General features: G+C 51.3%; 5 protein-coding genes and 2 pseudogenes across 15 annotated transcripts; 6 read left to right on the top strand and 1 right to left on the bottom strand.

Moving 5' to 3' along the window:
- Positions 1-71,754: 71,754 nt before the first annotated feature.
- Positions 71,755-115,845, top strand: PADI2 (peptidyl arginine deiminase 2; the record flags this gene model as incomplete). 2 transcript variants are annotated; one of them, XM_082613288.1, is made up of 17 exons in its annotated part: positions 71,773-71,864; positions 84,282-84,465; positions 85,463-85,535; positions 92,102-92,163; positions 95,162-95,279; positions 96,444-96,569; positions 100,704-100,775; positions 101,984-102,162; positions 104,287-104,390; positions 105,171-105,282; positions 105,821-105,928; positions 107,994-108,145; positions 110,033-110,177; positions 110,941-111,034; positions 112,726-112,811; positions 114,818-114,946; positions 115,612-115,845. In XM_082613288.1, 17 exons carry the CDS (start codon positions 71,773-71,775, stop codon positions 115,843-115,845), a joined length of 2,070 nt encoding a protein of 689 aa, XP_082469414.1. The 2 variants fall into 2 exon arrangements, with proteins under 2 accessions (XP_082469415.1, XP_082469414.1); XM_082613289.1 differs by lacking the exon at positions 100,704-100,775 and having other exon boundaries at positions 71,755-71,864.
- A 6,462-nt stretch (positions 115,846-122,307) lies between these two features.
- LOC309800285 (polyadenylate-binding protein 4-like) lies at positions 122,308-124,484 on the top strand (annotated as a pseudogene). Its single transcript has 2 exons — positions 122,308-122,622; positions 122,821-124,484. The product of its transcript is annotated as a polyadenylate-binding protein 4-like (transcript).
- Positions 124,485-132,021: 7,537 nt separating this feature from the next.
- On the top strand, positions 132,022-168,590 carry SDHB (succinate dehydrogenase complex iron sulfur subunit B). Its single transcript, XM_082616122.1, has 8 exons — positions 132,022-132,249; positions 143,075-143,202; positions 157,961-158,046; positions 160,771-160,907; positions 161,559-161,675; positions 164,077-164,178; positions 165,465-165,587; positions 168,387-168,590. Exons 1-8 carry the CDS (start codon positions 132,178-132,180, stop codon positions 168,462-168,464), a joined length of 843 nt encoding a protein of 280 aa, XP_082472248.1. The 5' UTR covers positions 132,022-132,177; the 3' UTR covers positions 168,465-168,590.
- On the top strand, positions 145,914-147,686 carry LOC309800585 (protein FAM210A-like; annotated as a pseudogene). The gene is made up of 2 exons: positions 145,914-146,298; positions 146,671-147,686. The product of its transcript is annotated as a protein FAM210A-like (transcript).
- A 7,018-nt stretch (positions 168,591-175,608) lies between the features above and the next one.
- On the top strand, positions 175,609-197,109 carry ATP13A2 (ATPase cation transporting 13A2). 2 transcript variants are annotated; one of them, XM_082614807.1, is made up of 29 exons: positions 175,609-175,785; positions 182,576-182,670; positions 182,797-182,979; positions 183,298-183,356; positions 183,528-183,642; positions 183,900-183,976; positions 185,535-185,612; positions 185,796-185,865; positions 186,749-186,883; positions 186,972-187,038; positions 187,281-187,412; positions 187,999-188,154; positions 188,670-188,780; positions 188,865-188,911; positions 189,000-189,188; positions 190,672-190,878; positions 191,384-191,479; positions 191,567-191,726; positions 191,845-191,965; positions 192,103-192,227; positions 192,956-193,116; positions 193,239-193,355; positions 193,458-193,537; positions 194,047-194,199; positions 194,290-194,386; positions 195,244-195,467; positions 195,555-195,706; positions 196,563-196,732; positions 196,823-197,109. In XM_082614807.1, exons 1-29 carry the CDS (start codon positions 175,776-175,778, stop codon positions 196,955-196,957), a joined length of 3,522 nt encoding a protein of 1,173 aa, XP_082470933.1. In that variant the 5' UTR covers positions 175,609-175,775; the 3' UTR covers positions 196,958-197,109. The 2 variants fall into 2 exon arrangements, with proteins under 2 accessions (XP_082470933.1, XP_082470932.1); XM_082614806.1 differs by having other exon boundaries at positions 183,897-183,976.
- A 2,845-nt stretch (positions 197,110-199,954) lies between these two features.
- MFAP2 (microfibril associated protein 2) lies at positions 199,955-206,419 on the top strand. Of its 3 annotated transcripts, none has more exons than XM_082614699.1 (10): positions 199,955-200,391; positions 200,819-200,896; positions 202,681-202,758; positions 203,804-203,890; positions 204,079-204,105; positions 204,216-204,302; positions 204,428-204,472; positions 205,216-205,303; positions 205,514-205,587; positions 205,836-206,419. In XM_082614699.1, exons 3-10 carry the CDS (start codon positions 202,722-202,724, stop codon positions 205,937-205,939), a joined length of 549 nt encoding a protein of 182 aa, XP_082470825.1. In that variant the 5' UTR covers positions 199,955-200,391; positions 200,819-200,896; positions 202,681-202,721; the 3' UTR covers positions 205,940-206,419. The 3 variants fall into 3 exon arrangements, with proteins under 3 accessions (XP_082470825.1, XP_082470824.1, XP_082470823.1); XM_082614698.1 differs by having other exon boundaries at positions 199,956-200,391; positions 203,801-203,890; positions 205,836-206,418; XM_082614697.1 differs by lacking the exon at positions 200,819-200,896 and having other exon boundaries at positions 199,956-200,391; positions 203,801-203,890; positions 205,836-206,418.
- A 1,543-nt stretch (positions 206,420-207,962) lies between these two features.
- On the bottom strand, positions 207,963-254,835 carry CROCC (ciliary rootlet coiled-coil, rootletin). 5 transcript variants are annotated; one of them, XM_082614503.1, is made up of 37 exons: positions 254,712-254,835; positions 253,973-254,114; positions 253,198-253,352; positions 245,034-245,219; positions 244,851-244,934; positions 244,714-244,775; positions 244,467-244,632; positions 243,815-243,921; positions 240,623-240,859; positions 240,096-240,192; positions 239,352-239,435; positions 238,671-238,904; positions 237,883-238,082; positions 235,974-236,156; positions 234,398-234,542; positions 233,553-233,699; positions 232,933-233,163; positions 231,992-232,185; positions 231,607-231,734; positions 230,108-230,277; positions 227,852-228,031; positions 226,950-227,084; positions 226,408-226,551; positions 225,371-225,609; positions 224,731-224,890; positions 222,296-222,463; positions 220,464-220,836; positions 214,493-214,662; positions 214,262-214,382; positions 213,808-213,971; positions 212,160-212,375; positions 211,286-211,510; positions 210,707-210,856; positions 210,182-210,382; positions 209,844-209,975; positions 208,987-209,163; positions 207,963-208,161 (listed from the first exon to the last, which is right to left on the bottom strand). In XM_082614503.1, exons 1-37 carry the CDS (start codon positions 254,769-254,771, stop codon positions 208,075-208,077), a joined length of 6,054 nt encoding a protein of 2,017 aa, XP_082470629.1. In that variant the 5' UTR covers positions 254,772-254,835; the 3' UTR covers positions 207,963-208,074. The 5 variants fall into 5 exon arrangements, with proteins under 5 accessions (XP_082470629.1, XP_082470630.1, XP_082470628.1 ...); XM_082614504.1 differs by having other exon boundaries at positions 253,210-253,352; XM_082614502.1 differs by having other exon boundaries at positions 209,008-209,163; positions 244,714-244,934.
- Positions 254,836-255,367: the final 532 nt, after the last annotated feature.

Raw genomic sequence — 255,367 nt, 5'->3', positions numbered from 1 at the left:
TTTCTGAGGGCTCTGTGCTGGCTAAGTGGCTTGCAGATCTATGTCATACATTAAGGGATCAGTTAGCACGTAAAGGCACGGTGCAGTCAGACTGTTCCGGCTCTGCCACTTACAACCTATGATCTTAGCAAGTTCTTCAACCTCTCCGTGGCTCCGTTTCTCCACGGAGAAGAAGATGACAGTTGTAGCCGTAGTACCTGTTCCACTGGGTTGATGTGGGGATTACCTGAGCTATGCGTGGGAGGGTTAGCACAGTGCCTGGCACCTAGTATTCACTAGAAGAAAGCCTGGCAACTATTACTAGTCTCCTCATTTTACAGGAAGAGACTGTATGAGGGGACACAGTCCCCACCGCCAGAAATGCCCAGCCTGATTAGGGAGATGGGAAACACAAAAATGGCATAGACTTTTACTTGGTTACTTTTGATTTCGAAGATCTTCCTGGCATGATCTTTCTTACTGCCAACATACCTGATGGCAAATGTTCTTGATCTGCAAAGTTCATTACACCCAAAAGCACTGAGGCAGAGTCTAGGTTGGCCACATGGATACGGAACCCAGCAAAACAGCGCTTCAAGGATGTGCAATGATTTTGATCCATCGCTCTCACCCCTCCCCATTAACCAGCACCTGAGCCATTTTGTTTATCTGTAATGTAATGTGGAGTGGATAAAACAGGCTCCTGAAGAGCATGTGGGGATATTCCCATTAGAGAGGGATGGATGGATGGGTGGGTGGGTGGGTGGACAGATTAGAAAGAGGGAGGAAGGCAGGTTGGTGCATAAAGAGCTGTCTGCAAAGATGATGATGATAACGGTGATGCCACTGGTGATGACGATGATGGTGATGATGATGACAGGTGATGACGAGATGCTAGCAAACGCGTCCATAGCCCTCACTGTGTGCCAAGCACTGTTCTAAGTCCCTTCCATGGATTTACTTATCTAACCCTCACGACAATACTAGTTGACAGGCACTGATTCAGCCTGGAATCCCAAGTTCAAACGGACCACAGCCTGGGTGTGCAGCATGTGTCTTTTATGGGTTGTGGGCAGGGCAGGGGCCTGGGCAGGTCATGGTGTCTTAAAAAGAAATGTACTCAGAGCTGGAGGAAAGAAGGAGGCAGTAGCAGAGAGTGGGCAGAGAGGCTGAGAGGAACACAAATACCCCCATGTTACAAGAAGAAACCGACAAGTTTACAAGAGGCACCGACAAGTTAAAGACCCTCTCAAGATCCGTAGCTGGAAAGTGGTCAAGCCAGGACTCTAGCCCAGGCCATCCGACCCTAGAGGGGCTTGTACTGTGGAGGCTTCTACATGGGAGGAAGAAGAGCGTGTCCTTTTTACCTTTTCCTCATGCTTCTGTGTAGTGTTTGCTCAGTTTTTATAAGCAAATATTTTTACCTTGGAAAAAAATAAAGTCTCTCTCGGAAGAAAAATAAGAACAGTTTCCTGTTCTCGGTGTCCCTGCCCACCCTCTGCAATTTGCTCCCTTCCTCTAGTTTCTTCTGGTTCTGAGAACACTTAAGACACCAAGACCTGCCCAGACACTTGCCCTGCCCACAACCCACAAAAGGCACCTCCTGCACACCCAGGCTGTGGTCTATTTGAACTTGGGATTCCAGGCACGATTGGTCAGGTCTGGGAGGAGGAGGGGTGGGGGAGCCGGATGACATCATGGCCCCTCTCCCTTCTGGCAGGTAGAACACAGCTGGGTTTGCCTCCAAACACAGCGCTGTGCAGGGGCAGAGGCCTGGGGGTTGCTGGGTGACCGTGAGATTCCAGCACAACTCCAGGACGTCCCTGGAACCACCCAGGGAAACTGTAGCAGGGAGGGGGTCTGGGGCTGGTGCTACCATGCCCAGCGCCTCACTTTTCCCATTCTTCAACAATTTTTTTGAGCACCTACCATGTGCCAGGCATTATTCTGGCACTAGGGATACAACAGTGAAACCAAGTCCCTGCCCTCGTGGGGCACACAGAGCAGCAAGAGGGACAGGGAATAAACTGGGAAGCTAGAGAGTGGGATGTCAGGAGGTGGTGAGGACAAACAGAGCAGGGTACGGGACAGAGAGGATAGGGGTGCTGCTTTGATCAGGGAAGGTCTCCGAAGTAATGATACTGGGACCGAGATCTGAAAATGAGACCTTCATGATCTCAAGGGCTCTTCCAACCTCTAGGTCATCTAGGATTCCATTCTCCCTGCTCCAGTCTCCCTGCCCACAAAGCAGGGCTGTTGATCGAGCTCAGAGTTTCCAAATGCCTTCAGGGGTCAGGCAGATAACATGTGTGAAGCTACCAAGTACAAGACAATAGGGACAAGTGGCAACTGTGGCAAAGGGAATAGAGCCTGCTTTGGCCAATGTATTGAAATTCAATGTTTCTTAAAAAGCAGAACACTATGGTTCAAGCAAAACGAACTCATTTGTAAGTCAGACCTGACCCTTGGGCCTTTAGTTAGAGACCCCAGCACTGACTGTTTATGAATTGCTGGGTAAAGAGGGTATAACTCTGGTTGGGGAAGTCATATGATGCCCATGGGGATAAGCTACCTGGGCCCAGGTGAGCCTTGGCACCATCGGGGCATGGAACCTGCCTGTCTCAGGCCTTGTGACCAGTCAGAGTGTGCTCTGAGCTGTTCCCATGAGAGCTGACACCAGCTGTGGGCTCTTCCACTCTGGGGCAGCTCCCCCCCGCAACCAACACACACACACAGGGTCTGTGCCTGAGCTTTCCTAGGACAACAGTGGAGGGAGGGAGGGAGGGAGGGAGGACCTGCAGAGCTTAGCTCCTAGACACCCTGCCCTATGGCCTTTCTCCATGCCCCACGCCCCTGAGCACCACGGGGACAGTTCCCTCTGCTTTCCAGAATCCTCAGCTTCAAGCTGGAAGGGTCCCTGGAGACCATCAGACCAGCTCCTCCATTTCCCAGTTGGGTGAGCCAAGGCTCAGAGAAGAGCAATGACATCCCTGAGATGACACAGCAGTCACTGGATCCAAGGTTTTCCTTCCTTCCTTCATTTCTTCATTGAAAAAACATCTATTGGGCACTTTTTGTATATAGGTGCTGTTCTAGAAATCAGAGTTCTCACCACCTGTTGAGTCCTCTCAGTTTCTTATATGGACACACCCCTCTGGGACCTCCCAGGTCACCCCCAACACCCTCCTGTGCCCCTGATACCCAGAGCAGGATCCTGGACCCCCAGGTGGATGGAGGAAAGGCCCCGAGGGCTCTTGAAACCACTAGGTGGCATTTTGGGGGTGCTCCGAGAAGCCCCGGTTCTTTATGTCTCAGAGCAGAAAGAATTCAGCGAGAGGCAAAGTGATAGATAAGAAGTGATTTATTAGAATAGGACGCTTGTGAAGCTGACAAGCGAATGGGCAAGAGGGTGCCATGCCCCGAGAACTTAGTGGGCTACAGTTTTATAATCAAAGGAAAAGTGGGGAGGAGGAAATGACCACCTTCTTCCTCATTCTTGAGCAGAGGTCATGCTTCCATCATCAGCTCCTCCTCCAAGTTGGGCCTGGGAGTTTTCTTGTCCCTATGTGGTCAAGCCACGACTGTGTATGATTGATTTTATGTGTGCAGAGAGCATATCCTAGGGGCCATTAACTTACTGAGTTCACTGAGCAGGATGTGGGACTCATGCCACCATTGTTTTACTGTTTTGGGCTATGTCTCATGCTTCTGTTGAATTGCTTCAATGTTAAGCAAGCTTGCTTGCTTTTGTGGCTAAGCAAACCTGTTTTCTTGACTGCCCATTAACTTACAGAGGTCTCCCATACTTTTTTCTTTACTTACAATCCCCTAGTGAGATTAACTATTTAATTTGTCCCTTTACTCTCTCCCTATTACTCTGACTCAGCCATTGTGAGAAGGCAGGATACCCACTAATTCCTGCAGGGCCAGAGCTCCTGGGGCTAGCAGTTCTAATGGCAGGAAGTGGTGGGGGCCATGAGTCACCCAACTCGATCCACACTGTCCCCTCAGGACCCCGAAACCCCAGCCCAGATCACCAGGGACCTTCAGGAATCACCAACTCCTTCCTCGGCTCTGGGACATCTATGGCTCCACGTGGCAAGGTCAGCAAAGCTAATGACACCGCTTGGGGGGCTGGACTGGGCAAGGTCCAGGCCTGGGGGGCTGCAGTCAGGTAGGATCAGCCCCACCTCCGCAGGTGGCCGACTCAGCAGCCGCTGCAGCACATCTTCTCCTTCCCCACCGCCAGCATCGAAAGTCACACCACCTGACCCGTCTGCTCTCCCTCCCAAATCTCTCTTGACCCCACCCCATCCTCTCTGTCCCCACCCTCATCCCCGTTGCTGCCCTGGTCCCAGCCACCATCATCTCTCAGCAGAGATCTGAGCTGCCTCCTGGTCCCCCAGACCCCAGACTGACTGCATTCCATGCTGCAGGCAGCAGTGATCTGTCTGAAACCTACATCTGATGACCTCATTCCCTGAGAAGCCTTCCACAGCTCCGTATGGTCTCAGGATAAAGGAAGGTGGGCAAAGCCTACGGCTGGGGGCTGCTGTCTGGGGTTCCAGTCTGGGCTCTGCCATTTCTTAGATTTCAGGACCCTGGGCAAATGATTTACCTTCTCTGAGGCTCAGTCTCCTAATTCATAAAGCCTGGAATAATGTAGAAATTATTAAGGACATATGTAAAGTGCCTGGGGCAGAGTGGATCCTCAAAAAATAGAAATTTAGGAATTCCCTGGCAGTCCAGTGGTTAGGACTCGGTGGTCTCACTGCCAGGGCCCCGGGTTTGATACCTGGTCGGGGAACTAAAAGCCCATAAGCCACGCGGTGCGGCCAAAAAAAATTAGAAACGTAGCCTGGCATTCAAGGCTCCCAGACCAGGCCCCTGATGATCCTCCTTCACTCAGTACCTGACCCCTATCTTGATCATTTTCCTCTGGGCTGCACTCCTTCCCCTCCTAGGGGTTGCTCCCTGACCTGGGCTTTTCCATGAACCTCTGCCCATCAGCAGCCTTCCTGCTCTCCCTTCCCCATTTCCACCTCTCTTCCTCCAGCATCCACTCTACAGGAAGACTCAACACTTCCACTTCTTTCATGGATTCACAGCCCACATCCTAATAAAAAGAATTTGAGATGGCTTACAAAATATATCCAGGATGTGATTGATTTTTTTAAGTGAGAAAATGAAGTCAAAGAGTAGGAAAGAAAGAAAAAGACAGGGAGAGACGTCCTATCTGGTTGGCAGACTTAGCTGTGAGTGTCCTGGTGGCCCAGGAAAAAAGGGAAATGCAATCAATTCTGTGAATCATGGTGCTCAGAAGTTAAAACTAAACCAGTTGAGGAATAGAAGCCTGGCTCTTCCAGGCCCTGAGAACTGTGAGAAATGCCCCCACCACTGGGTGTAGTTTAATAACTGGGGGAAGGGTGGAATATTAAATTAAGTAATTCACAACATCGTTATGGTTGGGTTTGGCTTGATTCACAGATAGATTGGGGAAGGAACTGTCTATAGAAATATGTGCTTTGTATCCTTCCAACTCTCCTCCATGAGCTTCCTTATTTTATCCAAACCTTTGATTAAATAGGGAGTGGCAGAGAATTTGGGGGTATCCTCTTTGATATTGGCTCTTCCTCGTGCTGAGAAAGCAGAGATTCAACACCTTCGAATGTCAGCCAACCTGGCTACCGCTGACGTCCCACTGTGAGAATAAGCCCGGATTCAGCACCTTCTACCGGCTTACCCAGAGCTGGAGAATCATTCTTGGAAAGGGGCTTGGGGACAGGAATGTGTTAGGGGGCGTCCCCTAATGCTGAACTCCACATCTAGGCAGGCCCTTCCAGAAAACTTGGTCTGCGGGCCTCACAGAACACACAGAGACTGAGAGGTCCAGAGAAGGGGAGTGACTTGCCTCTAAAGACACAGCCAGGTGGAGGCAATGTGGAGTAAAAGAGAATCAACCTCAGAGCTAGAAACTTGGATTCTCAAGTCGTCTGACACTCCATCTACATCTGACCTGTCCAACTGCTGTTCTTACCAGCTTATGTTACTGACGAGACATCATCAGCCAAGACTCCCACTGGAGAAACCATTGTACAGAAGGGTTCAGCATCTTGCCAAAATCAATCACTCATTTATTCAACAAACATTTCTTGGGCATCTACCATGGGCCGGGCCATGAATAGATGAGAAAAACCAGATCCCAATTTGCCTTATAGGAAAGCATGGTTTATGGGGAACGTGGACGTGTGAACACGTTGTCACGAGGACGTTTTGTAAAAGCCACAATCAGGGGATGTGCAGAGGACCAGGGATGCAGGCACGGAGGGAAGGGAGGGTAAGAATGCGAGCCAGCGCTGACTGAGCCTTACAACGTGCCAGCTAAGCGCTTTGCAGGCACCATCTTTTCTTCTTGCATCAAACCTAGGAGACAAGCGCTGTTGTTGCCTCTGCTTTGCAGAGAAGGAAGTCTAGTCTCAGGGAGTTTAAGCAACCTGTCCAAGGTGTCCTGCTAATGAGGACAGAGGCAGAGCTGCAGCCCCATCCATGGGACTCAGAGACTGTGTCACCATGTTCCACTGCCTCCAAGGAGGATGAAGCCAGGCTAGCTCTTGTGTTGTTATAGGCTGCAGGGGCCACTGGCCTCAGCCTCTCCTGTTACGTCACATGCACCCCCAGCTTCTGCCCTGGGAAGGGCAAGACTGCCCTGCGTCTGGCCTGCTAGTCCCAGAGCAGCCTCGATCCCAGACCCCCGCACAGAGACCTGATGGCAGGAGGACCCAAGAGATACCAGTTCCCAGCCGCCTCACACCATTAAGGTCTTTTGGACACCGGCCACCCAACTCTGGCACCCCTTCAAGCCCTGGAGCCTCCCAGGACAGGGACCCAGGCCATCCGGCCCCTGCTGGCCTTGGCCTGGCCTGAGTCCTGGGGTCGGGGGCTAGCCTGGGGGCAGGGAGGGGGCCTGATGGCTGGGGTAGAGGAGTCGGGGTACATACGCTCCTAGAAACTCAGGGAAATAGGAGGCTTTACAGAGAACCTGGAAGCGCAGGAGGCCACAGTTAAAACAGATTAAAGAGCAGACCCTCAGGACCAAGCAAGGTGGGGGCTCAAAGCCCACATGCTCACACCCTTCCCCCTCCAATAGGCCCTGCAGCCCTGGTGCGGGGGCCTGGGGCTCCTCAGACCCTCTCAGAAAGCCACTGGTCTGATTTGTCCCAGGTGATACACCCGGAGAGGGTCAGCAATTGATCCAAGGCCACACGACCCATTCTCTTTACCCCACGTCCAGGGAGGGAAGAAGGGATGCTGCGGGTACAGGGGCGTCAGCAGCTGGGGACGCTGTACCAGCACGGCACACAGCATGGGTCCAGCCCTGCCCCGCCACTCGCTGGCTGCATGACCACGGGCAGCCACTTGACCCCTCTGGGGATGCTTTGGCCTCATCTGCAAAAAGGGACTTGTTATGTACACACCTGGTCCAGGTGCTGGTTTTACAACACACTCCCCTCGACATCTTCCAGGTGGTGGCTGTGCTTATCCCCACTCTGCAGAAGAAGAAACCCGTGAGGTTACTAAAGCACCCAGCACAGTGGACCTCCCTGGTGGTCCAGTGGCTGAAACTCCACGCTCCCAATGCAGGGGGCCCGGGTTCGATCCCTGGTCAGGGAACTAGATCCCACATGCTGCAACCAAGAGTTCACATGCCGCAACTAAATATCCTGCGAGCCGCGACTGAAGATCCTGTGTGCCGCAACTAAGACTCGGTGCGGCCAAATAAATAAGTAAACATTGAAAAATAAATAAATAAATAAAGCACCCAGCACAGGCTGGGCTCCCGGGCCTATTAGGCTCCCTCCTGGTCCCTCATAGACCACCTCCTCCAGGAAGCCCTCCCAGATGGTTCTGGTTTCCAGAAGTGTTCTGTTCTCTAAGTAACCCACAGGCTCTGCCCTGGGAAACCACCTGCTTCAACCACATTCTCCTCGTCCCTCTGACAAGACGTCACATTTCAGAGGGACAGGAAATGGCCAGGCCTTTGGCTCTGGGGGATCAGGAAGCTGGCTTAAATGAAAATATCCAGACTCACAGTGGTACAAGTGTTCTCAACCACCCATCCCATAGATCCCGTAGCCAGTCAGAAGCCCCCACGTTCCCCAGGCAGAGGTTCCAGCCATCCCTTAACAGAGCTCTTGGGCTGTCTGGCCTTTATCTCCTTGACCCTGGCACTGAACTGAGCATCCTCAGGGACCCCAGTGTCACCTGAGAGCAGACCTTCGGCCTTCTCCCCACCCTAGCCTGGCCAGGCAGTTCAGTGAAGCCAGAGGGCCTCCAGAGAGGAGCGAGAATGGGCAAGGGAAGGAGAAAAACAGAAAGAAACAGGCTGAAAAACAGAGACAGAGACAAAGAAGGCCCAAAACAGAGAACAAAAGGGAGAGAGTGAGGAGGAGGAGGAGAGACACAGAGAAACACAGGGAAAGAGACAGAGTGAGATGCAGAGAGAGACCGAGACGGAGAGAGACAGGCTGAAAGACAGAGGGAGGGACCGAAACCAAGACAGAATGAAAGGCACAGAGACACTGAGGGGAGAGGAGGAGGGAGTCCTAGAGCCCCCCAGATCCTCTCTCAGCTTCCCGCTCCCCCAGGGTCCGTTCCTCCAAGCCCCCTGCTCCCTGCCCTCGGACAGGTACTGATCACCTACGGCGTCCCTGGACTGGGTGCTGAGGGGACCACCCCCTTGACACCTCCCAGGTGGTAGCTGTGTTTATCCCCACTATGCCGATGAAGACACTGAGGCTGGGAGCCATCAGACGACTCAGCCACATAAACTGGATCCACCGGTACTGGGGTGCAGGCAGGAAGGTCACGGACAGGGAGACTGAGGCCCAGAGATGGGCGGTGCCTGGCTCTGGCTCACAAAGCAGCCAGCCACAAAGCCGAGGCTGGAAGCCAGCTCACCTGGCACCTCACCTGGCTCTAAAGAAAACAAATAAATCTCATGAAGTCTTTGGCAAGGAAGCCACAGGGCTTATCAGATGGCCAACGCCCTAGAAGCTGTCAACACCTCCGCCACATCCTGCTTGCCCACTCACCTCCCACTGTCTTTTCTGGGACCAACTGCTCAAACTCGGGACCTTTGCTGCAGTGCTTGCACATAGACAAATGTCTCCTTGAGCAACAAAATACAAAGTAACTATAAGGGACTAAAATAACTGCGGTGCATGTGCCGTTGGGGCAAATGATGGACAACAAGATACAAAAAGACCAAAAACCCAACTGCCACTTCTGAAGAGCCGGGAGCAAAAGCAGGGTACCGCGCATGCCCCCTGCACACACCACCACCAAAGGGGAGGGCAGACCCCCTAAGCCACCCCTCCGGCCTGACCCCTGGACACACCCCTACCCAGCTCTCCCCTCCTCAGGGAGCCAGCAAGGGAACCTGTTACTTGTTCTCGCTCCCTCCTGCTGTAGCAGGAGCCCCAATAAAGCCTTGCCTGAATTTCTTATCTGGCTTCTTATCAATTTCTACTGATTGGGGGAAGGCCAGGAATGCTGACTGGTAACGCCAAGAACCAGGTCCCTGGCGGTGGCATCTCCAGTTCCCCATCCCCTGCCCTCCAACCTAGCCTCCCATGCAGACAAGAGGCAGGGTGGCTGTCCCTACACCCCTAAGTTTTGCTGACATCAGCAAAGTGTGTCCTGAGGCTCCCCCAAAGTGCCCGGCCCCCCTGGAGGAGGGGAGGGAGGCCACACGCTGAGACTCTGCTCTGAGCACTCACCGCAGCTCACCGTGGTCCCTTGCACCCCAGAAAGGCAGTTACAGGCGAACAGAGCATGGCTCAGAGAGGAGCAGATGCCTCCCGAAGTCATACAACTCATTCAGGACAGTTGTGACTCTGAGCTCGTGCTCCTGCCGTCACCCTGACCCCCAAGGCTGATGGCTCTTATGTGCTCTGCATCCATCCCTGTCCTGGGGTACGCTGGGCTGGGCAGGGGGAAACACCCCCAGACCGGTCAGAGCCCTGATTGGGTTTTCCTATCTGCGTGTGTCAGGGGGCAGGGGATGGTTTGATGGTCTCTGAGGGTCCGCAGGCTTGCCTTTCATGAACCCCACCTTGCCCACGTGCTGTCTGGGGCCCGAGGTCCTTGCTTCCACCCTCCAAAGTGGCTGTGATTCCTCATAAGCTGATCCCAGGATTCCCAAGTCTTCAGGACACAACACCCACAGTTTCTGGGGGCAGGGGGCATACAGACACGAGTGTGGTCGTCTGCCTGGTCCCCCTGCCCCTCCCTGATTCAGACATGCCTCTTGCTTCTCTGTCTTTCCTCCGGGCTCCCCAAGGAGGGAACGTGATCCAATGTGTTCACGGTCCCTCCTTCCCAGTCACGCTTCAGAGAACATCGGAGCCAGAGCCGTGGAGGCCACTTCACAGATAAGAGAACTGACGCCTCTTAGATAAGAGGGGAGTTGGCTGTTGGCACGTGGCAGGCCAGGAACAGGGCCTGGGCGGGAACCCAGGCCTCTCTGCCCTCCTCTGCCTACTGTCACACTTCTGGACAACCTGCCCCCAGCCCGCCAAGGCCCCACCGTCCGTGAACCGGAGGGCCGTGGACGTCTCCGTGGCCTGGGCTCACTTCCATGCCAGGCCCATCCGACCAGCCTCTTCCTGCCCCCTTTGCTCCAAGGGTTGGCCTCTGCCCACGTCCTGCTCGCAGCCTCCCGAGTCCCCTTCAGGGCTGGCAGCCAAGGGTGGGAGTGGAGTCTGGCTCGGCGTGACATGGTACCCACTGACCCCAGGACAGGTGAGGAGTCCTAAACTGGACCCAGCTTTGCAGAATATTCATCGGACCTGACCCCACCCCCGCTTCGCACACTCCCAGGCCGCTTGACACACGTCCCCTGAGCACCAAGAACCAGGCTCCAGGGTTGAGAATTTGACCACGTCCTGGTGAAGCCACCCAAAACCAGGGCAGAAACCAGGGAAGAGGTCAGGGGTTGAGTACACGTTCAGCCAATGGGGCTTGTGGAGTCAAGGAAGCATCTAGAAGCAGCACTCACTGCACAGGATTTAAAGACCCAGCGCAGAAAACAAACACGGGGAAACCTTTCTTTTCACCCTGGCTGGATTCTGAAGAAAGTTTTGATAAAACTTTTGTAAAGAAAATCCTGTTAGCTTAGTGAGAGAAACTGGCCTTTCTTTCTTCCTCATTCTAAATGTCTGTCTCTCCTCCAGAGATGTGCTCCCTTTGAGGGCAGGGGCCACATCACGTGCATCTCGGAACCCCAGCACCCAGCACAAACAGGGTCTGGCCCGTTCATTATTTTTTTTCCTTATTTTTTTAATTGAAGTATAGTTGATTTACAATGTTGTGTTAATTACTGCTATACAGCAAAGTGATTTAGGTATACATATATATATATATATATATATATATTCTTTTCCATTATCATAGGATATTGAATATAGTTCCCTGTGCTATACAGTAGGACCTTGTTGTTTATCCATTCTATATATAATAGCTTACATCCGCTAACCCCAGCCTCCCACTCCATCCCTCAACATCCTCCCCCTTGGCAACCGCCAGTCTGTTCTCTATGTCTGTGAGTCTGTTTCTGTTTCATAGATAGGTTCATTTGTGTTATATATTAGATTCCACCTATAAGTGATATCATATGGTATTTGTCTTTCTCTTTCTGACTTACTTCACTTAATATGATCATCTCTAGTTGCATCCATGTTGCTGCAAATGGCGTTATTTTGTTCTTTTTTATGGCTGAGTAGTATTCCATTGTATATATGTACCACATCTTCTTTATCCATTCATCTGTCGATGGACATTTAGGTTGTTTCCATGTCTTGCCAGTCTGTTCATTATTGATGCTCCTGGAATGAGCTGATGACTTAATATTCCATGTAGAAGAGAAGATACTCATAATCCGTGTCTCTGACAAAGGACTCACATCCAGAACACATAAGGAATGTCTACAAATCAACATGAAAAAGATAAACCACCAGCCCTGCATGGTAGAGCAGAACTCAAAACACACACGCGGCAACTATTAAGCAGGAACGTTCAAGAAGTTTCTGTGCTCACAGCTAGCTTCCCCAGCTGCAGCCCCAGAGTCCCTCCAAGGCGTGTATCCGGTTGTGCCTTTGCTCAGGGGTAAATTCTGGAAAGTATCAGGCTCAGTGTCCTGGGTAAGAGGGGCTGGGAAGTCTTCCAGACAGCACCCAGATTTGTCTCTGGGTTATCCGGGCTCAGGGCTAACAGTGAGCTTGTCGGGGGCTGGGGGGGTGTTCTATCCACCCTCAGATGGGAGGAGAGGCTCCCTCAGAGCACAAGCTGAGTCTCCCCAAGAAGTAGGCAGGCAGAGTGGAAGGGGCACTGGGCCAGGAGTCAGAGCCTTGGGTTCCAGGCTCAACGCCCTGCAGACTGGCTGGGTGGCCTGGGCACCCTCTCTATGACCTTGGTCTTTACAGCTGTACAAGGAGAGGACTGAGTAGCTCTGATCCGCGGACAGCTGTCCAGCACTGACTCGGGGACACTAGGCCAGGTCTGCACCACCTGCTACTCCTCCCTCATCTCGTCTCCAACAGCACCCCAGAGCCGCCAGCCTCAGCGACCCACTCCCACTCCAAATAAGCCGGTGAGGCCAGGTGGGGCTGGGCTGAGTCTGAGAGACAACCAGCCCCAGGGCAGGCCTGAATCACCCAGCCCGACCCTGGCCCTCTGTCCTGAGCTCACAGTACCATCGTGGCCTGGCAGGGCGGGCGCCTCGTTCCAAGCCGCTGCTTTGCTTTAATACGCGCTTCCCTATCCACTTCCCCTCGGTGCACGTGTGGCCTCCTTTCTCCCTGACGTCCAGCGCTGGTCCCCAAGGGCCAGCCCCGCACCCAGCAACCGTCCACAACACAGGCCTTCTGGGCCCTGGCTGGGAAGGAGAAACATAGAGGAGGACAGTGGGGCCCCAGTCTGAATGGAGAGGCACAGCCCATGCTCTGCAGGACCTCCAGATTGAGAGGAGAGACACACTGCCCGTCCTCAGGAGCTTCCTCTCTGAGAGGAGAGGACAGCCCCTACCCTCGGGAAACTTCCCATCTGCTGGGGAGGTATAGCCCCTGATGACACAGATCACCTAGTCTGATGGGGGAAAGACAGGCCCTACCTTACAGGAGTTAAGGGTTAGGCAACGCCCCTCTCTCCCTCTTTTATGAAACTTCTGATCTAACAGGGGAAGCACAGACGCTGTCCTGGAGGAATCTCCAGTCTGATGGAGGAGCCCTCAGGAAACTGTCTTCCTGTCTCTTCCTGGAAGGGAGCCACTCTGTCGTGAGTGTCACTCTTACGCAACACATTTGCTCTGTTCTGGCAAAGGGCTTTCACACGCTGTCTCCCTTAAGTCTCAACACCATCCAGGAGCAAGGCCAGCCAAAGACTGGCCCCCCTGTTTGACAAATGGGGAAACTGAGGCCCAGAAGGAGAAGTGACAGGCCCAAGGCCACACAGGAAGGCAGGACTAGAGTCCAAGTTTATGTCCAAAGGGAAGGAGGGAAGGAGAGAGGCAGCAGACAGGGTGGATGACTAAGGGAGCTGGTTCCACACACCCTTGGGCTGGGAGGGCTGGGCAGCTGGATGCCCTCTGCACCACTGCCCCTGTAACAGCCTGACTCAGGGATGCCCAGAGCCAGCCTTTCTCAGCCCTGTTTGGACAACACTTTTTATCTGAGGGAGGCCTGCTGCCTTGCCAGACATTTACGAGCCCCCGTTTATTGGTCTGGCCCAGGGAGCCTGGGGCGCAGCTCCTGCGTGAGCCAAGGAAAATGCCTGCTGGGGTGCAGCCCTGGTCCAGGCCACTTCTCTGAAAGTCACAGCTGGGTGGAGGCTGGAAATCTCCAACAATCAGAGCCAGAGGGACCCCAGAGCTGAGTGGGCCCAATACCTGTGTTTTACAGGAGGGAACAGTAAGGACCAGAGGGAGGGCAATGACTTGCCCAAGGTCACACAGCACATCAGCAGCAGAGGTTGGACCTTCCACTGGTCCCCTGATCTTTGACCATGGCTCTAGCCTGCACTGGGGCCAAGTGGAGCAGCTCTACACCTCAAGCTGTCCTTGGGGGGACAGCTCAGGTGTCAGAAAGATTGCCTGTATTGGGGGTTTTCAGGGATCACCTTGGGGCTGGATCCCCCCTCCTGGCTCTGCACCCCTGCCCCTGAGCATCCCCTAAGGAGGCTGACTCAGGTCCTGGCTGTGGTAGGAATTTGCCACTATGGGTCGTGGGGCTTGGAGGGTCACCTCGCCGCTCTGCCCACCACTACGCGGTCAGCTGGCAGGATGCCCTGAGCAGGGGAAAGGCCCGGCTGAGATAGCTGCAGGAGGAGAGGAGCTTGCTGTTTATTGAGCACCTGCTGTATGCCAGCCCAGAGAAAGCACTTGAACATTACCTCATTCGAGCCTCATGCCATTGAGCTGGACATCTTTATTAGAGGAAACAGAGGTTCAAAGATGTTGAGACACTTTGCCTAAGGTCACGCAGCACCTACGTGGGGACCTGGATCGCCAGCCCGGCTCTGAGCGCTTCTGAAGCCCACGCTTTATTTCTCCATTGTACCCGCAGCCTCCGGAAGGGCCCCAGGGGATGCCCGCCTCCTCTGGGGAGTGTCCAGAACCTCCTGGAAACCTCACCCTGCTGACTTGGTCCTGTGGGAGGTGGGCTCTCCCCATGGCTCAAAGCTGGCCTTGCTGACCCCCACCCCCAGTGGTAGCCCTGCTCACGGGGCTCCCTAGGCTTCCCGAGGGAAGCAGTGAGGACAGCCAGACCTGGCCTTGGTGTATGCATGATCCCATTGGCATCCCCAGGCCAGCACAGGGCAGCACGAGATGCCCAGGGGCCCAGCTGAAGAGGGTTCATGGGCCAGACTCAAATTTGCACAGTTCCAAGACCGGGATGGGAGGCTTAACTCCCAGTTGAACCCTGCCATATGCTGCTGTGTGACCTTGGACACGTTGCTGGCCCTCTCTGAGCTGCAATTGCCAGGAGCTGGTCACTGACATTCTGTGATGCATGAGTCTACACATGCCTGGTTAGGTTCAAATATTCAGACAGGACCATTGCTCAGTCACAGTCCGCAGAAAGAGAGCCAGGCCAGGAGTGGGTGTGAGTTCCTGGGCTGCCCCTCTCTGGCGGGACCCTGCCAAGATCATCCCTCACTAGCGGCAACATCAGCAGCTACCAGAGTGGAGGGTGGAGGGTGTCTTGCTCATTTGCAGCAAGACATGGCAGGTTTCCATTTCTTGTGTTAGAACTCAGCAGTGTGCTGGTGGCTGCCTCTGCACTCAGTGATGCCATATTGGTAGCTTGAAACTGGCTGTGGTGGGAATATTTACACCACAGAAATTGGTAAACGCTACAAATGAGCAGATTTTGTTTGTGTGTGTATGTGTTTGGTTGGTTTGGAAAGTCAACTGTTAAGCATTTACCAGCACACTGCTGGTTGTGTGGATGTTATATTTTTCTAGAAATTTGTCCATTTCATCTAAGTTTTCACATTTGTTCACCTATATTTTCTTTTCATTTAAATTTAGTTTTGGGGCTTCCCTGGTGATGCAGTGGTTAAGACTCACCTGCCAATACAGGGGACACGGGTTCAATCCCTGGTCCGGGAAGATCCCACATGCCGCGGAGCAACTAAGCCCATGTGCCACAGCTACTGAGCCTGCGCTCTAGGGCCCGTGAGCCACAACTACTGAAGGCCGCGTGTCTAGAACCGTGCCCTGCAACAAGAGAAGCCACCGCAATGAGAAGCCCACGCATCGCAATGAAGAGTAGCCCCCGTTTGCTGCAACTAGAGAAAGTCCACGCGCAGCAGTGAAGACCCGACGTAACCAAAAAGAAATAAATAAAATAGATAAATTATTTTAAAATAATAAATAAATAAATTTTGTTTTAGCAACTAAAGAAAAAATAAATTTGATTTCATCAAAGTTTTAAACTTTTGTGGGACTTCCCTGGTGGTGCAGTGGTTAAGAATCCGCCTACCAATGCAGGGGACACGGGTTCGAGCCCTGGTCTGGGAAGATCCCATATGCCGCGGAGCCACTAAGCCCATGTGCCACAACTACTGAGCCTGAACCCTAGAGCCCACGAGCCAAAACTACTGAGCCCCTGTGACACAACTACTGAAGCCTGCGTGCCCAGAGCCCGCACTCCACAACGAGAAGCCACTGCAATGAGAAGCCCTCACACCACGACAAAGAGTAGCCCCTGCTTGCCACAACTAGAGAAAGCCTGCTCGCAGCAAGGAAGACCCAATGCAGCCAAAAATAAATAAATTAATTAATTTTTTTAAGAAAAGTTTTAAACTTTTGTGATTCAGAGGACAATATCAAGAGAGTGAAAAGACAATCCACAGAATGGGAGGAAATATTTGCAAATCTTATATCTGATAAAGGTCTAATATTCAGACTATATGAAGAGCTCTTATAACTCAACATTAAAAAGAAAACCCTATTACAAAATGGACAAAGGATTTGAGTAGACAGTTCTCCAAAGAAGAGACACAAATGGTCAATAGCACACGAAAAGATGTTCAACATTATTGGTCAGTAGGGAAATGCAAATCAAAACCACAGTGAGATGCCACCTCATACCCATTAGGATGGTTACTACCAAAAAACAGATTACAGCAAGCACTGGTGAGGATGTGGAGAAACTGGAACCCTCATATGTAGCTGGTGGGGATGTAAAATGGTGTAGCAGCTTGGAAATGCAGCTTGGTGCAGCCTTGTGATAGTCTGAGAGTTCTTTCACCTCTCAGGACGAGGCGAGTGAGGAAGGAGGTATGAGAGGAAGGGACTGTGACCCTGGAGACTTTCTTTGGAGAGGTAGCAGGCACCTCTCTGGAGGCCTGGGCTCCTGTGTGTTTGCATGTAGGAGTGTGAAGTTTGGCTTCACAAGCTTGGCTCCCAGAAAGATCATAGGACATGGGTGTCTCCCCTCTTGGGATCATTCAAAGGCCAGTAGATCTAAGATGGCCTCTATCTTCCCATTTCAGGCACCAAGGGGGTTTCCTTGGGTTTTCTATGTACAGCTTCATCCTCTCCTGTGCCTGCCTCATTAAGTCCCTTTGTTTATGCCTTTCTCTTTTCCCCCAATGAATCTTGTCAGAAGTTTACCTGTTTAATTAATCTTTCTGAAGAACCAACTTTTGGAATTTTAAAACTCCCATTTTTTTTGTTTTTACCATCTCTCACTTTTACATTTACCTTTCCTTTCTTTGGGTCTATCTTATTTTTCTAACTTCTCAAGCTGGGTGCTTAATTCATTGATTTCTTGCTTTTCTTATTTTCTACCCCAAACGTTTAAGACTATGTTTTTGTTCTAAGGACCACTTTAGCTGAGTCCCTGAGTTTTCATATGTTGTCTTTTTTACTATTGCTCAGTTCATAATTTCCATCAATGTCTCCTTTGATCAGTAAGTTCTTTAAAAAACTTTTTAAAATTTTCAAACAAATAGGATTTTCTTATTATCCTGACTGAGTTCTCAGTTAATTGCATTAGAGTCAGAGGATGTGGTCCAGATGATACAATTTATTTTGATTCTGTTGAGACTTGCTTTGTGGCTGGTACCCATATAGTCAGTTTTCACATATGTTCCCTGTGCTTGAGAAGAATGAGTATTTGTCCATGCTTGATGCCCGGTTACGTGTATGTTGATTGGATGGAGTTGTTATTTGTGCTTGTCAAATCTTCTATGGACTACCGATTTTTTTGTCTGCTCTATCAGTCAGTGAGATGTATCAAAATCTCCCAGTCTAGTAGACTTTTCCAATTCTCAGAGTTCAATAGACTTTAGTTTCCTATATTTTGATATCCGAGTAATACTGGCTTCATAAAATGAATTGAGGAAGGACCTCTCCTCTTCAGTTTTCTGAAAAATATTGTGTAGAGTTGGTGTTAATTCTTCAAATATTTGATAGGATTTTCCAGTGAAACCATCTGAGCCAGGAGATGTCTTTTTCGGGAATTTCTAAATCGTGAATTCAATTTCTTTAATAGATACAGGGCTATTCAAATTACCTATTTCATATTGGGTGAATTTTGGTTGTTTGTGTTTTACGAGAAAGTGGTCCATTTCACTTAAGTTGTCCAATTTATGTGTGTGGAGCTGTTTGTAGTATTCCCCTATTATTATTTTGATGTCTGCAGGTCTGTATTGATATTGCTGGTTTCATTCCTGATGTTGATAATTGTGCCTCTCTCCCCACTCTGTTATTTGATCTTTTCAAAGAACCAGCTTTTTGTTTCATTGCTTTTCCCTATTGTTCTTCTGTTTTCAGTTGCGTTGATTTTGCTCTTATCTTTATTTTTTCCTTCCTTCTGCTTTCTTCGGGTCTCTTTTTGCTCTTCTTTTTCTAGTTTCTTAAAAAGGGTGCTCAGAATATCAATATGAGGTGTTTTCCCCTTTGTTAATGTCAGCATTTAATGCTATAGATTTCCCTCTCATCATTGTTTTCATTGTGTCCCATGTATTTTGGTATGATGTACTTCTATTTTCAGTTTAATGTATTTTTTATTTCCCTGAGACTTCCTCTTTGACCCATGTATCATTTAGAAGTATATTACTTAACTTCCAAGCTTTTGGATATTTTCCTATTATCTTTCTGTTATTGATTTTTGTTTACATCTCCCTGTGGTCAGAGATCAATCACACTCTGTAAGTTTTCAACTTGTTTACATTTTTTGAGATTTGTTTTATGACCCAGGATATGGTCTGTCTCGGCATATGTCCCATTGGTCCTTGAAAAGAATGTATATTCTGCTGTTGTTGGGTGGGGTGTTCTATACATGTTAAAATAGATACTGTTGGTTGATAGCGTAGTTGAGTTCTTCTATAACTGCTGATTTCTGTCTAGTTTTTCTATCACTTGTTGAGAGAGTTAAAGTCCCCAACTATAATTGTGGATTTGTCTGTTCTCTTTTCAGTTCTATCAGTTTTTGCTTCATATATTTTGTAGCTCTGTTGATTGGTGCATACACATTTAGGATTTCTATGTCTTCTTAGTGAAATGATTCTTTTATCATTATGTAACGTCTCTCTCTGTCCCTGGTAATTTCTTTGCTTTGAAATCTATGTTACCTCATTATTAATAAAACCACTTATGCCTTCTTTTATTACTGTTGGCATATTATATCTTTTCCATCCTTTCATCTCAGCATTGGTGTATGGTGACTGTCTTTTCTCATTCAAGTTGAGATCGTCCTAGTTCTTGGTATAACAAATAATTTCCTACTGAAACCTGGATATTTTGGGTGTTATGTTATGAAACTCTGGATCTTATTTAAACATTACGTTACAGCAGGGCCCCTCTGACACTGCTCTAGTGGGGAAACAGGGATGCCACCTCACTGCTGCCAGGTGGAAGTGTGAGCACAGTTTCCCTGTTTAGCTTCTATTGACAACTGTCGGGAAGGGTCTCCTGATTACTGCTGTGTGTGAATGGCATCTTAGGCTCCCCGCTAGGCTGGGAGAGTCAGGGGTGAATTGTTACTGCTCCCTATGTGGTCTCTACTGCTACCACGGGGGTGGGGGGTTGGCCTCATTACCCTGGATGGTAGTGAAAGTCCTGACCCTCTTCTAGACCTTCTCTGACACCACGTCAGTGAGAAGGAGCCCCTCATTACTTCAGGGTGGTGGGAGACCAGGCCCCCTCACGTGGTCTCCACTAATACCACGGCATCGGGGAGGCACCTCATTAATACCCAGTAAGAATGAAAAGCCCAGCTCCTCAGCTTCCTCTGACACCAGCACAGCTGAGCAGCTGGGGCACCTCCTTATTGTCTGACAAAGATGGAAGTCAATGTTGCTTACTCATCCTTCGCTGGCAAGGTAAGCCTGGGGTCACAGTCTTTTCTATGCCGTTTGGCCGAAATAGGTGGTTATTGTCTAAAAGCTTCCAGTCTTGCTCAGCTGAGCTTTTCCTGGTCATTTGGTTAAAGACAGCAGGCTTTTGTGGGGTTTTTTTGACTGTGTTTTTGTCTGATGTTTCTGGGTTGCTGGCTTCTCTGGTACCTAGTCTGGGATATACAGGCAAAAAGAAAACTCAGGAAACTCAGCTTTGTATATTTTGAACTTACGTTATTAAACCATACAAGTTCAGAAGTATTCTAGCTTTCCAATGTATTGAACATTTTAACATTATCTGGTAACTGCTTTATTATATTTATTAATAATGTACATTTTCTATATTTATATACAATTATATTTATTAATTATATATTGTATTTATACATTAATATATAATTATATATATTAATATATATAATTATATATTTATATAAAATTTTATATATTAATAATATATTACATTATTGCATATATAAAGTATACATACATTATATATATGAAATAAAAATTCATATTCTAAGGCAAGTCAAGGAAAATTTAAACGTAAAAATTTTTCTCTGCCCTTTGGCCTCCTCTCTCCCCTGTGCTGTGCATTGCCTATCTGCATTATGCATTGACGAAACCTCCCCACCGGCAGAAATACTTTATGCTCAACCGTAAAGAACATTCTCCTAGCACCAACAAGACAACTCCTTAAAAGACAGCATTCTTTCTTAATCTTGTAAGGGGTCATGATGACCTACCACTCTGTACTTGTAGATCTGGATTATGCAAATTATCTACGTCATTTAATGTACAGTCCTCTGTCTCAAAGGCACATATAACAGTGCTTTGACCTCTAATGGGCAGATTAGAGGAGATTTCCAAGAACTGTTCCTCAACTTGGCTCAAATAAAGTTTTCCATTTCTTTCTTAGATGGACTGATTTTTTTTCTTTGATAGTATATATAAATATATAATATATAAACATAATTACATGATTGTTTCCTAATAATATTTTATCCACAATTACTAATGCCACACCAGCTTCCTTTGGGTTGGCTTTTCTTTTGGTATGTCTTTTTCTATTCTTTTACTTTTCAAACTTCCTGTGATTTAGTATCTTGGGACTTTCTTTAGTACAAAGGTGTGCTTTTTTCACCCATTCTGACAGTATATGTCTTTAAACTAGATAATATAGTCCAGTTCTAATTATTGTCGTTGCTGTCTCATTATTTTCTTCATCCAAATATTCAGCTGCCTACTATGTGCCTAGGTGCTAGGATTTGGCAGTGAACCAGAGAGCTGAAATCCATGGCCCCGGGAGTTCGAGTCTGGTTGAGGGAAACAGGCAATAAACAAATGACTAAAACATGCATTGTTTTAGTCATGCATGAGAATTCCAAGTAGTTTATGTAGATACTCTCCCCTCAAGGGGTAGAGCTTAAGTGTGGGCTGCACATAATGACTTCCTTCCAATGCATAGAAGATGGAAATTGGGAAAAGAATGACTTTATAACAGTGTGTTGATTTCCTAGGGCCACCCTAACAAAGCACCACAAACTGAGTGGCTTAAACAGCAGAGATTTATTATCTCAAGTTTGGGAGGCTAGAAGGCCACAATTAAGATATCAGCAGGGTTGGTTGCTTCTGAGGGTTGTGAGAAAGAGATCTCTTCCAGGCTTCTTTCCCTGGCTTGCAAATGGCCATCTTCATGCTCACATGGTATTCTCCCTGTATGTGTGTCGGTCTCCAAACCGCCCCTTTTATTATTAGGTCACCAGTCATATTGGATTAGGGCCTACCCTAATGACCACATTCTAACCTAATTACCTCTGTAAAGCCCCTATCTCTAGATAAGGTCACATCCTGGGATCCCGAGGACTTCAACATGGGAATTTGGGTGGGGTACACCTTCAACCCATAACAAGTGGAGAAAACTAACCAGTTGGTCAGCTGGCTGATCAAGGCCAACATCAACAGTGAAAAGATGTGGTGATCAACACCATAGATCAGGGCAAGTTCGCTGCTTTATACAGTGGCCGGGAAGCCTCTCTAGCAGAGTGACACTCTAGCAGGAAATTGAAGGAAGTGAGGGAACAAGCAATGGGTGTATCTGGGGAATCCGAGTGCCAGGAAGGGGAACAGGATGTGCAAAGCCCTGATACAGGCGCTTGGTTGGCACATTCAAGGACCTGCTGGGAGACCAGCATGGGCAGAGGGTGGAGGGAAAGGGCCAGGGTACTAGGAGATGAGGTCAGAAAGGTAGAAGGTAGAATCGTGTTGACCTTGAGGCCAAAGGAAAGGTCCCACTCATCTGAGTGAGATGAGGAATTATTGAAGAATTTAGACAGAATCCCTCTGGATACCTTTCTGACCACAGATCATAGGGAGGCCGGAGTGGAAGCAGAGAGACCAGCTGGAGACGGTGTTAATAATCCCAACCAGAAACAAGCAGTGGAGCGGGAAAAAGTGGTCAGATTGAAACTATTTCTTGGAGGCAGATCCGACAGGGTTCACTGATGAATCAAACGTGGGGTGTGAAAGAAAGAGAGGAGCCAGAGATGACTCCAAGTTTGACTCCAAGTGTAAGTAACCGAAAGCATGGAGCTGGGACTGAGAATCTGGGGAAGGCGCAGGTTTGTAGGGCTGCAAAGCAGGAGGACAGTTTTGCAGGTGTTGAGACTGAGGTCCCAATTAGACCCTCAAGAAGTGAACCGCGGGAGGGGACTGGGCAATCCCGCTGGAGTTCAGAGGCGAGGGCTAGGCCGGAGATATGAATGTGCGAGTTGTCGGCAGTTTTGAGGCAGGAGACTGGGTGAAAGCTCCTAGGGGGTGTAGATAAAAGAGAGGTGAGGCCCAAGGACCACGTTGTGGAACCCTCCAATGAGTAGAGGTTGGGGAGAGGAAAGGAGCTGGGAAGGAGCAGCCAGGGAGGTAGGAGGAAAACCGAGGACCTTGTCCCAGAAGAGGAAGTGTCTCCAGAAGGGGCATGATCAGCTGTGGAATGCTGCAGACGAGTCTAAGAAAGGGATTGAAGATGGACCTTAACGAAGCCTCCCAACCTTTTCCAAGTTATGGCACACACAGAAAACACCAGTGTTTGTGTGACCCCCAGGGAAACTGACAAGGCTGTCAAGGATGAAGGTCCAACTTGGGACCTCTGGCCACCCAAGGCTCTGCCCAATGCCCCAAGAGTGAAGAGAACCCACATCTGGGCATGTGAGACCTTTCCATGCATGGGACTCCAGATGGAACACTCTGGACACCTGGGCTCAGCAATGTGGATGTCGCTGGTACCCTTGACCAGAGCTGGGACAGTGGGCCATGGGAACAAGTACCTTATTGCAGGATTTTGGGAAGAGGTGAGAGGCAAGGTGTGGAGACTGTTCATGTAGCACCTCTGCAGAGCTCTGCTGAAATGGAAGCAGAGAATCGGGCAGTGGCTTCTGCCATCCTACTTTGTACTTTCTATTTTCTTGATTTTTTTTTCTTTTTCTTCTTTCTTCTTCTTTTTTTCGGAGGGGGGGATTAGTTTCCTCCTCATGCTTTTCTCCCCCTCTGTTTGTTTAAATATTATATCCTCTATTTCTGTTTTTTCAGTAGTTAAAAACTTAAAAGCAGGGGTCGGCAAACATTTTCTACAAAGTGCCCAATAGTAAATATTTTAGGCTTTGTGAGCCATACTGTTTCTGTAGCAACCACTCATGAAAACAGCCATAGAGAACACATAAAGGAATGGGCATAGCTGTATGCCAATAAAACTTTATTTGTAAAAACAGGCACCGGTCTTAATTTGGCCCAAGGGTCATATTTTGCAGACCTCCATCCTAAAGCATATGTAAAAAATCTCTGTATTTACTCTCCTCCAAAATCATAGAGCAGCCTTAGAAAGCTTTAAACCTGATCACCCCTCTTGGCTTACCATGCTACTGTTGTCTGGTATTTTCACTCTACTATATTTTTTTAGGCTCTCAAAAAAGACATTATCACCACTAATTACAGATTTGGTGTTTCATTCGATTTAGTCACATGTTTGGCATGTTTATTATTCACATTTCCATCTGTTTAGACTTTTCTTCTAAAAGTATTTTCTTTCCTTTTGAATCATAAAGGATGTACTTTATGATTTCCTCTAATGTGTCTCATTTGGAGCTAAACTCTCAGCTTTTCTTGATCTGGAACTGCCTGAAACTCCCCCTCACTTCTCAGAGATAATTTCACTAAGTATCCAGTTCTGGCCAATAGCTATTTTTCTCAGCACTTTGAAGGTATCATTCTACTGCCTCTGATACAAAGTGAGTTATCAGCCGAATTGTTATTCCTTTGTAGGTGATCTGACTTTTCTAACTGCTTTAAAGTCTTTCTCTTTATCCTTGGTGTTCTGAAATTTCGATATAACTGTCAAAATATGTATTTCTTTTAAGTTTTCCTGGTTGAGTTTCTGAATTTGAGGATTCATCTATCATTAATTTTGGAAAATTCTCAGCCATTATCCCTTTGAAAAACGTTTCTCTTTCTTCTCCCTATTGTCCCTATCTAGAATTCTGAATGAGTTTTAGACTTTTTCATTCTCTTAATCTCCCTTTCATAATTTTCATCTCTTTGTCTTTCTGTGTTGCAGTCTGGAGATTTATTCAGCAATCTGTCAGTTCACTAATTCTCTTTCCAAACTGTGTTTAATCTACACTCAACCTATCCATTGTATTTTCTATTTCAGTTTTATGTATTTCATCTCTAAGAAGTTCAGTCTAAGTCTTTTTCAAACTGCCTGATAATTGCCATTTTAGTTTTGAATTTAACTTTACTGAGGTATAATTTACTGAGATGTAATTATATTGTCTAAATTTGCATACAATAAATGCATCACTTATAAGTATACAGTTTGATGAGTTTTGACAAATGTGTACACTTATGTAACCACCACCACAATCAAAGCATACAGCCTTTTCATTATCCCAAAAAGTCCCCTGGTGTCCTTTTGCCATCAATCCCCTTCTCCACTCTTGGCCCCAAGCAACCACTAATCTGCCTTCTGTCACTATAGATTAGTTTCTGCCAGTTCAAAGAGTTCATATAAATCAAATCATACAGTGTGTACTCTTTTGTACCTAGCTCCTCTCTCTCCACATAATGCTTTTGAGATTAATTCAGGTAGTTGAAAGTATCCATAGTTCATTCCTTTTTTATTGCTAAGTAGTATTCCATTATAGACCACAATTTCTTCCTCCATCTACCTGTTGATGGACATTTGTGTTGTTTCCAGGTTTTGAATATTATAAACTGTTATAAACATTCATATACCAATCTTTTCCAGGACATATGTTTTCATTTCTCTTTGGCAAATACCTAAGTGTGGAATTGGACTCATATGGTAAATATATGTCTAATTATATAAGAAACTTTTCCTGATCATTTTTAATAGTCTCTTGTACCATGGTGATTCTTCCAATACTTCCTTTTATTTGTTTAAATTATTTAGCACCTTTATTTCCCAATATGAATGCTCTAATTCATATTAGAGCTCAGGTGTTCGCCAGTCTGATTCTGCTGCTCGTTTCTATTAAAACTTGCTCATGGAATCTTGGGTTTTGTGTGTTTTTAAAATTTTTCATTGTAAGCTCATGATCATTAGAACTCTATCTGGAAATTTTATAAGGCTTTGATTGACATGTTTTCCTCCAGAAAGGATTTCCTCCAGTTTGTTTTTGCTGGACACCTGAGAGCATTACTCCCTAGGAACTACTTTAAATTCTCAGCTTGAAGTTTCCAGACTAAGCAAGAAGTAGGAATTTGGGCTCTGATCTCACCTGAGGGCTGATCCAAGAAATAGTTTATTTCCCCTTCCATCCTGAGTCAAAGCCAAGACCAGTCATTTTTCCTGCCATCTCCTTTTGGAAGACAGGTATTTTTCAAGTTTACCCTTTCACTAAAGATGCTGTCTACAGAGGTTCTGACTTTATGGAGGATCTCAGATCCCACTACCTGGTCAGCTCTTAGGCTTTGCCTCCTGCCTCGTCACACCTGTTAAAAGCAAAGGTCCACTTGCTGGCCCGGGAGGGGATGCGAAACGGCACAGCCACTTTGGAAAACAGTTTGGCAGATCCTTATAAAATCAAGCATGTACTTACCATATGACTCAACAATCTCACCCCTAACTCTTTACTTAAGTGAAATAAAAACCTACACTTAAACCATAACCTGTACACAAACGTTTCCAACAGCTTTATTCGTAATCACTAAAAACTGCAAACAACCCAGATGTCCTTCAACAGGTTAATGGTTAAACAAACTGTGGTACAGCCCTACAATGGCATAAACTGCTGATATACACAACACCGAGGAATCTTAAATACATTATGCTAAGTAGAAAGAGCCAGACACAGAAGGTGACCTAGTGTATGATTCCATTTATATGACATCCTGGAAAAGGCAAAACTAGAGAGTCAGAAAGCAGATCAGTGTTTGCCAGAGGCTGTAGATGAGAAAAATGGTTACAGGGACACAGGGAAATTTGAGGGGAGGTGAAATTACTCTATATCTTGATTGTGGTGGTGATTACACAACTATATGCATTTGTCAAAACTCAGAGAACTGTATACTAAAAAAAGGTGGATTTTACTCTATGTAAATTTGGCCTTCATTTGAAAACCAGTAAAGCTCTAGTTTACAAGAATTTTGGGGAGAGCTGCAGTTCAGGGCTCACATATCTCTCCTGACTTGTGCACACATTCTTTTCTATTTATTATTTTTTAATTTTTAAAACTTATTTATCTATTTTTTGCTTTGGAGTGCTTCTAATTTCTTGCCAGCTCAGTCACGCATTTTAAAACATTCTCTTAGATCTTTTGTCCAGAGGACCAGCCCAGTGAGGGAGATATCATCTTTATCCTCAAAGGGCTGGTAGTCCAATGGAGGAAGACAGAGCAGGCTAGCAAGGAAGAGCCTCCTCCCAAGCTTTATCCATGGATAGCAGCCCCCCCGGGCCTTTTGGGGCTTCCTGGACCTGCTATGGCTATAATTAACTGGAAGAAAAATGTGATGCACAGCAGGCAGCTGGCTGGGCTCACGGGCAGAGAAGTGGCACTGCGTGATTTACGGCGCTGCTCTGGGTACCAGCAGGGCAGGCCAGAGGGACAAGTGGCCTGACCTGGCTCCAGAGAGAGATCTGGAGAAGTGCTGACATTCCCTCGCACGGCAGGCATCAAGGTACAGAACGCTGAGAATGGGCCTGACTCAGCCCTAGTCAGCGAGTTCCAGGGCCTGTGCTCCCTCCACAAGAGAAATAAATGCCCACAGTATCAATTTCACTGGCAACTCTTAGAGCTGAGTGCTCACCGGGGCCAGCCATGTAGCCTAGTCTTTCACCAGCATTACTGCGTGGAATTCTTCGGTGCCCCTGTTTCAAGAGCACCTGTCTCATGTGGTGGCTGTGAGGATCCAGTTAGCTGCATTTGTAAAGCACTTAACACTGGGGCTGTGACTCAGTGAATGCTGGCCATTGTTATCACCATCCCCATTAAACAGACAAGGTAACTGAGGCCCACTACTGTTAAGGGACTTGCCCATGGCCACACAGCTACTAGGTTGCAGAATTGGGAGTACGTGGCTCTAAAGCCTCACAAGACAGCCTTCCTGGAGCCAGGTCACAGCTAGACAGAAGTTTTCCAGCCTCAAGTGGGGCTTTCGTTAAAATATTCCAAAGAGGGCAAAATGGTTCCCCTGGGCCTTCTCCACCCAGCTCTTTGCATCTCTACCCTGCCCTCACTGCCAACCACCTACCCCTGCCTTGCATTTGTTTCCCAGCTCTAAACACCTCCTCCAGGGAGCCTTCCTTGATTTCCCCACCTTCCTTCTCTCAAAGCACAGGATGGATTCTGTGTCATTTAATGAGGGCCTATTTCTTGCCAGGTACTGCCTGAGGCTCTGGGGATGTGAAAATGAAAGAGAGAGACAAGTCTCTGCCCCCCGTGGAGCTGACATTCTAGTGGAGAGAAGAGATAATAAACAAATTTTAGGACAGTAAAGGTAATTGCAGATTGTGACTAGGTCCATGAAGGAATCAAATAAGGAAGTCTGAGATAGTCTCAGAGACAAGGAAACATTTAAGCTGAAACCTCAGGGATGAGAAGGCCCCAGACATTGTCATGAATAGAGTGTTCCGGGCAGCAGAAAAACAAAGGCCCCGGTGTGGAAAACAGCCTGAAGGGTTTAGGAAACTGCGATGAGACATCTGTGACTGGGAAGGTGAGGGAGGGAAGGGTTAGGGTAGAAGATGGACGTGACAGGCGGGGGTCGGGTCATGCCAGGGCCTCCGTGGCTTTGACTCAAGGTGGGAATCACTGCAGGGTTCTGAGTGGAGGATACCAGGCAGGGAGTGGATTCTACGGAGGCAGGATGGGAAGAAGGAAGTTGCAGCGGTCCAGGCAGGGCTGATGGGGGCCTGGACCAGAGCAGCGGTAGTGAGGTAGCAAAAGGTCAACAGGTTGAATGCCTGAGGACCCAGAGCTCACTCCTCTTCAACCCTGCTGACCACTGGTGCCACCCATCTCTCCTCTGGATGTATTTCTCAACTGCAAACACCTCTTCCAGGAAGCCCTCCCTAATTCTCACACTTCCTCAGCTTGTATCCCAGGGACCCCTTCCCCATCCGCATCGCTGGCTGTTGAGAAGACCGTCCTGGAGCCGCACGCACCTCCTTGCCCAGGGCCACCACATATCTATGGGATCAACAGCTTCATCTCAGGATGGAGTCCAAGACTGGAGACAGTTCCTGAGACCAGAAGTTTAGGACGAGCTGTCTTCGGAGGGAATCTCTTTTCCCCAGATCCTTCTTTTTTAAAGAGTTTTATTAGCAACTAATCAAGATGCTTTTTTTTTTTTTTTTTTTTTTGCGGTACGCGGGCCTCTCACTGTTGCGGGCTCTCCCGTTGCGGAGCACAGGCTCCGGACGCGCAGGCTCAGAGGCCATGGCTCACGGGCCCAGCCGCTCCGCGGCATGTGGGATCTTCCCGGACCGGGGCACGAACCCGTGTCCCCTGCATCGGCAGGCGGACTCTCAACCACTGCACCACCAGGGAAGCCTCCCAAATCCTTCTTAATACCCTTCTGCTCCAACAGAGGCTGCAGCTCTGGATCCAAAGGGTTTGGGAATGGATCTGCAGAGGGCAGAGCCTCCCAGTGCTGGTGGGTATTAACATGAGCCTCCCATATTACTACCCGCCTAGCACTTTCCCTTATACTTCCCCACTCCCCGCGCGCCCCCCGCCATTAGGGTTGGTCCTGACAACTCTCCCTGCAGGAACCTCACTCACAACTTTCCCCTCCTCATCACCCCCAGGCCGAGGCCCTGCCTTCTTCATTCTCTCAAGAAACACTTACCGAGCCCCTGTTGTGTACCTGGTTCTGAGCTGGCCACTGGGATCAAAAGTAGCCAGGGCACAGCCACGCCTCTCAGTCTGGGGGAGGCAGATGGCAAACTGACGATGACCATGATGGTGGTGATGAAGTGACGATGGGGATGATGGGTCTGATTTGTTGAGTGCTCACTATGTGCCCAGCACGGTGCTAAGCACATAACGTGTGTTAACTCACCTGGTCCTCATAACAGCCCTATGAGGTGACAGTAACTATTTTAATAATGGGTAACGTTTACCACTTACTAGTAAAGTGCCAGGCGCTGTTCTAAATGCTTTACAGGTGTCAGCCCATTCGAAGTGGTATTAGTATTACCCCTATTTTACAAGTGAGGTAGCTGAGGCACACAGATGTTTAATAACTTGCCCAAGGTCACATGGCCAGTTATCGTCGGAACAAAATGCATTTGCTATGGCGGCTGAAGGTAGGGAGTGCTGAGGGGCACAGAGGAGAAAGAAGTCCATTCCTCCTGGGCAGATCAAGGAAGTGTTCACAGAGGAGGTGACTTTTAAGTCTTAAGGGAGTAGCAGGGGTTTGACAGGTGGGTGTGAGGGAAAGAGCATTCCAGGCAGAAGGTCAGTGGAGCAAAGGCCAGAAGCATGTTTAGGGGCAGGGTACGGTTCAGCTTGGCTAGAGTGGCGGGTGGGGAGGCTTGGGTTGGAGAGATGGGGAGAAGCCAGGTCACAGAGGGCCCTGGGGGTCAGGCTGAGAGGTCTAGACTGATCCTGAAGTCCCCTCCTCTCTCTCCTGACCTGATAAAACTAACTCCCAACACTGCTGGGCGCAGAAGAGATAAGCCTTCCTTAAATCAGACCCACGCAGCAACCTCCACCTGCCACCGGAAGACTGTGGGCCCTGCTTCCCACCCTGTTCTGGTTACGCCCCAAAAGTGTTCTTGGTAGCCCTCAGGCCACTTCACTGCCACCCCTAATACCGTACCCAGATTCAGTGTATGGGTTTCACTCCACCACCACACTTCCCTTTACCTCCTTTCTCTGCCTGAATGCCCTCCATTCTCCTAGCCATCTGTTCACATCCTGTTCCTCCCCTGGGCTCAGCTGAGGAAACCCCTCCTCCAGAAAGCCCTCCTGGATCACTACAACCCAGGTGAGTTTCCGTCTTAACTCTTCCCCCCCACTTGCACATCACTTGGGACCCACATCATGGCTGGAACTATGGACTCTCAGCTTGCTTCTTACCAGTGCTGTGTCCTCAGTTGGAATGTGACATCCCCTAGGGTCAAGACCATATCCTACAATTACGTATAAAAGGTAGGTTCTGTTTTCTGAATGCTGCACACTGCGCCCAGCAGCAGGACCGTATGAGGCTGTGCTCCATGCTCACTTGACCCCACAGTCATCCTGCAGCTTCAGGAAACAGGCTCAGTGGGATGAAGGGGTTCCTCCACAGGCGCCCTAAGTCTACCTGGCTCCACACTCCATGTAAGCAGCTGCCTCTCACATCTGACCCACATCACACCCTCCCCACAGCAGATGCTCCGTAGAGAGTCAGAGACGGATCCAAAGGCTGCTCCAACCCCAGGAGTCGACTTCTGTGCCAGATCCTGCTTTAGCTCTGTTCTTTCAGATGGGATTCTCCCACAGGGCTCCTGGCTGCCTTCCCTGGTACTGCTACGGGCACTGGCCGACAACAGTAATGGGGTCTGGGTGGCCCACAAGTCCCCAGGAGCTGGAGGCTGAGACTCAGAGGTTCTGAGTTCCTCCATCAGATGCTGGCATGGACTCACTCCAAAAGGCCATGGGCGGGACTCTGAATTGAGGCCCCAAAGAATCCAACAGAGTGACAGGTGCAAGCTCTCATCGCTTTGCTCTACCAATTTGCAGCCAGATGATAATAGTCACAGTTGGTGTGCGCTGGGCACTTACTGTGTGCCAGGCACCGTGCTAAGCCCCTCACAGGCATTTCTCATTTCTGATCCCAACAACCTTGAGAAGTCAGTACTGTGACCATCCCCACTGCACAGGTGAGGATGCTTCATGCATTTATTCCACCATTCGGTCACCCGCCAAATCTACAAATATTTACTGAACACCTACTACACACCAGGCATGGAGCCCAGAACTGGGATACAAAAATGTGCAAGATGGGCTTCCATGGTGGCGCAGTGGTTGAGAGTCCGCCCGCTGATGCAGGGGACACGGGTTCGTGCCCCGGTCAGGGAGGTTCCCACATGCTGCGGAGCGGCTGGGCCCGTGAGCCATGGCCGCTGAGCCTGTGCGTCCGGAGCAACGGGAGAGGCCACAACAGTGAGAGGCCTGCGTATCGCCAAAAAAAAAAAAGTGCAAGATAACTCAATCCCCGCTCTGTAAAGCATACTGCCCGAGGGCACCTGGCTTTGGGTCGCAGGTACGAACCCTCCTGGGGGCAGGAGATGCAAAGGCTTCACTAGTTGCTAATGGTGGGGAAGGGAAAAATAATTTAGCATGTCCACAACACAGCACGGGGAATTGCAGTGAGCCTGAAATCGTGCATCCTGTCCGGCTGCACTGGGCACCCACCCAGAGGGAGCGCCCTGGGAGTTGCTCTCACAAAGGGACGGCTGAGCCTTCCTGAGTGTCCCCATCTCCTGCACCCTGCCAAGGGCGGGGCAAAGGAGGTGACAGTCGGAGCAGCCGGAGGGGAACCAGGAAGCTGCCACGTTACCCAACCCAGGGAGGGTGCAGGTCATGAAATCAAAGCCGCCGTGCAGTCAAGGACTGACATTTGGCTTTGGCAGTGAGGACTTCCTTAGAAGGGGCTCTTCTGGGGGCACTGGGGGCTGAGAAGGAGTGAGGAATGGAGCAGGCCAGGACAGGAATCAGGGGTGGAGGGAACTTCAGGACCACATTTCCCAGACTGAGGGCTCCTGTGGGTCTGTGGCCTGAAGGGACTGAGCCATGGAGGGACAAAGACTGTCCAGGGCTATTCCCCCAATTGGCAGATGGAGAAACTGAGGCCCAGAGAGGACAAGGAGTGGTCCGGGTCACACAGCAAGTGGGAGAGGGGAGCGGCCCGCGCAGACGGTGGAGCAGGCCATGCACAACCCTGCAGGGTAGCTCCTGAGTCACCAGGTCCTCCACACCGGGCTATGTGGCTTCCTCATGAGGCCCCATCATGTCCTCATGACTGGTTTCCTAGCCCCGGGGCAGTTACTCACAGGCTTGTTAGAGAGGCCCCAACAGACAGGGGGAGGGGTAAGGCAGGAGAGACTGGCCTTGGCCTTGGCCGCTGGCCAACTCCCTGCTCCAGCTTCTCCCCTTCCTCAGGCCCTTCTCACCGCTGTTTCTTCCTTCCTGGGGCCTCTGTTGGTATCCAAGCTCCCCAGTGTGGGGAGCAAGGGCCGGGGCTACGCCTCCCTCATTAGACTGGGGTCTCCTGCAAGGCAGGGCCTGTGTCTCTCCAGCCGCACAAGGAGCCCCCCCAGGACTTCCCGCCTCAGACTCGTGGCTCTGCCTGGACAGAAGCTTCTCCAGAGTGGACCTGTGTCTCTCCCACGCCCTGGAAACCGCCGGGACCCCCTGCTCTGGGACACCGGCCAGCCCTGGTAAACTAATCCCTTTTCTATTTGGGGTCAGTAACTAGTATCCAAGAAGTGGCTGTTTGGGCAGCCGCTTCAGGACCTCATCCTGCTAACGGCCTTGGGGTGAGGGTTAACCTCCAGACTCAACATGACCTGGGTTTGCAGCCTGCTCAGCCATCTCCTCACCCTGGGACCTAAGGCAATTTACTAAACCTCCCCGAGCCTCCTTGCCTCATCTGTAAAACACAGACAGTAACAGCCGCCTGCCTCGTGGGGTTGGTGAGAATCCATGACATAATGCTTGCCAGGTGTTTCTAGTGGGGCCGGCACACCACAAACGTGTGTTATCATCATCGTTATAAAGAGAATCATGAGAGATGACCACACCTCAGAGGTGCCCGGTGCACGACTGTTTACAAAGCACTTCCATCTGTGGTCGCGCGGGAGCCTCAAAGGAGCCAGTGTGGTGACTTGGATGGAGGTTCTCAGCAGAGGCTCCAAAGGTCCAGACTCCTTTCCTGGAGTCACAGAGTCCATCCTCCTAGCTCTGGGCTCGTAATCCTGACCCAGCAGTTGCTAGGAATCTGTACTGCATCTGAATATTTACAAGCTGGATGCCTGGAGCACATTACTTCACCTCTCTAAGCCTCGGTTTCCTCACCTGTAAAATGGGGACAAGAGTAGTACTTCTCTCATAGGCTTGTTGTGAAGAGTAAACAACATTATGCATCATCAAAGAACACAGAACAGGGTCTTGCAGAGTTAGTGATATCTACTATTTTTTTTGGCCATGCCTCGCAGCTTGTGGGATCTTAGTTCCCTGACCAGGGGTCGAACCAGTGCCCCCTGCCGTGGAAGTGTGGAGCCCTAACCATAAGACCACCAGGGAATTCCCAGTGCTATCTACTTAAGCGTTTATTAATATCATTATTTACTGAGCACCTGCTATGTGCTTGGTGTTTCACTTAAAATATCACATTTAATCCTCATAACCATATTGTTTCATTTTTACAGATGGAGGTAACTGGCTTAGAGTGCATTTGAGGTTGGGTTCCCTGGGAGGCAAACTCTGAGATGGAGATTTGCATGCAGATGGTTAACTGAGAAGTGCTCCCAGGATCAACACCTGTAGTGGGGAGGGGGGTGGGAAGTTGGCTTGGGTGAAGGGAGAAGCTGGGCTGTGATGCACTCACAACAGGGGCCTCAACCGACCCTACCGGAGGCTCTGGAGCTGCAATGTCCCGGAGAGATGACCTACCTCGAGGCGAGGGGCGGGGCTTTGTACCCCACATTGATGAATCACTAGATATGGTCTGCCCAAGGAAAGGGACATGGCCTTGGGCGAGGCAGCTCCCTTTGGTTAAGGGCAATTCCTGGAGAGGGACTCATCCAAGAGCAGTCAGCCACCGATATTCCCCAGAGCTGGGGCACATGTTCTTCAAGGATCTTCTGTTTTAGCGGGGGCAGTGAGGGAAGCACGTAGGCAACACCCAGCAACACCAACCACACAGAATTTAAATGACTTGCCCTACATTTTCTAGCTAGAAAATGGCAAATCCAGAATTTAAACCCAGGTCAGATCCTCATTCTTCCTTCTATATCACACTGCCTCCCATCAAACAGGGAAGGAAAAAACACAGAAAAATGAAATCAATAACACAGGGCAGGATGATTTCACTAAGTATGGAAATATAAAGAGGAATACTGAAAACCATCCATGTGGCAGACTGCTAGATGTCCCTCCCCAGATCCACTCTCCCCTTCTTTAACAGTAAAAGCTTTAGCTGAGCACACAGCCACCCAGCTAAAGACTCCATTTCCCAGCATCCCTTGCAGTTGGTGTGACCATGTGACCAAGATAGGTCCAAGTCATGTGATAAGAAGTGATAAGTGCAACTTTTGGATTGTGCCCTTAAAAAACAAAAGAAAGAAAGAAACCTGCCCTCCCTTTCCCCTTTCTCCCTTCTCAGTAGGTAGAATATAGATGTAATGCAGGGACCAGGGGCAGCCAGATTAGATCACGAGGTAGAAGCCAAGTATTTAGGAAGACAGAGCAACAAAATAGAAGGAGTCCGAGACCCAACATGTCAGTCAGCTCGCATATCATTCCTAGACTGTGTATGTTCTTCCCGTTCCTCTCCTCTCTTGTGAAAGCCACTGCTTTTCTGGCCTTTGTTACAACTACAAAACCTAAATGCCAGATGATGCAAAGCAGGGTAGCCCCATCAGAAGGGAACCTATGTTAACATTTGATTCTTCTTTCCTCGTATATCAATATATACATGAATACTCGTCTATGTATGTGGGCACATGTATTTGATAGGCAACGGTTGTGGATTTCCCAGCCTACAAACTCAGGTATGAAAGAAATGCAACTTTGTTTTCCTGCAATTGAACACAGTTTATGTCTCAAGCTCCTTGTTTCCTGCTGGTGGAAACCCGAACAGGCCAATGGATAACCTCGGTCATTTCAGATTAATTTCAAGTTAAGGATTCTTTTACCTTGAGCAAATCAGGGTGAGTTCCATCAATTTAGGGTTCTTCCTCCTCATCCCTCACCCCTTCCTCTTTCCTCAGTAGCATTTAAGTTCCAGTTAATAACTGAAATAGAGCAGCACAATATCATTGACCAGAGCCAGGCCATCTGGCATTTGGGTAGAATCCGAGGTGGACATCATGCCATGTGGCTAGTGACCGTTCTGAGGAATCTACATCCCTTTCTGGTTTCCAGCTGTGGAGTCTCAGCTGCTTTGACCTAATGTCACCTTGTCATGATCCCACAGTGCCACTGCACAACTTGCTTGGAAGTTTCATATGCTCTACACCCCACTTGAGGTTGGAGAACTCAGGCTGTTGCTGGGCAACCCTCCCACATCACTGTTTCCTGGGTTCCAGGCTTCTGTTCTCTCTCTTCTCGGATTCCCAAACTTCTGTGGCTTCATCCCCTGCCCTCTGAGCTCCTCTCAAGGGAATGGGGGGAGGGGTGCAGTCTGTCTGTTTTCTTCTGAATCTCTTTGCTGTATACAGGGTGGCAGTTTTGCTGCTTTTGCCTTGATCCCCGGGGCCAGCTCCCCTGCCTTGGGCCAGGGAGGTCTCATGTCTAGGCCCAAATGCAGGACGGTCAGTGGGTTGAAAGGAAGTACATTGCAGGACAAGTTCCCTTTTAAGAGATGCTGCTCACCCCTCCCGCCACACTCCTGCCAGCACAGAGGACACAATCATGGGAAAACATAGTCCCCAGCAAGTCTGAGTTGAAAAATGACTCAGAAAAGTCAGATTCTGAATGGGAAGATGTTTGAGGAACATCTTAACTAATACATTTCACTTATATTTTCCTCTTAATGTGTGTATAAGACTGACACATATAAAGAACATTGCCTGAAAGAGCTCTTTTGGTAAGAATAAAATAAAACCTGGGAGATAAGGGAGCATCCTGTCCTAGTTTAATTGGTGGGCTCTTTTCTTTCCTTATGGTCCATAAAATATTGGTGTTGGACAATTGGTGGGAGTGTTAGATTTGATGAACTTTGGTTGCTTCTAATACTCTCCCCATATCGCAGATGAGCAAACTGAGGCCCAGAGAGGTGAAGTCAAGGTCATGCAGCTAGTAAGCAGGGGAGCTGGGACTTGAACAGGGGCAGTCTCACCCTAGCCATGAGGCCATTCTGCATCCTTGAGGCAGCCTTCCCTTTCCCCTGTCCAGTTTTGTCCTCATGGTCTCATTTGCTGTTCACAAACATCTCATAAGGAAGACAAGGACTAAGGTGGGGATGACCCCTGCTTTTACAGTTAGGGAAACTAAGGCCCACTGAGAAAACATGACTTGGCCTTAGTGACCCAGCTGAGGGAGAGTGGAACCAGGTCTAGACCCAGGTCTCCTCTGGAGAGGACCCTGCCATTCCCCAACACTTGCAGACCCTCCTCTGCCACACATGCGCAACACACATGCCCAAATGCACGTATGCACCCAGACATACACACACCCAGAACAGGGCTGGCTTGACCTCCTCCCGGTGGCTTCATCCCAGGACACAAAATCATAACCCGGCACTTGTGCCCTGCTTCCTGCTCAGGACAGCCGTGCCGGGCTGCCGGCAGGGAAAGTGGAACCAGTAAGCTGTGATTGATTCTCCCTCCCAGTTACCAGCAATAGTTTGGGAAGGGCCTGTTGGCTCCTGGAACCAGGAAGAGCAACATCAAACACCGCTCCTAAGTCCACCAGAAGGAAGTCTGGTTCATTAGCCAGGAGGTGGCTACCACGTGGGGAGGGGAGAGGCCATGAGCCTCAGCAGAGAGAACTGGAGGCTCGGGGTTCAATTCCCAGCTCCACCAACGTGTGGCATTGGGAATGTCACTCCCCACCCATGACTGGCTGGGGAGATCCCTCTGGCATTAGAATCTTTTAATAATAATAACAACAACTTCTATACTTGGGAAACTCTGGGCCCCTTGTGTCAGGGATCATGTCTGTCTTGCTCATCATTAGAGCCCCAGAACTGGTCCTGGCCCATGGTAGGTGCTTAATAAATGGTTGTTGAATGATTGGATGGCCACCTCTTTCTATTCACACAAACTTTTACAAACCTCCTCTCATTTGATTTCATGCTGGGGTTAGTATTCCCATTTTATAGATGAGGAAACTAAGGCTCAGAGAGATTGAGACAAAGTACAAGCTGTGACATTAATTTCTGTGTGCTACTTCTCCCCAGCTTTATACTATTTGACCTCATTTCCTCTTCCCCCTAACTTCTTTGTCATTTGAACACCCCTACACACACACACACACACCATGGTGTCCATAGGTAGAAACATGCCCATTGCTCAGATTGTCACACATTACAAAGTTGTATGTCTTTACAAGGGGGACATGACGATGACGAGGAGGGTGATGCCATAGACTCCCCAGGATCCATTCTCCCTTCCTAATGGGACCCTGAATTTGCCAACCTGATGCTTTGGGAGAAATTAACCCCACCCTCAGCTTCAGAGGCAAGTGTCAATTAACTTAAGCCACTTAGCATGTCCCATTCTTCTGGCCACAGTTATTGATAGGGAGGTGGACAGATGACCCAAGGCAGATCAATCAAGACCAACAAGACCCCCTTCCAGAACTTTTTTGAGCCACCAAGTAACTTTCTCTTTTCTACTGCATTTGAATCTAGAAACACAGAGTCACAGAAACTTCTTCAGCCATCTTAGGAACACAAGGGGAGAGTCTGCCTGAGCATGGAGCTAATGTTGAGGTGGTATTGAGCATGTATGAGCTGCTGGATCAAGCTGTACCTGAAGGTCAACCTACCTCTGGCTTTTCCGTACCATGAGCCAATAAATCCCCTTTATTGTTTGAGTTGGGTTTTCTACAACTTGTAGCTGCAGAAGAGTATCCTAACAACTATAAACAGTTTCAATAATATCCCCACAATAAACACAGTGACTGTTTTTATAGGTTCTCATCACCCCACTTGTTATTAAGGTAGATTGTAGGAGAACAGGAAGGGGGACACGGCTCCTCCAGCTCCATCCATACTGCCACTTCTCTCCACAGTTTTGTTAAATAATGACCTCAAGGTTATACCCCCAAATGCAAATCTAGGGTGAAGCCCCAGAAGCTGCTGGATAAGCATGGAGGCAGAGCTGAAGAGCCCACAGCAGAGGACACTGGCCAGAGCCTGGCCAGTTTCCCCAGCTCCATCTGAAAGGAGCCGCAGCTCTCACAAACAAGTTCCTGTCTCTCAGGCAGCCTTGGTAGAAAGATGAAATTTCCAAGGGCAGCGTTGACACTTAGGAAGTCCCACTCCTCCATCCCGTCTTTCCATTTCTGCCCTCAACTAATCTTATCTACTGAGCAATTACCTACTGAGACATCTTAGTTTCTCAAATGATTTATTAATTTAGAAGTTCCCTGAAACCTTCAAACACCTCACCCAGTCAATAGAAGTTAGAACCAGAGTGGCAGAAGAACACGGTGAGAGAGGTCACTCGGATTTGGGACTTGGGGTTTGGGTTCAAGTCCTGCCTGGCCCTGCTGCTCCCAGGATGTGTGACTTTGGGTAGCTCACGTCACCCCTCGGTGAGAGGCAAAATTACGTCCCTTCAAACATGTCCACATCCTAATCCCCAGAACCTGTGAAGATGGCGAAAGCTACTTTGCAGACGTGATTAAAGTGAAGGATTCTGAGATTAGGGTAATCAGGAGGTTATCCTGGGTTATCTAGGTGGGCCCAGTCTAACCACACTGGTCCTTAAAAGTGGAGAACTGGGGCTTCCCTGGTGGCGCAGTGGTTGAGAGTCCGCCTGCCAATGCAGGGGACGCGGGTTGGTGCCCCGGTCTGGGAAGATCCCACATGCCGCGGAGCGGCTGGGCCCATGAGCCATGGCCGCTGAGCCTGCGCGTCCGGAGCCTGTGCTCCGCAACGGGAGAGGCCGAGACAGTGAGAGGCCTGCGTACGGAAAAAAAAAAAAAGTGGAGAACCTTTCCTGGCTGTGATCAGAGGGAAAAGGGACTACAAAAGGGTCAGAAAGACACAGCATCGTCGACTCTGAAGCTGGAGGAAGGAGGCTGTGAGCCAACGCAAGTGGGTGGCCTCGAGATGCTGGACAAGGCAAGTAAACACTCTCCCCTAGGGCCTCCAGAAAGGAATGCAGCTCTGTCGACATTTTGAATTTAGCGAGACTCATGTCGGAATTCTGACCTCCAGAACTCCACGGTGATAAATTTGTATTGTTCAGCCACTGAGCTTGTGGTAATTTGTTACAGCAGCCATAGGAAACTAATACAGACATTGAGCCTCAGTTTGTTCATTTGGGAAATAGGTAACAGCACCGACCTCCACGGAATCCTGGGAGAATTGGAGGTTGAGAGCTCATCCCTGAAATCCCAAAGTCCAGGGTTCAAATCCAGACCTACGCAGGGGTTTCACCTCTCCACCCAAGTGGCCCAGCCCTGGGAAATCTGTCCCCCACCTCAGCGAGGCACCGCCCCTACACTTTTGGACCTTGGATCTTGAGCTGCTTTACCTGGCAAGGCCAGAGCAGTACAGATTAAGGGAGAATCTTGGGACGGGCCAGAAGAAACAGGGGCAGGGCCCAGGTCCTGGCCCAGATGCCAGGTGCATCCTGAATGTTGGGGGAGGGAAAGGGCCCCCAGAGTCTCAGTCCCTCCCTCCTTCTATCCAGCCCACGGCTGACACTTTCTCCAGGGAGCAAGCAAAGGAGAACCTCTAACCCCCCACCTCAACCCAGATCCAGGTTAGACTCCCTTCTCCCCAGTTCTTTCACTGACCATTGTCCCCAGAGACTTAATAAAGAAGAAACGGGGTCACACAGTGGGCCAGAAAGATAAAACCAAATCCCAGGTCGGCCACCTACCAGCTGTGAGAACTCGAACCAATGACTTTATCTCTGAGCCTCCTCATTTCCCTCATCATAAAAATGGGATAATAAGAGTGCCTAGCTCACTCACAGAGCTGTTTATTGAGCACTGCATGAATAAGCACATATTTAGCAAGGATTAGAAACATAGTGTTTAATAAAGGTTATCATTAAATTCCCTTTAAGTACCTCCCCTGCACACACACAAACACACTCTCACACACACACACAGAGAAAGAAATAATAGCAGGGTCAGCCCAGTCAGACCTGACAAGGACTTACTAATGACCTACTGTAGGTAAGGCCCAAGCAAACCCTGGTAGAAAACTGGAGGACTTATGTCCTTTCCCTGCTGGGGGGCTTGGCCTTAGGGAAAGAGGGAGACCAGGATTCCCAGCCCAGAGGGGTGGGGCAAGGGCCAGAGCTGCTTTCTGGGAAAGGAGAGCAGACAGCAGCCTGCAGTTGGAGAGGCAGCAAAGGTGGGATGTGGGAACCCCTCGTGCTTGGCTGTCGTTTATGGAGTCTTTAGTCTGTCCCAGGCACTTTTCAGTTTTTGAATGTTTAGGTTGTTTAATCCTCACACAGCCCTGGAAAGCACACTATTATTATCCCCATTTTATAGACAAGGGAACTGCGCCCCAGAGTAACCTTCCCAGCCGGTAGGGGGCAGACGGGGTCTGCGGGCAGGTCCTGGCACTCCAGCGCTCCCCAGACTTCAGCCTGAGCGGGAGTCTCACGGGGATCTTGTTAAAACGGGGTCTGGCTCAGGTCTGACCGGAGGTTCAGCCGCCGTATTTCTAACAAGTTCCACAGACCATACCTGGAGCTTCCAGAGTCCATGTTGCCGAGATTAGGATAAGTGGTCAGTATTGTTGTTGTTATTAATAATAAGTATTGCTACGGTCCTTTAAGGAAAGTGGGGGCTTGGAGGGAGTAATTTGTCAAAGCCATAGAGCCGGCAAACAGCAAAGGTGGGATGTGAACCCAGGGCCCTTGATCACACCAACACACCAGGTCGACGTGAAACGGAAGGATGCCTGGGACGAAGGATGCCTGAAACCACCGACGAAGAGGGACTCCTTTTGGGGCCGCAAGACCTCGCTTTGGGAAGCGCAGATTTCCGTGGAGCAAGGCTTGGCCCCGGGGGCTTTGTGGAGGACCCGCCACAAGCCCCGAGCCAGCCCCAGCGAGTCCTGGTGAGGTAGGGGTGCCTAGTTTGCCAAAGGGATTTGCGGCTGTCACCAGCCAATAGGCTCCGGCGTTTCTTCAGCATCCGGAGGGCGGTGAGACGAGCCCTGTGATTGGAGGAGCGCCGCCCCACCCCTCGCCTCTGGTCCTCAGGAGCTGGGACGCCCGGGCCGCTGGCTCCAGCTGCGAACCCGGGCTTAGTCACTAATGAGCTTGCCGCCCGCCCTAATCCCAGGCGGAACGGCGCTAAACCCTTGCTACGGGCCGTCATGGGTCGGGACTTGGCCGGGCGCGCCTCTCTCGCCCCGCTCACGCCACGCGGTTCACCCCTCCCCAGCCCGGGCCCCCCAGCATCACCACGGAGGGCCAGAGGAAGGGCTCCAACAGTTCTTGTCCAGGCCGACATCCCCGTGTCACAGATGGGAAAACTGAGGCCCAGCAGGAAGGAATTTACCCAGGGTCAGCAGAGCTGGACTCTCTGTGGAATTCTGGTCACCCGACTGTCATCACCTGTTCCCGTCTAGACTAAACTAGTGGCTTAGTGCTTAGGTCAGACCCTGGCATATAGTAGGTGTTGAGTGAACCTGGGCCTTTGGGGTCATCCCAGAATTCCACAATGAACAGGTGAAAAAGACAAGACTGTGGCTGAAGACTTAGTGGGAGAAGTGAGGGGGTGGAATATTCTGGAAAGTGCAGAATAGACCAGTAAAATGTACCTATTTTATACGAATATCTGCTAGAAATACCAACACTACTGTCTTTGGAACCAGAATTTGCCCATTTTTCTTTTCTTTTGCTTTCACTTTGTAAAATGTAAACTCATATTTCCAGCATCAAGCCCCGGGCTGGCAATTTGCTTGCATATTTCATTTAATCCTTTTAGCTGGAGATTATATTATCCTTGTTTTACAGATGTGGAAACTAGTTGGAATCAAAGGTATTAGGTCACTTGCCCAAGATCACATAGCTGGAAAGAGAACTGAAAAAAAAATTTTTTTATACAGCAGGTTCTTATTAGTTATCTGTTTTATACATATTAGTGTATATATGTCAATCCCAATCTCCCAGTTCATACCACCACCACCACCTCCCCCGAAACCCGCATTCCCCCCTTGGTGTACATACATTTGTTATCTATATCTGTGTCTCTACTTCTGCCTTGCAAACCCGTTCATCTGCACCATTTTTCTAGATTCCACATATGTGTGTTAATATACGGTATTTGGGGACATCCCTGGTGGTGCAATAGTTAAGAACCTGCCTGCCAATGCAGGGAACACAGGTTCAAGCCCTGGTCCGGGAAGATCCCACATGCCGCGGAGCAGCTAAGCCCGTGTGCAAAAAACTACTGAGCCTACACGCCTAGAGCCCATGCTCTGAAACAAGACAAGAAACCACAACGAGAAGCCTGCGCACCGCAATGAAGAGTAGCCCCCGCTTGTTGCAACTAAAGAAAGCCCGCGTGCAGCAACAAAGACCCAATGCAGCCAAAAATAAAAGTAAATAAAAAATAAATTTAAAATATATATATATATGTATACGATATTTGTTTTTCTCTTTCTGATTTGCTTCACTCTGTATGACAGTCTCTAGGTCCATCCACGTCTCTACAAATGATCCAATTTTGTTCCTTTTCATGGCTGAGTAACATTCCATTGTATATATGTACCACATCTTCTTTATCCATTCATCTGTCGATGGGCATTTAGGTTGCTTCCATGACCTGGCTATTGTAAATAGTGTTGCAATGAACATTGGGGTGCATGTGTCTTTTTGAATTATGGTTTTCTCAGGGTATATGCCCAGTAGTGGGATTGTTAGGTCATATGGTAATTCTATTTTTAGTTTTTTAAGGAACCTCCATACTGTAGAACTGAGATTTAAACCCAGGTCTGTACTTTTTTTTCCAACGGAATTGAACTAAAATTCTGTTGAGAGCTTTCAGACTTGAAGTTCTGTGGCTCTGCTGGGTTATTTAAGATTTTTGAATTGATCTTTTTGAAAAGGGCAAAGTCAGCCCTTCTGCAGCCTGGTACCTGAGTCTGTTCCCAGCCTCTCTGCCCTGGTCAGCCCACAGCTGCCCAGAGGAAGCACCACTCTGATTCCCCAGCCTCCTCTGGAGGCTGGCCCTTGATGGAAAATATCCCAGGAAACATGCAAGAGTTTGTACAACAAACAGCCACTTGTCCAGTTATAGCAGAGAGAACATGAAACTGGAACTCAGGAGAACTGGGCTATTAATCTCATACAAGTCAATTCCATAGATCTTTCCTAATGTTGTGTGACAGATACTGTCCTGGGATTGGAGATAGAACAACAAATAAGACACTTCCCCTCTCTGCTCCTCAGTCTCCCCATCTGTAAAATGAGGGCATATGACTGGGTCAGAGATGGCAACATACATAGCACACAGGCCACTTCTCTCCCTTCCAGCTCTCATGGCAGACATTGCTAATTGATCCCAGTGTGCTTTCCTGCTGAAACACATCTCAGCCTCAACTACATAACTCCCAACAGCCACCAAACACCAAGGATAGAAGTGCCAGAGAACATGAAATATTTTGCCTTCCCACGACTAAGGCAGCTCAGTTTCTGCCCAGCTCTGCCAGTTCAGCCAATATCTTCCAATTCTCCCAGAGCCCCCAGGCCTGTGATTTGTCTGCTCCTGGAAAGGATCCTCCATCATGATGTGTAAGACGGCTGGGCCAAGCCAGAGAGCCACAGGGCAGCCTCCTGCTGCCTCTTTCCTGGTGGTGAGTGGAAGGAGACTTAGCAAGCCCTCTAAAGACCTGATCCCCAACACAGCACCTCCTAGCAGGGCTGCTTCCCAACCCTCCCCAGGGAGGCTTAGCATTCCTGCAATCATGCATCGTCCACCTGCCCCCCAAGACCACATTGACTCAGACCAAAGTTGTGAAAGGAAAGGAGGAGGAAGTGGGAGCCAGGGAGGAATCCCACAGAATTGTAGCTTTTCCATATCCATCATGTTGTTGCATACCTCCAAGCCTTTACACATGCAGTTCCCTCTACTCTGACGGCTCTGCCCCCTTGTCTGCCTGAGGAACTCTTATTCATTCCTTGAAACTCTATTCACATATCCTCTCCTTTGGGAAGCCTTCCTTGCCCTCCCTCTAAGCAGTCACCCACTTCTTCTTGGGTATGATGTCTGTGCACTGTGCACACACATCATTTCTGCTGGCCCTTGTAGTGATTTGCACACTTGTCTATCTCTCTCTCTGAACTGCAAACTCCTTGAAGGCAGAACTACGTCTTATTCCATCAGGGCCTTGGCACAGGGTGCGAACTCACTAAATATTTGTGGATCTGTTGATCCAACCCCAAACCCTACCACCTGAAAAATTTAAAATACCCCAAGCTGATGAGCCAGGGACAAGTATCATTATCCAATTTTATCCCAGGGATGCAAGGGATACAGGGACCCAATTTGCAAATGACTCAGCTCAGGTAAAGAGGAATGCCAAAAAGTCACCTGCTCATGCCACTAGCTAAGTCAGGGCAAGGATCTGGGTGTCCAAGTTCCCCAACATTCCAAGGAGGGGAAGTGTTCCCTCCCTTTAATGCTGTATAAGAGTTGACCAACCCTGATTGTCCATTCGTGTTTTTTCATTGTTTATATTCTGAGGCTGGAGCAGTTAATCCAAGTGGTAGGAGCTACATACTCATACTACCATAGTCAAAAGTTTGCACCATTTGTTCCAGCAAATGCCTTTCAAGAAATCAAAAAACAAAGTGCTAATATCCTTAATAAGCAAAAAGCTGTTACAAATAGATAAAAATAATAACTCAGTAGAAAAAATAGATAAAAGTCACAAACAGGCAAGCCTCATGATTTCAAATCAATTCAACAATTTTTCATTGAGCAACTACTGCATGCCAAGCACTGTTCAAGACATTGGAGGTGCATAGTGAACAAGACAAGGTCCCTGATCTCATGGAATAACCTAGTGTGAAGGAGACAGGCAATAAGGTACAAATAAACATATATATCTCATACAGCAGGCAGTGATAAGTACTATGTAGCAAAGTAAAATACAGTGTTATGGGGACTTCGCTGGAGGTCCAGTGGTTAAGACTCTGTTCTTCCACTGCAGGAGGTGCGGGTTTGATCTCTGGTCGGGAACTAAGATCCTACATACCGCGCAGCGCGGCCAAAAAAATTTTTTTTAAGCTTTGGTTAAAAAAAAAAATACAGTGCTATGATGAAGGTGATGGAGCTACTGTAGTTGGGATGGTCAGGAAAGATCTCTCAAGAAGGTGCTGAGCTACTTACGATAGCCAAGACATGGAAGCAACAAAAGTTTGCTTCCATCAACAAATGAATGGATAAAGAAGATGTGGTATATATACACAATGGACTACTACTCAGTCATAAAAAAGAATGAAATAATGCCATTTGCAGCAATATGGATGGACTTAGAGATTATCATATTAAGTGAAGTCAGACAGAGAAAGACATATCATATGGTATCATTTATATGTGGAATCTTAAAAAAATGATATAAATGAACTTATTTACAAAACAGAAATAGACTGGGAATTCCCTGGCGGTCCAGTGGTTAGGACTTCGTGCTTCCACTGCAGAGGGCATGGATTTGATCCCTGGTAGGGGGACTAAGATCCCACATGCTGTACAGCATGGCTAAAAAAAAAAACAGAAATAGACTTACAGACATAGAAAACAAACTACTTATGGTTACCAAAGGGGACAGCAAGGTGGGGGGAGAGATAAATTAGGAGTTTGGGATTAACATATACACATTACAATATATAAAATAGATAAATAACAAGGACCTACTGTATAACACAGGGAACCATGTTCAATATCTTGTAATAAACTATAATGGAAAATAATCTGAAAAAGAATATATATGTATACATATATATGTATGTATGTATGTATGTATGTATGTATAACTGAATCACCTTGCTGTATACCTAACACTAACACGACATTGTAAATTAACTATACTTCAATTTTTTTTAATGGTTTAAAAAAAAAGAAAGTGCTGATATCTGAATGACAAAAACACTCCAGAGGAGGGACCAGTGGGGTAGTACAAGATCTTTAAGTAGGAATGAGCTCAATGTTCAGGACGCCAAAAGAAGGCCCGTGTGGCCAGAGAGAAGTGAGCAATGAGGGAAGTGTAGAGTATAGGAGGGATCAAATGTGCAGGGCTCAGTAAGCTGGACGGAGAGTTCAGATATGAGGGGGGTGGGAAACCATCAGAAGCAGGAGAAGGACATGATCTGGTTGCCTTTTTTTTTTTTTTTTTTTTTTTTTTTGCGGTACGCGGGCCTCTCACTGTTGTGGCCTCTCCCGTTGCGGAGCACAGGCTCCGGACGCACAGGCTCAGCGGCCATGGCTCACGGGCCCAGCCGCTCCGCGGCATGTGGGATCTTCCCGGACTGGGGCACGAACCCGTATCCCCTGCATCGGCAGGTGGACTCTCAACCACTGCGCCACCAGGGAAGCCCTGCCTTCTTTTTTTTAAAATCACTTTGGCTGCTGTGTGGGAAGTTGACAAAAGTGGGGCCAGAGGGGAAGCAGGGAGCACAGTTAGGAGGCACCCATGCCAGTCCAGGGGAGAAGTGATGAGGACTTGGAATCAGGTGAATGTCTGGAGGTGAGGGTGGTAAGGATTCAGGATGTTTGGGGGAAAAATTGACAGGATTTGCTAACGGACTGGATTTGGGGATGAGGGGGAAAGAGGAATCAAGGATACTGTATATATTTTGCCTGGGGTAGGTGGTGGTATTTTTCTTGGATGGGAAAAATGGCAGAAGGTGGGGCAGGGGGGCGGGTGGCAGGAGCTCGTTTGGACAGAAATTTGGATCTTAGTTCCCCGACCAGGGATCAAACCCATGCCCCCTGCAGTGGAAGCACACAGTCTTAACTACTGGATGGCCAGGGAAGTCCCCAGAAGTTTTCTTTTTTATTTTTTTAATTATTTTATTTTATTTTATTTTTGTTTATTCATTTTATTTCCTGGCCTACAAGTAAAATTAACCAGTTAGTTACTATACAGAAATACATTCTTATTTTACAAGAAATACAAATGGATGACATCCCTGATTTTGCAAACTCAGTAAGTGTATTGAGTGGCTCTGGATTTCCCTATTTCCCTATGTCACCTGGTGACAGCCACCAGTGGAGAGACCAAAAAGGTAAAATTACTGGGCTTCCTAGAACTCTAATTTTAACTATTTTTAGTATTTCAAAGTGGGAGAAAGTGTCATCATTATTAATGCTGTGCCTATGCTAATATAACCTTTCAAGATTTAGAAGATATCTGAAATATTGTGCATGTTTCAGTGCGAAAATTAATTTTTTTAAGTATAAATCAGGGAATTCCCTGGTGGTCCAGTGGTTAGGACTCAGCGCTTTCACTGCTGGGGCTGGATTCCATCCCTGGTCTGGGAAGCAAGATCCCGCAAGCTGCGAGGCAATAAATAAATAAATAATCACGTGATTCTCCATGGGGGTGGGCAATAATAGTATTAGCTAACATTTGTTGAGCTTTTCCTCTGTGCCTGGCACGCTTTACATCAGGGGTTTGAGGCCAGATAATTCTTTGTCATGGGGTTGTCTTGAACACTGTAGGATGTTTAGCAACATCCCTGGCCTGTGCCCACTAAATACCAGTAGCGCACATGCACACACACACACACACACACGCACACACTCAGTTAGACAACCAAAAATGTCTCCAGACATTGCCTAATGATCCCCTGGGGTAAAATCACTCCCGGTTGGGAACGCTGCTCTACATAGATTCTCTCATATAATCCTCGCAAACACCCTATGAATTTGGTTATCATCCCCAATTTACAGATGAGGAAAACTGAGGCCCAGAATAGTTAAGTTCTTTTTTGGCCAGGGTAGGCTGGAGTGCCCATTGACCACCCATGGAGAGATACCGAGCAGGCAGGTATATGGATGCAGCTGGAGTTCGGAGGGGCAGTTAGGGTGAAAAGAGAGAGCCTGCAATTGGTAGTCACTGGGGTCTAGATGGAATTGACACCAGGGGCTGGGGGAGGTCACCTGAGAAAGTAATGTCCCCTCTCTTATTTTTTTTTTTGGTCATGCCACGCAGCTTGCAGGATCAGTTCCCTGACCAGGGATTGAATCCAGGCCACGGCAGTGAAAGCCCAGAATCCTAACCACTAGGCCACCAGGGAAGTCCCCCCTCTCTTCTTTTGAAACACTTCATTCCTCCTGTTATCTCTGCTGTCTCCTGCATCACCAGTTTCTCTTTCTTTTCTGAATCATCCCCATAAGCAAACACAGAAAGTGTCACCCTCCCTTGATCTCACCTCCCCCTCCAGCTCCCAGCCCATTTCTCTGCTCCCTTTCATAGCAACATTCTTGAAATAGTTGGTACATTCTGTCTCTTCAAAACATCATCTCCCATTCTCCCCTCCACCTACTATAATTGGGCGTCCATCCAACACACCACTAAGACTGCCCTCATGCCACCAAGCCCACTGGTCACCCCTCTGTCCTCATCTTACTGGCCCTCTCAGCAGCCTTGGACAAGGTTGGCCTCCCACCCTCTTGAAGCGCCTTCTTTCCTTGGCATCCACAGTAACACCACACTGTCTCAGCTCTCCTCCACTCTGCTGCTCCTCCTCCAAATGTTAAAAGGGCCCAGGGTCCCAGGCCCCCTTCGCTTCCTAGTTACACAAAAGAAAAAAATATAAATGGCCAGTACACAAAGAAAAATGTGCTTAGCCCCAACTATAACAAAGGAAACGACCAATAAAACAAATGAGATATATTTTTAATTTATCACAATGTCAAAGATTCAAAAGGTTAGGTATTAGTATAGATATGGGGGAAAAAGGCACTTTCATTCACTGTTGGTGAGAAAGATAAATGGTACCTTTTTTGGAAGGAGTTTCTCAATAGCTATCTGTAGATACATAAAATAGAAGAGAATACTCAATCCTCTGCTTTGTCCTAAAATTTTTTTTTTTTTTTGCTGTACGCGGGCCTCTCACTGCTGTGGCCTCTCCCGTTGCGGAGCACAGGCTCCGGACACACAGGCTCCGCGGCCATGGCTCGCGGGCCCAGCCGCTCTGCGGCCTGTGGGATCTTCCGGGATCGGGGCACGAACCCGTGTCCCCTGCATCGGCAGGCGGACTCTCAACCACTGCGCCACCAGGGAAGCCCCTAAAATTTTTTTTGACATAATTTCAGATTTACAGAAAAGTTGCAAGAATAAAACAAAGAATTTGCAGATACCCTGCATCTAGATCAACCAGAGTCCCCAAATAGTAACATCTTACTACATTAGTGTTCTCTCTCTCCTATTTATTTATAGTTTATATATATTTATACACTATATATTTGTTTATAGTTTATATATTAATATTTGTTTATTTTCCCAAACCACTTAGTAGTAAATTGCAGGCATGATGTCCTTTTACCATAAATCCTTAAGTATGTATTTCCTGTAAGTATGGAATTCTCTTCCATAACCACAATAGTTATCAAAATCAGGAAATTAGCATTGATACAACACTCTAACCCATGGATCTCATTGGGATTTCACCAACTGTCAAAATAACGTCCATTTCAGCTAAAGAAAACTCAAGGTCATGCATCACATCCAGTCATCATATGTTTTTGGTGTCCCTTAATCTGGAGCAGTTTCTCAGACTTTCTTTGTGCTTCATGACACTGACATTTTTGAAGAATCCAGGCAATTTTTTTCGTAGAATGCTCCTTAGTTTGGGTTTGTTTGATGTTCCCAGGGCTTGGCAAACTACAGCTCACAGGCCAAATCTGGCCCACTGATCATTTTACTACAACTCATGAGCTAAGAATGGTTTTAACATTTTTAACTGGTTGCAGGGACAGGGGGTCAAAAGAATATTCCATGACACGTGAAAATTAAATAAACTCAACTTCCGGTGGCGCAGTAGTTAAGAATCCGCCGGCCAATGCAGGGGACACGGGTTCGAGCCCCGGTCCAGGAAGATCCCACATGCCGCGGAGCAACTAAGCCCGTGCACCACAACTACTGAGCCTGTGCTCTAGAGCCTGCAAGCCACAACTACTGAGCCCGAGTGCCGCAACTACTGATGCCCACGCGCCTAGAGCCCCTGCTCCACAACAAGAGAAGCCACTGCAATGAGAAGCCCACGCACCGCAAGGAAGAGTAGCCCCCGCTCGCCGCAACTAGAGAAAGCCTGTGAGCAGCAACGAAGACCCAACGCAGCCAAAACAATAAATAAATAATAAATAAATAAAACCTTAATTTAAAAGAAAAAATTAAATGAAACTCAGTTTCCATGTCCATAAATAAAGTTTCACTGGAACACAACCACACCCATTCATTACATTCTGTCCACGGCACTTTCACCCTGCAATACGGAGTTGAGTAGTTACGACACAGACTCATCCTCTCATCACTTTGCCTGGCTGCTCAGAGCTCGACAAATTAGTGGTCCAGCTGACAGCATGCATATCACCATAGTGCAGCCTTTTATGTTTTTATTACCAGTGCACATCCACCATGTCAAAACAAGAAAAGTGGACATTGAATGTTGCACTTTTTTATTGTGGTAAAATACACAAAACATAAAATTTATCATCGTAACCATCGTTAAGTGTACAGTTCAGTGGCATTAAGTAAGTTCACATTGCTGTGCAGCCATCACCCCCATCCATCTCCAGAACTCTTCATCTTGCCGAACTGAAACTCTGTACCCATTAAACAATAACTCCCCACCCCCCTCCCCCCAGCCCCCAGCAACCACCATTCTACTTTCTGTCTCTATGAATTTGTCTAAGTACTTTTGTGACTGGCTTCTTTCACTTACTTTAATGTTCTCAAGACACATCCACTACATCAACATAAAAAAGGCCATATGTGACAAACCCACAGCAAACATCATTCTCAATGGTGAAAAACTGAAAGCATTTCCTCTAAAATCAGGAACAAGACAAGGATGTCCACTCTCGCCACTCTTATTCAACATAGTTTTGGAAGTCCTAGCCATGGCAATCAGAGAAGAAAAAGAAGTAAAATGAATACAAATTGGAAAAGAAGAAGTAAAACTGTCACTGTTTGCAGATGACATGATACTATGCATAGAAAATCCTAAAGATGCCACCAGAAAACTACTAGAACTAATCAATGAATTTGGTTAAGGTTGCAGGATAAAAAATTAATGCACAGAAATCTCTGGCATTCCTATACACTGATGACAAAAAATCGGAAAGAGAAATTAAGGAAACAATCCCATTTACCATCTCAACAAAAAGAATAAAATACCTAGGAATAAACCTACCTAAGGAGGCGAAAGACTTGTACTCAGAAAACGATAGAACACTGATGAAAGAAATCAAAGATGACATAAACAGATGGAGAAATATACCATGTTCTTGGATTGGAAGAATCAATACTGTGAAAATGACTATACTATGCAAAGCAATCTACAGAGTCAATGCAATCCCTGTCAAATTATCAATGGTATTCTTCACAGAATTAGAACAAAAAATTTTACAATTCGTATGGAAACACAAAAGACCCCGAATAGCCAAAGCAATCTTGAGAAAGAAAAATGGAGCTGGAGGAATCAGGCTCCCCGACTTCAAATTATACTACAAAGCTACAGTAATCAAGACAGTATGAAACTGAGACACAGATGTAGATAACAAACGTATGGACACCAAGGGGGGAAAGCAGCGGGGGGTGGTGGGGGTGGTGGGATGAATTGGGCAATTGGGATTGACATGTATACACTGATGTGTATAAAATTGATGACTAATAAGAACCTGCTGTATAAAAATAAAATAAAATAAAATTTAATTTTAAAAAAAAGCATTTAATCCACAGTTTAATTTTTGAAAAGTAAGAATCACACATTATCTTCCAGAAGTAGCTTATACTGAATGTTTTATTATTTTCTGACATCTGTTGAGAAGACAGTGGTTAAAAAAAAAAAAAAAAGACAGCATGGTACTGGCACAAAAACAGAAATATAGATCAATGGTACAGGATAGAAAGCCCAGAGATAAACCCGCGTACATATGGTCAACTAATCTATGACAAAGGAGGCAAGAACATACAATGGAGAAAAGACAGCCTCTTCAATAAGTGGTGCTGGGAAAACTGGACAGTTGCATGTAAAAGAATGAAATTAGAACACTATGTAACACCATACACAAAAATAAACTCCAAATGGATTAAAGACCTAGATGTAAGACCAGACACTATAAAACTCTTAGAGGAAAACATAGGAAAAACACTCTTTGACATATACCACAGCAAGATCTTTTTTGACCCAACTCGTAGAGTAATGGAAATAAAAACAAAAATAAACAAATAGGACCTAATTAAACTTCAAAGCTTTTGCACAGCAAAGGAAACCATAAACAAGACAAAATGACAACCCTCAGAATGGGAGAAAATATTTGCAAATAAAACAATGGACAAAGGATTAATCTCCAAAATATACAAACAGCTCATGGAGCTCAACATCAAAAAACAAACAATTCAATTACAAAATGGGCGGAAGATCTAAATAGACATTTCACCAATGAAGACATACAGATGGCCAAGAGGCACGTGAAAAGCTGCTAAACATCACTAATTATTAGAGAAATGCAAATCAAAACTACAATGAGGTATCAACTCACACCGGTCAGAATGGCCATCATCAAAACATCTAGAAACAATAAATGCTGAAAGGGCGTGGTGAAAAGGGAACCCTCTTGCACTGTTGGTGGGAATGTAAATTGATACAACCACTATGGAAAACAGTATGGAGGTTCCTTAAAAAACTACAAACAGAACTACCATATGCCCCAGCAATCCCACTACTGGGCATATACCCTGAGAAAACCATAATTCAAAAAGAGTCATATACCACAATGTTCATTGCAGCTCTATTTACAATAGCCAGGACATGGAAGCAACCAAAGTGTCCATCGACAGATGATTGGATAAAGAAGATGTGGCACATATATACAATGGAATATTACTCAGCCATAAAAAGAAATAAAATTGAGTTATTTGTAGTGAGGTGGATGGACCTAGGGTCTGTCATACAGAGGGAAATAAGTCAGAAAGAGAAAAACAAATACTGTATGCTAACACTTATATATGGAATCTAAAAAAAAAAAAAAAAGGTACTGATGAACCTAGTTGCAGGGCAGGAATAAAGACATAGACACAGAGAATGGACTTGAGGACACGGAGCAGGGAGGGGGAAGCTGGGGCGAAGTGAGAGTAGCATCGACATACGTACACTACCGAATGGAAAATAGGTAGCTAGTGGGAAACAGCAGCATAGCACAGGGAGATCAGCTCGGTGCTTTGTGACCACCTAGAGGGGTGGGATAGGGAGGATGGGAGGGAGGCTCAAGAGGGAGGGGATATGGGGACATATGTATGCATATGGCTGATTCACTTTGGTGTACAACAGAGGCTAACACAGTATTGTGAAGCAATTATACTCCAATAAAGATCTATTAAAAAAATAATAATAAAAATGATCCATCCGGGATTCCCTGGTGGCGCAGTGGTTGAGAGTCTGCCTGTTAATGCAGGGGACACAGGTTCGAGCCCTGGTCTGGGAGGATCTCACATGCCGCGGAGCAGCTAGGCCCGTGAGCCACAACTACTGAACCTGCGCGTCTGGAGCCTGTGCTCCACAACAAGAGAGGCCGCGACAGTGAGAGGCCCGCGCACCGTGATGAAGAGTGGCCCCCGCTTGCCACAACTAGAGAAAGCCCTCGCACAGAAACGAAGACCCAACACAGCAAAAATAAATAAATTAATTAATAAACTCCTACCCTCAACGTCTTTAAAAAAAAAAAAGATCCATCCATGTTGTAGCATGTGTCAGAATCCCCTTCCTTTTTTTTTTTTTTTTTTTTTTTGCTGTACGCAGGCCTCTCACTGTTGTGGCCTCTCCTGTTGCGGAGCACAGGCTCCGGACGCGCAGGCTCAGCGGCCATGGCTCACGGGCCCAGCTGCTCCGCGGCATGTGGGATCTTCCCGGACCGGGGCACGAACCCGTGTCCCCTGCATCGGCAGGCGGACTCTCAACCACTGCACCACCAGGGAAGCCCTCCCCTTCCTTTTAAGGCTGAATAATATTCCATTGTATGTATGTGTCACATTTTTTAATCCATTCATCCGTTGATGGGCAAATGGTGCACTTTTAAGGTGCAGTGGAGTGTATATTATTTTTTTATCTAATTAAATGGCAAAGTATTGTGCTTATTACACAATGACAGTATATGTGTGCTAAAAGAATACAATGTGTCTTGGGTCACAGCGCCTAAAATATTTATATCTGGCCATCTATACAAAAGGGATTGGCCGACCCCCATTTTGGTTTATCCTGGCTTCACAGCAGCCTTGGGGCTGGACTGCAAGTCTGACTCCATTGCATGCCAATGTTGGCATGGTTCCCATTTCAAATATAGGCTCAGATGCTCACCCTTTTATCTACAACTTTTCGTGGGCTTCCAACAAATGCACTTGACCCTTTCCTCTTAACTGTGCCAACACGAGCCCTGTACCTGGCCAAGAACCATCCCCGGCCCCCAACCACACCCCCAAGCCAGCACTGTCCTTTCTTGCCCAAACATCAATTATTCTGTAAGTATTTCCTGATTCCTTTTCTGTACCCAACCCTGGGGAAGTTGACACTTGAGGAAGGCGGGGGCGGGGGGGGGGCAGGGGGGGGAGTGATGCTTATGTACCAGATTTGTCCCTGCCTTCCCCACCCACATGCTCAGCATCTTCCTGAAATTAATCATAGAATCTGCAAATTACAGGATCTGAGACACAAAGTCTCCTCAGCATGTGTGAATTATAGCAGCGGTCCCCAACTTTTTGGCGCCAGGGACTGGTTTCATGGAAGACAATTTTTCCACGGACGGGAGCAGGGGAGGGGAGGATGGTTCAGACAGTAATGCAAGTGATGGGGAGCCATAGGGAGCAGTAGATGAAGTTTCACTCGCTCACTGGCCGCTCACCTCCTGCTGTGCGGCCCAGTTCCAACAGGCCGCGGACCAGTAGCTGTCTGCGGCCCACCGCTTGGGGACCCCTGAATTATAGAACCTCCAAGTTTCTAAACTCTTGGGTTAATAAAAGCTTAGAATGGAAGAAATATATGACCTTAGACCAGTAAAATGTTAGGATTAGGGAATCTTAGGGTGCTAAATTATTAAAAATAAAAAACATGAAAACGTCCAAGCCTTGATCACGTGGTATCCTCGGCCCAGCTTGCCCTTCCCCTCTTTTCTCACCTGCCTACCTCTCCCTGTTGACAGTCTAGCCACTCAAGGGTCTCTCCAAACGTCCACCAGGATGTGCCCCTTCATTCTCCTGGGCAGAGGTTACAACCCTCCTCTATCCTCAGGTTCACCTCAAGACTACAAGTCACTTTAATTCTCAGAGCCTCAGTCTCCCATCTGCCAGATGGGAAGAATAAAAGTACCCCCCCCAAAGGGTTGTTGTAGGAGTGAAATTAGAGAACACGGGAAACACTGATCCCAGTGCTGGGCACATAACATTAGCTGAGGAGCTCAGGGGGGTGCTCTGGCTCCAGGGCCCTTGCTGAGTGCTCCAGACACATGGCCTCCGTGGGCACTTGCAGAACTAACTGAACGTGGTGTTGAACCTGAGCCCAGGAAGAAGCGGGGTGGGCACCTGGCAGGGAGGTGCCCATCCAGGAAGACTCCCTGCAAGAGGGCGGATTGCCTTTGCCAGGACCCATTTAGATGATGGTGGAGGAGGAGGGTCAAGCGTGGGGTGAGGCCAGCATGTGATTTCACCCCAGCATTGGAATGGATGACAGGTCAGAGGGAGGGGCTGGGGGAGAAATGGGGGAGTCAGTCATCTAGCCTGGTAGGGGGTTAAGGTTTTAGCTCTGAGAGGACTCACCCTAGCAAGCAAGGAAAGGAAGAGTGCATTTATTGAGCACGTACTGTGTGCCTGGTGCTGTGCTGAACACTTGACGTGGTTTGCTTTGGTCCTCACCAAGGCCCGGCATTGAGATTGAAAGTGTAGCAGGAGAGCCAGGGGAACCTGGGTCCAAATCCCAGCTCTGCTACTTCATGGCTGTGTGACATTGGGCAGGCCACAGCCTCTCTGAGTCTGTTTCCTCATATGTAACACAGGGATAATGATAAGAGGCTAAACTAAATAATTTGTCAGCACTTGACTATTTTTGACCTATAAAAATGGCAATTTCACGTGATTCAAACTAAAATTTACACTGGCAGGGGCTACCCTGGTGGCGCAGTGGTTGAGGGTCCATCTGCCGATGCAGGGGATGCGGGTTCGTGCCCCGGTCCGGGAAGATCCCACATGCCATGGAGCGGCTGGGCCCGTGAGCCATGGCCACTGAGCCTGCGCGTCCGGAGCCTGTGCTCTGCAACGGGAGAGGCCACAGCAGTGAGACGCCCATGTACCGCAAAAAAAATAAATTAATTAATTAAATAAAAAATAATATAAAATCTACACTGGCAGGTTGCTGGGAGGATTAAATTAATTAATCCATTTAACGTCGTTGGCCCAATGTCTGGCACATAGTAGGTGCTCAGTAAACAGTAGCTTGTCTTTTTAATTGTCCTCACGTAACAGTTGAAAACACTGAGGCCCAGAGAGGTTAAATAACTAGTCCAAGGCCACCCAGCTGGCAGGCAGCAGAGTGAACATTCAAACCCAGATGCAAACCTACTCCTCTCTGGAGGGGGTGGGATAGGGAGCAATGCCTGAGTCTATGCGGCTCTAGCCAGGCCTTCTTTCCACACTGCCGGCTGGATCCTGGGGGCTGGAGCCCACACTCATTAACCACACACTCCGGCTCCCTCCCCCCAAGGGCCTGAATCGCAACCCACTGAGGGACCAGTGACCACTGCAGCCTGTCTGACACCCTAGGAGAGCAGCGGGTGGGGGGATCAGGAGATCCCGGCAGGCAGAGGAGGGATGAAGGGAGAGGGGGTCATGGTCAGAGCCAGCCACAAGCTTTTCTTCAGACTCAGCTTCCTTTCCAGGCACCAAGAACATGAGCCTGCTGTGCCTGGGGGGCTGGGAGAGTGAGTGAGGGTGTGTGCATGTGCACGTGGCGGGGGGAGGGGTGGGACGTGCACACCTGTGTGAGGATGAGCCTCGCCTTGAGGATGGGGGCATTGGTGGTGGGGGCATGAGCACAGGTGTGAGCCTGCGTTTCTGGAGATGCACCTTTCTTATGCATGTTGCACCTGTGTTTGCGTGCAGTCGTGGAGGTGCTTAAGGTGCAGAGGGCTGCAACAGGCATGTTGGCAGAGCTTCTGGAACCAAAGGCCTGGATCTGAGCCCCGACTCTGCCACTTGCTAGCTGTGTGACTTTGGATAAATTATGTCCAATAAAACCCAAGAAATCCAGACTGAGCAAGGAGAGAATTTATTCAAGAGGATGATCCCAGGGAAGGCACTCTTGCGATAGGGGTGGCAGGGAGCTATGGCACCAGGGAGAATGCTCTGAGGGTAAATTCTGCAAGCATCTCAAGAACTGGGCAAAAGAGGTTTTCTTTTACAGAGAGGAGTAAACAAAGCTAGAAGGATCAGGAGTGGGAAAGTGGGATGAAAGTGTGGGTGATGGGAAGGTAGATCAGAGAACGTTCTACCCTGTTCTGGGCGTTGGAGTGGGGCTGGCGGCTGCCTCCAGGGGGCTACGGTTCAGGGGCCTGGATGAAGGGAAGAAGCTTAAGTTTGGTTAACAAGCATTTTGTCCTGATTGATCAGTGAGAATGAGTGGTTTGTTTATTAGGCAAAGAATAGGAGTTTGGAGGGTCTGTGTCTGGCCTTTTCACGGGGAAGCCGGGGGAGCGTCCGTGAGTCTTAACTGAGTCATACGGGCGAGGCGGGGCCCTGCACAGTAAACCATTTCCTGAAACACAAGGGTGGCGGCATTTCTGAACCTTCACTGTTTGGCAGGCTCACGGGGCTCAGGTAAATTCACCACAGACATCACTTAAGCTCTCTGTGCCTCAGTTTCCTCCTCAGGGATGTGAGGGTAAGAGCAGCACCCACCGCAGTGAGAACATTCAGTGAGTTCATACCTGTAAAGAGCTTAACGTGGTGCCTGGCGTGAAGCGGGTGCTCAGTAATTAACCTGGCTGCTACCTGGGGACAAGGTCTCTGATCTCACCCTCATTAACTGGTTCCTGAGTGTTTCCAAGCCCTGTGCCAGGCACTGGGGACAGAGAGGAATTAGAGGTCCCTGAATGCCAGGAGCTCACTGCCAGGGAGGGGGCAGGCTCCCCACCCCTCCTTGCTGCTCAGGATGAGACATGCCCTCCAAGAGGGGTGTTGGTCCCAGGGAGGGGCATAGGAGGCTTCTGGGAGCTATTACTTACAGGGTTCATGGGACTGAAGCAGGATCAGCTCATGTGTGAGACCTCGGTGTGGGAGTGAAGAGAAATCGTGTGTGTGTGTGTGTGTGTGTGTATGCACACACGTGTGCGTCTGGGCTGGCCTGGGTGAGCATCAGCTCATCTGTACACGTGGAGTCTGGTTAATGGGGGCAGAGGCCAAGGCTTTGACCCCTCACAGGCCCCTCTTAATCCAGGCCTGACCACCCCGGCCCGGAGCCATGCGTCCCAGCCCCATGGGGACCCCAGGGCCCCACCTTAGAGCCCATGGCTTGTGAGGGCAGGAGGGTCACCCACCTGGCCCCAGGAGAGAGGACACTCCTGCAGGCCACAGGTGTGACCCCTGTCTTCTCTCTCGGGCACACAGAGGCCACACCCAGAGTGGGACTAGAGGGTGACTGAGCTCCTCCTCAGGGTGCGGGATGCACTCGGCCCTGCTCTAGGTACCATCTCCCAGACTCACAATGGTGGAGCAGATGGAATGTCAGGGCCCCTCAGTCACACCCTGAGGTGTGGAACTCCTGTTGGGAAAAGTCAAACCTGCCCCCCTGCAGCACTCGCCCCCCACTTGGTCCTGGCTCTCCCCAGCCGGCCAGCCTGAACTGATACTGTTACCAAACCAAACTTGGGTTCCCTCCCCCATTCACAGTAAAGCCAATCTACTGACACTGGTTTCAGTGAAGGAAAGGGTAGTGTTTATTGCAGGTGCCAAGCAAGGAGTTCAGGCAGCTAATGCTCAAAAGACCCGAACTCCCCAGTGGATTTCAGAGAAGGGGTTTTAAAGACAGGGTGAGGGAGAGAGTTGCAGGGTCACAATCAGCTCATGGACATTCTTCTGATTGGTTGGTGGTCACATAATCAGGAGTCAGCATCATCAACCTTCTAGTTCCAGCCAGTCTGGGGTCTAAGTGGTCAGCATACAATTAACCTCTTCCACCTGGTGGGGGTTTCAGTATCTGCAAAACAGCTCAAAGGATGTGGCTCAGAATATTATCTATAGCCCATAAGGAGGAACTAAAGATCCTTGCTTTGCTTTATGGTTAAACTATTATTTTGCCTTGCTTGACTGTTTTCCTTTGCTTCTGCGTTTTTGCATTTCTCTGATTAAATTTGCTCTTTGGACCTCAGGGAAGGCCTAGGAGGCTAAAGCTTTTCTACAAAAAAGGGGCAGGGGACATGGCAGGGTTCTGCTCAGTTATGATGCCTCTGTCAGCTCCTGCATTCATTCACTCATTCATTCATTCATTCATTCAGCACTTATCATGAGTTGGATCCTGTCCTGGGACCAGGAGCACAGCAGTGAACAAGACAGTGGGAATGACCCCTCCAGGCTCACAGGGAGAGGGTGCAGGACAGGTAATTATCAACACAAATAAGTAGGGCTGTTGGATAAACTACAGGACACCCAGTTAAATTTGAATTTCGGGTAAACAACAAATAATTTTCCATGTCCCAAGCAATACTTGGAACCTGGGATAATTATCCATTGTTTATCTGAAATTCAGATTTAACTGGGTGTCCTGTGTTTTTTTGCCTACATAAGGTATTTTCAGCTGGTAACAAACAATCTGAGGAAACTAAGCTAGGGCGATTTTTGTGATAGAGAGTGATAGGGGCAGGGTCTACTTTAGCCAGGATTATGGGGGGGGATGGACCTGAATAAGGAGGAAGACCCACCCACTTCCAATTTCTTCATCTGCATCCTGGCTTCTAAGATTAGACTCATTTTATCACTATAAAAACCTTAGAATTGTTCTGAGGAGCCAGGCAAAAGCAGAGAGATTCAGTTGGGTGTCATTTAGACACCTGTAACAGGGTGGCCCCAAAAGGAAGTCTTTGAACAGAGTTCAGAATAGAATCAAGGAGTAAATCCATCAGTTGAACCCAAACCCAAACCCAGACACTAAGCCTCAAATCTGACTTGAGAAATGGGGAATATGTAAATTGAACTCACAAGAGCCAAGCTACATAACCACTCCCTTTTTAGATGATGGGAGATCCTGTTCAAGTGATGATAAGTAGGACTCATGTCCCATCAAGGTCATGGGCAAAAACCTAAGTCTAAGCCTGAGGTTTCTGTGGACATTAGGGAATCTTAGAGGAGATGATTACCCCAAAATGGCTTGGGAAGTTGACCCCAAAATTTGCTTGAGGTGGTAAAATCCTTGACTTAGTGAGCCCACCTCTCTTAAGCATGAAAAGAATTGAGTAAAAAAAAAATTTAACAGAATCAAACATATAGTAGTTACATGATTGTGTTAAAAAAATAATGGGTGCATGTTTGGAATTTTAAGTATTTGTAATATTTTTTAAAATGTGCTCTATGGGAATAACAGATCAGCCTTAAGTTTCTAATTTAAAATGCATAAACAAATCATTGATTGATTTAGACTTGTGATTTTGAAGTCAAAATCTTACTAAATTTGTCAACAGTATTAAAATAGTTATAAGAATTTAAATTCACCATATTTATAAACGTAATTATTAGATTTCTAAGATCTATTTAAGTGCTTGAGAGAGTTTTGTCATTAAAGCAAGTGAAGTATTTTAAAAAGAAACTGAATATATTAAATTTATAAGTGTAGTTTAAGATGTTTAAGCCTGTTTAATTAACCAAGATTATAAAAAAAACATTCATCCAATGCCCCCTTAAAATTATTTTAAAAGTTGTTATATTCGTAAAAGAAGATTTTTAAGCTAACTCAAAGACTAAAGTGAGGGCTTCCCTGGTGGCGCAGTGGTTGAGAGTCCGCCTGCCGATGCAGGGGACACGGGTTCGTGCCCCGGTCTGGGAAGATTCCACATGCCGCAGAGCGGCTGGGCCAGTGAGCCATGGCCATTGAACCTGCGCATCCGGAGCCTGTGCTCCGCAACGGGAGAGGCCACGACAGTGAGAGGCCCACATACCGCAAAAAAAAAAAAAAAAAAAAAAAAACGACTAAAGTGAGATTGTTGAATTTATAAATATAATAAATTGAACATCATAAACTAACAATTTTTGAAAACCAAAGGAGAGTCCGAATACTTTTTTCTACTCAGAAAAGCCACCCTCAAGGACACCAAAAACTCACGTTGACACTCATGTAACAATAGCTGTGGAAATAAAAATCAGGTCACCTGCTCCCACTTTCCCAGTGATTTGAGGTCCTCGCAGGAGTCACCAGACTGTCCAGATGGACTGGGCACTCTCTGGCGAGGCCCCGGGTGTCTGGACTGCTCATGTCACCTTCTACAGACAACCAGCCTCTTGGCTTCAGCCCTCATAGATAATGCTGTATCCAGACCCTGCCCACCAGTAACAGCAGGCACCTACTATGTACCAGGGGCTTTATGTGCTTTATCTCATTTCATCGTTTTAACAGTCATGTGAAGAAGATACTTTCAATCATCCGCATTTTACAGGTGGCAACATGGAAAGGTGAAGACACAGAAAGGTAAAGCAGCACTAGAATTCAAATCCACGTTGCCCAACTCCAGGGTTGCCCTGGCTGTGTCATCGCAGACTTCCACCTAAAGAACGGAATCCGTCTAATTAGCTAACAGAACGAGCCCCTTCTTTCTTCCTTCTTTGAGCGCTGAGGCTGAGGGTTCCTTGTGTCATTGGTGCCCCCTGCTGGAAGCTGGTCATATGGCACAGCCATTGACAGCCACTCAGAGAGGAGCTCACCTGAGGTTTCTACGCAGCAGAGGGACAGAAAGGGCTCCAAGTTCCAAGATTTCTAGGACCCACCCCGGAAAGTTTTTCAACCTCCAGTTTGTCCCTAAGGTCAGTTCCACTGTCCCATCTGGGCCCTCATCACTTGTCACTTGGAGTACAGCCTCCCACCTGCTCTCAGAAGTCCCTCCCACCTACCCTCACCTGCAGCAGAGAGAGAGCCTACTTTCCATGGCTCCCTACTGCCCAAAGAATCCAGCCAGAATGCTCTCTGGCCTGGCAATGGAGGCCTCCATGGCTTATCCCGGGACTGTTTTCCTGGCTTTGCCCCCAGAATATCCCCCCACAATTTACCCTGCCCCTCCACATTTCCTTTCCTTGGCTGTGCTCTGCCTCCTGCCAGGAATACCCTTCCCCTATCTCTGCTTGTCAAACTCCTACCCAACCTTCAAAGGTGCGTTCAAAGGCCACCTCTTCCATGAAGCCTTCCCTTCTTTCCTCAAGTTGAATTAACTTCTCCCTTCTTTCTTGAAACAGAGGCTGTGCATACCAGCCAGACTTCCAGCAGCACCTGTATCTCTGCCTGAAGGCTTTCTCTTTGAGCAGACAACAAACCAGGAGTGCTGGGGAATTACCCCAGCCCCCACCCAGGCGCAGCCCTCCACCCATGGTACAGTTGGAGGATGGAGGATGAACACCCCAGCTCCCTCGCCCCTCGCTGGGATAACTGAGTTAGTGCTCCACAGCAGCAGTTGCCCACCAAGGTAAATCGCTTTATTCCCTAACCTTTACCGCCGTAATTCCTCACTCCCTTACTGCTGTTTCCTGCCACTGCCTCTGAAATAAACAACTTGCACTGAATTCCTGCCACAGGATCTTCTTCCCAGGGAACGCTCACTAAACTGTCAGTGCATTCCCTCCATGGTACTTAGCTGATGCCTTTGCTGTAGCACTGGTCAGCAGAGGCCTTGACTGATGACTATTAAAACCACAGGCAAGGGCTCCCTGGTGGCGCAGTGGTTGAGAGTCCGCCTGCCGATGCAGGGGACACGGTTCGTGCCCTGGTCCAGGAGGATCCCGCATGCCGTGGAACGGCTGGACCTGTGAGCCATGGCCGCTGAGCCTGCGCGTCTGGAGCCTGTGCTCCACAACGGGAGAGGCCACAGCAGTGAGAGGTCCGCGTACCGCAAAAAAAAAAAAAAAAAAAAAAAAAAAAACCACAGGCAAGATGAATCAAGCACTTTCTACGTGCCTGGCCCTTTATATGTACTATCTCATTTAATCTTATGACAACCTGGGAAGTAGGGGTCATTGTTACCCCATTACACAGATGAGAAAATCAAGACTCAAGTAAAATGGCTTGTCCAAGGTCTCAAAAGCTAGCAAGTGTCAGAGCTGGGGTTTAAATCTAAGAGGACTTCTTCTAGAGATGGAGAATTTAACCATCTCGTGGGGTGTAACAAGAATAATTATAGCACCTACGTCCAGGTAGTTATAAATGCCTAAGAAGCATTCTTATAAAAGGGTATGTGTGCATATGTGTACACACATGTCTTATAGATCACACACCTTCTCCTGCCCAGCCCAATGCCTGGCACATACTCAGTGATTATTTATTAAGCTTGTTAGAGTGAATCAACAACCCAGGCTCAAGGGACCAAGGCATTAAGGCAACAGGACAGCCATAAAGGATGAGGCTCAAAGGACCAGACTCTGCTACCAAGAGGCTGCCCCTCTTCAGGCCTCACTCCCCCTTCTCTGGGCCTCAGTTGCCCCTCTGTCCAGAGAGGGGACCCTACTTTAAGGGACTGGACCTCACACAGAGTCCCTGAACGCTGACCCCAAATGCCTGTGGGAGAGAGGGTCCCAAAAGCTAAAGGAAGGAGCTGAGTGAGGCTGGACAGAGACAGGAGGCATCCTTGATCTCTCAGATTCACGCTGGCTGGTACCTTTTCTCAGGTGAGGAAAAACCTCCCTCCTCCCTGCTTCTAAAATGGGGATCTGGCGCCACCTTGTGATCACTAACCTCTTCCATCCTCCACCACATTTTCTTTTCTGTATCTTCTTGTCACAGACCTCACTGATGCCCTCTGGGAACTCCAGAGCAATTCCACTCTCTCCACCAAATATGTATGTACTATGCCCAGGCACCAAGGCTCAGCCCAGGAGGGGTGATCACAAACAAGGTGGCCACATTTCCTGCCTAAAAGTTTAGAAGAGTCTGGACCAGCACTGCCAATAGAAATATAATACAAGACACAAGTGCACATTTCACATGTAGTTTTCAATTTTCTAGTAGCCACATTTTTTTAATTAAAAGAAATAGGTGAAATTAATTTGAATAATATTTTTATGTAGCCCAATACATCCAGAATACTATCATTTCAATAGGTAGTCAATATATATATATATATATTTTTTTTTTGCTGTACGCGGGCCTCTCACTGTTGTGGCCTCTCCCGTTGCGGAGTGCAGGCTCCGGACGCACAGGCTCAGTGGCCATGGCTCACGGGCCCAGCCACTCCGCGGCATATGGGATCCTCCCAGACCGGGGCACGAACCCGTATCCCCTGCATCGGCAGGCGGACTCTCAACCACTGCGCCACCAGGGAGGCCCGTCAATATATTTTTAATTACCTTTTTTATTTTTTTGCACACTAAGTCTTTGAAATCTGTGTATTTTACACCTCCAGAGCATCTAAATTTGGACTAGCCACATTTCAAGTGCTCAGTAGCCCCAGGTGGCAACAACTACCTACCATGTTGGACAGCACAGGTCTACACAGACCAGTCAGCTTAATCTGGCCCCATGGCAGCTCTTGAGAGGTTTGACCCATCACATCTTCTTCAAGGTCCACATTCGTAGCTCTGCTTTAGGGGCGTGGAGGGATTAAGAATCCAAGTTCTGTCCTCAGACTGAGCTGGGTTTGAATCTCAGTGACTACGATAAGATGATGGGCAAGTCAATCTACCCTTTGGAATGTAAAGTGAGGGTGCCTCTGGGGTTGCAGCAAGAATGCCCGGCAAGCATAGGCACATGGAAAAGATGCTCGACATCACTAATCATTAGAGAAATGCAAATCAAAGCTACGATGAGGTATCACCTCACCGCAGTCAGAACAGCCATCATTAAAAAGTCTACAAATAACAAATGCTGGAGAGGGTGTGGAGAAAAGGGAACCCTCCTACACTGTTGGTGGGAATGTAAGTTGGTGTAGCCACTATGGAAAACAGTATGGAGGGTCCTCAGAAAACTAAAAATAGAATTACCATATGATCCAGCAATCACACTCCTGGGCATATACTCAGACAAAACCATAATTCAAAAAGATACATGCACACCTATGTTCATAGCAGCACTGTTCACAATAGCCAAGACATGGAAACAACCTAAATGTCCACTGACAGATGAGTGGATAAAGAAGATGTGGTACCTATATACAATGGAATATTACTCAGCCTTGAAAATGGATGAAATAATGCCATCTGTGGCAACGTGGATGCAACTAGAGATTATCATACTAAGTGAAGCAAGTCAGAAAAAGAAAGACAAATACCATATGATATCACTTGTATGTGGAATCTAAAATATGACACAAATGAGCCTATGTATGAAACAGAAACAAACTCAGACATAGAGAACAGACCGGTGGTTGCCAAGGGGGAGGGGTTGGGGGGAGGGATGGAGTGGGAGGTTGGGGTTAGCAGATGTAAACAATTATATATGGAATGGGTAAACAACAAGGTCCTACTGTATAGCACAGGGAACTATATTCAGTATCCTGTGATAAACCATAATGGAAAAGGATATTTTAAAAAGAATGTATATATATGTATAACTGAATCACTTTGCTGTACAGCAGAAATTAGCACAACACTGTAAATCAAATATACTTCAATAAGAAAAAAAAGAATGCCTGGTAAGAAGTCAGTGCTCCATAAATAATGACCTCGTGCATCAGAGCATTAGCCCAGTTTTTGGCACCATGAAGGCTACTTTAATTGTCAACTTGGCTTGGCTCTGGCTCCCCAGTTGTTTTAGTCAGACACCAGACTAGGTGTTGCTATGAAAGTATTTTTTATTTAGATGTAATTAACATTTAAATTAATAGACTTTGGGAATTCCCTGGTGGTCCAGTGGTTAGGACACAGAGCTTTCACTGCTGAGGGCCTGGGTTCAATCCCTGGTTGGGGAACTAAGATCCCACAGGCCGCCTGGCATGGCCAAAAAAATAAAATAAAATAAATCAATAGACTTTGTGTAAAGCAAGTCACCGCCTCCCCGCCACCCCCCCCACCCCGCCTAGTGTGGGTGGGTCTCAAGAACAAAGACTGAGGTTTCCAGAAGAAGAAGAAATTCTGCCTCAAGAATACATCATAGAAACCCTGCCTGAGTTTCCGGCCTGCAAATTTCAGACTCAAGACTGCAGCATCAACTCTTCCCAAATTCCAGCCAGCCTGCTGGCCTACTCTGCAAACTTCAGAATTGCCAACCTAAACAATGGCATGAAGCAGTTCCTTAAAATAAATTTCTGTAGGCGACAGTAGCCCCGGAAGGATTTGAAGGGTGAGTATAGAGCAGGACACACGTCCCTCATTCTGAATACCTGTGGTATTAGCGGCTGAATAACCGCCTGGCTCGTCACTGCATAAATATAACAATGTAACACCCCAGCTCTGCCCTCCTCCTAAGTGGAATATCAGACAGGACCAAGGGCAGGAACAGGAGCAAAATTAATGCCCCATACCAGAGCCCATCCTTCACTGGCTGGCCAGGGAACCCTTCCAAAAGAGTGGGATGAGAGATTGGGCTTTGCTGGGGAAAAGGGGATGTGAGGGACCAAAGAAAGGCTCAGGGTATGGGGAGCTGCTCTTGAGGGCAGAGTTGGGGGGAGAGGAGGTCCCTGGGCACAGAGTAGCTGCCTTGGGGATGATGAGCCAGGCCCCATCACCTTACCACTCTGGCCTCCTGTCAAAATTCCTGTTGAATTCAGCTCCACATGGCAGCCTGAGTGATTTTCCTAAAGCACGCATCATGTCATGGCCATGTTTCAAGGTCCTTCCTAGGCTTTCCTGTGACCTTAAGGTAAAGCCAAAAGTCCTCTTCATGACTTATACAATAAGGCATTGTGTGACATGGCCGTGGCCAGGCCAGACTCTCCCCATCCCCGGCCCCGGCCAGATGGAACTCACCAGGCCTTGCATGTGTACTTCCCTCTGTCAGGAACACTCTTTCATCTTCCCCTCCCTATGTCCAGCCCACCCTCCTGGTCTCACCTTGGACACCCAGCTCCCTCCCCTTATTCTGCATGGCAGCCCTGCTTCCCCTCCTCTGGGTCCCCAGGGCCCTGGCTCAGTGGCCCCTCCAGAGCTTCTGTATTTGAGGATCTTAGACACCAGCCATCTGCTTGGGTGGCTTTGGGGGTGCCTCAAGGTGATCACAGGGCAGCCCCCTGTTCCTGCCCTCCCACTCCCTCGAGGCCACAGCTGTACTATGGCTGCCTGTTTTCACATCTCAGACCACCTGGTACCCGGTACAGCCTGGCACACAGTGGTTCACTGAATAATGTCCACTCTGTGCCCTGGGTTCCTTCATTGGCTATCTGGCTGTAGGACCTTGCACCATCCCTGTGCCTCTCTGAGTCTCCTCGGCTAATTAAAACCTTGCTTTGATTTGCAGACTCTGAAGTTCTGGACAACATGAAGGGGTATGAATGTATGCTTGTGACACATTGCAGAGGCCTTTAAAGTGTGATATCAAATAGCATGTACAGTCAGAAACCTATTTTTACAAAAACTGAACTATATACAGGCATAGAAAATAATTACCATTTACTAGGACTTGAGTCTGTAGTCCTAATGCACAAAGCATTTTGCTGTGTATCAACTGGTTATTCCTTACAACCCTGTGGGCTGGGTATTGCTAGTATCTCCTATACAGAAGTAGAAACTGAGGCCTAGAGAGGTCCCCAAGCTACTGAGGGGCTGAGCTGGACTTGACCTCAGGTTTGCCAAGTCCAAAGGTCATGCATGCTCTTCACCGCCAGGCTGGTCGATGCCTCTGTGCAAATTGGGGATAATAATAGCTCCCAGCTCTTAGGGTTATTGGGAGGATTAAATGAGCTAAGAGGTGTGAAGCCCTTAGAGCAGCTCTTGGCCCAGCCTAGGGCTCAGTAAGCGCAGTCACCCCCAGCAGCATCAGACAGCCTCTGCGTGGGCCCTGTGAGATCACATGCCAAAGTGTTCACATGCTCATCTCTAGCCCTGGGGTCATGGGAGACCTTTTTTAAAATTATTTTTCCAAAATGATCAGGTAGGGGAATTCTCTGGCAGCCCAGTGGTTAAGACTTCGCCCTTCCACTTCCGGGGGCACAGGTTCGATCCTTGGTCTGGAAACTAAGATCTCACAAGCCAAGCGGAGAGGCCAAAAAAAAAGGAAATGATCAGGTATTACTTGTGTATTTCTTCCTTTTTAAATTCTTGCATGTATGATGCCATCAGTGTACTTGAGGACAAGGCAGGCCCGTGAATTATCTGGGTCATCTCCCCGGTCCCCCCAAGGCCTGGCACAGCGAGAGACAGCTCTGACGAGCTTCTCCCAGCCCAGCTTCTCTGGCCACTTGCTTGGCAGGAGCCAGACTGAGTTGGGGGTGTGAGGTGCAGATTGGTGCCAGAACTGGCCCGAGCTAAGCCTGCTCTTTGCTAGCCTTCCCCAAAAGGCACAATGAGATGCCTCGTGGCTCTTCTGGGCCCCAGGGGAGCAACCGTGATGGCTGAGACCTCCGGCCCTGAATCCACCAACAGCTGTGACCACTTCAGCTATTTTAAACCCTTGGGCACCCGGAGGCTCCCATCCCACCAACCAGGCGCTGTGACCCAACACTACAGGCCCCGAGCCAGGGACAGGAGCCCTGAGCATGTGTCAGCCGGGCCTGGGTGGGATTTTTTTTTAAGAAGAGAGAGTTTCATTGCTTGAGCGCTCGCCTGTGCCAGAGACTGTGCTAGTGTTTTCCGTACATTGTCTCATGTCATGTCATCCTTACACCTGGGCGGAGAGATCACTTCATTCACAGATGAGGAAAATGAGGCTCCAAATGGCAGGCTGGGTGAAATGTCCAAGGTTCCACAAAGGCGGGGCTGGGATTAGAACTTGGGATTCCTCTTCTGCCAGTTAAGAGACAACATTCCTTCCCTGCTCTTACCCGCTTTGCCCCTGCCGTCCACCCCCAACCCTCCCACCGCACCCCTGCAAGTTCCTATCCTGGCTCTGCCGCTCTTAGGGGCTATGAGACCAGACCAAGGGCGAATTCTTGAACCTTTTTGCGGCTCGCTTTCTTCATCTGTAAAGTGGTGGGGTTATTGGGAGGGTATAATGATCTAATTCCAACGCATGAAAAGTGCCGCTGGAACAGCACCTGGCATGCAGAAAGAATGCATTAAGGGCCCACTGTTATTCGCTCTCTCCTGGCAATCACCACCTCTGCCTGATGTTATCACTCCCCTGCTCCTGGGATGACCTGCCCAGGTCCAGGTCAGGGTGCAGTGCTTCTCCCCCCACCCTGGGCCCCAGTGGGTGAAATGAGGGTGCTGTGTTCTATGATATCCAGGAATGTGGGGACCCTGGCATACGCCCCGTAGCTGCCACATAGTAGGGGCTCAAAAGTAATTCTGGTAGAGGGATGCCGGGACAAGAGCCCACCTCGGAGGCCTCGAAGTCAGCTCTGAGCTGCACAAGTTTTTTACCTTTTTGGCAGGTGGTCATCCTGCCTCCTGATTGGACGGTGCACTCAGCGGCCGTGGGAGCCCATCAAAAGCTACCAGCATCTCCCTGGGTCTGTGCACCTTGAGGACAGATGCCCCCTTAGCCCGATTCAGGCCTTCCTCCTTGCCCACCCACGTTCCTCCTAGGTGCCGGCTACCCAGAAACAGCTGGGGTCTTGGCTATCTCCTAATTTGGGCTGCCTCGAGGAGGCCGCTGGGGTCAGGAGTCTGGGTGTGTCTCAGCCTTGAGCCCTTGTGAACCCCGACCCTCTTATTCAAACGCACCCCGTCCCAGGGTTCCCATCCCCCTAGCAGACGTACCCCCTTCCCAAACACGCATCCCCTCCAGCCTGCCACGTCCTTCTTAGAACCTCTGCCCTGTCAGGAACACCTCAGCTCCTGCCCCTTCTACCAAGGACCACTCAGTCTTATGTGAATTATCTGAACAGGCCCTGGCTTGGCTTCAGAGCTGGAAGGGTATGGGATTCGGTGGGGGTGCTTCAGGCTCCCACTGGGCGTCATTCTGAAGCTCAGCCTCCACAAGACACGAACTGACCTCTGCAGGGGCACCGTCCTTTGCCCAGTGGCCCAGGCCAGAACGGTGCCCCCTCACTATCCCTCCACTGCAACATCAATATTTCAGTCCACCAACAGTGGTCAGATCAATCCCCTTTTCTCCAGCACTCTCAGCAGCCCCAGCAGGGGTCTTCATGGACCCTGCCCAGGGGCACCTCCATCCAGGGCAGCCAGATGGCCTCCTTCACTTCCACCGGCAACCATTCCTCTCTGAGGAAGCCATGCCAAGGCTCCCGTCGCCACCCACCAGTGCCTTGGCTTGGCATTCTGGCCCTGCAGGCTGTTGAGTTCCCCACTGCCACCCCTCTCCCCACTTTCCCTCTGTAATACTGATCTGATTGTTGGGGGCTAAGGGGGAGAGGGAGCAGGCTGTATCTGGCTTTCCCGTTTGCTCAGGAAGCTCCCTCTCCTCCTTTCCCCTTAGTTTGCAAACCCCTCCTTTAAGAAGGCTTAGGTCCGGGACCCTGGGCTGGTTTAGCGCATCCACTCGCTCTGGGCCACCGCCTCCTGTCCCCGCCCCTATGACAGCTCCACATTTGCATTATCTGCCCCGCAGGGCCGGGGGGAGGCGGGGGGGCGCCCGGAGGGGCGGCTGACTGGCCCTGTGTCCTGGCGCCGGCCAGCTGGGGGCCCACTGAAAGTATGTTGAATGAAAGAATGAGCAAATCAACCAGTGAAAGTAGGAAATTGGCAACTGCTGACATCACTCAGACCATGGCGGGGGGAGGGGGAGGGCTGGGGTGGGCCTGGGGGTGGGGGAGGGGAGGGCTGGGGGCTTGGGGGTGGGGCACCGGCGGGAAGAGTCGTGGGGGGGCGTGGCCACGCTTGACGGACGGGCCCACAGCCCACTGCGAGAGGAGGCCGACGGACTGCTCCGCCCACCGGCGGCAGGATAAAGGCGGAGCGCGGGGCTCGCGGCGCTTGCGGAGTGCTGGAGGGTCACGTGCGGCAGGTGCTCGAGGCGGACCCAGACGAGAGAGGACGGGCACGGGGCCAGGCACTACGGGGAAGATGCTGCGCGAGCGGACGGTGCGGCTGCAGTACGGGAGCCGCGTGGAGGCGGTGTACGTGCTGGGCACGCACCTCTGGACCGATGTCTACAGGTGAGCCGGGCCACCGCGCCGGCCCAAGACCCCCTCCGACTCCGGGCTCGGCCCGAAATCTGGGCCCAAGAAATTCTGAGACCCTCGCCAGACTCGGGGACACGGACAGCCTGCCTCCAGCCCGAGTCGTCCCTCATCCGACGCCCCCGCGCCCAGAAATCCTAAGAACCTTGCCCAGAAACCTGACAGCCCCCAAACTTTGTGTCAGCCTCCCCGGAATCCGGAGACCCTCCCAGACACCCTGACACAGCCCCAGCACCCTTACTACTCCTTTCCAGGCGCCAGACCCTTCACCAGAGTCTTCCCACCTCTCCAGCCCCTCTCCCAGGACGACCTCAGCACCCACTAAGCTTCCCCAGCATCCTCTCCTCTTTCCCTTCCCCGCTCTCCCCTCAGCACCTCCCTTACGCCCTCAGACCCTCCTGGCTCACCACCCGCCTCAGCCCAACCCCTCCCTCCACTCCCAGATCAGCTGAGCTTCCCCCAGGATTTGCCAGGGGGTGGGGCGGGGCCAGAGGGGAGCTGCCCAAGGGCGGAATCTGGCCCTAGGGGTCGCCTAGGCTCCAGCTTCGCCCTGTGGGGGCTGCTGGTGGTTGCCTGTCGCCAGGCACTGGCCTTGAGCTCCCTGTCCCCAGATGCCTTCCCCTGACTTCACCGTGGGGTCGGAGAGGGACCTTGTTCCCCCAGACCGAGGGTGTGAGGTGGAGTCTTTGTCAGAGGCGCTCTCCTGTTCAGGATGCTGTTCCCCCTGGCCCTGTTCTCCTGTCCACGAACTCTGGTGGGGTGCAGGATTTCTGAGACAGCGGGACCTGGGCTGGGGGAATTGAAGTCAGGGATCCCCTGCTACCCCCAGCCCCCAGGAAGCAGCCAAGTGCAATGACCCGTCTCCCCACCATGCATGGGGCAGGTCTTGCGAAGGCGTGGCTGGTGTGAATGAAGGGGTGGAGAGTCCAGGGGGGGATCCTGCAGCCCCCTGTTCCAAGCATTTGAAATGTCCCCCACTGCTAGCATGGGAGGGGTCAGTGCTGAGAGGAGGGAGCATGCAGGACCCAGGGGTGGGGACCCCATGCTGATACCCTTGGGCAAGTCCCCTGAACCTCTCTGTGCCTTGAGCTAAGCTGGAAGTGCCAAAGTGGCTTACTGCTCCCAAATCATTCTGTCATCTGGAGCCCCCTGCCTCTCTCAGGCCCCCCCACCAAACCCCATCCCTGTGTCTTCCCACACATCCTCCCGCCCATTGTCTCTGTCACCTCCAGTGGCCCTGGCGGCCCTGCTGGCCAGTCTCTAGCCTCTTCCTCATCAGACACTGGTCTTCCCTGAGAGCAAAGGGCCTGGTCACCGTGCAGACCAGGGACCCTCTCCACTCATTGGCCCCTGGCTTCAGTTGTCCACATGAAAACCTCAGGGGTGGTTTCTGAAGGTCATAACACAAAAGTGGAGTGTGGTCCAGGCCTCAGTGGCCTGGGAGCGCTCCCCTCCCTTCTCCACCCCCCCACCCCAGTCCTAACTAGGCACTGCCAGGGAGTGGGACGGGAGCCAGGACACTCAGGTCTCTAAGCCTCAGCTGTCACCATACCCGCCTGTTTGTTCACTGGGGCACTTTTAGTGCAGCCTGAAAGGCTGGCATGGTGCCTCCATTGAGGAGTGGGGAGTAAAGAAGGGGTTCAGGCTCAGGCCCCCTGCCCGCCCTCTGTCCTGGCAGAGAGAGGCCCAGCCCGTATAGGGGCAGGGAGCAGAGGAGATGTGGACTCTGGCAGAGGCAGACGTGTGACGATCCCCTTTGTCCTTTCTCAAGAAACCAGCCGCAGCCCCAGCGACCCTCACCTCCCACCCGCCCTTCACCTAAGACTCTCCGCCACCCCCAAGAGAAGCAGTACAGTCTAGACCAGCGCTGTCCAGCGGAAATAGAATGCAAGCCACAAATAGAGCCACATGTGTAGTTTTTAATTTTCTAGTAGCTACACTTTTAAGGTTAAAATAAGCAGGTAAAATTAGTTATAATATATATTTTATTTAACCTAATATATCCCAAATATTAGCATTTCAATATGTAATCAATATAAAACTTATTAAGGAGCTAGTTTACATCCTCTTTTTCTTGCTAAGTGTTTGAAATTCAACGTGTGTTTTATATTTACAGCCCACCTCTATGCGGACTAACCGCATTTCAGGCGCTCGATAGCCACAGGTAGCTGGTGGCCACTGTATGTGCTGAACAGCGCAGGTCTAGAGCAGAGCTTCTTAACCTCGGCACTACCTCATTTGGGGCTGGATAATTCTTTGTCGCCAGGGGCTATCCCGTGCATTGTAGGATGTTTAGCAGCATCCCTGGCTTCTAACCCCTGGATGCCAGTAGCAACTCCCCAGCTGTGACAATGCCAGCAGTCCCTGGCAGGCCAAGTCACCTCCAGTTGAGAACCACTGGTCTAGTGGACAGAAGCCCCTTCTGAAACTAAGGAGACTGGGTCATTGTTACTCCTGATAGCTGTAGTGGTAAGAGCGACTGTCAGTATTAATAGCAGGAGATATCGGTGAGCACTTACAGACCAAATGCATTATCTCTTCTCTTCCTCTCCACAGACCTTGGAGGCTGTGCTAGGATCGTCCCATTTTGTAGATGAGGAAAGTGAGGCTCAGAGTAGTGAAGCCATTTGCCTGATGTCACACAGGACTCAGGTCTAGTTCCGTGTGGGTCAGAACTCAGGCTCTGAATCTCCACTCCAGCCTGTGTGACCCTAAAACTAGCAGGTTGAACTGGGTGCACCTCCCAGCATGTGTCCCTCCCACTCTCCACCCAGGCCATGAGCCCACTGCCCCCGGAGACTTCACCCACTTCCAACTGACCCTCCACTTCCCACTGAGCCCTTCCCCACCCAGACACAGGTCCTGACCCAAGACCCCACGTGATGCCCCCAGGGGCTCCAATCTCCAAGGAGACACCAAGGGACAAGGTCTGGTGGACCCTGGGCCCAGTTAGTGAGGGAGTGGTGTCTTGACCCCTCACTCCTGAGTCACAGAGGCAAGTGAACAGACCTCAACACCCTCCCCTTTTCCCAAGGGCTCTGGGCCGCCTTTCCTGGGATGTACGCACGACCTCCTTCCCCTCCAGACACACAGCAGGGGCCTCGCCTGCCCCTTCCTCAGCAGGCCCTAAGGGTCACCCTCCTTCTCCCAGCAAAACTGGTCCTTTGGGGATGATGACCTGACCCAGCCACATTCTGAGTTCTGGCAAGCTATAAATAGTTGCGCAGAAAAAAGGAAGTAAGATTTTTTTTTCTAGAGATTTACTTGGCGATCATTGTTAAAGATACTTGCTGTTTCCTTCTCCCACCCCGAAGTGTACTTATCTTAGGTCTGGCACATGTACGCCTTGTCCGCACAATCTCCCCTGATGGTCCCTTTAGCTGGCAGCCGTTTCTCCACTGGGGCTGAAGAATCCCCATCTGACTCTGGCTTGGAGGTGGAGAGAGGACACTGAGTGAGCAGCACCCCTATGTCGGTTTCACCCTCCCCGCTCACCTCGGCCGGACACCCCCCGAGCCTGGAGGGACTGGAGGAGGGGCAGCCTCGGAGTAAGTTAGTGGGGTGATCGCACTCTGCCCGAGTCTCCCGCAGACTAGGCTGTGCAGACAGCGTCTCCTATCCCTCCCTGGTTCGTGCATCTGTCCAGGAGCGTGAGAGTTCTCAGTTGGGCAGGTGTCCCCTTCTCCCTGGTGGAGAGAGGTCAGGACCCGTACCCTGAGGTCTGCAGGAGCTTCAGAGCAGAGATGATGGTATCAGCTATCTCTTGCCTCTCCAGGGCTTTCTCCTGGTTACATTTGACCTCATGATGAGCCCATGAGGTAGGAAGTAGGGGTGATCCTGTGCCCCTTTCTCTGAGATACCCTAAGGCAGAGGCTAGCCAGCCATTTCTCCTGGCAGGGTCTTACCCATCACTCTCTGGCAGAAGATGGGAAAGGGGGTACCAGGGCAGGAGTTCCTAGACGTCAGCATAGCAAAATGCTGGAAAAACAGGGCATGGGGCAGTTACATATCCTGCCTTGGAGGAGAGCCTGCCGAATCTAAATTCATCCCCATCTCACTCCCTCAACTCACTCAGACCCCCTCTCTCTGTCTCTTGGTTGGTCTGAGTGTTTTAGAAGGTATCCTTAGGCAAAGGCCAGGGAGGGTCAGCAGTCCGGTCTGAAGCGACGAGGACTTGGTGCCTTCCCATAGGGTGCCCGGCCCCGCCTCACTGACCCCACATCTCCTGCTGACTCCCCTGCGCGCATTCCACTCCGGCCACGTTGGTTTTGTGGATGCTCTTGGCCCTTGAATGCACCCCCCTCATCCCCACCTCAGGGCCTCTGCAGGCGCTGTTCCCGCTGCCTGGAGCGCTGTCCCCCAGACCTCTGCGAGCCTGGCAAGTTTCAGCTCACGTGACCTCCTCCAAGCAGCTTTCTTGACTCCACCCCATTTCTCGTAGTGCCCGACCCAAAGCCCCAGTCACTCCCTACCTCATGACTATTGTTTTTATCTTTGCAGATCTTATTATTTACTTAATATTACTAGCTCACTTATTCTGTACCAGGCAGCCTTCTGGGCACCTTGCACACGCATCTCACGTGTACTTAATAATTTACATGTGTTTAAACCTCACAACAACTTTATGAGTTAGGTACTCTTTGGGGGGAAACTGAGGTAAGGGATGTTTGTCCAAGATGGCACGGCTGGTAAATGGCGGTGGTGTGGAGACTGGGCCTTTGACTGCTCTGCCGGGCCGCCTGCTAGGGCTCGTGGGTTTTTTTTTGTTGTTTGTTGTTTTTTTGCGGTATGAGGGCCTCTCACTGTTGTGGCCTCTCCCGCTGCGGAGCACAGGCTCTGGACGCGCAGGCTCAGTGGCCATGGCTCACGGGCCCGGCCACTCCGCGGCATGTGGGATCCTCCCGGACCGGGGCACAAACCCGTGTCCCCTGCATCGGCAGGCAAACTCTCAACCACTGCGCCACCAGGGAAGCCCTAGGGCTCGTGTTTTAGGCATGTCCTCTCCCTGCTCACTGTGTTCCTTGTTCCTGTGAACTTCCTGCCCTCAAGTCACTGAAGGGCTCCTTGGCTGGGTGAATGGATGGATGGTTGTGGCCAGGGATGCATGTGGACTGGCCTATCGTTGGCCTGTCACTGGGCTCTCCACCCCCAGCCTCAAGGGATGGATACCATTGGACAGGCCGGTGGAAGGTCAAGGGCATGTGGCCGAGTTTGGCCAGAGCAGCACTTGCTCCTGAGAGAATGACAGGAGGTGGCATTCAGGCCAGGTCAGGTGGCCCCATAAATTAGAACAACACCCAGAGCCCTCGACTCTACAAAGGAAGCCCCACCAGGAGCTGCTCCAGGGCCTGGGCGTCGGGCTGGCTCCCGGGGAGCCGCAGGGTCCTAAGGGGCACCTGGAACCCTGCGGTTCGAGCCCACAGCCCCCTGCACGGCTGGGGTCCCTGAGAGCCTTGCCTCCCTACCCACAGGGCCTGAGCGCAGCAGCAGGGGCTCACCCCAGTGCCCACTCCCGGCTGGACAGGCACACCTGTTCAACTTTGGGGGAGCCAGTTTTCGGAGACAGCTCTGTCCTGCCCAGCCAGGCCCGACACCATGCCTGGGGCTTTGACTGGCCCAAGCCTGCTTAACCTGGTCACTCACCCAAGAGCCCAGGGCAGGAAGCCAGCCTTTGGTCTGCCCTCTCTGGACCTCTGACCCCCACGTGCAAAATAAGTAGGGGGCTTCTCATTTGATCCTCTCCTGAGCCAGGCCTGACAGTCCCCCTCCCCCGCCAGGTGTCCCTACCTGAAGGACCTTTAAGGAGGACTGTAACCTCTGGATCCTCTCCCAGGAAGGGAGCAACCAGGCCCGGAGCTGAGAGCACTTGAGTTTACCCCATACCCTGCCCATCTCAGTCTGTCCCTGAGACTCAGAGCAAGTGCTTGCCCTCTGTGGGCTTCAACATGCTCATCTGTAAAGTGGGATGACATTTATACAGGCCTCATGGGGTTATCGAAAGGATGGCCTGAAGTCACGTGGGCCAAGGGCTTGAAACAGTGCCTGGTACATAATACTCAGTAAGTGGTTATCAGGAATTAGTATTGGGTTTATTATAATATTATTAAAACAAATAATAATGAACTATGGCCTCAGAAAGTTTACAATGTTCATGGGAGAGAAATGTTGAACAAGTGTTAAGTGTTGTTTGAAGCACCAACGAAGAGAGGGAGAGATGAGTCCTGGCTGATAGGATCAGGGAAGACTTCCTGGAGGAGGTGGCAACCTAGCTGAAGGGTGGACAGGGGTTCACAGTGTGACCAGGACAGGCCATGCAGGAGCAAGTGTACCTGGCAAGAAAGTCGGGACACATGGGGGCAGAAAGGGCATAGTTTCTATAGCCTGGAGTGTAAGACTAGAGGGCGGATACATTTAAACTGGGGCTTTGAATGCCAGGCTCAGGTGTTCAACTTTGTTCTGCAGGCAGGAGGGAGTCATTGAAGGTGTTTGCAGAGGGAGTGACCATAGATTAGATTGTTTCTTCCTTGGGCAGCTGGAGGCACCAGTGCCTAGTGAGAGAGGCTGCTTAGCTTACCAGGCACAGAAGAAGGCTGGCTGAAGACAAAAGTCATGTTTCGTCTTCACCCATCCCTGTCCAGACCAGCTACCCACCCCAGGCCTCTGGCCACCACCACACCAGGTGGCTCCTGGAGGGTGCTCGCCATAGGGTTGCACGCCAGGTTGGCACCCACAAACCCCCTCAGATTCCTGCAAAGACCCAAGGACAGGGTGTTACACCCAGTCTGCCAGGAGCTGGGCTCACTGTGGAGTAAGCCCCGCTGGTGTTAACAAGGCCCAGGGCAGGCGGACAAGCTGGGAGAGCCAGGTGCCAGCGAGCAGCAGGCACGTACTGCCCTCGAGTCCCAGGCCGAGTGAGCATCCCAACCTTGCGAGGCCAAGCTGGTGACCCTCCCCACTGACTGAGCAAAGACCAGAGAGGCTGACTGGCTCCCTAGAGGCCACACAGCATTTGTGGGGCTGAGCAGGTATTAGGTCACAACACCCAGAATTCTCTTCGGCCAGGCACAGTGAACATCCCTCTTCTATCAATACCTCTGACACTACTTTCCAGTCTTGCTCAAAGTTCCTTTGGTTGCCTCCTGAATCCATTGCCCACCCTGCACCCTGGTGGATCTGTCTGCAGTGCAAAAATGATCACGTCTCCCCTGCTCAGAAGCCTCGGTGCCCACAGGAGAATGGCCAGCTCCTTGCCATGATCTGGGTCCTCTCCCCCCACCCCTCTCCCTCCCCTTTGCTCCCAAACTCCAGCCACATTTACCTCCTTCCAGTTTGTTGTACATTCTGGGCTAACTTCCACCTCAGGCCATCACCCAAGCTGTCCTTGCTGCTTGGAAGTCCCTGCTCCTCTTCCTCTCTTCACTTTGTCCAAATTCAGCGGTTCTCACACTGGTCCCCGGACCAGCAGCAGCAGCACCTGGGAGCTTGTTAGCAATGCTCTTTCCTTGCACTGTATATGTATCAAATCATCCTGTCATACACTTTAAATACATACAATTCTATTTGTCAGTTTTTCCTCAGTAAAGTTGGGCGGCGGGGGAGAGAAATGCAGTTTCTCAGGCCCCACCCACCCACCCCATCTGCTAAATCAGAAACTCTTGGGGTAGCCCGACACGTGTATTTTAACAGGCTCTTCAGGTGTTGCCGATGCAACTCGAATTTAAGAACCACTGATTTAACTAATTCTTAACTATCGTTTAGAGTGTAAAATTTAAACCTCAACTTAAACGTGCCACTTCCTCCAGGAATCCTTTCTCGACCTCCAGGCCAGGGCTTCATGGAACCCCATACTTCTCCTTTAGAGCAATTTTCACAGCTGTAATCACATAATTGTGTAATCCATCAAAAGTCTTTCTCTTCCACTGGAACATTTGCTCCATGGGCCCCGGGAACATATTATCTTTTTTGCTCTACCCCCCAGGACCTAGTATACACCTGGCACATAGTAAGTGCTCAATAAATACATGTTGAGTGAATGAATGACCACATAAGCAAGTTCCCTCTTCCAGCCCTTCCTGCAGCAAACATTTACTTACCGTGTGTCTGCTAAGCCAGGTGCTGAAACAAAAAGAAAATCCAATCTCTACCTTCAAGGAGATAAACTGCCACAAGGGGAAATAAACATGGATGGAGACAAATCAATTGAGTCGTCAGAGAGGGATGGGCAGTTGCCAGGCAGAGAAGTCAGGGGAAAGTACTACAGGTAGAAGGAACAGCATATGCAAAATGCATGGTGAGATGAAACCATTCAGGGAGTTGAGAGGGTGGGAGGAGTTGCAGGAAGTGAGGCTGGGGAGTCCAGTTGAGATGCGGTGGCTAAATGCCACTGGGCGAATACCAGGCTACAGAGTTTGGATTTATTGTTTGGTAGACACTGAAGAGCCATTGAGTATTTTCAAGCAGGCAAGTAACCTGATTTCTTTTTTTTTTTTTTTAATCACTCTGGTAATACAATTTGGGAAACCAAGAAGGGTGGGTCCATTCATTCATTTATTCCCAAAACATATATTGAGCATGGTCACATCCTGGGCACTGGGCTATGGGGGGCAGTGCAGATGTGGTCCTAGCCTGTCCTTCCATCTATATATCTTTAGCCTCTTTCCCATAAGCAGGAGGTCATGGCCACCACCATCCCTGCCCTACTTCCCTCCGTAACTTCCTAGGCCCCTCCCTGCAGCCTCCAGGGACAAAGTGGTCGCAGCCCCTGGCTCTTGGGTTTCTGCAGGGGATTCTGAGAGGTTCTTCCTGGGGAGGGAGGGAGGCAGCCAGCAGGAGCCACGGGGGACAATAGATGCCTTTGTTGCTTCTGCCAGGGCCGCTGGAAGAATAGCTGTTTGCTCAGCTCAGAGCAGGACTGGTGCTGGGGTGGGAGAGTGTGAGTCCCCAGAGCTCCAGTGTGGGTGGGGCGTTAACCCCCGAGCCTCTGCGGCCTCCTCTAGTTTCTAACTGGCTCAGAGGAATGAGGGTGGCAGGAAGCATCACTTATATCTCACTATTGTCAGAATCGGGGCCCTAAAGATTATCCTGCCCTGTGAGTTTATAAAGCAATTTTTTCTAAATAGAGTTGTATGCAGAAACCCATTATATAAGACAAGATGAAATAATGTGGCTCTGCTTAAAGGGAGGGTGGGGATCTGGCAGAGAGATCCCCAGCTTTTCAGCACCTCCTCCCTACCCCTTTGTCCAGGCCTGCCCACTCTGTGCTCCCCAGACTCCAGTCACCTCTGACCTGGTCCCATTCTCTCATTTTACACTTGATGAAATTGAGAGAGGACAAACGCCTTGCCCAAGGCCACCAGCAGGTTGATGGTCAAACCCAGGACTTGCATTAGGGGAATGTTTCCTAGATCTGAGCCTACAACTGCCCAGACTCCCGTAATTTTTACCAAAAGCGTATTCTACCTCTAGTACCATTAACTTAAAATTTTTCTTTAAACCAACTCTTATTTTTGTTATAACTTTAAGTGGAGATCTTATATGATTACCATAAATGCCCAACCTTTATCAATTGCCATAAAAGATAATACATTTAATAAATACATAAGTCTTCTTTTAAATTGTGCATCCATGTGCCACCTAAAAGCATCTCACATGGGTACCCACACCTCCTTTTGGGATTTGCTGCCTGGAGCTTCTAAAAGGTTCACCTCTGTCCTGCTCAGCTCCACCCTCTTTGCTGAGTATGTGTCATGTGCCAGCCCTGTGCTAGGCCCTAGAGGAGACCAGACCCTGCCCTTGGGGGCTTACAATCCAGAGGAGGACAGACACCCGGTGGTAATACCGTGAGGCAAAATGCAGGCACTGCCCCCCGCCCCGTCCCCGCCAAAGAATGAGAGACAGGAGGGATGGGCGGTTGTCCTGCATCTTATGGGTCGGCAAGTGGACACTCAGAAGGTGCAAGGGACACACTCAAGACCCCCTCAGCAAGTCAGTGGCAAAATTGGGCTTGAACCCATATCTTTTGCACATGTGCTCCCAATCCAGGGTTTCTACCCAGACTCTGTGCCTCTCCTAATGCTGGATGTGAATGGAGGGCAGCAGACCACAGCCACCAAGTGTCCCCATGATGGGCTGAGGAGTTTAGAAGGGGACAGACAAGAAACAGAGTGGTTCTGGAGCTTCTTTTACAAGCTCCTTTCCCAGCCCTGGACACAGGCTGCCTGACCATTGCCCAGTGGTCTCTCCTGCCAATGCCCGAGACCAGTGGTCTTTGCCAGTAACTCCCACAGTCTATGGCCTGGATCGAAGAGACCCTGCCTGGGGGCCTCTGCAAACTCACACTCAGGGCCTTGGCCATCTCATCCCAGGGCTCTAAGCACCAGAGTGCATTGCCGCACATCTAGACCAGTGGCTCTCAAAGTGTGGCCCCTGGACCAGCGGCACCAGCAGTTCCTAGACACGTGGTAGAAATGCAGACTCTCAGGCCCCACTCCAGACCTACTGAATTTCCGAAATGCTGAGAAGGGGCCAGGCAATCCATGTTTCCACAAGCCCTCCAGGTAATGCTTTTGCTGCCGCTGCTACTGCTCCTGAACTTTGAGAACCACTGGCCTAAAGCTCTCATTCAACCCTGGTCACTGTCTACAGCTTCAGCTGCCCCTCAGCCATGCCAGCCAAACTCTCTGGGAATGGGATCCACAAATCTGTAGCCTTCAAAAAAGTGAAGATTTAAACAACACCCCCTGATGATTCTGATGCCCGATCACAGTGGAGAACTCTTCGGGAGCCCAGGAACACCAGACCTTCAAAATAGCAGATGTGCCTTTGAGGCAGACACTTGTACCTGTACCTTAGTCCCAAATCCCATGAGAATCCACCTAAATCCCTCTGAGCCCTTTTCAGCCTTTAGGAACCTTCAGACAGGGGGCTGGAGATTTAGCAAAACTGTCAGCCCTGGGTACCTTCCTCCTCTATCTCCTTGTCCTTCCTGTTATCTCCCCTTAAGCCAGTGTCTTAATCTGCTTGAGTTGCCGAAACAAAATGCCACAGGCTCAGTGGCTTAAAAACAAAAATTTATTTCTCAGAGTTCTGGAGGCTGGAAGTCTGAGATCAGGGTACCAGCATGGTTGGGTGCTGGTGAGGACTCTCTTCCTGGCTTGCAGCCAGCCGCCTTCTGGCTGTGGGCTCACATGGCCCTTCCTCGGTGCACAGAGATCGCTGTCTCTCTCTCCCTCTCCTCCATCTGCCTCTTCTTACAAGGTGACCAATCCTATCAGATTAGGACCTTACTCTCATGACTTCATTTAACCTTAATTACCTTCTAAAGCCCTATCTTCAACTACAATCAGATTGGGAGTTAGGGCTTCAACATCTGAATTTGGGAAGACTCAAACATTCAGTCCATAGCAAGCAGCTCAAACCAGTTAGTTTTCTGCCCTGAAATCTTGATGGCTTTTCAAGAATTCCAAAGTTATTTCCCTTTCAATAGAAAACCACTCCAGAACCCCAAGGAATGACTCTCAGAATTCCAAGCTGTGAAAGCTGTGACAGAAAGTAGGGGTCTTTGTGAAAGAGCCAGCCCACGCTTGCCCCTTGAAGACCCCTGAGTTTCAGACTTCTTCTCTGTGCAAACCCAGTGCTTTGACACCTGCCTCCTCTCTATCAGCTGAGGTCTCCTGGCCTTCAGCTCAGATGCTGGACAGGGGTTGGGAGACAGGGTTCTAGGCCTGGCACTGTCTTTGGAGCAAACTCATTCCTCTGTCTGAGCCTCAGACCTTCACCCATACAGTACCAGGTGGCTCCCAAGCTGGTTGCCTGTCAGAAACACGAGGAAGCGTGTTAAGAATTCAGATCCCCAGGCCCCACCCTGGAATATTCTGACTCAGTGGGTACAAGATTGGCCCAAGGAATCGGCAATTTTTTTTTTAGGCCAAAAGATGTTTTAATTAGAATACAGTGATTTTTAAAAAATTAAAGTGTACTCAATTTACTATGTTTCAGGTGTACAGCAAAGTGATTCAGTTATATCAGTTATATATACACATATATGTGTATATATAGTCTTTTTCAGATTCTTTTCCATTGTAGCTTATTGCAAGATATTGAATATAGTTCCCTGTGCTATACAGTAAGTCCTTGTAGTTTATTTATTTTACATATAGTACTGTGTAGTGGTTAATCCCAAATTCCTAATTTATCCCTTCCCCCACTTAAGGAATCTGTATTTTTAACAAGTGCCCTCTTCACTACCAGGTAATTACAGTACAGCTGGGTCCCTAGGGAGACCAGGCAGCCTGGGAGTGTCCTTGCAGCCTCGTCCCTCCAGGAGTCTTCTCCTGAAGCCCCTTGTCCCACCTGCCCAGGGATCCCCGTGACCGCCCTCCTCTCTCCCTACAGTGCGGCCCCAGCCGGGGCCCAGACCTTCAGCCTGAAGCACTCGGAGCGCGTGCAGGTGGAGGTGGTGTGCGACAGGCAGCCTGAGGAGGTGGCCGCCGACGGCAAGCAGCGCTGGCCTCTCTCGCCCAGCACCACGCTGCGGCTCACCATGAGCCAGGCGAGCGCCGAGGCCAGCAGCGACAAGGTACCATGGCCGGGGAGGCGCCCCTGTGAGGGCCGTGGGAACTGGGGACCCATGGTGCTGGCATCAAGACAGGCTGACCAGCGCTATTGATTGAAGCAGCACGAGGGCCACACGCATCATTTTATGTTTTCTAACAACCACATTAAAAGAGCAAAAAGAAACAGGGGGACTTAATTTTGATATTTTTTCCTTAACTCTATCATCAAAATATTATCATTTCAACATGATATCAATGTAAAAAATGAACAAGCTAGCTTACATTCACATCAAGTCTAAATCTGCTGTGCATTTCATACCTGTAGCACATCTCAGTTCAGACTTGCTACATTTCGAGTGCTCAATAAACATCCGCAGCTAGTGGCTATGGTATTAGACAGCCTGTTGTTAGATCATAGAATGATGACTTCATGGCAGGTTAAAATCATGTGCTGCTGAATGACGAACTATTAGAATCATTGGAAGTTACAGCCACAAACATCCTTGGTCTCACCGTGTATCAAACGGGATGCTGAGAGCCCACGCAGCAAAGTGATTTGCCCAAGTGCTGGAGCCGAGACCAGACTCTCTCTTCCCTAAGTTCTCTAATTATGAACTTCACTGTGTGCCCCATGTCAGTGATGGCGCTGGGCATTATCCAGTAAGAGCAACCTAAGCCCCCTCGTTGCTTGGCGGCAGCTAGACACACACCAAGGCAGATGTGGGGCCCCCACAAGCAGCAGAATGCACCAGGGGGCAGGTCGGCACCCTGGATGCACTCTGAGAAAGGGGAGTCCCCTATCTAGTTGGATAATCTGAGAGAAACAGCCCACCAACCCAGGAGTGCTTCCTGGAGGAGAGGATTCAGATGTTTAGAGAGGCTTGACAGGCTGTGAGGTGGGAGGGAGGGAAGTGGTCATTGCAGATCTTCCTGCCTGTGATCTGTGATCTCTGCTCTTCTCTTCCGTGATCTGTGATCTCTGCTCTTCTCTTCCTCCCAATGTGCCCCCTCCCTGTCAAGGTCACCGTCAACTACTATGAAGAGGAGGGGGTCACCCCCATGGACCAGGCTGGACTCTTCCTCACGGCCATTGGTGAGTTGACGTGGCTATGGCCTGGGTGCCTTTGTTCCCCAGGGGCTGGCATTGCTGCTCTTCTCAGAGACACTTGGGCTGTTTTCAGTGCTGCCGACCTGGCACTCAGAGCTTCCTCTGAATAATGCAGGCCCGAAAAGTGATGCCACACGTGCCCAGGCCCTTCTGTCCTGGGGTGGGGATGCTGCAGGAGGAGGCATGCCTTGGTCTGCCAGCGACTCACCCCAATGTCAGGGTCCCCATCGCAGGCTCTGGGGGCCATGGAGGAGAAAGAGCAAAGTCTGTTCCTCTCCCGCCTCTCCCCTGCAGCCTGGAGAAGAGCTTGCCTCTCATAGTGAGGGGAATGACCTGTCTACAAAACCTGTGCTGTCCTCAACAATCCAAGCTACACACTTGCCTTCCCCAGACCCATCCCAGGGATACAAAGGTGCAGCCTGGGTCCTTAACTCACCTAGTCCAAGCCCTTCATTTGATTCACAAGGACACTGAGGCCCAGAGAGGTTAGGGAACTAGTTCAAAGTCACACAGCAGCTCAGTGGCAGGTTGGGTCCAGAGCTCAGGATCATTCCCCTCCTGGGTTCTTTCCATTTGCAATGCACTCCCCTGCCCTGGATGCCAGGGCGCATGGGTTGTGGTCCTCTGAAGCTTCATTCACTCGACTCCTCTGCAGTGGAGGTATTACTTTTTTAAATTTTAAATCAGATAATGTTTAAGCCAGGGCGACATTTCAGTGGGTCATTTTGTCCATCCAGCTTCAGTTTCACATTGATAGAGTAGCCACATGTCAGGGGGAGGGAACTACCAGTTACTGAGAGTCAACTATGTGCTGAGTGCTTTAAAAATAACAATGTCTATTTTCTGAACACCTGCTCTGTGTCCGGGACTTTGGTGAAGAAGTGGCATTTATTGAGCACCTACTGTGTGCCAGGCTCCAGTACTAAGTGGTTTACTGTCATGATCTCAATCTATTCTTACATCTATTCTGAGAATACACACTAGTATTGTCCCCATTTTACAGATGAGAAAAATCAAGGCTCCTAAAAAAAATAAAACAAACAAAAACTTACCTGAGGCCACAAACCCTGAAAGTGGTTTATGGGACACCCCGCCATTTCAATTATCTCACATCCCCCAGGGGTCTCAGAACTGCCCCCACAAAATAACTAGTTCCCAAGCCAGCCCCTCCTTCTCCAACCCTGTGTCTTTAGCCACTGAAATAGGCTCAACAGCAGTGCTCTCCTGCTTCTGAGCTTATTCCCAACCGGGCTTGACTGCTGGCCACCTGCCCTCCTTTCCGCACCGAGGGAGTGTGAGTACCTGGCCTTGGGGGTGGGGGGTTCCTCAGGACAACCTCGGGGGGCCTTGGGAGATGAAACCCAAGCCTCCCGAGTCGCAGCTGAGGGCTGGCACGTGTGTCCACCTCACGGGCACACAGTGCCCCCAGATTGTCTCAGGTGACCGTCCCTGAGGAAACCTAACCCCAGAGAGACAAGGACACCTGAGGACATTAGCAGGAAGGGCAATGGCCAGAGGCCTGGCAGAGAAGGGAGATGCCCAGGGGCTGACGACACCACTAACGAGACTTCCACCCTAAAGCACGGCAGACTCAGGATGGACGGCAAAACAGTGCACTGTAAGGAGGCAAGGCTCTGCTAGAAGACTCTAAGCTTGTGCTCGGAGCAAGCCTCTCAGGGTGCTGCAGGCATGAGAGTCCAGAAGGTACCAAATACGCACGTGATGCATGACCAGGCTCGTCCTTCTGGGGTTCCAAGGCTGTGGTCTCACTGAACAATTATTTCTTTAACTGCCCCAAGTTCCAGATATTTAGGTTCCATGGGTCAGTGAAGTGTCCCCTCTTCCCCCCGCCAACCAAAAAATAGTAAACCTGACCATTTTGACACTTGGCCAGAAAGAAAAGAGAGGAATAAAACAATTTACCATCAATTATCGCCATCATTTTAACATTTTAACACCCAAAGAGTAGGCAGGGCATAATCTCAGAACAAAAGACAGTCGTTTACATTGCGGAAATAAAGCTTTATGAAAAACTCACCCCACTGAACTTGCGTTTCCTGTTCCACCAGCAATCCTAGTGAAAATTGGGTTTCTTTTGAGACCCACTGGTCTATCTGACCCCTCCGGGTCCCATATTCCCTCAGGCATCTACCCCAGGAGCCCCTGAGCCCCATGCCCTGAGTAATCACGCAGGGGCAACACCTCAGAGGCAGGAACGCTCTGAATGTCCCAGGATGGTGGGGCTGCCCCCCAAGGATGTCTGTGAGTCTGTCTCACCCTAGTTCTGTGCTGAGTCCACGCTGAGCCAAAAAAATCCCTGACTTCAGAGTGGACAGTGTTCTGGCTCTGCCTCGTCCAGCCACATTGTGACCACCACCCTGAGCCTGTTTCCTCATCTGCAAAATGCGATTCACGGTGCACTCTTGCACACTGTTTACAAGGGTTCAGTGGGATGGTGCATCCCAAGGGCCTGGCATGGGCTAGGTGCTCAGTCGATGCTCTTTGCTTTTCTCCCTTCCTCTTGGGGCAGCCCACTTTCTCTCTGCCTGGGTGAAGCTGAAGAACCTTCCTGTGCCTCAGTCTTCCTCCTGGGATTCGAGAACAAAACTATAATGCCCTTGGCCAAATCAGACTGTGGGTCTTGGTCCCAGTCCTGCCAAAAAGCTGTTATATGCCCTCCCCCTCCAGACCTCACTTTTTATTTTTCATTTTTTTGGCTGCACCACACAGCTTGCAGGATCTTAGTTCCCTAACGAGAGATTGAACCCGGGCCCGCGGCAGTGGAACTGCCGAGTCTTAACCACTGGACCCCCAGGGAATTCCCTAGACCTCCTTTTCCCAGCTATAAAATGAGAGTTTTGAGCTCATTGATCCCTGAGGGCCTCTGAGCCCCCAGTTAGGGCTGATTTGCCAAGCCCTCCAGGTTAAAGGGGAAAGTGGGAGGGGAGGGATCTCGGAGGGAGGAATAATCTCACCCTCCTTGCTGTGGTCCTGGCAATAAGAGCAGTACATGTACAGGAGCCTTGAGAATTTTTAGCATCAGCCTAAGGCCCTCATTCCTTGCATCCCCTCCGGAGAGCTGAGGATAACTGCCCTAGTTGGCTGTTGGGGAAGAGAATCCTTCCTCCCCAAGCTGCCCTCTAGAAGGCAAGAAGGCCCGGCACCCTGCCACTGTCCATGGGGGCCGGCAGCCCGCCAAAACGCTTGTGCCTCTGTGTCGAAGCCGAGGCAGTGTTTTGATTCTCAGGGCAGACCGCCTTGAACCTAATCCCGGTGATATTTCCAGTTAATCTGCCCCACACCCCAGGTGCCACCTGACACCTTGGGGCTATTCTGGGGAGCTGAGGTAGGATTCAGAGCCTCTGGGAAATGTCTGGACCCCAGAGGCCCTGAAACAGATGTCCTCTCCCTCCTCCCCCGGGGAAGACAGAGCCATCCCACGAGGCCAGAGCCCTGCACAGGCCATGCCAGCCCTGCTCCCGTCCCCACAAAGATCATCCCTTGGAATCTAGTTAAATTGGACCTTGGGGGAAGCTTTGAAGGGTAGAAGTCCTTGAGGGATGGCTTATAGCTTGAGAGGGTTTCTGAGGGAGGATGGAGGGGAGAGGAAGCCATTCCAGTTGACTGTGAAGTTGGGTCACGGGTCATAAGAGAGAACGTGTCAAGCACCGTGGGAGGTCGGGAGGTGGGCGATAAGGGAGCCCCATTACGCAATGCCTGAATTTCATAATGGGAAGTCAGTGAAACTTGTCTGAATTTAATAAACCAAGAAAGAGCAATAAGCATGTTATTTGGTATTATAGAGATTGCCTCAGGCAGGTGAGGGGACGGGCTGGACAAGGAACTCCTGGGTTTTTTTTAGAAGCTATTTGGTACTCTTTGATTTTTTTTTTTTTTTTTTTTTGCACTGTGCAAATATTACATTGATTTAAAATTTTTAGTTTAAGAAATTCATAGTGGGGAGTTTCCTGGCAGTTCAGTGGTTAGGGCTCGGCGCTTTCACTGCATGGCCTGGATTTAATCCCTCGTCAGGGAACTAAGATGCCACAACCTGCACTGCACGGCCAAAAAAAAAAGTAAGTAATGAAGTAAAGCACAATGAAGTGCTTCATAATTTCTCTCCTATGCCCCACTGCTTTCACGGACCACAGGATCCGTGATGTGGAACTATCTTGCAGCCTGGAGACCAAAGCCCCACGGCTGCCAGGGTGGGGAGGTGGCCAGCTTCCCTGAACTTCAGGGGAGCAAGTCCTGGTCTTGAAAGGCAGGCTTGGGTTTTGGAAACAGCCCAGGGCAGAGGTCAGCCTCAGACGGTGGAGGGAACGGCCAAAGGCAGGAGTCTGGAGTCAGAGACCCGAGTGGGACCCCTGGCTCTGTACTCTCTGGGGACTTCATGGTCAATGCCCTGCTGGGTGCCTCTGTTTCCTCATCTGTATGGTACGGGTGGCTGTGTGGAGAGGGGGGCAATTGAAGGGAAAACACACACGGGAAGTGCTGTAGTCCACAAAGAACTATACGTGCAGGAGAGGTTGTTATCTTGAAAAGCAAAGAGTGATTCCTGGAGGAGGCTGGGTCTGCAGCTGCTCCCCAGGCAGGAGCTTCAGGAAGCCAGCCTCCCCGAAAGGCAGCGTTCCCTAGGGAGTGTCCCACTGGAAAGTTCATGAAGGTCTGGGAGCCAAAATCAATATTGTTCCTCCATCTGAGCCTTCAGCCTCTTTAACAGTAGCTGGTGGTGCCACCTTCTTGGCTTTCTCCCTAGAATTCTTATCCTGCACCCGCCTCCCAGCTCATCAGCCCAATTTGCTGACAGGTGACGTCTCCAAGTCTGGGTTTGCTCACCTGTAAAATGGGAACAAAACTATTTATCTCATAGGACTGGGGGCTTCTTGGGAGCAGGCATGGGGCCCTGATTGCCCACCACTGGTCGCCACGACTTGTGTGGTGCCTGGAACACAGTAGATGCTCAACAGTGATTTGCTGCGTGAATGGGATCAATGGGAAGAGTTTATTTCACTATTTCCTATACGCCTGGCAGTGGGGCTGCAGAGGTGGGAGTGCTGCCTCTCCAAGGACCAGGTGCCCTTAAAGCCCCCCAGCTCCTACCTCCTTCAAGACCCAGAAGAGCCACAATCAGGGTTAAGAGGGAATCGGGCTGTGGGCAAAGGGAGGCCCCGAATATAATCCCCCGACTTAGGAGAGAGAGAGGAGAGAGCACGCCTGCCAAGGGGACTGCCCAGAAATCCATTCATTCCCACCCAGCTCCTACCTCGGTCCAAGTCATGCTCAGCATGAGACCGAGCCCACTGGGCAGTTCGGGGGCCTGAACCCAGCTTATCTCATTCTGTGTGTCGCGCCCATCACCTTTCCAACAACTCCCCTGCCCCGCCCTGTCGGTCTGTATCAGGGAGCCATATTGCCTTCCAAAGGACACTTGGCAATATCTGGAGACATTTCGGTTGTCATAGCTGGCGGGTGTCACTGGCATCCAGGGGGCAGAGGCCAGGGATGCCGCTTAACACCCTACAGCGCACAGGGAGGCTCCCTCAGCAACGACAACAAAAGTCCGGCTCAAAATGGCAGTACTGCCCCCATTGCAATTAGGGCAACTCATCTAACTGGAAAGGGCCCCATTTTTCAGCTAAAGAAACTGGGGCTCAGAGAAGCTGTCTAACCTGCCCAAAGCCACACAGCTTACAAGCAGAGAACCAAGGTTGAAACCCAGCACCGTCTGGTACTAAACCTTGGGCTCATTTCACTTCCCCACACGGTCCCCACAGCAGGCCGAGGGATAGAGAAGGTCCATCCCCCAAGAGAAAGGATAAACAGGGACCTGCTGGGTGGGGATAAACAGAGGCACCCAGCAGGGCACCCAGAGACGTCACCTGTCAGCAAATTGGGCTGATGAGCTGGGAGGCTGGTGCAGGATCCTCTATCTGGCAGCCTGGACTCTTAGGCACCCTCAGATCAAGAGGGGTTGAAGACCCAGTTTCCCACCCAAAGTAAAACCCTCAGTCCTTAGAGGTGGACCCTAGACCACCAGGAGTTCTGGGAGAGAAACGCACACACGTGCACGTGTGCACACACGCCTAAGGCAGACTAGGAAAGGCAGGTAGGGAATCCTATAAAAGTTTTCAAAATATGAGCTTCGATTCAGACCAGACGCAGTGTGTGCTTCAGTTCTGCTAATGCGACCTGTGTGCCCCTGGGCATGTGACTTGGCCTCTCTGAACTGAGGTTCCCAAATCTGTCCAGTGAGGCTCATCCCATCCACCACCCAGAATTGACTGAGGAACAGTAAAGGGGTGAGAGATCCCTGACCCACCTGGCAGCCCCTCCAAGAGCTGTGCAGTCTGCACAGTATCTGCTCGTGTTTCCATCCCGCAGTGGGGTGTTGAGGTAGGGGGTTGGCTAAGATGCCCTCATCAAGGCACTCCCCTTCTGGGAACCAAGCAAATGGGTGAGCTGCACCCTAATCCCACCCTAATCTTCCTCCTGTCCCAGCCCCACCCGGTCTGGCAGGCTCAACAACTCACCCATGTGTCTGTCCCCAGAGATCTCCCTGGATGTGGATGCAGACCGGGACGGCATGGTGGAAAAGAACAACCCAAGAAAGGTACCTCACTACAAGGGCAGACTGAACGGGGGGCTTCCGGGGCCAGAGCCCCAGGCTGGGTCCTGCAGGCAGCCGTGGTCCTCCCAGCAAGCTTCAACAACTGTCATTTTACAGATGAGGAGACAGGTTCCCAGACACACACTCCAGTGACAGAGCCCACCAAGGGGCAAGCTCCTTAGAGGGACAGCTATGGAGCAGGTTCCCGAGTTTCAGTGGCCCCCATCCACAGGATGGGGACACCCAGTTCATAGAGTTGGTGGAAAGGATGAATGTCCTGCCACAGAGGAAGTACCGCCAAAGCATTTGCTCTTATTATTTTGCCTTTTTTATTTTGACCATCAGGAGCAGAAGATTGCATCAATCATTCCCAATTCAAGGCATATCGTCTTTTTTGTTTGTTTTTTTTTCCGGTACGCGGGCCTCTCACTGCTGTGGCCTCTCCCGTTGCGGAGCACAGGCTCCGGACGCGCAGGCTCAGCGGCCATGGCTCACGAGCCTAGCCGCTCCGCGGCATGTGGGATCTTCCCGGACCAGGTCACGAGCCTGCGTCCCCTGCATCGGCAGGCGGACTCTCAACCACTGCGCCACCAGGGAAGCCCCAAGGCATATCATCTTTAACGGTGCATGCACAACCCCTCTCCTGTTTTTAATTTTTCATTTATTCGTTCATTCATCCTTTGTTCATTTGTTCATTCATTCATTTATTCTCTTTGATCCTGCATTCCCCCCTCCCATTCTGCTCCCCTACAAAGGAGCACTTCAATGGTTTTAACACATCTCTTTCTGTTCTTGTGATTCTTGCGAAACATGCGGTGTGGTTTGCGTGTGTGTATTTTTAACTTGTGCAGACAGATAGCATTGTGTTCTCCAAGTCGCTGATTCCTACTTTTTCCTCAACCCCATTTTTAAGCTCTGCTGGTTTTGCTCTTTGCACGTCCAGGCTTCTATTTTCCATTTTCTGCCCTTGTATGGCATTTAAATTTTTGCCATGGCCATACATTACTTTTATAATAACATCGTAAAGTCCGGTTTAAATTATATGGAGATGGATACTTTAAAAAGCTAAATAAATACAGCCCATTGAGAAGCCTGGGGCCTAGCAGCCAGCTCGAGACTCTCTGCATGTCCTCAGGCCTATAGGGGAGCCCCTTCCCCCAGGCTTCTCAGGGGGCTCTGCACCAGCGCTGCCTTCCTGAGGGCAAGGCAGCCACACACATATGTTCTCTGTATCCATGGCCAAGCTACGTGCCAGTAGGCACCACAGAGGCCTCTGAGGCATCCAACCTCCGCTGAGAAGCTGGGGAGTCACCCAGTCCCTGTGGGCCTGAACTTACCCAGGCTTCCTCCATCTGGGCCAGTGAAGTTTCATACATTCTTTACTCATCCCATAAATATATTTTTTAAATTTTATTGAAGTATAGTTGATTTACAATATTGTGTTTAATTTCTGCTGTACAGCAAAGTAACTCAGTTATACATGTATATATTCTTTTTCATATTCCTTTCCATTATAGTTTATCCCAAGATGTTGAATACAGTACCCTGTGCTATACAGTAGGACCTTGTTTTTTATCCATCCTATTACAAGTTTACATCTGCTAACCCCAAACTCCCACTCCTTCCTTCCCCCACCCCACCTCCCCCTTGGCAACCACAAGTCTATTCTCTATATTTGTGAATCTGTTTTTTGTTTCATAAATATCTTCATTTGCATCATATTTTAGATTCCACATATAAGTGATATCATATGGTATTTGTCTTTCTCTTTCTGACTTACTTAGCATGATAATCCCTAGGTCCATCCATGTTACTGCAAATGGCATTGTTTCATTCTTTTTAATGGCTGAGTAATATTCCATTGTGTATATGTACCACATCTTCTTTATCCGTTCGTCTGTTGACGGACATTTAGGTCATTTCCATGTCTTGGCTATTGTGAATAGTGCTGCTATGAACATAGGGGAGCATGTACCTTTTTGAATTATGGTTTTGTCCAATATATGCCCAGGAGAGGGATTGCTGGATCATATGGCAACTCTATTTTTAGTTTTTTGAGGAACCTCCATACTGTTCTCCATAGTGGCTGCACCAGTTTACATTCCCACCAACAGTGTAAGAGGGTTCCCTTTTTATTTTATTGAAGTATAGTTGATTTACAAAGTTGTGTTTAACTTCTGCTGTATAGCAAAGTGACTCAGTTTGACATATATTATATATGTATAGTCTTTTTCCATTATGGTTTATTTATCTCAGGATATTGAATATAGTTCCCTGTGCTATACAGTAAGACCTCATTGTCACCCATCCTATATATAATAGTTCTCATCTGCTAACCCCAAACTCCCAGTCCTTCCCTCCCCCACCCTACCTCCCCGTTGGCAACCACAAGGCTGTTCTCTGTGTCTGTGAGTCTGTTTCTGGTTCATAGATAGGTTCATTTGTGTCATATTTTAGATTCCACATATAAGTGATATCGTATTGTATTTGTCTTTCTCTTTCTGACTTCTCTTAGTATGTTAATCTCTAGGTCCATCCATGTTGCTGCAAATGGCATTATTTCATTCTTTTTAATGGCTGAGTAATATTCCATTTTATGTGTGTGTGTATGCATGTATTATGTTTGTTTATTTATTTATTTATTTATACCACATCTTCCTTATCCATTCATCTGTCAATGGACATTTAGGTTGTTTCCATGTCTTGGCTATTGTGCTGCTGTGAACATAGAGGTACATGTATCTTTTTGAATTATAGTTTTGTCTGGGTATATGCCCAGGAGTGGGATTGCTGGATCATATGGCAACTCTATATTTAGTTTTTTGAGGAGTCTCCATACTGTTTTGCATAATGGCTGCACCAATTTACATTTCCGGGCAGTGGCTGCAAGAGTCTCATCCTGAGGCTGTCTCTCCAGTGTCCTATGGGGTCTGCGCTGGGGTTGAGAATATCTGTCAGAAGATAGAGAAGACAGCACTGACCTCTCTCCTCGCCAATGCAGGCATCCTGGACCTGGGGCCCTGAGGGGCAGGGAGCCATCCTGCTGGTGAACTGTGACCGAGACACACCCTGGTTGCCCAAAGAGGACTGCAGCGATGAGAAGGTCTACAGCAAGGAAGGTACCACAGGATCTGCAGTTGAGCTTGGGGTGGGGAGCAGGGAGGAGCAATGAAAGCACTTATGATAAGTCTTGGGCTGGGCCAAGGGTGAGGCAGGTGTGACCTTGGGTCTCCTGAGGATGGTGGACTCAGGTATCCACTCCTGCTAAAAACAGACAATAAAACTATCGATATAGTTCAATTGGAACCATGTTTTTTTCTTTTAAAGTTTTTTTGTTTGTTTTGTTTTGTTTTATAAATTCTTTTATTTATTTATTTTTGGCTGCATTGGGTCTTTGTTGCTCTGCACGGGCTTTTTCTAGTTGTGGTAAGCAGGGGCTACTCTTTGTTGAGGTGCGCGGGCTTCTCACTGCAGTGACTTCTCTTGTTGTAGAGCACAGGCTCTAGGAGTGAGGGCTTCAGTAGTTGTGGCACGCGGGCTCAGTGGTTGTGGCTCACAGGCTCTAGAGCGCAGGCTCAGTAGTTGTGGCACACGGGCTTAGTTGCTCTGCAGTATGTGGTACCTTCCCAGACCAGGGCTCTAACCCGTGTCCCCTGCATTGGCAGGCGGATTCTTAACCACTGCGCCACCAGGGAAGTCCCTAGAACCACGTTTTTTAAGAAGTTGTACATATGTAGAAAAAGGAGCAGAAGGAAGTTCCCAAAAGGTTATAGGAAGTCATCTGTAGTGTTGGAGATGACAACTACTTCTTATGCTTTTTCATAATACACAGGTTTGGGGTTTGCTTTGTCCTGATTATAAAAGTAACAGGCCAACATTCCAGCCACAATTCTCCTTTGTTTTTTTAATTAAGATATAATTGACATACAACACTGTCTAAGTTTAAGGTATACAGCATAATGATTTGATTTCCATATATCATGAAGTGAGTATTACAATAAGTTTAGTAAACATCCATCATCTCATATAGGTACAAAATTAAAGAAATAGAAAAACAAAATTGTGATAAGAACTCTTAGGATTTACTGTCAACAACTTTCATATATAACATACAGCCATGTTAATTACATTAATCATGTTGTACATTACATCCCTGGTAACTTATTTATCTTACAACTGGAAGTGTGTACCTTTTGACCACCTTCATCCAGTTCCCCCACCCCCCCCACCCCACCCCAACGCAATTCTCTTAATTTTAACCTCCTCATGCATCCACCCCTCAGACCTCAAGGACATGTCCCAGATGATCCTGCGGACCAAAGGCCCCGACCACCTCCCCACCGGATACGAGATCGTTCTCTACATTTCCATGTCGGACTCGGATAAAGTGGGCGTGTTCTACGTGGAGAGTGAGTGTCCCCAGCCTGGCCCTCCTGCACTTCCCATCCAGTCAGTGTTCTCTGAGATACCCCTCGGGGGCCCAGCTCCTCCCTCTAAGGCTCCCCAGACCCCTCCCCTTAGTAGGCACAGGTGCAGGTGACTGGAGAGGGCCAGCACTGGCTTCTTGGTAATGGTCACCAGGACCACCGTTGTCCTGTGAAGTCAAGAGGACCCGTGGGATAGATCTCTCCTCCCTCAAAGGAGTTGGCAGTGACAGATTTATGTGGAACCCAGAGGAGTTCCAGGTGAACCAGGGGAGGAAGGGCTTTTGAGGTCCATCTTTCCCAGAATCACATCACCTTCATGATACCTGAGGCAGGTACCCACTCCCTCCCACCCCCACCAGGTGTTTTCTGCCCATCTCAGACTTTCTGAACATGAGAACTGCCCCTGACTTTTAAAGAGCCCGTGATGATGCTGTGGGCACCCTCAAGGAGCGGACCCCTTGCTCCTCTTGCCAAGGACAGGGCCTCCTGGGTCCCCAGTGAGCCAGGAACGTGCTTCCGCCGTGGAGCTAATCCCCGCAGCTGCCTGCTCTGTCTGGTTCCTTCTGTGACTCGGTGTTGAGCCCCCTCAGTGCCAGGTGCTGGTCTCAGCTCCGGGATCCCTGGGTGAACTCTGCCATCACACCCTGCCCTCGGGAAGGAGACGGTCTAATGAGGGAAACATAATGGAAAGCACAATTGGAGGAAATGACACAGAGCAAGCAGTAGAGAACGGCAGGGGCAGAGGCGAGGCACCGCCAGCCTAGATGGTCCGGCAAGGCCTCTCCGAGCAGGCGACGTTTGAGTTGAGAACCAAAGCAACAATGAGAAAGAACCAGCCGTTCATGAGCTGAGGGAAGAGTGCTGTAAGCAGAGGGAACAGCGCGTACAAAGCCCGGAGGAGGGAACCAGTATTGGAGGCATAGACAGAAGACAGGAGGAGGGGGATGTGTTGGAGTCAAGGTCAGCGAACTGGGCAGGGGCCAGCGCATGCAGAGAGGGCTTGCATTTTATTCCAAGTGCACTGGAAAGCCGTTAGAAGGTTTTAAGCAAGTGACTGTCAAGGTCTGATTTATGTATTAAAAAGCTGTCTCCGCAAAATCATTTGCTGTGGTGCAGGGTGAGGCTTCCCCCGCATGCCCAGCTCTCTGGGGGGCCCAGGGTCTCCAGCCCATCTCTGAGGCCCTCCTCTGACCAGGCCCACTAACAGCAGTCGCCATGAGGACTTGGTCCCAGTGGCCCTGGACCCTCACCTCAGGGAGGGATTTAGCCAGGACAGCAGTGGACCCGGCTGCCACCTGAAGCCAGTCCACCTCCTGATCCACCCTGGGCTCGGGCAGTGACCTCACGCAGGTTGGAATGTCCCCAGAGTCAGGCCGGCTCCACAGCCTAAGTGGGCCAGAGATGCTGATGTTTACCCGGTCCAGGCCAGGGTTGCCACGGGGGATGGGGCTGCCGGCTGGACAGGAAGGGTACGATCAGGATCTCGGCTTCTCGACCACATGGCGTCATATTGTGACACTCAACCTGTTGCTGCTAGTGACACCTGGACATTATCTAGAGCATCTTTTTGTTGATGGCAGTGGATTGAGATCTGGCCCTTAATCACATCCCTCTCCCTCACTGCCATCGAGATGGGTCCTGAGCAGACAAGAAAAGGAGGAACCACTGCTGAGTGCTTTGAGATGCTGTTCCCCAGTCTGTCTTATCTGGGCTGCCATCTTGCAATGTGGGGGGAGGGGCGGTGTTACTGATGCAGTGATGATCCCAGAATCGTCAGTTTCCCACAGAATTGGAATCCTGGGTGAATACTCAGTGCCACACTAAAGAACAGGATGAAAAATAATTCATCTGTGGTACAGTTTCCCCTTCTTCCTTTTTGTCCATGCAGGCATTTTGGGGTTTTGTCCAAATCCATGTACACCTGTGGATAAGAATATGTTGTGTTACATGAATGTCATGTGTCACCTGTGTCCCCCAAGGGCAGGGGGCTGGGCTGGAGGCTGAGGGACCCTGAGAGGGAGCTCTAGAGCCCAGGAGGTTCAAATCCTGGATCTGGGCAAGTCTACTTACCAGCCCAGGCCTTGGGTTCCTCTTCTGTGATGTGACGTGGGGCTAAGGAGAGGCCTGACAGTTCCTGCTGGTGATAGAGTTAGATAAGGCACATGTGTCAGCACTCAGTAGCCGGCCCGTGGAACACTCTCTGTAGATGGCACTTGTTGCTTTTGGGGGGTTATTATGATGATTATTAATTACAGTAAGTCCCCTACATACGGACGAGTTCCGTTCCAAGTGAGCGTTCGTAGGTCCAATTTGTTCATAAGTCCAACAAAGTTAACCTAGGTACCCAACTAACACAATCTGAGGGCAAGCTGCAGTTTCACTTACGCCTGATACTGATGGAACGCACGTTCGTGTCTTTGAAATTTCGCAACTTGAAGGTTCGTATGTAGGGGACTTACTGTATAATGATTGCAGTGGACAGGTGTCTCCAGTGCTGTTAGGAAGACCCAGGTGTCTGTGCTCCAGCCTCAGATTCTGCCTCAGGATCCCAAAGTTGGGACCTGACCTCTTCCTACAAGGGTGCAGTGACCAGCTTGTCCCAGTTTGCCCAGGATTTTCCTGGTTTTAGCACTAAAACTCCCTCATTCCGAGAAACCCCTCAATCCCAGGCAAACCAGGACAGATGGTCACACTATCAAAGAGTCTCCTTGGGAGGTGGGATGGCTCCAAAGTGACCAGAAGGGTTATGCCACGTGCCAGCCTGCGGGGCCGATGTCTGGGGCTAAGGAGAAGTCAGGGTGGCTGGCAGGGCCCAGCCCGAGGCATGTGGGCTGCTCAATAGAGGGTCATTGTTGGTTCCTGCAGGGAGAGCTGGTCACACGCAGGCAGGACTGCACCCAGCTGGGACAGGGGATGGGGGAAGGAGGCTCCTCGGGACAGTGGCTGGATTGTTCCCACCAAGTCATCGATCTACCTAGAGCTGGCCCAAGACACTAGAAAAAGAGGCACATGTAAATTGCAGGCCATAGAGGGGAAAAAACTGCATGCAGATGGGCAACAACGCATCCTTCCATCTGGCCCAGCTCCCCTGCCCAACCCCCTCCCAAGCCCAGGTGGAGCGCGCGCACACACGCACACACGCGCGCACACACGCACACACACGCGCACACACGCACGCGCGCGCGCGCACACACACACACACACACACACACACCACCTAGCTGCCCAGAGCTCTGGGAAAGTTTTGGAGTTTTCTGCCAAGACAAGTCAGCTTCCAGGCCTGAGGATCTCTTTCCTAGCACCAGTTTAAGTGCAGCCTGGGACAGGCGGACATTGGAGGGCCTGGGTGCCTGGGGGAGAATTTTTTAATTATGCAGAGCCATCTGGATCTACTTAGTGATTGGGACACAAGGCATATGTTGTCTTTTCTGAGTAAGAAGGACTTCACCTTCTGTCTTGAGCTGTTCCTTGGGACACCCAGTGTCTGAGTCTATATGCCTCATTTCTTGGGCCCACCTAAGGGAAGGTGAGGTGAGGTATTTTTCTTTGCCTCCTGTTCCTAAGCCGTTCAATGAAAAGGTCATGAATTTTGCAGTACGGGGTGTGCTGACACATGCATGGGCTCTCATAGTAGTCATACCAGCAAGTCAGCTGTGTTACCGATGGTTACCCTTGGCTACCGAGCTTACCTCAATTCCTGATGCTGCCATTTTACCTTGCAAGGACCCTGTGGCATAAGTGTTATTATCCCCCATTGAACAGATGAGTAAACTGAGGCTCAGGGAGGTTAAGTGAATTCCCTGAGGTTTTGCAGCTTGAAAGCCAGAGAGGTACTTGAACCCGCATCTCTCTGACTCTGGAAGTCATAACCACTAAGGTAACCCACCCTTAATGAGATGTATAACCAGGGTCTAGTTGAGCACATTGTCCTAGTGAGCAACCATCCTGAGCCTGGGCTTTGCTGGTTCCTCCGTTCATTTTGCAAGTTTTAATCAAGCACCCTATTCATGCCAGGACTGTTCTAGTTACATGCTGTAGCCCTCAGGTAACTGGTCAGTAATCATACCCATTTTTGTGGACAAAAGTACTAAGCTGAGCCTGATTCTGCCCTTCCAGCTCTGCAGGGCATAAAGAAACTCCTTCTGGAACTGCATAGGGTCCTACCTCCATGCCTTGGCCAATGCAAGTATCTCCTCTCCTCACTGCACCCCACCTCTGCCGCCCCCAGGGGCATCTCAAAGGCTGCCTTTCTCTGCTCAAACGCCTCCCACCCCGCCTCCCTTCCCCTGCCCTCCTCACCCCAGTAACCCCACGGGCTCTCTCACCCCGTAGCTCTACTATGATGCTTCCCACATCTGTGCCATCTTATCATCAGCTGACCACTGCTCCTAGACAGAGGGGCTGCATCTTGCCCATCTCTGTGTCCCCCAGAGATCCTTGTCCATGTGGTCATGGAGTAGTAATTCAATACATGTGCCTCTAAATTGGCCTGAAAATTCTCCCACGGGGAGTGGTGTGGGAGCCATTGGTTCATTCAGTAGATATTTATTAAATACAACCTGCCCTGGACCGGACCTGTCTCAGCCCCCATGCAGGTGACGGTCTCTCAGAGCCAACAACTAAACACTGAGATCATGTCCATTTAAAGGCTGTGATGGGGTAGGGTGGGGGCTGTGGAAACTCCAGACAGAGCCCCTGGCTTGGTCTCTGGGGGATCTGGCTAAGATTCCCAGAAGTGACACAAATCAAGGCCTGAAAGAAGGAGGGAGATAACTCTTCCAAGCAGAGGGAACAGCGCTGTGAAGAGCTGGGTGGTTTCAGTGGGGCAGGAGCGTGGGAGAAACCAGCCACAAAAACGTGCAGCCAGAGACCCACACGCCAATGTGGCTTGCATTATATGGAGGAGAATTGGGGGCACAAATGGGCACTTTGGTGTTTTATTTATATAAAGGAGAGGAGAGGTCGGGGTTCAGAACTGGACAGGGATTTGAGTCCCAGCTCAGCCACTTACTGGCTGTGTGATTCCGGACAAGCCATTTCTTATTTCTGGGACTGTTTCCTCCTCTGTAAAATGGGCACAATAATTCCCTTCCTTGACACCACTGGCTGCCCGGTCCTCAGCTGCTATCATTTCATGTCCCCTTCCTGGGAGAGTTAGCTCACTTTATAGGCAAGGAAGCCAGAAGCCAGAAAGGGTGTCTGGTTGAGTGCCACATGGCTAGGGCCCTACAGTGCTGGGAAGATGACCAGGTCACGGCCCTTCTGGTGGCGTTTTCTGCTTGTGCTTTTCTCTCTGTGTCTAGAGGACAGGTTACTATGCCATCGTGTCCCCCATCAGTGACCCCGCCCCACGGACGGTTGTGGGTGGGGCCTGACCTTGGTCCTTCTCCCTCCAGACCCGTTTTTCGGCCAGCGTTATATCCACATCCTGGGCCGCCGGAAGCTCTACCACGTGGTCAAGTACACGGGCGGCTCTGCCGAGCTGCTGTTCTTCGTGGAAGGCCTACGTTTTCCTGACGAGGGCTTCTCGGGCCTGGTCTCCATCCACGTCAGCCTGCTGGAGTATATGGCCGAGGTGAGGGCTCCGGGCCTCTACCAGGAGGGGCTGCCCTGTGGACCAGGTGGGGCTCCTTCTAGAGGGCCACTCCCAGGGGGGTCCCCAGTATGCTCTACTACCCTCAAAGCTCCAAGGGGAGAGGGTCCAGGCTTGGAGGCCTGGATGCCCCACCATCCACATGTGTCTGCCAGCGTCCTCTGAGCTATGCTCTGGGGGTCCTCCTTACTGTACCTACTCCCCCGGATTCTCTCCAGGTGATTTTTTCTTACCTCATGCCTGTCCCTGGTCTGTCCTCCTCCCTGCAGAGAGCGGGCCTAGTTCTGAGGCACAGAGTGCCAATGGTTAGCGCAAGAAGCAAAGTAGGCCACACATGTGTGCTCTGTTCTTCCCTCCCTACCTGGTCCCACACCCTAGCTGTGGGTTCTACCAACTCTGACCACAGGCCAAACCCCAAATCCCAGTCGCAGGCCATGTCCCCTCCCTGTGGCCAGACATGTCACCCACCTTTGCTCTTGGTTTTGGGAAACTGGACGAGAAGGAGAGCACCTTCCCCTCCCGAGGAGAAGCCCCCCACCCCCCAGCCTAGGATGTGTCCTGCCCACAAGGACCTCTCATCAAAAACTGCAGCCCCAGGGACTTCCCTGGTGACGCAGTGGATAAGATTCCGTGCTCCCAGTGCAGGGGGCCCGGGTTGGATCCCTGGTCAGGGAACTGGATCCCACATGCATGCCACAACTAAGAGTTTGCATGCCACAGCTAAGGAGCAGGTGAGCCACAACTAAGGAACCCACGTGCTGCAACTAAGGAGCCTGCCTGACGCAACTAGGACCTGGCGCAACCAAATAAATAAATATTAAAAAAAAAAAACTGCAGCCCCAGACCCCTTCCCCTCAGGCCCACCCAGCTTTGTTCAGATATAGGGAGGGACCTGGCTGCCCTCTCAGACACAGGGTTTGCTCCCCAGTTTCATCCCCGGACCGCTTTGAGGCAGGAGGCCGTGGGCTCTGCCGAAGGTGAAGCTAGGTCTCGCTTAGATTTATGAGAAGGGGCTCTGGAGTCAGGCGGCCCAGGTTTGAGCCCATGAGACATTGGGCAAGTGAATTTACTCCCTGTGCCTTAGCTGCCCCACCTGGAAAACAGAAATGACAAATACTGCTGCTTCCCAGGGTGGCTGTGAGCATACGAGCTTGTGAGATCTCATTCACAAAGCAGCCTCAAGTCGCTGGGAAAAGGGAAAGACAGGAGAAGCAGAGCTAACAGGAGGGGATGGGGAGAGGGCTTCTCCTGCTCCCCCAGTGCCTGGAGCAACCTGGCCATCAGGGTCTCTCAGATTGGCCCCCTCCAGCGGACACTCAAAAGGCAGACCCCGGGGGACTTCCCTGGAGGTCCAGTGGTTAAGACTCTGTGCTTCCACTGCAGGGGGCACAGGTTCGATCCCTGGTCAGGGAACCGAGATCCCGCATGCCATACAGTGTGGCCATAAATAAATAAATAAATAAATAAATAAATAAATTTTTAAAAAAGGCAGACCCATGCAGGAAAGGCCACCTCCATCCTCCCCACCAAGGACAGGGGCCAGTTTCCTGTAGCTTTCCAAAGCCAGCCATGCAAAGGAATCCTATCTCATCTTCCTTCAAGTTGCAGGCAAGCTTCCCGAAACTTTCCTTAAAGAACAATGTGGACATATCAAAATTTCCCCCAATAACATGATAACACTCACACATAGAAAAGGGCAAGGTGCCCAGAGCAAAACCAGAGGAAGGCCGGGGCTGGCTCAGCCATCGTGTGAGCCGATTTCAGGAAGAGAACTTTGATGCAGCGAGATCAGACCGTGGTTGAGAGTATGGGCTTGGCAGCCAGACTGCCTGGGCTTATGTACAGGCTCTACCACTTACTAACCATGTGACCTTGGACAGCTATGTGACTTGGTTTCCCCATCTCTAAAACAAGGATTATAATACTATCTACCCTCTGGGGTTATTGTAGGGCAGAAATGAAATCTCACATGTAAAAATAGGACCTGGCGCACCTTAAGTGCTCCCTTAGGCAATACTGTTGTCGGTTTCACCCACTTTGTTAAGCAGGAGTGAAAAGCACCCTGACAAGACTTTTTGATCCCCTCCTCTCCTCTCCCACGCCCAGGAGATCCCCCTGACACCCATCTTCACGGACACCGTGACATTCCGGATTGCTCCGTGGATCATGACCCCCAACATCCTGCCTCCCTTGTCGGTGTTTGTGTGCTGGTAAGCAGTAGGCACTGCACAGAGAGTGGCTAAAGCTGGGGCTTCAGGGGCAGACAGACCTGAGTTCAGATCATGCTCTGTTACTTACCAGCTGTGTGACCTAGAGCAACTCACTTGGCCTCTCTGTGCCTCTGTTTCTCTGAGACACTCACATCACAGAGTCACTGTGATGATTAAGTGAGATGAAGCAGGTGAAGTATTCATCCAAGGTCCTGGCACAGAGTTTTTGTGCTCTAAAAAATAATAACTAGCATTTCTTTCCCATATCTTCTTGGCCCATACCATGTAGTCAGGAACCTTTCTCTACAATGGATATTCAACTCATCTTATTCATCCAGCAATTCTTTAACTGAGCATCTATTATGCGCTAGACAGCTACAGTGAGATAAGAAGCAGGGGAAAGAAGTGCCTGCAGGTGATACTGGCCACACCACCTGGCCACACACCCCTGCTGTCCTGGACCCATCCCCTGCCTCCATGCTAGGCATAGCTCTTCCTTGGAAATCTGGGGAGTCAGAGATGTAAGGCTTTGGGGCAGGTAAGGGTGAGAATTCCCTTCCTCATTTTGTTTGTTCATGACTTTGGTAAACACTGCATGAGGGGATGAGTTTGCTTGGCCCTTGACTCCAGTGGCCTTTGCAAAGGTGCCTTTGAACACAGATGTGGCCTCATCTGCCCAGCGCAGCCCAGAGATGCCAACTGCTGTTGCCACCTCAGTGGGCTGGCCCTCATCCCTCCTCACCCTCCCTCTTGGCCTCCCCCTCTTCCCACACTTCTCAGCATGAAGGACAATTACCTGTTCCTGAAAGAGGTGAAGAACCTGGTTGAGAAAACCAACTGTGAACTGAAGGTCTGCTTCCAGTACATGAACCGGGGAGATCGCTGGATCCAGGTAAGGAACCCCAAGCCGGGAAGGATGTGGTCCAGGGCTCAGGCAAGAAGAGGCAGCTTAATGTCAATGCCCTGGCGCCCAGCTGCTCCACGTATGCGAATTCTGCCCTCAGATCACACCTGCACATGTACACAGGGACAGAAATGTACAAGGTAATTCACTGCAGCTTCTTAGGGTAGCAGAAGACTGTAAAACAACCTAAATGTCCATCCACGGGGCAAGGGGATGACCATATGATTGGACAGCCTTTCTGTGGAGTACTATACATCAGTTAAAAAGAAGCCAATCTATAAATAAAGAATGCACTTCCAGTTAAGGTATTACTTGCAGGAAAATGTATACAGATGTTACCAGTTATGTCTTTTAAAATGGGGTCAGTATGAGTACAAACATGCTGGGGATGCGCAGAGACTATCTAAGGAGGGATATGTAAGAAACCACTGCCATCATGTGCTTGGGAGGAGAATTGGGGAGGCTGGCTAGTATTCACTGGTGGCCCCCTGGGCTCGTCTGATAGTTCTTCCCGGTGTCCCCACAGGATGAAATCGAGTTTGGCTACATCGAGGCCCCCCACAAAGGCTTCCCTGTGGTTCTGGACTCCCCCAGAGACGGAAACCTGAAGGATTTCCCAGTGAAGCAGCTCCTGGTGAGATGCTGAGGACCACCTTGGGGGATGGGGGAGGGCACAATCCTGGGACTTTTACAGGACAGAGTGGTCGGGAGGCCTTGGGCACCCCTGGCAAATCAGTTTACTGCAAATTAGTCTGTTGCCTCCATCTTCTCATCTGCAAAATGGGTCCGTTGGGATAGTAATCTCTAACATCCTTTCCTGCTCTGATAACTGATGCTTTTCCAAAACATGGAGAGTTCTCTCATGGGAAATGAGAGCTATGGGAGACATAGGCCTGACTCCTGACACTGCCCCACCTTTGAAGTGTCAAAGAGGAAAATTATAGTTAAGCAATTGTCGAAAAGCATGGTTCCAACTTCAAAGCTCATTAAATCTGTGATTTTTTTCAGTTCATGAGTTTTTTAAAAAGCAATCTGACCCCCACCCTCGATTCTAGAGGTCATTACCACTCTCCTTTTATGCCCTCAACAACCAACTGAATGAAGACAGAACCAAAATCAGTCGTCTTTGTCCTCACCTTCCACCCTGAACAGGCAGGGGGAGGCTTGAACAGAACACGAAACAGAGACTGGGTAGATCAGGTGGCTTTGCCAAGGTCACACACAGGGCAGCCTCCCGTGAGACATCAGGGCTGCTCAGAGGCCACCCTATGCCAGGTCCACACCTGCTTCTTGAGAACATTCACTAACCTAGTCCCTTCATCACAGGGAGATGGCAGAGCCAGTGGTGTGAGCACAAAGCTCTGGAATGCCAGACAGATCTGGCCTTGAGTCCCAGTTCCACCCCTTAGCAGCAATGTGACCTTGGGCAAGCACCTTAACCTCCTCAAGCCTCAGTTTGCTCATCTGTAAAATGGGGATAGAAACAGTATCCATCTCACAGGCTTATTGTGAAGATTGAAAACATTATATAAGGCATCCGTGCTGCTCCTGATACAATGACTATTATTAGCTGCTATTCTGGTTCTCATTCCACAGCCCTGGACACTGTCCTCGGTGAGGACTGTCCACTTCCTCCAACATGAGGGGTAGTCAAACCAGCCAGCAGGCAGGAGAACCAAGGCCTCTCAGATCCTTTTCTTACCCTTTCTTCCCGGGTCACCACCTGCCTTTAGTGTTCCAGGCTGGCCTAGTACCAAGGCCCCCAGACTGCATTATTCCTGGAGGCCTGGGCCAAGCCCAGCTTTGTACTGCATGCCTGCCTGCCCATATGAGGCTGTAAAGCCCCAGCTGCCCAGCCTCTGGCGAGTCTCACCTTGCCATCTGGGGCTCATAGGCGAGAAAGCACTAAGCTGCAGCCATTAACCCTACTGGGCACAGCTGTCCCTTGAGCCTCTAAGCTGGGCCAGGATAAGCCACATCTTCTCACTCTTTGGTTTTTATTAGCAAGTATTTTTGTCAGACAAGCTTACTTCCAGCCCCAGTGCAAGCTCCCAAGCAAGATCCCTACTTTTTTACCAAAAAATCATGAAAGGAAACTTAAAGTTCAGGGGGCATCACTGGGGTTATATCATGTAACTGCAGTCTGTTGGAGCTCTGTGCTAAGAAGGCTATATCTGGGCTCCGTGAATAAATATGGTTAGTTGGGAATGGGTTGGGTTGGTATATATGTTACATATCTGCCATTCCTGCGTGTATTGGTCAGCTTTCACTTGGTAAGACTGCAGTAACAAACAGCCCCCATATCTCAATAGCTGACAACAGCAAAGGTCCATTTCTTGCTCACATTAAGAGATGAGTGGGGATGTCAATAGCACAAAATGAGGACCAAACCAGAAATCACCAATATGTCTCAGTGTTTAAGAAATAGAGGCACACCCAGAGACCCAGATGTATACACACACACAGACACTCATATATTCACATTCATTCTCACACTCATACTGACACGCTCACAAACTCAGCCTCCCCATGCCAGGGTCCTGCTCATCAGTGGGAATAAGAAGAGCATGGGTGACCCCCCTAGAAGCTAAGTGCCCACAGAGCCAGACCAAAGGTAGTGAAAAGTGGTCAGAGGGTGGCTGGGTTGGGGCTAAGGGCTCCTGGCCACAAGAGACTAATGACGGGTGTCTCTTGCCCAGGGCCCAGATTTTGGCTACGTGACCCGGGAGCCCCTCTTTGAGCCTGTCACCAGCCTTGATTCCTTTGGGAACCTAGAGGTCAGTCCGCCTGTGACCGTGAATGGCAAGACATACCCCCTGGGCCGGATCCTCATCGGGAGCAGCTTTCCTCTGTAAGAGAAGCCAGGGTGGGCCTGCGGGCAGTGGTGGGGGGCTGGGGCGGGGGGAGTTATGGTTTCCCTTTAGGAGCAGACTGGGTTGCTCATACATGGAGTGATTGGCTGGGAGAATTAACCTCTCCCATGGCTCTCTGACAAGATACAGACACTCCTGGAAAGAAAACCAAGTTAGCCTTTACATCTTAGTATGAATTAGGACCTAATACAAAACTAAATAAATAACCCCCTTCCCCAAATGGGAGGGAATATAATGAGATTTTAAAGAAAGTGGGGAAGGGATGAAGGAGTTCAGAGAAGGAGTACTGAAAGAGGATCAGTGGGAGCACACCAACAAATCCTCGGGGATGCCCATTCACAAAAGACACATGAGAAGACATGGCTCTGCCCCAAAGCCTGAGTCCCTGGCTCCCTAGCCTATCAACAACACCTTCACTCCCTCCCCAGGTCACCCACCAGTCGATGAGAAGGCAGATTTTTCCTTAGAGTGGTTGCTGGGGAGAGAGTGAGTACTGTGGGTCCTCACTTCACAAAAGGGCTGCCAGGAACCTACACATGTGGGACGAGCCAGGATTTGGGCACCAAGTCCCTATAAGCCACATGGGATCCTCTACCTTCTGCGGGAGGCCACTGACACAGATAGTGACCATTTGCTCACCCTGCCCTCCTTCTCCCTCCACTCAACAGTCACTCATCCATTCAGCAGGTATTTCCCAGGCACCAGCCAAGCACTAAGCCCTATGTCAGACATGGGGTTCCAAACATGAAGCCCAGCCCCACCTTCCAGGAGATGGTGGAGATCACAGACATGAAACAGAGGATGTGTACAGTGATAGAATGATACAGGGTCAGGGAAACCCAAGGAGGGGTCCCTAACCCCCTTAGGGGAGTTCACAGGGGGTCTTCTTAGAGACAAATATCTATTGAGAGTCTTCTCTGTGCCAGGTATTGTTCTGGGCTGCAGGGAGACAGCAGTGAGCAAAACAGACAAAGTCCCAGCTCTCGGGAAGTTTTCCATTAGGTGTGGAGGCAGTATAGACAATAAACATGGAAGAAAGCAAATAAATAAGATACTTCTGAGTGCTAATAGGTGCAATGAAGAAGATAAAATAGGGTACATGATAAAGAGTGATGGGGCAGGGGCACTTTGGCTTTTGTGATTTTGAGGAAGTGACTTTGGAATTGAGGCTCAGATGATGAGAAGGAAGCAGCCATGGGAAGATCAAAGGGAAGGAGCGTCCCAGATAGAAGGAATAGAAAGGACAAAACCTTGGTAACAAGTTTAGCATGTGGCTAGAGCAAACGGAACAAGGAGGAAGGGAGGAAGATGAGGTAGGAGGGACAGGCAAGGGCCAGATCACAGAGGCATTTGTTGGCCACTGTGAGGTTTTTTGGGTTATATTATAAGGGTAATGGGGAGATTGAAGACCTCAGGGAGTGTGGAAGTCAGGAAGGGCTTCCTGGAAGAGGTGTCACTTGAAATGATTGAAGTTGAGAAGTTAACAGCGAAGAGGTACATAGGCTAGGGAAGATTTTGGAATCATGCCTGTGTCCTAGCCCTCTCCAGCAGTCCATGAGGGATCCCTGAGCACAGAAGCTGGCTTCTTACACCTACTGACACCATCAGCGGCCAAAGACTGGGCTCTATGCTTTTCACACAGACCATGGCTACAGCTAACTCCTCCTTTTTCCCCTTGGGCTCAAACACCTTTCTGCCTGTGCTAGGGTCCCTGCAAATCAGGCTCCTTCCCATGACTTTTCCGCCAATGCTATTCTGGGTCCAGGCTAGATTCTAGAGGCTGAACTTCTCCTGCAGACCCTCTGGTGAGACAGGCACAGTGGGCAACCTTCTGAAGAACTGTCTCCTCCCCAACCCCACCCCAGGTCTGGTGGTCGGAGGATGACCAAGGTGGTGAGGGACTTCCTGCAGGCCCAGCAGGTGCAGGCACCCGTGGAGCTCTACTCGGACTGGCTGACCGTGGGCCATGTAGATGAGTTCATGACATTCGTCCCCATCCCAGGCACAGAGGTGAGCTGGCCCCTGAGGATGGAGTGAATAGGATAGTGCAGATCCCCTGTACTGCCAGCTCTTGTCAACAGAGAGGGGTATCCAGAGGAAGCCTACCGCAGAGAGGAAGAAGGAAGTAGGCTGAAGCTGGTTTGTACATTGTTTCTGTAGCAGGTAAATGTTTAACCCAATAAATCCAAAATATTAGCACCTTAGCATGTAGTCATTATAAAAATTATTCATGAGAGATTTTACATTCTTTTTTTATACTAAGTGTTCAGAATCTGGTGTGTATTTCACTCTTAGCACATCTCAACTCAGACCAGCCACAAGTCAAGTGTCCAATAATCCCACAGGGCTGGTGGCTACTGTACTGGCCATAATGCTCTAGAGAGCAATGGGGTATGGGCTTGGGGCTCTGGAAAGAGGTTCTTTCATTTCCCAAGAAGTGAAAAGAAACAGCTGCAACTTCAAATCCTGGAAATCTGGTGCCAATGGCCTGGCCTCTTGGCCACTTGGAGAAGCTCTTCCTCTCTGTACAAGGTCACCTTTGACTCTGAGCTTTGACTCGATGGCATTGCTAAGGTGGAGGAATTTCTATATCAGGAAGGGTGAGAAATATTCCTCTAAAATAGAGAAAACCCTGCCAGGCGGCCTTTGCTTGGCAGAGAGTGGCTTGAGACAATATGCAGGTGGGACCCCGGGTACTGAGAGCGGGGGCTTCTTCACGTTTCTTGGCCACCTCCTCTCTGCTGACACTGGCCCTCTGGATGGTCTCTCACAGAAATTCCGGATGCTCATGGCCAGCACCTCGGCCTGCTACAAGCTCTTCCGAGAGAAGCAGAAGGAGGGCCATGGGGAGGCCATCATGTTCAAAGGTGAGTGCCCGCAGGGCCTTGGCAGGGAGCAGGGAGCTGAGCCCCCAGAGGGACCATTGGGAGGACAGGGCAGATGAGTGCCTTGTCCCTGAACACCCAGCTCCACTTCCTGGACATCCAGCCCGCTCCGGGGCTGTGAGGTCCCCGTGGTGGGAAGCAGCCCTGGCCTCTGTGACCCTCGCTGTGGCCAACGGGACCATCGAGCTACCTGCTGCCCCTTATGACCATCAACAGTGCCTAGTGCTTCTTTGGGACCTAGTGTATACTTCAAATGGCACCAGACCCCAAGGAGAGTTAAATAGTTCAAAATTGACACGCAATCTGTGTTCAAGGAGCTTGTGTTTTCGAAAGGGAGATAGAGAAGAATATACATAATGCACTTGAGGGGTAGGAAGAAAAGTGGAAGTCGACAGACCTGACGTACAGTCAGACATCATCACCGTCAGTCCCGGAGTGAGAAATCATCTGCTTAATTTAGACATCCACATAACTGGGATAGACAGACTGGGATGAGCTTTGCTCTTAAATTAATCATGGAAAGAGACAAAGCCGATCAGGCGCAGACGGTGAGCCAGGTTAGAGAGGCCATGACAATTCCTTATGTGCTCTTCCTACATTCCCTTTTGACCCCTTTCAGGTTGGCGTCTCTAATCCACCTGCTCCCAAAAGTCTGCACCCCTAAGGCTGCTCGATACTTACATACATTACCACCCTCCACGTCGAAAGGCAGTGTTCCTGATAGTGACTGGTGCCTGGGATGGACAAGACCAACTTAAGACCACTGTCATTTTTTAATTCCCACCGATAGGAAATTTGTTTTATATTGGCAGGCATGAGTCTTGACTTTCTGGAGGCTTCTTTCTATATTAAGCCCTCAAAGCTACCCATAAGGATATAGGAACTATTATCTTTGTACAAATAGGTCCAAGGGGTGGTGTGGAGACAGCTCAGGTACAGGGTGCAACAGCACCAATCTCTTTGCCACTAACAAGCTACAGGACTAGGAAACACAGTGGACCAGCATCAGGCAGGGAAAAAAAAGAGTTAATAGCTTAGGATCTGGAATCAGACTGCCTGGTCTGCTTACAGGCTCTGCCACTAGCTGTAAGACCTTGGACGAGTCATGTAACTTCTCTGTGCCTCTATTTCTTCATCCTTAATGCTGGAAGCTACCTTATAGAAATGTGGGGAGGATTATTGAGTTAATCCATGTAAATATCTAGAAGACTACCTGCCACATAGCAGGCGCTCCATGAGCATTAGGTATCACTAATCAAGCCAGAAGCCACGTGGGCCATCATGATGGAATAGGAGGCAGATGCAGGCATAGACCAGGACAAGGGCCAAGCATGAGGCAGGTCTGGAAAACAGGATGAGTGACACCCCTTGGCATCCTGCTTCTGCCACACTCCCTCTGGTCTGCTGCCCATCCTTAGAAGCAGGCTTCTTGTGCCACCCTACCCTCTGGCCAGAGAGAGAGCAAGACAGCTGCCACCCCTTCCCTGGCCCAGGTGACATGGCCAACCCTGGGGAAAGGAGTTACCCCTGGGGTTGCCCTCCTGTGCCCCAGCCTGTCCCAGCCCCTCTCCCTCATCCTAAGAGTTAGCCCAGAAGCTGGGGGCCTTGGCAAAGGAGAGCGCCCAGGCTGGACACCTAAAGCTAGACTGTCCCCTGTCCTCTGACCCCCACAGGCTTGGGCGGGATGAGCAGCAAGCGAATCACCATCAACAAGATTCTGTCCAATGAGAGCCTCGTGCAGGAGAGCCAGTACTTCCAGGTGAGGGCGGGGCAGGGGCCTGTGGGAGGGACAAGGCTATGACCAATGGCACCTGTTACAGCCTCGGGGCTTCCGTAGGGAATGGCCAAGGGTTCAGGGCACATGACAGAGGGAAGGGCCTCAACAAGCATTCGGTCTAGGCTTCCTGGTTTACGCCTCTAAACTGGAGGCTGAATGGGGTGACAAAGCAGGTCAGTGGAGGCTAGAAGCAGACAGGAGACCTGGGAAGGTATCAGGCAGTACTAAAGAACCAAGGGCTCTGTAAGGCTAGAGCCCACAGCATTTGGGGGAGACCCACACTCATTAAAATATGATGAAAACTACAGACCTGCTCTCCAGAAAATTTCATATGTAAACACATGCCATGAATTTTTATTTGTTTTAGGGGATCAGAGATCCCTGAAGTTTTCTATCTATGGATGAATCCCACCTTTTGAGTCCCTAAATCTCAAAGATTGTATCCAGAAGTAGATACCAGTCAAAAGGGTCATATTTAGTTGAATTAGATCTCTCTTTATTTGCATGAGCATATTTATTTATTTATTTAGCTGCTTTGGGTCTTTGTTGCTGCATGTGGGCTTTCTCTGGTTGCGGCGAGCGGGGGCTACTCTTCGTTGTGGTGCGTGGGCTTCTCACTGCGGTGGCTTCTCTTGTTGCAGAGCATGGGCTCTAGGTGCACGGGCTTCAGTAGTTGTGGCACTTAGGCTCAGTAGTTGTGGCGCACGGGCTTAGTTGCTCCGTGGCATGGGGGATCTTCCCAGACCAGGGCTCGAATCCATGTCCCCTGCATTGGCAGGCAGATTCTCAACCACTGTGCCATCAAGGAAGCCCTGCATGGGCACATTTAGAGTATCAAGTTTAAATTTAAAAACTCAGACTGATTTTTTTAAATGGCTTAATTGACTCATATGAGTAGGAAGTCCAGCAGTGATATGGATTTCAGGCACAGGTTGATCAGGGCTGCAGCTCCATTTCTCTGCACTTCTTGGGCTCTACAGGTGCCCTCATGACAGGAGTATAGCTGCAACAGTTCAAGGTCTCACATCCATGTAGCACACCACCCACAAAGAGGGAGGTCTGTGCCCCCAACAATCAAACAAAAGCTTTGCATTTCACTCTGATTGTGCCAACCTGAACCAATTATTGTAGCCAGGGGAATTCCATATACTGATTCCCTTAATCCTGGTTTATTGCCCATCCTTGAACCAATCACTGGAGCAAAGAGGCAGGGGCAAGGGTCCACTAATTAGCTGTCACCAAGAGGGGAGGGTGTAGTCAACCCAACCCAATAACTGGCTGCTACATTTCAGGGGGAGGGGTAGAGTGGATGCTGTAGAAGCAACTGCAGAGTTTCCCAAAGTTCACATAATGCCTCATTGGCTATTTGAAAGTTGACTTTATTGTAACTCCCCTCCGTGGACATTATTTGGCATCAGGTAGATCTGAGGTCAAATCATGGCCCCTCATTTTGGCAGTTGAACCTTGGGAAACTCACTAAGGACTCTACATTTTGGGTAGAGTCTCTAATAAGGGGCTAATAATAGTGTCTACCTCGTGAGGTTGAGGCTTAAATAAGTAATGTATGTAAAGCACTTAGAACAGTACACTTAGGGTTCTGGTACATATTAGTTTTAATTATTATTAATCAAAATCATTGTCACTGTTAGTCTCACCACACGGGACAGCCTAAGGATTCAATGAGATACTTCATAGCAAGCACTTAGCACAGGGTCTGGCTTGTAGTAGGTGGTGCTCAGTAAATGAGCCGTCACTAGTGTTATTTCTGGGATTTTCTAGTATTATTTCTGTAATCTTCTCTCTCGTTCTCTTTATTACTACCATTATTGGTGGGAGGGGCACCAGAGAGGTCGGCGCGTGCTGGAGTGCCGGGGTGCGATTGACACTCTCCCTGGAGTGCCGGGTCCCCTGCAGGCAGGGGTGAGGTTGACAAAGGTGGCAGGGATGTCCCCTCACTCGCCTGCCCTCCATTCTTCCCTGTCGCCCAGCGCTGCCTGGACTGGAACCGCGACATCCTCAAGAAGGAGCTGGGGCTGACGGAGCAGGACATCATCGACCTGCCTGCCCTCTTCAAGATGGATGAGAACCGCCAGGCCAGAGCCTTCTTCCCAAACATGGTGAGGCGCTCTGGACCCCAAACCTCATCCAGGCCAGTCAGGGGCAGCCAGATCCAGAGGGACCCCTTGGCTGAGGCTGTCCAATCAGGAGGCCCAGGTCCCAGTCCTGGCTGAGTTGCTGTGTGGCCTCCCACCTACCCCAGGCACTTGCCCTCTCTGGGCCTCATTCCCTTCTGGGGTGATATCCTTATTCTGGCTGCCCCCTGGGGTCCTGGGGGATCCTTTAACAGATTGGAGAGTGTTTTGTCAATTAAAAAGGCCTTTATAGACAGGAGGGACTCTTGTTATCATAGAGGAGAGTCTTCTGTGTGATAGAAGGAGGTTAGAACACACATACACACACATAGATACATATATACACACATGTACACACATGAAAACACGCATGCGTGCAATGCACACGCTGATGCGTACATATATAGCCACATGCACATGCATGGACATACACATAATACAGGGGTGGGTTGCCTCGTTTTCCACTCAGCTCTGCCATGTATGAGTTGCTTAGCCCCCCTGAGCCTCAGTTCATCATTGTAAAATGGGGATAATCACAATCCCTACTTCATAGGGTTGTTGGGAGGGTTCAGTGAGCTTAGAACAGGGCGGGGCGTAGTAGGTGCTCACTAAACGGAGCTGTGCCCCCCCCCCCCGCCTCCCTGTTGCAGGTGAACATGATTGTGCTCAACAAGGACCTGGGCATCCCCAAGCCATTCGGGCCCCAGGTTGAGGAGGTGTGCTGCCTGGAGACACATGTGCGCTCCCTGCTGGAGCCCCTGGGCCTCTGCTGCACCTTTGTGGATGACATCTCCGCCTACCACAAATTTCTGGGGGAGGTGCACTGCGGCACCAACGTGCGCAGGAAGCCCTTCACCTTCAAGTGGTGGCACATGGTACCCTGACCTGCAGGGGGCTGTTGTGTGCCTGTCACAGCCCATCAACAACCAGTGTTGAGGCTGGACCAACCCTTCTGGTTTTTATTATGATTGCAAAATGCCCTTCAGCAATAACTATCAGGAAACTTGGGGGGAAACGTTTATTACTTTTCATTTTATTTTTACTTACAGGACCTGGAAATTACCTGGCACACCTGGGGCCACACAGTGAGGTCATGGGGAGAGAGAGAGAGAACCCACGGAACTGGGGTTCTGCTTTTATGGGAGTTGAGGGTGAGAGCATAGGATTTCGAGGGCTCACTCTTTATTGGTGAATTTAAAGCATAAGAGTGGGAATTTAAAGCGAGGAAAGAGGAAAAAGGCAGGTGGCCCAAATGGTCAGTTATCAAAAGCAATCAAGATCTCTAGAAGAAAGGAGCCTCAGTGGGGGGAGGCGGCCTGGCTCTTCATCTAGTTGTGTGGCTGGCAACGTGTTTACTCAAGATCGCCATGTTTGAAGTGGATGCTCAGCAATCAAAGCTGAGTCAGGCACTCGTATTAGAAGAAGGGTTCACACTACAGGGGCCTGGGCACCTCCCTCCTTCCTTGAGTTCTCCAGACCCTTCACACCCCCAGAAAATCCCCCTGCCTGACATGGACTGGAGGCTGCCATTGAGGGGCCTTCAGGCAGTGGGAGGGGATTTGAGATTATCTGTGCCTTGCCTTCCCTCAGAAGGGCCTCAGGGTCCACGAAGTCACCCCCTGAGCCTCCATGCTGTCCTTCCTGAAAATAGCTGGACATTTGGCCAGTGTCTGTATAGCCCTGACGTGAAAAACAGAACAAAACAAAAACCACTTTACCCAAACCCTTCCCCAAAGAGTCTTTAGTCTCTTGTCCAAAATTGAATGAGGGGAGAAGGGAAGGAGGTTCTGGGATGACCAGTTGTCCCTGTAGCCATGCCTTGTGGGTCAAGGTAGATGGCATGGAAAGGGATTCTGGAACCCCAGATGTACCTTGAACTGTCTTCATCTTTTGAAATTCACCTCCCTTGGCCACCTGGACACCCCCAATTATTCATTCCTTAACAGCCTCTGTTAAATCCTCTCGGCTTTCCCTCTGCAGTGTAGACACCATTGGCTAGCCTCCTTAGACTCAGACTCCCTGAGGGTCCAGTAATTGAGCTTAGAACCTTCCCTGGAAGTGGATTTTATCAGAGCAGCCTTCTCTGTTTACAAGATTCTTATGCTTCTTCTTTCTCACGGACCCAGGCTCTCCCAGATGCTTGGGGGTTTCTCCCCACACCAGCATCCTTGTGGCCTGAGGGTTCACTGTATAAAGATGCCCCAGGGTGAGCTATATCCATCTCCTCTTGCTGGGTCCTTGATTCTCTGGCCAGTTCCTGACCTCCTTCCTCTCACAGCCTCCACTTCCTATTCCAATGCCGTCTCTCCAGACAGCTAGACAAGGACTTCTTCCCCACCAGCCAGGCTCAGACCTTCCCCCAGGACACAAAGAAAGACCTGCCCCTCCTCTCCAGACCTCAGATCCAACACATAAAGACCCTGTCCTAACCTCCAGCCTGAACAGCCAGTTCTGGGCCAGCTGCTGGCCTTAGAGATGGATTAATTATCCCATTGAAGTTTCTCAGTGCATTTGCTGAAGACCCTCTCATTTGGACTTAATCAGATTCATTCTCTGGCTCCAACTGAAAAGACTCAGTTTCAGCTAAAACAAATTCCTTTAAGGCCAGCTGGTTCAGGTGAATAAGTGAATTATAATTCCACTTTGAGGGTTAGAGAGGAACTGATATATAACCAATGAAAAGGTTGTAAATTTGTATTCTTGGAGAATGGGATTTTCTTCTTGGATTATTCACTCATTCAACAAACATATATTGTATGCCTCCTAAGTGCCAGGCACAGTGGTGGGTCCCGAGGACACAGTGCTTAGTAGCAAACTGCATCTGGCCCCTGCCTCATGGAGCCGGTCAGTTCCCAACCTGAGATGCCCACACTTAAATGGCCAGCATTTGCCCTTTCAGTGATGTGCTCTTTAGAAATACCAATTCGCTATATTCAGGAAATGCACAGGACACAGAGCTTCCAGCAAGTCACTATCTCAGTGAAATGAGGGGTTGGGTCTTCTTTAAACAGGCCTCCTTCCCATCCAGCTTGGCCAGTACCACCTAACAGATCAGACCCCAGGGCCTTCAGAAGCTGTTGTCCCCCGCTTTGGGGACAGTGGCTCCTGCCTTTGGGGGCCAAAGCCCCAGATCTCTCCAAACCCAGAGCTGAAGACACCAAGTGCCTATTTGTGGATGTTTATCTGGAGACTTAAGACTTTGGGGTGTGTGTGTGTGTGTTTGGTTAATGTGGGTTTTGGGGCTTTCTTTCATTTTTTTTCTAGTCTGCCTTAAAGGGAAGTGAGTGCTTCCCAGGTGGAGACAGTGTGTGTTTCTAGATTTTTCTAAGGCTCTCCCCTTCAGTAAGTCAGTAACTTCTGATGATTCTGGAGCCCCCAGGACTCACTCATTCCCATCTTGCTTGCCCACTCGTGTGACTACCCTTGGCGCGGACATCTCCCCCAGTCCCCCCTGGACTGATCACTCTTCCCCACCCACCACTTTCTATAAATGTAGACCTAGAATACACTTCTGTGTTGCAAAACTCAGCTAAGTTCCTGTTTCAATCTTTATTTTGAAACATTTTGTATAAGAGAGCTGGGGGTATCATGAAGATGGTAAGAAGCGGGGCACAGTTTCAGCTTTTCTGGACGAGAGGCTGTGCTGGAGATCAAAAGATGTTTGGGGAAGAACTTGAGTAAACAGCAAGAAAATAAATGGTCAGATGGGAAGTCCTGTGGCTGTTGGTGTGATGTTCATGGTTGCTTCATGGCTGCGGCCTGGAAGGAGGCAGGCCATACGCGGGCCCTCTCCTGGTCCTCCAGCCCCTGCCCTTCTGCACACAGGGTCAGGGCTCTCAGCAAGGGTCTCTCAAGGGTTTGGAATCCCACACGCATTCAGTAGGTGTGTATTAAATGGCCACCACCCAAGGTCAAGACCAACACCCACTATAAAGTCTGACAGTGTTTCTGGTGGGGTTCCCCAAAAGCAGACCCCGAGGTGAGCATTTGGGAACAAGTGACTTATTGAGGAAGAGCCTCCAGGAGAAACCAGGAAGGGAGTGGAGGGAGCAGGGCCAGGAACGGGAAGAAGCCAAGAGTGTGATTTCAGATGTAGCCTCAGCCTGGTCACAGGAGAGCTCTAGAGCATAAGTGGCAGCTAAGTTGTTCCATCTGGAGGCCGAGTTTCGTGTACCTACACGAGTCGGTCATTAGCTATGGGGACTTTGGCTCTCTGAACAGGCAAGGGGGGCACCCGTAGCCTATGGGCAATCATCCAGCTGTAGTTTTGTTTTGGTTTGGTTTTTGCCACACCGTATGGCTTGCAGGATCTTAGTCCCCTGATCAGATATTGAACCCGCGCCCTTGGCGTTAGTGATAGCGCGGAGTCCTAACCACTGGACCACCAGGGAATTCTCCACAGCTGTAGTTTTTAGCAGTAGAGTCACAAGAGCTGGGGAATGGGCCAGAAAAGGATCTGGTCAGAGCACTGACTGTGTCCACCGCTCTGAGTAATATCATGTTCTCGTAATATGGAATTGTTGCACGTGGGTATTTATGATTTGACCCATGGTATAAAATCCATACAACATACCCACGATCTAACAGGGTCTTTGTGAACAAACCCCCAAAGCTCTAAAATAGAACCACCTAGTTGGTTGCTACACCTAGAAGCCACTTCCAAGCACTTTAGAATGTGCCTGGGGGGTTCTTACCCCTCAGCCCCATCTTGGGTTTCTGGACAGATGTTCTGACGCAGCCATTTTCAAAGGCCACTGAAAAATGAAAATCACTAGTTCTCTTATTCCTGGACTTAGCCTGTGGGTCCAGCCCTCTGAGGTCATTCTTCCCTTTTATACCCAACTAATGTGGCCCAAGCCAATCTTCTATGGGGTTTTCCTGATGCACCTATTTCTGAGACTCCCCAAGGGATGCTGGTGTGTTAAACCCATCCTGCTGGTGTTTTCACATCTTGGCCACTCACTCACCTCAGGATTGCTGAAAGTCACCCTGAGACGTCTAGAAAAGCACCTTCCAATAGAAATACAATGCAAGGGGCTTCCCTGGTGGCACAGTGGTTACACTCCGTGCTCCCAATACAGAGGGCCCAGGTTTGATCCCTGGCCAGGGAACTAGATCCCACATGCATGTGCAACTAAGAGTTCGCATGCCACAACTAAGGAGCCTGCCTGCCACAACTAAATAAGTAAATATTTTTTAAAAATACACATAACATAAAATTAAAAAAAAAAAAGAAACTACCTGAGGAATGATCAAACCGTGATACGTCCCATTTATATATTTTGTAGCATGTAAGATGAAATAGATCTATGTGTACTGACATGGAAAGAGCTCCAAGACAGAGCACTTGATGTTGGTATAAAAAAAAAGTCAAGGGCTTCCCTGGTGGCGCAGTGGTTCGGAGTCTGCCTGCCAATGCAGGGGACACGGGTTCGAGCCCTGGTCTGGGAAGATCCCACGTGCCGCGGAGCAGCTAAGCCCGTGTGCCACAACTACTGAGCCTGTGCGTCTGGAGCCTGTGCTCCGCAACAGGAGAGCCCGTGACAGTGAGAGGCCCGCGCACTGCGATGAGGAGTGGCCCCCGCTCGCCGCAACTGGAGAAAGCCCTCGCACAGAAACGAAGACTCAACACACCCAAAAATAAATAAATAAATTTATTAAAAAAAAAAAAAAGTCAAGCAAAGCCATGGATTTCTGTAGAAACATGTATGTGTATACATATGCAAAGAAAAAGGTATGGGAGCAATCCCATGAAACTGACAATAGTAATCACCTCTGGGGAAAGAAGCGTGACCGAGGGGATTTAAAATTTATCTGTGTTGCTTGAAATTTTTACACAGTGAGAATTTAATTACATATGTACTTTTGAATAAGTTTTTTAAGCTGCCTGAAACCCTTGGCATCTTATTTATGCTGAAGTCTGTCCATCCTGATTAGCATAATCTTTTCCTCCTAATAAGTCACAGTTCTCTTTTACCTTTTTTCTCCCCCCAGCTGGGCTTCCCACCACCAGTTGAAAATTGATAGCTCCTTACAGGTACTAGTTCATTTTCTCCTCCTCCCTGTGAGGTGACTATGACTCCCCCCCCCCCCGCCATTTTACACAATAGGAAACTAAGGCACAGAGAGGTTAAGTAACTTGCTGAAGGTCACGTAATAAGTGGCTGTCCTCTCTCCGCCCCGGGTCGCTGCAGCCTCCGCCGCTTTCGGGCCTAGCAGCCTGAAGAAAAAAAAAGAGAAAAGGATTAAAAAAAAAAAAAACCCAAAAGGCTTTAAAATCCACCAGGGACTTCCCTGGTGGCGCAGTGGTTAAGAATCCACCTGCCAATGAAAGGGACAAGGTTCGAGCCCTGGTCCGGGAGGATCCCACATGCCGCGGAACAACTAAGCCCGTGCGCCACAACTACTGAGCCTGCGAGCCACAACTACTGAAGCCCGTGCGCCTAGAGCCCGTGCTCCACAAGAGAAGCCACTGCAATGAGAAGCCCACGCGCCGCAACTAGAGAAGCCCGTGCGCAGCTACGAAGACCCACTACAGCCAAAAATAAATAAATTAAATAAATAAATAAATTTTTTAACCTTAAAAGAAAGGAAAAAAAAGAGCTAATCCTCCTCGGAGGACCCGCGGGGCAGTCACTTTTGCACGCTTCCGGCCTGCCCGCCGCCGCCGCACCTAGGCGTCCGTCGGTGCAGTGGTGAGCCGCTCGCGCGCCCGTGTTCACACGCCTCCGCCCGCCGCCCCGCCGCGCAGCGTGGCAGCCCCGCGCCTGCCGCCCTCACCCCTGGCATGCCGGCCTCCGCGCTCCACGTGTCCGCGCAGCCCTTCTCCCGCCCGGCGTGGGAGGCGGCTGCGCGCTCCGGCCGCCCCGGGCTTGCCGAGTGGGCACCGACAAGTATTTGGTTTCCCTCTTCCCCAGGCTGCCGTAATCTTAAACTGCCGGGAGCCCGAGGCCTAATAAATTTTATAGAGAAACGCACATTCCGGAGGCCGCCGTGGGCACCACTGGGTTGCCTCTGGAAGAATTTTTGTAATTTGTAGGGCAGTCCCCGTTTTAACTTTTTTCATTTTTTGAAATTGGGAGCTTCCACACCAGGACAGCTGAAACTTACAAACTCCCAGGGAGGGCCATATTGTTTTTGAGAGCCTTCTGTCTGCGGTTTGGCAGTCTCGTCGGTGCTGTCCCCCGAACTCCTCTCAGGCCCTCCCCTCGGAGCCGACTCCAGCTTCTCTGAGCTTCACTGCCACCTGTGAGCCGCGGCACGGGCCACGGCTCGGAGGGGAACCCCCTTTGTCCTGTGTGGTCCCTCTGAGGAGTCCTCCTGGCGGGGCTCGGGGTGGTGGGGAGATGAACGCTGCGGCCAGCAGCTACCCCATGGCCCCCCTGTACGTGGGTGACCTGTACTCGGACGTCACCGAGGCCATGCTGAACGAAAAGTTCAGTCCTGCGGGGCCTGTGCTGTCCATCTGGGTCTGCCGCGATATGCTCACCCGCCACTCCCTGGGTTATGCCTACATCAACTTCCAGCAGACAGCTTTCGCGGAGGGGGCCTTGGATACCGTGAACTTTGATGTGATTAAGGGAAAGCCAATCCATATCATGTGGGCTCAGAGGGATCCCTCTTTGAGAAAATTTGGTGTGGGAAATACCTTCATCAAGAACGTGGACAGGGCCTCCCTGGTGGCGCAGTGGTTGAGAGTCCGCCTGCCGATGCAGGGGATACGGGTTCGTGCCCTGGTCTGGGAGGATCCCATATGCCGCGGAGCGGCTGGGCCCGTGAGCCATGGCCGCTGAGCCTGTGCGTCCGGAGCCTGTGCTCCGCAACGGGAGAGGCCACAACAGTGAGAGGCCCGCGTACAGCAAAGAAAAAAGAAAAAAAAAAAAGAACGTGGACATATAGATAACAAGGCACTGTATGATACTTTTTCTGCTTTTGGAAACATTGTCCTGCAAGGTGGTGTGTGATGAGAACGGCTCTAAGAGTTATGCCTTTGTCCAGACCCAGGAGGCTGCCGACAAGGTCATGGAGAGGATGAACGGCATGCTCCTCAATGACCACAAAGTGTTTGTGGGCAGATTCAAGTATCGAAAAGAGTAGGAAGCTGAGCTTGGAGCCAAAGCCAAGGAATTCACCAATGTTTATATCAAAAACTTTGGGGAAGAGGTGGATGATGAGTCTGAAAGAGCTATTCAGCCAGTTTGGTAAGTGTCAAGGTGATGAGAGATCCCAGTGGGAAATCCAAAGGCTTTGGCTTTGTGAGTTACAAAAAACACGAGGATGCCAATAAGGCCGTGGAAGAGATGAATGGAAACGAAATCAGTGGGAAAGTCATTTTCGTCGGCCATGCACAGAAGAAAGTGGAACGGCAGGCCGAGTTAAAGCAAAAACTTGAACAGCTGAAACAGGAGAGAATTAGTCACTATCAGGGGGTGAATCTCTACATTAAGAACTTGGATGACACCATTGATGATGAGAAGTTAAGGAAAAAGTTCTCACCTTTTGGATCAATCAGCAGTGCTAAGGTAATGCTGGAGGATGGGAGAAGCAAAGGGTTTGCCTTTGTCTGCTTCTCATCCCCTGAAGAGGCAACCAAAGCAGTCACGGAGATGAACGGACGTATCATGGGCTTCAAGCCACTGTATGTCGCCCTGGCCCAGAGAAAGGAAGAGAGAAAGGCTCAGCTGACCAACCAGTATATGCAGCGGGTGGCCAGGATGAGAGCAGTCCCCGCCAATGCCATCTTAAATCATTTCCAGCAGCTGGGGGCTACTTTGTGCCAGCAGTTCCACAGGCCCAGGGAAGACCTCCATATTACCTAACCAGTTAGCACAGATGAGGCCTAATCCACGCTGCAGCAAGGTGGGAGACCTCAAGGCTTCCAAGGAATGCCAAGTGCTATATGCCAGTCTGGGCCTTGTCCAGCTCTTTGCCATCTGGCTCCAACTGGTAATGCTCTGGCCTCTCGCGGCCTCCCTACTACCACTCAGAGAGTCGGATCTGAGTGCCCAGACCACTTGGCTATGGACTTTGGTGGGACTGGTGCCGCCCAGCAAGGGCTGACTGACAGCTGCCAGTCTGGAGGTGTTCCCACAGCTGGGCAGAGCCTAGCACCTCGTGCCGCTGTTGCTGCCACGGCTGCTCGGGCTATTGCACCTTACAAATACGCCTCCAGTGTCCGCAGCCCTCACCCCGCCATCCGGCCCCTGCAGGCACCCCAGCCTGCGGTCCATGTGCAGGGGCAGGAGCCGCTGACCGCCTCCATGCTGGCCGCAGCACCCCCCCAGGAGCAGAAGCAGATGCTGGGTGAACGTTTGTTCCCGCTCATCCAGACGATGCACTCAAACCTGGCCGGGAAGATTACGGGGATGCTGCTGGAGATTGACAACTCGGAGCTGCCGCACGTGCTGGAGTCCCCGAGCCTCTCCGCTCCCATGTGGATGAAGCTGTGGCGGTCCTACAGGCGCATCACGCCAAGAAAGAAGGTGCCCAGAAGGTGGGCGCTGTTGCTGCTGCTACCTCTTAGACAAGGACAGAGCGATTCACAAGCCAAATGAACCCTCATAGAATTCAGCTCAAGGTTTGAAGATGCCCTAGCTTGTCCTATGGACCTCAACGCCAAGAACCACAAATTGCAAATTTAATAGGTCATTTTGTATCAAAAGGTCAATTATGATGTGCCTAGAATTTTTCAATTAAAAGAACATATTCTCTGGGTTCTGATATGGCCCAGAGAGTGTTAACTTTTTTTTTCTATTTTTCTATTGTGTAATATTTTTTTTAATTTTTTCTGCCCAGAAATTGGTTTTATTTGATGTACCCAAGTCTTAAGTTTCTCAATAAAGAAAAAAATCTCCATAATAAATAAATAAATAAATAAATAAATAAAAATGACTGAGATAACAGGATCTGAACTTCCCAAAGGACTGCATACTTAACCATTCCATCTCCCTGCCTCTCTGGAAAGTCAACTTGCTTTTAATATTCTGCATCCCTCTGACTTCTTTTGCTTTCACTGAGCCGATATCTAGCCATTACAAATGAAATTTACCACCATTCCCTTTTTGCATTTCATTTACATGGTTCTGTCTCTGATACAAAGGGGTGTTCAAAATTCAGATTCAGCTGGAAAGGGAGTTTTATCACATACTGTGTTTAAAAAGCACACACCCACACACATCCAGAGGACCACATTAACTGCTAATTTGAGAGTGTGCTGGTGACGTGGCAGGCAGATGAGAGCGAGACAGAGGTTAGCAGTGTGGGTGAGCTCTAATTTGTGTGTGTGTGGTGCTCTAGGGTCCACCAACGTGACAGTCCCCAGAAGGCCTCAGGCCACTTGCTAAGTCCCAGCAGATGAGCTGACTTCAGCTGTGTGAAACGCAGCCCCATCTGGAATGGGGGTGCCTTGTGACTTTTTTGCTCCGGGAGTTCATAGAGACTGCTCTTGAAATTGGAGAAGTCTGTAGCATATGATTGTCCCCATCCCCCTCAGACAGAATATTTTGAGAAGTCTAATTATACAGTGAGGGTGGAAGGGAGAGGGTTTAGATAAGCCCTTTCTAAGGGCAGGTTGGAAAGGGCTGGTAGGGAGCCCTGGGCAGTTCTGCGAGGCAGGGGTGCCCTCTGCAGGTAAACCAGAGGGGCTGCAACCACTGTGTTCCCGTGGGCCTTGGGGGTATGTCCATAGCCCAGCCATCCCCCTAACAGAAGATGCTCACCTCCTCGCTGTGTGACTTCGGGTGAGTTGTTGACCCTCTCTGAGGCTCAGTTGCCTCAACTGTAAGGGACAAAAACCCCTACCTCGTGAAGTTGCTGTAATGATCAGAGAGAGAAAATGCACCCAAACTGCTCTGCAGAGGGCCTGGTACGCAGTAAGTCTTCCAAATGTGGCAGCTCCTACCAGCAAAGGCAGTAGCTGCAACAGCCCCATTACCACTGTCACTGGCATTTTGAACAACAGTAAAGATGACGACGGAGTGATCTAGCAGAGGGAGAAGGGCTTCTCTGAGAGCAAGCACAGGCAGGCCTGGGGCAGGGGCTGGAGGAAATCGGGGCCAGGCAGCCCGAAAGCATTTTGATTTACCAACTATGTCTATTCCAATTCTGGGAGACAGTTTTCACCTCCTCTTCTCCCTAGAGCCCCACAGGGCCGAAATACGCCGCTCCCTGGAAGCAAACTACCCCAGGCAGAGAGCTGGGATATACTTGGAGGAGCCCAGATGTTTGCAAATCTCACAGTGGTGGTGGACCTGCTCACACTGATCCACAGAAGGGACTCTTTCCACAGCTGAAGGGAAGGAAGGAGTCCCTTCGGTCTAACTTTGTCTCCTACTGTGACTCAGCCCCCAGCCTCTCTGTAAGGGTGTCCTGCTTTCCCCCTCCCTTCACCTCCCCACCTCCCCCCACCCCCCATAGATCAGAGGGCTGGACCAGGTGGAGGCCTGGGCTGTGATCACCACCATCCGTTTCCTCCACCATTCCTGCCCACCCAGGCTCACTCCTTCCTTCACTCTGGTCCCTGCAAAAGCACCCAACCCTCTTGACGTATCCTAAAAGGTCTCTAATGCTAACTTCAGGGAAACAAACGGGGGTTAGCAAGGCTAAGATAAGATGGAGAAGTTACTGAAAATAAGTAAAGGAAGAGTAGTCTCTGGTCTTCACCAGGACAGAAAGGAACCAGGGTGATTGCTCCCAGTTCCCCTGACTGACTCAGTTCTCTGGTTTTTCTTGGAGAATACTTCCTTTACTTAAAACGTTGATGTTTTGTTCGTCATGAATTTTTTTGCATTTTTTAATAGTGCACTAAAATATTACTTATCTTAATGAACCGAGTTTTTTGACTATCTTAAATTCTATGCACTCACCTTGCGCTAGTCCTGGCCCAGAGATTAAAGCTGCCTGGGTCTCCACTGGGCTCCCTTCTCCCCAGACAACCCACCCTTAACCCCATCTCTCTTTTCACCTTCTACAAGGAACAGGGCCCACTCACCCTTTGTTTTTATTTACTCCTTCCTTCAACCAATATTGACTACGTACCTACTATGTGCTAGGTCCCAAGCCAGGCACTTTGGAGACAAAGACGAATTTGTTCATTCATTAAATGTTTTTTGGCCACCTTCTGGGTGCTCGGTCACTGTGCCAGGCTCTGGGGACACAACAGTGAACAAGATAGACATAGTTCTTGACCTCTGGTGTGAGAAGTTCAGACGATAAATATATTCATAAAGAATTAAAAACAAACTTGCAGATAGCAATAAGTTCTACAAGGAAAATAAAGTGAATAGGCCATGCCCTCAAAATGCCCACAGTCTGGGGAGACAGACATATAAATGGGTAATTGTTAAACCAGGTGTTATGTACATGGATGGCAGATGCAGAGGATGTTTCGATGGAGGTGGACAAGAGGTGATTTCCTAGGGAGGAGAAAGTTGGAGCTGAATCTTAAATGGTGAGGAATTGGCCATGTGGAAAAGGAGGAAATGGCACCCCAGATCCCAATATGGAAGTGAGCAAAGGCTTGGAGGTGAGGAAAAAGGAGGGGAACAGAGCTGGTTTTATCACAGGGAGAGACGAGACAGGAGGGGCCAGTCTGGGAGGCCACTGGGACCCCAGGTGGAAATGCTCAGAAGACGGCTGGAAACGAGAGAGGGTCAGCCAGAGAGATGGAAGACAATGGCCCATTAGTCAAAGGCAAATAAAATTCTGAGTTTTGGATGAGAAGGCCCCTGAGTCCCAGCACAGGGATCTATTGGGGTGGAGTTTTTCTCAGAGACAAAACTCTCCCAGGTTATAAAATCATCAGGTATTTCCCCCCTAAATTCAACTTTCCTTAGCCCTATGCCTGGAGGGAATCCAGTCTGGTTGCCCTAAATCACAAGACACTCAAAACATAGTTGAGTGTACAAATGCCAATTGATTCTAGGCTTTTTGGTTTTAATTTTTAATTTCCAGCCCTTGGAGAAGAAAGAGGTCCTGAAGCAAGATCCCCACCCATAATTGTTCAGCTTTCTCGTTATCCAAAGACTGAAGTCTGTAAAATGGAGTTAGTTATGCCAACCACAAAAAAAGTTGTTATGAGGACTAAAGGAGACTGCTTATGTAAACACATTTGTGAGTGATGAAGTTCAGAATAAACATAAAGCCTCTAGCTAACCGGCAAAAAGCAGTACTTCACTAGCTAGACAAGTGGAAACAAACCAAATAACGTGGGGTCTTATCACAGACACCTTGGGAAGATATGTCAGGAGCAGGCCATGAAAATCTCTAAGTCCTCCTGTAGCTGTGCCTTTCTGGAATCCAAAAGTTCAGGGCGGAGATACAGCCGCCCAGGAATTTATTTCTCCATAAATTTGAGCTCCCCAAATCCCCATGAAGCCCAGGAATGACGTGACTGCAGGGCACGCGGGCCTATTGGCACCAAGAGCATCTCCATAAATCAAGGTCTCACTCCCGCTGGCCTCAGACTGCTTTTTCCAAGGTGACTGGACAAAGTAGAAGGGTAGTCACTAACCTAAGAGTGGCATCTGCCTTTGAGAAGAAAGAACCCTGCAAGTGCCTACAGGACCAATTCTCTAGAAACACATCCCTCAGAAGGAGAGGTCACTCTTCCTTCATCTCAGAAGGTAATGCAACCAGGAGGATTTCAAGGGAGAGTGATAATCTTCCCATGCGTTCATCCAATTTGGGTAGCCCCTTGAGGCAGACTTGGAGGAGCCCTATTCCAGTGCGGGGTCAGCCCCAGTGAAAAGTCAAGGTGACCACAGCCCTGTCACCAGTTACCCCTAGGGCAGCCGCCCAAGGCAGCCCCCCAAGGCAGCCATGTGAATCACAGAATCTTAAATCAGTTGGCACAACACTCTGATAATACAGGCAAGGGAACTATAGGCCAGAGATGGGGAGGGACTAGTCCAAGGTCACACAGTCTCCAGGGGAAGATTCAAGGTTAGACCCAGGGGTCCTGGCTGTTTCTTGTGGCCTCACTACACACCTCCTCTAATGAGGCCACATGGCAGTTCTAGCCCGGGACTCCAGAAACTAAGCCTCATCCACCAATTCATTTGGCCACCTTAATTTCTCCAGTAGCATCTAAATTATGTGAGTGTGGAAGCCAAAGAATATAAAAAGGTGCCTTTCACAAGGGTAGGGGATTAAGAACTACAAACTACTAAGAAAAATAAACAAGCTACAAGGATATATAGTACAATATAGGGAATATACCCAATATTTTATAATAACTATAAATGGAGCATAACCTTTAAATTTTGTGAATCACGTCATACACCTGAAACTTATATAATATTATACGTAAACTATAACCTCAATTTTTTTTTTTCTTTTGGCCATGCCACGCAGCTTGAAGGATCTCAGTTCCCTGATCAGGGACTGAACCCTGGCCTCCGCAGTGAAAGTGCCGAATCCTAACCACTAGGCCACCAGGGAACTCCCTCAATGTTTTAAAAAGGTGCCTAGGGCCTCCCTGGTGGCGCAGTGGTTGAGAGTCCGCCTGCCGATGCAGGGGATACGGGTTCGTGCCCCGGTCTGGGAGGATCCCATATGCCGCGGAGCGGCTGGGCCCGTGAGCCATGGCCGCTGGGCCTGTGCGTCCGGAGCCTGTGCTCCGCAACGGGAGAGGCCACAGCAGTGAGAGGCCCGCGTACAGCAAAAAAAAAAAAAAAAAGGTGCCTTTCAGGGACTTCCCTGGTAGTCCAGTGGTTAAGACTTCATGCTCCCAATGCAGGGGGCCCAGGTTCGATCCCTGGTCAGGGAACTAGATCCTGCATGCCGCAACTAAAGATCTCCCGTGCGGCAAAGAAGATCCTGCATGCGGCAATGAAGATCCCATGTGCCACAACTAAGACCCAGCGGAGCCAAATAAATTAAAATTAATATTTTTAAAATATATATTAAAAAATTAAAAGGTGCCTTTCTTGGACTTCCCTGGTGGTGCAGTGGTTAAGACTCCACCTGCCAATGCAGGGGACACGGGTTCGAGCGCTGGTCTGGGAAGATCCCACATGCCGTGGAGCAACTAAGCCCGTATGCCACAACTACTGAGCCTGCGAGCCACAACTCCTGAAGCCCGCGTGCCTAGAGCTCATACTCCGCAACAAGAGAAGCCACCACAATAAGAAGCCCGCGCACCACAATGAAGAGTAGCCCCCGCTCGCCACAACTAGAGAAAGCCCTCACACAGCAACGAAGACCCAATGCAGCCAAAAATAAAACATAAATAAATAAATTTATTAAATAAATAAATAAAAGAAAAATAAAAACCTGCCTTTCATATGTCAAAAACAAGTGGGCAGAGAAGGAAAAACATCATCCTGGGAAACACAGGTACCTGCAAAGTTAGCTAACTTCATAAACTGTGGGAGGTGATTGAGGAGACCATGTGACTTGGAAGACAGAGGCCACACCTGCCCAAGGTAATCAAGCCCCCAGAGTTGTTACCGATCAGTGTTCTTGGCCTCCTTAATAGAAATTGATAAAAGGTCAGACAAGAAATTCAGGCAAGGCTTTATTGTGGCTCCTGCTACAGCAGGAGGGAGCGAGAACAAGTAACAGGTTCCCTTGCTGGCTCCCTGAGGAGGGGTGAGCTGGGTAGGGGTGTGTCCAGGGGTCAGGCCGGAGGGGTGATTTAGGGGGTCTGCCCTCCCCTTTGGTGGTGGTGTGTGCAGGGGGCATGCGCGGTACCCTGCTTTTGCTCCCGGCTCTTCAGAAGTGGCAGTTGGGTTTTTGGTCTTTTTGTATCTTGTTGTCCATCATTTGCCCAAATTGCACATGAATGCAGTTATTTTTAGTCCCTTATAGTTTCTTTATATTTTTTTTGCTCCAGGAGCCATTTGTCCAGGTACAAGCACTGCAGAAAAGGGTCTCAGGTCCCAGGTCCCAGGTCTGAGATGACCTAAGCAGGGGCCTGGAAAAAGCAGCTGAGATGACTGAAATGGAGCCTTAAAACACAGTCACACAACCTACTGTATAGCACAGGGAACTCTACTCAATGCTCTGCGGTGATCTAAATGGGAAGGAAATCTAAAAAAAGAGTGGATATATATATACGTATAACTGATTCGCTTTGCTGCACAGCAGAAACTAACAACATTGTAAAGCAACTATACTCCAATAAAAAGTAATTTTAAAAAACACACACTCACACACACAACACTTTCATAGGACTGTTGTGGGGATTATGTAAGATGATGGATCATAACGTCTGGTACATAGCAGGTGTTCAAGAAATTGTTTCTGACACTAAATGGCTAAGCCATGAAGGGACTGGTTCCCTTCTCACCCCTCTTTTACAGAACAGAGCTTACTGTATTGCAATTGTCCAGTTGCTTGCCTATTTGAGAGTAAATTCAGTGAGGGCGGCAACCATGCCTGGCTTGTTTACACATTGTAGCACCCCAGCTCCTGGCACATAATAGGTGCTCCATGCAGATTTTTGAACAAACGAAGGAACGAACAATGAATTGAGGCAGGAGATAGATGGGCCCCAGGCTGAACAGTTTCTCCCCTGTGGACAGAAACTCCATAAAAACAGGATGATGGAGGAGTTGGGCCCTGACCAGATAAGAGATAAAAGACCACCTATTCCTCATTCTTGGAATCAGGGAGACCTCCTCAACTACACATGTGCAGAAAGGCTCCTTGGGGACTTCCCTGGTGGCGCAGTGGTTGAGAGTCCGCCTGCCGATGCAGGGGACACGGGTTCGTGCCCCGGTCCGGGAAGATCCCACATGCCGCAGAGCGGCTGGGCCCGTGAGCCACGGCCGCTGAGCCTGCGCGTCCGGAGCCTGTGCTCCGCAACGGGAGAGGCCACAACAGTGAGAGGCCCGCGTACCGAAAAAAAAAAAAAAAAAAAAAAAAAAATCGGGGTAAGACTTGGATCAGATGGCTCCGCCTCATCATGCTCTTTGTCCCACCCCTTTCTACTGCCCTCCCTCTCAGACTCCGCCCCCTTCCTGAGGAAGGTCACCTTCCAACGCGGGAAGCCAAGTGGGCATGCGCTGAGTCTACCGCAACTGCACGCTCTTGTTGGCTTTCTCCTCCTTCCCTCCTCCCCCTCGGAAAACCGGAAGCCGCCTCCCACTCGGTGGCTCCTGCGCGGCTAGCGGGTCCTCGGTGGATCCTGGCTCGGTGCCGCGGTGCTCGGCGGGACGCCGGCGGAGAGTGACATCGGGGTTAAGGGGTGGGGCTCGACGTCAGGATCCAAGATGGCGGCGGTGGTCGCAGTCTCCTTGAGGCGCCGGTTCCCGGCCACAACCCTTGGCAGGGCCTGCCTGCAGGTGAGTTTCGGCTCTGGGGTGGGAAGGGCAGGGATGAAAGTCACGGAGATGGCTTGCCGTTGAGGGGGCGGCGGAGGAGATTGAGGGGAGCACAGGGCCAGGCCTCAGGGAGGAGGATACCAGCTCCCGCTTGCTCAGGGCTCTGATTTTGGACGGGAGCATCCCTGCTGGTTATCGTTCTAAACCTCTCTGCAGCCTGTGAGTTGGTCTGGGCGGAGAGGATTTTTTTAGACATAGGAATAAAAAAGAAGTTCAGAGAGGGGACTTGAATTGCCCAAGGTCACATGGCGAGCGAGTGACGACTGACTTGGAAGCAGAATTCCAGTCCAGACATTTGAACGCCGAGCCCTTTTTCTGCCACCAAACCATCCCCTCTGAGAAACACAGAACCGCCGAAGCGTGAAGGATGGGACTGGGAGGCGAGGCGCTCCTCCGGGGTGCAAGGTTGAGGGCTCAGTAAAGAGGGGAAGGGAGAAACGGAGGAAAATCCACTCAGCCCCCTGAGGATCTGGGGTCCTTAAAGCAGCGTCATCCTCTCGTATCATAATACCGCCAGAGTTTGGGCTTGGATCACAGGTACAGAGCTTGGCGCTGCTCTTATTTATATTATTCCGGGTGCATTGATACGTTTTCTCCACGCCGCTTGTATTGTCAGGAAACTGCACACTTCTGATCTACATTCTAAATGGGAACAGGTAGAAGGGGAAGGGAAATTGCCATTGCAATCTGTGTATATCAGGGACTGAGGTATTACAAATCCCTTTCAAATCTTTTTTCCTCCTCTGGGCTCCTGAAAAAACCCTGTAAGGTGGGTGAGCAGGAATTCTAACCTCCTGTTTAGAGATTTGAAAACTGAGGCCCCAGAAAGGTTTTTTTTTTTTTTTTACTTGCTCAAAAATATCACAGCCAATGGGCCTCCCTGGTGGCGCAGTGGTTGAGAGTCCGCCTGCCGATGCAGGGGATACGGGTTCATGCCCCGGTCTGGGAGGATCCCATGTGCCGCGGAGCGGCTGGGCCCGTGAGCCATGGTCGCTGGGCCTGCGCGTCCGGAGCCTGTGCTCCGCAACGGGAGAGGCCACAGCAGTGAGAGGCCCGCATACCGCAAAAAGAAAAAAAAAAAAAAAAAAAAAAAATATCACAGCCAAGAACCAGTTGATCCAGAACCTAAACTCAGTGTTTTGAACATAATGTGTGAAAAACTCCTAGCACAGATCTGGGCACGTGGTAGGTGTACAAGAAATATTCGGTCCTCTCCTCTTCTTGCACTCCCATGAGAATACGTCTCATCTTAAGTAACTGCTCTGGCTGCACAGCGCAGTGCATATGGCCCATCTTCTAATGCTAAATCTTTCCAATATGCTATACGTGAACTTAGACAAGTCATTTTACAGGCTTTCTGAGAAGGAGGGATGAGAAAGAGCACTGCCTACCAGAGTCTCAAGCTGGTGCCCTCTGAACATTAAATTGGTGATTGATAATGACATTTTTACCAGTTCCTTTTATAGCTGCTGAGCAAGCAATTTAGTTGTGAGAGCCGCACCAATGAGAGTGAGTTCTAAAGCTCAGGTCCCTCTTCCAAGCATGAATTATAGAAAAGGCTGGTTTCATAGGTCAGTGTTGTAATTCCAAGTGAGGCCATTGTAGGGCCTCCTGAGGGCAGAGAAAATAGAAGATTCCCACACACATGCACCCCCTTGTAGGAATATGCATTCAGACCCACAAAAGCCACCTAAAAAGTAATGAGCGTGGTGTGTTAGCTCTGGGTACAGTCAGGTTCCTAGGAGTCTAGGACACAGTAGGATTTTCTTCTGAATTCCTTTTATTTAGTTTGCACCGCTGAACCACAGTTCTGCCGGTAAGTATTTAACTGTAACGTATGAACTGTTCTTTGTGTTGTTACCTCATTTCTTCGTCTAGACTCTGTATTCCTTGAAGGCAATTACCAGCTACTTTCAGTTGTGTGTATCATTGCTCCTCGCACTGGCAGGGCTTAGGATACCTATCTGCCAGTCAGAATAATACAAGAACTGATACGGTTGCCAATACTGAAAAGCAGAACTTATTTTCTGAGCCATGCTAGAAACTTGGCCCTCTAGTTAATCCTATGAGGTAGATTTTAACACTCCCAACCTTCTTACAAAAGAGGAAATAAAATCAGAAAGGTTAAGTAATTTGCCAGAGAACATCCAGCTACTAAGTGGTAGAGCTTGCATGTGGACCCATGCCACTCAGACATCTAGCTCCAAGCCTGCTCCTTAAGGAAGCTTTCCTAGGGACATAACAAGCTGCCTTCAGCATGATCCAGAATTCACCCTTCTCATCCTCCGTCCGGTTTCAGTCCAGTTGTTGATGATCTTGCTTCTTCCCATAAATTATAAACTGTGGGTTTCATCTTATCCAAGATTTCCTACAAAGGTGCGCTAAGCCTTGAATACTCACTAGTTTTGTAGATTGAGGTAGAAATGCTTTTGAAGGACCCCCCACCACCACCACACCGCCACCTTGGTCATGGGTTTGTGGTATAAATTTCTGGACAGGCTACAAAAAAAAAACCTCAAATTTTTGCCCACCTCCCCACTTCCTCCTGTATATCCTCCTTTTCTGCCTGTTGCTGTGGGACAGTCGGCAGCACTCCAGGGGCTGCCCTTCCCTCGTGCTGTCTGTCCCACTGCTTATTCAAAGATACCTCTCCAGGGCTTCCCTGGCAGCTCGGTGGTTAAGAAGCTCCTGCCAATGCAAGGGACGTGGGTTCGAGCCCTGGCCCGGGAAGATCCCATATGCCGTGGAGCAGCTAAGCCCGTGCACCACAACTGCTGAGCCCACGTGCCACAACTACTGAAGCCTGCACGCCTAGAGCCCATGCTCTGCAGCAAGAGAAGCCACGACAGTGAGAAGTCCGTGCCCTGCAATAAAGAGTAGCCCCAGCTCACTGCAACTGGAGAAAGCCCACACGCAGCAACGAAGACCCAACACAGCCAAAAATGAAAAATTAAATAAATAAATAAATAAATAAATAAATAAATTTATTTATTTAAAAAAAAGATAGCTCTCCATGAGAATTCCCTGACAGTCCAGCAGTTAAGACTCCACGCTTCCATTGCAGGGGTCATGGGTTCAATCCCTGGTTAGGGAACTAAAACCCCGCAAGATTCGTATGGGAAAAAAAAAAAGAGGCAAAGATAGCTCTCCAGAAAGTCTCCCCTCTCCCCTGCCTTATCAGGTTTTCCTTCTCTGCTGGATCGGCAGCAGCAGCACACAAGCATGGTGTAATTTCTTCTGTCTTAAAAAAAAAAAAAAAAAAAAAAAACGGATCCAGCCACCACCCCAGTTCTCCACTCATCTTTATAGAAAAATGTCTCAAGACGTGTCTGAACTCGCTGACCACAGTTCATCTCCCCACATCTTCCCATGAACCTATTCCAGTCAGACTTTTCACGCTTAGCACTTCACGGAAAGTACCTGGGTCAGGGTCACCAGTGACCTTGGCTTTGTTAAATCCAACGTCAGTCCTCAGTTCTCATGGTACTTTGCTCTCTGAAGCATATTGTTCACTCCCTCCTCAAAACACTTTTTTTGGCCTGACTCCCAGGACATCCCAGGCTTCAGGTTTTCCCCCTTGCACATTGGCAGTTCTTTCTGTCTCCCTTTGCTGATTTCTCCTTTTTTGCCCCAAACTCTAAATGCTGTGGCTCAGTCCTTAGGCCTCATCTTTGTAGACACTCCTTTGGGCTTTAGATACCTCCTAAATTTATGTCTCCAGCCCAGACTTCACCCCAAATCTTCAGATTCAGATGGCCACCCAACTATATTCTCAAAATCTCCTCATGGATATTTACTAAACTTTGCTTGCCTAAAACCAAACTCCTGCCACACACACCAACTTTCCCTCCCATCGCAGTTGATGGCAACTTCATCCTTCACGTGGCTTGGGCCAAACACTTTGGAGTCATCCTTGCTCTTTGCCTCACTCCCAATCTGTAAGCAAATCTGTCAGTTCCTTCTTAAAGTGTATTTAAAAACTAACCGCTTTTCACCATTTCCACAGCCACCAGCCTTGTTCAAGCCATCATCATCTCAGCTGATTATCGCAGTTACTTCCTGCTTTTCTTGCTTTCATCTTTGCACCTCTACAGTTGGTTCTCAAAACAGGAGGCAACATGATCCTTTCAAAACTTGTCTTTGTCACTCCTCTGCTCAAAACCTTCCAGTAGTTTCCCATATTACTCGGGGTAGAAGCAAAAGTCCTTCCAAGGCCTGCGTGGTCCGGTTCTCCCATCAACGTCCTGATTTCCGCTCCTGTTCCTGTCCCTCTCACTCAAGCCATTCTCAGCTACCACCGGCGCCTCGTTTCTCCTCAAACACATTCCCACCTGAAGATCTTTGTGCTCCGTGCTCCCTCTGCCTTCTGCGCTCTTCCCCTAGATTTATGTGTGGCTTGCTTACTCACCTCCTTCGGGTCTTTGCTCAAGTGTCAGCTTTTCAGTGAAGTCTTCCCCGGCCACCCCATTTAGAGTTGTCTCCAGGATCCCTATTCCCCTTCTATCCCTCCCTCCACCCCCATCATGGCATTTATCACCACCTGCCAAACTATAGGTTTTATTTGTGTGCATCTCCTCCAATCACTGTGTAAGCTGCACAGGACTGGGATGTATGTCTGTTTGGTCCTTGATTCCCCCAAAGCCCAGAACAGTCCCTGGAGCATAGTAGTTGAACAAATAAGTGAATGACTATATCTGGACCAACTACCGCCTAAAATCTTGCTGATTGTATAAGTAGAGTAAAAACTTTTGCTCTATGGATCTTTTGGGGGAGAGGAATTATCTTTTTGTGCTGTTCTGTTTGGGATGTGCATTTTCACCACTATATAGCAGCTAAAAGGTTGGACTTTGGAGTCAGATGACCTATGTCTGAATCCTGGCTCTTTTGTTATATGACCTTATTCTCATTTTTTAATTAAGAATAAAAAACTTTCCTCGTAGAGATGTTGTAAAGATTAGACATAATTTAGTACGACATCTGGCACGTGGTAAGGGCTGAGCGATGAAAGCTGTCGTTATTACTTCTACTACATGAACCTACAGAACAAATTTTTAGATTTCTTTGTTTGGGGAATGTTTTTTTAATCACAGCTCCCATAATCCTGTGGATTAACTCTTAGTTCAGCCCTCAAGATGAACAAAGTTCCATCACTTTTAGAACCACAACCTGCCCTGGCCATTTTGATTTCAGTATCTTCTCTCTTCGTTCCTGTTAGCCCCCCCTTACCCCACCAAATGTTGTATAAAATACGTTGTATAAAAAACTCAAAATGAATTTAAATTAGTTGTTTTGGAAAAAAATTAGTGACACTTTGGGGTACCCCAAAACTTATGTTGGGCTTTATCGCCTTCAGATACTCTGTTGTGTGGTTTTTTTGTTTGTTTTAATTTTTTTTTTTTTTTGGCTGCATTGGGTCTTCGTTGCTGAACGCAGGCTTCCTCTAGTTGTGGCAAGCGGGGGCTACTCTTTGTAGCGGTGTGCGGACTTCTCAGGGCTTCTCATTGCGGTGGCTTCTCTTGTTGCAGAGCACGGGCTCTAGGCGCACGGGCTTGTTGTGGCTCGTGGGCTCAGTAGTTGTGGCTTGCAGGCTCTAGAGCACGGGCTCAGTAGTTGTGGCTCACGGGCTTAGTTGTTCTGCGGCATGTGGGATTGTCCCAGACCAGGGCTCGAACCTGTGTCCCCAGCATTGGCAGGCAGATTCTTAACCACTGCGCCACCAGGGAAGTCCCTGTATTATTATTTTTTTATTTTATTTTTATTTTTTTATTTTTATTTTTTTTTGCACTACGAGGGCCTCTCACTGTTGTGGCCTCTCCCGTTGCGGAGCACAGGCTCCGGACGCGCAGGCTCAGCGGCCATGGCTCACGGGCCCAGCCACTCCGCGGCATGTGGGATCCTCCTGGACCGGGGCACGAACCCGTGTCCCCTGCATCGACAGGCGGACTCAATCACTGCGCCACCAGGGAAACCCCCCTGTATATTTTTTAAAGTCATTTTATCCCTTTCTCCCTACTACCTGTCTCAGGCATAGCAGTCTCCCACTCTGGGAAACAGTTTAGCAGTTTCTTAAAAAGTTAAACATATAACTACCATACAACCCAGCAATTACACTCCTGGGCATTTATCCTAGAGAAATGGAGACTTATGTTCACACAGAAACTTGTCCACAAACGTTCATTAAACTTTATTCATAATAGCCCCAAACCTGGAAACAACCTGCATATCCTTCAGTGGGTGAATGGCTTAACAAACTGAGGTGCATCAGACCATGGAACACTACTTGGTAATAAAAAGAAATGACTGTTGAGGCACACAACTTGGCTGAGTCTCTAGAGAGTTATGCTGAATGGAAAAAAAGCCAGTCTCCCAAAATTACATATGAGATGATTACATTATATAACATTCTTAAAATGACAAAATTACAGAAATGTAACAGATTAGTGATTGCTAGGGGTGAAGGAGTAGGAATGGGAGGCCTGAGGGGCATGGCTGTGGCTGTAAAAGAGCGGATCTTTGTGGGGGTGGAAATAATGTCCTGTACCTGGACTATATCAGTGGTAATATTCTGGTTATGATACTGTGCTGTAGTTTTGTATAGTGTTACCACTGGGGGAAATTGAGTGAAGAGTACACGGGATCTCAGTATTATTATAAATGCATGTGATTCTACAGCTATTTCCAAATGAAAAGTGTAATTTAAAAAACTAACAATCTAGGGGCTTCCCTGGTGGCGCAGTGGTTGGGAGTCTGCCTGCCGATGGAGGGGACACGGGTTCGTGCCCCAGTCCAGGAAGATCCCACATGCCATGGAGCGGCTGGGCCCGTGAGCCATGGCCGCTGAGCCTGCGCGTCCAGAGCCTGTGCTCCGCAACGGGAGAGGCCACAGCAGTGAGAGGCCCGCATACCGAAAAAAAAACTAACAATCTGTGGATATATGCAACAACATGAATGAATCTCAGAGCATCATGTTGAGCGAAAGAAGCTAGACACAAGTTGTATTATCTCATGGCATGTATATGAAATTCTATAAGAGGCAAATTTGTAGTGATAGAAAGCCAATCAGTTGCCAGGGGTAGGGAGAGGGTGCTGACTGCAAAGGAACACTAGAGAACTTTCTGAATGGAAATACTCTGTCATAATTGTGGTAGAAGTTATACAACTTTATCAAAACTCATCAAATTATACACTTAAAATTAGTGTATTTTATTGTAATGAATATACCTCATTAAATCTAACAAAAACCAAAAAGGGTGTGTTAAGTAAGCAAAAGGCCGCTGGAGCTAACATCTTCAAGAGGGAATTCCCTGGTGGTCCAGTGGTTAGGACTCCGCGCTTTCACTGCCGAGGTTGCAGGTTCCGGGCAACTAAGATCCCGAAAGCCATGCGGCGCAACCAGAAAATAATAATAATAATATCTTCAGGAATCTTTTCACTTCCTCCACTTCCTCTTAAACACCACAAGGTGGCATTAGCCAAACGTTCCTGTCATTTCACAGTGGAGTCCCTAGTGAAAAGTGTTCATTTGTAGAAATGACTCCTTTTATTAATGATCTTAGCCAGCTTGGTGATAAGATAAAATACAGCTTTCATCCTCACCTTCACTTTCATTTTCTTCATACATTTTCTTCTTTTATACTGAGAGCTGATATTTTCAGCTTCATTTAATTTGGGGCAGTTTTTGCCAGCAAGTAATAAACTCCATTGCATTTCTTGTAATTACTCAGTTAACCTTAAGAGTTTTTACTTTCTTTAACAGTGTGTAAGAGGATTAGCTGGGGCTTCCCTGGTGGCACAGTGGTTGAGAGTCTGCCTGCCGATGCAGGGGACACGGGTTCGTGCCCCGGTCCGGGAAGATCCCATATGCCGGGGAGCGGCTAGGCCCGTGAGCCATGCCGCTGAGCCTGCGCGTCCGGACCCTGTGCTCCGCGACGGGAGAGGCCACAACAGTGAGAGGCCTGCGTACCGCAAAAAAAAAAAAAAAGAAGAGAGAGAATTAGCTAGCCTGGAATACCATCTGAATATTTCAATCTTCAACTTATAAGTGCTCTTTGGACTGGCAGGATCCCTCATCACCGTAGTAGAAGCTCAGCAGGACTTGTTGAGACCTTGTTTCATCTGCCTAAATGCAAAAGGGCTTCAAGGACTATGGGATGGGGACAGCTCAGCATTACAGTTTCCCCTACATATAAACAAGTTCCGTTCTGAGAGTGTGTTCATAAGTCCGGTTTGTTCGTAAGTCCAACAAAGTTAGCCTAGGTACCCAACTAACACAATCGGCTATATAGTACTGTACTGTAATAGGTTTGTAATACTTTTCACACAAATAATACATAAAAAACAGACACAAAAGATGAAGACATTTTTAATCTTACAGTACAGTACCTTAAAAGTACAGTAGTACAGTATAACAGCTGGCATACAGGGGCTGGCATCGAGTGAACAGGCAAGAAGAATTACTGACGGGAGGAGGTGGGAGATGGTTCCTTGCTGGAACCAGATGCACGTTCGCACCTTTGAAAGTTCGCAACTTGAAGGTTCTTATGTAGGGGACTTACTGTATACAGTATGTGGTTAGGACTCCGCGCTTTCACTGCCAAGGACCGGCATTCAATCCCTAGTCGGGGAACTAAGATCCCACAAGCCACACAGCGCAGCCAGAAAATAAAGTAAAAAAATAAAATTGTATTAAAATTTTTTAATTAAATTTAAAAAATTGTTAGACTGAGTAATGCACATTACCCTCCCTAACATGGATGAGCCTTATCCAATCAACTGAAGGCCTCAGTAGAAGAAAAGGCCGACCCTCCTTTGAATAAGAGGAAGTTCCTCCTGCCTGACTGCTTTCAAACTAAGACATTGATTTTTTTTCTTGCCTTTGGACTTGAAATAACGACTCTTCCTGGGTCTTGAGCCTGCTGGCCTTCGGACTAGAACTATACCATTAGCTCTCCAGCTTGCCAACTGCAGATCTTGAGACTTGTTATCCCCTGTAATCACGTGAGCCAATTCCTTATAATAAATCTCTTTTCATATATGTGTATATATATGTACACACCATTGGTTCTGTTTCTCTGGAGAACCCTAACTAATACACCTGCCCTTAAGGAGTTAAGACGTAAAGAGAAGAAAACAGCACCAAGAAGAGGCCTGAGAATATTCACAAATGAATAGTACAGTGTTTAGGAACATGGGTTCTGGAGACAGACAGACAGACCTGGGTCCCAATCCTGGCTCCACTCACCAGCTCTGTAATCATGGGCCCATCACTTGATCTCTGAGCCTCATTTTTCTCGTCTTTAAAATGAAGATTCAGTGGAGTAATTAATATAAAGCATTTAATTCGGTGCCAGGCAGTAATAAATAGTGGTTTTTTAAATGAGTATAAACTTAAATATAAAACTTTTTTTTGAGCAACAGCACCCTTTTTGCAAATATGTTTTTGTGGGGAGGCTGTTCTGGTTGAAGGAGTGACCACCCTCTTAACCTTATCCTATCCCAGCAGCCCTTGGGTGGCACTCTGGGATTCCTTGGCTCGCTGTGTGAAACCCACTGGCAGAGACTGTAAGTGCCCAGGAGATGGAACAGAATCATCAGAGAGAGCAGGTCTCAGCTGTTTGTTAGTTCCCTAAATTTATTTTAAGATACAATATTCTTTATCTTGTTTCCTGCCATAACGCTATGGACGGAATGTTTGTGTTCCTCCAAAATTCATATGTGGAAGCCCTAATCCCCACTGTGGTGGTATTTGAAAATGGGGCCTTTGAGAGGGAATTAGGGTTAAATTAGGCCATGAGGGTAGGGCCTGTATGATGGGATTAATGCCTTTATAAAAAGAGGAAAAGACATGAGATCTCTTTCCAACATGTGAAGATAGGCAGGAATGTAGCTCTCTGCAAACCAAGAAGGTCCTCACTAGACATCAAATCTGCTGACACCTTGATCTTGGGCTTCCCAGCCTCCAGAACTGTGAGAAGTAAATGATTGTTGTTTAAGCCACCCAGTCTTTGGTATTTTTTTTTACAATGGCCCAGACTAAGACACCTAATCTAAAAACACCAGCATCTCATTTTGACAACTGCAGTGGCTTTCTAACTGGTTTCCCCAGATGTCATGTGACAATTCTTCTTTTGTAAGCCAGTGATGTTCTTCTCAAAAATAAAAATGATTGTGTCACCCACCTGATAAATTTTTATTAGCTTCCTATTGCTCTTAGGATAAAATCAAAACTTACAAGTCTTTCTTAACTTCCTTGAGTCTGCCACTCTTCCATCCCTTGTCAAGTCACCCTGCTTTACAGTGGACTTCTCTCGGTCCTCACAGGTGCCTGTGCTCTCCCCCACCCGGGCCTCTACATGTGTTGTTCCTAGGTTTATAACACCCTGTTCTCCTTCCCCTTCATCCCTATACATCAAGCCTCAGCTTAAATATCATTTATAGAGCCTTCCCCGACCACTTAAACTAGTGCAAGTCTGCTGCATTCTCCCCTCTCTTTATTGTGAATATTTCATTTCTCTTCTTGCTCATTACAAAGTAGATTCTATAAGGGCAAAGGCTATGTCTGTTTTGTTAAGCACCATTTCACCAGCCCCCAGCACCATGTCTGGCATATCACAGGTACTTAGTATTGTGTGTTGGATATTGGATGACTGCCTATCCCAAGAAGACTGTGTCAGTAATGTGTGGGTTTGTATCCAGTATTGCAATTTATAGTGGCAACTAAATAGAAGGATTTATCTTGCATTTTTAATGATTTTTTTTTCCTTCTTATGAACTTTTTAAATTTCAGGCCTGCCGTGGAGCCCAGACAGCTGCAGCTACAGCTCCCCGAATCAAGAAATTTGCCATCTATCGATGGGACCCAGACAAGACTGGAGATAAACCTCATATGCAAACTTACGAAATTGATTTGAATAAGTGAGTATCTCTGTGAAAGCTAGGTATTTGATAAATGAAGGTGAGCTCTTGATCTATTTCAGGGACATGGTTTTCCTATCCTTGGAAGGTTTAAAAACAGATTATCCAGTGGCTCTGGAATTTATCATCTATTTTTAAAACAACAAGGTAGATACCTGATTCAAAAACAATACCAAGAAGAACAACTTTTACAAAATTCATTTCCTTCCTGCAAATCAAAGTATAACAGTTTCTAGGAATACTGACAGAGATGGCATTATGCATAGTATCTGAAGTCATTAACACATTAGCAATTTAAAAATACTCAGTGTTTTTATGTTAATTTATGTATATGGACCTATGTATTCTATAATAATGATAAGCACTGTAAACTTGGCAGGAATGGAGATAGGCCAAGATAGGGGTGTAGTTTAAATATGAAAAATGATCCTTACCTATGTATTAGCTTTCTGTTTCTGTCGTAATAATTGCCTCAAACTTAGTGGCTTAAAACAACATAGATTTATTATCTTATAGTTCTGTAGGTTAGAAGTCTGGTAACGGTTTCGTGACTAAAATCAAGGTGTCAGCAGGCTGTGTTCCTTTCTGGAGACTAGAGAATCCGTTTTCTGCTCCTTTGAGCTGTTGGCAGAATTCAGTTCCTTATGGTTGTAAGACCGAGGTCCCTGTTTTCTTGTTGGCTAAAAGCTGAGAGCCATTCCCAGTTTTTAGAGAAACTGCATTCCTTGGCTCATAGTCCACATCTTCAAAGCCAGCAGCAGCACGTTGAGTCCTTCACATTACCACTCCTGAACCACTCCTCTTCCATCTTTAAAGAATCTCCACAGGTAGCCAAAAGGAAAAAAGAATCTAGTGGGCTGGGCTCTAGCTTCCCACCACTCCACACCTCCACCTCCCAAGTAGAACCAGCGCTGTTCTGTTTTATGATCTGTTTTATTTGTAAACGAATTAAGTATTTCTTTTGAACAAAAGCTTCCATGGCACCAAAAAAATTTTTTGAAAACCACAGGTACTTTAAATGCTTTTTTAAAACTCTATCAACACACAAACTCTTTTTTTTTTTTTTTTTTTCGTGTACGCGGGCCTCTCACTGTTGTGGCCTCTCCCGTTGCGGAGCACAGGCTCCAGACGCACAGGCTCAGCGGCCATGGCTCATGGGCCCAGCCGCTCCGCGGCATGTGGGATCTTCCCAGACCGGGGCACAAACCCGTGTCCCCTGCATCGGCAGGCGGACTCTCAACCACTGCGCCACCAGGGAAGCCCACACGCAAACTCTTTTAATAAGATAGAGTTAATTAATATATAATCTTCTTCTCAGACAAAATTATCAAATATTCAGCAACCAAAAATTATTAATAAAATTCAAAGAAAGGGAAATTGTACAGGCCACATTTTCTGACCATAATACAATAAAACTAAAAATTCATATTAAGAACAAAAAAAACTTAATTACTTGGAAATTTAAAGCACTCTTTTAAATAACTACTTGATTAAGGAATAATAAAAATATTATTATCAGATACTTAGAAAATAAAAACATTGCAAATTAAAACTACAGAATGTGATTAAAACTGGACGAGTTAAATTCATAACTCTGTTCTTAATGATAAAATTTAAAGAGTGATTGCGTTTACTTCCAGTAATGGCAGAATAGTTTCCCTCATACTAACCTTTCAACAAATAATAACTGTACACTCTGGTTTATAAGATAAATATAAGAAGCAATGACCTGAAGGCACAGGAGAGTGACCAAAGCAGGCAGACACTGGAAGGGAGTTGACACTTAGAAGTATAGAGTGTTGCTTGGATAAATAAACTGTTTTTGCATGTTTTTTTTACCTGAGGGCAAGCCCCGGTTGATGTGGAAGTGCAAGGGCTAAAACTCGATTTAAAAAGAATCACAGTCTAGGGACTTCCTGGTGGTGCAGTGGTTAAGAATCCGCCTGCCAATGCAAGGGACATGGGTTCGAGCCCTGTTCTGGGAAGATCCCACATGCCGCAGAGCAACGAAGCCTGTGCGCCACTACTACTGAGCCTGCGCTCTAGAGCCTGCGAGCCACACCTACTGAAGCCCACACACCTAGAGCCCATGCTCCACAACAAGAGAAGCCACCGCAGTGAGAAGCCTGCACACCGCAACAAAGAGTAACCCGCGCACCGCAACAAAAGAGTAGCCCCCGCTCACCGCAACTACAGAAAGCCCACGCGAAGCAACGAAGACCCAATGCAAACTAAAATAAATAAATTTATTGAAAACAAAAACAAAAAAACCCCAGTCTTAGTGTGGTCACTAGCTTGAATAACCAGGTGATATATTTGGAAGCTACCATAGCACCAGAAAATGAGGGGGAAATCCTGGAAAGGAGTACAGAAGGGGAGCCCCAAATGCTGTTTATGAACTGTGCCCAGATCTTGAGTTCAGCCATACTAATTGTTGCTTTAAGAAGCAATCAGGCCGTACTGAGGGCACCGGCAAGAGCAGGTGCGAGCGGGTTTCTGGTGGGGCTGGTGTGTCGGGTGGGTGGGTGGGCCGGAAGCTGGGTCGCCTGAGCCCGCGGCTTCCAGCACCCTGACCCACGGTCGGCCCCTCACTCTGGAGGGACGGTGGGGGGGCTCGGAGCGGCCGCACAGCGGGGAGCGGCGGCGGCCTCAGGTCCTGAGTCTCTGTAGAAGCTGAAATCCATCAATCTCCGTTCTTCAAAATACAATGAAATGTACCAAAGACAGTATTCCGACTGGCATGTAGGACATGCATGGAACCAGATAAAGCTGGTCTTTGGGGACACTGTCAAAACATAAAGGCACCATTACTTTTATATACGTCGGAATCCAGAGTGGTTTGGGTACCGGGCCCTCGGAAACGATGGCTGTACTTACCCGCTGCCCAGTGTGCTGCAAAGGAAAGGAAGCCATTCATTGCTCATACACCCCAACCAGGGGTCCTTCACCATAAACAGTGGGAGCAGGATATCTTATCCAAGAGGGTTCTGTCATCCAGTGCTGCATCCCCAGAACTCTCTCCAAAAAAAGGAAGAACCTGATCCTTTACAAGACAGATCAGTTAGTCCTTACCAACGATTTAAGAAAACATTTAGGGCTTCCCTGGTGGCGCAGTGGTTAAGAATTTGCCTGCCAATGCAGGGGACACAGGTTCAAGCCCTGGTTCGGGAAGATCCCACATGCCGCGGAGCAACTAAGCCCGTGCGCCACAACTACTGAGCCTGCGCTCTAGAGCCCGCGAGCCATAACTACTGAGCCCACGTGCCACAACAATGAAGCCTGTGCGCCTAGAGCCCGTGCTCCTCAACAAAGAGAAGCCACCACAATGAGAAGCCCGCACACCGCAACAAAGAGTAGCTCCCTCTCGCTGCAACTAGAGAAAGCCCGTGCACAGCAACAAAGACCCAACACAACCAAAAATAAAATAAATAAAAATAAATAAATTTATTATTAAAAAAAAACATTTAGATAATATGGGAAAGTTTTGATTCCAGTGCATCTAATAACTTCCGGTGTTTGGTTTGGAATGTTTTATTATGCAGCCATAAAAGGAGTGAATGTCATTCCTTTTCTAGAACTTACTGGGTTACCAGACAGCATGGTAAACATTCTGAAAAATTCCCAGAGTGGACATGCACTAACAGCATATGCCCTGTTGAAGATTGCAATGCCTTCGCGGTACACTGTGACCCTGGGGGGACCTCCTTCACTGTGAAGTATGCGCAGCCGCAGCTACGTGTCGACGCCACCTCCTGGGAAGGAGTATCTGCAAGACAGGATGGAGGAGACAAAGGAGCTCCTCACAGAGAAGCTGGAGGAGACAAAGGACAGGCTCAGTGAAAAACTGCAAGAAACCAAAGGAAAGGCTTCTTTTAAGAAAAAAGTGGAATAGGGTGCGTTATATACCAGGTTATAGACAGTTCCTGCCCTTTAACCCTTGGAGACTATGGACAAAGGTACATGCTCTTGATTATTTTTTTGGTTAGCAGCCTAAATATAGCAGTTCTTTGAGGGTTAAAGAACTAAGATAACTTTTTAAACTTAAACATCACTAGAAAGATCAGTGTTTTTTGAAAAGAAAATATGAATCCAGTTTAAGAATTTCATGTCTGTAGCAGCGTTAAGCAGTCATCCATGTCTTCAGTTATCCTTGCTTTGTGTTTAGATGCAGCTGCTGACTCCTTGAAGAGCTGATGCGGCCCTCCACAGATTTAAGACTAGGTCTTCATCTTTGTTATTCATTGAGGTTTTAACTATATTCGGTTCTCATTGTGGAGACAAACTGATATCATCAGAACTGCTTGTGAATAAGAGGATATTTAGTCTTTCTATAAAGACAGTGTATAACGGTTACATACCAGTTAAAATGTAGACTTCATATGAAGAAAGCTGAATGAAAATTGGGTCATGTATATGTAAATAAGATGTATTGGTTATATGTAACTGAAAAATTGACCCTTTAAAAATGATTTTTACCTGAAGCTTGCCAGAATCAATTTTTTTTTTTTTTTTTTTTTTTTTTTTGCGGTATGCGGGCCTCTCACTGCCGTGGCCTCTCCCGTTTGTGCTCTGCGGCCATGACTCAGGCTCAGCGGCCCCGCCGCTCCGCGGCATGCGGGATCATCCCGGACCGGGGCGCGAACCCGTGTCCCCTGCATTGGCAAGCAGACGCTCAACCACTGTGCCACCAGGGAAGCCCCAGAATCAAAATTTTTAAGCAAATCTGTGCGGCATATCACTTTCTCACCCAGAACGTAAAACTGTTACTCCTGCATCATGTCCTCTCCAACTGATCTCTCAGAGGAAAAGGGAAAATCATTACACCTTAAGTTTATGGTAGAGATCAAATACCCTTAGCAGTGCCTGGAGCTTGTGATTCTCAGCAGTGCAGGTTTGGGAGGATGGGACCTGCCTGTCCCTGCCACCTGGTCTCCACCAGCCAGAGTCGGTCTTGATTCCATTTTGGAGTAAAATTTTAAGATAGTAGCCGCTGTTTTCCTCTTGCATTGAAACACCCTTACTTGAGCATTTTACTTGAATTTTTTAAATAGCAAAGCTATCATTAAAACCTGCTTGGAATGAAATTCAGTCATGTCAGATGTGAAAGTTGCCCCAGTTTGTGTGGGTGTGTTTGAGGATGTGTTTGTGTGTTTCCTTTTGCTCTGCCTTTACTTCAGTTCTAACTTTTGAATTGAAAGAGGGAAGGGGCCTCCTTCTAGACTGTCTTTGTTATGGGTGATCTGATAAGGCAAGAGAATGCCAGAAATAGTCCCACAGGCATCACTGCTGTGAGGCCGGGTTTTCGTATTAAATACTGAGTTTGGCCAAATTTAAAGAATACTTTAAAGGGAAAATAATGTTTACATTTGATACGTCTAATCATTATATTGGCTGTGCTGTGGTTGGACTCTTCTTTGTGGGGCGGGGTGGAGTGGTGAGGGGGCAGGGCTCACTCTGCCACACGCAGGCCTGATAAGGCAGGATGGTTTGTCTCCTGATACAGATCGAACACATTTTCAAATCCAAAAACAGTGAGCATGTTTTAGCTTGTTTATTAAATAATTCACATTTTTGAGTATATTAAATGCTAAGATAGATATTAACGAATTTATCTTTAACCACTGAGACTGCCTGGTTTAAAATCATGTGTTATAGGAAACTTTCTTTTTACTTTTCACGTTGCATAGGGCGTGTTTTCCAATGAGGATAAATTGTGGGTCTTAGAAGCACTAATAATCCTGAGTTTCCACCTTTGGTTCAGCCCACTTGAGATTTGTTGCCATCCCGTTTCATAATTGTGTTGTGTTTGTCCAGTTACAGAAAGTGAGGCGCTGGGGAGTGCTTTGAAATTCTCTAGTGAAACATTCTCTGAAGGTGTAAAAAAAAAAAAAAAAAAGAAATCACTCTTCTGAGAAGCATGATACAGTCCAGGGTTACTACAGCATGTTATTCATAAGGTCCAGCATACAACCCAAAATTACTAATCATACAAAGAAACAGTGAAAAGTGAAAAGACAATCTGGAGACCAGCCTTGAAGCAACCCAGTTGTGGGAACTAGCAGAAAGGATTTTAAGCAATTATAATTGTGTTTATAGATAAAGGAAGATACGCTCATGATGGGATAGGAAATCTCAGCAGAGAGTTAGAAACTATTGATAATTAAAAAGAACCAATGGAAAATCTGGAACTGAAAAATACAATATCTGAAATAGAAAATTCACTGGATAGGCTTAACAGCAGATTGGAAATGACAGTAGGAAGATTTGGTGAACCTGAAAGTAAATTACTAGGAAGTGTCTATTCTTAAGACAAAAAGGAAAAAAAGATTTTTTTTAAACTTTTTTATTATTATTATTATTTTTAATCTTTTTTTTTAATTACTTTATTTTTTGGCTGCATTGGGTCTTCATTGCTGTGCGTGGGCTTTCTCTAGTTTCGGTGAGTGGGGGCTACTCTTTGTTGCGGTGTGCAGGCTTTTCATTGCGGTGGCTTCTCTTGTTGCGGAGCATGGGCTCTAGGCACACAGGCTTCAGTAGCTGTGGCGTGTGGGCTCTAGAGTGCAGGCTCAGTAGTTGTGGTGCACGGGCTTAGTTGCTCCATGGTATGTGGGATCTTGCCGGATCAGGGATAGAACCCGTGTCCCCTGCATTGGCAGGCGGATTCTTAACCACTGCACCACCAGGGAAGTCCGGAAAAAAAGATTTTTAAAAAAGAACCTCATTGATCCATGAAACAGTATCAGAAGGTCTAACACACGTGTAATTGGGAGTCCCAGAAGGAGTGGAGTGGGAGAATGGGCAAAAAATATATTTGAAAAGGTAATGGCCAAGAATTTCTCAAGCTTGTGAAAAACATAATTTACATATTCAAGAATCTTAGTGAGGGCTTCCCTGGTGGTGCAGTGGTTAGGAATCCGCCTGCCAATGCAGGGGACATGGGTTCGAGCCCTGGTCCAGGAAGATCCCACGTGCTGCAGAGCAACTAAGCCCATGTGCCACAACTACTGAGCCTGCGCTCTAGAGCCTGTGCTCTGCTACAAGAGAAGTCACCACAGTGAGAAGCCCATGCACCACAACGAAGAGTTGCCCCACTCGCTGCAACTAGAGAAAGCCCTCACAGAGCAACAAAGACCTAATGCAGCTATAAATAAGTAAATAGATAGATAGATAGATAGATAGATTTTTAAAAAATCTTGGTGAACTCAAAGCCCAACATAAAGAAAGAAAGGAAGGAAGGAAGGCAGGAAAGAAAAGAAAGAGAGAGAGAGAGAAAGAAAGAAGAAAGGAAGGAAGGAAGGAAAGAGAGAGAGAGAGAGAGAGAAAGAAAAAGAAAGAAAGAAAACAAAGAAAGAAAAAGAAAAGAAAGAAAGAATAGAATCTTAGTGAACTCCAAGCAGGGTAGATACACAGAAAACCACCCAAGCACATCATAATCAAATTACTGAAGATAAAAATAAACAAAATCTTGGGCTTCCCTGGTGGCGCAGTGGTTGAGAGTCCGCCTGCCGATGCAGGGGACACGGGTTCGTGCCCCGGTCCGGGAAGATCCCACATGCCGCGGAGCGGCTGGGCCCGTGAGCCATGGCCGCCGAGCCTGCGCGTCTGGAGCCTGGGCTCCGCAACGGGAGAAGCCACAGCAGTGAGAGGCCCACGTATAGCAAAAAAAAAAAAAAAAAAAAAAATAAACAAAATCTTGAAAACTATGAGAAAAAAACACATTACATGCAGGGGTATGAATGATTGTTTACTACTCATCAGAAATTACAGAAGCCAAAAGACAGTGGAATGTCTTCTCTAAGTTACTAAAAGGAAAGCTCTGTCAACTGAAATTCTTTATTCAGCAAAAAGATCCTTCAAGATGAAGATGAAATTAAGACATTTTCAGATAACAAAAAGTAAAAGGAGTCATAGCTTCCTGTACTGTGTGAAAGAGGAAGTTTTTCAGGCTGAAGAAAAATAATGCCAGGTGGAAACTCAACTCTTAGAAAAGTAATAAAAGGCACCATATATGATAAATAAAAACCATTTTTTGTCTTAACTTTATTAAAATAGATATGACTGTTTAAAACAAAATCATAGGGAGTTCCCTGATGGTCCATTGGGTAAGACTCCATGCTCCCAGTCTGGAGGGCCCGAGTTTGATCCCTGGTCGGGGAACTAGGTCCCGCATGCATGCTGCAACTAAGAGTTGGCATGCCGCAACTAAGAGTTTGCCTGCCACAAGTAAGAAGTCCACATGCCACAACTAAAAGACCCAGCGCAGCCTAAATAAATAAATAATAACATTTTTAAAAAACAGAACAAAACTATAACATTGTCTTACATAAAATATAACTTACACAGAGGTTGGAATGTTGTTACATGAAGTGGTACAATATTAACTCTAAATAGACTGAAAATTTAAGGACATATAATTCTAGAGTAACCATTTTTTTAATGCAGAGAGATATATAGCTAAACTGGAATTGGAATATATAAATTAAATATATATATACTAAAATGGAATTCTGAAAACATTTACTTAATCTAAAAATACTACTTAAAAGAAGGCAGAAAAGAGAAAACAGGGCAAAAGTGTTGGGACAGATAGTAAAATGATAGACCCAGATCCAACCATATCAATAAGTACATCTAATGAAAAGAGACTAAACACTCCAATTAAATGTCCGAGATTGTCAGAATAAGTAAGTACATCAAATGAAAAGAGACTAAACACTCCAATTAAATGGCAAAGATTGTCAGAATAAGTAAAGAAGCAAAGCCCAACCACATGCTATCTACAAAAAAAAATTCTTGGCCACACTGTGGGGCATGCAGGATCTTAGTTCCCCGACCAGGGGGCGAACCCTCACCCCCAGCAGTGGAAGTGTGGAGTCTTAACCACTGTACTGCCAGGGAAGTCCCCAAAAATGCACTTTAAATATAAAGACACAGATAGGTTGAAAGTGAAAGAGTGGAAAACAATATACATGCAATCTGCATTAAACATAAAAAAGAGTGGCTATGGTAATATCAGATAAAGTAGACTACAAGGCAAAGAACACTACTGGAAATAAGAGGGGACATTTCATAATGATAAGGGGATCATTTTATCAGGAAGACATAACAATCATAAATGTGATTATGAAATACACATTCTTTTTAAGTGCACATGCTACATTCACTAAGATAGTGGGCCGTAAAACAAATTTCAATAAATTTCAAAAAGTTGGAATCTTACAGGGTATAATCTCTGACCACAGTGGAATTAAAATTTAAAGCAGTAACAGCAAGATATTTTAGGTATCAAAGCAGAAATCACAAGGGAAATTAGAGATGTTGAACTAAATGATAATGAAAATATAATTTCAAAATATGCAAGATGCATCTAAAGCAGTGCTTAGAGGGAAATTTATAGCTTCAAATGCATACATTAAAAGAGAAAAGGTTTAGAATCAGTGATCTAAGATTCTACCCTAAGAAGGTAGAAAAAGAAGAGCAAGGTAAACCAAAAGCAAGTAGAAAAATGAAATAATAAAAATAAGAGCAAATAGGATGGGGGCTGGGGGTAAGACAGCTGGTAGAAAAAAATAAAACCAAAAGTTGGTTTTTTTGGAAACAACAAATTTGATCATCTCCTAGCCAGACTGGAGAAAAATAAGAGAAAACAAAATCCCAATATCAAGATGGAAAGAGAGCCTATGGATATTAAAATGATACCAAGAGAGTATTATGAATAACTTATGACAAATTCAATAATTGATGAAATGGACAAATTCCTTGAAAAAATACAACTTACCAGATTGACATAAGATGAAATAGAAAATATGAATAGTTCTATGTTACAGAAATTAAATGTGTTATCAAAAACATTTTCACACGGAAAACTCCAGGCCCAGGTGGCTTCACTGGTGAATCATGTCACACATTTAAGAAAAACCTAACACAAATATTCTTTCAGAAAATAAACAAGGAATATTCATTTCCTAGTTCATTTTATGAGGCCATCATAACCTGATACCAAAATCTAACAAAGACATTACAAAAACGAAAATTACAAATTGGTATCATTCATGAACATAGACACAAAAATCCTCAAGAAATTTTAGCAGTTCAAATCTAGCAATCTATAAAAAGGGATAATGCCTTAATGACCAAGTTTCAGTTTACCTCAGGAATATGAAGTTGGCTTAACACTGAAAAATCAATCATTGTAATTCATATAAAGGATAAAGGAGAAAAGCCATAACTCTACAAATTTGAAAAAGAAGGAAACTTCCTCAACCAGATAAAGAGTATCTAGGGACTTCCCTGGTGGCCCAGTGGGTAAGACTCCACGCTCCCAATGCAGGGGGCCCAGGTTCAATCCCTGGTCAAGGAACTAGATCCTGCATGCATGTCGCAGCTAAGACCCAGCACAGCCAAGATAGACAGATAGACAGGTAAATAAATAAATAAAAATAAATCTTTTTTTTTTAAAAAGAGTATGTTATGGAAAAAGCTACAGCTAGCAACATGCTTAATTGTTAAATATTGAATGCTTTATCCATAAGACCTGGAACAAAACAAAGATGTCCACTCTCCACTTCTATTCAGCATTTTACTGTACATTCTAACTAGTGCATTAAAGGCAAATGAAAGAAATAAAAGACATGAAAATCGAAAAGGAGGGAATTGTCTGTAGTCACAAATAACTTGATTGTTTACGTATAAAATTCCAAGGATCCAAGGAATCTACAAAACTACAAGAACATACTAAGTAAATTTAGCAAGGTTGCAGGATACAAGGTCAATATGCAAAAATAATTTTTTTATACTAGCATCAACCATTCAGAATTTTAAGGTTTTAACCAGGGAAATTAGGCAACAAAAAGGAAGAAAAGGAAATTGGAAAGTAAGAAGGAAACTCTCTCTTTTCACAGATCACATGACCTTGTATATAGAAAATCCTAACAAATTCACACCAAAAAATTATTAGAATCAATAAATTCGTTCATCAAAGTTGTAGGATACAAGATAAGTATATAAAAATCAATTGTATTTCTGTACACCAGCAATGAACAATCCTACAATAAGAAAATGATTCCATTTACAGTAACATCAAAAAGAATAAAATACTTAGGAACAAACTTGGCAAAAGGAATGCAAGACTGAAAACTATAGAACATTGTTGAAAGACCTAAATAAATGGAAAGATATTTCATGTTTCTGGGTTGGAAGACTTAATATTTTTAAGGTGGCAGTGCACCCCCAAGTTTATATACAGATTCACTGTAATCACTCTCAAACCCCAGCAGCCTTTTTTTTTTGCAGAAATTGACAAGCTGATCCTAAAATTCATATGGAAATGCAAGGGACAAAGAGGAGCCAAAACAATCGATTTCTGTGTACCAAAATGTTATTTGCAGCATTGTGTCTAATAGGGAAGGATTTTAAGCAACCTAAGTGTTCTTCCATAGGAAAATGGTTATGTAATTACAGTCCCTTGGCAGAGTTGTTTTGAATGAAAAAAGCAAGATACTATCATATATATATTGCATTTTTTTAAGTCTGAGAAAATTTATAGCAAACTCTTAATATTGCCTACCTATTACGAAACTTAGCATGAGACAGTTTAAAGGAAGAGCTTTAGCTTTTTAGCTATTTATATTTGAAATTTTTATAAAATGCAAATACTAGCTTTTGTAACTTAAAGAAAATGAATAAATAGAATTGATGTACATAATTTAAAACATGCCAGGACAAGAATAGACAGATCATTAGAATAAAAGAAGTTCTAGGGAATTCCCTGCCAGTCCAGTGGTTAGGACTCCATGATTTCACTGCCCAGGGCCCATGTTCAATCCCTGGTCAGGGAACTAAGATCCCACAAGCCACACGGCGTGGCCAAAAAAAAGAGTTCCAAAATAGACTACATTATATATAAGATTCTAGTATAGAATGGGGCGGTTGGAGGGGGAGTATCACAAATCAGCAAAAGAGGGTTTAGTCAGTCAGTGATTTGGGGCAGTTGATTAGCAGTTTTTGCAACTTGGGGGAAATAATTTTATAATGGAAGAAAATTCAAAATATTCGTCAAACCTCAGGAAGGAGTGTGGTCTTTTAGACTTAAAAGAGGATAGTATCATAAGGGGAAAAGTGGTCAGCTTTTAACAGTGTAAACATTTAAATTTTATGTGTTTGAAAATTTTGATTACTGGGGGTTTACCTGGGGGGCCAGTGGTTAAGACTGCGCCGCCAGTGCAGGCAGCGTGGGTTTGATCCCTGGTCGGGGAACTAGGATCCCACATGCTGCGTGCAGCGGCCTTTAAAAAAAAATAAAAGTGAAAAAAAAAATTTGATTACCAAAATCAGGAGTCAGATAGCCAATTGCTGGTTGAGGGCGGGAGCAAGATTAGCAACAGGTGTATTAGATGTGTGATACTGTGATATATATTTGGTCTTGGGTTTCTGTCTTCTAAAACCCTTGTAATCCTAAAGAATAAGAACTATAGGGTCATCTTTTGTTATGTTTTGTTTTCGTTCCCAGTTCCTGAAATAGCTTCAGAAAATAATAAAGGTGAAATGGGTATCTTTTGTTATTCATAACAAGCCCCTTTCAACCACACCTGAGTTTACATTAATGCGATGATTTATTAAAAGCCCCTAGATAACCACTGGATGGGGGCTGGTTGCTAGGGAATCCAACCATGTGATTAGAGGGCTGGAACTTTCAGCCCCAACCCCTGACCTCCCGGGAGGGGAGAGGAGACGGGGTAGAGGTTGAATCAGTTACCAGAGACCAATGGTATAGTCAATCATCCCTACGTAATTAAGCCTTCATAAAAATCCTTGAAGTACATGGTTCAGAGAGCTTGGGTTGGTAAACTCCAGGAGGTGCTGGGAGAATGGACTGCAGGAGAGGGTATGGAAGCTCTCCTCCCCTTCCCATATACCTTGCCCTGTGTGTCTCTTCCATTTGGCTGTTGCAGGGTTGATCCTTTTATAATAAACCAGTAATCTAGTGAGTAAACTTTTTTTTTTTTTAATTCTGTGAGCCACTCCAATTGATAGTGGCAGAATTGAGTTACACTGTGGGACACCCACTTGGTGTTGCAGAATTGCTTGGCATGGGAAAGACACCCAGACGTTTGGTGACCAGAAGTGAAGTATTGGGAGTTAGTAGTACAGAAAAACAGAAGAGTTTTTGTTTTAGAAGATGGTAGGCTCAGACCTTTAAAAGAAAAAAAAAAAAAAAAAAAATCCCCGGACTTCAGTAAACAAAGAGGCAAAGAACATGGACAGACTGAGTCTATAGAATTAGTCCACTAGAATGAACGCTCTGTGCGGGCAGGAGTTTGCATCTGTTTTGTCCTCTGGTATATCTCTAGCACCTAGAACAGAACCTGGTACAGAGCAGGCTTTCAGTAAATAACTGGTAAGTGAGGAAAGCTCAGTGAATTTATGACAAATATTCAACCACTGTAGTATTCAGAGATCTCAAATTAAAACACTGACAGTTATAACACTTCTCCATTCTCAGAATAGCAGAGGTTTTTAAAGGTTACAATTCCCAATGTTAGCAGAGGTACAGTGAAAAGGGTATAGCATATTGTTGGTAGAAATACGTACAGATAATGCAGGTATGTTAACCAACCTTATTATGGTAATCGTTTCACTATATATCAAATTACCATGTTATACACCTTAAATTTACACACTATTATTTGTTAATAATCTCAAAGCTGAGGGGAAAAAAGAAATAGAGACAAAGAAAGGAAATTGGGGGGGTGGCGCATATTTTTTTACATCCCATTCATAGAAAATGAGAGGAGCGCAGGTAAGGGTGGCAACCAGGAAGTAGATGTGCTGAGCGCTTCTCTGTGCCAGGTGCTATGGCAATTGCATGTTTTGTTTTGTTTTTTAATTTTATTGAAGTATAGTTGATTTACAGTGTTGTGTTAATTTCTGCTGTACAGCAAAGTGACTCAGTTATACATATATTCTGTTATACATACATGTATTCTTTTTCATATTCTTTTTCGTTATAGTTTATCACAGGATATTGAATATAGTTTACTGTGCTATACAGTAGGACCTTGTTGTTGCATGTTTTTATTTAATCTTCATAATAATCCTGTGATACAAATAATAATTCCATTTTACAGATAAAGAGACTGAGGCTTAGAGAGAATAAGCCATTTCCATAGAGTCACAGTCTCTGCATGATGATAATCATAGTGAGACCGAATGTATGTGGCAGACACTGCTCTGAGTGTTTCATTTTCCTGTATGTTAATTCACCTGCAGCAGTCCTGTGAGATGTGGGCGTTGCTCTCTCTGCTTTGTAGATGGGAAGCTGTTAACTAACCATATAAAGCTACTTACTATTTTTGTCCAAAAAAATAAAACTAAAATTTGAAATAAATTATTTGGGAAAACTTTTCAGGGAGCTTTAGAAGAAAAAATAAAAACTGCCAGTATATGGAAGTTGTCTCCTAACCTAAATATTTCTCTTCTTCTTTAGCTTTCCATTTCCTAGAAATGTTTAGGCAGTGTGGCACTTAAAATGTGTCAGAATTCTGCTGTACTTAAAATGTGTAAGAATGTGCAAAAATAAAACTACGGAAAAAATTCTGAATGTGACCTAAGAAGGCCATGGATAAGAAGAGCAGCTAATATATGTAGCTGTCTCAGATCGTATTATGATAAAGTGTAGGGAGATTGAACTTCACATAAGTACAACTGGGTCTTTTATTTTTGTGAGGGTTTTTTTTTTTTTTTTTTTTTTTTTGGTCAGCTGTGGTCCTATGGTGTTGGATGCTTTAATCAAGATTAAGAATGAAATTGATTCTACCTTGACCTTCCGAAGATCGTGCAGAGAAGGTAAGGATTTCCTTCCCTGTTGTTAGGCTTGGACACTTTTGTTCTGTTTCCCAAAAGAAGCCTGGGCTGGCCAGAACTGATACCAGGGGATACCCGGAGGATGGCTGCAGCGCTCTGCCAGGTGACCTTGCCACAAGTCACACTTCCTTTTCTTAGGCAGAAGTGTTGGAAATTTGAACTGTGGTATAAGTTCTGGTTTCTAAGTTGGCTTCCCTTCAGGAGCTTTCACTTGCATGGTTACTGCTTCTGGCGGTCCCTGTGAGCTGCTGCACCCTTCAAGGACCAGCCCAGATATGCTAGCTGGTCACCGCGGAGCTCTTCTTTAGGGGGGTAGTAGGGAATTTCTAGCTGGTGCTTGTGCACACTTAACACTTGTCCAACAAGAGGGACATGCGTCCCCTTCCAGCTCCCAGCATTACACGTGCACAGAGCAGGTGGTCAGTAGAAATGTTCTGGATGGAAACAGCGATTCCTACAGTGTGCTGCTGATTCCAGGCAGTGTGCATACCGACATTCTTTAATAGCTATGTATTGATTTTATGTACTAGAAAAATATAATTACTAATGACAGTGTAACAGTGATAGAAATGATTTTTAAATATAAATTTAAGGTAAAATGAGTTGATTTAAAGTAAATTCCTAAGTCATCGTTCAGATGGTTCTCAGGTGTGGGAAAAATCACACGGGGTGCTATGACAGCTAACTGATCCTGATGGCTGTGGAACACAGACTGTGCAGACTCCGTTCTGTGCACTTTACGTGAGATAGACAGGTACTGTTACCATTTACACTCAGCGTACATGTGAAGAAACTGAGGCCCAGGGAGGTTAAGGGACTTCTGAAAGGACACAGAGATGGTGAGTCAGGAGCCGGGACTCAGCCAAAGTTGTCAGATTCCAGAATTGCACTCTCAGGTGATAGATACAATCACTTGCCGGGCTCGGAAAACCTGGGATAAAACCAAAACAGGGCAGCTGTGTTCTGCTGTACATCTCAAGCATTTAAAGGCCTACTTCTAAGACATCTGTTTTTTGGGGGGTTTTTTTGTTTTTTGTTTTGGTTTGGTTTGGTTTTTGTGGTACGCGGGCCTCTCACTGCTGTGGCCTCTCCCACTGTGGAGCACAGGCTCCGGACGCGCAGGTCCAGCGGCCATGGCTCACGGGCCCAGCCGCTCCGCGGCATGTGGGATCCTCCCAGACCAGGGCACGAACCTGTGTCCCCTGCATCGGCAGGCGGACTCTCAACCACTGCGCCACCAGGGAAGCCCAAGACATCTGTTTTGATTCAGCTAATCTTACAGGATTGGATTCAATGTAGCAGATGCTAACGGGTATGATAGTTTGGCTGAATCCTGCTGTTTAGGGAACATTCTGCTGTAATTAAGTACCAGCCTTCCCACATAAGTCCTGACAACACAGGAAATAGACGCTTTTCAGTAAGCTTCCCCATAAAACTCTTTCAGAGCCAAGAACACAAGGTGTGGCCCATGTGGGCAAAAAAAAAAAAATGAGGCAGAATGATATTAATTGTGGCTACTTTTGTTTCCCTTGTAGTTTGTGAAGAGAATTTCCAGGGGAGGCTTTTTAAGAGAAGTTTCCTTGGATTTTTATTATTATTGTATACCATTTCTTATAAAAGCATACTGCTCTGTTGGATGCCAGGCTCACATAAATGTGCTGATAATATTCGATCTCTTGGGGAACTGTAAGAGTATTTGCTTAAGATGGATATTTGTGTCCTATTATACTTTTATTAAGATTAACGGGAGAGGGAGAGAAAGTGATAACCCAGTCCAAGTTTCACAAGTAACCACATTTCTCCGGCCTAACTACCTTCAAAAAAGAGCTTCTGAAGAAGTGGTAGCAGGGGCTTAGCGTGCATAGTCATTTGTAATTCTGAAATACCTCGGAAATTCCATACACAGGAAATGAGTCCAGGCTAAGAAAATTCTCCTTTCAGTGTCCTTGGTCAGCACCTTATTTTGCTTACTTTGGTTTGGTTTCACATTACCTCATTCTCCTTGAAAAGTCAGTGCTAAGGCAGCTTTTGTGGGTTTCATGTCCCCAGTGTAGCTTTGTGGAGACAATAGAATGAGGTCTGTCTCTGGACAATCTGTATCCAGGCCTCAACTTTAAGTTGACCAAGACAGTGTTGATTTATTTTGGGATGTTATATCTGTTAAGAGTTTGAGTCCAGGGAATTCCCTGGCGGTCAGTGGTTAGGACTCTGCGCTTTCACTGCCGCGGGCCTGGATTCAATCCCTGGTCGGGGAACTAAGATCCCACTAGCTTTGTGGTGCGGCCAAAAAAAAAAAAAAAGTTTAAGAAAAATAGAATTTGAGTTCAAATAACAGTGACTTTAAAAAAAAAAAAAAAAAAGGCTGGTTTTTCTCTCAAAATACATGAAGCAAGGAACTAGGACTGGCGTGGACCCTCCGTGATGCCCGCAGCAACCCAGGCTCGTCTGTGCTCCAGTGCCATCCTGAGCAGATAGCTTCCAACCTCAGGGTTGCCTCCTGGTTTCACAACATGGTTTTTGGAACTACAGCCGTTAGATCTACATTCTAAGAAGAATGGGAAGGAGAAAAGGCAGTGGGCACCTCTGCACAGGTGTATTCCATGTCAGTGCTGCTCCTGCTGGCAGAGTAAGGACAGTCCGGAAGGGAGAACTGCAGCTGGACTGCCTGCAGCTGGGTAGGGGAGTGTTAACTGTGCTGTGTCTCAGGCATCTGCGGCTCCTGTGCCATGAACATCAATGGAGGCAACACTCTCGCTTGTACCCGAAGGATTGACATCAACCTCAACAAAGTTTCAAAAATCTACCCTCTTCCACATATGTATGTGATAAAGGATCTTGTTCCTGTGAGTTCCTGCCCGTGTGTGTGTGTGTGTGTGTCTCCCCACCTCCCCAGCACCTCCCACCTGCTTTTTTTTTTTTAAGGGGGGGCAGGAGGTATGTGTGTTGTGCTATAGTTCTTCAGGGCAGGGTTTTTTCCTGTCTTGAGTTTAGTTAAGGAATTTGAATGGCAGAAGATAAATGGCCTAGAAGATCATCCAGCAGCTCATTTGGTGAGGATTGTTTGGGAATAACAGGGCACAGAATTTTAGACTTGAACAATTTCAGAAATGAAGAATTTGGCCATAACAACAAAGAATTCATGTGGCAAATATCAGTTGGGAATGCAGCCGTTCTTATGTGTTTTAATTTCTACCTCCCTGTATTTGACCACCTTCCCTTTCCCTGACTGGGTGTTTTCAAGGGCATCTGGGGAGAAAGGACTGTGGGATTGGAAAGCTTCCCAGGTGGGTGAAGGAGAAATTCCCTAACCACGCTGACATGTGACCATTTCTCCTTTCGTGATCTTTGCACGTATCCATGCCAAAGGAAGAGAGTCTGACTATTGCCTGTCACGGGGCAGAAAAGTGGGCAGTGTCCCAAAAATGGGATAAGCAGGAAAGCTAAGGAGTGGTGGTGGAATCTGACCCATTTCTTCTTCTTCCTCTTAACCTCAGGATTTGAGCAACTTCTATGCCCAGTACAAGTCCATTGAGCCTTATTTAAAGAAGAAGGATGAATCCCAGGAAGGCAAGAAGCAGTATCTGCAGTCCATAGAAGATCGTGAGAAACTGGTCATTATTAGTCCCTGTTCATTGTCTTGACTTGAGGAATTTTGTTGCAAAGATGTTTGCCAGGAAGTGGGGCTTAGGGGCAGAGGGGATGGGGGGCACAGCATGAGGTGATGCAGAACATTCAGCGTCTTCTGGAAAGGAACTTCAGAACCATCTGTCCAAGGGTTGGACACCCATCCTGTCGGGGCCAGGTGGGTAGTGAGAACCTATGAAGGGCCCAGAGGGGACCAAGGCCCTGGAGCGCTCAGCCTAGAGGGGCTCACTGCTACCGTGTTGCTAGACGTTCGTCTTTTTCAAAAGAAACCAGTCTGTAGATCGCCAGGTCTTGAAACGTTGACAGCTAAATCGGGGTTACTCTTCAACCCGGTGGGCAAATAAAACACATGCCGGCTGTTTGCAGTCCTGCGGCTACCACCCTGTTTGCAGATGGGAGTGAGAGAAGCCGATAGCAAAACTGGAACTAGAACTTGGTGCTTTCCTGACACCACACGTCTAGTGACGCGGTGTGGGCTTGTGACGGGCCCACTCACTCTTGGAGTTGCTACCCCTGGGCACAGGCTATGAAGTCTCTGAAAGTGAAGGGGTTATTAGCAAGCTTGTAGTCTCTTTCTCGCGTACACTTCTACCTCTATGAAGGAGGCACGCACACTCACTCCCTGCACACTTGGTGTCCTTTGGAGAGGAAGAAGTGGGAAGGGGACCAGATGGAGATAGGTCCCAACGTCATGCCTACACGAGGGAAGGACTCGTGCTGTCTCAGGGTCACCACTTCATTCGTTCACATGACAGGCTGTTAGCAGACTGAGCGCACGTCAAGGGCAGGGCCTGTGTCTTATACCCCTTTCTGGATCCCAGGATCCTGGCATGTGCTATCTTATCAACAAATATGAGTTGTGTGAATGAATAAATGAATTCTGCCTTTTAGGTCTGGGGGAACATTTAGCCCCTCTCCTCTTCCCCATAAAATATTAAGAAAGGAAGGTCCTGGTAATGCCCAGCTCTGTCGTCATCGAGATGTTGAGGGTCAGCACGGTGATGTTGTAATTCAGAGCGAGCAGCTGCCTTCTCTTCCAAGAGTTTCTTGTTCTCGGGACATAGCTCTGCCCCAGTTTCTAACTCCAGGGAGTCTGACGCATCCCAGGGTCCAGGTTGGAACTGGCCACCCTGGCCCAGCTTGTCATCTCACAGTCCTCAGGTAGGAAAGCTTGTAGCTTATAAACATCTCCTTGATGTACTATTTTTAGGGATTAGAGGGTTCCCCTGAACATGTTTTCTAGGTAGTCAAAATTCACTCATTTAAATACCAAACATTTGCTTATTTAGCATTTTTCACTTCTTCAAATTAATATTGCTGAACCTAACTTTTTTTCATGATTTTAAAAGCCATAATGCTCATTATAGGTAATTGGAAAAGAGAACTAATTTTCAAATAATCTATAATTCCACCACCCAAAGGTAATCTCTGTCGACAACTACCCTTTTATAAGTAAAGAATATGACTGTCGTGAAGGCTCTTAATCCTGTGACCTTATGCTTTCTAGACAGTGGGGCCAGTTTACACTCTCACCAGCTGCCTGAACAGAACATAATTTTTGTTGAAGACTCGTGGTTACAATCATGACCATCAACTCTGTGTCATCTGTTTTCAGCTGTCACTTCAGATGTCAGCGTGCCCTCCTGTTTTGCCACTTTCAATCAGTTTCTGTTGTTCCCCAAATCAGAAAGTCCAGTTAGAACTGGTTGGGCACGCTGAGTCAGGGTGGCAGTGTTAGAGGAGGGATGCCAGAGTCGGGCCACCTGTTTGCAGCTGTGTCACCCTCGGGAAGTGACCTAACTTCTCGGGGCCTCGGTTCCTTACCTGTAAAATGGGACCCTAATAGCACTCACCCCAGGACTATTGTGACAATCACATGAGGTCGTCAGTAAGGCACATGGTGCTCAGTGCTGGTCGGCTGTTTAGGGTGATGTTGATGTTGCTATCGAAAACTTGAGGTGTCTGCTGAGCCAGGGCAGAGGCTAGTGTAGACTCTAGATGCCTCAGCACTCAGGGCCTTTTTAATTTCTGCTAGACTGCATTCGAGGTGGTAAGTTCTTTTCATGTTTTTGTTTTCGGTTTTTTTTTTTTAAGATAAGTGAGGGGTTATTTATTAAAGGATGAGTACACTGTACTTAGACTTAAGAACTCTGGGCTCTAATCCAGCAAATGTCTGAATTTCAATTCCAAGATCTTTCTTATGAATCTGAAAAATCTCTGCAAACCACTCCTAGGATTTTGCCAAGAAAACTCACGTGCGAGTAGGCACTTTGCTCGCGCCCTGACCCCAGACCTCACATTTAATCAGCTCAGGACACGACCGTCTCTTCCATGGTGGGCTCCTGACTGCCCTTTCTCCCCGCACAGGACGGGCTCTATGAGTGCATTCTCTGCGCCTGCTGCAGCACCAGCTGCCCGAGCTACTGGTGGAATGGGGACAAGTACTTGGGACCCGCGGTTCTTATGCAGGTAAGGCGCTCCTTCATTACTGTAAGGGAAATGGAAACCGATGTTCTGAGGGGCGATGGCTTCCTTCTTTGTCATCCATTACAAACGGTAATTGGTTGCATCACCTTCACTTGGCTTTCAGTAAATCTGGGGCTTCATCTGCAGAATGCCTTCATTTAGTGTGGTGAGGGTCACGCCCAGGGATGGTGGCTGCGGGTTGGCACACGATGCCCTGCAGATGTTTCAGATGTTTCCCTCTGCTGCTGGCTCTTCCCTGCCCACTTGCCCACTTTCCCCGGACTGCGTCTGTCAGGAGGCTCCCCATCTCCCTCTCACGGGGTTTTTAACGTGGAAGCAGGGGAGAGAGAAATTTCGTTGAGGAGCAGTTACCCAGCTGCAAGGGTGGAAATTGTTTCCAGGCTAGTGAAAGCCTGCAGTACTGGGCTTAGGGGTTGCTTGGAAAGAAAGTAGTGTTGGTTTTCATTGTCTTTCACTATATGTGTAGTTCACTGCAGACAGGGTCACTGTCTTTGTTCCCAGAAAGCTCATACTTTTTAGATTTGTGGTCAGTGCTCTTCATAGACTCTGAAGCAACTCAGAAAAAACAACTTCTTGTTTCTCATTTTCCCACCAAAAGAGAAGCTCTGTGGTTGTGTGACCAGTTAGCAGTACTGATTGATTCCTGGCCAAATTAAAGATTGAGTATGAGGTACATTTGTAGCTGGCGCTTGTACCAGTGATCTGAGTTGTTGGGAAACGTAAAAGTGGTGTCGGCAACACTGCTGGAGCCGGCCCGGTGATCAGGAGCTTAGTCAGTTCTCAGCTGGCTGATCTCAGGCTTCTGGGGTGGATATGCTAATCGCAAGGATCAATAAGTAGAACAGATATTCTCTCTGTGCAGGTCTGTTCAGTTATCAGTTCACTCCAAGGTAGTGGGTAGGTGCTCTGAAGGCAGTTAAAGAGAGTCAAGGATACCGTCCCTGCCTTCACTGATTCATGTTCTAGGGAGGAAGCTAATGAGCAACATGAAATCAGTAGAAGACGATGCCTGATGGTATATAATTAAGCACCAGCGACCCGGTGCATGTGGTTTAAAGGTTGGTGGGGCTCATTAGTCAAGGTGACTAAGAGATGTTACAAAGGAGTTGGGAGCCTTTCCTTGGAAGATGGCAAGAAGTAAGGTGTGGAGATGGCTTCCAGGCTGAGAATTCCTGCTCCTCTGCACGCCTGGGGCTTTGAGGTGAACCAGAGGGCTGCTCTGGCCAGTTAAGGTGACAGCTCAGCCCACCAGTCCCCGGTTCCCCCAGGCCTATCGCTGGATGATCGACTCCAGAGACGAGTTCACAGAGGAGCGCCTGGCCAAGCTGCAGGACCCGTTCTCTCTGTACCGCTGCCACACCATCATGAACTGCACGAATTCCTGTCCCAAGGTACGCGGCTGCGGCCCCCCGCGCGGCCCAGCGCTGACGTGCGCTCGTGAGGAGGCAGCCGGCGGGGCGCAGAGAGCGCTCTCCCCTCCGTGTGAGCCTGGGGCTCTTGGCGCTTAGTTGCGGGGCACAGGCTCACTCAGGCCCCCTTGGGAAGGGTTTTCAAGTCAGGTTCACACGGGCCTGGTGGGAGTCAAGGATGCCACAAGGACCCATGAACAGGAAGCTGGGTTTGCCCTGACTTTGTGGGAACCACGGGAGGAAAGCCGTCTGAGCACAGGCAGCTGTGAGGGCTACATTCCCTCTCCGGGCCCCAAGGTCTCTGTGTGGCAACATGGCTGCCGGTCCGCTCGGCTCCCTGGCAGCCAGCCTGTGCTTTCTCCTCCGCGTGTCTTTCCTCAGTCTCGGAGCGCCTGCTTACTTAGCTTTCACTCCCTCTTCCTGTTCATACTTCCTGCTTCCTGTTCATACTCACCCTGCCTGCGGCTTCAGCATCTGCCTGGCTTCTCTCAGCATTTCTCAGCTCACATTCCTCAGAGGGAGTCTCCTTGGCCCAGCTTAGCTTTCCACGGCGCAGCCCACGTCAGAGCTGGCCGGCCAGCTACTGTCAGGTGCCAGCCCTGGTCCGTCAGTGGGCGGGGAGCAGCCAGGGCTGCCCTTCGAGCAGAGACTGTGGGCAGAGCAATTTCATTTTAAAGGTGCAGTGAGTAAGCAGGCAGCGAGATGGAAAACGCTAGCACGACCAGTTAGCAGCTTAAAAAAGAAAGAAAAGGCAGCACATCTTACCAAACATGAAATCCAGACTGGGTAATTCCACAGTGTTTCAAGGGCCCCCCCCTTCCCCTGCCAGAGTGCTTCTCATGTGACATCGGCATTGGGGTGGGCCACGGGGACTGGTGGGATCCCGAACAGTGCAGGAGAGCTCAGGCTCCGCATCCTGCTGCCTGCGTCTCTACCCAGGCTCTGCTCAGCGAGCCTTGTGGCTTCTGAGGCAAGTCATGCCACTGAAGTGCTTAGGACAGTGCCTGGCACATAGTAAGCACTTAATGGGACCTTCTGTTTGTTTGAGCCGGTCAGTCAGAAGACAGCCTCTCCAAGGCTGGGGCCTGGCTTGTGTATTTCTTCAAAATCTCCGCAGAGGATCCTGCCGTGCGCTCCTAGGCGTGAATGTTTGCATCGCAGAGGACAGCAGACAGACCAGACAACCAAGGACAGACTTCTCTGTGTCCTGCCCTCCCCTTCAGTAAAGGAGGGGTGGACACTGGGGCTGTGAGGCTAGACATAGGCCCAGATTGTTTGAACTAGAAGGGACCTCAAAAATCGTCAAGTGCAGCCCCTTTTACAGGTGGGGAAGCTGAGCCCATGAGCGGGAGTTGGGGGTGGGGGCATCTTGCCAAGGTCAGTCTCAGGTTGGGGGCAGGGCAGGCCTAGAAGCAGGCCACCTGCCTCCCAGTGCCTCCTTCCTGCGCTGGGACTGGGTACAGTCTGTTTACTGACTCTAAATTCCTTTTGATGGGGCAGGTATGTACACGGCTCAGCGTTCAAAAGGAAATACTGTGGAGGGCCTTCCTCCTGCCCCAGCCCCAGCCCCCTCCCCGGTGGTGTTAGCAGCTTCCTGTGTGTCCTTCCAGGGATAGTTTGTGCTACACGCAAATGTTCCACGTGTCCTTTGTCACAGTGTCTACCTTTCTCACTTAACACATTTCAGGGATCCTTCCATATCAGTCTTTTTTTTTTTTTTTTTTTTTTTGCGGTATGCGGGCCTCTCACTGTTGTGGCCTCTCCCGTTGTGGAGCACAGGCTCCGGACGCGCAGGCTCAGCGGCCATGGCTCACGGGCCCTGCCGCTCCGCGGCATGTGGGATCCTCCCAGACCGGGGCACGAACCCGTGTCCCCTGCATCGGCAGGTGGACTCTCAACCACTGCACCACCAGGGAAGCCCCCCATATCAATCTTTTAAAGAGTGTCTTCTCTTTCCCTTTCTGTCTCTCTGAAGATCTTTTTTCTTTTTCTTTTTTTCCACGCTTTAATTTCAGAGTTAAAGTTGTCCTTCTAAAATGAGGGGACCCAGGACTTCCCTGGTGGTCCAGTGGTTAAGACAACACGCTTCCACGTGTCACGGGAACTAAGATTCCGCATGCTGCTCAGCGCAGAGCCACATAAAATAATTTAATTAAATTGAACGAGGAGACCCTTCACTAGCCTCAGATGAGTGCTTGTCTAATTTTACCAACTATTTGGTGATCTCACTTCCTGCTTCTATGACACTGGCCCCACTGGGTTTAATTGCTATACCTCGTGCAGGACAGATGTTACAGCTGTGAGGCCAACTGCAGCTAATCCAGTGTTGTGGGCCACTTAACCAGTGGTGCTTAGGAAGGTTAACAGAGGCTCCTTTCTCCCACATACCTTTGAGGGCTTGCAGATGCAGATTTCTGGTGATGATGACTGAATGATAATGGTAATGATGTGGAAACCTTTAGAGATAACTGGCTAATTTTGACACTGTAGTCATAGAAGAGACGACTCTTCCTTGGGCTCATTGACCTGCCACAGTGAGCCTCACCAGCAGGAACTCAGTGAGACAGGGCTCCTGCCAGAGAGAGCTGGCCGTTTTCAAATGTCTAAGAGTGGAAACAGAAGAGAGCACTTAGCCCAAACCCCTGGGTATTAAAGGACTTGGTTTGTAATCACCGTGCTTTGACCAGCTAGGTCAGGAGGTCCTGGGTCGCCCAAGGTCATGGGGTTTTTCCATTCAGTTTCACTTACCATTTGGTATTGATTCTCTTCTCTTTTTTCAAGGGGCTGAATCCAGGGAAAGCTATTGCTGAAATCAAGAAAATGATGGCAACCTATAAGGAAAAGAAAGCTTCAGCTTAAGTGTTCCCGTGCTAAACATGACTGTAACCAGCTCAGCTGAATGTAATTTGTATCTAATCTGAGTTCCTTCAGAGGTCTCGATTTCCCACAAATACAGCATGTATAATAAAAATTTTAATAAATAAATGTTATTCTACTTTATTAACAAAAAAGCAAGCCTGTTCCTTGTACTTGCTGCAGTGGGATGTGAAGGTGCCAGAAGGAGGAGTCCTTGTCCTTGAAGAGGGGGCCAGGCCTCCAGAACTGAGCCACCATTGGGGGTGGCTACGATGGGGACAAGCATAGAATTGGTGTCACGCAGGACCTGGGCTTGTTCCCAGCTTTGCCATTCACCAGCTGATGACACTGGGCAAGTCCCTTCTCTTTGCTACTCCATTTGCCCATCTGTAAAATGGGATTCCTAGCTGTGCCACCCTCAGCCACCTGGTGTGAGGATGCCTGCACTTATTCTGGGTGCTCAGTAAACAGTGGCTCGTCATTATATGGCATCCCAGTTTCTACAGCTTTCAGTATTAGAATTACTTCAAACCAAATCTTGGTAAGTCTTTTTCTGTCTCGTTGAGGCCAGGTTACAGATACTTCCAGCACAGCTATAAACTCCAGTTAGTTCCACAGATGTCCTCCAGAGACCTCGCACGGGAAGCATGAATTCCCACCACTGCTGCCTTGGCTCTGACGCTTACTACAAAAGCGGTAACACTGAAAACGCAAACAGTGTAAAAGTTTTGTCAAGTTAAAAATGGAAACCCCCTGGGGCTTCCCTGGTGGCGCAGTGGTTGAGAGTCCGCCTGCCGATGCAGGGGACACGGGTTTGTGCCCCAGTCCGGGGAGATCCCACATGCTGCGGAGCGGCTGGGCCTGTGAGCCATGGCCGCTGGGCCTGCGTGTCCGGAGCCTGTGCTCCGCAACGGGAGAGGCCACAACAGTGAGAGGCCCACGTAACGCAAAAAAAAAAAAAAAAAATGGAAACCCCTTAAACTCCCCAAGTTTCACATCCCCTGTTGACAGTTCACACATTTCCTCCAGACCTTTATGTCATTACAATGCGCAGCATATGTAAAGTTTTTTTTCCCTTCAAAAATAAGGTATAAAATATTGATATTAGCAACTTTCTATTTTGTCTTTTTTTTTTCATTGTGGTTAAATACACACAGAATTTACCACCTCAGCCATTTTTCAATGGAGAATTCAATGGTATTAAGTACATTCACGTTATGGTACAACCCTCACTCCAGTCTATCTCCAGAGCTCTTTTCATCTTGCGAAACTCAAACTCTGCCCGTTAAACACTAACTCCCCATTTCTCCTCCTCTAGCCTCTAGCCACCATACTTCCACTTTCTATTTCTGTGACTTTGACTACTCTATCTCATATAAGTGGAATTATATGGTATTTGTCTTTTTTGTAACATATTTCACTTGGCGTAAAGTTCTCAAGGTTCATCCCTGTTGCAGCACGTGTCAGAGAATTCCCTTCCTTTTTAAGGCTGAATAATATTCCATTGTATGTATGTGTCATATTTTGTTTATCCATTGATCCATTAATGGACATTTCGGTTGCTTCCATGTTTTAGCTCTTGTGAAGAACAGCAGCTTTCTACTTTTACCCCATGATATACAAGGGCCTCTGGTGCTACTAAAGATCTACCTGTGTGTATGTGAAATTTATTTTCAACCTTAGCTTTTTTAACCACTGGTTTCTTGCTCGGTGGCATAGATGCACCATTACTTATTTACCCATTTCCCCTGCTAACGCACATTCGGGTGGACCCTATTTTCACTCTTAGGAATACTCCAAGGCTGTTTTCAAGTTGTAGCATCCTGGAAGCAAAGGCTTCTTGTATCAGGAGGCTAAGAAAAACATCTGACTCACCAAGAATGAATCTTAATGAGCATTTCTGGCTTTAAAAGGGGATGGTTCGGGCTTCCCTGGTGGCGCAGTGGTTGGGAGTCTGCCTGCCGATGCAGGGGACATGGGTTCGTGCCCCGGTCCGGGAAGATCCCGCATGCCATGGAGCGGCAGGGCCCGTGAGCCATGGCCGCTGAGCCTGCGCATCCGGAGCTTGTGCTCCGCAACGGGAGAGCCCACAGCAGTGAGAGGCCCACGTACCGCAAAAAAAAAAAAAAGATGTTTCAAAAGCACTAGTGTCTGGCATTGTGAGAGGTGAGGTGCTGGGGGTAAAGATGAACAAGATTTGTCCCCTCCCACCTAGGAGCCAAGTTCACCAAGAAAAAAGGAACAAACATTAAATTATAAGAAATTTAGAGAACACAGTCTTTACCCTTATGTTAGCATCTCAAAATTCTTGGCCACCTCAGTAAGACCACACAGTACACAGTCCTCAGATGTTAAAGCTCCAGATTCGGAAGTGAGAACTGGAAAACCCTCAGGGAGCCCTCCGTACCCGGGCTGGGAGGGCAGTAGGGAAATCTGCCTTCCAGGTCTGTTCACACCTAATTGGTTTCAGACAGCCCCGAGGAAGGTCGCATTCCTTGGATTCATGAGTAATTTGACTTTGCTTCTAATCACTAGACCTGTAGGGAGAAAGATGGGTTTTTTTCTCATGACTAATTTAATGGCTTGTAAAGATGAGTTCTGCACCAGGCAGCTTCTGAGGAGAGGCAGGGGAGTTGCCACTTCAAATCAGCTTCATCAGACGTCAAGTGTGCCACTGTAGGTCACTCACCCCATTTAAACCCGAGCTAAATTAGAATATGTTATCAACTGATAGTTTAACTTACTGCTTATTTAATCTTTCATTGGATTGCAGGCAAATGTTCTATTTCAAGACACAAAGACTTTACTAATAAAACTGCAAGCTTGAGCAGAGAAAGACTGTTTTGTCCTTCATGCTACTTCTGTTCTCTGATAATGTCCAGACAATGTGCTTACATTCACAAAAATCATCCTGTGGAATGCTTCAACTTTCTCTAGGGCTGAAGCCAGCCATCCCTTCTTACCCGGCCTTTGTGCAAGTTGTTGAACCTCTGAGCCTCTATTTTCGTATCTGTAAAATGGGAATTAAGAGCATTTACCTCTCAGAATTGTGGGTAAAGTCTACATAAGAATAAATGTGAGTTCTTGCCAAAAAGAAAAAAAAAAGTAAATATGTGAGGTGTGGATGTGTTAATTGATGAGGAAAAATCCCTTCACAATGTATATAGATATATCAAATCATCACATCAGACACTTTTCTTTTTTTTTTTTTTTTGGCTGCGTTGGGTCTTCATTGCTGTGTGCGGGCTTTCTTTAGTTGTGGTGAGTGGGGGCTTCTCATTGCGGTGGCTTCTCTTGTTGTGGAGCACGGGCTCTAGGCATGCGGGCTTCAGTAGTTGTGGCTCTCCAGCTCTAGAGCGCAGGCTTAGTAGTTGTGGCACATGGGCTTAGTTGCTCCGCGGCATGTGGGATCTTCCTGGACCAGGGCTCGTACCTGTGTCCCCTGCATTGGCAGGCGGATTCTTAACCACTTCGCCACCAGGGAAGTCCACATCATACCCTTTAAATATCTTACGATGTTGTCAATTATACTTAAGCTGAAAAAAAAAACTTTAAAAATAAATTCTTAACATATATGAGTTTAAAAAATAATAAATGTGAAAAGCATCTAGCTTGCAGTTGAGCAAATGCTCCATAAACTCAATTTAACTGATTTGTCTCAAATACCTACTGTGTGGAAGGCTGAATCCTACTACAAAGGTGATTAACTCCCTGGGAATTCGCTGGCGGTCCAGTGGTTAAGACTGCGTGCTTTCACTGCTGAGGGCCCGGGTTCAATCCCTGGTCAGGGAACTAAGATCCCACAAGCCACACAGCACAGCCAGGGGAAAAAAAAAAAGGTGATTAATTCACAGCTCTCTGGACTTGAAAATTGGTGTATTTCCAACACGGCTGGCTAGAGTTAGAGACCTCCTCTTCAGAGGATGGATTATCTGTGCAAGACTAAAAATGCTCATTTCTCGTCTCCCACATCACACTGACTGCTGGGTGCCAGAGGGTGTGCCTCTGACTCCCAACACTCAAATTCTCTTCCAGCCTCCTCCTTGCCCAGGAAACTACATACAAGACAGACTGCTGAAACTGCACCTTATGTGTCTAGACAGCCATAATCTTGTCATGGGGTTTGTCACTAGGTGAGAAAATCCCTTTTGTTGCAAAAATCTAGTGAAACTAGAGAAACTGAGAAGTTTGGCAATGCTCTAGAATAAACCAGTACAAATTAGTGAATTCTCCAGCTTTTTGCCACTCAAACTGTTACCCAAAAACTGGGTTTACCTCTTGGTAGGTGTCGAGCCAAAAGACACAACCAAGCCAAAGATCAGGAGAAGGAAGGATTTATTCTTTGCAGCAAGTAAGGAGAACACCGGGATCTCTCCCAAAGCAGTGTCTCCCCAACAGCAAAATTGGGGAAGTTTTAAGCTAAGGGTACATACCTATTCGTGAACGGGCTTGGGCTGTCGACAGAGTCCAAGCTTTAGTTGATTGAAGTCATGAGGGTCAGAAAAGGTCATCATCATCCCTCAGGTTCCAGTTGATCTGGTGGTTGAGCATTTCAGGCTAATCTTCACCACTGAAACAGAACTGGGAGTCTTTACAACTGATATCTTTGCTATTGTTACTTCTCTTGCCTGATAACAGTCGTCTATCCTTTTGTTCCCTTAAGATCATTCATTACTGAGACCTCTTCTAGGGCAAGCATTGTGGCCAGGCTTAGATCACAAAAGACGGCTTCTCTTATGTCAGGAAAGCCGTGCCTGGTTTTCTTTCTCCGGGTTCTCCCTACCCTACCTGGTTGCAGGACCAGGCATATTATGTCCTTCCTGTGGGCCCCCAAGGGAGCAACAGCCCCAGAAGGGAATCTTCTCCATGGGTCCTAGCCCACAGATGACTGCAGCCCAGCCCACAGACCGCCCAGATGACCACAGTGAGAGCCGCTTCCCCAAAGGTAACCCTGGGCAGAGGTGAGGCCTCCCACATCCTCTGTGGTTTGGAAGGAAGCTTCCTCTGGTCTCCTGCCTCATGAAGACCATGGACCAAGCGGCAGGTGCAGCTCCTTCCCAGATGGCTCAGAGGATGGAGTCTCTTAAATGCCAAGTAGCAATATGAAGAATGAGGGACCAATCTTGCGATGCAGTCCCCAAGCCCCCTGCTTTTATGAAGCTTCTAGCCCAGCACCAGGATCTCAAGAAAGCAACTGGCTTCTGCCAAGTTCCTGCCACCCCATTTCATCTTTCCAGCAGCTTTCATTTCACAGATGAGGAGAGAGTCTCAGAGAGGGAAAGTGACTTTTTAAAGCTCACACAGCTAGACAGCAACTGATGCACATCCAAACCCAGGTCTCTCTGGTGCCAGAGCCCAGCCACTTGCCACTGTACCACACTGCCTCTTGGCAAGGCCATCTGAGCAAGTCATTTATACAAACCTAGCCATCCTGCCTGCCATGGAAATCAGGGTTCCCCTGGTTAAGTGGTCTGCCAGACATCCAGCTAAGCCCTGGGGGAGGAAACAGGGGCTCTGAGAAGTTCAGTAGGCTGCCCTCACTGAGGCATCAGCAGAAGAAACAGGTCTTCTCACCTGAACTGAGTGAAGCCAGCCCCATCCCCCAGGTGGTCAACCTGCTCCACCACCCCCTACCTGCCCAGACCAAAACCCAGGGAGGAGAGGCATCTTTGATTCCATTCCTATACCTCCACCTCCCATGCATCAGCAAGTCCTGCCGATATGTACCCCTTTATCAAGGGTATGCATTGAGTTCTCGGTATGGACCAGATACTGTCAAGGCCTTCCCTGCTTCCACTCTAGAGTCTCTCCCCCACCATTACTCTCCATCGCAGCTCCGTCTCCTTCCAGCCCTTTCCACCACAGGTTACTTTGGAGTTTTCCTCTGCTGGCCTTTGGCTGCTCCCCATGTCTGTTTGTTCACCCTCCCATTCCTAGCTCCTAGAACAGTGCCCGGCACTGCAGAAATTCATACTGGATACATGATGATGGCTCAAGCCCAGTCCTAGACTTGGCCCTAATGTGATCCTTCCCTGGTTTGCCCCAGAGCCTGGGGTCTCTGATCCTTTGGAGATCCTTAGTCCAGAAGCCATCAACCCCAGGGTCAGGGGACACCTTGTCTGTGCCTGTCGCTATGAGGTAATGTGATAACACTGCATACAAACACGAGGTCTTGGGGCCCTTCAGGGGCTTCCTTGTTCCCACATGTGCAGGCTTGTCTGAGGTCATGTGAGGCTTCTGAGATGGGGGTTATGCCTCGGCTGTTTCTGTGGCATTTTAGAGGCCTTCTGTGCATCACTGCAGTGCCTCCCTGTGTCCACACATATCCCTGTGAGACGTATCTGAGCCTGTGAGTCTCTGGGCAGGTGTTGTCTTCTTTCTTTGACATTTATGCAGCAGAGCCAGGCACTGTCCCAAGTGCTTTACATGCTTTTTCTCTTGTGGGACTCACAACAATCTATCAAGCAGGTATTGCTAATGTCATCGTCCTCCTATAGGTTAAGAAATGAAGCCCAGAGAGGTTAAGTGGCTTGCCCAAGTTCACAGAGCCTACAAGAGACGGACCAGTTTGAACCAGCCATGCATTGTACTTAACGGCGTGGGTGGGGGCTTGTCTTACCTGTTTCTAAGTGTCACACTACTGGGTATGTGTGCATTGTCTCTAAGTATCACCTCTGTGTGTAAATCTGTGTGTTGTGTCTGTGTCCTGGGAGTCTAGACCCTGTGTGTGTGTATCTATGTGTGTGTCCGAGGTTGTTGTGTACCTGTGTGTTTGTGTACCAAAGCTGTCCTGTTTCCCTGAGTGTCCTGCTTTTGTGTGCGTGTCTGAGAATTGTGTATTTCTGGGTCACAACTCTCACTTTATGCAAATGTGAGGAGTGGGAGGGGCGTTGTGTACTTGTGTTTGTGCATCTAAGGGCTATTTCTCTGAGTGTGTGTCTATGTGTTCATGTGTCTGAGGGCTGTCCTGTCGGATTCCCTGAGTGTCCTCCTCTCTATGAGTCGGTCTGTCCCAGGGCGGTCGCGTTGTCTCTCGGCGCCCCGCCCCTGCGTGCGCGTTGGGAGCGGCCTCAGACTACAAATCCCGGCAGCCCCCGCGGCGCGCGGGCGGACGTGGGGCCGCAGAGGGCGGGGCGGGGCTTGGCGGTGCGCAGAGCCTGACTGCGGCATCTTCGCCGCCGCTCCAGCCGCCGGGTCCTGCAGGTGTCCCGGGCCGCCCAGCCCCGCAGCGCCCCGCGTCCCCGGCCTTCCGCCTCGGCCCCGACCGCGGGGCATCGCGACGCCCGGGCCCGGCGATGAGCGCGAGGAGCCGCCATGAGCGCAGGTGAGCGCGCAACCCCAGCCGACAGGAACCGGGCGCGGTCCCCGGACCGCCCGTCGTCGCATCTGTCGTGGGGGGACACCCCCACCCCGGGGGCGCGGGCCGAGGGAGCGGCCCCCGGGACATCCCCGCGCCCGTGCCCTCCCCCTTCCCAGAGAGGCCAGGAGCCCAGGGATGGCACCGCGCAGAGCCGTCCGCTCCGCTCCTTCCTAAAGCCCTGGGAGACGAAGCGCCTGGCGCCGCCGTGCAAAAGGATAATCCGGGGGCCGCGGTGGCGGGGCGCGGGGAAGTGTCCCGGTGCAGTGACGGATGTCCAGGTGGGGGAAGAGACGTGGAGGCTGCTGCATCCAGGGCCTCTGAGCGGTTGTTCCTCTTGGCTGAATGAATGAATGGGGTTGGAGAAGCCAAGGCTCCTGAGTCCCTGGATCCGAGTGCCCTGGGGGCACAAATGCACTCCTGATCCCCTGAGTCAGGCCCCCAGAGCAAGCCTGTTAGCACGCCGGTCCAGGGACCACACCCTCCATATTACCTGTCCCAGGCTCTGTGTCTGGAGGCCACTCTTTCCAGAGTCTAATTCTACCTGCTGCAAATGGTGCCAGTAGACCTCTCGTGTTTAGAAGGGTCTCATTTCCACGTGGGTCACTCAGAGCCTAGACCTCAGCCAAGGGCCACCAACGCTTGAGCATCCTCTCTGCAGCTGCAGACCCTTCATTCAGGTCTCTCCCTCCGGTCTCCCACCTTACTCCCCCACCCCCCAACTCTAGGGTGCACCCAGGGTGAGGAAGGGGAAAGGCTGAGGAAATATGGTCCCTGGACTCCAGATCCAAAGATCAGGGAGCTCCTGGCAGATTATCCCTCACACTCAGCCTGGCCCAGGAGAGGAGCTTCTGGCCACAGGAGAAGCACAGCAAGGGAGAAGGCAGCAGTGCTGCCCTGGGCCTCTGCCAGGTCATCAGCAGGAAACCGATGCTTCCGCAGGAAACAAGAGGTTCCCAAATGGCTTTGACGCCAGCCCCTCCGCTCTGCAGTGCTCGTGGCATTGCCCCAAGGCCGGGGAGTCAGACTAGGTTCAAGTCTAATCTTGACCACTCAGAGCTGTGTGACTTTGGACATGTTAGTCAACCTCTGTGCCTCATTTTATTTTATTTTATTTTATTTTTTTATTTAGGCTGCGTTGGGTCTTTGTTGCTGCGCACGGGCTTTCTCTGGTTGTGGCGAGCGGGGGCTACTCTTCGTTGCAGTGCATGGGCTTCTCATTGCGGTGGCTTCTCTTGTTGCAGCCCGGGCTCTAGGCGCACGGGCTTCAGTAGTTGCAGCACGTGGGCTCAGTAGTTGTGGCTCGCAGGCTCTAGAGCACAGGCTGAGTAGTTGTGGCGCACGGGCTTAGTTGCTCCGCGGCATGTGGGATCTTCCCGGACCAGGGCTTGAACCCGTGTCCCCTGCATTGGCAGGCGGATTCTTAACCACTGCACCACCAGGGAAGCCCCTCTGTGCCTCATTTTAAATGGGAATCCTAATCCATACTTTTGGAGAGGTGTCTGTGAGGATGAACTGAGAGGAATGTGTTCATTTAGACCCACTCATCTTCAGCTTCTCCCCTTGCAAGCTGTGTGACCCCGGGCAAGGGATTTTGAAGCTGTGTTCCTCAGTTTCCCCCACTATAAAATAGTCCCTCCCTCAGAGGGTTACATGTGAAGATCAGTCGCTGTTATTCAGAAGAGCAATGCAGTCAGTGATTTGTGAAAGTATTCTCATCCCAAGCAGCTGCCCTGAGCTGGTGGTACCGGAAGAGATCAGACACTGCTCCGACCTTCCTGTGCCATCCCTGGGGAGACTGCAATGCGAATAGAGATAAACAAGCCCTTCTGAGTGTTTTGACAGATGTTCTGCAAGATGTTCCTGGGAGACTAGAGTGTTCCACAGATGTGACTTCCTCCTTCAAGCTCCCTTCCCCCTTCCCCAGGTTGACGGGGAGAGCATCCTTGTGAAATGATGGGTGTGTGAGAGACACAAGGAAGAACTTCCAGAGGCAACATTGTTTAGGTCCTGGGGGAAGTGATCCAGTGAGGGCAGCTCCAGATGGTCTCTGGCAGGACCCTTCAAGAAGAGGCTTGTTCCTCTGTGCCTCCCAGCCGACCCGGAGGCAGGAGATGGACACAGTGATTCCTGCACCATTGCTTCCATGCTCTGTTATGTCAGTGAGGTGTACAACCTTCATTCACCGGTTCATTCATTCAATAAATGGTTCCTGGGCTTCCCTGGTGGCGCAGTGGTTGAGAGTCCGCCTGCCGATGCAGGGGACATGGGTTCGTGCCCCGGTCCGGGAAGATCCCACATGCCATGGAGCGGCTGGGCCCGTGAGCCATGGCCACTGAGCCTGCGCGTCCGGAGCCTGTGCTCCGCAGCGGGAGAGGCCACAACAGTGAGAGTCCCGCGTACCGCAAAAAAATAAAAAATAAAAATAAAAATAAAAATAAAAGGTTCCTGAGTCCCAGCCACATGCTGGGCACTGTGAGCAGGAGGGCGATGACACCTATGCAAGCCTGATGTGTTGGTGTCAGTGGGTGGGGGTGAGGTGGGCAGAGAGGATTTTGGAGCAAGGCCCCTTCCAGCTGCGAGACAAATTGGTGGGCACACTGCCTCTCTCAAGGCTCAGTTTTCTCATCTGTAAAATGGGATAAGTTGCTTGATTGTTGCAGGAGGAAAGCAGATCGGCAGGAGCAAAGTGGCCCACGTTGGGTCAGTGCAGTGTGCTGCAGTCACATCCCCAGCACAGCTGCTGGCCTGACGGTTTGAAGGCCTGGGGAAGATCTGTTGAGTGCACACAGGGGAGCAATGGCACAGCTGTGGGTTTTCAGACAGGGCAGTGGGAATGTAGAGGGGAGCCTGAGAAATGGGTCAGAGCGGAAGGCACACCTCCTTGGCAGGGGAGCCAGCAGTGCCCGCCTGTACAGGCCACGCTTCAGGAACTTCAAACACCCCATGTGCCAGCTACTTCGGGGATATGATCCTAGAGACGGGGAACGGAAGCCTGGAGAGGCTGAGTCATTTGCGAGAGAGCCAGGAGCACAGTTACTGACGGGGACGACAGCGATGGCTCTGGTAGTGCCGTGGTTAAGCGCGTGGACCCTACAGCCGCACTGCCTGGATCCACGCCCCACTGCGTGCTGGCTGTGTGGCCTTTGGGCAGCTTACTTCACCTCTCTGGGCCTCAGTTTCCGAATCTGTAAAATAGGGATAAAAATAGTCCCCACTTCACAGTGGTGAGGAATGAATGAATCGATGTGCGTAAAGCCCTTGAACAGTGCCTGGCCTGTGTCAGCCCCTGATAGCCCTGAGGTACTCTTTTTGTTGTTGTTTTTTGGCCGCACCGAGGGCTTGTGGGGGATCTTAGTTCCCCAACCAGAGATCGAACCCATGCTCCCTGCAGTGGAAGCACGAAGTTCTAACCACTGGACCACCAGGGAAGTCCCCCCTAAGGTGCTCTTTCTCTTACACCCCAGAAACTGCCAGAGAAGAGCCCTAAAGGGGGTGAAACTACCCGCCCTGACCCACTCAAGGAGCAGGTCTCCAGGGCTGGAGAGGGGCTTTGGCAAGAAGGAGAGCTGGGACTGTGGCCTTTGGAGGAGGGACAAGAAAAGGGCTGTGGCTTGTCGGTGGCCAAGGACCTGAGAACCCAGGTTGCCAGACCGGGTCAGTTGCCCTGAATGCCTGTTGTTCTGCCTCCCAAGACAGGATCCAGGGCGAGCCTCCCCCGGCCCCTGCACAACACACACACACCAGAGAGCAGAAGGGCCTCGGCTGTTTGTTGTCTGCAGGCTGTTGTCAGGAAGGGAAGGAAATCATGCCTGGACAAGCCTCACTCACAAGCTGGACTGGGCCGGGACCAGAGAGCAAAAGGGACCACCCCAGGGGACCCAGGCTGGGGTCTCTGAGCCCCAGGGCAGAAGGCTGACCAGGCCTCCTGCCCTCTGGCTTTGAGACTTTACCGTTGGCCAGACACCCGGATGGTTGAGAGCTACAGGCTTCGGGTGTATGTGTGGGAGCGGTGTATGTGTGTGAGTTCCCCAGAGACCAGGCCCTTTCTGGAGCTGGTGGCAGCTCCATATATTTTCTGAGTCACCCAGTGGACACGGGAGGGATTGACCGTGGGCGGGGCTTGGGTTAATTTGGGTTTTGAGTCATCTTGTTTGAAAGAGGCCTCAGGCGGCAGAGGGCATATGCCCTGTTCTCTGGAAGTGCCCACATTGGCCCCCAAAACACAAGATCTGGGCTCTGACTTCCTGGCTCCACCATTTACCAGGGGGCCTTTGTGACTCTGAGCCTCGGTTCCCTCATTTGTACAAATGGGAAAAATAAGAGTCCCCTCATCGTGTTGCCAGAGGGTTAAATGAGCTAATTCGCGTGGAGGGTTAGAGCAGCTCTTGTCACCTGGGAAGTGCTTAATGGATATTGGCTGTTCTTATTATGGTAATTACCATAGTAATTACTATCACAGTCCTTATGTGGAGATATGGGGGGCTGCGATAGGACAGAACAGACTCTGCATGGTCTGATGGGAATTAAAACCCACCCTGGGACTTCCCTTGTGGCACAGTGGTTAACAGTCTGCCTGCCGATGCAGGGGACACGGGTTTGAGCCCTGGTCCAGGAAGATCCCACGTGCTGCGGAGCAACTAAGCCCACGCGCCACAACTACTGAGCCTGCACTCTAGAGCCAGCGAGCCACAACTACTGAGCCCGTGTGCCACAACTACTGAAGCCCGTGCGCCTAGAGCCCGTGCTCCACAACAAAGAGAAGCCACTGCGATGAGAAGCCCACGCACCACAACGAAGAGTAGCTCCCACTCGCCACAACTAGAGAAAGCCCGTGTGCCGCAATGAAGACCCAGTGCAGCCAAAAAAAAAAAAAGAAGAAGCCCCACCCTGGAGTCAGCCTGCCTAGGATTGCATCCTGACACTACCATGTACTTGGCTGTGTGATCTTGGGCAAGTTACTTAACCTCTCTGAGCCTAATTTTCTCTGAGCCTAATTTTCTTCTATAAAAAGGGGATAATTATTGCGCTTACGTGGCAGGGTCATTGCGTTAGCCATGTAAGAAGGACCAGGAGCAGAGCCCGCACATAGTGGGGCCTCGGGAAATGTTGACTATCATGGTTGCTTTGGGGCTTGGAGAAGCTGCAGAAACCCAAGTGTCTGGGGACAGAACAGCTGAGGGGCTGGGGATGTTGTGACGGGCAGCTGCTTGGGACACCCTGGCCTTATTGGATGGAACTTTCAGATCAGGCCTCTGCAGGGCTCTGGTTGGGGAGGAGGAGTAGGGAGCCCAGAAAACCAGCAGGTTGCCCCCCACCTTCCCTGCTTTCCCATCCCCCTTAGTGAACTTCTCCAGAGGCTCCTGGGAAACATGCAGATGCTCAGCACCGCTGCCATTGTGCCAGCAGGTCTGGGAGGGGCCCAGGCATCTTCATGTCTAACAGGCTCCCCAAGAGGTCCAGGGAGCACAGTTAGAGAAACCCTGACAGAGGCCATGAGCCCCACCCCGTCCCGGGCCCCAGAACACCCACTGTCTGCTTGCTCTGCTAGGACCGCAGCACTACAGCAAGGGAGGCAGAAGAAAAAAAAAAGTTTCTACAGTAGAGATGCCCACTGGTCTTCCCTGAGCCACAGTTTACCCATCTGTAAAATGGGGGTGATAGTGGGCCCTTCCTCACAGAAGGAACCTGTCAGCTGTTCAGCTGGGCCCTGGCACATAGTGGCTTCTCTCCTTGAGCCTTGGGGGCTTGCTCAGCTCACCCCTCCTCTCCAGCCCACCCCCAGTGACTGGGTTCTTCCTTCCTCCTCCCCCCATTTCATCTTCAGAGTGAAGCTGCCCCTTTCATGGCTGCCCTGACATTTTATCAGTCCAGACTTGACTTCTCAGCATCTCCTCACTGCCAGGCCTGTGCTGGGCATGAAGGTTGAAAAAAGATGAGCAGGGACTTCCCTGGTGGTGCAGTGGTTAAGAATCTGCCTGCCAATTCAGGGGACACAGGTTCAATGCCTGGTCCGGGAAGATCCCACATGCCGCAGAGCAACTAAGCCCATATGCCACAACTACTGAGCCTGTGCTCTAGAGCCCGCATGCCACTACTCCTGAGCCCACACGCCACAACTACTGAAGCCCACATGCTCTAGGGACTGCATGCCGCAACTACTGAGCCCGCATGTTGCAACTACTGAAGCCCACGCGCCTAGAGACTGTGCTCTGCAACAAGAGAAGCTACCGCAATGAGAAGCCCGCGCACCGCAACGAAGAGTAGCCCCCGCCTGCCGCAACTAGAGAAAGCCCGCGTGCAGCAAAGACCCAACGCAGCCAAAAATAAATTTTTAAAAATATAATAAATTAAAAATAAATAAATAAATAAAAATGACGTCTAAAAAAGGGAAAAAGGATGAGCAGCCCTGTCCCTGCCCTCAGAGTGGAGACCAGATGGAAAGTGGGACACAGAGCTCCCAGGAAGCTAATAGCTAGATTGGGTGGGGGGGTGCTCTTGAAGCTTAAAGTGCTCAACAGGCCCCGTCCCCCAACTCTGGGCCCACATGGAGTCAGAAATCGCCAGACGCGCAAGGAAACAAGGTACTACGGGTGAGGACCAACAGGACAGCCCTGAACAGACCCGTGAAGACTCGAGTTACTGGATTTATCAGACCAGATTTATAAAATGACTGTGCTTAAGTCGTGGTTAAAGAAAGAGGGAGGAGCCCCCCCAACCCTCCCCCGCAAATGACATTTCTCTCTTCTTTCCACAGACAGCAGCCCGCTCGTGGGCAACACGCCCGCCGGTTATGGGACCCTGACGATAGAGACATCTATAGATCCCCTCAGCTCCTCAGTTTCATCCGTGGTACGTGGGGAGGGGCAGGGGCAACTCCAGGTGGGGGTGATACCCAGGCCCACCCAGATACCCTGGCATCCTCCTCCAGCTCCCGCCCGCCCCACTACCTTGGCCTGCTCTCGCCTATGTCCACAGAGGCTCAGCGGCTACTGTGGCAGTCCATGGAGGGTCATCGGCTATCACATCGTGGTCTGGATGATGGCGGGGATCCCTCTGCTGCTCTTCCGATGGAAGCCCGTGTGGCGGGTGCGGCTGCGGCTCCAGCCATGCAGCCTGGCCCGCGCCGAAACCCTCGTTATCGAAATAAGAGACAAAGAGGTGAGAGACGGGAGCAGGGGCCAAGCCTGGAGCTGGAGAGGGGTGGCGGTGGCTCAGGGATGCGGGGTGGAGGATGCTCAGGTTCTCAGCCCAACCTGGCCGCTGACATTCTGTGGGACCTTACACAGGTGCTTCTCCTCCCTGGACCTCAGCTTTCCCATCTGAGCAGTGGGCAGACGGGACAGGGTGGGTGATTCCCGAGGAGGTCACCTCTGTCCTTGATCCCTGCCTCCTCCAGCAGGGGCCATCTGGCTGTCGGGTGGGGCCAGGGAGGGGAGGGGTCTCTTCCAGGACTGAGTCCACACCTCCGTGTTCCAGGATAGTTCGTGGCAGCTCTATACTGTCCAGGTGCAGACTGAGGCCATCAGCAAAGACAGGTGAGGCAGCCCCATCGCCCCTTCCCAGGAGCCCGTGCTCCCCCTGCCCTCCCCCAACGAAGGCTCTGATCCCGGGGCCTCCCATCCGAGAGAGGGAAGGTGGCTCTGTGGGGATGGGAAGGTGCTGGGGCAGCTCCCAGGGCTCCACGGTAACCCCACCCCCGTCCCCAGCCTGGAGCTGCCCCCACAGACCCAGGCGGAGGACGGCCGGAGCCAGGCAGCTGTGGGGACACTACCAGAGGGGACATGGAAGGACACCGCCCAGCTCCACAGGACAGAAGAGGCAGTAAGTGGACAGCTGTGTTCTGGACAAGCCCTTGCCTGTCTCTGGGCCTCAGTTTCACACCCTGTACAATGGGGACTGGACTCCAGCTGTCCTCCGGACACCTCTGGTTCTCTTGTCCCAATCGTGCAGGATGCTGGCCGATCACCTTTTACCCCTCCACGCCTCTCCCGCCTCTTCCCTGTGCCCTCGCCCTGCCGCCCCCACACACTCCTCCTGGGGCCGCCCCCAGCCCACCTCTCCTCTCTCCCACCCAGCAGCGGACGCTGCGTTACTACCTCTTCCGGGGCCAGCGCTATGTCTGGATCGAGACCCAGCAGGCCTTCTGCCGCGTCAGGTAGGGGTCAGGGCCGGCGCCGCTACACCACGCCCACAGCGGGTGCTGCATTGGGCAGAGAAGGTGGCATGAGGTGGCCCAGCCTGGATGCCCCTCTCAGCTCTGTGCCTTGGCCCCCTCAAATCGCTGAGCCTGTCTGTAAATAGCTCATGAAGGGAATCCCGGCCTCCTAGGGTTGTTTCGAGGGTAAAGTATATTACTGTCATGTAAGGCTTGGCACGGCCCCTGGCCTGAGGTGGCAACACGGCTGTGAATCAGACCGTAAGCTCTGGACTTGGACCTTCCGTTTGGCGTCTTGTACTGGCTCTGCCACCTACTAAGTGCTTGATAAATACGAGCTCAGTTTATGTCTTAGTTTGAGCCCCGAGAAGCAGACCTCAAGACGAGGATTCAAGTGCAGGGAATCTGTTTGCAAGGTGTTGCCAGGAGACGTAGGGGAAGTGAGGCCGGGAAGAGAAGGCAGCCGGTGGAGGGGGCTTGATGTGGGCACCTGGAGCACGGTCCCTCGGGGATCCCTTTGAGCTAGTGTAGAGCACGCACCTCAGGGTGCCCTCACCCAAGGAGTGAGGAAACCAGGGGGTACGTACCCATCACCTTCCTACCATTACCGGTTGTGGAATACATGAACTCTTGCACAACTTCGGCCTTCCTAGCTCATGGGCAGACCATGCTTATGCAGCCAGGAGAAGCCCTCAAGCCAGGACAGTTGTTTCCAGTAAGAGGCTGCACCGCACAGACGTGAATTCCAAGGGGGTGTGGGGAGGGCACCAACAGCCTCTGCTACATGAGAGGAATAGCAAAACTCACTGACGTGGGACTTCCCTGGTGGCACAGTGGTTAAGAATCCGCCTGCCAATGGAGGGGACACAGGTTCGATCCCTGGTCCGGGAAGATCCCACATGCTGCAGAGCAGCTAAGCCTGTGCGCCACAACTACTGAGCCTGCGCTCTAGAGCCCGTGAGCCACAACTACTGAAGCCCCGCATGCCTAGAGCCCATGCTCCGCAACAAGAGAAGCCACTGCAATGAGAAGCCCATGCACTGCAACGAAGAGTAGCCCCCGCTCGCTGCAACTATAGAAAAGCCCACACACAGCATCGAAGACCCAACGCAGCCAAAAAAAAAAAAAAAATCGCTGACCTTTGTCCCCTAGTAAGTGCCAGGAGCCATCCAAGCACTTTGCAAAACATCTCATTTAATCCACCTGTAGCCCTGTGAGGGAGATGCTGTCAGCGTCTCCATCTTGCAGATGAGAAGTCTGAGGCCCAGAGAGGTTAAGTGACTTACCTAAGAAGGCATCATTGTAAAGAAAGCTCTAAATGTCACTAAAAAATAGCGGCTGTTGTCATTGTTAAGTATTATCATTATCTCTCATTGTTTTTCCTGGGTGAGATGGTTTGGGGCCCGATCAGAGGAACAGAAGGAAAAAGTTAGGCCCAGAGTTCGTGAGGGACCAGCTTTCTCCCGGGAGCTCGGTGTGGCAGAGGTGGGCCAGGAGGGGTGGGGGGTGCGGAGCTCAGACCCCACCACCCACATGAGTGCCCACCCTGTCCTCCCAGCCTGTTGGACCACGGCCGCACCTGTGACGACCTCCACTGCTCCAGCACCGGCCTCAGCCTCCAGGACCAAACCGTGAGGTGGGTGCTGCCCTGAGAGCTGGGGTCCCCTCTCTTGCCCCCCTGGGTGTGGCCTTCTTCCAGTCACCTGCCTTCTCTGGGCCTCAGTTTCCCCAGCTGGAAAGTAGGGAGCTTCGTCACCGCTAGAGCGTCCAGCTGCCACAGCCCCTCCATCTGATGGCCCTGCCGCTTTTCCTCTTACAGGAAGACCATCTATGGCCCCAACGTGATCAGTGTACCAGTCAAGTCCTATCCCCAGCTGCTGGTGGACGAGGTAGGGCTGTCCCTGGGCCCCGCCCCAGCTCTGGCCTGAGCTGGCTGTGTGACCTGGGCCAGGGGCTTGCCCTCTCTGGGCCACCCTTACAGAGGCAGATTCTACCAGCTGTCCTCTTCTCCGTGGTGGAGAGCTGTCTCAGAACCAGACCCAGTCATCTCAGGGAGAGGAACTGGAAGTTCTGGTCCAGGCTGAGGCTGGGGATTAGAGGCCAAGAGACAAACCCACACAGCCTGGGCTCCTGCTGTGTGCCAAGCGCCAGGCTCCAGAGTCTGGGTCCTTTCCGTGCATTACCCACTTTCACGCTCCAACAGCCTCATGGTAGGGACATTCCGTTCACACATGAGGAACCGGAGCTACAGGCGGGGGACGTGGCATGGCCAGGGTCACATGGGGACAGGGAAGCCAGTGACCTGGACACACCGAGAGTACACTGCTAACATCCCAGCCCTCTGAGCCAGGGGCAGACACCTGTGAGACAGAGAGGAGGCCTTGGAGTCTGGCCTGGTGTAAACTCTAGTTGGCCACTTGGGAGCTGTGTGGTTTTAGGCAAGTGACTTAACCCTTCTGTGCCTCAGTTTCCTCAGCTGTAAAATGAAGCTGATGGTAGCATCTGCCTTGTGGAGTTGTCCTCACCATCGTATGACATTTAGATGATGTGCTTAGCAGGGGCCTGGCGTGTAAACACCCGTGTGTCCTCTTTAGAGCAAAGAAGCTGGTGGCTCAAGGGACATCTGGACAGGACTGACCAGGAGACAGGCCTGGCTTTAGTCCTTTGGCAACTGCCAGGCCCTCTGCTTCCGTGGGCACAGGAGGCCCAGCCTGTGGCTGGGCTGCCCTGGGGGACCTGGGCCCTGACGCTGCCTCCCCGCCCCTCCCCCAGGCACTGAACCCCTACTATGGGTTCCAGGCCTTCAGCATCGGGCTGTGGCTGGCTGACTACTACTACTGGTATGCCCTGTGCATCTTCCTCATCTCCATCGTCTCCATCTGCGTGTCGATATACAAGACCAGAAAGGTGTGCGGTGTGAGGTGGATGGGACAGGGCAGGCGGTGTCCGAGGGGACCTCCACCCACCCACTCCCTGCTTGTCCCCCTGCCCACAGCAAAGCCAGACTCTGAGGGACATGGTCCAGCTGTCTGTACCGGTGTGCGTGTGCCGGCCTGGGGGAGGTGAGAGGCTGGGGGAGGGAGGGAGGCTGGGGGAGGTGAGAGCTGGGGGAGGGAGGGAGGCTGGGGGAGGTAAGAAACGGGGTGGAAGGGAGGCTGGGGGAGGTGAGAGGCTGGGTGAGGGAGGGAGGCTGGGGAAGGAAGAGAGGCTGGGGGAGGGAGAGAGGCTAGGGGAGAGACGAAGGCTGGGGGAGGCAGTGGGGGAGTCCCCTCCAGGCTATACTGAGGCCCCTGCTTGCCCGAAGAGGAGGAATGGGTCGACTCCAGTGAGCTCGTGCCGGGAGACTGCCTGGTGCTTCCCCAGGAGGGTGGGCTGATGCCCTGCGATGCTGCCCTGGTGGCTGGCGAGTGCGTGGTCAATGAGAGCTCTCTGACAGGTCAGTGCCTGCCCCTGGCCAGCAGCCTCCCATCCCCCCTGCCGGGCCACCGAGCCTCTCTGCCTTGTGTCAGAACTTTAAATGGAGTTCTCTTTTCCCTTTGCTCAGGTAACAGTCCCAGCCTCAGTGGGTCCTAGCCCTGTAGATGCTGGGTGAGGCACTGCTACTCTTTGCCAGGCAGTGAGCTCAGGGCTTTACAAAGGTTAAGCCCTCTCGTGTCAATATCTTATTTGAACTATAAAAGTAACGCAGCTTGTTACAAAATAGTTCCAACAGAAGGAGAACACCGGCCCCCCACCCTGGCCCCCGACTCTGCCCATGCTGTATGTTCACAACTCTTTCTGGCTCCCCTGAGAGATGGTTCCTGGGAACTGGCTGCACACATCCCAGGATTGTCTCACTGTGTCTGTGTCTTTTGCCCTCTCTGAGCCTCAGTGTACCTCTCTGTAAAATGGGGGCAGTGATTTCTTCACACATAGTTACAAGCGTTAAATGAGACCTGGGGCTTCCGTAACAGTTCTAGGTATAAGGCTTGATCTTGTTCGTGGGAGGGACCAGCATGGGCCTCATACCACATCCCTCCCAGGGGAGAGCGTTCCAGTGCTGAAGACGGCCCTGCCGGAGGGACCGGTACCCTACTTCCCAGAGACCCACCCGCGGCACACGCTCTTCTGTGGGACCCTCATCTTGCAGGCCCGGGCCTTTGTAGGACCCCACGTCCTGGCAGTGGTGACCCAGACAGGTAACGAGTCTGGGAAGCGGGGAGGGATGCTGGGCCCAGCACCTAGAGGAGAGGTGACACATAGCCCAGCAGGACCCATCTCTACCACTGCCCTGCTGTGCGGCTCAGGCACGTCCCACCCCTACTTAGGATTGGCTGGAGTGGGCAGGGACGTGGTAAGAAGGAAGGAGCCCACCCCTTAGGAAGAGAGCAGTGCTGTACATCTCCAGCAGGCCCCTGCCACATGTGAAAGGGACCCAGTGTGTCACCAGATTTGACATTTTTCAGCGAAAGCCACACATCTGGATTTTAAGTGAAACCACCCAGTTTGTAGATGGTACTACTAATTCCTTATTTACTAAGCTTATGAAGGCTGGGCAAGGCCTGTGGTCATCCCGTGGGACCGCCAGACTGGGTGATTGCTGACCCCAGGAGCATCATGCCTTGCAACCCCAGAGGTGTGGATGGTGTGGGGGAGGGGTGGAGTCATCCTGACCCTCAGCTTCCCCTGCCTCGGTCTCCCCATCTCCTCCCAGGGTTCTGCACGGCTAAAGGGGCCCTGGTGAGCTCCATCCTGCATCCCCGGCCCATCAACTTCAAGTTCTATAAACACAGCGTGAAGTTTGTGGCTGCCCTCTCTGTCCTGGGTGAGTGGCCCCCCGCACCCCACTGTGCCAGTGGCCCCCGGAGCCCCGTGCCCAGTCCCGCTGAGCCCCTTGCTGTCTCCTCAGCTCTCCTCGGCACCATCTACAGCATCTTCATCCTCCACCACAACCAGGTAAGCCTTGGGGGCCGGGCGGGGGCTGCCACTGGGGGCCCAGGGCCCACCCGGCCTGGCCCTTGGCATTCACATTGCCCCCTGCCAGGTGCCTCTGGACGAGATCGTGATCCGGGCTCTGGACCTGGTGACGGTGGCAGTGCCGCCCGCCCTGCCTGCCGCCATGACTGTGTGCACGCTCTACGCCCAGAACCGGCTGCGGAGCCAGGGCGTCTTCTGCATCCACCCGATGCGCATCAACCTGGGGGGCAAGCTCCGGCTGGTGTGTTTCGACAAGGTGGGGGCCGTGGGGTGGGGGACACGGCCAGGCCCCCCACACCCACATCCCTCATTCAGCAATGTTGACTGAGGGCTTGCTGAGCCCAGAGCCCCGCCGCCTGCCCGTGCACCCCTGCTGTGAACACTGGCCACCGCCAGGTCCTGTCCTGGGATGGAAACACTCAGAGGCACCCTCTACCCCCAGCTCCCACCTGCATCAAGCTCACAGTCTGGAGCATGAAATGTCTAAAATCATTTAATTTGTTTGAGAACCATTGAGGGCCTACTGGGTACCCAGGGCTGCTGTCAACACTGGGGATCCAGCAGTGACCCACACAGAGATGTCCCCACCACCAAAATGAGTGAACCAGGGACCACAGAGCTGCACATGGTGATGGGTTCTAGGGAGGAAGCAAATGGGGTACGTGATGGGTGGTACAGGGGGGTCACTCCCTTAGAGGGCAGTCAGGGAAGGTCCTTGGTGACCTCTGAGGGGTGGACCACACTGAGAGGAGAGCAGGGCTGGCAAGGTGGAGGGGGAGAAGTAGAGTGGCTCCTGGCTCCTTGGAGGAACAGACCAGTGTGCCTGGGGCTCGGGGAACAGTAGGGATGGGGGGCAAGATGAAGCGGGCAGAGCCCTGATCCATCAGAGGCTGGCGGGCCCTCGTGAGTTTTGTTTTTTTGGGGGGGAACCCAGCTCTGGTTTATTAGAAAAGGTGTGAGCACACCTGCACCGACAGGAGCAGCCCTACCCCCCCCCCGCCCCCCGCCCCACACCCGCGCCTCCCCCACCCTGGGCTGTAGTGCCTCTCAGGGCGCCGCCTCAAGTGGCCGGGACAGCAGGGTCTCCAAGCCCTGGCTGCTCCCCACCCCAGCTCCCTGATAGATTTATTGCACTTAAGAAAAAGAAAGCTCTGATCCTCTGATCTCCCCCACCCACCCCAGCCCAGGCCCTCACCCCGCCTGGGGCTGCTCTACAAATTCCAACCACCACCATCACTCACCGCCCCTCCTTTCAGTTATTTAAACTGAAAGGGTGGAGCATGACCATCTTCGAAGAGCTCCCAGGCTAGCGAAGGGGCCAGATGTGTAACTGAGCCATTGGAATGTGTTATGGGAAAGGCAGGCATCCGTTCACTCATTCATTCACTCATTCATTCATTCATTACACTGAGAGCTGTACTTGGCTAGGCCCTCTTCCTGGTACCACAGTGAACAAATGATGGAGTAGTAAAGAGGCCATGGGTGGGAGCCCCGAGCCAGCCCTACCTGACCCAACTGTAGGGTTAAAGAAGAAGACTTCCTGGGGGAAATGATGCCAGACCAAGAAACACTGCGGGTTGGGGAGGACAGCCTGGCAGAGGGACCTGCTTGAGCAAAGGTCCAGCTCTGGCTCCTGGGGTTCCCATGGGCCCCGCCTGGCCAGGGGTGTGGGCGCCCACCGCAACGGGGCACAGCTCACCCCAGGACTCATCACTGGCCCGCCCGCTTGCCCCCTGCAGACAGGCACACTCACAGAGGACGGCTTGGACGTGATGGGTGTGGTGCCCCTGAAGGGGCAGGAGTTCCTGCCGCTGGTCCCAGAGCCCCGCCGCCTTCCCATGGGGCCCCTGCTCCGGGCACTGGCCACCTGCCACACCCTCAGCCGGCTCCGGGACACCCCAGTGGGTGACCCCATGGACCTCAAGATGGTGGAATCTACTGGCTGGGTGAGGAGGCCGAGCAGGTCCGCCCCCTGCCTCTGGGCAGCCGAGCCCTAACTAAGCCCACCCAGTCTTCATTCTAGGACTTCCAGGGGGCGTCTCTATCATGCCCACCACCAAGAATAACAATGGCCACGGCCTAGTGCTGAGCACCTACCCTGTGCCAGCGCTCTGCTGCACGGGCCTCATCTCATGTACTGCTCCCCATAGCCCCAGGGAGGTAGCTTAAAACCTGCTTCACGAAGGAAACTGAGGCTGAGGGAGATTTGGAATAACTTGTCCAAGGTCACCCAGCGGCTTGTAAATGGCAAAGCCAGAGTTTGAACTTGGGTCCTCCCAACTCCAAAGCGCGCGTTCTTGACTTCTGTTCTATCCAGTCTCCCATGAAGGAAGTCCTCCATGAGTTTAACTTGAGTCTCCCACTGCCTCTCTCCACGGGCCAAGGATTGGCTGCCCCAGGCCAAGCCTGCACCCAGCCCCTTGATGCCAGTGTTCTCTGCATGCCTCCCAGGTCCTGGAGGAGGGACCAGCTGCAGACTCGACCTTTGGGACGCAGGTCTTGGCAGTGATGAAACCCCCGCTTCAGGAGCTCCACCTGCAGGGCGTGGTGAGCTGAGGGGGGTGCCTGTGGGCCGTGGGCTGGGAGGGGTGGGCTCCACAGGCCAACCCCTCAGCTGCCCCTCCAACCCTACAGGAGGAGCCCCTGGTGCCGGTCAGCATCCTCAGCCACTTCCCCTTCTCATCGGCTCTGCAGCGCATGAGCGTGGTGGTGGCGTGGCCGGGGGCGGCTCGGCCCGAGGCCTGCGTCAAGGGCTCCCCCGAGCTGGTGGCAGGCCTCTGCGACCCCAAGACAGGTGAAGGGGGAGGGCCCCAGAGTCTGCAGGTCGGCACTGGCATGGAACTGGGTGGGCGCCCAGCCCGTGTCGCTGCCTGCACCTCCCCGTCCCAGTGACACCTGCCTCTCCCTGGCAGTGCCCACCGACTTCACCCAGATGCTGCAGAGCTACACAGCTGCTGGCTACCGCGTGGTGGCCCTCGCCAGCAAGCCACTGCCCATCGCACCCAACACGGAAGCAGCTCAGCAACTGACGAGGTGGACCCTGGGCACTGAGCCTCCGGCCTCATGTGGGCAGAGGGGGGCAGAGCCCAGGGCCGATGCCCCTGCCCAGTGGCTGGGGGACGGGTCGTGGCCACTGCATGACCTCTGACCCGGCTCTGCCCACCCTCCAGGGACACAGTGGAGTGGAAGCTGAGCCTCCTGGGGCTGCTGGTCATGCAGAATCTGCTAAAGCCACAGACGACACCTGTCATCCAGGCTCTGCGGAGGACCTGCATCCGCACCGTCATGGTGACAGGTACCAGCAGGGCCTGGGTTAGGAGGGCAGAATCTACCTCATCCCAGGCAGAGATAGGGGTACCTGGCATCCCTTCCCGGGGCATCTCTTTGGGCCCCTGCCTCAGGCCTGGTCCTTTTCAGACATTTCAGGTACCTTCACAGTCTCCCTCCTGAGTGATAATTGTCACCCCAGTTGACAGATGAGGAAAGTGAGGCTCAGAGGCGTAGAGTGACTTCCAAAGAGTCTGGAGCTGGTGTTGGACAGCCTGGGTTCCAGCTCAGCTGCTGGTGACCTCTCCCCAAGTTGCAGTTTCCAACTCTGAGAAATGGGGGAAGTTAGGTCAGCCTCAAAGGTTGTGACAATTTCATGGAGCAAGAAAAGAAAGATTCAGGGGACTTTCCTGTGGTCCAGTGGTAAAGACTCCTCACTTCCAGTGCAGGGGGCATGGGTTCAATCCCTGGTCAGGGGACTAAGATCCCACACGCCACATGGCATGGCCAAAAAAAAAAAAAAAAAGGTATATGTAGAACTCAAACCCAGACTCCCAGTTTCTCCTAAGACCTTTGATCTCTAGTTTTATAGACAAGGAAACCCAGGTTCAGAGACACTGATACCCTGCCTGAGCTCACTCAGCCAGTCATGGCAGACAGACTCTGTCCGGCCTCAATTTTCCCATCTATATGTGTCAGGGTGAGGATGGCCCCACTCAGTAGCAGCTGGACCCTGACCTTGTCCCATACCCCCAGGGGACAACCTGCAGACGGCGGTCACCGTGGCCCAGGGCTGCGGCATGGTGGGCCCCCAGGAGCGCCTGGTCATCATCCACGCCAACCCCCCTGAGCGGGGCCAGCCTGCCTCCCTCGAGCTTCTGCCAGTGGAGTCCTCTGCAGCCGTGAACGGGGCTCAGGTGAGGCTGACCCTGAGTTCCGCCACAGACCCCACCCAGGACCCCACCCCTGTGTCAGCTGTCCCGGGCCCCAGCTCTCAGGGTGGGCAGGGGGAGCTCAGCGGAGCTTCCCGGGCCCCCAGGATGCTGACCAGGCCGCAAGCTACACCATGGAGCCAGACCCCCGATCCAGCCACCTGGCCCTCAGCGGGTCCACCTTTGGTGTCCTTATGAAGCACTTCCCCAAGCTGCTGCCCAAGGTAGGGCTGCCCCCGGGCCTCCCTGGTCGCCCCACACCTCGCCATGCTCTTCTCCCTCCTCTTGGCTGCCTCAGCCCCTCCCCTGTCTCCCTGTGCTCCCAGGTCCTGGTCCAGGGCACAGTCTTTGCCCGCATGGCTCCCGAGCAGAAGACAGAGCTGGTGTGTGAACTGCAGAAGCTTCAGTGAGTGCCTATGTGGGAGGGGCCTGCGGGGGCCTAGCTGGCCCATATGTCCCTGCTTCCCACCCCAGGCGTTCAGGAGCCATCAGCCTCAGAGAGCCCAGCAGGCACCCCTGGGTCTGTCATGCTGACATGACACCGCCCTCAGTAGCTGCAGGGGACTTGTTCTGAGAGTCCCTGCAGATGCCAACGTCCACAGGTGCCCGAGTCCCTTATGTAAAATGACGTCGTACAGTCGGCTCTCTGTATCCATGGAAACAGACCCCGTAGATACGGAACCTGTGGATACAGACCCTGTGGCTACTGTAATTGCACCTATTTACTGAGCACCTACTGCGTACCACTTACTGAGCATTTCCCAGGCACCCAGCGGGCAGTCGGGATGCAGCCGTCCCCGTGTTCTGCCAGCCAGCCCAGGAGGTGGGTGGGCCATTTCGCAGCTGAGGAGGGCCCTCCTGGGCTCAGAGCCAGCACGTGAGTCCGGGCCACGCCTGCCCTCCCCTCTCCGACAGGTACTGTGTGGGCATGTGTGGGGATGGCGCCAACGACTGCGGGGCCCTGAAGGCGGCTGACGTGGGCATCTCGCTGTCCCAGGCCGAGGCCTCAGTGGTCTCGCCCTTCACCTCAAGCGTGGCCAGCATTGAGTGTGTGCCCATGGTCATCAGGTGAGGCGGGCAGGGGCCTGGTGGGGGGCGGGGTCTCGGCAGGGCCCGTCAGCCGGCCTGGGCCCCCTCATGCCCATACCCGCTCCCCAGGGAAGGTCGTTGTTCCCTGGACACGTCGTTCAGCGTCTTCAAGTACATGGCCCTGTACAGCCTGACCCAGTTCATCTCTGTCCTGATCCTCTACACGGTGAGTATCTGCAGGCCCCGTGCCGGGTCCGGGGCGAGGACCTCAGCAGCGTGGTAAGGAGCCCGGCAGGCTCTGGAGTCGACAGCGTGGCCTCAAGTCCTGCTCCAGCCGCGTGGCTTAGGCGCTCTGGAGCCTCGGCAGTGAGGCTTGTCTGAGATGATGAGAGCACTGAGCACCTGGTGCACAGTAGGTCCTCAGAGACGGGAGCAGCTGTCCTGGGCTAGCGTTTCATCCCTGTCCTCTGGGAGTTCCCCATCTGCAGGGGGGCCTGAGGCAGAGCCCGGGCAGGGGTGAAGGAGGCAGAGGCAGGAGCGGGACCCCCGAGGCCTCTGCCCTTTTCCCATGAATCCGCCCACTCCCCGCTCGCCCTAACTCAGACCTCGACTGTGCCTCCGGCCTCCTGTCCAAAGGGTATCACCCACTCCTCTGCTCAGAGCACGTGTTGCTCGCCCCCACTGGAAGCACGTGACGCCATGGGGCACTGCAGGCCTTGTGCCAGCTTTTGTCCCTGTGTCCACCTTAAACCTGAGGGCAGGAACTGCGTATCCTCCAGAAGCCTTGGGGCTCCACAAGGCAGACCTCAGCCTCCCTCTCAGGCTGGTAGTTCTCATCAGATTTAGGCCTCCCCAGGTCAGCGGGGATGCCTTCTCCCTCAGACGGGGAGAGGGGCTTCCTGAAGGCAGGGCCGTGTCTCCTTCATCAGATTGGGAGTTCCCAGAGGCAGGAGGGTGCTGTCTGCCCATCAAGTTGCAGGGCAAGAAAACACCTTCCCCATCAGACTCCTTAAGGGCAGGGCTGGTGCCTGCCCCATCAGACTAGGAGCTATCCTCCCCTCCGGCCTCCCTCCCTGCCGCTAGGTCAACACCAACCTGGGCGATGTGCAGTTCCTGGTCATCGACCTGGTCATCACCACCACGGTGGCGGTGCTCATGAGCCGCACGGGGCCAGCGCTGGCCCTGGGTCAGGCGCGGCCACCAGGGGCCCTGCTCAGCGTGCCCGTGCTCAGCAGCCTGCTGCTACAGGTGGCCCTGGTGGCCAGCGTGCAGCTGGGGGGCTACTTCCTGACCGTGGCCCAGCCCTGGTGAGTAGCGGGGAGCTCGCCCCAGATCCCACCCATGCCCCGTCCTCCTCGCCCTCGCTCCCTGACTCCCAGTCCCTGTGCCCCCAGGTTCGTGCCTCTGAACAGGACGGTACCCGCGCCAGACAACCTGCCCAACTATGAGAACACCGTGGTCTTCTGTCTGTCCAGCTTCCAGTACCTCATCCTGGCCATGGCCGTGTCCAAGGGGGCGCCCTTCCGCCGGCCGCTCTACACCAATGGTGCTGCTGTGCTGGGGGGGGGTGATGGGGGGAGGGGGGGTGATGGGGGGAGGGGGTGATGGGGGAGGGGGTGATGGGGGAGGGGGTGATGGGGGAGGGGGTGTGATGGGGGAGGGGGGTGATGGGGGGAGGGGGTGATGGGGGAGGGGGTGATGGGGGAGGGGGTGATGGGGGAGGGGGTGATGGGGGGAGGGGGTGATGGGGGAGGGGGTGATGGGGGAGGGGGTGATGGGGGAGGGGGTGATGGGGGAGGGGGTGTGATGGGGGAGGGGGGTGATGGGGGAGGGGGGTGATGGGGAGGGGGGTGATGGGGGAGGGGTGTGATGGGGGAGGGGTGTGATGGGGAGGGGGGGTGATGGGGGAGGGGGTGATGGGGGAGGGGGTGATGGGGGGAGGGGGGTGATGGGGAGGGGGGTGATGGGGGAGGGGGTGATGGGGGGAGGGGTGTGATGGGGGAGGGATGTGATGGGGGAGGGGGGGTGATGGGGGAGGGGGGTGATGGGGGAGGGGGTGATGGGGAGGGGGGGTGATGGGGGAGGGGGGTGATGGGGGAGGGGTGTGATGGGGGAGGGGTGATGGGGGAGGGGGGTGATGGGGGGAGGGGGGTGATGGGGGAGGGGGGCGGGATGGGGGGAGGGGTGATGGGGGGAGGGGTGATGGGGGGGTGATGGGGGAGGGGGATGAGGTGGAGGGAGGGGGATGAGGTGGAGGGAGGGGGATGAGGTGGGGGGATGCAATGGAGGGAGGGGGGATGTGATGGAGGAAAGGGCTGTGGGGCTGGTGCCTATGGGGTCCCATCGGGCATGGGTGTCAGTGTGTGTGGGGCTCCCTGGCTGACGGACTCCCCCACCCCCAGTGCCCTTCCTGGTGGCCCTGGTGCTCTTGGGCTCCGTCCTGGTGGGCCTCCTCCTGGACCCTGGCTTCCTGCAGGGGCTGCTGGCGCTGAGGAGCATTGCCAACACCTACTTCAAGCTGCTGCTGCTGGGCCTGGTCGCCTTCAACTTTGTGGGGGCCTTCATGCTGGAGGTGGGGCCTGCCCCACGTTGGGGTGCGAGGGGGCTCTGGGGGTGGGACTCAGCCACAGCTGCCCCCCTGCGCCCTCCCTGTCCCCGGCAGAGCGTGCTGGACCAGTGCCTCCCAGGCTGCCTGCGGTGGCTCCGGCCCAAGCGGGCCTCCAAGAAGCGCTTCAAGCAACTGGAGCGGGAGCTGGCCGAGCAGCCCTGGCCACCAGCCGCCGGGCCCGGGAGGTAGCGCAGGCCCACCAGCCGGCACCCTAAACACTGGATCTCCCTGCTTCTGAGCCACCGCCCAGGACCCGTCTCCAGAGACACCACTGCCATTGCTCCTGCAGCCCTGAGGTTGGCGGTTGTCACACTCATGTCCCACGTCTGCCCGGCCCAGCCTTCCCTGCCCCCGCCTGGGGAGATGCTAACTATCCTTGTCCCCCACTTCGGACGCCCCATGTAGAGACAGCGGCCACTACCCGCACTCAGAGCCGTTGTCAGTGTAGCAAATAAAGTCATAATATTTTCCTGCCTCGGCCTGCCTGATGCCACTGACCTGGGTGCCCCTGGCACATGTCTGCTCCCGGCATCCCCTGATTTTTCAGATCGTGTTGGACAACTCCCCTCTCTGAGCCTCCGTTTCCTCATCCGACAGTCGTATCTCCAGGTTGAGCACATGCCCGGCGCTCCGTTCAGTATTTTATAGGCATCATCATTTAATCCTTATAACTGTGGAGTACTGCCCCCCCCTTTTTTATTTATATTTTTGGCCGCACCGCATGGCTTGCAGGACCTTAGTTCCCCGACCAGGGATCAAACCCGGGCCTGTGGCAGTGAAAGCACTGAGTCTTAACCACTGGACTGCCAGGGAATTCCCAGTCCCCCTTTTACAGATATGGAAACTGAGGCTTAGAGGTCACGCAGGTAGTCAGAGCCGGGACCAGATTGCTTTGACTCCAGAGTCCACACTCTTAACCGTCCTACCCTCCTGCAGGGGCAGGAGAGAATGGGCTTGACTCAGACAAGTGCCAGCACCTACAAGGCATTTAACTGGGGCAGTTCCCTGCTTTCCCCACCTCCCGCATCCTGGGATACATTTATGGTCCAGTTCTTCCCTCAGATGCAATCCAGGCTCTGAGTCCACGTTTCCCAGCCAGAACCACGTGCGCCATCCCCCGGGGAAGGGTGGGTGCTTCTGACCTCATCCCACCAGTGGGACCCTCGCCAAGCCCTGCTCTGGAGATGCAGCTCCGTCATCTGGTCCATCTGTGCTGGGCAGGGGACAACAGGAGAGAAAAGCCCCTGCCAACCTCATTACTGGAAGCTAGCACAACCTCCAGCCCACCCTCGTAGGGGCTCAGCGAATGTTGAATCAAACTCAGGACAAGGATGGGGGGCGTGAAGAGGTAACCTGTGACACCAGGCGCATCCACAGACCCTCTGCACTGGGCACTGAGTCATCAGCAATGGTTCAGGGTGGCAGATGCTGTTCAAAGGGAGGTTGAAGGACGCGGCGAGGCCTGGGTTTGAATCCCACCTCTACCCCTAGCTGATTATTCGTGCATTTGTTGGGCAGTCATGTGCCAGGCACAAGGGCTACAGCGGTGAACAAAAAACATGACCTCTGCCTGGGTGCAGCTTATAACGTGTTGTGAGAGGCGAGCCGGGAAGGAGCCACTCTCTGAGAGCACTGGGAGAAGAGTCCCCACACCTGCTGCTCCCTCCCCGGATAGCTGCCACCTGTGCTTGGGTCCTTAGAGCCAGAGGAGTGGGTAGAAGCAGCAGAGGATCTGGGAGCCAGGACACTAGAGGTGGCAGCTTTGGGGCTTCAGTTTCCCCTTTTTGTCAAGCGTAGGGGACAGCAGTTCTGCCAGGCGGTTTCCTCTCCTACACTAGTGGGCAGCAGTGAAGGGCTGAGGAAGGGCAGAGAGGGCCGGGCTGGCCCCCGGGGCCCATAGTGCTCCAAGTGACCAAAATCCCTGCTATTCTGCCATAGACACTGGAGCGGGGAGCGGGGTTGGGTGGCAGATAGTTATTCATTCATCCATTCACTCGACAGACCAGCACTGGGGAACAAACGATGCATGGGACATGGTCAGTCCCTGCCTAACAGGATTCAGTGTCTAAGGGACAAGCAGCCTAAGGGGAGGCCAGGAGACCTGAAGGTGAGGGCCTGAATCAAGGGGCATCTTGATCCCCCTCCCAGCCTGAGCCCCCTGCCCCAGGCCTAGATTCCCGTGACCAGGCAGGACGGCCCCAGGGGCAGGAGACCAGCAACCCCACACCCGGCCAGCCTCCCAGGAGAATCCACTGTACATTCATTTATTCATTCCACAAATGTTTACTGAACAGCTGCTCTGGGCCTGGCACTGTGCCTAGTGAGCAAAAACTGAGGATGAGCAAAAGCAGACCTTGTCCCTGTCTTCACGTGGCTGACAGGCTCATCGGGGAGAGGGGCAGGATTCACATGGTCACAGACATAGGGCAACAGCTGTGACCCGTAAAGCAGAAAATGCTTAAGAGCTCTAACAGGGAGAAAGGGAAGCCGCCTCTGAGGAAGAGAGGGGTTTGGTCTATAATCTGAAGGAGGAAAACCTCCACGGTTTTCCAGAAGGAAGAAACATCTTGAGCAAAGGCCCGGTGGCCGGTGGAGGAAGGGAGGGGTTTAATGAGAATCAGCCAAAAAGCCATTGGAGGCTTTGGGGAGACCAGGCAGAGGGAATGAGGAGGCGGAGCCAGGCTGTGATGAAAGGTAGGGTCTTTGGGGGCCCCGGGGGAGTTCAGCCTTGTTCCCGGGTACCTTGGGAAACCAGTGAAAGGCTTTAGGTAGAAGCCTCCCTGCCCCCCACCCTGTCCGAGGTGAGTGGGTGAGGGCAGGGCCCCTCTGGGAAGGCCTAGATTGGAGGTATTACAGAGTCAGAATTAGTGGTGGGAGCTGGATTGGCTGCAGGGGTTGAGCTCAGGGGAGTTACGGTTACCGGGAAAGGGGAGGGCAGTGGGCTCATTCCCTGCATGGGAACACCTTCAAGGGCCAGGTCTGGGGAAGGTTGGGATGTTGTGAATTTGGACTTAGATCCTGTTGAATTGGATGTGCCTTGGGGACATTCCTACGGCCAGGCCCGGTAGCCTGTAGCCTGTGGTTTCAAAGAAATTTTGGTTATGGAAGGCAGCTGTGGCCAGGAGCTGGCTAGGGAGACCCGGAAGGCACAACCAGAGAGGCAGAAGGAAAAGCAGGCCAGGAAGTGTGTCCTGGAAGCTGGGAGAAGCCAAAAGGGAGGGCAAGGCTACTCCTCGCTGAGCGGCGGTGGGCGAATCATCTTTTTGAGCCTCCTCTGTAAAATGGGGGCAGCACGCCCACTTCACCCATCTCACCACTTTGCGCTCCGGCTGTGATGAGGCCGCGAGGAGAAAGCATTTTGCACAGCGGAAAGTGCTGAACAGACGTGAGGCTGGCTCCGCGGGCGCCTCCTCCCCGCGGGGCTGCCCCCGGAAGAGGGTTGAAGACCCGAGGTCGCGGCGTGGAGGCCCCGGCGGCGGCGGCAGCGCTCGCGTTAGGACCCAGCGGATCCAAGCTGGAGGGCGGGCGCCGGCCCCGTCGGGGGCCCGGAGGGGGGTTCGGAGCGGGCAAAGGGGCGGCTCCGGCGGGCGGACTCGGAGCGGGCCGCGGAGTGACCCGGCCAGGTAGGCGCGGGCCTGGCGTCCAGACCGGGCCGGGGGCGCGAGGGGGGACTGGGTCGTGGGCCGCGACGTCGGAGGGCCCCCAAATACTGAGGGTGCGGGGCTCTGCGGGTCCCCGATCCTGGGGGCGGCTTTCCTTTCGGGATCCCTGAGTCCGGGACCGTCTGAGCAGATGCTAAGAGGGCACTTGGAAAGTTTGGGGTCGTTTGGAGGGGAAGACGCGAGTTGGGAGGGGAGGAGAGCCCGATTTGGGGGGCGTCGGGGATGGGGCGGCTTTTGTTCTCCCTGGGAGGTTGGAATGCGGCGGCTGGGGTGTGGGTGTCCGGCGGGAGCGGCGGGGACAGAGACGCGGAGAGACAAAGAGAGATCAGAGACCGAGAGAGCGCGAGGGAGCGCGCCCGAGCAAGTTTCCGTGGTTGATTGTTCCCAGCTGTGCGGCGCTGCAACATCTGGTTTCCTCCAGCCGGACCCCAGCCCGGCCTCTGGAGCAGACAGAGCCTCCAGCAGAGTGAGTCAGTGAGCGTGGGGGCAGGGGGCCCGGAGGAGGCCCCGCTAGTGCCCCTCCTCACCAGGCACAGAGGGTAGGGGGCGTCCCAGCCGTGGAAGGGGCCAGGGTCCGGGAACAGGCCTCCTAGGCAGGTCCGGGCCTCCCGACACCCAAACAGTCTGTCGTCTAGATGTGCTTGGAGGTGTGGTCCCCTGGAGGGACCCGCTTCTGCCACAGGGACTCTCTTCTTTACAGCCCAGCCCTCCTTCCCCCAATAAGCCTGGGCCTGGGTGCTCAACCTCCGAGGGGAGGAAAAACTCCTTGCAGGGGGCTGAGAGGCCTAGGAGGGGCTTTGGGGACCGACAGAACCCCCCGCCCCCCAACCAACCTCCCCAGCTCTGGGCCTTCTCCTGAGTGGTGACAGCTCCAGCTAGCCTGCCTACCACCAGCCCGGGGGGCAAGTAAGGGACAGTGAGGCCTTGTGGGGAGCTCCAGGCCTTTCAGTCCCCCACCAAGAAGAGGCCAAGGGTGCTCAGAATGGGGATGTGAGAGCCAGATGTCCCCGGCCTGTGGGGCAGCTTGAGTCACAGGTCTCGCCTCCACCACCCCACCTCATCCCCACCCACCCCATCGAGTGCAGTTAAGGTTGAGGAGGGAGTGAGAGGCTGAATGTATGAGACAGGCAGCGGATCACGAAAGCGTCGGGACTGGGCAGAGGGAGGGAAAGATGCCCATGTTTCTGCCCCTCCCTCCCCCTCTCCCTCGACTCCCTGGGCGAGGCACGGTGGGGCAAAGTTAGGTTTCCATTCAGCTATCCAGAAGAACTCCTTTTGTTGTGGCAGGGCGGGGGTCCTCCAGATGGGTGAGCCCGGGGACTCTCTCCCAGCCCTCCTAGCAGAAGGCTGACAGCCTTGGGGCTGCCCTGCACTGAGCTGGGACTGGACAAGAGGACCTGTAGATTCTGCCAAGTCCACTGTGGGGTCAAAGACTGGAGGCTGGACTCAGCCAGGAGCTCTTGAACTTCAAGAGCCCAGTGAAAGCTAAGAACCACGGCCCTCTCCCCAAAAAACTATACACATAACACTTGTCATACAATGTCAGGTAGGGGGACATCACGGTCCCCTTCAGCGCTAGCCTCTAGGATCTGGAGAGGCGCTTTTCAGACTCCACCCTAAGTGCTTCCTGCTGCAGCAGACAAGTAGACCTCAGTCTCAGTCTCGTGAGTGTGCAATGAAGTCAGCCAGGTCTTGGGAGGCCTGGAGGCCTGGCAGGAGAGGAGTCTTCTAGGGGTGGGAACCCTGCCCAGACCTGGCTGTCCCAGGGGCCCCCGAGGCCCAGGCACACATGTGGTTTCCTGCTGAGTCTGGGCTGCGATGTTGGCTGGGCAGGGTTGGAGTCCCGAGGATGGGCCTGGGGTCAGGATCAGTGCATTAGACACCTGGGGAAGTGCTGAACCAGAGGGTGGGCGTGGGTGTGGCAAGGAGAGCAGGGTGAGGGCTGATAGAGGATTAGAAATGTCCATTTAGTGAGCAGGGCAGGGTAGGGTCTGTTTGTCAAGATCAGCTCTGGAGCCAGGTTGGAGGCCGAGTCCCTCAGGACCTGAACACCCAGTGGGCCATCAGGGACAGAGGATGTCCCTCCAAAGTAGTCCCCTCCCCCTGGGCCCAGACTCCATGACCCTCCACCTGCCTGGCTTCTGTTCCGAATCCCTCCTTCTCCAGGCTGAATTTCGGGGGAGCAGAAGTGGGCTCTGCAGCCCTGGGGTAGTGGCCCGGGATGCAGCTTGCCCCCTCCTCTTCCTCCAGCTGTCCCCTGACACCAGTCCAGCCCGCCTCATTGTGTAACCATGAGAGCTGCCTACCTCTTCCTGCTGTTCCTGCCTGGTAAGTGGCACCTAGGTGGGTGGGGCTCCCTTTATGTGGGTGGGAGTGGGGTTTGTAGGGGGAGGGAGCTGGCAGTAAGCTTTTGTCGTGTCCTATGGCCAGAACTCAGCTCCTTCGCTCCCAGGGCCGTCTACCTCTTGGGCCACAGACTGGGCTGGCAGCCCCTCCCAAAGACTAGAGGCATCTCCTGGGCCCCTCCTCAACCCTCCACAGCAGCAGACTGGCAGGATTCTGGAGAGTGGGCCCAGACACCAGGATCCACATTTTTCTTCTTACTTACTGATCCTCCCAGGAGCTGAGGTGCAGGAATGGAGGCCCCTAAGGCAGGGAGTCTGAAGGCCTGGGTTCTAGACCCCTTTGGGGCCCAACTAACCTATGCAATCTTGACTTTGGAGAAGTCCCTGTTAGTCAAAATGAGGAGTTAGCAATGGGGACCCCAAAGGCCCTGCCAGGTCTAACATTCATTAATTTAACAGATATTTGTGGAGCTCCTACTTTGTGCCAGGCACTGGGCTAGGCCCTGGGAATACAGTGATGAACCAGGCAGACAGACCCCCGCCCTCATGGTGTTGTCTGCCAGTCTAGGGAAGGGAGATGTGATAAGTGTCAGATTATGTTGAGTGCTATGATGGAAATAAACAGAATGAGATGGAGAGTGTGGGTGGGCCAGCGAGGGCCTCTTAGCAGAGCTGAAATTTCAGTTGAGACTTGAAGGAGGAGAAGCGAATCAGGATGACAGGCCCAGGGAGAGTCAAGTGCAAAGGCCTTGGGGCAGGCAGGAGCATGCTAAGTTCCAGGAACAGCCAAGCGGCCAGCATGGGGGAGAGGGGCGGGATATGACCCGTGAGGCGACACAGGACCAGGGAGTATAAGGGCCTTTATGGTAAGGAAGGCGTTTGCCTCCTATGGGTCTAGAGTCTGTTGAGGATCTTAGGGCCTTACAGGCCTGCCCTAGGGACCTCTACCTACCCTCCCCAGAAGGGCTTTGGGGCCTCTGCTGTCCTTCCCTGCTGGACATCCCCTCAGCTTTGCCTCCCCACAGCAGGCCTGCTGGCTCAGGGCCAGTACGACCTGGATCCGCTGCCTCCGTTCCCAGACCACGTCCAGTACACCCACTATAGCGACCAGATCGGTAAGCGCCTTGTCCGCCCCCAGGCCTCCTCCCGAGCCCTGCTCCCTGGATCTGCATGGCTCAGCCAGGGATCGGTGGGCGCGTGGTAGGGTGATGGGAATCTCGGGGTATGGTCCCTGGCTCAGTTGTGACCTGGGGCTGGGGGCTAGCCTGACCCCCACCAATTCCACATTCATCTTTATTTTCAGACAACCCGGACTACTATGATTATCAAGGTAAAGGGCTGAGGGCAGGATAGGATGGGCAGGCAGCTGGGTGGGGAGTCCATAGAGACCTGCGGGCGGTGGGAGTAGGGAGCAGACCCTTTCATCATCTCTCGTTGCAGAGGTGACTCCTCGGCCCCCGGAGGAGCAGTTTCAGTTCCAGTCCCAGCAGCAAGTCCAACAGGAAGTCATCCCAGCTCCCACCTTAGGTAGGCCACCAGCTCCAGCCAGCCCCGGGAGTGGGGAGGTCTGTCCGGGGCTGGGAGAGGTGACCTCACCCTGCCCTGAAGAGACCCATCCCAGTGATCTCTGCCTCTCTCTCCCCCCACACCAGAACCAGGAACTGTAGAGACGGAGCCCACGGAGCCTGGGCCTCTGGGTAAGAACCTTCCTGACAACTGGAGGGACAGAAGCATGGCCCCGGAAGTTAGGGTGCAGTGGGGTGCGGCATTGGGAGGGCTGAGACAGCCAGGCCTTTTGCTCTCGCTGGGGTAGATGATGGGGTGAGGGGCTTGCAGAGGTGCCCCTGCTTTAGTCTGGCAACTCCAGGGCCCCCCCCGAGGCAGCTCTGGAAGATCCCCCTGCCCCCTGGGCCCAGCTGGAGGCCGAGTTGGTTGCAGCCTCAGGAGGGGCCTCCACTCCCAGACACTGGGGCGGGGCGGGAGCACGTGGCGGCGGCAGGAGAGGCGAGGATGGGGCAGGAAGCCCAAGCCTGCTCAGCGGGCCTCCCCTGGCCAAGAGCCCGAGAGCCCGAGAGCCAGCCTGTGTGTGAGGGACCCTGTCTCACAGCTCAGCCTGTGTGTGCGCGGACCTCCTGTGAGGCTGCTGTGGACTTCTGTGACTGTGTGCGAATATAGATTTGTGTTTCAATATATGCTTCCAAGCGTGGTTGTGAATTTGTATATGTATAAATATACTGGATAAAACTGGGCAGCCTTGCAAGGTCCAACAGTGCTCGTGTGTGCGTGTGTTGGTGTGTGCACGCAGGTCTAGGCTGGGCCTGAGGGTGCAGGGGTACCTAGGCCCTGAGAGCCAGTCTCCCATGGGTGCGGTTGGGGGCTGCCACCCAGCTCTAAGCCCCCAGCTGCAGCGCGCCCAAGTCTGATCCCACCTGTCACTCAGACTGCCGCGAGGAGCAGTACCCGTGTACCCGCCTCTACTCCATACACAAGCCTTGCAAACAGTGTCTCAACGAGGTCTGCTTCTACAGGTGAGCGCAGGCAGGGACTGGGGGGACAGGGGTGGCAGGGGGGAGAGGGGGGCCACAGCTCCAGCCAGCAACGTGGGAGTGGGGAAAGCTAGTGAATGCCAAGGTTGAGCTCAACTCTGGTTAAGCCTAGGCCTAGGGGCTGGGTCTCAGGCTCTCCCGTGGGGCAGGATGAGGATGGGGCTGACCTTTCCCCTCCCCCGTCCCCCTCAGCCTCCGCCGTGTGTACGTCATCAACAAGGAAATCTGTGTCCGCACGGTCTGTGCCCACGAGGAGCTCCTGCGAGGTAGGAAGGCCTCCACCCTCCTCTTCCCCCTGCCCCCGTGCCCGCTCATCATCCATCCACGCGTCCACCCATCTGATGTTTATTAAACACGTGTTCAATCCAGGGCCACTTCCGGGGAATCCTGAGCTCCCCTCGCGGCTGCTTTTTAATCCTCAGAACATCCCCCATCACCACGGTTGGGGAGGGGGTAGCAGTGCCCATCACCTAGCCGCACCCTGACCCCCACTCCTTCCTGCTACCCCCAACAGCTGACCTGTGTCGTGACAAGTTCTCCAAATGTGGCGTGATGGCCAGCAGCGGCCTGTGCCAATCTGTGGCAGCCTCCTGTGCCAGGAGCTGCGGGGGCTGCTAGGGTGGAACTGGCAGCCCGAACCCTGGACCCTCCTCGGATCTGGGGCCCTCAGGCTCTGCCTGACCTGGTGCTTTTCTCCCCAGCCAGACGTTCCTTTTATCCCGTAAAAAGTTAGTGGCTGCGGCGCCGGGGGTTGCCTCAGGCCCTTCCCCCAGCCTGTGGCCACCTTGGGGCACAAAGGGGGCTCCCCAGTGTCCAGTCTCCGCCCTCAGGTGGGGGACATCCCAGGCCTCTCTATGGGACCTGGGCCCCTGATGTGCCTTCTCCATCCCTCTGAGGACAGTCCCCCACTCCAGCCCCACCCCCAAGGTAGGCTATGACCCTCACCCCAGCTGGTCTGCTTGGATTTCCTACAGCCCCTGGGCATAGACCACCTTTGTTTTATACAAAATTAAAAACAGGTTTTTACAAAAGATTCAGAGTCACTTCTTCGGTCAAGGGCACGGAGGAGATGGCCAGGTGCCTCAACACTGAATGTCCTCACTGAGAGGCTACCCGGCCCCTTGGGAGAAGGGCAGGTTCAGGTGACCTGTGGCCTTGCCTCTGCCTCCTCAGCCACCCGCTTCAGCTCCGACCTGCCCAGAAAGATGGGCCATGACAACTGCCCCCCGCCCCCAGGGTGGGTGGGTGGGTGGGGTGTGTGTATGTTTTGCAAATATAGCTTCCACATTGTCAGGGCTGCTTGGCGAGTCTGTGAGTGCCCCATCACCAGAGAAGGGTGCAAGGCAAGATGAGAGGCCGCCCATGTGGAAGCGTATAGGGTGGAAGGCAGGAGGTCAAGGTTGGTGGACTCTGATATCAAGGGCTTTGGCAGGAGGGAAGGCTGGTGCAGTTCAGAGGGCAGAAACAGGGCAAGCTGTTACAACACCTCCCTCTGACCAGCATATGGAGGCCAGGCTCTGTCTGAAGACTCAGCACACAGGCCTATTTAACCCTCCAACCAGGCCTATGTGGTGGGTACAGTTAATATTCGCATCTTACAGACAGGGAAACTAAGCCTAGATTATGTAAGCCACCCAAGGGTCCACAGTGGTGAGTGGCAGGGCTGGGGCGGAACCTGACTCCACTGGACTCCATGAGATGAATGGAATTTCTCCTTGGAAACACTGACTGAGCATCTTCTGTGTGTACTTCCTCATAACCACCCTGGGAGGCAGGTTCCCATTTTACAGAGGAGCAAACTGAGGCTCTGACAGGTTAAGCGGCTTTGCCCAGGATCACCCAGCGGAGCCAAGGCAAGACCCCATGTCCACTCCCAGGCCTGCACTTGTTTACCACACCGCCTGGAATGCCTGTTACTGTCCAGAGGGCGGGCCCTGTCCTGAGGAGGAGCCAGAGAAAAGGGAAGAAAGCTTCAGCTGGAAAGAGTCGAGCTGCATAGGTCGGGTCCCATCCCAAACCTCAACAGCTCCGTCTGTTAAATGGGGTGGGCGGCCCAGGACCCTGGAGGCCTCCCCATCCTGACATCCTGTGAGGTTGGTAAGTTCCTTACCTTTCGTCACAGGCCTTTCAAAAGCTGCCTCCATCTCCCTGAGCACCCACTAGGGGACCCCATCCCTCTGGCCCCAGGGCCCTCCTGTCCCCGCTCCTGTCTCCCAGGTGGAGAAGGCACATTAATAGTAAAGGGACACATCTGTACAAACCTTTTTTTAAAAAAATGGGGTCGTCTTGTTACAAAAAACACAACAGTTCTGAACAGTTAACATTGTAAAAAGGTACAAAAATACAGGGACTCTGAACTCTGAGGAATTTCCTGACAAATACTCTGAACTAAGGCAAAGAGATCTCTGCGAAGCCAGAGAAGGTCCCCTGCCCCAGGCCTGGACATCCCTTCTCTTCCCTGTGAACCTGTGCTCCAGGGTCGGCCAGAGACAAGGGGTGGGGGTGAGGGGGGGTCTCTCCAACCCCTGGCTTTGGCTCAGCTACTCAGGGAGGACCTCAAACTGGTCCTGGGGGACCTCATACGGGCTCATCCTGGGGGAGAGGGGCTGGACTGAGTGCGGAGCCCACAGAGGGTGGTTGGCTCTGACGAGGCTGGGAGGGCACTGCTGGGTCTGGCCTGGTGCCGGAGTCCCCCCTCCCCTGTCCCGCCCCGGCCACGGGGCTGCTCTCCAGGATGCCAGCCAGCAAGGTGCTCACTTCTCTGGAGGGCCGGAGGAGGGGGAGAAAGAAGCTGAGCCCCTTCGAAGCTCCTGCTGCAACTGTCCCTTCAGTGTGGACACCTGGAGAAGAAAGAGGAGGTAGGGCCAGCCCAGGACCCCAGCCTGGTTTCAGAGAAAGCGGGGTGGGGGGGGGTGACTGATGGAAGGACACCAGAAGGGACCCAGTGCTGCCTGTTTCAGAAAAACCAGGCGTCATTAAGAGCCAGGGTATTTCCTCCCCTTCTCATTTTGCTCCGTGGAGCAGTGGGGTGTCTCCGGACTGCTCGGCCTCTCTTTGGGGGCCACCCATCCCCACTCTCACCACTAGGCCAGGCCTGGCGCGCTAGCTGGACTCCAGGGGTGGACCTGTGACCCAGGCCTGGCCTACCAAAGCAGACTTGCCCTGCAGACATGATCAGGGCAGAGATGGTCACGAGGGGGCCTGTGATCTCAGTTGGCCAGTGAGGATCATCCTTGGGACTTTTGCTGTTGCTCTCAGGGAAAAGGGCCCCTCTCTCCTCTGGGATCATGGGTTGTTAGGATAACCCAAGGCTGGAGCTGCTGAGGCCACCTGTGCCACCCGGGGACACGGCCTGCCCGGGCATGGAGCGTGGCAAGGGGACTGAGTTCCAATGACATCACTTGAGCCCCCATGTCCAGCCATGGCTGATACCAGCACAGATCCACCCGGACCGTTTCAGTTATGGGCGCCATTGACCGCTTATACCCAAGAGGTTACTGCCAGCCCTCTCCCTGCTGCCACTTCTTCCTCTCCCTCGCCCCCTCCTCCTCCTCCTCCCCCTTCCCCCAGCTCCACACTTCCATCCTGGCCCAGCCTCCTGAAGGGGGAGTCCTGCTGATGCTGCCGCCCCCAGGGAGGGGCCAGAGCGCACCAGGCCTGAGTACCTGCTCCTCCAGGCCACGCACCCGCTGCCGGTGGGCCCGCTCCCGCGCCTCCAGGGTGCGCTCCGTCTGCACCTGGGCACTGCGCAGGCGATCCACTTCCTGCTGCAGCTCCAGCTGCTGCACATCCACCTCCAGCCGTGCTGGGCTGTGGTTCTGCTCCAGTGCTGCCACCTGGGCCTGCAGGAGGGACCACGGGTCAGGCCTCTGGCCGTGTGTGTGTGCGTGCACACGCGCACATGTGTGTGAAAGGGTGTCAGGCACCTCCCTGGGGTGGGAGCCTGAGGGCCCCTTGGGGCAAAGCAGGGGATGTAGGAGAGACCCTTGTTTTTCTCCCACCCCCCAGGCCTCCTGGCCTGCAAATCCTGGGTCAGGGTACTTAGTGACCTGCCCCACTCAGGCACACAAACATACACACAGACATATTCAAACACAGAGACAAGCCCATATGTTTATACAGATATAGATAGATAGATAAGATAGATAAAAGCAAGCATGTAAAAACCTGTGTTCACACGGATGCATGCCTATGTGCAGAAGCCCAATACTCTTACATACATCTACATACAAGAAGAGACCTGTACACCAAGATACAGATATATGCCTAATACTTAGATATGCCACATCCATGCACGAGATTCGTGCTACATGCGCAAGAATACTCTCACATACACTCATGGCTCTTCACGTCCACAAACAACGTGAGCACACAGGCGCGTGTGCTGACAGGTCTCTTTCCTCTCCACTCTGGGGAGGACCCCTCCCTCTGGGACCTGGCTCTGGGCCCCCCCTCCAAGGCTCTGGGCTCGTGGACTGTGGGGGTGGAGTTGGGTCCAGGGCTGGGTGGGCAGGGACTAGACCTCCAGCAGCTGGATCTGCCTCCGGGCCTCGGCCAGCTCCAGCTCAGCCCCCGTGAGCGTGTGGTCCAGGCGGCCTTTCTCCGCGCTCAGCCGCACTGTGTCCTCGTGACTGCGAAGCTTCTCCCGTTCCACCTAGGTGGGGAGAGAGGGAGGGGGTCAGGGTGCCCAGGAAAGGAGGGAGGTCCCAGGAAGTGGGAGCAGCTCAGAAAGGGGTGTTAGGTTACAGGTAGCAGGGCCGGGGGGACTTGCGGCCCCCACAGCCTGGGGACACGCGGCTGGGACCAACCGGGGCTGGGACCCAGAGGAAGTGAAGGGAGGGCCCTAGGGACACAGCCCACCTTGTCCAGCATCCTCCTGAGGGCCACCTGGTCCTTCTCCAGCCGCAGGGCTGAGCGCTCCACCTCCCGCTTCTCGGCCTCCAGCTGAGCCAGGGCGCGCTGCAGGCTCCCCAGGCGCTCCTGCAGCAGCCGCCGCTCATCCTGCAGCTTCTGGACCGTGTGCAGGGCCGCAGCCTCACCTTCTTGACGTTGCCGCAGCGCCTGCAGCAGAAGCCAGCAAGTCCCTAACCCCTCTGGGCCTCAGGGTGTACATCGGAAGCTTGGAGATGATGCTGCCAGCCTGCCACGCCCACATGCTAGGCAAGGCTATTATGAGGCCCACATCAGGGAATGGTCACCCGAGGCCAGACAGTTCTCTATGGGCCTCAGTTTCTCCATCTGTATAATGGGGATACGGACCGAGTGAACCATGCTTCCTCACAGGAGGCTGGGCCTAGGTTTGGGATAAGGTGGAGATAGGTGAGAAGGTCCCAACGCCGAGGGCCTCACGGTCCTGGGAACAGAAGGGCCCGCCCTGGCCCTCACCTCCTGCAGCTGTTGCAGCCGGCCCTCGGACTCCGCCCGCTGCAGCTCCAGGTCCGCTAGCTCGCCCCGCATGGTCTGCACCTGCTCGCTCAGGGAGCTGCTCTGCTTCCTTGCCTCGGATAACGCCTGCCGCGTGGCCTCCAGCCGTTCCTGCGGGACAAGGGCTGATGGTGCCAGGCTGTCCTGGGAGCCCTGAGGCAAGGGGCTCCTCTCTACTTGGTACCTCCAGGCCAGGTTCACAGCCCCTTAAACAGGTAGTCCTCTCACCTGGAGAGTAAGCCAGACAGCAGGCCTGGCCCACAGCCTAGCCACTGACCTGCACAAGGTGGGGAAGCCCTCAGACCCCAGCTCTTCCCTTAGCCTGCCCCTGGGTCCTGCAGCCTGTCCTAGTAGGCTGGATCCCACCTCCCCCCAGAGCCTCCCCTCATTGGCTGATGCTCTTACTGGGCCCACCCCTCCCTCAAAGGCAGCTCTTATTGACCGTCCCAGGGGTCAGCTCTCCACCAGGGCCCCCAAGCCTGCCTTTGTAGGCTAACTCTCACTGGGCCCGCCCGCAGCCAGACCCTGGAACCCCCATACTTGGAGCACTTGGCGGTCATGTTCACAGGCAGTCAGGGCCTTCTGCATGTGCAGGTTCTTGTCCTGGGTGCTGGTGAGGCTGGCGCTGCTTTGGGTCAGAGCCTCCATCAGGCCCTGCACCTTGTCCCGCAGGACCCCCTCGCTCTCTTCCACCTTGGCCAGGGCCCCCCTCAGCTGCTCGACCGTCCGCTGTAGAGTCCCCGCCTTCACCTCACTGTCTGCCACCTGGTGGGAAGACAGACAGGATGGTCCAGGTGTGCCTAACCCAAGCCCCTGCCACCTCTCTCTAGGCCTTTCTCACTGATACTCACTGTTCCCATGCGTTCCCACTGTCTCACGTGACTACAACCTGGGCCCGGTCGCACCGCCAGTTAACTACCCTCACACAGAATGCCATCAACCTGGCTGTCCCAGACCCCGTGGTCTTCCGCCTGTTCTCATTCCCCTTTCCTCCCTGTTATGGAGAAGAAAGGGTAACCACCACAACCCTGACATTTTCTGTGTTCTTGACTTAGGCGTGTGACAGCGTAGGACTAGCAGAGCTACTGAACATTCCAGCTAGAGCTGAGCTTCCTGGCGGCCAAGGCAAAAAAAGAAAATGAGTGAAACCTATGTCTCTAACTGGTCCCACATGCCTCCTTTGAGTGCAGACTCCGTCAACAAACAGTCCTGAATTCTCATCTTGGCCCTGCCTCTTATTAGCTATGTGATCTTGGGCAATGACGTCACCTCCGTGAGCTTCCATCCACCCATCCGTGAAATGGGGTGATGATAATACCTGCCTCGCAGGGTAGCTGGGAGGATCAGAGTCCCCATAACGCACTTGGCACAGGGCGGGCAGAAGAGGGGCCTGAGGTCGTGGGAGGGGACCCACCTGCCTCTGCAGGGAGTCTACCCGCTCCTGGAGGGCCTGGGCCTGGGCCTCCCGGTCGCTCAGGCCCAGGCGGCTGCGCTGCAGCTCCCCCTCGAGCGAGCGCCGCTGCAGCTCCAGCTTGACGCTGCGGCTCTCAGAGGCATCCAGTACCTCCTTCAGACGCCGCTTGTCGCTCTCCAGCTTCACCTCGTTGGCCTTCATCTTGCTGATCTTCTCCTGTGGGTGAGGCAGGGCTCAGGCCCCACTGTGCAGCCCACCCCACGCCTCCCACATCCCTCAGGACCCTTAGGAGAAAGTGGGGAGCAGCCTGGAAGGGGTCACAGACACCACTTGCTGTGTGACCCAGGGCCAGCCCCTGACCCTCTTGGGGCCTCCGTCTCCCCACATGCTCACAGGGTGACTTGAGGATCCCAGAGCACTTTCCAGTTTTGCCTAAGTCTCACAGGCTGTGTGATCCAGGCTCATCCCTCCGTCCCTGCTCTCTGGCCCTATTTCACCTCCGTGTGGTCAGGGGACCGGATTGGTCCAGGGATGCCACAACCTGAGTGTTTACAGAGCCCCAGGGCGGTGAGGGGGGAAGGTGTAAAAATGCAGATTCCAGGGCTTCCCTGCTCTGCTGCATCACTCTCCAGAGGCGGGCTCAGAGCTGCATGTGGGACCTGAGCTGAGCCGGGCAGGAGCCCTGGGCCCTGCCGGGTTTTAGGGGATGATACTCCTCCCTTCCCCATGCGGGGTCAGCTGGTGAAGGAGACTTGGGGAGTGGGGATAGGGCAGGAAGACAGACAGGGGTCCTTCTCTTCCCGTCACCATCCTAGAGACAGGGCGGGGCAAGGGGGTGTTATTACAACAGCGCCCAGGCCTGTCCCGCTTCCACCCTGCTCAGAGCCCCAACGTTGCCATGTCTGGGCCCAGCAGCCCCACTCTGGCTCCTGCCCAGCTTTGTTCCTGGCCTCCTCCCGCGGCCCCTGTGGCTGGGCCCAAGGCCAGAGCCGGAGCCGCAGACACAACAATCCAGCTCAAGCTCGGCCTGGAGCCAGAGGCCTGGGGTGGGCTGTGGGGACAGGCGTGGAGGGCCAGAGGAGGAAAGGGGAGGGGGGGGAGTCTGTGGCTGCAAGAAGGGCTCAAGGCTTTGGCGGCCTGGACCGTCACCACCAGGGCCTGTGCTTCCTGCCCCAGACACACACACACACACACACACACGTATATACAGATGTCTCCCAAAGACATATAAAACCCCCAGAACACCAGTGGTGTGGCTATACAGAGATGAAGGAAACAGGTCCCCTGAGCACTGTCTATGTGTTAAGAGTGCACGTGCATCGTCTCTGGGAGAGAGTTATTGTTCTCCCCCTTTTATAGATGAGGAAAGCGAGAATCACGCAGCAGGGCAAGAACTTGAACCCAGGTCTGTGAGCTTCAAACGCCCAGGCTCTTTCTTCTGTAGCCTAATGACCTCATATAGAACAAGATGATGAAATCTGAATGTGCTTTTGGAGAAAGTCATGGGCTGGTCACGTCAGTGGGTGCTGGCAGACCCAGGCAGACAGAACAGAGATGCGCACAGGAGGCCTTATAGACGTCCATTCAGGCGCGCACAGATCCCCCGCACCCCGCCGCCCTCTCTCACTGGTTCTCAGCTCCTGCCTACCTGGCTGGCCCGGAGCTCGCTCTCGGTGGCCTGCAGGCCCCTCTCCAGGGCAGCCACCTGGTCCAGCACCGCCCGGCGCTCCCGTTCGCTGTGCCGCGCGCTCTCCTCCTGCAGTGCCAGCTCGGCCTGGGCCCCGCTCAGCTGCCCGTCCATGCTGCGCCGGGCTATGGTCCCCACCCAGCCCCATCAGGCCCAGCCAGGCACACAGCCTGAGACCTGAATCAGGCTCGCCCTCCGCCCACTGCAGGGCTTGCCTCTCTGAGCCCTTGGGGGGTCTGTGGGTCTGGACACGGGGTGAGGCTGACCAGGGAGGGGGTCCCAGAGGAGACAGCCCGCTCAGGCCACGGTAGCCAGGGCAGGGATGCAGGAGTGGCTCAGGCCAAGCCCACAGCCTCCCACCTCAGCTGCTAAGGGCACAAGAGAGCAAAGCAAGGACCCAGAGGATTAGACTCACCCTCTGCACTCGCTGCCACAGCCTTCTGCAGCTGCCTTGCCCGTGAGATCGCACTGTCCCTCTCAGCCTCCACCTCAGCCAGCTGGCGACTCAGGGTACTCGTCTGTGCCCGAAGCTCATCCTGCAACCCCAATGTCGGGGGGAAGGGAAGACCTGCTCTGACGACCTGTGGCCCCTCACAGGGCCCTGGGCCACGGGGCTCCCCCTGCAGCCACTCACGCCCCACCTCACCCGTTCTCTCTGGGCGCTCTGCAGCTCCTGCAGGAACTCCCGGAGGGCCCCCCGCACTGCTTCCGGGTCCAGGTCTGGAGATGCCGGGGAGGTGGCAGGTCCTGGGGATGGTGGCTGGGACCCAGGGCTGCATTCCAAGGGCTTGGGGCTGCTGAGCCCTTCCCTACTTCCTAGAGAAGGAGACACGCTCGGGGATGCAGAAGCCACAGGCCTCTCCTGCCTGGTTGGTGCCGGCAGGCTCCCAATGCATCTCACCCATCCCTGCTGAGCCCGGCAGCCCAGTGAGCTCCCCACAGAACAAACTGGGTCCCCTCAGCCTCTTGCTTAACCCTTGACCAGCCCTCCCAACCCTCAGAACCAAGCCCAGCTTCCTTGCCATTACCTGTCGCTCACCCCCACCAGCATCACCCTCTTCCTTGACAAGCTGGCCACTTCACATCACCCACAGCTCCCACGTTCTAGAACATTCCCTCTTACAAAGGCACCAGGGCCTTTGTACCTGCTGTTGCCTTCTCTCTCAATGGCTTCTCTTTGCCTGGCCCATTCCTACGTGTAAAGAACCAGGGGCTTCCCTGGTGGCGCAGTGGTTGAGAACCTGCCTGCCAACGCAGGGGACACGGGTTCGAGCCCTGGGCCGGGAAGAGCCCACATGCCACGGAACAACTAAGCTCCTGCGTCACAACTACTGAGCCTGCGCTCTAGAGCCTGCAAGCCACAACTATTGAGCCTGAGTGCCGCAACTACTGAAGCCCGTGTGCCTAGAGCCCGTGCTCCGCAACGAGAGAAGCCACTGCAATGAGAAGCCCGCACACCACAAGGAAGAGTAGCCCCCGCTCTCTGCAACTAGAGAAAACCCACGTACAGCCGCGAAGACCCAATGCAGCCAAAAATTAAATAAGTGAATAAATAAATAAATTTATTTAAAAAAAAAAAAGAACACTCCTCAGAGGCCTCCCTGACCCCAGGCTGGGTTGGGGTGAGCTCATCCCACCCTCATGGGGGTCCGATGTCTGCCTCTCCCACCCAGACCACAAGCACATGAGGGCTGCATCGCCTGGGCCCAGTCCAAGGGTGGACACTCCATCCCCTCAACACCTCCCTGTAACGAGCGCCTACTATGTGCCAGGCACTGGGCCAATGCTTTCCCTACATTATCTCATTTCATCCTCATAGTAATTCCCTGCGAGGTAAGGACCAACTTCCCCCCTTCACAGGCTGGGCAGGCTCAGAGCAGTTAAGTGATTTGCTTGGTCTCAAAGCTTGGAAGATCCAGAGCTGGGATTTGAACCCAGGTGCCCCTATTTCCCAGCAGAAAAACTTGAACTGTTCTTGGGAGATGACGGGCAATGACGAGGTGGGAGGGGACAGGGCGGACAGAGACGGGACAGCACCTGGAGGTCAATAATGAGAACTGCAGGACGGGGGTCGGCCTTAGCAGTGACACCCAACCTGCCCCACGGCTCCATCAGCACCCAAAGGACCCAGAGCGGGACGTCTACCCACTGACTCCCTCCCCTCAGAGTGAAGCCGGTACCCTCGTGGCGGCCTGCAAGGACCGCTTGAGCAGGTCTGGTGTCCCACGGCCTCACGTCCCACACCTCTCCACCTTGCTCGCTACACTCCGGCAGTGCTGCGGCCCTTGCTGTTCACAGGACAGGGGTACTGCCACTCAGGACTTCTCCACTTGCCCTCAGTCTCTTCTCCCACCCTTCCCTTCCCCACCTCCTCCTCAGCGGGGCTCTCCCTGCCTCCCACAGGGACACCTTAGCCCCCGTCCTGGCCTTAGCTTCAAAAACAATTTTACTGGGGCTTCCCTGGTGGCGCAGTGGTTGAGAATCATGCCTGCCAATGCAGGAGACATGGGTTCGAGCCCTGATCTGGGAAGATCCCACATGCCGCGGAGCAATGAAGCCCGTGCACCACAACTACTGAGCCTGCGCTCTAGAGCCCGCGCGCCAGAACTACTGAGCCTGTGCTCCACAGCAAGAGAAGCCACCACAATGAGAAGCCAGCTCACCACAACAAAGAGTAGCCCCCGTTCGCCGCAACTAGAGAAAGCCCGCACACTGCAACGAAGACCCAATGCAGCCAAAAATAAATAAATAAATATATTAAAAAAAATTTTTACTGTGATAAGATATATATAACAAAATATGCCTTTCTCACCACCTTTAAGTGGCATTAATTATACTCACGCTGTTGTGTGAACATCACCACTGTTTCTAAATCCTTTCCATCACCCCTATTATGGGTTGAATCGCATCTTCTCAAAATTCATATGTTGAAGTCCTAACTGCCATACCCAGAATGTGACCTTATTTGGAGATAGGGTTGTTATGGATGTCATGAGCTAAGATGAGGTCATACTGGAGTAGGGTGGACCCTAATCCAGAATGATCAGTGTCCTTATAAAAAGGGGGAATTGAGACACACACTCAAGGAGAACTCCGTGTGAAGACTGGGGTTATGCTGCCATAACTCAAGGAACTACCAGAAGCTAGGAAACCTGGAACAAATTCTTCCCTAATGCGTTTAGGGGAAGCATGGCCCTGTAGACACCCTGACCTTGGGCTTCTGGCTCCAGAACCATGAGACATAAATTTCTGTTGTTTAAGCCACTCAGTTTGTGGTACTTTGTTACAGCAGCCTTGGCAGACTAATACAACCCCAAACTCTGTAACCAGTAAGCAATAACTCTTAATTCTCCCATCCTCACACCCCCGGTAACCTCTAAACTCTTTCTGTCTCCATGAATGTCTATTCTAAATATTTCATATAAGTAAAATCATACTATACTTGTCCTTTTGTGAGTAGCTTATTTCGCTTAGCATAACGTTGTCAAAGTTTACCCATGTTGTAACACGTATCAAAATGTCACTCCTGGGCTTCCCTGGTGGCGCAGTGGTTGAGAGTCTGCCTGCCGATGCAGGGGACACGGGTTCATGCCCCAGTCCGGGAAGATCCCACACGCCGCGGAGCGGCTGGGCCCATGAGCCATGGCCGCTGAGCCTGCGCGTCCAGAGCCTGTGCTCCGCAACGGGAGAGGCCACAACAGTGAGAGGCCCGTGTACCGCAAAAAAAAAAAAAAAAAGTCACTCCTTTTCAAGGTTGAATAATAATGGTATTACATTATCAATTCACCTGCCAACTCACACTTTGGTTGCTTCCACATTTTGGCTACTGTGAATAATGCTACAACCAACACTGGTGGACAATATCTATTCAAATGCCTATTCTTTTGGGTATATACCTAGGTGTGGAATTGTTGGGTCATACGGTAATTCTTTTTTTTTGGTGGTACGTGGGCCTCTCACTGCTGTGGCCTCTCCCTTTGTGGGGCACAGGCTCCGGACGCGCAGGCTCAGCAGCCATGGCTCACGGGTCCAGCCGCTCCGCGGCATGTGGGATCTTCCCCAACCGGGGCACGAACCCACGTCCCCTGCGTTGGCAGGCGGACTCTCAACCACTGAGCCACCAGGGAAGCCCATATGGTAATTCTAAGTTTTAGTTTTTTGAGGAACTGCCAAACTATTTTCCAAAGTGGCTGCACCGTTTTACATTCTCACCAGCAATATCCCTTGACTTATTTTTCCTTACCTATTTTCCAGCTCATACCACCACCCAATACATTCTATATTTAATTTATGTAGCACTTTTATTGTCTGCTACTCCCATATCTAGACCATAAGCTCCATAAAAGCAGAAATGCTTGTCAGTTTTACCACCATCCCCAGTGCTTCAACTGTATTTGGCACATAGTATGTGCTTAATAAATAGCGGAACTGAATGAACGAATGCAATCCTGGGGCTAAATCCGTCGATTTGAAGAGGCAACAACTCAATAGCTCATAGTGAATTTCCCACCGTTCTAAGATTCCACAGGTTCTATTCTAGGCCTTAGGAATCAAGGTGAGATTGGGGTCAGGCCGAGACAAGATGAATGCTCCCTAAAAGGCTGTTTGCACCTGCTGAAACACAGTGCTGATTTTCCCAGGGTCATCCCCTGGGCCTTGGGAGCAGGTGCGGGTGGGAGGATCTCTTCTGAAGAAGTTCCTGGAAGGGGGGTTGGCCTGAGTGTGTATCTTTCTGGGGTAGATATGGGGGTCATAGGTCTGGTATGGAGGGGTGTGGAGCCAGCGACAGGAGAATGAAGAGGATGAGGTGCTGATGGAGAGAGGGCAGGGGTCAATTAGAAAGGTGGAGACTCAAAGACTCAGAGGAGTTAAGGGTATTAAGAAGCAGCACCCTCAGCCACTATGGAAAACAGTATGGAGGGTCCTCAAAAAGCTAAAAATAGAGTTGCCATATGATCCAGCAATCCCACTCCTGGGCATGTATCCAGACAAAAATATAATTCAAAAAGATACATGCACCCCTATGTTCATAGCAGCACATATTCACAATAGCCAAGACATGGAAACAACCTAAATGTCCATCGACAGATGAATGGATAAAGATGTGGTACAGGGACTTCCCTGGTGGCACAGTGGATGAGACTCCACGCTACTAATGCAGGAGGCCCAGGTTCGATCCCTTGTCAGGGAACTAGATCCCACATGCATCCCACAACTAAGAGTTCATATGCCACAACTAAGGAGCCAGCGAGCTGCAACTAAGGAGCCCTGGAGCAACAACTAAGGAGCCCACCTGCCGCAACTAAGGAGCTGGCAAGCCGCAACTAAGGAACCCATCTGCCGCAACTAAGACCTGGTGCAACCAAATAAATAAATAAATATTTTTTTAAAAAAAGATGATGATGTGGTACACACATACAATGAACTACTACTCAGTCATAAAAAAGAACAAAATAATGCCATTTGCAGCAACATGGATGGACTTAGAGATTATCATACTAAGTGAAGTCAGAAAGAGAAAGACAAATACCATATGATAATCACTTAAATGTGGAATCTAAAATATGACACAAATGAACTTTTATGAAACAGAAATAGACTCACAGACACAGAGAACAGACTTGTGGCTGACAAGGGGAAAGGGGGGAGGGAGAGGAACTGAGTGGGAGTTTGGGATTAGCAGATGCAAACTATTATGTATAGAACGGATAAACAAGGTCCTACTGTATAGCACAGGGAACTATATTCAGTATTCTGTGATAAACCATAATGGAACAGGATATTTTAAAAATGTATATACATGTATAATTGAATCACTTTGCAATACAGCAGGAATTACCACATTGTAAATCAACTATATTTCAATGCAAAAAAAAAAAAAAGCGGCACCCTCTACTCCCTTTAAAAAGAAGCAAGCTACAGGGCTTCCCTCGTGGTGCAGTGGTTGAGAATCTGCCTGCTAATGCAGGGGACACGGGTTCGAGCCCTGGTCCGGGAAGATCCCACATGCCGCGGCCCTGTGAGCCACAATTACCGAGCCTGCACGTCTGGAGCCTGTGCTCCGCAACGAGAGGCCGCGATAGTGAGAGGCCCGCGCATCAGGAGTGGCCCCCACTTGCCGCAACTAGAGAAAGCCCTCACACAGAAACGAAGAGCCAACACAGCCATAAATAAATAAATAAATAAATAAATGAAGTAAAAAGTAGCAAGCTACGTTGTGTGCAGATCAGCTTGGGTGAGTGGCAGGACGGAGACTGGGCTCAAGAGGGGCGTGGCCCAGCAAATGACGTAAGGGGGGTGGGGGGCGCAGGTAGGCGGGTCTCAGCAAGGAGCTAGCTGAAGGGGCGGGGTTTGAGGCTGGTCATCAAAAGAGGGGAGGGGAGGGGAGGGGAGGGGAGGGGAGGGGCGGGGCGGGGAGGGGAGGGGCGGGGCGGGGCGGGGCGGGGCGGGGCGGGGAGGGGCGGGGAGGGGCGGGACGGGGCGGGGCAGGCCGAGGGCGGCCTCGTAGGCGGGCCAGAACTGGACATGGGGGCGGAGAGTAGGGGAGGAGAGTAGGGGCGGAGGTTCTGCGAGGCCCGCCCGCTGACCCTTCCCCCTTCTCCACCGAGCTCTCTCACCTCCAACAGGCACGCTCCGGTTAGGAGAGACGGGCGCGGGCCGCGGGCCAGGGCTGGACACACCACCGAGGCCCAGGCCCCGGCGCAGGGCTGAGCGCAGTCCCCCCAGCTGGGCCTCCGCTGCGCGCCGTTGCGTCTCCACGCGGGCCAGCTCGGCCTCCAGGCCTTGAGCCCGGCCCTCGGCCGCGCTCAGTCGCAGCCCCAGCTCCGCAGCCTCGGCCCGGGCGGCCTCCAGCTTCAGTTCCAGGCTGCGGGCATGGTCCAACTGCTGTATCTGGGCGCTGCGCGCCTCCTCCAGGGAGCCCAGCAGGCCTCGCTCGCGGGTCCGGAACTCGCCCTCTTGCTCCTGCAGCTTCCGCTGGGCTCCCTGGAGCTGGGGTGAGGGGGCAAGGCCGGGAGGTAGAGGTCAGCAAGGCCGCCCCTCAACCCGACACCCACCCTCCCAGGCTCAGCCTGGAGCCCACGGGCCCAAAAGTGGCTTGCAGAACTCCTGTTTCGTTAATGGTCTCCACCCAGGCAGGAGATGCAGGAACATCATGGGAGTATGGAAGGAAACAATTAGAATTTGTTTACCTCTTCCTTCTGTGTATATGCCTTGCAGTGTACACAGTTTATTAGTAATAAGCTAACGACTAATGCTTACATAGATAGGAATTATTAGTGCCAGGCACTAAGTACTTTCCCCTCAAAAAAATCAACTCTAGGGCTTCCCTGGTGGCGCAGTGGTTGGGAATCCGCCTGCCAATGCGGGCGACACGGGTTCAATCCCTGATCTGGGAGGATCCCACATGCCGCGGAGCAACGAAGCCCATGAGCCACGGCTGCTGAGGCCCACGTGCCTAGAGCCTGTGCTCCGCAACGGGAGAGGCCACCGCAGTGAGAAGCCTGTGCACCGCAACGAGAGTGGCCCCTGCTCGCCACAACTGGAGGAAGCCCGTGTGCAGCAACGGAGACCCAACACAGCCAAAAATAAATAAAAATAAAATAAATTTATTAAAAAAAAATCAACTCTAATTACCACTATAAATCATCTCCATTTTACAGATGAGGAAACTGAGCACAGGGCAGTTATGCAACTTGCTGGAGGCCACACAGCTAGTAAACTGAGAGCTAGGATTCAAAGCCAGGCACCCTGGCTCCAGAGCCTTTTCTCTTAACCACTAGGCCACACTGCCTCTCGGTACACATAATTTATCAATAAATCACACAATGAGGGGAGGTACTAAAAAATTATTTACCAGTGAAGCGCATGGTCACACACACTCACACATACCCCTCTGGTTCAGAGAATGAGTCAACCTCTCACAGTCATCAGTTTCACTGGAAACCATCTATGGAACACCTCCTGGATGACAAGACCTACACAAGGACCTGGTATACATCCCCTGCTGTGCTAGCCCCTATCCCATGAATGCTCTAAAGCACAGAGAGGTTAAGTGATTTAGTCAAGGTCACACAGTAGATTCACTGCCAGAAAACACAGAGTGAAAAGAGTGTAGGCTTTGAAGTCTGACAGACCTGGGTGGCTGTGTGACCTTGAGTAGATCCCTTGACCTCTCTGAGCCCCAGTGTCTGGTTCTCTCTGTAAACTGGGGCTAATTATACCTACATCATGAGGCTGCTGGGAGAATTAAACAAGGTTCTGTCTACAAAGCTCCCCCCACGCCCACTACACAGTTCTTGCAGTTGTTATTATTGTTATGATTATACCTGGGGAAGAATCTCGAGGAGTGGGGAACAGGGACCCTGCTTCTCACTGGAGAGGGCCCAGGGCAGCCTGGCTGCCTCCGAGGATCCTCCTCCTCCAGGCAGTCTGCCCACCATCTAGTTACCTCCTGCCGCACAGCCTCCAGGTTGGCTTCACCCTTCAGCAGCTTCTGTCGGAGGCCCAGGGCCTCCCGTCTGCCCTCCTTTTCTGCCCTCTCGCCCAGTGCCACGCGGCCCTGCAGCTCCACCAGCTCCCGGCCCAGCCTGGCGTTCTCACTGTCCAGAATCTTCATCTGTGAGAAAGAGTGGACACAGGCAGGACCTAGGACCCATTCTCAGCACCCACAGCCCCTTCTAGCCCAGGGTATTGGAGAGTGCCCGCAGGCTCCAATGGCAGCCTTTTCAGCTCTGCCCCTGTACCCTGCCCAGTCCAAACCGGGCACAGAGGGTATTTGGGACCCACTGCTCTAGGGACACATACATTGAACACCACCCCAATCCACTGGGAGCCTGCCCCTGATAGCTCCACCCTGGTTGAGCCACAGCAGGCACCTGGGCACCAATGACCTCAATGTATCACCTAATCATAACTACCTATCATGGAGAGTAGAGGCAGGGAGTGCTGAACCCCTAGGAGTTCTGCAGGGAAGGAACTCTGGGTCACTTTTCACCTCTACGATGATGCCTAACTTTTATGGAGTGTTTACCATGTGTCCAGCTCTGTTCTAAGCACTTCGCTCATATTAACTCATTAATACAGGGTAGGTACTAACATTATCTCTCTTTAACAGACATGAAGACGAAAGCTTAGAGAGGTGAAGAGACTTGCCCAAAGTCACACAGCTCATAAGCAGCAGACTGGGATTTGATCTCGGACAAGCAGAATCAAAGGTATGTTTCTAGGCCCCTATTTCCGCAGAGGAGCAGGTCGGGGGGTGAGGCCTACTTACCCCACAGTGCTACAGCAAAGGGAATATGAAAACGTGCTATAGCACGCAAAACACTCAGCAAGAGCCTGGCACACAGTTCCTTTCAGGGATTCCGAATGTTTCCCAGGACTTCAGCCCAATGGGAGGGGGCCCGGGTGGAGGGGTACATTGGTGGGAGGTGGAGGGGATTTGTTATTCAGGCTGCAATATCTCTGGGGAGGCAGAGCCTGGGTGCCAAAGGGGGCTGTTTCCTGTTCTGCCGGTCTTCTAGAGCGGGAAAGCCTGAGCCCTCAGTGTCCAGGGCAATGCCCAGGGCAGTGCCCAGCATACAGCAGGCACTTGTTAAATGCTTGCTGTTATTGATGGGCTTGGAATCATCTAGTTCAGGGCTCTGCAAACTGCAGGCCAAAATTCTGCACGCCAATTTCCACCGGTCATCTGCTTCTGTAAGGGCTTGAGCTAAGGATGGTTTGTACATTTTTAAGTTGTTGAAAATGGCTCATTTTTACATGGTTGAAAGAAAAGCAAAAGAAGAACAATATTTCTGACACATGAAAAGTATATAAAATTCAGGGGACTTCCCTGGTGGCACAGTGGTTAAGAATCCGCCTGCCAATGCAGGGGACACAGGTTCAAGCCCTGGTCCAGGAAGATCCCATATGCCACGGAGCAACTAGACCCGTGCGCCACAACTACTGAGCCTGTGCTCTAGAGCCCGCGAGCCACAACTACTGAGCCCACGTGCCACAACTACTGAAGCCCGCGCACCTAGAGCCCGTGCTCCGCAACAAGAGAAGCCTGTGCACCGCAACGAAGAGTAGCCCCCGCTCGCTGCAACTAGAGAAAGCCCGCAGGCAGCAAAGAAGACCCAATGCAGCCTAAATAATTTTTTTAAATCATAAAAAAGTATATAAAATTCAAATTTCAATGTCCATAAGCAAAGTTTTAATAGAACACACTCCACTCATGTAGGTACCGTCCAGACCTGCTTCCTCCCTATGATGGCAGAGTTGAGTGGCTGCAACAGAGACCGTAAGGCCCATAAAGCTGGAAATATTTACTACTGGGCGCTTTACAAAAAAAGGTTGCCAGCTCCTGACCTAGTTCACAGGATCTGCACCTCTTGTTGTTCACAGATTCCTTTGAGAATTGGATGAGAGCCCCAGACCCAGTCTTTGGAGAAATGTGAGCGAGTGTGAACACAAATGTATCCACACACGCACACACAAACACACGGTTTCGGAGTCTAGGATTCCTCAAAGCCCATCCATTAATACCAAGGTTAGGGGCTTCCCTGGTGGCACAGTGGTTGAGAGTCCGCCTGCCGATGCAGGGGACACGGGTTCGTGCCCCGATCCGGGAAGATCCCACATGCCGCGGAGCGCCTAGGCCCGTGAGCCATGGCTGCTCAGCCTGCGCGTCTGGAGCCTGTGCTCCGCAACGGGAGAGGCCACAACGGTGAGAGGCCCGCGTACCGCAAAAATAAATAAATAAATAAATAAATAAATTAAAAAAAAAAAAAAAAAAAAAATACCAAGGTTAGGTAACAAGCCTTGTTATAGTTCAAGGCCCTGGTTTTACCTATGAGGGACCTCAGCTCCCAAAAGGGGGTGCTGTGGCCCAGGGGTTACCTGCCGCCGGAGCTCCTGCAGCTCCCTCCGAGCCTCCAGCCGTGAGCGCTCCACCTCCTGCAGTCCAGCCCGCAGCTCACCAGCCTCCTTGCCCACAGCCGCCCGAGCCTCCTCCAGGAGCACTAGCTTCTGCTCCTTGTCCTCGTTGGCAAGCTTCAGGCTGGAGGGGGCAGAGGGCAGAGGTCAGAGGTAGCCCCAGGTCCTGGAAGAGTAGGTGAGTGGCCCTACACAAAGGTCCCTTCCCGATTCCCAGGGTGGGTCTGGCAGGCTCTTGGCCTAGAGGTGCCCCAAGTGCTGCCTGCAAAGTGGCCCTCTCCTGAGCTGAGTCTTCCAGGGCTGGGGATCAGGCCCTCAGCTGAGAGGGGTGGACCAGCGACACATGCTAGTCTCCAGGGTGATGCCAGTGGGTGAGGTCAGAGTCTGGACCCAACCTTGCCTGCAACCACCATTCCCCTTCCTTCAGGTAGGACAGTCACCTAAAACAAACCAAGTCCGGGCTTGGTTCGAGGGCAGAGACTCCCCATCTGCGCGATTTCCCCAGAACCTTGGGGGGTGAAGTTAGTTCCTGGGATGAGATTCAGTGCAAATGAAGGATGAGGCTCTGTGAAGGGCTGGGGGCTGGGCCCCCGTGTCACCCCACCTGATCCGCTCGCTCTCTGCCTTCTTCACGGCCACCCGCAGCTCCTCGTTGGACCGCCGCAGTGCCTCGAGCTCCTTGGCCCCCTCGCTCAGGCTGCGCCGCAGCTCGCCCGCCTCCTGGCGCTGGGCCTCACGGCCGTCCTGGCTCTCACGCGCCTTGCGCTGGGCCTCCAGTAGCTCCCGCCGCAGCCCGTCGCGGGCATCCTCCACCAGGCGCAGCTGGGTCCGAAGCTCTTCTGCCTGTGAGGACAGCGGAGGTCCACATACAGGGGCCGGGTCCCACTCAAGCTGGGTGGAAAGGAGCCCATCCCCATCTCCCTGGCCACAGGGCACCTGCCCTATCCCTCTGCAGCGGCTCGGACTGCAGGTGTGAGTTATGATTTGGGGCAAAGCATATTGGAGTCAGCGGTGCTCTGGCCTGAAATAAACATCAATCAAGATCATCCTGTGGGACTTCCCTGGTAGCGCAGTGGTTAAGAATCCACCTGCCAGTTCAGGGGACACGGGTTCGAGCCCTGGGCCGGGAAGATCCCACATGCCATGGAGCAACTGAGCCTGTGCGCCACAACTACAGAGCGTGTGCTCTAGAGCCCACAAGCCACAACTACTGAGCCTGCATGCTGCAAGTACTGAAGTCCACGCGCCTAGAGCCCGTGCTCTGCAACAAGAGAAGCCACTGCAATGAGAAGCCCGTGCACCGCAACAAAGAGCAGCCCCCGCTCGCCGCAACTAGAGAAAGCCCGCGCACAGCAACGAAGACCCAATACAGCCAAAAAATAAATGAATAAAATAAAATAAAATAAATAAAAAGATCATCCTGTGGATCAACCTCAAGAGGGCAGGGACGCCCAGCCCAGCCTCTCTGTGAGAGCCCAAGTCCCACACGTACCCAGCAGGTACTTAATAAACGCCTAACGCCTGCCGCCTGCTTCCTTTCACGCATTCCTTTGTCCTCGAACGCACGCTTCTAGGTTCCCAGCGGCGTCTAGGCTGCACTGCCTAGGAGGAAGCGGGTGCGTGGACGGGCAGGCAGCTCACCTCACGCAGGCAGGACTCCCGCTGCCGGCCCAGGTCTCGGGCCTGTTCCTGCAGCCTCTTCACCTCCTGCGCATGGGCCGCGGCAGCCTCCTCAAGCTGGGCCCGCAGGTCCCGCAGCTCGGACGTCAGGGCATTCACGGTGCTCTAGGACACACGGGCTCCTGAGACTTGGCACTGCAGTGTCCTCCTCCCCCACACTCCCAACCCCCACCGCCACTGATCCCAGCTGCGCCAACTGAACTGTCCATTTGCAGCTCTAGACACGGCCCCTCGTGCTGGCCTGCGTCAAGGGCCCTCTACTGATCCCTTGACGCCTGGCAAGTGCTATGCACGTAGCCGGTCTCTCCCTCAGACTAGGGGATTCACAGGGCAGAGCCGTGCCACCTCCCTCCAATGGGGACTCCCAAGGAAGGGTGAAGCTCCGCCGACAGCCTGGATGCTACCCCCAGGGCAGAGCCACGTCTCCCCCTCGGGCAGGGCTGTGTCCCCCGCAACCCCAACCCCAGCTCAGATGGAGGCCCGCCCGCCCCCGCCTGGCCTACCCGGTCCTGCTGCTGCCGGCTCTGAGCATCGCGCTTCTGTCGCTCCATCTCCAGGGAGATGGCGGCCAGGCTGTGCTGCATCCCCATCAACTTCTCCGACAGCGCCGTCTTCTCGGACTCCTTCAGGGACAGGGCCTGGGCAGAGGCAGGGAGCAAAGGGCTCAGGGTGTTGGGTGGTCTTGGGGGGCATGCTTGGGCCTTTCCCCCACGTTGGCCTCGGAAATGTGCCCACTGGGGGCTCAGGGACCTGACTGGGCCACCACAGGTGGAGCCAGGGCAGAGGTGCAGGCTCACCCCCTCGGCAGCCCCAGGAAAGGGTACAACAGCAGTAACAATGACCTGGACACAGACACAACTTGGACATCTCACATCCTGAAGCAGGGCCTTTCATTATTCCCATTTTACAGATGAGGCTATTGAGGCTCAAAGAGGTAAAGTGACTTGCCCAGGGTGACGCAGCAGGTGAGGAGAGGAGATGGACGCAGTCTGCCCTGTCTCCATTACATTATGGGAAAGTCGGGAGTTAGTTCTTTCTGAGGAGGGTCAGCTGCTGCATGTGGGCTTCGCGGGGACTGCTCAGAGGCGGTCATGGGGACGCCATGCCCAGCCTGGGGTGGGAGGAGGGATGGGAGAACGTGGGTCAGCTTTTCTGGAACAATGCTCACGGTGTCATGACTGTGGCTGCCACTCAGTAAGCTCCCACCACGTGCCGGGCCTGCTCGCTGGACAGGGGTCTCAGCGACGCTTCACAAACACCCCTTGAACTCCCCCATCCTGAAGGTGAGGAAACCAAGGCCCAGAAAAGGACTCCTAGCCCCTAGCTGCTGGGTGGCTGAGCGGGGACCAGCCCCAGCACAGGGGCCCCTCAGGCAGCCGAGGAGGCCACGGCAGGGCTCACAAACCTGCTGCTTCTCGCTCTCGGCCAGGAGGAGGCCCTCGTCACGCTCCTGCTGCAGGGCAGCGATCTCCTCGCTCAGCTCTTCCTTCTCGGCCTCCAGCCGGGCCAGCAGTTCCTCCCGTTCCCGCTGCAGCTGACTCTGCAGCTGGGCCCGCTCTGCCTCCAGCTCCCGCCATGCCGCCTCCTGGGGGCCAGGCCCACGTGCGTGTGACCCACGAGGCTGGGCCCAGACAGCCCCTCGCCAACCTCGGGGCAGCAAGGGCCGTGGGGCAGGTGATCAGGGAACTACAAGGTGGGGTGGGTGATAATGAGGGCCGTGATGGGGACACTCCAGGAGCAACAACGGCCTGGCCTCTGGGTGGGCGGGGGGAGGAGGGTAAGGGGTCAGAGAATGTTTCCTGGAGGAAACAAGCAGCCGTCGGTCAGGTAGAGAGAAAAGGAAAAGAACCCCAGGTCCGAGTACAGCCCTGGAGACGACTCGGAGGAAAGAGGAAACGTGACGAACAGGGAACCTGTGATATTTAAGGTCACTGGGGCTTGGACTACAAGGGGGACACAGTGAAGGATGGGGCCAGAGCCACAGGCAGCAGCCAGGCCAGACCAGACCACTGGGCTTTAGGGAGGGGTGACCTGATTTTCAGGACAGTTGGGACGGCAGAGCCTCAAGCCAGAGTGACAAGGAGCAATCTGAATTTTAGAATAGCGGGTTGTTCAGAGCTTGTGGAAGAGGGACCAGGACTGGGGGTTGGGTCGGCTGTGAGCAATAAGAAGGCATGGGTCTGGGGGGGGGTGCGGAACAGCTGCAGAGAAGAGTACAGGTATGGTGACATTAAGAGGCTGAGTCGGGCTTCCCTGGTGGCACAGTGGTTAAGAGTCCACCTGCCGATGCAGGGGACACGGGTTCGTGCCCCGGTCTGGGAGGATCCCACATGCCACGGAGTGGCTGGGCCCATGAGCCATGGCCGCTGAGCCTGCGCGTCCGGAGCCTGTGCTCCGCAGCGGGAGAGGCCACAACAGTGAGAGGCCCGCGTACCACAAAAAAAAAAAAAAAAAAAGAAAGAAAAGAAAGAGGCTGAGTCTGCTGGTGCAGGGAGAATGAGGGAAGGCACAGGAGTTTGGCTCCCTGGGGACTGGGTGGGTACAACCCACAGGCAGAGCCCACTTGGGGTCTGAGGGAGGTGCCTGGCCCCAGCACTAGTCCCTAACAGCTGTGTGAAAAGTCTCTACTTCAAATGCTCTGTTGCCACCTGCTGGAGAAGTGTGATTCTAGCCACAAATCCAAGAAGACTACGTACAAGGTGAATGGCGCCCCCTGGTGTCGGGGGCCACAGCCTGAACCTCTGTCAGAGGCAGCCCAGTCCAAGATGAGTGATTCAGGTCCCCTGTCCAGAGGCCCACTCTGGAGAGCATCTCAGTACAATAATAATAATGACAACCAGCAATTATGGAGCATTTACAAAGTGCCAGTCTCTGTGTTAAGCTCTTTGTAAGGATCATCTCACCTCATCCTCATAAATTATACTATCATTATCCCCATTGTTAAGATGGGGAAATAGGGGACTTCCCTGGTGGTCCAGTGGCTAAGACTCCGTACCCCCAATGCAGGGGGCCCGGGTTTGATCCCTGGTCAGGGAACTAGATCCCACATGCTGCAACTAAAGATTCCGCATGCTGCAACTAAAAAAAAATAAAAGATCCCGCATGTGGCAATGAAGATCCCGCATGCCGCAGCTAAAACCTGGTGCAGCCAAATAAATAAATACATATATATATTTTTTTAATGGGGAAATGAAGGCACAAAGACCTTAGGTAACATAACCAGCATTTGGCCAAGATCAGGTTGAAACCCAGGCAATGTAACTCCAGAGCCAGTGTTCTTAGGTACTTCTGTTCTGTCTTTTGGGGATCTGGCCCCTCGCCTTTCTATGTGCTCTGGTCCCGAGTGATCTTTCATATGCAAACTGCACTTCTTAGCAAATTAAAGTGCCTTCCGACTCTACATTAGATCAGCATTTTCCAAATATGGTTGTGGACCCCCTGCATCAGGATCACCAGGGCTGGACCAGATTGGGGCCTGGGAATCTGCATGTTTGATAAGGAGTGGTCCCCGATGGATCCTCCCAGCTGCCCCCAGAGCCTCTGAAACAGAGATGAAGTTCCACTTCACTGATGCAAAGTGAGAAGGATGGCTCGCCTGAGGTCACAGAGGAGACAGAGCCCTCCCCCACCCCACCGCCGGCCCCAACCCAGCTGCCCGAACCTTCTCTCGCTGGAGTCGCTGTAAGTCCTCCTTGTGGGCTGCCCGCTGCTCCCGCAGAGAGGCCTGGGCCTCCCGCTCAGCCTGCACCAACTTCTGGGCCATCAGTTCCTTGTCCAGAGCGACCTTCTCCTCTGTAGTTGTTATCTGCTGCCGCAAGCCCGCCAACTCTCCTGCACAGAAGGGATGGAAGGGAGAAACAAGCTTGGGTCAGACCCTCCCAGTGGGCCAACAGGCTCAGGCCAGGTGAGCTATGTGGGCAAAATCCCAGAGGGGAGAGGGCCCACTGGTATCTAGCTGAGTTCCCTTGGAGAACGTTCTTGCCCTCTCTGGGCCTCTGTTTCCCCATCAACTGCATGGGCCCAGTGGCCCTGTCCCCCTCCCTCCCTACCTGGAATGGCATCTAAAGGATGAAGTGACTGATGAGGAGGGCCCCCCAAATGGAGAGGACAGCAAAAACATGAGAACCCCCATCACTGACTGAGTGCTTACCACGGGCAGGCACCTGGCTGAGCACAACACAGCTTCACATCACACCCACATGGCTTATCCCCAATTTACAGATGAGGAAACAGAGGCTCAGAGGAGACAGGTAACCTCCCAAGGCTGCACAGCTTTCCATGAGGCATCACCTTTAATGACTGACTGCCATAAGCATACTTGCTGGACTGTCAGCACTAATGAAAGTGACCGGGGAAGGGTGCACCCCACAGGGGACAATCTAAAAACTATCCTCGGGGGCTTCCCTGGTGGCATAGTGGTTGAGAGTCCGCCTGCCGATGCAGGGGACACGGGTTTGTGCCCCGGTCTGGGAGGATCCTACATGCCGCGGAGCGGCTGGGCCCGTGAGCCATGGCCGCTGAGCCTGCACGTCCGGAGCCTGTGCTGCACAACGGGAGAGGCTACAACAGTGAGAGGCCCGCGTAGCACACAAAAAAATAAATAAAAAATAATAAATAAATAAATAAATAAATAAAAACTATCCTCGGGGTTGGAGGTCCACCAGAGACTGTTAGCATTTCCCTTCCTGGTTCTGTCTGGCTCACGTGGACGTGGATGAAAAACTTAATTTTCGCGGCCCAAGCAGGTGCTTAGTAAATGTTGGTTGAGCAAGAAAAACCTGTGAGTTCAGAGACTGGGCGGGAATGAGAGTCGTCAGAAAAGCAGCTGATGATGGCTCCACGGAGACACAGAACTCTCTAAGCGCCCTGATGACGATAGACAGCAGCCACCGTTGGCTGCGGAGCCAGGCACTGTGCCAAGGCCATGCTTTTCTCACCTCATCCTGGCAAAGCCTCATCACCTCTAACTGTCAGATGAGGAACCCGTGGCCCAGAGAGGGAAGCAGCTGGCCTGGGACAGCGGCTGGATTGGAAGCCAGGTCAGCCACACCCCAAAGCCAGTGATCCCAGCTTCGGTGAGACCCCAGAACTCGACAGGTTACAGCTCCAGCTCCGGGCTGGAGCCCGGGGTTCCCCACCCCTCACCCCTGGCCCCCCTACCGGTCAGGGTCTCCTTGGCCAGCAGTAGGGCCTGCCCATCCGCTTCCAGCTGCTCCCGCCGGGCCTCGAGCTGCGCCAGCTGCCGCTGCACCTCAAACAGGCTGCTCTCCAGGGCTTCCTTCTCCAAGCTGCAGCACGCACGATCCCTAAGGCCCCGGGACCCAGCCTCCCGGGACCCAGGACACTGTGAATCCCAGGGCGTGGCCAGCCATGGGCCAGGTGCCAGCCCACCTGCCCAGCCACGCTCCCGCTCCCCGGGGAAGCCTGAGCCCCGGCTGAGATGAGCTGGTGACCTGGCCCCTGAGGGCCCATGCTGGACGTGGCTGGCCACGGGGTGGCTCCGTCAGACCCCCCAGGGCGGGCTGGGCAGAGCTCAAGGCCTCACCGCAGGCGTGTGGCCTCCTCCGACAGGGTCCGGCCCTCACGCTCAGCTGCTGCCAGCTGCACCGCCAGGCCGGCCCGCTCCTTGGCCAGCGCCTCCTTCTCCCGGGCCGCCCGCTCCGACGCCTCCGTCTGCCGCTGTATCTCCCGCCGGGCCTGCTCCAGCTCGTGCTCCCGCCCGCTCAGCTGCCGGGAGAGCTGGCCCCACCCCGGCACTGTGAGCACCAGCCCCGGAATCCCCCAGCCTGCTTATCGTGCAGCACCCCGACCCTGGGCCCGACCCGGCCCTGGCAGGCAGGAGACCAGGTTCAAGCCCCGGTTGTATCCTGATGTGCTGTGTGAACCTGGACAAATCACAGCCTTCTCTGGACCTGCAGTGCATGCACATGCAGACATAAGGGTCATCACTTAGTTTGGGTGGCAACCTGCACCCCAAAATGTCCAGAGAAGCTGAATGTATAAAATAAAGCAAAGGAGAGCTGCTCTGCAGGCCTCAGAAAGGGAACCTAGAGCCTGGCTCCCTGCACCGCGTGGTCTGTTCCCTAGAGGCCCCTCCCAGGAAGCCAGGCCCTCCAGGACAGACACCCTAAGGTCCCTTCCAGCTATGATTTCCCAACAAGTCTAAGATTCCAATTCTAAAATTCTCTACCAATTATCATAGCATTAATCTTTACTGAGTGGTGATTGATTTCTGTAAGCGCTTACCCGGTATACTCTTCAGAACAACGCTTTGTGATAAGAACTATTAGCCCCATGTTACAGGTGGGGCCACTGAGGCATGGGGAGGTCAGGTAGCTTGCTCAAGGCCCCCAGCTGGCAGAGGTGGGACTGGATTTCAGCTGGGAAGCAGGCTCCCGAGCCTGTGACGTCCCCCAGGACAGATGCAAAAGGCCGGGAGCCTAGAACCCCTTCCCCACCTGCTCTCCAGACCCCACGTACACCCACCTGGGCCAGCCGCTCCTGCAGTCGGCAGCGCTCCTGGTGCAACTCCGGGAGCTGGCGCTCTAGCGCCCCCCGGGCCTGCTCTGCTGCACGCAGGGAGCCCTGCAGGCCCTGCCGCTCCACCTCGTGCTCCAGCCGCAGCTGCTCCAGCAGCTCCTGCCCCTCCTGCGCGGAGGCAGCCTCCCGCTCTGCCTGCCACTGCCGGCCCAGCAGGGCTGCCTTTTCCTCTTCGAGCTGTGGGGGCCAGGCGGAGGCGAGTGACCAGATCAGCCCAGGCCCTCATGGTCCGAAGAGGGCCCACCCGGGACCAAGGATGCCTTCTCCACCCACCTATCACAGCCAGCCCGTGGGAGGCTCCCGGGGGTAAGGGGCAGTGCCCTAGGGCGTGTGGACACTGGGGAGGAGGAGAAGGAAGGGCCCATGGAGCTTCTTTCCTCTCAGACCATGAGAGAGAAGACAGACAGACAGAAGGAGTCAGAGAGAGAACAACAAGACAGAGGGACAGAGGTGTACAGGGAGATGTCGGGGTGTGGGCTTGGCTGGGCCTGGGGATGCCTCAGCAGGGTCTCTGAGCAGGGAGGACAGGTGGGCGAGGCAGGAGGGCCTGCTGGCACATAACGTACCTGGGCGACAAGGCGGTTCAGACCCAGCTTGTCCTGGGCAAGACTCTCGTTCAGGGCGCTCAGCTTGGATAAGGAGTCCCGCAGAGAGGCCTCCTCGGCCCGCAGCTTGGTCATGGAGAGCTCAAGCTCCACGCGGCCAGCCTCAGCCTGCAGGGTCGGGACCAGGGTGGCCAGAGATGGTCAGGCGGGGAGAGATGGAGAGAGATGGGAAAAGACGTGCAGAGACATGGAAAGATAAAGAGAGATGGGGAGAAAGGCAGAGAGATGGGGAGAAAGGCAGAGAGATGGGAGAGGCAGGAGGTGGGGAGGTGGCGAGAAGAGGCACGGAGAGACAGGGCCCCCAGAGACAGGGCAGGGGACACGAGGAGGGAGATAGAACCTGAGAACATGAGGCAGAAACAAAATCCCTGCAGACGCCCTGCTGCCCACGCTGCTGCGCACCCAGAGCCGTGCAAGGACCAATGAAGCTGGCTCCCACTGTGGGGCGCGGCCAGAGGTCAGAGGGTACCCCAGAGTGGGGTCTAGGGTGGCCTTGCTCAGGGCCCAGACCACGGACAGCAGGGCAGGCACCGACCAAGAACTGTGCCCCCAACCCTCACAGACCCCAGGACCTGTGTCCAGAGATGGGACTGGATGACCTGAGCTACAGGCCCTGCCCCAGAAGCATCTGGAAAAGCAGGGATATGACCAGTCCTAAAGGTCAGTTCACTTATGGCTGGGATCAGTCAGTGTGTGGCCAGAGTCAGAGGTGAGCCTGAAATAGGGGTCAGTCTGTGGCCAGAGTGAGAAGGCCTGGGGCCTAGGGTAGAGGTGGGTTTGTGGTGGTGTGGCAAACGGGGACCCACCTTGGTCAGCGCCTCGGCCACCTCGGCCTTCTCAGCCTGCAGCACGTCCCGCTGCAGCGTGGTACAGCTCAGCGCCTCCCTCACCTCCACCAGCTCCTTCGCCAGCCCTGAGCGCTTCACTTCCAGCTGCTCTAGTTGCCTATGGCTGTGGGACAGAGGGTGGGGGGGTGCCCCATGTCACTCCCCTGCCCTGAGTCTCCCATGGCCAGACATGCTGGAGCAGCCAGGGGCCAGGCCCAAGGCAGGAGCCTCATCCACAAGGACAGCCAAGCCCACTGTTGGGCCTCAGTTTTCACATCTGCAAAATGGGGTAACGCTCGCCTCGGGACGTTGTGAAAAGCATATGTGTCCTGGGACTTCCCTGGTGGCACAGTGGTTAAGAATCCGCCTGCCCATGCAGGGGACACGAGTTTGACCCCTGGTCCGGGAAGATCCCTCATGTCACAGAGCAACTAAGCCCGCGAGCCACAACTACTGAGCCCATGCATCGCAACTACTGAAGCCTGCGTGCTCTAGGGCCCGCATGCCGCAACTACTGAGCCCGAGTGCTGCAACTACTGAAGCCCGCGCGCCTAGAGCCCATGCTCCACAACAAGAGGAGCCACCACAATGAGAAGCCCATGCACCGCAACGAAGAGTAGCCCCCGCTCGACACAACTAGAGAAAGCCCGTGCACAGCAACGAAGACCCAATGCAGCCAAAAATAAATAAAATTTAAAAAAAAAAAAAGGATATGTGTCTTTATTGTAACTGACATATCTCTCCAAGGGCCTTCGGAAACAAGGATAATATCCACTGCCACAATGTACTAAACATCACTGTTACTAATGCCTCAGAGAACTAAAAGTGAAGTGGTTAAGAGGTTAACTCTGAAGCCCCCATGACTGGGTTCAAATCCTGGCTCTTCCACTAACTAGCTGTGTGACCTTGGGCAAGTTACATAACCTCTCTGTGCCTCAGTTTCGCCGTCCATCTCATCCAAATGGAGATAATAATAGCTCCTACATCACAGAGTTATCATGAAGGTTAAATAAGAGAATCTAAGTGCTTAAAATGGTGCCTGGTACTTAGTAATATAAGTACTGATGTTATTACTATAAATTTAAATTTAAAAAATATTAATGTTATATTAATATTATTGTTAATTAACTTAATTAACAATAATACTAATGCTATATAGTTCATATAACTACTGTTATATTCGTTTTTTGTTTTTTGGCTGTGCTGCGAGGCATGTGGGATCTTAGCTCCCCAACCAGGGATCGAACCCACGCCCCCTGCAGAGGAAGCGTGGAGCCTTAACCACTGGACTGCCAGGGAAGTCCAGTTGTTGTCATCATCATCCACACTCTACCTCCTACCAGTTCTCTGATCTCAGGTAAATGACTAAACCTCCCTGAATCTCAGTTTCCTGAAATGGGTCTGGTTAGAAGACCCTATAGCAGAGGGGTGCCATGAGGATCCTCGAGACAGTAGAAGGCCCAAGACACAGTCAGTACTCCCTAGCCCCCAGGGACAGTCGGGAGCCCCATGGCCCATCCAAGCGGCCCTGGCAGGGAGCCAGAAGCTACTCAACCTGCGCTCAAGCTCCCTGCGCGTCCGTGCACTGTCCTGTGCGGTGTCCTCCCGCTCTTCCTCCAGCTGGTCCCGCTGGCGCCGCAGCTCCTCCTGGGCCGCATGCAGCTTCTCCCGCTCCTGCCGTAGCTCCTCAGCCTGCTGCTGGGCCACCTGCAGGCTGTGGGCTAGGCTGTCCTTCTCCCTGCAGGACAAGGGGAGGGGGAGCTGAAGGGGATGCAGAGGCCACTCCCACCGGGGAAGACGGCCGTGCTGCTGTCCTAGCCAGGAGCCACATCCTCCCATCCTCCGAGGCTCCGGCCTCTAGAAAGCCTTCCTGCCCCTAAGCATGGCCCACTCATTTCATCCACGTCTCCCTGGAGCTGACTCTTCCCAGCATAGGGCACTCAGCTTTCCTTCTCCCCCAACCAGCCCACTTGGAGGCCCAGTGGAATGGATGGAGGCACTGGCATTATCTCCAACTACCCCACCAAGTGAAGATGCCAGGCTAGGTTCCTGAGACATGTGGGCAATTTCGCTGCCAGCTCTGCTAGTCCACATGGCCAGGAAATGCCCCCTACAGCACCCTATGCCCCTCAATTCTGGGAGGCCCAATAGAGCTGGGTCTGTCCAGATCCCACAGCTGCCTGCTGCCCAGGCCAGCAGCACATGGTAGCCAGGTCAGGGGAGGGAGGAGGCTCCTTCCAAGGCAGGGGTTTCTAGCTCAGGCTTAGGGCTGATGGCTATCATATCCTCCACTGCCGCCCCCGTGCGCTCAAAGTGGCAACCTGTAAATACTGATATATTAGATACGAAGGCTGGCAGTAGGTGGGAAAAAATATTCGACATGGGTTTCCCTGGTGGTGCAGTGGTTAAGAATCCACCTGCCAATGCAGGGGACACGGGTTCGAGCTCTGGTCCAGGAAGATCCCACGTGTCTCGGAGCAACTAAGCCCGTGTGCCACAACTACTGAAGCCTGCGCACCTAGAGCCCATGCTCCGCAACAAGCCACCGCAATGAGAAGCCCATGTACCGCAACGAAGACCCAACGCAGCCAAAAATAAATAAATAAATAAATAAATAAAATTATCAAAAAAAAAGGGTGGGGGTCAAACTCTATCCAAGTTTTAAAAAAAATTTGACATGAAATAAAGAAAAATAGTAGAATGCAAAATGAGGTGTTCGCTGGGAATGCAACTACATAAAAAGCCCCTTTCCTTCCAAGGCATGGGAAGCACTGGTTTTGCTGTCAGATGGACCTGAATCCCAATTCCTACCCCAGCCACGTCGCTGTGTGACCTCGGACAAGTCTCTCAACCTCGGGACAGTAACAGTTGTGAACTGCATGAGTTTGATGGGAAGACTAATTGAGATAATACACAGGAAGCACTTGGCAATAAGCCTAGCACACAGTAGGTATACTGGAAAGGTTTGCAAAGTGACTGCCAGGAAACACAACCGGAAGCAAAGCCAGTGCATTAACAGGGGTTAGGATGAGCAGGGGAAGCTGTGAGGAGGTCCCATCTTTTTATTTCCCCTCCATTTTTCAAACTTTTTATTACGTGGTTACATTTACAAAGAGAAAAACCAAAAAACAAGCACCCAAAAAATAAAAACAACCAGGCAGCTAAGAGTGGATAATTTCTTGTCTCCAAAATCTCCGAGAGACAGAGTCGAGAATAACAGTGTCAATATGGCTCTTGGAGATGATGGAAATGTTTTATAGTCATATGTCCTACTTGTTAGCACTTGAAATGTGGCTAATGCAAACATTTACATTTGTAAATGTTTACTGAATTTACATTTGAACAGACACATGCGGCTAGTTATGACCATATTAGTGCAAATCCGCATGTTCACAGGCTCTGGCTGGCGTTAGGCCCAGACGCTGACTTATTCTCTGGGCTCCCCGCCTCTGACCTCCCGGCACCTGTTCAGGAGGTCGACGGAACTGCGCAGGCGCTGGGCCTCGCGCTGCGCATCCTCCTGGGCCTGGGCGGCCCCGTCGGTCTTATCCCGAAGACCCTGCAGCTGCTCCTCAAGGGCACGGCGCTCACCCTCGCTGTCACTAAGCTGCTTCCGCAGGGTGCCCAGGAGGTCCTGGCTGGCTTCATAGCGCCCCCGCATGTCCTGTGGCATGGGAATCACTGAGTGTAGGGGAGCCCTGTGAAGCTCCCTCCTCGTTCTCCGCACGATGCACACCAGCCTACGCTGCGGCCGGGCAGGAGAGCTACACCCCCAGACTCAGTTTCCACTCCCCTGCATCATGCCCTCACCACCCTTCTGAGACCTCTGCAAGGGCTCTGAGCCTCCATCTCCCTGGGGTCCCGGGCAACCTAAGTCCCCAGGACACCAGACATACCACCAAGCACACTCCTTCCCCTCCCCCACTTCTGACGCCGCCCCCACCCCTGCCCCAAACACACACCAAGGCTCTCTGACTCTGTGTGGGAACCCCATCTCCCTTCCTATACCAGGACTCTTACTCCACCCCGGGCTCCGCCCCCAGCTGCTCAAGCCCCTCCCACTCTAGACTCAGATTCCTCCAGTGCTCTCAGCCACCTCCACGGGTCCTGACTCAGTTGCCGTTTCTCAAGCCTCTGACTCTAGCCTGAATGCTCAGGCTCCTCCCCTAAGACCCCGGCTCCGACCAAGGCTGCCCAAGCCCCTCCCCGCTGGACTCGAGCTCCGCCCCAGGACACTCAGGCCCCTTCCTACCTGGACCTGCAGCTGACGCTTGTGCAGAGCGGAGTGAATGAGGGCTAGTGTGGAGGAGTCCGAGCAGGCAGGGGATGGGCCTCGGCGGGGGGAACGGCCACGGCCGGGCGAGGAGCGCCTCGGTGGGGACGGGGTCCGGGCCCCCGAGAGCCCCCGCAGGCTGCCGTCCGATGCGGCCGCTGTACGCTCAGAGCCACTTAACTGGACGCCGCTCTCCATGTCTGACAGGACGGCCTGAGGCGGGGTTAGGGAGGCAGAAGGAGGAGGGGAGCTGCGGTGTCAACTGGGCAAAGTAGCCTCGGGAGGCAGTGGGGCCACCAGGGTCCTCATGTCTAGCTTCAGCCCTAACTCTGCAGCACTTTCTCACCTCCGCCAGCTCACAGCCCTCAGCCCAGCAGGTAAGGCCTCCCATTTACTGGGAAGACATGATTCAGCGTTTCTCACAGATGGGCAGGGAACATGCAGTGTCTCCTCTCCAACGAGGAACTCCCCCGGGGTGGGGGGTGGGGGGGCAGATTTGGGGCGGAGCTAGCAGGGGTGTTAAACAGCAGCCTAGGTTTCCAGGGCCCCCAACCACTTGCAGTTCAGCTGAAGGCCACCAGGGGACGTGGTGGCCCAGGACTGCCTGGCCTTGCCCTGCCCAGGGCTCCCACCCCTTCTGGCTTCTCCCGGCTCCCGAACCTGTGCCAGGTCCCTCAGGGTCTGCTGCAGCCCCTCTCCATCCTCCGTCTCCAGGGCCGCCTGCTCCTGGAGCCGCAGGGATTCCTAGAGTGGTGTTGGGGAGACAGGCAAAGAGCAGTCAGGGTCTCTGCCCTAGTCAGAAACCTCACCTTCGTCTCCCTCCCGGGACTACCACCAATCAGTTGGCCTCGAAGGCCATGCCCAGGGGCCAGCAGCTCGGAAGACCCCACAGTGGCCCCAGTGCCCTCACTGAACAGACCAGGCCCAGAGAGGTGTGGTGTCCTGCCCCAAGTCACACAGCCTATTGGAGGAGAGCTGGACGTAGAACCCAGGCCAGACCCCACACAGAAGGATGACCAACCCAGGCAGTACCCTTGAGAGGGGTCCCTCTGGTGGGGAGGCAGCTGAGTTCCAAAAGAAAGAGCCCTGGGCTAGCAGGGCACAGGCATGAGTTCAAGTCCTGACTCCCCAGCTTAATGGCTCTGAGACCCTGGACAAGTATTTCCCCTTGGGCCTCAGGTTCCTCATCTGTATAATGGGGATCGTGCTACAGAACTGCTGAGAGGATGAAATGGGATAAAGGAGGTGAATGTGCTTACCACTAAAGCTGGCACACACTAGGTGCTCAATTAATGAGGGGTGAAACTGAGTCTGAGTGGGACGCTTGGGGTTGGCCCAAGCAACCCAGCCCTCAGCCTGTGTCCATGGATCTGGTCGGTCCCCCCGCCCCGCCCTGCATCTCACCAGGGCCTCAAGCTTCTCAGTGAGGGCCTTGTTGAGCCGATCCTTTTCCAGATTCTGGTTCTGAAGGTGTTCGACTGTCAGGGCCAGCTCAGTCACTCTGGAGGTAGGGGAGCAACACAGGTGAATGGGAGACCCACCCAGCTTCTCCTCCGCCAGCTCCGTGTCCTTCATGCTTCCCCAAACCTGAGGCAGGGACCCTAGGATTCGCCTCCCTTTTGCCGTGTGACCTGAAGTCACTCTCCTTTCTCATCTCTAAGTGAGAATGAGGTGGCCACCCACTTCATCTCACAGAAAAACACTCTGGGACTTGTCCAGGTTTCAGGAGCAGAGGCTGAACTGCTCGTGATGTGCCCTGGGCAAGAGCCCTCTGAACATCCGTCTCCCCCTCTGCCAAACGGGGTGCCTGGGGAGACTGGCTGAACCCACACAGGGGAAGGGCCCTGTGAACAGACGCCCCCTCCTCCCCGTATGTCCGGGTGTACACTCTGTGGGGAGGTCTGCCTCGCGTGGCGCCTCCGGGCGCCCACCTGGCACTGAGGTCGGCCTTGTCCAGGTTGCTCTGCACCTGCAGCTGGGCCAGGTCCTTCTCCTGGAGCACCTTGTCTCGCAGCTGCTCCTCCACCTGGGCCTGCAGCAGGGCCTGCTTTTCCAGGGCTGCCTCGGCCCGGCTCTCGGCCAGCCGCAGGCCTGCGCTCAGCCCCAGGTTCGCCTCCTGGACGGCTCGTGAGGTCCGGGCCAGCTCCCCTCCCAGCTGCAGCAGGTCCCTGGCGTAGAGAACACAGGATGGGGATGGGATGGAGGGGAGGACTCCCAAGTATAAATTAAAATTACAGTGGGGGGGCTTCCCTGGTGGCGCAGTGGTTGAGAGTCCGCCTGCTGATGCAGGGGACACAGGTTCGTGCCCTGGTGCGGGAAGATCCCACATGCCGCAGAGCGGCTAGGCCCGTGAGCCATGGCCGCTGAGCCTGCGCGTCCGGAGCCTGTGCTCCGCAACAGGAGAGGCCACAACAGTGAGACGCCTGCGTAACGCAAAAAAAAAAAAAAACCTACAGTGGGATGCCATTTGTCGCTAACAGACTGGGGACAAAAAGTCACATAATGCACAGTGTAGGTGAGGCTGCGGGGAAACAGGCTCTCCCTACACTCCTGGTGGGAGGGCGAGTGTAACCACACAGATTAGAAGAACTCTGAAAATTATAAATGGATAGGTTCTATGACCCACTGACTCCATCGCTCAGAATTTATCCTACAGATATGCCGCAACGCAAGGAAAATGACCTGTGTATAATGGGATCCACTGCAGCCTTGCTCACGTAAGAAATACTGGTGGCAACCTAAATATCTGTCGAAAGGGAGCTGCTATTGCCTTTTCTTTTTTCTTTTGGCCACCGCGTGGCTTGCAGGATCTCAGCTCCCAGACCAGGAATTGAACGCAGGCCTCGGCAGTGAAAGCCTGGAATCCTAACCACTAGGCCACCAGGTAACTCAGCAGGGAGCTGCTATTAAAAAAATCATGATACATCCCTTCAGTGGAATACTCTGGAGCCAAGAAAAACGAATGGGGAAGCTCTTTAGAGCCTGATGTGACCACTTCCCAGCTATAACTATTGGGTGAACAAAGCATCTTCGAGAACTGCAAAAAGGGAACTCCCTGGTGGTTCAGTGGTTAGGACTCTGCGCTCCCAATGCAGGGAGCATGGGTTCAGTCCCTGGTTGGGGAACTCCCACAAGCTGCACCGTGTGCCCGGAAAAAAAAAAAAGAACTGGAAAGATGAAATTCTCCCAAGAGTGTATAAAAGAAAAGTGGGGGCTGGGGGGGAAATGTACAACCTGCTGTATTTACTTGTATCAAATGAGCCTGAGTGTCTGGGTCAGAGGTGGCAGGAAGAGTTTTCACCATACACCCTTTTGAAATTTGAACCTTGTGCATGTGTGAGTTATTCAAAAGCAAGATGTTAACATTTTAAATGCTAATTAAAAATTAGGTATTTTAAATATATCAAATAGGTTAAATCCTCCCCTTTCCTGAATGAACTGTACCACTGGGTACCTAACGGTAAGAAGAGGAAGTGCCTTATTATAGAAGAATTCCAGTTAATACATGAAGAAGTGATAGAATGAGACAATCACGATTTTGCAACCTCTGACGAATGTCTGGACCTTGGCATTGAGCGTCAAGGGCTGCTAACGCACAGACAGAGGCTCCTGATGGCAGAGTACACATGGCGCTTATGAAGAAGTCTTGTCAAAACAAAACAAAGCAAAACACAACAACCCGAACCTGAATTTGATCAAGCCGTAAATCCAACATCCAATTTACAGGGGACAAAGGTGTTAAAGGACACCACAGAATCCAGACTGTGGGAATCTCTAAGGACAACTGTCCCGGTTTCCTGAACAAATAAAAGAGACTTAGAAGACAAATCAACCAATCACACTTTGTGAACATCTATGGATCCTGATTCAAACAATTTTAAAGACAAAAGTGAAGAAACACCATCGGTGACACTGATGAGTCAACTGGAAATTTGGATACTGAGAGAATAGTAGATGATCTCAACAAAAGATCATGGCTCAAATGCTTAAGGCACAAAAGGAAACAAACTGGTCTGCCTGCCTCTAGGCTCTCCCCACTGCAGCCTCACCAGCCCAAAGATCAAGCAGGACCAAGTCCCCTGCAGCAGGAGGCCTTTGGGGCTCTTTTCCAACCTGACCTCCTTTCACTTGCCTTTTGCTTCAACCCCACTGGCTGCCATTTTCTCGCACCTCCAAGCCTTTGCTCCTGCTGTTCCCTCGGCCTGGGGTGCCCTCAGCTCTGCCAGTTAAAACCCCACCCATCCCTTGGAGTCAGAGCAAATTCCACCTCCTCAGTGAAGCATTTTTCTGACGTCCCCACCCCTCCCAGTTTTCTGAGCATCCAGGACATCCTTTCTGTTCCACTTTCACGTCACTGACCACTCACTTCCTCAGTCTGGAGGTTGCAAGTTCCTTTTTAAAATAATTTAATTTAATTTTTGGCCAGGCCACACGGCTTGTGGGATCTTAGCTCCCCGACCAGGGATTGAACCCCGGCCCTTGGCAGTGAAAGTGTGGAGTCCTAACCACTGGACCTCCAGGGAATTCTCTAGAGGTTGCGAGGTCCTTGGTAGCAGAAGCTGAATATCATAGTTGATTAAAAGCAGGAACTGCAAATCCTGATTCAGCCACTTACTTACTGCTGTGTGACCTTGGGAAGGTCACTCTACCTCTCTGAGCCTCAGTGTCCTCATCTGTAAAATGGGGATCATTCCAGTTCCTACCTCACAGGGACACTGTGGATATGAGATGAAATAAAATGTACAAAGAGACTAGCTCAGAGCAAACACCTAGTAAACGTTTACTATTTACTGGTAATGACTAGGAAACAGTAAATTTAGTAAATACCTAATAGTATTTAGTATTTAGCCTTAGTTATTTGGTCATAAATAGCCAATTTAGCAAGTACATTAAGTAAATGCTAAGTGACCACCATGATTTTGGTAAGAGTTAATTATTACTAGTTGCCTCTGCAATTATTACTAGTTGCCTCTGCCTCTCCGTAGGGCCCGGCACACAGTAGGTGTTTTGGGTCGGACCGAAGTTCAACTGAGTTGAGTTGAATTCAGTGTGCAAAGCGGGGTTGTCTCCCGGCAGCCGCAGCGTCTCCCCGAGCCGCCCCTCCGCCGGCCAGGCCTCCTCACCTCTCGGTGGACATCTTCACCTCGCTGAGCAGCCGTCGGGCCCCCACAGCCTGCCTCCACAGGAGAAGCAGGCGGCTGTGCTCCTGGCTGAAGTAGGCGTTGAAAGACTGGAGGGCAGAGGGGCTGAGTGAGGGGCTGGAGCGGGGGCTGGCCCACTTCCTGCCCCAGCTCTGACCACCCCGGAGGCACCGTGGCCAGGGGGGTGGGTCTCCCAGTGGGCCGGCTCTGGGCCCGCATACAGGGCTGGGCTGGAGCTGTACGGTCACCAGCTCAAGCCTCCCGCTGGCTCGGGGAGCTGGATTTCAAAGCCTCCACGGGCTGCAAGCAGCAGTGAGGAAGGGCAGAAAGCGCCGGGGACGTAGGTTTGCATCCCAGCCAGCCAGCTGCATGACTGGGCAGCTATTCAACCTCTCTTTAGAAGGAGGATGATGGCACTTTCCACATATGGTCACTATGAGGAACAGAGGAGAAATCGCCCGCCTGGCACTGGCATGTGGTATGTGCTAATCAAGGCTATTATTATGACAACCATGTACCTCTACTAAAGGGCTCACCTGACCAGCAGGGCCCTCCCTCCCCCTCCCCTCCCCTCCCCTCCCCCTCCCCCCTCCCCCATAGGCCGTTCCCCTAGGGTCAGCTCCCTGGTGCCCACCTCTCCCTCGCGCCTCCACGCTGCCTCCCGCTGCTCCAGCTCCTGGCGGCTGCGTGTCCAGTCGCTGGTCACCTTGCGTATGTCCTCACTCAGAGCCTGGTTGGCCGAGTTCGCCTGGTCCAGCTGCTCTCGGAGCATAGCATTCGTCTGGGTCAGGCTGGCGCTTCTGGGTGGCGGAAAAGGGACCAGTGGGTGCGTGGCCGGAGAGGACAGCCCTGCCAGCCACGTGCTATCCCCACTGTCCCACCTCTGCTGTTCCTCCTCCAGCCGGATGAGGGCGCTCTCTAGGTCATGGCTGTGCTCTGTGTCCTGGGTGGGAGAAGCGGGGGCATCAGGCCGGGCACGTGGAGGGAAGCGTCTGCCCTGCCCCAGCCCGGCACCCACCCTCAGCCGCTGCTGCTCCAGCTCCGCGGCTCTCTCCAGCAGCCGCTGCTCCTGCTCCGAGGTCTTCTTCTTGTACTGGAGGATCTGGGGATGCGTGGAGAGTGGCCGGTCAGCCCCAGGGGACATGGGGGCCGGGCCAAGTGAGCGCAAGGGTGGGCAGGAGCAGGAGTGGGTGGCCCTGACCTTGGCCTGCAGCCGCTGCACGAGCTGGGCCTGCCGCTGCTGGCCCTCCTGGTAGGCCTGCAGCTTGCGCCGGTAGGAGGCCTGCTCCTCCTGCAGCTGCCTCCGCAGCTCCACGCTCTGCCGTGCCAGCCCCCTGGGCTCCTGTGTTTCCAGCTCCCCAGACTCCAGCCGCACAGCCTGCTCCAGCTGCAGGGAAGGGCCCTGGGTGAGAGTCCTGGGCCCCCCGGGAAGGCAGTCACAGGCCTCTGCAGGGGGCGCCAGGCTGGACCTGGACCCACAATGCCTTGCAGGCACATGTGGGCAATCCCAGGATGCAATGCACGTGTGCACAGGTAATGCAGCCGTGCATGGACACACAGACTGGGCAAGCACGGATACACAGACTGGGTGTGCATGGACACATGCAGGTGGGCCCACAAACGTGTGCATGCAAAACACAAAGATGCACCTGGGGTAAACAAAGGCCCTGGGTACACCGTGAGCCTCTCCTCCAAGACACCCAACCCCCTGTGGTGGATAATTATTGGATTCATGCCCCTGTCTCCCCACCCCCACCCCAAGTGAGCTCAGGAAAGCCTCGATCTTGTTCCGCATTGTATTTTAGAACAGTGGCAGTAGCAGTGTTAAGGAATTAACAGCGTGAGCACACGTGAATACATTCACAGGCATCAGTACACGTATGCATATCTGAGCTTAGAGACATGCACGCACATAACACACGCAGGCCACCTAAAACACCCCGAAGGTGACACAGATGAACTCACCCCGCCCCACTCCCCACATACACAGCACTCAGGATTGTCAGAGGTGCGCACATGTGTTCTAATATAAGGTGTGATTTATTAACGCCCTCTCAGCCCAGCCTAGCCTTGAGCTCCCTCCCCTCCCTCGCCTCGTGGGAAGCCTCTGCGGTCACCGCCTTCCCCGACCCACAGGCAGGTTGCAGCCCCTTCATCATCAGACCCTGGGGGCAGAGGCAGGATGCCTGCCGGCTCTGACTGCCTCGCTAGCCTGGAACCCCCTAACACCCTTAGGTACCCGCTGGTCCCAGGGGGCCCCTCAGCCTCCTCCAGCTGTTTGGAAGGGAGGAGGGAGGAGGCTGCTGAGGACAAGCAGGACCAACAGAGGAGCGACAGTGCCCAGGGAGAACCGACAGCACGAGAGCCCAGCCCAGTGCTTGGCCTGCAAACGCCCGGGCAGGGTATTCACATGCCCACCTACATTGGGTTCCAGGGAAGCCAATGGCAAGGGCAACTACTCTCACCCACGCTAGTAACGGGGCCAGGCCAGGTCAGCCCTCCGGGCCTGTGTTAAGCAGTATGGCAGGACAGGCCCAGTGAGCCACCCAGCTGAGAGTCATCTCCAGCCCCACCCCTGTTGCAGCAAATACAGAAATGAAGTTTTCCCTCGCCTGAGAACAAGGAGAATAAAGGGAACAGTGAACAGGCTGGAGAAGAAACATAACCTGGCCTGAAAGAGTTAATCACTCCTTGTTTTACTTTAACTGTCACTAATTTGTAGTAACTTGACAAAGCTAACCTCACTCCCTGACACTGTAATTTACATTCAGCCTAGCTCTGGGAGTTACATCCCCTTGTGCGGCACTTACATTAGATAACAAATCACCCCCTATAGTTTTTGCATTTCAGAAACAAGGTCACCAAACCTGCTGAGACTGAACCAGGAAGAAACAGAAAATATGAACAGACCAATCACAAGCACTGAAATTGAAACTGTGATTAAAAATCTTCCAACAAACAATAGCCCAGGACCAGATGGCTTCACAGGCAAATTCTATCAAACATTTAGAGAAGAGGTAGCACCTATCCTTCTCAAACTCTTCCAAAATATAGCAGAGGGAGGAACACTCCCAAACTCATTCTATGAGGCCACCATCACCCTGATATCAAAACCAGACAAAGATGTCACAAAGAAAGAAAACTACAGGCCAATATCACTGATGAACATAGATGCAAAAATCCTCAACAAAATACTAGCAAACAGAATCCAACAGCACATTAAAAGGATCATACACCATGACCAAGTGGGGTTTATTCCAGGAATACAAGGATTCTTCCATATACGCAAATCAATCAATGTGATACACCATATTAACAAATTGAAGGAGAAAAACCATATGATCATCTCAATAGATGCAGAGAAAGCTTTTGACAAAATTCAACACCCATTTATGATAAAAACCCTGCAGAAAGTAGGCATAGAGGGAACTTCCCTCAACATAATAAAGGCCATATATGACAAACCCACAGCCAACATCTTCCTCAATGGTGAAAAACTGAAACCATTTCCACTTAGATCAGGAACAAGACAAGGGTGCCCACTCTCACCACTCTTATTCAACATAGTTTTGGAAGTTTTAGCCACAGCAATCAGAGAAGAAAAATAAATAAAAGGAATCCAAATCGGAAAAGAAGAAGTAAAGCTGTCACTGTTTGCAGATGACATGATACTATACATAGAGAATCCTAAAGATGCTACCAGAAAACTACTAGAGCTAATCAATGAATTTGGTAAAGTAGCAGGATACAAAATTAATGCACAGAAATCTCTGGCATTCCTGTACACTAATGATGAAAAATCTGAAAGTGAAATTAAGAAAACACTCCCATTTACCAATGCAACAAAAAGAATAAAATATCTAGGAATAAACCTACCTAAGGAGACAAAAGACCTGTATGGAGAAAAGTATAAGACACTGATGAAACAAATTAAAGATGATACAAATAGATGGAGAGATATACCACGTTCTTGGATTGGAAGAACCAACATTGTGAAAATGACTCTACTACCCAAAGCAATCTACAGATTCAATGCAATCCCTATCAAACTACCACTGGCATTTTTCACAGAACTAGAACAAAAAATTTCACAATTTGTATGGAAACACAAAAGACCCCGAATAGCCAAAGCAATCTTGAGAACGAAAAATGGACCTGGAGGAATCAGGCTCCCTGACTTCAGACTATACTACAAAGCTACAGTAATCAAGACAGTATGGTACTGGCACAAAAACAGAAATATAGATCAATGGAACAGGATAGAAAGCCCAGAGATAAACCCATGCACATATGGTCACCTTATCTGTGATAAAGGAGGCAAGAATATACAATGGAGAAAAGAGAGCCTCTTCAATAAGTGGTGCTGGGAAAACTGGACAGGTACATATAAAAGTATGAAATTAGAACACTCCCTAACACCGTACACAAAAATAAACTCAAAATGGAATAATGACCTAAATGTAAGGCCAGACACTATAAAACTCTTAGAGGAAAACATAGGCAGAACACTCTATGACATAAATCACAGCAAGATCCTTTTTGACCCACCTCCTAGAGAAATGGAAATAAAAACAAAAATAAATAAATGGGACCTAATTAAACTTAAAAACTTTTGCACAGCAAAGGAAACCATAAACAAGACGAAAAGACAACCCTCAGAATGGGAGAAAATATTTGCAAATGAAACAACTGACAATCTACAAAATGTACAAGCAGCTCACGCAGCTCAATAACAAAAAAACAAACAACCCAATCCAAAATTGGGCAGAAGACCTAAACAGACATTTCTCCAAAGAAGATATACAGGTTGCCAACAAACACATGAAAGAATGCTCAACATCATTAATCATTAGAGAAATGCAAATCAAAACTACAATGAGATATCATCTCACACCAGTCAGAATGGCCATCATCAAAAAATCTAGAAACAATAAATGCTGGAGAGGGTGTGGAGAAAAGGGAACCCTCTTGCACTGCTGGTGGGAATATAAATAGATACAGCCACTATGGAGAACAGTATGGTGGTTCCTTAAAAAACTACAAATAGAACTACCATACGACCCAGCAATCCCACTACTGGGCATATACCCTGAGAAAACCGTAATTCAGAAAGAGACATGTACCAAAATGTTCATTGAAGCTCTATTTACAATAGCCAGGACATAGAAGCAACTAAGTGTCCATCGACAGATGAATGGATAAAGAAGATGTGGCACATATATACAATGGAATATTACTCAGCCATAAAAAGAAACGAAATTGAGTTATTTGTAGTGAGGTGGATGGACCTGGAGTCTGTCATACAGAGTGAAGTAAGTCAGAAGGAGAAAAACAAATACCGTATGCTAACACATATATATGGAATCTAAGAAAAAAAACAATGTCATGAAGAGCCTAGGGGTAGGACGGGAATAAAGACACAGACCTACTAGAGCATGGACTTGAGGATATGGGGAGGGGGAAGGGTAAGCTGGGACGAAGTGAGAGAGTGGCATGGACATATATACACTACCAAACGTAGGGTGGATAGCTAGTGGGAAGCAGCTGCATGGCGCAGGGAGATCAGCTAGGTGGTTTGTGACCACCTAGGGGATGCGATAGGGAGGGTGGCAGGAAGGGAGATGCAAGAGGGAAGAGATATGGGAACATATGTATATGTATGATTAATTGACTTTGTTGTAAAGCAGAAACTAACACACCATTGTAAAGCAATTATACTCCAATAAAGATGTTAAAAAAATAAAAAATAAATAATAATAAAAAAAAAAGAAAAAGAAAAAGAAACAAGGTTGTCAGCTGATAAACCAGAGGCAAACGGACAAGGCAAACAGACACCATTACCAGACCGCCGGACCCCAATTACTGGGCAACCTGACGCCAGCTATGACTGTTTTGAAATAATGCAAAGGAAAGGAAGAATGCAAGACCTTCACTACTCTGATCCTTATCACATACCCCGGACTGCGAGCCCCACATATAAAATCTTCCCTGATTCCCAAGGAGGGGGGGCACAGTTCTTGAGGCGCTAGCCTGCTGTGTCTTGCCTTCGGCCTGGCAGAAAAATAAAGCCATCTCTCTCTTCCTCCAAAATCCCTGTCTCCGTATTTCTGTTCGGCCTCGGTGCACAGGGAAGCCGATATTCGGCAAAACCACGCCCACCCCCCCGGGGACACTGCTGGGCAGGGTGACTGTGCCCACGGAGGCTGCTTGGGGGCTTCAGCTTATGTGGGGGGGAATCTGGTGAGGGTGGAGGAGAAGGCAATGTGCAGGGGGTCTCCGCCTGGAGGGTGTGCTGCAGGCCCGTGGCCAGTATCTGCGTGAAGTCCACCTAAGTCAGGCGATGGGCAGAGCATCCACATCTGCGTGTGGTGACAGTGGCACCGAGATGCTGTGAGTGTGTTGTGCACAGATGCGGGCGCTTCCTTGGGTGTGGGTGGGGTGCGTCTTGTCATCTGTCTCCACGTGGGACCCTGTGTGTCTCTGGGTCTGGGCCTTCACAGGGACCGGGTGAGGTGCAGCTGCAGTCCAAGGTCTACGTTGTGCTATGGGCGATGGGTACATTTTCGTGTGCACCCGTGTGTCCATGTGTCTGTATGACTGTGTGCACAGTCACAAGTGGGCGGACCTGGGGAGCGAAGCTGGGCTCTGCATGCGTCCGTGGACTTGTGTGTACCTTTGTCTGGCTGTAGGTGTCCAGGAGCTGTGAGACAATGTTGTGTTGTCTGCGGTGTGGGTATGCCGGATATACCACGGTGTGTGACTGTGCATGTGGGTGGGACTGTGCGGTGTCTGGGCAGCTTCTGTGAATCTGAGTGTCTCTCCGAGGTGGGTTTGTCTTGGTGTGTGGGGAGGGTCTGATTGTGGCTTGTGCTGTGTGCATTTTGCACATCTGTGTGAACCAGCTGCTGTCTGCTTCTCGGCTTTAGAGGGCTTCCTGCAGCCGCCAAGTGCCCCACCGTTTCTCCAGTGCTCACCACCAGACCCAAGCCACTCCTGGCCACACCCCACCCCTTTCCACAAACTTTGCTGCTCACCAAGCAGCCTTTCAATTTTACTTGTAATTCAAGAGGGAAGGAGGCTGCTACCAAGCCAGGGATGAAAGAAGTTTACTGTCTCCCCTAGCAACCGCTGCCCCAGCCTCCGCCATTCCGGTCCAGGTTGCCATGGACACTGGGGTGGGGGGGGCGCAGGGGGCCTGGCCCGTGGAGCCGACTCCTTCCCATCCCAGCTGCCTCGCCCAGCACCTGCTCATCAGGGACAGGAAGAAGCGGGGGCCTCCACTGGGACCCTGAGGTTCTCCCTCTGACCTGGGAGGTAGACACTGGGAGCCCCTGCCTCAGTTTCCCTACATGTAGTCAATAGGACAGAGATCCTGACCTCACCTCCACTCCCCTTTCCCAGGGATGCTGTGGGGTTTAAGGGGTCGGAACAGCCTCACTGACTGGCCCCCTAAGCCAGCGCACGTGCAGCAGTTATGGCCACAAGGGCAGGCCCTGTCACCTGCAGCCCGGGGACAAGTGGGCAGCAGAGAGTGACTGCGCTGCAGGAGCACAGAGCCCCGGGACCAGGGGTCTCGGCCCAGCTCCACCACCGACCTTGGGCCTGTCACGTCCCCTCCCTGGGCCTGTTTCCCCATCTCTAATGAGGTGATCTCCAGGCTCTGAGGTTCCCTGTGGACCCACCCCCAGGAAAAGGCCTCAAGGTCACTGTCATGCAGCCCCTGCCTCCATGGGTCCACATCTCAGACAGAGGACAGTCTCCTGCCAGGATCGCTCTACATGCTATTCAGGGGTCTCTCCAGCCACACAAGGAAACTTTCTAGACTAAAGCAGCTCCCCCAACCGGCCCAGCCCCACAGCTGTGTTGTAGCAGAAAAGGGACCCGCTACCTCCACCTGTTCTTCCCTCCCCATGCCAGCCTGAGGGGCAGTGCTAGCCTCACTGTCAGTCAGAAGTTGGCATTTAAAAGATGCAGCCCCCAGGGGCCTGACACTGTGCCAGGGGCCAAAAGATGACCAGCCTAAACTAGGAGGGGGCTGTCTCAGGGCCCACCACCAACAATACAGACTCCGCCCAGCCCACCTGCCACACCCCCTGCAAACCTTGGGAAAGCTAGCTCTGCATGGTCCCCAGTGCCGGCGACCATCCTGCTCTTCTGCAAGTCCCAACACGTCAGGGGCTTGTCCAGGCAGGCGGATGCCAGGACACGGGCACATCCCACAACGACACAGAGGAACACATATCTCTCTTCCCATCACGGGTATACAAGCCCCTGTGTGGACAGGCCTGGCTCAGCGGTCCAGCCATCCCTAGCTCTGCCAGTCCCACACAGGGGACCCTGGGCCAGCTTCAATCTTCCGTTTGTAACATCAGGGGTCACGTCTGAGGCCCTTCCAGCTTTCCCAGGGCCAGGTGCCCCCTGGAACTTCCAGGCCGGTTGCCTCTTCCCATACCCAGGAAGCAAAACTGTAACACAGAGCCCTCGGCTGTGTGACCCCCAAGCAGGGTGCTTTCCCTCTCTGAGCCTCGGTTATCTCCTCTGTTAAATGAGCATCCTAATGGTCCCGACCTTGGTGCATTAAACGTAAAGCACCCAGCACATGCTTGGCACACAGTAAGCACTCAGCAACCAGCAGCTACTATGATGAGTTATTACCACCCACACATCTCCCATCCGCACACACACTCCCTCCCTCATGCAGCTCTCTCACCAACTTTCAGCCACCATCAACTCCCCAGGGTCATTTCCCATGAGCCTGGAGGCCTAAAGGAGAGAATGCACTAAGAACCACCTGTACTCCACTCACACCGACCTCCTGCCCAGGCCCTGCAGCACAGGTCCCGGGGGACGTGAATCCTGCCTGGACTTGCAGGCAGGCCCGGCTTCTCCTTCCTTCCTTCCTTTGCTGGGCCTCACCCCCACGGGGAGCAGGGCAGGTCTGTGGCTGCCTGTGCCTACCCCAGCCTGTTGGGTGGACCCCAAGCCCAGGTAACTGGGGGCACAGGAAGATGCCCAGAGACTCAAGGGGTGGCAGGGGCCTCTAGGGGTCTTGTTCTCTGTGCCCCACCCCCCAAGCAGGCTCGGGACAGCCAGGAATGAAATACCCGTTTCCAGGCACTTCATCCCCTCATCTCATTGATTCCTCACAGCTCCATGTCACATTACTGTCCCCGCTACGGAAAGCAGGCTCGCAGAGCAGGGTGATTTGCTCAAGGCCGCTCAAGTGGGCAGAGCCACAATCTGAATGGAGGCAGCCTGACTCCAGGGCCCACATTTTGCCCAGGAAGTGGGCCTGCCCTGGCTGTCTCCCCACCCCTGCGGCAGGGGAGCCCCCAGCCCAGCTCTCAGCCCCCCGCAGCACCCACCCTCTCGCTGACCGCGTTGTACTTGATGGCCAGCTCATCGCGCTCAGCCCGGCTCTGGGCCAGCAGGTCCTCCACGCGGGACAGCTCCTGCTGCAGAAGCTGGTTCTCCTCCTGCAGTGACAGCATGGATGCCATCTCGGTGGCCGGAAGCAGGGCTGGAGAGGGACAGTGGGCACACAGTTAGCTTCCACCTGCATCCTGAGGGACCTCCTCCCCCTACAGGTGCCCTACCCATCCCTGGAGGCAGGAAGATGGACCAGGTCCCCACGAGGAGCTGTAGCTGGGGGGGCCCTTCCCAGACTCTCTCAACCCACATATGAGGTGTGGGTGCCACCCTCCAGGGGGAGCAGGGGCCCATCAGACTTTCTGCCCGGGTGGGGAATGGACACTGCCACCCCTTATACTTCTACAAAGTCCTGAACTAAGCTGAGCTGCCCTCCCCCTCTAATCTTGGGTTCATCCAGCTCACACCTTCCCTGGGAGAGAACGTGGTGTTTGGGGTTTAGGTCTTTGCAGCAGGCTGCCTGCAAGCAAGGAGGGGATGCTCAGCCCTGCCTTCCAGCAGCATCACATGGAGAACAAGTCTGGGAAAATTACACCTCTGAGCCTCCATTTCCTCATCTGTAAAATGGGACCCTCCATCACAGGTTTGTGCCTGCCTCACCGTGATTATTCAAGAAATGGAAGCTGCACTCATTATCGTCATTATGACTGTGGAGGAGGGGGATGTGAGAAGAGGTGAGATGCAGGCAGTGTCTGTGAAGGGGAGTGGTACCCGGGCTCTCAGGCTGGGAGAAGTTGCGGGTGACAATCTCCGTGATGCGGGCAGGCAGGCAGGTGGGCTGGGAATCCTGGGCCGGGTCCTGCACGTTCAGGCCCTTCTCCTGGCCCGACCCCAGGATGCTGCTCTCCAGTGTCTGCAGGGAAAGAGGGAGGGTCTGCGGGGAACCTGGGACCTTGGGCTCCCTGGCGTGGGTGGGAGAGAAACAAAGTCCTGCCGCATCAAACAAAGATGTGGGTGTCCAGGAGACCCTCGGGAAATCCCCAAATGGAAGGAAGCCTGGGAGTTAGAATCGCAAAAAGCCCAATGGGAGGATACTCTGTGTGCCCCCTGCCCCGGGAAGGAGGCCCCCTCGGGGGCCAGAGAAGCAAACCAAAGCCCGAGGCCCACTCACAGACCTCCCAGGGCAGCATAGAGCGTTGGGGGCTCCAATCCAGCTCCCGCCCTAGATGGGTGATGACCCCACTGCTCCAGCAGAGGTCACCTCAACCCTAAAATCTGGAAGTAGGGACTCCCTTTCACTCGAGGGGCACTGGATAAGGGAGTCACGGAGTTGAGCCCTGAGCACCCCCCTACCCCCAGTCTGGCCGGGAGCTGCAAGCTGGGGTCCCTGCGCACCCCGCCACCACACCTCTCCCACCCCTGGACCCCTAAGATGTGCCCACGCCTTCCACTCCTGCTAGGCCCACACTCCCCTGCCCTGGACAGGGTGGGCACAGCCCCGAGGACCCACCTGGAAAACGGGCTCCAGTGTCAGCTGGGCCTCCAACGACCCCTCCGGCCCCAAGTTCATGGGGTGGAGGCCGTGGGCACCCCTCTCCAGGCCCTGCGCCAGGGCCCTGGAGACCAACACAGCCCGCCCACCCTACAGCCAGACTGCTGTGCTGAGCGCTGGACAGATTAGGCTTAAATCCGGCGGCGCCCCCACGTGATCAGGGAGGTGGGCGGGGCTGAGGGGGGAGGGAAGGGGAAAGGAGAGGGTGGGCGGGAAGCTGGGCAGCGGGGAACAGGAGGAAGGACGAATAGGGGGAGGCGAGGAGAGAGGGGAGGAGGTTGGGGAGAAAGGGAAGGAGTGGAAAGAAGAGGGAAAGGACACACACACACACACACACACACACACACTCTCTCTCTCTCTCTCTCTCTCTCTCTCTCTCTCTCTCTCTCTCCCCCCTCTCCAAGCGCAGGGGGTGGGGTCAGCACGCAGGAGGCGGGAAAGGCCAGTCTTCAAGACCGTCTTTACTGACCCAGAAAAGGGGTCACAGGGTTTGCTAAGAATGTCTTTACAGGGTGCTGGGATGACGTTTTCCCACATCAGGTGCAGGCTGTGGAACTGCCCAGTCCAGGCAAGGAGCTGAATCCCCCTTCTCCAACTCCCAGCCCCACCCCCGC

The sequence above is a fragment of the Mesoplodon mirus genome (assembly GCF_964341445.2).
Source record: "Mesoplodon mirus genome assembly, chromosome: 3".
NCBI lineage: Eukaryota > Metazoa > Chordata > Mammalia > Artiodactyla > Ziphiidae > Mesoplodon > Mesoplodon mirus.
The sequence above is the reverse complement of the archived record's forward strand: the minus strand, read 5'-3'. Positions and strand labels throughout refer to the sequence as shown.

What these genes read in the sequence shown, in the direction of transcription:
- MFAP2 (XM_082614697.1), top strand. Translation starts at nt 202,722, where the DNA reads ATGAGAGCTGCCTACCTCTTCCTGCTGTTCCTGCCTG. An exon ending in GGACTACTATGATTATCAAG is followed by an intron (nt 204,106 to 204,215) that starts GTAAAGGGCTGA and finishes CTCTCGTTGCAG; the next exon opens with AGGTGACTCCTCGGCCCCCG. An exon ending in CCACGAGGAGCTCCTGCGAG is followed by an intron (nt 205,588 to 205,835) that starts GTAGGAAGGCCT and finishes TACCCCCAACAG; the next exon opens with CTGACCTGTGTCGTGACAAG.
- CROCC (XM_082614501.1), bottom strand. Translation starts at nt 254,771, where the DNA reads ATGAACTTGGGGCCGGAGGGGTCGTTGGAGGCCCAGCTGACACTGGAG. An exon ending in CCCTGAGGGACCTGGCACAG is followed by an intron (nt 238,905 to 239,351) that starts GTTCGGGAGCCG and finishes ACCCCGCCTCAG; the next exon opens with GCCGTCCTGTCAGACATGGA. An exon ending in GGCTGCAACAGCTGCAGGAG is followed by an intron (nt 210,383 to 210,706) that starts GTGAGGGCCAGG and finishes CTTCTGCTGCAG; the next exon opens with GCGCTGCGGCAACGTCAAGA.
- SDHB (XM_082616122.1), top strand. Translation starts at nt 132,178, where the DNA reads ATGGCGGCGGTGGTCGCAGTCTCCTTGAGGCGCCGGTTCCCGGCCACA. An exon ending in TACGAAATTGATTTGAATAA is followed by an intron (nt 143,203 to 157,960) that starts GTGAGTATCTCT and finishes TTTTTTGGTCAG; the next exon opens with CTGTGGTCCTATGGTGTTGG. An exon ending in GCACGAATTCCTGTCCCAAG is followed by an intron (nt 165,588 to 168,386) that starts GTACGCGGCTGC and finishes TCTTTTTTCAAG; the next exon opens with GGGCTGAATCCAGGGAAAGC.
- ATP13A2 (XM_082614806.1), top strand. An exon ending in GCAGCTCAGCAACTGACGAG is followed by an intron (nt 191,966 to 192,102) that starts GTGGACCCTGGG and finishes CCCACCCTCCAG; the next exon opens with GGACACAGTGGAGTGGAAGC. An exon ending in TGTGAACTGCAGAAGCTTCA is followed by an intron (nt 193,538 to 194,046) that starts GTGAGTGCCTAT and finishes CCTCTCCGACAG; the next exon opens with GTACTGTGTGGGCATGTGTG.